Raw genomic sequence first — 288,358 nt, 5'->3', positions numbered from 1 at the left:
CAACAGGAATGCCATACAGAAAGAGCCACCATCACTGTCGCTGCCACATCTGCTGCCAGCACAGTCATACCACAGTGAGTGAGAGGCTCTCCGTAACGAAAGGGCTGGTGCCACTGCCGCCGCCGCTGCTGGTGCAGCCACAGTCGAGTCACACTGAGCAAGAAGCTCGCCATACAGAAAGAACAGCCACTGCTGTTGCCGTTGCAGCAGCCGCCGCCGCCGCACAGTCGTGCCACAGTGAGCGAGAGACTTTCCATAAAGAAAGAGCTGCTGCCACAGCCGCCACTGCCATCGCCGCCGCACTCGCACACAGGGAGTGAGAGGCTCCCCATAGATGAAGGGCTGCTGCTGCTGCTCCTGATTCTGTCGCTGCCCCAAAATCATGCCACAGTAATCAAGGGGCTCGCCATACAGAAAGGGCTGCCACCACCACCACAGTCATGCCACTGTGAGCACGAGGCTCGCCATACACAAAGCGCCACTGCCGCTGCCACAGACCCTGCCACCACATCAGTCGTGCCACAGGAAGCGAGATGATCACCAAATGGAAAGGGCTTTCGTGACTGCCACGGCTGCTGCCTCAGTGAGTGAGAGGCTCTCTGTAAAGAAAGGGCCGCCACTGCTGCCGCCACTGCACAGTCACGCCACAGCAAGCGAGAGACTCGCCATGAAGAAAGCCCACTGCCACGGCCGCTGCCACTGTCGTCACCACACTGGTACACAGGGAGCAAGAGCTTTGCCATACAGGAAGGGCCACTGCTGCTGCCGCTTCTGCCACAGCCACCAAGGTCATGCCAGAGTAAGCAAGGGTCTCGCTATACAGAAAGGGCTGCCACCACTGCCACCGCCACCACAGTCACGCCACTGTGAGTAAGAGGCTCACCATAAACAAACGGTCACTGCCACTGACCCCACCACCACCACAGTCATGCCACAGGAAGCGAGAGGCTCACCAAACGGAAAGGGACGCTGCTGCTGCCACAGTCATGTCACAGTGAGCAAGAGGCTCGCTATACCAAAGAGGCTGCGAGCACTGCTGCCGCCGACACAACCGCCGCCGCCGCCAAGCAGGCACCCAGGAGAACATCGCAGCAGCCAGGACGAGGTCAATAGCAATAGAAGGGTGGTGACTATGACTTCAGCCTCTGAGGCAGGGAGTGCACTCCCAGATAGTGGAGGAGGAGGAGGAGATTAGTGTTTAACGTCCCGTCGACAACGAGGTCATTAGAGACGGAGCGCAAGCTCGGGTGAGGGAAGGATGGGGAAGGAAATCGGCCGTGCCCTTTCAAAGGAACCATCCCGGCATTTGCCTGAAGCGATTTAGGGAAATCACGGAAAACCTAAATCAGGATGGCCGGAGACGGGATTGAACCGTCGTCCTCCCGAATGTGAGTCCCAGATAGTGGAGATCAAGAGCTCTTGAACTACAGTGAGGCAACCAGATTAGTGCATAAAAAGTTCTCGGTTTACTTGCCGTGTCAAATTTGGATAACATCCCAAGCTTTCGATGACTACCTCCGTCATCTTCGTCAGGGGTAAAACTGACTGTCGTGGACCGGTAAGGCTTCCGCTTTTATAAGCAGTAGTCGGCTTCTCATTGGCTGGATGGCGTCATGGTGAAAACCGCGCGTACCGAGGTAGCGGCCTCTATGTCCATAGATTTTCTTGGCGCGCTTTATCCAGCGTTGCTTGCAGCGCCATCCATCGCAACAGGCGGAGAACTGCGAGGAATGTAAGAAGTCTCCCTCCGCGCTCTTTTTTTATCAATTGCGCGCTTCCATGCATTGCTGAGTGCATAACCGGAGTCTCTGTTGAAATTATTTTCACAGAGTCTAATTTCAACTGCTTCCCTGATGACAGAGTCCCAATAGTTTGAAGCGTGAGCAAGTAGTCTTGTTTCATCAAATAAAATCTTATGTTTTTTTAACGAACTGTGCTCAGCCACCGCTGATTTTTCTAGATATCTGTTTTTCAGGTGACACTGATGTTCCACACAGTGATCGGCAACAGTTCTTAGAGACTGGCCCACATAATTTTTGCCACATTCGCAAGGAATGCTGTAAATTCCCGGCACTCTCAGGCCAAGATTATCTTTCACGGGTCGCAACATCTCCTTAATCTTCCTGGGTGGCCGGAATACTGGTCTGATTCCCTGTCGGCTCAGGACTCTGCCGATTTTGCTGGTCGTTGCACCGCAGAATGGTAGCCGCGCGATGTGCTGGTCCTCTTCATCTGTTCGAACATCGTCCTTCCTAGGTTTCTTCGCCAGAGTAGATCTGATATCACGATCGGAATATCCATTTTTTATGAATACCGTCGTCATATGGCTTATCTCGGAGCCGAGATGATCCTTGTCCGAAATAGTCCTTGCTCTGTGTACCAAGGTATTCAGCACAGCTCTCTTCTGAGCTGTGTGGTGAAAACTACGCGCGTTTAGATATAAATCTGTATGCGTCGGTTTTCTGTACACAGAATGTCCGAGACGTCCATCTGATTTTCGCTCCGCCAGCACATCTAAAAGGGTAACTTCCCATCCTTCTTCACCTCCACTGTAAATCGTATGTTCTGATGTATACCACTCAAATGATCAACAAACTGCTGCAGTGCCTCATTGCCATGTGGCCAGATTAAAAATGTATGGACGTAAGGGAGCACTGTTCAACACTCACTCTTCGAAATCCTCCATGAAGAAGTTAGCTATGGCTAGTGACAGTGGCGAACCCATGGCTGTTCCGTCAGCCATTTCGTAATATTTTCCACCATACAAAAAATAGGTGGTTGTCAAAGTGTGTCGAAATAACTTCAGTATTTCAGGAGAGAAATGAGCAGCCAACTGTTTTAGCGTATCTTCCACTGGTACCTTTGTAAACAAAGAGACCACATCTAGGCTGATCATGATGTCATCCGGACCTATCCTCATCTGCTTTATGATGTCAACAAACATTTTTGAAATGCACTTGCCCGCGAAAGGCAAAGGTCCCGAGTTCGAGTCTCGGTCGGGCACACAGTTTTAATCTGCCAGGAAGTTTCATATCAGCGCACACTCCGCTGCAGAGTGAAAATCTCATTCTGGAAACATTTTTGAGTTATTAATACGATGGCTACAGTGGCCGACTACAGGCGCTAATAATTTGGTTAAGTATTTTGCCAACCGATATGTAAGAGACCCAATTGCACTAACAATAGGTCTCAACGGGACCCCATCCTTATGGACTTTGGGTAGACCATATAACCTGGGTGGCCTTGGTGCTCTTGGTTGTAGATTCTTGACTAGTTCTTCTGGGAGGCCAGAGTTCTTCAATAGCTCCCCTGTCCTCCTGCTAAGTGCTGCTGTGGGATCCCGTTTAAGAATCCGGTACGTGGCATCTTCCAATAATAGGGCCACTTTCTTATGATAATCAGCAGCATTGAGGATAACTGTGGCATTCCCTTTGTCGGCTGGTAGTACAAATTATTAGCACCTGTAGTCGGCCACTGTAGCCATCGTATTAATACCACCAGAGGTACACAAACAGGGAAGCGATAGCGCAGTATCTGGCAGCTGCCCATTCAAGAATTAGAAGTTTACCCAGGTACATATTTTTTAATACAAGTGGGACTAGAGATAAGAGACCCAGACAGAGGCAGCCTAACAGGGCCTTAGCACAAGCTGCACTCGACCAACCTAAGGCTGTCAGCGTCACAGAAAAAGAAGAGTTGTGGGAGATAATTTTGCCAGAACGACGAGTCGACAGGCCTCACAGTATAATCAGTAGTCAATCGGCACGAAGCCAGCAGCAACAGCAACCAGTAGTTAAAACAAAAACGCAGATAGTACCTCAGGAAGAGCAAGTAAGACCAACACGAGTTAAAGGGACTGAAACTGTTGTTCCACAACAAGAGGAACGACTGGGTATATTCATCCCAGATGCACTAGTGACCGTAAAAGATGGAACGTGTATTACTAGCGTGATAAAAACTCGCTAGGAAGGCGTGCAAATACCAGAGGTATTTGCAGAGCCTGTGTCTCTACCAAACCACAGCAAACTCAGACAAGTATGAAGAGACTCTCCCGCTATTGTTAAGCCTAGAAAGAGCTTTCTGCTAGAGAACATGAAGAGAAACAATCGATTTCAGAATTGTGCCTCGCCTATAACGACGTGTCTTGCTCATACAAACGATATATTAGACAGCTTAGGAAAATCAAAATACTTTTCAACGTTGGAACTGGCAAAGGGATGCCACCAACTGCTTATAGATGGACGAGATCGCGAGTAAACTGCATTTAGCACGCCCAAAGGTCAGAGCGCTCACCAGGTTGCTAGAACATTCCCCTTGACACATATTGCCAGCAAGGGAGTGTACATTACCATAATCGTGGCAACTCCTGATCTACTTGTGCCACTGTGACTCGATGATGTATGGGACCTGAGTCATGTGCTGAATGACCATAGTCCGTCTCCATGTGTGCATAGCCTATGTACTATCTGTCGCCAGGCTGTCACTGTTTAAATGACCGATTGCGCCAACAATAAAATGGCCATGGGGTTGAATGCAGTGCCACCCACTTTCTGAAGACTGATGAACACAGTATTGACAAGAAATACAGGGTAAACAAGTTTCCATACATCTAGATGATCTAGTCATTATGGGAACTTCGGTCGAGGAGCATAACGCCCGATTAGAAGCAGTGTTTGGACGCTTCAGATAGATAAGTGGGAATTGTTGGGAAAAGAAGTCACTTTTTTGGGTCATGAGTTTGACGGCCAAAGGACTTCAGCTGGATTTGTCCAAAGTGGAAGCCATCAGGAAATATCCACAATTGCAAACAACAACCCAGCTTAAAGCATATTTAGATCTTTATGATACTACAAGTGTTTTTCAGGCAACTTCAGAAAGATAGCAAAACTACTGTATGACTTATTGAAAAGGGGAGTTCTGTATAGTTGGGGGCCTCAATAGGAAGGAGCTTTCCAATAGATAAAAGAGAAATTAATTAGCTCGCCCACATTGTGGTATCCAGACTTCGAACAAGAGTTTATAGTGACGATGGATGCAAGCCAGCATGCCATTGGTTTATCCTGAGTCAAGGACCAGTTGGCAAGGATCTACCAGTAGCCTCTTTCAAGGCTAAGACAGATGTTCTGTAGAAACAAGAAGGAAAATTACTAAGGTTATCCAAGAACCAAGTAGCAATATTAAAGGTCTTTTAGCGAGTTTTAATCAGACGATCAATGTGGTTACAAAGAATGAAAAGATAATCGTTGACAGAATTCGGGAGTTAAGTAGACACATGAAAGATTATGAAAATAGTATAAGTAAGAAGGTACAGCAGACATTAATTCTGATAATGATAACTGAACACTTGGTACAGTTAACAGCAATGTTTAATGCAAAGGCTCACCATTTTACACACTAAAGGAACACCACATAAAAGACAACAAGAACAGCTAAGAAGTGTGCAGAACACACACACACACACACACACACACACATTCACACACACAAAGATAAAATGTAAACATAATTCAAATTTGGCGCCAGGTGAACAAATGAACACTGACTGGGCTGGGACACACAACAACCATGATTACAGTGTTTTTTGGTGACGTGCAAAGTGATTTTACGACTAAATTTCTGAAAATACGTGTGCTTCACAGCACCTCATCATCATGCTGAGAAAAAAGAGCTTGCCACACAAAAATGTAAGAAAAAACGAATCTAGGCGCGAAATATTGCGACAAACTAATTATGTTTAAATCATAGGTTAACTCTCAACAAAATTTCTCATCAACACTGTTTGGTTGAAGATGACAAATAAATAATACACAAGTGATCCTGAAAGACCATCCAAACCGACTGTAAAAGTATTAACTGAAAGGACAAATTGTTGTTTGAAATAAATATTCCCGTAATTTTGTAATCGTTTAGTAAAAACATGTTCACATTACAGATTAAATAAAACAGAAACCCACTGACGATGGCACAGAAGTGCTGAAACATGTTTGGGAACTTGGAAAAAACTGTTTTTTGCGAAACCTGTGGACATTACATCCAACAATTTTGACTGAAAGCCTGAAAAAGACAACGAGTTGAAAATCCAAATGATCAGTGTTTAATGAATTAGAAAGAGAATATAATTGTGACCATAGTGAATGCGTAGAAAGGGTTATTAGAGACTCACTCAGTACAATCGGTACAAGTGTGCAGGATTCAGAGTTAATTAAAGATAATGTGAAAGACGAAAGGTTTCCAATCACACTAACTGAGGACCAGGATTACCAGCTGCTATATGTTATAGATTTAAATATATTTTTAGCTGCCAGTACTTTAAGCTATATTATAAATGTACCACTGGTGGATAGCAGTGAGCATACAATTTATAAGATATGGCCATTACCTCCAGCAGTTGATACAACTAAGAGACTGTTTACCTATTAACACAAGATTATAAATACAACTCACATAGCGGATTCTGCATATCACCAGCTGGAATACTCATTCATCGACCGTCCCTCAAAGATTGTTCATTGTTGATAATCTATTTCATCTTGTAGCTCATCAAACTTATGACCAGTAGCTTCGAAATTGTTCCAGCTCTACGTGTTCTTCGATAATTAAGAATTCAATTGTGTTTGGGTAACCTAGCTAAACAGGAGGAGACGTATGCGAAAGATGGATGGAAATGCAAAACGCTTGTGCACATCAGGGAATGTTGCAATAGTGGAAGAAGCCTTCACCCAACGTCCCAGAAATTCTGCAAGCAAGTGTGTGCTGCAACTTGACATACTGCATCGCAGTATATGGCGAATATTGCAAAAGTAACTTCAATGCCAATCATATAAAATTCAGATAGTGCAAAAGAGATTATACTTTTGCCAAGAACTGTTGGAACTCATGAATGACAACCTGGGCCTGTGCAACAATCTGGTCATGAGCGATGAGGCCAGTTTTTATGTCAGGCTTTGTTAACAAGCAAAACTTTTTATATTTGTCATGTAAAATTCCTGAGAAGCTTTTTGAAACACAATTTCACAGTTATAAAGTGGTAGTATGGTGCATCACATGAACGTTTGGAATGACAGCACCTAACTTTTATTTTAAGATGGCTTTGGCAATTCTATTACTGTGAATACAGAACGTTATGTACACATGTTGAACCATTTCCCAGTGCATCAGCTTGCTGACCTTCAGGTAACTGCAAACACATTTTTCCAATAAGACATGGCCACATGCCACATCTTACAGCATTCCATTAACGTGCCACAGAACATCTTTCCTGGTCTGCTCATCTCTAAGAACAGGGGCATTACCTGGCCTCCAAGATCCCCTGACCTTTCAGCATGTGATTTCTTCGTTTGGGGTAATTCGAAATCTCAGATCTCCCAGTGTGATTTAACACACACCATACATGAACTGAAGGCTCAAATTTGGGAAGAAGTTAATTGAATTCCAGTGCAAGTGATGCAAGATGTGATGTCTCACTTCCATAAAAGACTTAAAATGTGTATGAAGGAAAATGACTGCTGGCTGAGTGATGTCATTTTTAAGTGATGGGTATTTTAAATTACAAGCATTGTAAATTCATGTATTTCTTCTACATCGCTGTGAATAAATTTTTATCTTTGGTAGAGGTATCAAAATCTCTTGTTTAACTGCTGCATTTGTTAGAATGTTGATGTACAGTATATCATTTTAACAAAAAAATAGCCATATCCTTTGGGCATATATAATATTATAGAATTTGTTGTTCACTCTACCACAGGTTTTGTGATGGTGTATCTCTAATGCAATGTATTCTATGCAGAACATCCTAAAAGACACCTACTTATTGAATATGGAACAACAGTATTTATAGGCCCAGCATTTATAGTGTCTGCAGCTATCTTGTATCCCACATTCATATCCAGACTTCGTTTCCATATAGTCTGTTTGAAGTAAGCCTTACTTACACTTCAGCAACAAACTGTTTTTTCGAGTAACGTTCTATAGTTTTCCTCGTGTCAACTGTTATCGCCAAATACAGATTTTTTTTGTTTTTTTTTCTGATCGCAGTCAATTACATTTCCAGCTTGTTTGCACATTAACTGCACTTTAAAAATACACTTCACAGGTTGGCCAGTGATTCCTATGTGGGATCACAATCATCGAAAACAATGCATATAGAATAGTGTTTTGCAGTATATATCATTTTGTGAGGCCATAGATGATGTGGCTGTCTATAAGAAGATAGCGAATTTCTGATGGTGGATGATTGCTAGAGTGACCTGGACTACTGTTCTGTCACACTGTTGGTGATAACTAGCTGGTGGCTGTAAAACACATAGAAGTAACTGTCTAGACTGATCTAGAGTATAATGGCCATATAAGACAAATAGATTAGATTAGAGTAATTATTCATTCCATATACCCATAAAAGAGCGAATCCTCCTGTGTGTGGAACATGTCAGAGAAACACATTACAAAAATGTAATTAGAAAAATTTGAGTTTCATTAATTTCAATGATCCTCAGTCAATAAACAGCAAAATTATGTACATGAATCAAATTTAAACTTCTAATATTTTCAGGTTTAATACTTACATCTGCTTTTGTTAAATCCATCATTCAGACATCTGCTAGTTTCTTGGCTATTACAACCAAGTATTGTCAAAAATTAAAGTAAATTATTCATTTCAGTGATCCTCAGTTAAGAACAGTCAGATTATGTACAAGATTTAAAATTAAACTTCCACTATTTACAAACTTAAGATTTACATCTGCTTTCCATACATCCATCATTCACACAGTAGGTAGTTACTTGTCTATTACAACCAAGTATTGTCAAAAATTAAAGTATAATAAATTTTCATTAAAATGGTCTGCTGCACTTGTTGAGATACTCATGGATGGAATAGAAGGAGTTGGCCACCAAAAATTCTTTTAAATTATGTTTAAATTGTGTCTTGTCTGAAACTAAACTCTTAATGGTTGCTAGTAACTTACTGAAAATATGTGTTGCTGAATACTGGACTCCTTTCTGGGCAAGAGTAAGTGATTTTAAATCTTTATATATATATTGTTCTTATTCCTAGTATTGATACTGTATACAAAGCAGTTAGTTGGAAAAAGATACATATTATTTACAACAAACTTCATTAAGGAATAAATATACTGAGAAGCTGTGGTTAATATGCCTAATTCTTTGAATTAGTTTCGACATGACGTTTTTGGATTTACACTACTCATTACTCTTATTATATGCTTCTGTACTCTAAAGCATTTTTCTCTGTTTGTGGAGTTACCCCAAAATATCATACCATATGACATAATGGAGTGAAAATAAGCAAAATATGCCAGTTTTTTTATATTTATATCTCCTATGTCTGACAGCATTGGCATTGCAAACACAGACTTCTTTAGGCGCTTTAGCAGTTCGTTAGTATGTTGCTCCCAACAAGTTGTAATCCCAAGAATTTCACAATCTTTACTTCTCCTATTTCCATGTCATCATATTTTATACACACACCAGTAGGAAATCTCTTGGAAGTTCTGAACTGCATATAGTAGATCTTTTCAAAGTTTAATGACAGTGAATTGGCTATGAACCGCTTATTAATGTGAGTAAAAATTTGATTAGCTGCCCTTTCTAAATTTATATTTGATTTACTATTTATTGCAATGTTTGTATCATCTGCAAATAAGACAAACATGGCATCTGGTAATGTAACAGATGACAGGTCATTAATATACACAAGAAATAGTAGTGGACCTAGTATGGAACCTTGGGGAACACCACATATAATTTCTTCCCAGACAGATGATGTCTGATTGCCTGCTGCTGAAGTGTTATGTAATGACACCCTTTGTTTTCTATTAGTAAGATATCGCTGAAACCACTTTGCAGCACTACCAGTGACGCCATAATATTTTAATTAACTTAAAAGAATGCTGTGATTCATTCAGTCAAATGCCTTTGACAGGTCACAGAATATGACAGTTGCCTCAAATTGTTGTCCAATGAATTAAGGACATTTTTGCTGTAAGTGTAAATAGCTTTCTCGATATCAGAACCCTTAAGAAACCCAAACTGTGACTTTGACATTGTGTTATTTTCACTAAGGTACTTGAGTAGACGCTTGAACATAACCTTTTCAAAGATTTTTGAAAAAGCTGGCAAAAGTGAGATCGAGCGGTAATTTGATGGCATTCCTTTGTGCCCTTTCTTGTGCAAAGGTATAACTTCAGCATATTTAAGCCAGTCTGGGAATGTTCCTGTGACAAGTGATTGATTACACAGATAACTTAAGATATGACTAAGCTCACGTGAAAACTCTTTTATTAACTTTCTTGATATGTTATCACAACCACTAGAATGCTTTGATTTCACGGACTTTATGTTGGATTCTATTTCTTTGGGTGAAGTAAGTGTCAATTCCATTTTACTGAGATTGCTTGTGTGCCCTGGTCTCAGATATTCCATTGCATTATTTACTGAACCTGACAACCCCATGCTATCAGTAACAGAGACAAAATGCTTGTTTAAGGGTTTGCAACACAACATGTGTTTGTTACCAGGGTTTCATTTACTTTTAGAGCTATTTGTTCCTCCTCATTTCTGGTCCTACCTGTCTCTGACTTAACTATATCCCATATTGTTTTTATTTTATTGGTGGATGTATTTATCTTCTTCTCATAATGCAGGTATTTAGATTTCTGGATAACCTTCTTCAACATTTTGGAGTAATTTTTGTAATGAGCTATAATGCTAGTATCACAGGTGTCCCTACGTATCAGATAGAGTTTCCTTTTTGTCTCACATGATATCTTTATCCCTTGTGTGATCCATGGTTTCTTATTAGACTTCTGTTTGATTTGAGTTACCTTCAGGGGAAAACAATTTTCAAATAAGGTGCTAACTTTATTAATGAATGTTTTGTATTTTCCATTTGTGTCTTGGATGCTGTAAACATCCATCCAATTAATTTCTTTGAGCAATCCCCTAAATTTCTCAGTTTTTGGCTGTTTTATTATCCTTCTGTAGTCAGTTCTGGTAGATGTTTTACTCTGACAATTTTCAAAATTTAATTTTAGGTGTTGCATGTCATAGTCAGATAGCCCATTTACTACTGGTTTTGTAATGTGGCTTAGTTGCCTAGAATTGTCTATAAATATATTATCAATGGCAGTCTTAGAACATTTGTATACCCTGGTTGGGAAATTTAAATTAGAAATTAAATTGAATGACAATGTAACTGATTTCAGTTACTGTTCACTCACAGTGTTTTTCAGGACATCTATATTAAAATCACCAGCAACCACTAGTTCTTTGGTTTTTAATTTTAGATGAGATAATAAATCTTCAAGACCGTGTATAAGCATGTTGAAATTTCTTGAAAGTGCTCTGTATATAGCTAAGGACCTATTATGAAATTCTATCTCTGTTGCACATGCTTCTAAGTGCTGCTCTAAGCAAAATTTATTAATGTCAATATTCTTAAATTTAATACTGTTTTTAACAAATGTGGCAAGATCTCCTTTCTCCATCTTTTGTCTACAGAAGTAGGAGGCTAATTTAAATTCTGTAAGGTTTAACATATTTATACCAGTGGCCACATGATGTTCAGAGAGGCAGATTATATCAACTGGGTTCGATGACTTTAATTCATCAGTGCACATAATTAGTTCATTAATTTTACTTCTAAGCCCTCGAACATTTTGATGCACTAAAGATAGTTGGCATTTCACATTTACCAACATGAAATCGGGTGGAAATAAAATTTCTGCTGATTGCTGTAAATTTTTAATCAACAGCTGATCCGGTGCGCCAGGATTATGCTGTTTGTAGGAAAAGCATTGTATGAAGTACTTATTCGAAAGATTTTTTAAGTGTTGTTCCACTGAGTGGGGTTCTTACCAGGTTCTATTGGTAGGAAACCCAGTAAAGAGCGGTATGTTTCGTTATGCAATCTTTATGAAGTTGCTAAACAGACTCCAGTGGTTATCGCTACAGAAGAGACGCTGAATATCACAGAGGATTTTACTGTTGGAGAATTCTCCAACAACAAGGAATTAGAGCTAATACACAGGTTTACACACACAGATTCCTTCCACATGAATGGAGCATGGACGTGGGTTAAATGTCACACATACTCTTCATCACACAATGTAGCTGGTAAATGGGTGTTACACATCTCGATTCTCGATGTTTTTGTTGTGGTCTTCAGTCTGGAGATTGGTCTGATGCAGCTCTCAATGCTGCTCTACCATGTGTAAGCCAAGTAACTATTGCTATCTACATCCTTCTGACTCTTCTTACTGTATTCATCTCTTTGTCTCTCTCAACGGTTTTTATCCTCCCACACTTCCCTCCAATACTAAATTGGTGATCACTTGATGTTTCAGAATATCTCCTATCAACCAAGCCCTTCTTTCAGTCAAGTTGTGCCATAATTTTTTTGTCTCCCCAGTTCTAATCAGTACCTCTGCATTAGTTACATGATCTACCCACTTAATTTTCAGTATTCTTCTGTAGCAACACATTTCAAAAGCTATTCTCTTCTTGTCTAAACTGTTCTTTGCCCATGTCTCAGTACCATACATGGCTACACTCCAGACAAATACCTTCTGAAAAGATTTCTTAACACTTAAATCTGTATTCGATGTTAATAAATTTCACTTCTTCAGAAATGCTTTCCTTGTCATTTCCAGTCTACGTTTTATGTCCTCTCTACTTTGACCATCATCAGTTACTTTACTACTCAAATAGCAAAATTTATCTATTACGTTCAGAACCTTGTTTCCTAATCTAATTCTCTCAGAATCACCTGATTTAATCCTTATTTTTCTTTTGTTAATGTTTATCTTATGTCCTCCTTTCAAGACACTATCCATTCTCTTCAACTGCTCTTCCAATTCCTCTTCTGTCTCTGACACAATTGCAATGTCATTGTCAAACCCCAGAGTTTTTATTTCTCCTCTCTGAACTTTAATTTGTACTTCGATTTTTTCTTTAGTTTCCTTTACTGCTTGTTCAATGTACAGATTGAATAATGTCGGGGATAGGCTACCATCCTGTCTCACTCCCTTCTCAGACAATGCTTCCCTTTCATGCCCCTTGATTCTTACAACTGGCATCTGATTTCTGTATAAGTTGTAAATAGCCTTTTGCTCCAGTGTTTTAACCCTGCTACTTTCAGCATCTGAAAGAAAATATTCCAGTCACCATTGTCAAAAGCTTCCTCTAAGTCTTCAGATGCTATAAAGGTTTATTCTCCTTAACCATCTTCTATGAAAAGTCATAGGGACAGTATTGCCTTGTGTATTCCTACATTTCTCTGGAATCCAAACTGATCTTCCCCAAGGTCGGCTTCTACCAGTTTTCCCATTCTTCTGTAAAGAATTTATGTTAGTATTTTGCAACCATAACTTGCTAATCTGCTGGTTAGGTAACTTTCACGCCTGTCAGCAACTGTTTTCTTTGGAATTGTAATTATTATATTCTTCATTAAGTCTGAGGGTATTTCACTTGTCTCACATATCTTGTGCATCAGATGGAAGAGTTTTGTCATGGCTGGTTCTCCCAAGGATGTCAGTAGTTCAGATGGTATGTCATCTGCTCCTGGGGCCTTGTTTCAATTTATGTCTTTCAGTGCTCTGTCAAATTCTTCTGCAGTGTCATATCTTAAATCTCATCTTCATCTATGACATCTTGCATTTCTATAATACTGCCTTCAGGTTGACCTCCCTTGTATAGACCCTCTACATACTCCTTCTACCTTTCAACTTTCCCTTCTTTGCTTCAGACTGATTTTCCATCTCAGCTCTTTATATTCATAAGGCCAGTTCTCTTTTCTCCAAACGCCTCTTTACTTTTCTTGTATGTGGTAACTAACTTTCCCTTGTGATATATGCTTCTAAGGCCTTACATTTGTCCTCTTGCCACTGTTGATTAGCAATTTTACCTTTCCTGTCTATTTTATTTTATAGACATTTGTATTCTCTTGTGCCTAAAAAATTTGCTGCATTTTTATATTTTTTCCTTTCATCAGCCAAATTCAATATCTTCTGTGTTATCTGAGGACTTCTACTAAGCTTTGTCTTTTTACCTATTTGCTTCTCTGCTGCCTTCACAGTTTCATCTCTCACAGCTACCCAGTTGTCTTCTACTGCATTGATTTCCCCTGCTCTAGTCAACTGCTGCCTAATGTTCCCTCTGAAACTCTCAACAACATCTGGATCTTTCATCTTCTGTAAGTACCACTTCCTTAATTTCTTACCTTTACGCAATTTCTTCTGTTGTAATCCACAGTTAGAATCACAGTGCACAGTGCACATCTCTCCCTAAAAATGTGTTACAGTTTAAGAACTGGTTCTGAAATCTCTTCTTGCAATTATACAATCAACGTGAAACCTTCAGGTACCACCAGGTCTTTTTCACATATACAGCCTTCTTTCATGATTTTTAAAACAAGTGTTAGTGATGATTAAATTATGATCTGTGCAAAGTTCTACCAGGTGGCTTCCTCTTTCAGTCCTTTCCTCCTGTCCATATTCGCCTACCATTTTCCTTCTCTTCCTTTTTCCGCTGTCGAATTCCAGTCCACCATTTTCATCACCCTTAACTATCTGAATAATTTCTTTTATCTCAGCATACATTTCTTCAATCTCTTCATCATCTGTGGAGCTAGTTGACATATAAACACATACTACTGCGATAGACCTGGGATTTGTGTCTATCCTGACTATGATAATGTGTTCCCTATGCTGTTTGTAGTAGCCTAATCGCATTCCTATTTTCTTATTCATTCTTAAACCCACTCCTGCATTACCCTTTTCAATTTTGTATTTATGACCCTGTATTCGCCAGACCAGAAGTCCTGTTCCTCCTCACATCAAACTTCACTAATTCCCACTATATCTAACTTCAACCTATGCATTTTCCTTTTTAAATTTTCTAATCTGCCTGCCCGGCTAAGGAGTGTAACATTCCATGCTCTGATCTGTAGAATGCCAGATTTGTTTCTCCTGATGATGACGTTCTCCTGAGTAATCCCCATCTGGAGATCCAAATGGAGGACTATTTTACTTCCAGAATATTTTATCCACAAGAACACCATCATCATTACACAATACAGTAGAGCTGCATGCCTTCAGGATAAATTATGGCTGTAATTTCCCCCTTGTTTTCAGATATTTGCAGTACAAGTACAGCAAAGCTGTTTTGGTTTATGTTAGAAGGCCAAATCAGTCAGTCATGCAGACTGCGACTATTGAAAAGGCTGCTATCCATCTGCAGGAACCACACATTTGTCTGACCTCACAGCAGATACTCCTCCATTGTGGTTGCACCTATGGTATGCTTATGAGTATTGCTGATGTTTGCAATGTTCCCCACCGATGGCAAGGACAGTGATTCATGGGGGATTCTCGATATAGGCACTAGAGTCACCATAGAGAAAGACAAGGATGTTTTAAGAACGATCAGGCCAATCCATTTGTAGCAGGCCAATGGCTGCACAGTCCATCCACATGCCATCTGAAGGATCTAAACTAAAAACTGGTTCTGTCTTCAGAAAGATTTGTAAGTAATTGGTTTGTTTCTAAATTAACCATCACTGTGTGTAGGCTCACTGCCTTATGTAGGAGAGCATAATCGCTACAATGGCTGAGGTGTGATATCAAAGTCGTTACACTCTCGAATAGCACATGAGAGAAAATTAACAATTCATGTGTTAGAGTCCACACCGGATACAGCAGTTGGTGAGCAGTACCGAAATTCCGACAAACGTTGCGCGAGTTCATTTGTTTGTTCCAAAGGGGAGGACCCCATTGATTGTCCACTTTTGGGTGGTTGGTGATGCGCTGCACTGATGGAATCATGGCAGACGTCCTGCAACCTCTCTCAAACGATTTTGTAGAAACTTTTCGATAAAAAATTCATTTTTGCTTTACTTATAACTTTATACATTATCTTCACAAGTTGTTTAAATAAGATGCTATGGGAAATTCGGAAAGATTGCAATGAATTATGAGGGTCGCTATGAACTACTGTTTGGCACACTTTACATAACATGTTGCTGCAGATGAAATTTGGCTAACACATTTAATTCTTCATTAGACTCTGGTGGAGGACTCTACTTGTCACCAATCTTGAGGAATTTGATTTTATGTAACATTCTCTTTTATGATTGTGTGCACCAGCTATAAACCCAGAATGAAATATTCTTAACAGTCCTCAAATGTCATACATGGTACGAGATATCAAAACGAGATTTTGGCAAATGACAACCCACAGGGTATTTTGTCACATGGTTAATATGCAAAACTTCAATATCCAATATGTTATGCAACTAACAAAACACTTTTTCAATGAAACAAAGTAATTTTTAAGGACTGTCGACAGCTGGTGAAATGAAGACTGCTGTTGGTTTTGCAACAACGTAAGTGAAGACATTAAACGCTTATTTTTGTACCAAGGATGTACGTTTTCATAAGATATTGACCTTATTTGCCCTCAGTTCCTCGCTTAATAAACTTAATAAGCCACTGTTTCAAAATTCTCTCGCAATTACATTAGTGAGCTGACATTGTGGAAACTCCACTATGTTCTGGCAACAGAATCAATTTTTAAAATGGCAACAAGAGAATTGTAGGTTTTACTCAAATTCTGTCATTGACGACGCTTCTTTGAAAGTTATAAATGTTTAACGACTCTGGTGAAAGTAAATCGCTGCTTTTGTTGCATTTTCAGCAGAATTCTCTCTAGATACAGCCAAAGCAGAGGTGACATTGGATGTGTGATATAGATAGCAACGATGTCACGGCATAGTTTCTCATTTAGCACTATGAGACACCGACGACAGAGCCCTCTAGCAGGCGCTGGTCAGCTCTACAAGCTCCATGACACATTCAGCGATTTGATCAACAGCAGACGGCCGGGACACTTCGCTTCAGCTTTGCTCTACATACAACGGGCCTCAGCATCGCACCTCATTGCAAGTTATGTAACCATGTATTAACTTGTTTTTTGCACCAGTAAACCACTTACTTACGTGCAGTACCCACGTATTTTTCCTGCTCCTGGTCCTACCCATGCGCCACCTTCTAGGCAGGATACAAAAGGATCATTTTGGTTAGTCTCCATGCAAGTGTGGGTATGGAGGGGCTCCACTCACTATTTTCAGTTTAGAATGCCACTTCCCCTCCAGCACTTGGCATTCCTCCTACTGTATGTTGGTTGCCTGCCCACAATGTTCACCACTACCACTCCCCCACCACTTGCCCAGCACATCTACCAGCCACATTGTTCTTCACACAGTCTACCACCTTGTGAGAAGAGACTGTGAAACGTCCCCTTAGAAAAATTAATGAATTGCTGTGCTGATAAATCTCTTACATTATTTGATTTTCAAACAGCTGAGCAGAACTGAACGTACTCAGACATTTCACTCTTTACCTATTCTGATCAACACTAATCTGACACACAATATTTTTAGCGCAACGCAATCTGACTTGCAATAATCCCTACAAAAGAATGGCCCTGACTAACATTAACCTATACCTTTCACAAATCATTTACCTCACAAAAATCTTCGTTTCTCGAACTACTGCAATACAGCGAGCACCACTACTCCAGCTAAATAAAAGATTCAAACTACTGAAGGGACTAACTTCTGATAGGCTAGTTAGCAAATGAAAGATTTTGATAGAGAACAAACAATGTATTTACCTTAATAGTGTTCAAAAGTAATAATATATATAGCAGTTCATGGCATTCAGTCTTACAAATTTACTGTCTCTGATGGACACACGTCCAGATCATCCACTCTCAAAACTGCGCCATTTCGCTTCCCACATCCACCACTGCTGGCGGCTCACCTACAACTGCGCAACGCTACACGCTGTTAACAGCCAACTGCCCAACACTACAATAGCAACTATTTCAACAATGCAAACCAGCCACAGACTGCGCACAGCACAGCCAGCGATTTTCATACAGAGCGCTACGTGGTGTAACCAATATAAAACCTAAACAGACTACTTACATAGCCCCCATGCTCCCCACAAAAAAATTTACAAATTGTTTTGGGCAGTGGCCAATACAGATTTCAAAAAATTTTTATAATTACAATAACAGCACAGCCAGTGATTTTCATACAGAGTGCTTCGTGGCGTTACCAATATAAAACCTAAACAGCCTACTTACAACTGTTCTATGATGTGAAACCAATCTGTGTATGCTATACTAAGCAATGTACTGTATAATTGTTAGAACTGCAGTAGAAATGCCTATTTGATCATTGGTCTGGTGAACTATTCCTCTTTTCCTCTATTCTTGTCATTAACAGATGTTCTATTAAAGCTATAGTCTGTGTGAATTTTGTTGATCACACCAGTTGTTTTAAATAATTGTACTGGTAGGGTTATTACCACCTAATTATGTTGGAGAATATGTGGTCGACAATACATTATGCTATTCCATAGCTATTTACCCTTAGCTTCCCAGGTCATTTTTTTGCCTTTTTTGTCAAAGGTGCTGTTTGACAGACTGCTACATTTAAATAATCATAGAGATTGCATTCATCAGTTTCAATAAAAGAGTTCAGTTTTTTATGTAAAAGGTTACAATAATCAGCACAAAAATATTCAAATAAATTTTAAAATTTATTATTACAAAAACTGCACACAATGAACTAAATCTTACGTGATAATGTTAATGCTATGAAAACTTAAATACCTTGCACTCTAAATTTTAGCTGTTGGTATATTTTTATTGTTTATTATACATGTAATTGTTGGGGTTAAAGCCAAAGTGGTGTAAGTCACGCTTTTAAAATTATTGACTTAAGTGCTGCAATACAATTTTGAAATATGGATCTGTTAAATGGAAGACTGGTGTAACTCACAGTTTTGTTCTTACCCCCATAGACGGTGTTAGCTGTTTCACTTGTGAATGAAATGGCCGCTTTGTTTACAGGCATTGCGGTGCAAGTCTGACTTACAGCATTATTCCTCTAAGTGCTTCTAAGTTGTGCTTTCGTACTGTGTAGTGCACGTGTTTTGGTGAAGACGGATCCTCAATTTGATGAAGACACAAGTAGTGAACCCAGTATATTGCAAAATGCAGGATATAGTGATGATTATGATCCTTCAGAGAATGAAATGTTTGGTTCTTCAGGTAAGTTTAATTCACGTAGTCTATCATTTGGCCAATTACGTTAGTAACACATGATCATTTCTTTGAAGTTTAACAATGCCTGGCCTATAAACGTAATTTCACTAAAAATAATTGCAAACGTGGTGAGCAAGCTAAACGATGTAGCATATTCTGCAAAACAATTCGTAAAAATAATAACAGTCTTGATACACAACCTCAAAACGTCGTAGCATAACATTCGGAAAATAATCATGTGTGTTTGTTTGGCTGCAGTGGAAAAAGTGGAATAACACAACATGAATTACCAAATGGAAGTAGAAAGAGGCAAAAAAGGGGGAGTACAAAGCAGGAAAGAAAGAAAAAAAGAAATTTGGGTATAAATTAGAAGACGAAATTACCAGAAACAAAAACCAGAGAAAATGTACACAGCCACAATAGAGGAAGGAATAGGTGCCTCTATATTCCTTACCACAGATTGTCAAAGTCACTCAACAGCTACGAAATCATGGGGTACAAATTATTTAATAACAATAAATTGTAACTGCAGATTAAAATGTATAGATAAGATATCAGAAGTGGCACACACAAGTTCATTCGAAACATTTTGGAATTTAGGTTATTTTTCCTGTCAGAATGCTTTTCTATGTGGGTTAATTAAGCAAATAAGTCCTCAACACAGGCGTCCTATTGCCAAAGTCAACCAGCAATCAATTTTATATTCAAGTTGATGGAACTAGCGTTAAAGTATGCAAAAAATATTTCCTTCAAACATTCCAAATATCATATGGGCAGATGACCAGAGCTGTACAAAAGTTGAAAATGGGAGAGCAACCACGATCGGACAAATGAGGAAGTGAACAAAATCTCTGATGAAAGAATGGATATTCTCTGAAGCATATTTCATCATTCCCCGCATACCAGTCTCATTATACAAGAACTCAAAATCCAAACAGAAAATATTTATCCCCTGACCTTAATGTACGTCTTATGTATAACTTATACAGAGAATACCGCAACGAGAAAAAAATCTTACCTCTTAAAGAGCTCATTTATCGCAGATGTTTCAGTCATGACTTCAAATTGCCATTTCATGCTCCACATAAAGATACCTGTGTGAAGTGTGACAAGTACAAAATACAGATGTCCACTTTAGAAGATGCAATAGAAAGAAAGAACGTGGAAGTACAACATGAACTTCATCTTCGAAAGGTGGAGACTGCTAGAACATCCATGAAATTAGATAAAGAAAAGTCACAGAAAGATAAATTGTATTATGCCTTCACTTTTGATTTGCAGAAAGCTCTACCATTCCCCAAACTGACCACTTCTGTGGCCTATTATAAAAGAAACTTGTACTTATAGAATCTTGGCTGTCATGAGCTGTCAACTGATATTGGCTTTATGTACACATGGGTCACAAGAAATAGGTTCTTGTATTACAAAACATATTAATACAAGAGCTTCAGCTTCAAAACATGTTATCATGTATAGTGACACTTGTACGGGGCAAAATAGGAATTTGAAATTTGCATTGTGTCTCATGAAATTGCTTCACACCAGTGTTAACATCGACATTATGGACCATAAATTTATGGTTAGTGGCCACTCCTATCCCCCTAATGATTCAGATTTTGGATCTATAGAATCCTACGCAAGAGGTAAAACAGTTTATGTTCCTGTTGATTGGTGCTCCATAATCGCAAAATCAAGAAAAAAGAAAGCTTTTATTGTTACGCAAATGTCACATGAAGACTTCAAGTCTGCAAAGAATCTTGAACAAGCTATTACAAGGAGAAAAAAAATGTCGCTAAAAACCAGTGTCATGGCTTAATATGCAGTGGATTCGTTTACTGAAGAACGAACCTTTTATGCTCTATTACAAGGAGACTCTTAATGAGGATTTTCCATTCTCTGCTCTATGTCATCAGTCCCCTAGAACTTAGAACAACTTAAACCTAACTAACCTAAGGACATCACACACATCCACGCCCGAGGCAGGATTAGAACCAGTGACTGTAGCAGTCGCGTGGTTCCAGACTGTAGCGCCTAGAACCACTTGGCCACTCTGACCAGCTATGCATTAACAATAGAGTAACAATGAACGCTAGTAGTCTATGAGTTCATACCTGGGATGTTAAGGATTAAGAAAAAAGCGTTCTGTACTGTTACTATTCCCATAAATAATGTAATTTCACAGGTCTTAAGAAAAAGAACCAACATATTGACAGATTTAAACCTCACTCTGTTGTAAAAATTACTCCTTGACAGTGTTGAGTGTACAAAGAAAAAAAAGCTGGAAATGGAAGAGAACAAATTAAAAAAAACGAAAACTAGAGTATGTGGTGAAGATAGCTGCCATGACAGAAGAATATAAACTGCTACTGAAAAAGAAGGATGCCATTACAGATGAGCAGACAAGGCTGACATATAGCTTTAAACATAGTGTCTGGAAAAACTTAAATAGAAGTGGAGAAAATAAGATACTGGCATTTAGTCCAAATATCAGTCGTCAGTGACTGTATGTTGGGGCACTGGCCAAAAATGATGGATTCAAACAAATATTATTATGTTACAGGAAATACGAAAAATCCGTTCATAAAGCTCCAATCACATTTGTATCTGCTCAAAAAGAGCATCTAAATGTAGTGGATTGTATGTTGTGCACCTGACAACAGCACAGATTGGATTACATTAGATTAGATTAGATTCAGTTTTTGTTCCATAGACCCAAAAAATGAGATGATTCTCGTGGGTGTGGAACTAATAAATTTATCATATGCAGAATACCTAATCTTGAGTATTGTGACCAAATGTTGTCAAAATTGAAATCCAATAGATATTTTTACTTAAGCTGACATAACAGTCTATGTTAGGATATTCATCGATGGAGTAGAAGGAGTTGCCCATCTAAAAGTCTTTCAAACTCTGTGTAAACCATGCTTTATCTGAAACCAAGTTTTTAATGGTTGCTGGCGATTTATTAAAAATGTGTGTTCCTGAATACTGGACCCCTTGTTGGACCAAGGTAAGTGATTTTAGGTCTTTATGTAGATTCTTCTTATTCCTAGTATTGATACTGTGTACTGAGCTATTGGTTGGCAATAGAGATGTATTACTTGCAACAAATTTCATCAAGGAATAAATATACTCAGAATCAGTGGTTAGAATACAAAGTTCCTTGAACAGGTTTCTACAAGATGTTCTTGAATTTACACTGCAAATGATTCTTATCACACGCTTTTGCACCCTAAAAACTTTTGCTTGGTTTGATCTGTTGCCCCAGAGTATGATCCCATACAGCATAACAGAATGAAAGTAAGCGAAGTATGCAAGTTTTTTTTAATATTTATATCTACATCTGACATCATTCTCACGGCCGATGCAGACTTGTTTAGGCGCTTAAGCAATTCTGTGGTATGCCCTTACCAACTGAATTTATTATCGAATTGTAATCCCAGAAATTTAACACTGTCAACCTCTTCGATCTGCATGTCTTCATACTTTACACTCATGCTGGAAGTAAATCCTTAAAAGGTTCTGAACTGCATACTGTGGGTCTTCTCAAAGTTTAATGACAAAGAATTAGCTTTAAACCAGTTACTAATATCAGTGAAAATTTGATTAGCAGCTATTTCTAAATATAGACCTTTGCAACGTTAAAAACTGATGGAATAATTACATTTAAAGCACATTTGTCTGCACGAATGTGGAACAGAAGTGTTGGCAACATACACTGAGGAAGATGTGGACAGTTTCGACAATAGTGTAATGCAGGAGATAGGTGGCAAACTTAAAATTACCAGTTGCTGTTGGCTAAAAGAGCTACCAGAAGGGGCAGAGCTAATTATTAAAGCCACAGAAGGGAAATTTTACAGGAGAAAAATTAGATATGTATAGTATTTCGAGAATATACTTTGTTTGTGGTGTCAAATTATAAATGGGAGAAAGAATTATATGATTCAGATGTAGATTTAAATTATAATTTAAAATTAATATAGATGGTATTAATGTTACACAGAACAAACATAAAGAAAGAGTTGTTTCTGTGTGTAAATGCATACACAAATGTTAATGAAGGTTTTGTACCAGAATATCTCTTTTCTGATTTAGTACCCTGCCAATAAAATCAAGTTTACGATTATCTACAGGCATCTCTTCTGGATGTTTATGTTGCAAAGTATTTGTGAGTGGATAGTTGGAACGCCAGTTCATAAATTCAAGTGCCATTGTTTGATTTGTACCTACAGAACATGATATAGCAATAAAAAATAACTTTTCTCCTTCATCAATGGAAATTACACAATGTATAATTAAAGTTGCAGCATTGAGGTCTATTTCATCATCACTCTGAGAAACTGTAACAATAATAATAATAATAATAATACTTTATTCAATATCGAATGTTTCACTGCACATGTATAAAAACATGTTACAATTTTGATACATAGCACAATAATACATTCTTTTGAATATGTCATTGATTAACAAAATGATTAAATTACAGATAAAATGGTTTGCTTGACACTATTTACATATTTTTTCGAAGCAATTCTTATTCTGCGTGTAATATGGTTTTCTTCTAATGTGTAAAATGGATTTTGTAACAGAAATTTCTTTAGCTGAATTAAGCTCTATTGTCGATATGGTCATAATTTTACTGGGCAGTCCATTGGCTAACTTGACACCTGTGTATTGCGGACCCTTTTCATAGAGTGCTGTTCTGTGACTGATGATGCATTTTTTTTTATTTCTGTATTTGTACTGATACAAATCAGAACACATGTTTGACTGCAGTCTTTCAACAAGTAATATGGCTTTTAGAATGTACATGTTTACTGCAGTTAGTACAGCAGATTTTGGAAAAAAGCCCTTTTTTTGAAGTAGCAATAGCTTATTTAGATTTCCTTTACTTGTTGCAGCCCAAATTTCTATTCTGTAATTCAAGTGATAGGAAAATAGAGCATGATATGTGGTCTTTAGGACAACAGTATCTTTGTAGAACTCGCTAATCTTATTATTTGGAAATAGATTCTTAGACAACTTACATGCTAGAGTATCTACATAGGGGCCCCCTTTAGATAGCTTTGAATTATTAAACTGAGGAATTTTACACTAAAATTTTTTGTTACTAATTCATTGTCTATGTATAGTTTAATTTCATCATTAAAATAACTGATGCTTAACTCCATGAGACACGTTTTACTACTGCTAATATTGAAGTGGCTTTCATTAAAGTACTGAACAATTTCATTTGTCACATTATTACAGTGCATCTCTAATTTGTTGAATGATTCCTTTCTACATGCAATGGGTGTAACATCCACATACAGGACTGTTTTGGGACTTTGAGTGCAGTATCTTATCTCATTTACATAAATCAAAAACAGAAGAGGATCCATTACTGAACCATGGGGCACTCGATATTTTGTGTTAGTGATTTTATATTTGTGAACACCACTTCCAGTTTTAAGCAGTACAAACTCTTTTCAGATACTCGTGTAAGATTTTATTAGGCCACGAGCAGTGCCTCTGATGCCAATGTTCCATAGCTTTTCTAACACGATTGCAGCGTTCACACAGTAAAAAGCTTTCTCAAGATCAAGGATATTCCTGCAACATGTTGATTACTCTTGATGCCACTTACTATCTCTTCAGTTAACTGAGCAGCGTCTATGCTAGTTGATTTACATTTAAAGGATCCACTTGGATTTTCAAACAATAAGTTACGCATCTAGAGAAAGTTGATAATTCTACGGTATATGACTTTTTAACTATTTTGGAAAACACAAGAAGTATTGAGATTGTTCTATAGTTTTGAATTTTGAGATTATCTCCTTTCTTAAATATTGTTGTTACCTGAGCTATTTCTAGTGTTTCTGGGAAGTTATCTGATTCTATTATACTATTTACAGCTACAGACGGAGCTACAGAAACATTTTGTCGGTACACTTTTAATACAGTAATACTGGGGCCATCATGCTCTGTGGAACTGGAAGATTTTAAAATCCTAATAATTTTAATTATTTCTTTGCAGTTTGTGGGGACTAGAAAGATGCTATACTCAGCTTGATTGCCTTTAAAATTATATTGCAGGCTATTAACAAGTCTTAATATACACCCATATTCGTCAACTTTCTAACAATTAATACAACATTATCTCTTTATTTCAGAAAAGGTGTGTTACCGGTTCATAATATGTTAGTATCGGTTATATCTTTTGTTTCCTATTGTATCATTTAATCTCAGGCCGTGCTTTGTTTTTGCAAGTCATTCTCCGTTGGAACCAGCACTTGTGATATTCATTCCTATTACTTTGCCCATACTACAGCAATAATGACCGACCAATTCCTGTAAATTGCTTCATATTGGTACTTCACATTTTCAATCTTGATTTCAGCGTGTGAAATTTTAGAACACGTTCCTGCAGTTTGAGCCGTCATGCTACCTGCGTTGGCGTCACTCTAGTTGCAAGTGGCAATTGAACGTATCAGAACAGTGCAAGTTTTAACAAATATCTCTTTGACCTCCGACTATTCGTTGTTCAATGCCCAATGGTATATCTTGGTCATCAGAGATCTTAGGACTGGAGGAGTATTGAAATGAGGTGTGTATGAGCAGTTGCCAGCGGACTCGTGCGCATGCGCAGAGCTGAATTCGTGTATGAGCAGCGCTTTCTCCCGCTTTCTGGCTACTCGAAGTAGGGCTGTTTGGTGTACGAGCAGTGGCAGCAAGCTGCCAGACGCTACCCGGAAAAATGTTTCTGGCGCAGCCAAGCTGCCAGAATCGCGCATGCGCAGAGCTGTGAGAGTTGGAGTGGGGGCAGACTCCACGTGCGTGCGTATTCACTGTCCATTCCCTTGCAAGCTATTGTGGCGATAGGTCTTCTCTCTTGCTGTTACGCTTTATCATCGTGAATTGTAAGGTAAGCATTTTATTTATTTATTCTCATATGAAGTCACCTTTACTAGGAGTGTGAAGGACTTGGTTGAAACGTGAAATTTATTGATACTGTTTATTCCAGATGTCCAGCGAATCTGAGACAGATTTTCTGTGGAGCGACGAGGAGCTGGAAATGTTACAACCTCAAAAAAGACATAGGATTGAAAATTATGTGGAGGATGTGGTGCCACAATATAATGAAAGGGAATTTGTAGAGCATTTTCGGGTGCGGCGTCACGTGGCAGATGACCTTTGCGAAAGGTTTAGAAATTCCAGATTCTACAATTATCAAGCAGGGGGAAATGGGAAACTGCTCCCACTGCATCATATATTGATCTTTTTGTGGTTCGCGGGCCACGAAGCTGCAGGTTTCAGGGATGTAGCAGATAGATTCAACATTTGTATTTCTTCTCTGCGATGCGTTATTCAGAGAGTGACAAACTTTATTAGTGATTTGGGAAGAGAGGTTATAAAGTGGCCGTCCGCCGAAGAAAGAGCAGAGATTGAGGCTCATTTCCGGGGAAATGGATTGCCTGGTGCGATTGGGGCAATCGACGGTTCCCACATTAGGATTGATAGACCTCGGAAAGATCCCCAGTCCTATATGAATAGGAAGAACTATTTTTCTATTCAGCTTCAAGTAGTTTGTGATCAAAATCGACGGATTAGGGACTTATTCGTCGGCTATCCGGGCTCTGTACACGACGGGAGGGTTTTCAGGACGTCCACACTCTACCACACACTCGAAGAAAAGTGTGGAGAATTTCATATTCTGGGTGACAGTGCCTATCCCTGCACCAGAAATTTATTGACACCCTTTAGAAATACAGGGAATTTGTCCAGAGTGCAATGTGACTTCAATAGGGCACTCTCAAAAAACAGGTGCGTTGTGGAACATTGCTTTGGCCTGTTGAAGCAGCGTTTCAGACAGTTGTACCATCTGAAATTGAGGAGTGCTAGAGAGATGGCGCACTTCATCCGAGCGTGCTGTGTGCTACACAATCTCGCCGTGGAAGATAACTTGGAGGTAGAAGATAACGAAGGTACATACAGCAATAACTGTATCATTTCATTGTTGTACTACATTTTCAATAATTTTGTAAACGCTACCGACATAAGCTGAATATACAAATAACTTCTAATTCTTTTGTGTGTATTTACGTATATGATCCTCACAGGTGAAGAAGATGATGCACCGGCTGAAGAACGAGTAGTCGGCTTCTACAATAGGGATGACAGAAGTGGCATTGCAAAGAGAAATATGATTGCAGCACAGTTGCAAATGTAAAAGCAGCACCAGATGCCCCATCACCAACATATTACAACAAATGTAAGTGAAACCATATCGGATAAAATTATACCTTCTGATTAACAGCTTTAGTTACTACAAATTTGACGGTTTGATGTTCAGTGTCTAAGAATTTCATTCATTCATTCTTTATTGATCAACAAATTTTGTGTTCAGAGAGTACTACATGATATGGCACAAGTCGTACTTCTGAAGCATTTAAAAAATACACAACACCAAATAAATACACCTACACTTACACAATTGTATGGGAATTATAGATTACAGGATACAGTATTAGTACATTCAAAAGTTGTTTGAAATTAAGGTCAAAAAGGCCTAATTAAAATTTGTGTATAAATTTAAAATCAAATTCAGTACAGATAAGCATTACACAATGTATACAGTAGTTATGATTTGCTGGATAAATATAAGTACATACAAATAGATCAACTTTGACAGTTGTTTAGGCCATATTGAAATTTACATTTTGAAGATAAATTATAGTAGAGAAAGATAAGTGCAAATATATTACATTAAAAAACAGCATTCAAAATAGTCATGTTACAAAAACAGTATTTTAATAATATTGACAAGCCTTATTTTAAAATGTGCTGGGTTTTTATGTTTAGTGGTAGATGATAATAAAGTTTAATCCCCATACATTTTACACTATCAGCTATATGCTGAAAGGAAAGGGTAAACTGTCAGCAAGTATTTCCCTCTAGTGTCTTGCTGGTGGTAGTCCAGATTCTGCTTCAGGCTGCCGATATTTAGCTTGGTAAAGCTTAGTATCTCCAATCTATACTGGCATGGAAGAATATCTAGTTTTTGGAATACTTGTTTACATGAGTCTCCCTGCTTTTTAAATAACACCATCCTGACAGCTTTATTTTGGAGCTTAAATATTTTATTGGATTCAGAACTGTGGCCACAGAATATGAGGCCATATGTTAGGATTTAGTGCAAGAGCATGGTAAACTGATGTTAGGATATTTATACTCATCAGTTCCCTGACTGACAAAAGCATAACACATACTTTACTGAGGTAGCAGTACATTTGATTTTTATTACTTTTCCCCTCCAGATCATACCAGTGATGTGGATGTTAGGATGTATTGTCACGGACTACAAGCAGGAGATCAAGGTGAAGGAAGTCAACTGCAGGCCATGGAGGAAGAATAAAGGGCTGTCCAAGAATAATCAACAGCTGAGGCATATAAAGGGAAGTTTATTTTTAATATAGACCATATTAGTTTTTGAGCTTTAATTGCATTTGTTTCTTGCCAAGTGAGATTGGTCGCTAATTTGACAGCATTTCTGTTTCCTGTGGAGAGGTATAACTTCAGCATACTTAAGCCAGCCCGGGAATGTTCCTGCAATGAGTGATTGATTACACAAATAACTTTAGATATGACTAAGCTCACATGAACACTCGTTTATTAACTTTATTGATGTGTTACTGTAACTACTAGAATGGTTTGATTTCAAGGACGTTGATTCTATTTCTTTGGGTGAAGTGTAAATTTCATTTCACTGAGATTGCTTGTGTACACTGGTCTCAGATATTCCATTGTTTATCAGGGTTTCATTTACTTTTTGAGCTACTTGTTCCTCCTCATTTCTCGTCCTACCTGTCTCTGATTTAACTGTATCCCATATTGTTTTTATTTCATTGCTGGATGTATTTATCTTCTCATAATGCTGGTGTTTAGATTTCTGGATAACCTTCTTCAATGTTTTGCAGTAAATTTTGTAATGAGCTGTAAGGCTAATAACCTATTTACTACTGGTTTTGTAATGTGGCTTACTTGCCTAGAATTCGCTATAAATATATTGTCAGTGGCTGTCTTGGCACATTTGTATACCCTAGTTGGGAAATTTACAGTAGAAATTAAATTGAATGTCAATGTAACTGATTTCAGTGTTTTTCAGGACATGTATATTAAAATCACCAGCAACCACTAGTTCTTTGTGAGTTTTTTTAGATGTGTGATCATTAGCTACAATGTTAGGAAGAGTGCCTGGGACTCACACTAGGACATGTCACCCATAAACTAACTTACATGACTAATTACACAATGTTATGGATTTACATTTACTCACACCAAAATTAGTTGATGCAGTAGTTGTTTGAGTTTATTATAAATGATTTTACGAACCACATATGTCGTATTGTGTTAATCATTTCTTCAAATTGCATGCTTTGTCCTGTTTCCTTACTAAAGTCTTTCTGAGCTCAACATCTTGTCATGCAAATGATAGGGTGTTGGCTCATTGTTTTTACAGGTTGAAGCTGAGGGCATCAGATGTCGCCTCTGTGAAGAGCAACGGAGGAGTAGTGATTATAAACTGTAATTTTGAACTGTGCATTTGGTGATTATAGTTTCAGTGTAATTGTGATTTGTCTTTGTTTGTAGTTAAATTGTAATTGTGAACTGTGCATTTGAGTATATTATAAATTTTAATTGTATATTGTAACATCCCACCCTCCTCTGCCATCCTGATCTGGGTCTTCCATGGTTTCCCCAGATAGTGTCAGGCGAATGCCAGGATGGGTCCCTAAGTCCATGGCAGTTGTTCCAATACCCTTTGTATGCTTATTTATAATATTGGAACAATTAAAGTGTTACAAAAAAATGAAACTCAGCTTTTTTAATTCCTGTCATTTACCGCCACTCAGTGACCTCATGTTATGCTTATAATCAGTATATTTTACAAATCAATGTTAAATGCCTATTTGCATTTGTTTTCCTGGTTTGACAATCAGTTAAACATTTTCTCAAAAGTAGTGTGCAACTTGTTTGGACCATATAAGGAGTGTAACTGATCAGACTGCAACTTGTACCAAACCAAACTCTAGATACCACACCTGCTAAATGACAAACATTCGCACTTGAATGAAAATGAATTAAGGAGTCAAGGTAACTCATAGTATTACACATGCTGAGACATGTAAAGCGTATTAACAAGAGAACTTTTCTGGCTTTTGGACAAATTATTTTTCTGAGCTATAGTGTCTATGTACTCATGTAATGCTGCAAAAACTGACCGAAATAAGTAAAATTAGCTGGTAACAGTATCAAGTCCATGCACGGTTACAGCAGAACTTATTGGACATGTAGTCTTAAAGAGAAACAGGTCAATGCCATTTGTTGAGTCAAAGCATTCCACACAGTAATGTGTGTGGTCTGTATAATGTTAATTTTTCAGGTCTGTCTTTCTTTTGAGGAATGAAATGGATCTCTGCACAGCAGCCATACTCTTGCTTTCATGGGATGAATTATGCTGAGGTCCAGAAGTGTAGGTGACTCGGGCAGTTTGCAAGGGAAAGAGCAAATGGTGTTGCGTTTGGATGTGCAGATTAACTGTCAGTAATAAGAACAATGTCTGTCTCTGCTTCAACTTTACAATAAACTACTATATAGTAGGTCATTCCATTAATTTCAGAACCTTTTCCTGCTTGTCTATCACAGATTTCACTGAAATTTTATTGAACATTCACACGTCTCCCATGAACACTGATAAAGTTTAACATTTGTCGCAGCAATAATGGCAGAGATACAGCTGCTCGCTTTACTCCATGTGCAGAGTGAATGTAAATTTCTGGTGAATTTGAGATGTTACCTTGGGCAAAATTTTCTTGATGAAATGAAATTAGGCCATCTTGTACCACTTTATGCATTCTCATAAGAACAATAATGAAAAGAATTTTACAAATCATATTCAGCCAGAAAATTGTAGGCAAAATTGCCCAGAAAATTTCAGAGTTTGGCTTTATATATATATATATCTCAGGGACTAAAGGTATGATGAACATGAAACTTGGTATATAATCCAATAACACAAGGTTGTCAGGTATAAAGTTGTTTTTGTACCACTTTCCAGTATGGAATAAATTAAATGGAAAGTAGATTTGGTAAGTAGGTGAAAAATGTGGTCTTTTTGACCTAATTTTGAGGTCTATTTCATCATCACTCTGAGAAACTGTAACAATAATAATAATAATAATAATACTTTATTCAATATCGAATGTTTCACTGCACATGTATAAAAACATGTTACAATTTTGATACATAGCACAATAATACATTCTTTTGAATATGTCATTGATTAACAAAATGATTAAATTACAGATAAAATGGTTTGCTTGACACTATTTACATATTTTTTCGAAGCAATTCTTATTCTGCGTGTAATATGGTTTTCTTCTAATGTGTAAAATGGATTTTGTAACAGAAATTTCTTTAGCTGAATTAAGCTCTATTGTCGATATGGTCATAATTTTACTGGGCAGTCCATTGGCTAACTTGACACCTGTGTATTGCGGACCCTTTTCATAGAGTGCTGTTCTGTGACTGATGATGCATTTTTTTTTATTTCTGTATTTGTACTGATACAAATCAGAACACATGTTTGACTGCAGTCTTTCAACAAGTAATATGGCTTTTAGAATGTACATGTTTACTGCAGTTAGTACAGCAGATTTTGGAAAAAAGCCCTTTTTTTGAAGTAGCAATAGCTTATTTAGATTTCCTTTACTTGTTGCAGCCCAAATTTCTATTCTGTAATTCAAGTGATAGGAAAATAGAGCATGATATGTGGTCTTTAGGACAACAGTATCTTTGTAGAACTCGCTAATCTTATTATTTGGAAATAGATTCTTAGACAACTTACATGCTAGAGTATCTACATAGGGGCCCCCTTTAGATAGCTTTGAATTATTAAACTGAGGAATTTTACACTAAAATTTTTTGTTACTAATTCATTGTCTATGTATAGTTTAATTTCATCATTAAAATAACTGATGCTTAACTCCATGAGACACGTTTTACTACTGCTAATATTGAAGTGGCTTTCATTAAAGTACTGAACAATTTCATTTGTCACATTATTACAGTGCATCTCTAATTTGTTGAATGATTCCTTTCTACATGCAATGGGTGTAACATCCACATACAGGACTGTTTTGGGACTTTGAGTGCAGTATCTTATCTCATTTACATAAATCAAAAACAGAAGAGGATCCATTACTGAACCATGGGGCACTCGATATTTTGTGTTAGTGATTTTATATTTGTGAACACCACTTCCAGTTTTAAGCAGTACAAACTCTTTTCAGATACTCGTGTAAGATTTTATTAGGCCACGAGCAGTGCCTCTGATGCCAATGTTCCATAGCTTTTCTAACACGATTGCAGCGTTCACACAGTAAAAAGCTTTCTCAAGATCAAGGATATTCCTGCAACATGTTGATTACTCTTGATGCCACTTACTATCTCTTCAGTTAACTGAGCAGCGTCTATGCTAGTTGATTTACATTTAAAGGATCCACTTGGATTTTCAAACAATAAGTTACGCATCTAGAGAAAGTTGATAATTCTACGGTATATGACTTTTTAACTATTTTGGAAAACACAAGAAGTATTGAGATTGTTCTATAGTTTTGAATTTTGAGATTATCTCCTTTCTTAAATATTGTTGTTACCTGAGCTATTTCTAGTGTTTCTGGGAAGTTATCTGATTCTATTATACTATTTACAGCTACAGACGGAGCTACAGAAACATTTTGTCGGTACACTTTTAATACAGTAATACTGGGGCCATCATGCTCTGTGGAACTGGAAGATTTTAAAATCCTAATAATTTTAATTATTTCTTTGCAGTTTGTGGGGACTAGAAAGATGCTATACTCAGCTTGATTGCCTTTAAAATTATATTGCAGGCTATTAACAAGTCTTAATATACACCCATATTCGTCAACTTTCTAACAATTAATACAACATTATCTCTTTATTTCAGAAAAGGTGTGTTACCGGTTCATAATATGTTAGTATCGGTTATATCTTTTGTTTCCTATTGTATCATTTAATCTCAGGCCGTGCTTTGTTTTTGCAAGTCATTCTCCGTTGGAACCAGCACTTGTGATATTCATTCCTATTACTTTGCCCATACTACAGCAATAATGACCGACCAATTCCTGTAAATTGCTTCATATTGGTACTTCACATTTTCAATCTTGATTTCAGCGTGTGAAATTTTAGAACACGTTCCTGCAGTTTGAGCCGTCATGCTACCTGCGTTGGCGTCACTCTAGTTGCAAGTGGCAATTGAACGTATCAGAACAGTGCAAGTTTTAACAAATATCTCTTTGACCTCCGACTATTCGTTGTTCAATGCCCAATGGTATATCTTGGTCATCAGAGATCTTAGGACTGGAGGAGTATTGAAATGGAGACCTTGCGAGTAACATGTGTTTTGTCAAGAAATTTGCGAAAAAGTATTTTCTGCGAGAGACAGTTGTTGAACCATCGACTATTAACGATAAATGTACAGCCATGAGAAATCCGTTGTAATTAAAACACACCAGTGGCACCGTTACCATTGACACTTCTGACAATAGCTTATTATTTCAGGTTTTTGCTGCAAGGAACCAAAGTACCCAACAAACCGATGTTAAGGTGTATCATGGACCATTGGCGCAGCAGATTCGAGGAGTGAAGTTATTTTCATTGGTTACTAGTGCAGGCGGTCTGGTTGCTCAGCCGTACCTTATTCAACATGCAACAACTTTCGGAAATTTACCGCTGTCCATTGCAATGCTCGGATTTATAGGATGTTTCACATACGTAACGCCGTTCTTATTGCATTGGATAACAAAAAAGTATGTGACGGAGATTAGATACACGCCAGATAGGGAAGTTTATACTGCTGTAGTGTACAACTTTTTTCTGAAGGAGAAAAAGGTAACTTAACTATTCTCCAACGAAACCGTCAATATTTGTGTTGCAAATCACAACCCTTTGCCACATGATTACAAAATATTTGCGTCATTGAATGTTAAACGTTTCTAGGAAGCATTTTACTGAACAGTTTTCTATAACACAATACTATTGTATTCAGTTACGGAGAGAATGTTAGTGCCATACCGATATGAGACCAACACGAAATAATACTGGATGCCCTCTGTAGTATGAAATTGGAACCAAAATTACACAATCCTGTCACCCTCTCATCTCATCTACTGGCTCTCAGATTCCTATAACAGCAGTGTGGAGAAAGCTGTATAACGTCTATTCACTGTATTTTAAGGAGTGTAGTCCATTCCATGTTCTCAAATAGGCGTACTTTTGTTATCCTACTATACCTGAAATAAAATAACTGTGATTGACAGATTGGCTTAGCATGGCAGTGCACAGTGTGCAGTGTTATGTATGAAAATGCTCTGTATATACCTACAGACAACACTGTGAGCACATGGTACTCAAGAATGATGTAAAGTTAGCTGTCGGCTGGCTCCTATCACTCGATTTTCTGAAACATCAGATACAAAGTAATTTTAATACTGCATATCTCCTAAGATAATTCATAGGACCCGTATTACCTTATGTCTTCCTGTGTTTCTCCTGAACACAAATTGATGTTCCCCAAAGTTGGCTTCTAAAAATAGTTTGATTGTTCTGTATATAACTGATGCATGATCCAGACATAACTTACTAAACTGATACTGGTAATACTCGTCAGCCCCTTCCTTCCTTGATACTGGGATCATCATATTCTTCATGAAGTTTGATGGTATTGTGCCTGTCTCATATCTGACATACTATGTGGAACAGTTTTGACATGGTTGCAAAGCCATGTAAATTGGCCCATTGTGCCATCAGCCAACGAAGTTACCTTTCTGTGTAACAAAATTATGGTAATATCTCCAAGGAAGTTGTAGGATTCCTAATGTTTAAATCATAGTCACCAAAATGATATTGGTTTATATGTGCATTATTAACTGAGAACAAAACAGGGAATCTTATAGCTTTTGACACAAGGTAGGAAAAATATTCGATTAAAGGCAAGTATAAACTGTGAGCATGCGCACAGTATTCTTGCAGTATTTGTCTCTGACTTAACCAAAAGAACATTTGTCCTTTGTGTTCCATAATGCATATCAAGTAAGAGAGAGCCTATGGTAAGAGACATGAAGGTGGCGTATTCATTGCCTCTGACAAGACATTTAAGTCCAGAGAGTTGTAAATTGAAGCTGAATGTGAGGGTACTGTAGAATGTTTGGCTGATTTGTGTAAATGCTCCACTAAGTTTACATAAAATTCATAAATTCCTTACAGTGGTTAGGTAACATGTTGTTGTTGTGGTCTTCAGTCCTGAGACTGGTTTGATGCAGCTCTCCATGCTGCTCTATCCTGTGCAAGCTTCTTCATCTCCCAGTACCTACTGCAACCTACATCCTTCTGAATCTGCTTGGTGTATTCATCTCTTGGTCTCCCTCTACGAGTTTTACCCTCCACGCTGCCCCCCAATACTAAATTGGTGATCCCTTGATGGCTCAGAACGTGTCCTACCAATCGATCCCTTCATCTAGTCAAGTTGTGCCACAAACTCCTCTTCTCCCCAACCCTATTCAACACCTCCTCATTAGTTATTTGATTTACCCATCTAATCTTCAGCATTCTTCTGTAGCACCACATTTCAAAAGCTTCTATTCTCTTCTTGTCCAAACTATTTATCGTCCACGTTTCACTTCCATACATGGCTACACTCCATACAAATACTTTCAGAAATGACTTCCTGACACTTAAATCAATACTCGATGTTAACAACTTTCTCTTCTTCAGAAACGCTTTCCTTGCCATTGCCAGTCTACATTTTATATCCTCTCTACTTCGACCATCATCAGTTATTTTGCTCCCCAAATAGCAAAACTCCTTTACTACTTTAAGTGTCTCATTTCCTAATCTAATACCCTCAGCATCACCCGACTTAATTCGACTACATTCCATTATACTCGTTTTGCTATTGTTGATGTTCATCTTATATCTTCCTTTCAAGACACTGTCCATTCCGTTCAACTGCTGTTCCAAGTCCATTGCTGTCTCTGACAGAATTACAATGTCATCAGCGAACCTCAAAGATTTTATTTCTTCTCCATGGATTTTAATACCTACTCCAAATTTTTCTTTTGTTTCCTTCATTGCTTGCTCAATATACAGATTGAATAACATCGGGGAGAGGCTACAACCCTGTCTCACTCCCAACCACTACTTCCCTTTCATGCCCCTCAACTCTTATAACTGCCATTTGGTTTCTATACAAATTGTAAATAGCCTTTCGCTCCCTGTATTTTACCCCTGCCACCTTCAGAATTTGAAAGAGAGTATTCCAGTCAACATTGTCAAAAGCTTTCTCTAAGTCTACAAATGCTAGAAACGTAGATTTGCCTTTCCTTAATGTAGCTTCTAAGATAAGTCGTAGGGTCAGTATTGCCTCGTGTGTTCCAATATTTCTACGGAATCCAAACTGATCTTCCCCGAGGTCGGCTTCTACTAGTTTTTCCATTCGTCTGTAAAGAGTTCGCATTAGTATTTTGCAGCCGTGACTTATCAAACTGATAGTTCGGTAATTTTCACATCTGTCAACACCTACTTTCTTTGGGATTGGAATTATTATATTCTTTTTGAAGTCTGAGGGTATTTCGCCTATCTCATACATCTTGCTCACCAGATGGTAGAGTTTTGTCAGGACTGGCTTCCCCAAGGCTGTCAGTAGTTCTAATGGAATGTTGTCTACTCCCGGAGCTTTGCTTCGACTCAGGTCTTTCAGTGCTCTGCCAAACTCTTCACATAGTATCATATCCCCATTTCATCTTCATCTACATCCTCTTCCATTTCCATAATATTGGTCTCAAGTACATCGCCCTTGTATAGACCCTCTATATACTCCTTCCACCTTTCTGCTTTCCCTTCTTTGCTTAAAACTGGGTTTCCATCTGAGCTCTTGATATTCATACAAGTGGTTCTCTTTTCTCCAAAGGTCTCTTTTAATTTTCATGTAGGCAGTATCAATCTTACCCCTAGTAAGATAAGCCTCTACATCCTTACATTTGTCCTCTAGCCATCCCTGCTTAGCCATTTTGCACTTCCTGTCGATCTCATTTTTGAGACGTTTGTATTCCTTTTTGCCTGCTTCATTTACTGCATTTTTATATTTCCTCCTTTCATCAATTAAATTCAATATTTCTTCTGTTGTCCAAGGATTTCTACTAGCCCTCGTCTTTTTACCTATTTGATCCTCTGCTGCCTTCACTACTCATCTGTCAAAGCTACCCATTCTTCTACTGTATTTCTTTCCCCAATTCCTGTCCATTGTTCCCTTATGATCTCCCTGAAACTTTGTACAACCTCTGGTTCTTTCAGTTTATCCAGGTCCCATCTCCTTAAATTCCCACCTTTTTGCAGTTTCTTCAGTTTTAATCTACAGTTCATAACCAATAGATTGTGGTCAGAGTCCACATCTGCCCCTGGAAATGTCTTACAATTTAAAACCTGGTTCCTAAATCTCTGTCATACCATTATATAATCTATCTGATATCTTTTAGTATCTCCAGGGTTTTTCCATGTATACAACCTTCTTTTATGAATCTTGAACCAAGTGTTAGCTATGATTAAGTTGTGCTCTGTGCAAAATTCTACCAGGCGGCTTCCTCTTTCATTTCTTACCCCCAATCCATATTCGCCTACTACATTTCCTACTCACTCTTTTCCTACTACCAAATTCCAGTCACCCATGACTTAAATTTTCGTCTCCCTTCACTATCTGAATAATTTCTTTTATTTCGTCATACATTTCTTCAATTTCTTCGTCATCTGCAGAGCTAGTTGGCATATAAACTTGTACTACTGTAGTAGGCGTGTTCTTCGTGTCTATCTTGGCCACAATAATGCGTTCACTATGCTGTTTGTAGTAGCGTACCCGCATTCCTATTTTTTTTATTCATTATTAAACCTACTCCTGCATTAGCCCTATTTGACTTTGTATTTATAACCCTGTATTCGCCTGACCAGTCTTGTTCCTCCTTCCAGCGAACTTCACGAATTCCCACTATATCTAACTTTAACCTATCCATTTCCCTTTTTAAATTTTCTAACCTACCTGCCCGATTAAGGGATCTGACATTCCACACTCCGATCCATAGAACGCCAGTTTTCTTTCTCCTGATAACGATCTCCTCCTGAGTAGTCGCCACCCGGAGATCCGAATGGGGGACTATTTTACCTCCGGAATATTTTACCCAAGAGGACACCATCATCATTAACCATACAGTAAAGCTGCATGCCCTCGGGAAAAATTACGGCTGTAGTTTCCCCTTGCTTTCAACCGTTCGCAGTACCAGCACAGCAAGGCCGTTTTGGTAAGTGTTACAAGGCCAGATCAGTCAATCATCCAGACTGTTGCCCCTGCAACTCCTGAAAAGGCTGCTGCCTCTCTTCAGGAACCACATGTTTGTCTGGCTTCTCAACAGATACCCCTCCGTTGTGGTTGCACCTACGGTACGGCTATCTGTATCGCTGAGGCACGCAAGCCTCCCCACCAACGGCAAGGTCCATGGTTCATGGGGGTAACATAGGCAGAAACAAAAGCTGATAACGTAACAGATTGCGTTATTTTTTATGTTTAACATCTGATAAAGCAATAATGAGAACTCATTTATTGTGTCTCCTTGCACAGTGCCAAGAGTGATCCAAGCAGGTTGACGTAACAGCAGTGGAAGAGGAGTTTATTATATATGTGTCATCCTCTGACAGGTGTAAAACACCAAATCTGAGGACCCTTACACAAAATCGTATGCAGAAATATTTTGATAACGGAAAGGAATGAATAGAGATGTTAATTGGTTTATGGTATTTAGTAAGTGTAAAGATTTGCAACATCATTCTAGTTTCCTCTGTCATTTCTCTTATGTAATATGTTCTGTCAGAGCACAGGGACAAGTCTGTTATAAACTGTCACCAAGTCTATGTGGATAAGTTGAAAAAAGTCCAAGCCTAAGTACACAGTTCAAGATTGAAAAAAGTTGCATTCTGTTGTACTAATATGGTATGACAAATATTTCTTGGTAATTCCTCTTTTTGCCAGACATTCTCTTCTAAAGAAATCATCTTAAATGTGACTCCTTTGATAATAGAGAAGATCTTAAGCCTGGAGTGTATGAACGACAAAATGTCACATTGTCACTGCATGTTTTAACTGTGTGTCCAAGTGGTACACTACTCAACTGGTCAAGCCATACTTGCATTATGGTTAGGCTCTTCCTCCTGGCATACACAGTTACAGCAAGACGATCATTCTTTATGCTAGGACATATTCATTCATCCATTATGCTCAATAGGTCCCATCGAGGACAACCTTCAGTGATGTGGAATGAATTGAGGTAAAAATTAACAAAAGACAAGGAAATATTAGAAACTTAATATGTGTTTTGAATTCACAGCAAACAATCCATGCACTGCTTAATGCTGTTCGTGTTTATGACAGCTAAATTTGAGACTGCTACCTTGTGGAAGGGGGCTAAAGCTGCTACTATTGGTAGCTTGGCAAAACAAAAGTTGTAGTCCCACTTGTCTGCTTTGACCAGTGACATCGGTGTGGCAGACATAAGTATTTGAAGTGTGCACAACATGACGACCATGATGTCGCCCATTACACCTATGAACAAACATAAATAGCATGCAAATCATTTAACTCTAGCAATACAATGAAACTAATGGAACGACAGCAGGAAGTAGGGGGACTTTGGGCAGGGACAGGCTAAATGTATGAGAATAAGACTAACACCACCAGTCCAAAACAAATATTAACCCAAAAATCAAGTACACAAAATTCTCAGCATCTGACATAATCAAAAAAAAGAAGAAATGAAAACCATTGTTACCATAAATTTCACATCACATATATATTTCAAATGAATCCCTCGATATCAGGTTTTCCCACACAACTCGAAAACCCAGTATCAAATTTCACTTGACCTATGTAGCTCATCTGAAGTTGTCGATGCCATGAACCCGCAAGCCACTCCAAAATTTCGCTTGACCTATATGGCAGTTAAAACGAAGCTCACTTAACAAAAACCAACACACTAAAATTTTCAAATCTATTATCAAACTTTCACTTTTCCTATGAATCTGAAACTTAAGTCCACAGTACAACAGACTAAAACTCGTGCACATAACCAATATCAAAAATGTAACTTAACCAACAATGGTAAACCAGTATCTACAGTACTACCAATCACAATTCAACACAGTTTGCAAACGCTAACAAGAAAAACCCTGAACTTCACAAAAATGTGCATTGCCACCAATTTCGATGTACGTGAACTACCACTAGTAATTCCAAACATGAATCCATCAGCCACAATATGTAAAATCAAAGTAACTCACTAGCAAATCAGAAAAAACTCCTCCAATAACAACCTGACACACAACTCACTAACATACCTAACAAACAACTTCGAAATATAAACATACAAACAAAAGAGTGTGACCAAATGCTACGTACTGTGATCTACAACCATGACCCAGTTAAAAACGCTGTACCACCACCATGATGAAACATACAATTGTGTCACGGGTCAGAGGCTGGGTGGAATTGCATAAGAATGCTAGTTTTCAAAGAAAATATTCATCTGCACTTGTAAACATTATTTACAGCACATCACGTATTGCCATGTAGCTTTACAATGAAGCACTGCTACTTGCCATATACACTATGTGGTCAAAAGTATCCAGACACCTGGCTGAAAATGACTTACAAGTTCATGGCGCCCTCCATCAGTAATGCAGGAATTCAATATGGTGTTGGCCCACCCTTAGCCTTGATGACAGCTTTCACTCTCGCAAGCATACATTCAATCAGATGCTGGAACATTTCTTGGGAAATGGCTGCCCATTCTTCAAGGAGTGCTGCACTGAGGAGAGGTATTGATGTCGGTCAGTGAGGCCTGGCAAGAAATCGGCATTCAGAAACATCCCAAAGGCATTCTGTAGAATTCAGGTCAGGACTCTGTGCAGGCCAGTCCATTACAGGGACGCTATTGTTGTGTAACCACTCCACCACAGGCCATGAATTATGAACAGGTGCTTGATCATGTTGAAAGATTCAGTCGCCATTCTCGAATTACTCTTCAACATTGGGAAGCAAGAAGGTGCTTAAAACATCAATGTAGGCCTGTGCTGTGATAATGTCATGCAAAACAACAAGGGATGCAAGCCCCCTCCATGAAAAACATGACCACACCATAACACCACCACCCCCGAATTTTACTCTTTGCACTACACACGCTGGCAGATGGTGTTCACCAAGCATTCGCCATACCCACATCCTGCCATTGGATTGCCACATTGTGTATTGTGATTTGTGACTCCATGCAATGTTTTTCCACTGTTCAATCATCCAATGTTTATGCTCCATACACCAAGCGAGGCATCATTTGGCATTTACCGGTGTGATGTGTGACTTATGAGCAGCCGCTCGACCATGAAATTCAAGTTTTCTCACCTCCCCACCTAACTGTCATAGTACTTGCAGTGGATCATGAGGCAGTTTGGAATTCCTGTGTGATGGTCTGGATAGATGTCTGCCTATTACACATTACAACCCTCTTCAACTTTGGCGGTCTCTGTGTCAGTCAACAGACGAGGTCAACCTCTACGATTTTGTGCTGTGTGTCCCTTCACGTTTCCACTTCACTATCACATTGGAAACAGTGGACCTAGGGGTGTTTAGGAGTGTGGAAATCTCACGTACAGACATATGACACAAGTGACACCCAATCACCTGACCACGTTCGAAGTCCTTGAGTTCCGTGGAGTGCCCCATTCTGCTCTCTCACGATGTCTAATGACTACTTAGGTTGCTGGTATGGAGTACCTGGCAGTAGGTGGCAGCAGAATGCTATTAATACGAGAAACATTATGTTTTTGGGGGTGTCCAGATACTTTTGATCGCATAATTTAGCTAACAGAACTTTTCAATCCCTAAATCTAGATATTCAGATGATTTGTAGAGAGGGTGACTAATAAGGTATGTTTTTAATTTTCTTTTGAATTGGTTGAAAGTCCAGACTCCTGACTTTGTGTTAGATGGGACTTCATTAAATATTTTCCTGCCAGGAGATGTAGCTCCACTCTGAAATGTAGACCAGGAAGCAGTTATTTATGTGACCGTGTAAATCACAGTTCAGCTGAAACAGATTTTTGTTATCAGTAATAAAAACTGTTAAGGAGTAAATGAATTAGGAAGTGAATGTAGGAATTACAAGATGAATAATTATCTGTGTCAATGAATAAACGCTTCATTTCCCTCAAGCGTACTGCGACAAGCAACACAACGAGTGTTGCTTTCAAGGTCATAACATACTGATCTGAGCTCTCAGTTAGTTTATCTGCATTTTCATTCAATTTTAACTTATCATCCAACTGCACACCAATGAATTTTACAATGTTTCATGTAGACTGTGAGGATTAATGTCCACTTTTGGTGCTTACAGGTCATTATGACTTGTTGGAAATTGCATAATATTCTTTGAGAGATAAAAGCTTAAACTGTTAACTTTAAACCATTTGTGGGTTTGTTCAGTTATCATTTGAGTTGTGTCTGCTAAAGTTGAATTTGGCCCCTTGATTAGTATGTTTGTTTCATCAGCAAACGTTACAGATACATTAACCACCCTTTAAAGTCACTGCAAGGTCATTCGTGCAGAAAAAGAACAAAGTGGGCCCAGTAGTGATTCTTGTGGCATCTCAGATGTTAAGTTTTGCCATTCTGAGATTAGTTTCATGTCTGTGACACAGTCTGTCGGTAAGACTTGCTGCTTCCTATTATTACAGTGAGACTCCGTCCACACAAGAGGGATACCATTACATAAGTTAAGTGTGTCAAATAGAATTTTGTGATCCTTACAATCAAAAGCTTTGGAAAGGTCACCAAATATGCCAACACAATAATTTTTCTTATTTAGCTCTGCTACCACTTGTGAAGCTTTTATTGCTTTCTTTGTGAAGAACCCTTTATGAAATCCAAACTGAGAATTCTGCTCACTTAAGTGACTATTCTATCATAAACTACTGTCTAAAATACATTTGAAAAGTGTGGAAGAAGTAAAATAGGTCAGTAATTGGAGGTAGCTGCTGTTTATGTTCAGTTTTGTAGATCGTTGTTATTACAGCATATTTAATCTGTCAGGGAGTAAGCCTTGAGTCATGGATTGATCAAAAAGATAGCTTATGGGTAATCATGTCAAGTCTGCAAGAGATTTCAATATTCTGCTAGAAACCAGCCATCAAAATTACTACTGTTTAGTGTCTTTGTGAATTTTGTAATCTCGTTTAAGGTTGTATTTTTCTAAACTAATATCTTTTGTTGGTGCAAGTACCACCATCATTGAGTTTTCCAGCCCAACATTGTTATTGTCATCATAATGTCTGGTAATGTGCTCTGCAGAATTTGAATTCCCGCCAGACGTCATGGACGTCGAAGACCCCTAGAGGTCTCTGCATCATCGCGCCGTAAACTGTGGCGGTGTGCGCGTACTGGCCTGCATGTAGTGTGAGGGCACCACAGTGGGACACGTGTTTCCAGCAGCCAATAGCGGCACCCCCGATAGAGTATTTAAGAGCCGACCTCTCACTCTGCCAGTGAGTCTAATCATTGCGTGAGTCTCGACACATCGCCTCGACAAGGCAGCGTGTTTATTGTACTTTGATCTCGTTAATCGTGGACGTCTTGGATTCATTTGGTTGTTTCTGTCACTCTGTTGCGTGTTGTCGTCATAAGGTCTTTCTCCATAGTCTGTTGTCGTTTCATGTCCGTCCTTTCCATTCTTTTGTTTGTGCACGGGCCGCTCTCTGTTTGGTCCCGCCGCACTTTCTCGGTCACCCCGCAACCATTCCGGTCGCGATCACAACAGGTTACAACATCATTGTCGACGAGGTAAATGGTGGTAGGTACTAGCATGGAGGCAAAGTTAGTCTGTCGTCTGGAGCAACAGCAGCAGCAGTTCCAGTTAGACATCTTACAAAAGTTGCTGCAGTTGCTAACAGACAAAGTCGATGCTCGGGATGCGTTACCACAATCCGAGTCCTTGGGTGTCCGATGCTTTCCCACGTTCCGACATAATTTCCAACCTTTAATGACGCTAAAGAGGACTGTGAAACCTACTTACACTGGCTGAAACAACATTTCATGGCTTTTCAAATCACAGACAACTCCTTGCAGCGGTCGTTGTTTTTGTCTTGGGCCTCCCCTGACACATTCTTTTTTCTCCGCAAGTTGGCACCGTTGTCTGAGCCTGTGGCTCTCTCTTTCCAGGAGATATGCCTTTTGCTGACAAACTATTATTCCCAATGCTACCATGTGGTCACCTCTCTGCTGGAGTTCCACCAGTACCATAAACGGTCTGGTCAATCATATTGTTTCTGGGTCATGGACTTGCAGGGTCTCAGCCGTCGATGCGATTTTACGTGAACCAATCAGTAGTGTAAGGCTTCGTATGCAGGCTCCCTGATCCGGGATGTGGTGGTTCAGCTGGCTCCCGATCCTGAGGTCCGTACTGCGGCGTTGAAACTCGACAACCCCTCCTTGGAAAAGATTCTCCGCATTGCCCACTCCTTTGAAATTGCTCAAGCGGCTAACGAGTGTCTTATGGCGCGACCGCAGGTGGCGGCAATCACAGCATCATGGCGAGTTCCGCCCTCGCGACGTCGACGTGGCCCGGCCGACAGAGGCCAGCACCGTCGGGACTCATCGTTGTCCGATGTCTCTATGGAATCGGCACCTACGGTCGCCCCTTGTTGCCGGTCGCACGGCCCACTTCCATCTTGCCCACAGTGCTTTACTGCGACTTTGCAGACTGATTGTCCCCACCGCTGGAAAACGTGCATGCTGTGTAATAAGGGGGGGGCCACATTCGATCGGTTTGTCCTAGTTGCTTGACTCGGACTCTCTCCAGTCCTGCCCCTCCTGGGCCTCAAGATACAGTCCATGCTCTGCAATCGATCGTCCCACAGGATGACCCATGAGCGCGGCAGCTTTTTCTCATGCTCCGCATTTTCACGGAGAAAGTCAGTTTTCAGGTTGACACTGGGGCCACCGTCTCCCTGATTAATATGGCAACATATACCCAGCTGGGCTCTCCTGAGTTGTCACCTCCCTCTCGCCGTTTGGTCGCCTACAGAGATGGTCCATTCCCCTTCATGGGCAGTTCGTCATCCAGGGAACGTACAAGTGTGTTCCCCAGCTTCTTACCTTCTTTGTCGTCAACCATCCGTCGGCTTCGAATATTTTTGGCCTGGATGCGTTTCAACTGTTTGGCTTTTCTATTTCTGATGATGAAGTTAAGGTCGTTTCCATGGCTGTTCCTATTCAGGACTTGGACGATCTCTGCTCCGCTTTTGCGTCGCTGTTTGCAACGGATCTCGGATGTGCTTCCGGCTTTCAGGCACACATCACCCTATGGCCGGATGCGCAGCCTTGCTTTTTCCGGGCCTGGCCCCTTCCGGTGGCCTGATGGCCGGCTCTCAAGCAGGAACTGGATCGGCTCCAGGCTGCTGGTGTTCTGGAGCCTGTAACATACAGTGCCTGGGCGGTGCCGCTCGTGGTCATATGGAAACCCAGTGGGTCCCTTCGGCTGTGTGGGGACTTCGGCGCTACAGTCAGTGCTCAGTCCCTCATCGACACTTACCCCATTCCCCGACAGGAAGACCTTCTCGCTAAGCTTGCCGGGAGAGAGTATTTTTCAAAGATTGACCTGGTTGAGGCATACCACCAGTTGCCCTTGGATGCCGACTCTCAGAACATCATTGTTATCAACATGCCTTTCAGATTGTGCAAGTACAAGTGCCTTCCCTTTGGTGTCTCTTCAGCGCCAGCCATTTTTCAGCGATTCCTGGAGCAGCTTACACAGCCTATCCCCACCTGTGTGAATTATCTGGATGACATCTGGGTCAGCGGGCGTTCCCACCAGGAACATTTGCAAAACCTCAGTGCCCTATTTCATGCTCTGCAGTCTGCTGGTCTCCGCTGTCGGCTGGACAAGTGTTGTGTTTCTCAACTGGAAGTGGAATACTTAGGCCACTGGCTTAGCAAAGATGGCATTTGCCCTTGGGGTCGTAATGTCGCGGCCAGTGAGGCCCTTCCTTGTCCCAAGAACTTATCTGAACTCCAGGTATTTTTGGGCAAAGTTACTTATTACTTAAAGTTCTTGCCCCAGGCTGCCTCTGTTGCTCAGTCCCTCAATCACTTGCGTTGCAAAGGGGTACCTTTTGATTGGACTCCTGTGTGTGACCAGGCTTTTCTCCGTTTAAAGGCAATGCTGAAGTCTGTCCCTTTCCTTACTCCCTTCTCTCCAGACCGCCCCTTGGTTGTGGTGGCTGCTGCATTGGCATACGGCAATGGGGCCATCCTTGTGCACCGGGATGCCGATGGCTCCGAACAGCCCATCGCTTACGCCTCTAAGACGTTGACCACCCCAGCACAACGGAACTACTCCCAGATTGAAAAGGAGGCCCTGGCGATTGTGTTTGCTGTCCAAAAATTTCACACCTATCTCTTTGGGGCAAAGTTCACCCTCCTGACACACCATAAACCTTTGGTTACACATTTCAGACCCCACTCTCACCTTCCGGAATGGACAGCTCAACGTCTCCAGCACTGGGCATTGTTTTTACGTAATTACACTTACCCCATCCGGTATAAGCCCACCATGCTAACGCGGCTGCTTTGTCACGTCTCCCAGCAGGCCCCAATCCTGCCTTTGACCAGCAGGAGGTTCAATGCTTTCACATTGATTCCGCCTGCCGAGATGTGCTGGACGGTTTGCCTCTTATGGCTGCTCACATTGCTGTGGCTACCCGCCGCGACCATGTTTTGCAACAGATTCTCAACTACATGATTCACGGGTGGCCCTCCTATGCTACTCGTCGGATGCAGTCCAATTTCAGCCCCTGGTGCCACCTGTCCCACAGGCTCTCCGTGGCTGATGATGTCCTTCTACTGGCCACAGAGTTGGATGCCTATTGGGTGGTCATCCCTCCGGAATTGTGGCTTTGGGTGCTCGGTTTGTTACACCGCGGGCACTGGGGTATGTCCCGTATGAGAGTTTTGGCTTGCCGGCACGTGTATTGGCCCGGCATCGATGGCGATATTGAGCCCCTGGTCCATGGGTGCACTGTCTGTGCACGTCACCATGCCAGCCCCCCTCATTCATTTGCACCCAGGCCTGTGCCTCGCCGATCCTGGGATCGCATCCATGTCGATTTTGAGGGCCCGTTTTTGGGGTCCATGTGGTTGCTCATCGTTGGTGCTTACTCCAAATTCCCATATGTTGTCCGCATGGCGTCCACCACCACGGAGGCTAAACTCACAGCCCTGGTGTGGTGGAGTGGCTTGTCCACACTTTTAATCAGCAGTTGACAAAGGCAGTCGACACGTCTCCAACCACATCGGCCCTCACCCAGGTTTTGAACACCTATTGCACTACGCCAATTGGCGGATGCAGTCCGGCAGAGCTCCTTCAAGGGCGCCAGCCGCGGACCCTGCTCCATTTGGTGACACCATCCTCCTCCTGCCCCCGCTCCTGGCCCTCACGGTGGTATGCCCCTGGCACAGCCGTGTGGGCCCGCGAGTACGGGTGCAAGGCGGGTTGGACGCCCGCCACAGTCGTTGCGGCCCATGGGCGGCATGTGACGTCGGTGCAGACCTCGAAAGGGTTGGAGCGCCACCCTCATAATCAGCTCCACCCGCGGGACTCGCGCCGCCGCACCCTCCCCTACCTCCTTCAGGTGCGGACGTGGTCCTCGAGTCTCCATCCCTGCACCCGGTTGCCGTCTCCCCGTGGGCCTGCCGCCGGCCCTCTCTGCCCCCAGGTGAATCGACAGCTCCCTCCACCCCCCCCCCACCCCATGGACTCCGGATTGGCTGCCATGGATACCTCGGACATCCCTTCCTCCCCGCCACTAGCGCTTGATGAGCCCAGCTCATTTCCTCACTGCCGCCCACCTCGGCACCGTCCAAGGTGTTTCCGCCCCTACGCGCAATTTCAGGGGGGAGGGATCTGGTACCGTGCACCCCAGAATTTGAATCCCCGCCAGCCGACATTGCCGCCGAAGACCCCTAGAGGCCTCTGCATCATCGTGCCGTAAGCTGTGGCGGCGCGTGCGCACTGGCCTGCATGTAGTGTGAGGGCGCCACAGTGGAACACGTGGTTCCAGCAGCCAATAGCAGCGCTCCCAGTAGAGTATTTAAGAGCCGGCCTCTCGCTCTGCCAGTGAGTCTCGACGCATCGCCTCGACAAGACAGCGTGTTTATCATACTTTGATCTCGTTAATTGTGGACGTGTTGGATTCGTTTGGTTGTCTCTGTTACTCCATTGTGTCTTGCGTGTTGTCGTCGTAAGGCCTTTCTCCATCGTCCATCGTTGTTTCGTGTCCGTCCTTTCCGTTCATTTGTTTGTGCACAGGCCGCTCTCCGTTTGGTCCTGCCGTGCTTTCTCAGCCACCCGACAACCGTTGCGGTCGCGGTCACAACAGGTTACAACAATAATCATTCATCTTCTGTTGCCATTTCACATGTACAGTTTGAGTAACAAGGATTTCAGTATTTATGTTTGATGGCTAATGAAGTGAGAAATATATACACCAGTGTAGAAATTATGTATCTTGTTAAAGCTTTGAGGCATAAGGTGAAAGTATTCACTGAAGTTCCTCACTACTAAGTAATGAAATTATTTAATTCATGAATTTAAAAAGTTTGGTATGCTATTGTATATACATTATGAATCATCTAAAAAGAAGAAAAAATCAGTGTAACAACTAAAATTTGTATGGGAGAATAGCCAGTCTCGTCATTATTCATGTTGATTATATCATTTATCCTATAGATAAATTCTTCTCATGATGGAATGCTCATAAGAAACTAATTTCTGTCATTATTCCTCAACTGCATAAATGTTATGAAGTACCTCCTACGAATTGCTTGGCAGCTAATGAGTGCTCCAAAAGTGATGTGTGTCTTTTTCAACAGTGTTTTATATGTGACAAAAGTTCATTTCTTTATAGACATGCCATTACTTCCTCTCAGTCAAACAGAAATGACCAGTGGAATGGGGAAACTTTGAGTCTCTTGAATGCTAAGCATACAGTATTATGTACTGGCATGTTACAATGTCCCATCCAAGGGGCTCGCTGCTCTGCATGGCTACCACAGGGCCCCAGCCTTTGCAACATCGTTTCCCTTCCGTGCTGCAAGTCTATCCTCTTGCTATTCTTTTTCCCCTCCCATGGGGAACATGTCAGAGATGTTTTGGAAATGTGTTCTGCATATTCAGTGGCTGATATCAGAACAGTGTCTTCACTGTTTTTCATTCCCCTTTTTTTTTTCTTCATTCCCCTTCTCCTGTCATTGCTCTGCTTTGGTGTTTGAGGTTCCTCTTTTTCTTCTTCCTTCCTGTGCACTCCTGAAGGCCAGCCCATGCATCTAACATGTAACATGTGACTGGGTAATGCGTAATTCCCAGATTCCCGGGTTGGCAGGTAGGGTTCGCATGTACCCCCTGGTATAGGCCAGGCCCAGAGAAAGATGACTGTCTGTGCTGCTACCTTCCCAAATTGCCGAATGGTCCCTCCGTCAGGGGTTTGGGAGGTGTGACCTGAGTGCGAACAATCACCAAAGGAAGGGGCACCGCCTTCTGAGGGGGAGGGGGGGTTGGCAGTTGGAAGCAGCGTGCCATCTGTGACGCTGCAGTCATGGGGGTTTTTCTCCCAATGAGCAATTATTTTCTTCCCGGTCAATGCCTGTCAGATGTAAACGGAATGAAGCTAATGATCAAAGACCCTCCAAGCTGCACCACGACTCCTTATGGTTTCACATACTGAAGACAGTCAGTATTTTGCTACAGCAAATCCATTTACAATTCGGAAGATGTTGATGCAATTGCTGGTCCTGTGAAATCCTGTTCTCATTTATGAAGTGGCACTTTGCTTTTGGAGACTACTTCTGATTCCCAGGCACAAAACTGCTTGCAGCTTCGCTCCTCCATGGCTATCTCATTCATGTTGAGGCCCATCAATTGCTGAATTCTTCCCATGTGCTGCTCGATGGTCTGACCGAGGTAGAAATCCAAATGTACCTCTCTGATCAGAGTGTCATTGCAGTCCATGGGGTAGTGAACAAGGTAGATGCATACTTAGTGCCCACACTCACTCTTTTTATCATTTTTGATAAAGTAGTGCTTCCATCAAAGATCGAAGCAGACTGTGAAGTTATCACAGTGCACTGCTACCAATGTCATCATTACAACTACACTTGAATGTCCTGTAGATACCTAGCCAAATGTATAACCTGTGGTAGGAATACCAATGATGGTGATTGGCCACCTCCTTCTCCCCACTGTATCAACTGCAATGGTGACCATGCCACCTGCCTCTCCCAAGATCATCCTCTGTATCTCAATGCGTTTGCTGTCCAGGAGACCTGGGTGAAGGAAAAAGTGCCTTATCCGAACCCTCACAAGTTGTTGGCTAGTTGCAAACCCTATGTTCTACCGTCTGGCACTTACAGTGCTGTTCTTGCTACATCTCGCTCCATGAAGAACATGGCAACACAGACTTGCAATCTCAAATTCAGCACTGTGGTCGTGAAATTGCCCAGTATCATGGCAGCATACCCATCATCTTCTGCAGCTGTGCAACAAGCCACCAAACCTTCACCTCTCAGGGCAAAGTCACCCGCTACACAACTGGCAGGCCAGAAAGGACAGAAGGAATACTCCCACGAAGACTTCCTACATCCCTCCAACCAATAAACATCGGGGCCCTACTCCGCCAAACAGAAAATCTCCAAGAAGCCTAACAAAGGCAAACGGTCTTGTTTGTCCTTCGCCGACTTGGAGGACCTCTTCAACAGTGTCGCCATGTGATACCCTTGCCTGCCCTTGCTTGGCTGACCACCGTGCCACTGTGCACTGCCAACTGTTTTTCAGCCCTGGACTCCACAGATAAACAGAGGAGAATGCTGATATTCCCTTTGGTGCTTGCCCAGAACCTGTCATGGCTGACCTTCTCAGTCACTTTAACCTCATCTGCCTTAACATGTGAGCACCAATGTTCCTTTCCAGCACCACTTGTACATATTCCCATTTGGGTGTCTCCTTCTGCACTCCTGAGCTTGCCCATCATCTAGAATGGTCCATTCTCTATGACACATACTCAGGCAACCATTTCCCGTGTGCTATCAGTATGCTGACTCCTACCCCACCTAAGTCTACACCCAAATGGCAGCTTTCTAAGGCTGACTGAAGGCTTTACTCCTTCCTGACCACCTTCAGTATACAACATTTCCCAAGTTGCGATGACCAGGAAATATCTTACGAACATTATTCTTACCACGACACAATGTACCATATCTCGCACTTCCTCTCTGCCACACCGTATCCCTGTCCCTTGGTGGACTGAGGCTTGCCGCAATGCAATTCGCATGCAGAGATGTGCTCTCTGCATTTTTAATTGTCATCCTATGATGGCCAACTATATTCGTTACAAACAGTTGCATGCAAAGTGTCATCACATTCTTCAGGATAGCAGAAAATCTATCTGTATTTCCTTTACCGGTTCTTTTAACAGCACCATACCATCTTCGTCACCTGGGCCAACCTCCAACGGCTGTCTGGAACTGAGGTCCATTCCCCAATTACCAGCCTGACAGTAGCAGATGATGACGTAGTAGGACCTACTGCTATCCCCAACACCTTGGGCTGCTGTTTTGTGGAGATTTCGAGCTCCAACCACTACCACCCGGCCTTCCTCCATTGGAAACGAATGGAGGAGGCTCAGGCAATACCGTTATCTTCTCAGAATCGTGAGTGTTACAGCGCCGCATTTACTATGAGGGAGCTAAATCATGCTCTCATTTCATCCCAATCCCCTGCCCCAAGACCAGATGATGTTCACATTCAGATGCTGCAGAACCTTTCTCTTGCAGGTAAGCACTTTCTCCTATGCAATCGCATCTGGGCAGAGGGTACGTTTCTCAGACGCTGGCTTGAAGCCACTGTCATACCCATACCTAAGCCCAGCAAGGACAAAGACCTTCCTTCTAGTTATTGCAACATTTCTCTCACCAGCTGTGTTTGCAAGGTCTTGTAATGTTTGATTCGTGCCCGGCTGGTATGGTGGCTCAAGTCTCGCAATTTACTAACCTCTGCACAGTGTGGGTTTCGAGCAAGCCGTTCTGTGGGTGAACATCTTGTCATCTTGTCAACCCATGCCATGAATTGTTTTCTGTGAAAATACCACACTATGGCCTTGTTTTTCAATTTGGAGAAAGCCTATGACACCTGCTGGAGGACTGGTATCCTCCATACTCTCTACACGTGGGGCTTCCATGGCCGCATGCCCCATTTCCTTCAGGGATTCTTAAAAGACCTAGTTTTAAAGGTAGTGTGATTCTGCCTTGTTGGACATCTTTACACAGGAAAACGGTGTGCCTCAGGGTTCCGTCATGAGCATTGACCTTTTTGGTATTGCTATTAACCCTATAATGGCCTGTCTCCCACCAGGCATCACCAGTTTCCTTTTCGTTGACGATTTTGGAATCTGTTGCAGTTGTCCACAGGCTTGTCTCCTTGAGTCTCGATCATCTTTACTTATGGAACATCGACAATGGTTTTGCTTTTCCTCTGACAAAACTGTTTGTATGAATTTCTGGGGGCTCAATTAGTTTCTTCCACCATCTTTACATGTTGGGCCTGTTGCCCTTCCATTTGTTGAAACTACAAAATTCTTGGGGCTTATCTCAATAGGAAACTGTCTTTGTCCTCCCACATGTCTTACCTAGCTGCCTGCTGTACACAGTCCCTCAGTGTTCTATGTGTCGTTAGTGGTTGTTCCTGGGGAATGGATTGGACCACCCTCCTCCGTTTGTACCAGTCCCTTGTCTGTTTGAAACTAGACTATGGGTGTTTTGTTCGTGCATCTGCACATCTGTCTCTCTTAGGCTGTGTCAACACTACCCACCATTGTGGCATCGATTGGTTGAGAGTCCATGTGCTGAATCAGCTGAACTACCACTGTGACTTTCTCCTTGGCAGATACGAATGCCCTTTGTCTGCCATACCTGGCCACCCATCTTACACCTCCTCCTTTGATGACTCCTTTGATCACCAGTACAGGGTGTGTCTCTCTTCTGTGTTACATCTTGGAATTTGCTTTCGGCTCTTGCTCCGGGAGCTTAACTTCACGCTACCTGCCACCGATGGGTGTGAACCCTTCACCACCTTGTCTTCATGTGGTGGCCTTTGTTGGCCATGGCCTTCATTTGCTTCCTAAAGACACTACTCCAGCTTTGCTCTTATCGCCGTAAGTTTCACAATCTCCACACAGAACTTCACAATTGTACCTTTGTGTACACAGATGGCTCTCGGACTGACCTTCATGTCGAGATCTCCTTTCAATGTTTCTTCGTATCTTCTTCTGCAACACTGCTCAGTATTTACAGCAGAGATCTTCACCCAGTATCAGGCTGCACAGTACATCATGCGACACAGACTTTTCAATTGTGTCATCTGCTCTGACTTTCTCAGTGCCTGCAGAACCGTGGTATACTGTACACTGTCCACCCTTTTGTGCAACAGGTGCGAGAAAGTTATCACTTGCTCACTCTTGATGGAACTACTGTGATGTTTATGTGGGTTCCTGTTCACATTGGTCTGATGGGAAATGAGGCTGCTGCCAGGGCAGCAGTCCTCGTACCTCGGCCCACTAGTTCTTCCACTCCCTCTGATGATCACTGTGTTGCCGTCTGTCAGCAAGTGGCATCACCATTGGTCCTCCCTTTGTGGGAATTAAACCTCTCCCATTGGCTTGGACAACCTCCTGTCAGCCATCTCGCCATGAGATCATTTTAACTAGGTTGCGTTTTGGCACTGTCTTTTTAGCCTTCACCATTTGTTAAGTGGTGCTGCCCCACCACTGTGTGCTCCTTGCCCTCAACCTCTGATGGTTCGCCATTTCCTGACGGAATGCCCTTTTATTAACCACTTATGTTCTCATTTATGTTTGCCATCTGAGTTTCTGTCCATTTTAGCGAACAATGCACAGGCTGTCAACCGCGCTTTAGCAATATGGCAAAGGACATTTAATTGTGGCATAGGGTCTTCATTTCCGTATGGCGTATTTTATGGTCCCTTCTCCAAATTCCTGTTTTTAGCTGTCTTTCTTCCATGAATTGGGCTTAATGTGTAGACATTTTCAACTTTCTTTTCTTTCTTCCCCCCCCCCCCCCCCCCCCCCCCCCCCCCCCCCCCTTAGTGTTCTACAGTTCTGACATGGGCGGGTATGAACCTAGTTGTTTTTGCACCCTAAAACAAAACAAAACACCACAGAGTGCACCATGAAACAAAGGAACATACCAGCTTTTTATATTTGTGTGAACTGAGCTTTAAAAGTGTCTTGAATCAACAAATCTGTGTGAAAAATAAGTCTTGCGGTGGCTGACATGATATCTGTGGCAAGGAATGTTGGAGAGCAGTGTAGAGTCTGCCTGGATGTTGGTTTACTTGGGGTTGTGTGCCAGAATAATAGGTAGAACCTTAGGTACTGCTTCACCAACTTACAGTGAAACTTTCACCTTTTAACCTAACCTAAGTCTTAAGCTACGGTACAGTTCAGTGTACCACTACAACTAAGATTTTGTATTCACAGTCAAAACCTACATTCCAGAAAATATGCTTATAAAAATAAATAAATAAAAATGTCAGCATTATGTTCTTGTTCTGTTTGTGCATGTATTTCGTCACACACTGCATCATGTTACTTCATGAGACAAAGCAGACATCTGGGATCAGTAGGTTAAGTTGACCAGAGAAGTGGTTTGATCACTTCCATGCTTTGATTGTCTTGTATGCTAAGTTAAACTATATTGTTTGTCAGTGGAGTCAGTAATTTGGAGATTGCATAACACATCATAGGAAATGTACTTGTGAACTATACTGGTTGGTTTCAGACAGAACTGAAGGCAGAGAGGTCTGCTTGTGTTGGTGTAACAAATTGGCAATTAAACACAGGATAGAACTTTTTAAGATTTACATTTGTATCTGCCATAAGCAGCTTGATAAATAGATTTATTTTGGTGTGTAAACCTTCTTCTATTTCCAGTTTATACACCGTTACCTTCGTTTTCAGATAATATTTCACCCAGAGGATGTCGAAGTACCAGAAGTTCCTGGCATGTTCTCTTCCTTCCACGTCAGAGGTATTCCTCTATTTGTTGATCCTAGGATGTTTGAAGACAAATCGCATTATGCTCGTATAATGGGATATGACAAACCTCTAGACTTGAAGCTTGGAGACCTGGAAAATGATAAGAAAACGTGATAAGTTCACACCAGTGTGTATTGAGAATAAACTGAAATAAATTGAGTGACTATATTGAAAGTAGTTAATGTGAGTGAAATCTTCAAGTGTTAATGTATAATTTTGGGAAATTTCCCATGTCTACCTGTTTAGTGCCTTCCTCTGCTTAGTGCTGTTTAGCACTAATAAATTATTGAAGGTGAGTACTTACTGGATTTTCCATTTTCTTTATCCTCCACACTCATTCCAGGAGCTCAGCCAGCAATGGCTTGTTGCAGGCACAGTGTAGCTGAACGCCTCGTTGTGGCAGCTAATGGGCATTGCCAACCACCCTAATGTCTTGGACACCACGTGTGCTTAAGCCATCATGTTCAACTGTAGAACATAGTGTATCAGGGAGTGCGCATCTTGGCATAATCACCTATAGCAAAATGAAATATTTCACTTCAATTTATGCAGCTTTGTTAATGGATGGTTTCAGTTTTAAATTTCAGCTTTAAAAATATTTATTAAACATGTAGAAATTTATTCTGAGTTAAAAAATTTGTTTCATGTCGAAGTATGTAACTTGTTTGTCAAGTTAGCTATTCAGTTTTAGGCTATAAGAGACTCCTTTCAAAGCCTTACATATTTATTGTACATTTGATGAGAGTTACGTAGAGGGGGGCGGCACCCTCCCCCCTTTCATTTCTCGTAATTTATGTACATTATATGCATCACAATACTTGTCAGAGACTTGTATATTACCTAATATAAATTTTCTGACTATCTCCAGTTTTGGTTTTTATAACAAGAAGTGTATTACATACAACAAGATGTGTTAAATATGGTATGAATGTAGACACGAGGCTACAGTGTAGGTCAGTCTGTTACCACGATTGTCATTTAATGGTGGGGAGGGGAGGTGGGAGTGGAGTGTCTGCAAACACCCTTTTGACACATATTTCAAATTTTAAGCCAGCTATATGCCAATTAGTCCATGCAGTTGAAATACTATACATTATGGTCAGAAAAGCACGTAAGGGTGTGGCAGATTAGGCTGTGCTGAGAAGTAATTGTTAAGAAAAAAATTCAATATGTTGCGCTATTTCTGAGTTAATTAGCATTGAAGTTAGCCAGTTGAGCTGTAGCGTGCAATTTCATGCTGCCTGCCAGATACACTTAGTGTCAGTTGTTTTGTAGCGTAGCTGATAGTGCACGAGATTATTCAGCCTTTGGCTTGGGTTGAATCTCTTATACCGTCCCAAGTCCAATTTTTGTATTGCTCTCTTGTTTGGAAACCAAAGAAGAACACATTTGGCGGCACCATCTCAGACGAGTCGCTTGAATTTGCTAACGCAACAGCCTGATAGCTAACTTCAATTCTAATGAACTTGGAAACAGAGCAACATACCAAATTTTGTTCTTAAAAATTTTTCTCAACACACTGTACCCTTCATCACCCTTACAAGTTTTTCAGACTGTTCCTGACCACCCTGTATGAAGGTAAGTCAGTTATGTATGTATCAGTAAATACATCAAACTATATATTTTATTCTACACTGAAATACATTAATATATAAAATCAAATCATCAACACCTGCCACTTCTTTCACAGCAATGTCACAATGGGTTCTAACAATTGTGACAGGTGAATCTACACTTGGCGATCCCCCTGCCGTGGCCACTTCCACTGATGATTCCTCTGGGTAAGCATTGTTTGTGCTGTGCTAGCTGAGACCTTTTTTTTTTCTTTCTTTCTCCAAAATCACTGCTGCTAGTGCACAGCAGCAATTTTCTGGATGGTGTCTTGTTTTAACTTGGAATTAATCAAGTTTGTGCTTTACAGATTCCAGAGGACAATTAGATTATTTCCCAGATGACACTTGAAAGCATCACTTGTTGTCCTTCCAGGGAGCAAGTCCAATGATGGGTCTGCTGCCTTATAGCCTTTGGACCAGCTTTGGAGGTTATTTCAGCCATCCTTATATAGGGAACTGACATGGTTTGTAGCTCCCTCTTAATATGAGGAACAGAAAACATATATAAATGTGAACTTAAAGAAGTGTTAAACAAATTCTAAAAAAAAAAAAAAAAATAAAGCCCCAGGAGAAGATTCAGTCAATCTAGAGCTGTTTAAGTATGCAAGAAAGTCATTTATAGACAGATTCTTCTTAAATTTGACCTGGCCAGGGGATGATCACCCTGAAGGCTAGACTAAATCAATTGTTATTCTTATCTGCAAAGAAGGAGACTTGAGAAACTGTGTTAACCAATGAGGAATAAGGTTACTGAATTTGGCATATAAAATTTCTGCCAACATCATCAAAAGTAAATTGTATAGACGTTACGAAAGCACAAAATTTCTGCCAACATCATCAAAAGTAAATTGTATAGACATTACGAACACACATGAAAGAAAGATCATGCTATGGATGGCCATTTTTCAGCGAAACTGCTGCTAGAAAAACACAGAAAATTCATCTTAGAAATTAGAAAATGTCTTTAATTTTATTGGGTTCCTTTTTGTGATGAGTCCAATAAAAAGAATTTTCATACAGCTGAATAGATTTGCTGATTTCCAAGATGCATATTCACAGCTGTGGTTGCTCTGGCTATACAGGGTGAAAAGTATTTAAACTGACAAACTCTGGGAGGTTGTAGGGGACATCAAAACAAGTATTTTTCCCTAATGCCATTTTTTCCTATGAGGAGTATTTAAACTGGTAAAGGAAGATTTCTCTAGCGGCAAATTAATTAAACCAACAAACACTTTTCCATTTTTTTATGACCAAGAGACAACAACTAGGTAGCAGATACGGCCCAATTAAACAGTCTTCAACAACACCGACCCACACATTAACGAAGAACCGCACTTGATGAGCACTAGTAACCGTGGCATGTGGGTTATCCTCACTCCAAACATGCAAATTGTGCATGTTGAAGACTCCATCATGCCCGAACGTTGCTTCATCGGTAAACAACACAGAGGATGGAAATTTAGGATGCATTTCACACTGTTCCAGGTACCACTGCGACAACTGTGCTCTGGGTGGATAATCAACTGGTTCCAGGTTGTGGACACACTGTAAGCGAAATGGATGTAGCAATTGCTCTCGAAGGACTGTTCTTACATTCGTCTGATTCGTCCCCATGTCACGTGCAATTGCACGAGTGCTGATTGAAGGATCCCGCTCCACATGCTGCAAGATAGCTTCCTCAAATTGCAGCGTTCATACCGTGCGACAGCATCCCTGTCCAGCTAATCTGCTAAATGACCTGGTCTCACGCAGACATTGGTACACAGCATCAAAGGTCATATGATGCGGAATAGGGCGATTAGGATATTGTTGTTGATAAACCCGCTGTGAAGCTCGTCCATTGTGGTGCACTATGTAGTACGCACTAACCATATCTCTGTACTCACTCCAGGTGTATCGCTCCATTAGTAAACAGAGACAATGCACTACTAAACTGGTGGATACCAGTTGCCTACAACTGAAGAGTGTAATATGCCCTCTAACTACTGAAGATCGTAATACGGCCTCTATCAACTGAAGAGCGTAATACGGCCTCCAACGTCTTAAAATATTTGTTTTGATCTCCCTTAAAACCTCCCAGAGTTTGTCGGTTTAAATACTTTTCACCCTGTATAGTCTTTTGCGTAGAGAATTCATCTAGAAACACACATTGCCTTCATTGATTTAAAAAAAAAAAGTTTGATAAGGTCAACGGAAATTATTACAAATTCTGGCAGATGATTAAAGTTTCCCAGGAACTTGCCGATAACACACACAAAATTTACAGAACAAATTTAATTTGTGTGAAGAAAGAGGACAAATTATCAGAGTAAAGCAGAATACATGTAGGAGTTAGACAAGGATGTGATCTTTCACCACCACCCACACACACAAATCTAGGTGCTTTACTTTTTGCGAATAGCTGACTTAGCTGAAAAAGCCACAATGCATACAACAACAATGGAAGTAATTAATGGTGTAATATCCCCCGCAAGAACAGAAGCACACCAGTATGTGCTTTTATAAGACCTTAGCAAGACCTGTGCTACTGCAGGAAAGCCTGGACAGTGAGTGTAAAGAAAAGACAAACAGCCTGTGAAATGAAATTCTTGAGACAAATAGTTGGTTATACCAAATGTGATCACAAAACAAATGAAGATGTGTTGAAGGAACTTAAAATGGAAACCTTCATACATTATATTCAAAACTACCAAAACAACTGGAAAAAACATCTACAATGAATGAGCTCAAAAAGGATCCCAAAATTCATCCTACACTATGATCTCAATGGTATAAGATCATGAATGAAAAGATTACAGGAGAACTTCTTGACAAGTCCACAACAGTTGGGTTATCTTTATAAATTTTATTTTTTAGTGTGGAACGTTACCCAACAAGCGAAAGGGGCTGAGCATTGTGAATTTGCTCAGAAAGTGAATGTTAGACAAAAGCTGCACAATACTGTCCTTGTAAATATTTCTATGACACATTGCAAAAACAAGTAATGGGATTTAAATGCTGATGATTGTAATTAAACATACATGGTTAGTTTTCTGCTTAATCATAGATGCAGTTGTATCACAAAATTTTACTCATACCACGTATACCAGCAATATTATTGCATAGAGCAGCATTTCTTAAAGAGGGGTGTGCGATTCCTAGCCAGAGAGTCCGCGACGCCTAAAAATTGAAATGTGGTGTAATAAAACATAACTTAGAGCTGTTATGCAAGACATATTTTTTCAGGTACTTAAAAAAATAGAAATTTAAATCTAAATATTTCCCTACTTTACTAAATTACTGGCCTGAAGCTGGTCATCTGTTATATAGGACTACTTCAAGCAAGAGAAATTCTTTCTTTGTTAGGGTACTTTTACAGGTTGGAAGAGGGTCTAATGACTCGAGTGAAACCTTTAGCATCAGAAGTAGTATACTAATTGCTTCATATACAGATAAACTTTAGCAGCGAGAAAAATGCTTGTGGTTTTGGAGTATGTTCTGGATAAAGTCACAAAATGTGTTAATTTCATTAAATCATGTTCTCTAAATTCCCATCTTTTCACAGTTTTATGTGAAGAAATTGGCAGTGAACACACACAGCTTTTCTTACATACTAAAGTGCGTTGTTCGTCAAGAGGGAAAGTTCTGTGTCATTTCTTTGAGCTGCACAATTAAGTATGTTTGTTTCTTTTAGACAAGCAGCATTGTTTTTCAAGTGAGAAATTGTGCTATTTTGGTTGGTTGTGTGAAGAGTGGCCTGTTTGGTGCATATTTTCTCTTGTCTCATGTGAATTTAACTTAAACCTGCAAGGAAGAAATGTCAATATTGTGCAGGTTGAGTATAAAATTGAAGCTACAATTAACAAACTGCAGCTGTGGGCAGTACCAGTACAGAAAAATAACAATTCATCATTTCCAATACTGAGGGACTTCATTGATTCTTCAGGTGAAAAACCCTCTGCTGAAGTGCAGAAGACACTCAATAGTAGTAGTTGTAAGTTTTTGAGAATATTTCGCTGTCCCACATCCTGGTAATTGTTAAATTGAAGATCCTTTCACTAATGGCGAAATCTCTGACACAGGGCAACAGCAGCTATTTGAACTCTCACACAACACTTTATGGAAAAATGTTTTCAGCGAAAATGAACTACTTTGCTTTTGGTTATGTGTGCGTTGTGAGTATGAAGAGTTGTAAACAACAAAGTTTAGGCATTGCAACATTTGGTGCCTTCCCCTACCACTTAGTTACTTCAGCAGACCTTTCCTGCTCTGTGCAGTACTGAAGCCTTAAAGCAAAATCATCTTAATGTGGAATCAGAACTAATATTGATGGTGACAAAACTTATTCCAGATTTCAGTGGAATTATGGAAAAATGAAGAATTTCATTCCTCACATTAGTGACCTCATATTTCAGAACATGGTTTATCAAGTGGATTTCTTGAGGAAATAAAATACATTGACTTCCAGTTACTGTACTGCATTACTGTATTTTCTGTATTATAAATAAAAAAAGTATAAAATACATTGACTTCCAGTTACTGTACTGCATTACTGTATTTTCTGTATTATTATACTTTTACTGTATTACTGTAAGTTCCTGTATGTTCAATTGAAATTTCATTCACTAGCATTATTTTTCTTGATGTTTTTGTCAGTGGTAGTTCTAATTAGCACATTTTTTAATGCCATGTGAAATTTTAGTTAGCATTGCAAGGGGGTCCGCAGATCACTTTCTGAATAAATTGGGGGTTTACATTATCGGAAATCTTGATAACCACTGGCATAGAGATTCAACAAACAATATTCTATTTTGCTGTGCTTTTGTTGTTGAAATATCAAACCAACAATCCTCATCTGACCATATTTTTCTGTATAGAACAATTTGTTAAAAGTAAACCCACCCAACGAAAAAATAAATAAAATAAAAAAAATCCACACTCACACACACACACACACACACACACACACACACACACACACACACACACACCACCTTAACACTCCTGACCCTTTTTTTTTTTCCAATTTGTAGAAATAATTATTGGTATTTAAATGAAAGTATTTATGTTGTTAAAAATTAAAATATGCTGGGAGATTCTTTACCAGAGAGTTTCATAAGTTGTTACATAGCATTCATTAATATAAGGTCCGGTTCTTAGGTAGTCAAGCTTCTTCTTTTAATATTTTTGTTTTTCTTTCATATTAAACCAGTTTATAGTGAGAAGATTTAATTCTTTAACATTTAATCTAACATAGGCTCATGAGAAAAATGTTGTTTGCTTTTCATTTCAAATCAAACTGTCAGACTGAGCCAAAAGGATAACTACTGGCCTACATTGCTTAAGGAATCAGGAATAAAAATGTTTCTGGTTGCTACCTACTCATTAAAAATTCAGCTTTGTGACTTTAAATAAAAACCTCATTTATTGCTTGTTTAACTTACAGCCGTGGTATAGCACTCTGAGCAATAAAATCATTCTGTTCCCACATGTCTATTGCTTCGCCTACAATTTTAGTCATCCAATTTTGGCATGAACTGCCTACTCTAATCTCATCCCAAAAATACACTACACAAATTAATCAGTTCTTGTGCTACACACTCAAACTTGGGATAGATGAAGTACTAGCCCCGTACAGTGAAATTTATATTATTGCAAAATGCTGCGGATATGCGACTCTTTGCTGACTATGTGTCTTCTATAGATGTCAGAAAATAGGCAATTCTTCCAACTTGTAATGTGGCCAAATTGAAAAGTGCTTTGACCCCCTTGCAACAATATATTTCAATATTACATTGTACAAATAATGTGCCAGTTACAGCCAAGTTAATTTTATGTTTTAATTAATATTTTAGTCAAGCATCACTGCCCTCTGTAATTGCAGCATCTGTTTATTTTACTGCTTTTCCAACCAATACTGCCTCCTCTGTAGATTACCAGATCGTCACTCCCACGTTGCCACGAGATGTTATTCCAGATGTCAATTATAAAGGGTAGGACCACAATACATATATTACACATTCATCATTGTCATAAACAATATTCACTCTTTGTAAACATGCACTTAAGTGTGTACTACTTCTGGCGTGAATTGATTACCATAGACATCTCCCCCACCCCTCCCATTACTAGGAATCCCAGTTGCTATTCTTTGCTACATGCAATATGTCAGAATGTAAACAAACACTAGCCCCATACAGTGCCATTTAGTGGTAGCAGGCCAGAAACAATATTTCCTTTCATTTGTACCAACACAGTGAAGGATAGCAGTTGTTTTTGCAACAAGTCGCAAACATCAATAGTCCAGCTGTAAATGAAAATCATGTTATGAACCCTGTTTGAAAATGTATTCCAAACTCAGTGTGAGTATGGCTTAATACTTCCAGTATGAGTGATAAATTAGATTTATTCCCTTACAGAGACTGGCTTCACCATGCCTGAGGAGCCCTCACAGCCCTGTGTTGTGGGACACAATTTGTCTGGCTCCTCTATCAAAACCATTCCAGCTTGGGTGAACTGGTTGTATCTATACTACCATTGGCACAGCCCTTGACATCATTGGAGCATAAAAACCTTCCCACTTGGCACTGAAGATGCCTTCAATAATGTGGTGTCCCCTGGGAGGGGGTAATCCTGATAAGAATCCTTGTCCTTCAGGTTGGGAGTTGTGCCTGTGGCTAACAGACATGATATTGATGAACAACCAATGCAAGGGAAAGGACAATGTGAATGGAAAAAGATATATGCTTTGCTGCTTGGAATGTGAGAACTTCAAACAAACCGGGACTCTTCATAGCCTCAAAGAAGAGATGGAGAAAGGCAGCAAAGGAGTTTCAGCAGTTCAAGAGATTGTATGGAAACTAGGCATTCTCCTAAGAAGTGACAGCCACACAATTCCGAATGGTGAATGGGACAGTAGATGGCAAGACATAAAGCAGCAGTTCTGAATTTTAACCTTGTAAATGAAAAGATATACACTTTGAGAATGAAGATCTATTTGCTCAACATTGCCATTGTTTGTGTGTATGCACCTACAGAATGTGATGAGGAGAAGGGAATGATGAATTTTATGTCCAACTGGAACAGGAATTAGAAAGTATACCAAGGCAATATGTGAAGATATATTTAGCAGACTTCAGCCCAACAGTGAGAAAAGAAGAAGCCTTTAGAGAGACAGCAGATAAGGAAAGTCTGCATTGTGTGTTGATTAAAAATGGACAAATACTTTGCCATGGGCAGTGTAATGGTAGTGATGAAGAGTACATGGCTCCAGGGAAGGAACATAAGGAAAGCCACATGGTGCACTCCAGTTGGTACCACAGTTAGTCAGACCAGCGTTGTAGTAATTGATACCAGACGTGCATCTGACATCCTTGTGGTTGATAGCTGTCAGGGAGGTGACTGTGACTCAGATCATTGTATGGTTAGAGTGAAACATAGACAATGCATTGTCATCTTTAGATCTGGAGTGGAGAGGAAGGCTCCAAGAAGATACATTTCCATACTAAAAGCAATGGGAATGTCTGAAAAGAATAAAACAGCACTGCAGAAGAAATTAGATGATAAAAAACTGTACATTGCAAAGTGTTGAAGGGAAGTGGTTTATGATGAAAAATGTTATACAACAAACTGCAGGAGTAGTTTTGGCTACAGAAGAAAGGGTGGAAAGGGCAATATGATTTGATGTAGATTGTAAAAGGGCAGTAACAGAAAGAAATGAGGCAAGAAAGAAAATGATAAAACAGGGCAACAAGATCTAATATAGAAGAATTCACAAAGAAAAGGAAAGAGGAAGATAGAATCTATTGAAGAAAGAAATGAGAATTGAAGGCAAAATGGATTATGGAGTTGGAAGAAAAATATAACAATCAAGATGTGAGGAAATTCAACAAGAGAATTCAGGCATTGAAGAAAGGCTTTCAGCCATGTACTTTATTCTGCAGAGGTAAAAAAGGTAATTTTGTAGGAGGAGAACAACAGATTATAGACCAGTGGGCTGAATGTTTCAGTGAACTGCTGAGCATTACTACAGAGATAGCAATATCAGAAGAAAATGAAGCAGTGTGTGCCCAGCCATGACACAGTGTTAGCCACATTGAAATACTTCTACTCACACCAACAATAGAGGAAGTCAGGGCGTCAGTCAAAAACCTGAAGAATAATAAGGGTCCAGGGAATGACAACATTTCAATCGAGATAATCAACATTGGGGGTCGAGGGTGAACAGCTGGCATGTGTTGTCCTTCATCACTTTACTTACCATTTGTGTACAATGTGTTAGCAAAGTCATTGCTATGAGAGGCACTCCATTTCCAGAAGAGGTTCTTGGAGACTGCCAGCGTGGTTTTTGACATGATAGATCAATGACTGACCACATCTTCTCTATAAGGCAAATAATGGAAAAGTGCCGTACATATAAGGTGGATGTACATCAATTCTTTGTAGGTTTCAAACAGCCTTATAAACTAATCAGATTGGTACAAACAACACACACCAGCAGAAAATGTCAAGTGTAAGTAAAAGGAAACTCACTAAAGAATTTAAATTTAACCAAGGGGGTTCGTTATCCACACTGCTTTTCAACTTAGTATTGGAGAGATTGACGAGAAGTTTGGATATCAATAATCGAAGTAGCACTCTGTTTAAATACATGAACCAAAAGCAAGCATGTGCTGATGATGCCTGTATGCTGTGTGGAAGACAGAGAGAGCTGGAAGAAGGATTTGACTGCCTAGAAAAGGAGCCAGAAGAGTTGCAGCTTTGAATAAATGACATCAAACACTATCCCTTTGCTTCCAGAGGAAATATTTCTATCAAAGAATCATATCGAGTTGAGTGGAGATAACTTTAAGAGATGTTAGAAGTTAGATTACTTGGGAGCAGTAACTGATGACCACAGCATAAGTGAAGAAATAAAAACAAGGATTGTCACAAGAAATAGAGCAGTCTTGTAGCCTGAGCAGAAAATCAAAGGTGATGGTCCATCAAACGGGTATAAGTCTGGTGGTAATGAATGGCTCAGAAACATGAACAACGACTGTGGCAGAGGAGGAGTTCCTGAGAATATGGCAAAGGAAAATATTAATTAAACTTTTAGGAACAGTGAGGTGGTCAATTGAGAATTGGTAAAACAATGAATTGGAAGAATTATATGATTATGCTAACCTAGTTTCATAAATCAAGGACAACGGTTGGAGCATATAGAGTGGATGTCAGAGGGTAGATTTTCCAAGACAGTCTACAGAAGAAATCTAGGTGCTAAAAGACGCAAAGAGAGATCATGGAAACAATAGCTGGATGATTTGGAGAAAGACTTAATGAACATGGAGGAAATGAGCGGAAGATTGGGCTGTGATTGCCAGAGAGGCCAAGACACTGTATGGGCTGTAGAACCAAGGAGTAAGTATAACTAAGTATGAGTGACATAAACATCGGAATTAAATGATTAGCTCATCGTAGATACAGGATCATACCTTGGATGTGAATGTATTTTATAAGGCATTGACTTTCAAATTTCTTATTCTTGGGATTTTGCTACTTAAGTATTCTTTGAGTCATTCAGTGGGCCACCAGACGCGTTTTTGGTGGGGGACAATAAATTCATGCAAACCAAAGTTAATAATTGATAAGAAGTAAGTTATTTATACTACATGGTTGGTTTTGTTTGTGATTCTCTACTTTGCAAGCAACTTATTTACACAAAACTTATTGGTATATCATTGTCATCTGCCAGCAAGATCGGTACACTACAGTATCCACTGTCAATGTATCCCCTGGTGGCTGGTAACAGACACTGACAGGTTGTAACATGAACCTGATCACTGAAATCAAGCTGGATGTGAAACCCAGCTACCAATCCACTGCAAGATACTTCTAATTGTGCTATGCTAAAGTCTTTGGTTCATTACTAGAGTTCAGCTGGACTAGTTTTAGACTGCTGTTTGTAGATTATTGATCAATTTACTTGTTCTTGGGGATTCCTGGATTACTCTCTAGGTGTGTTCTACAATTTATGATGACCCAGTGCAGACTGAACTGGTGAAATATCAAATGAGTATAGTGATCTATATTTTCTGTGTAATAAAGTGTTTTTTACAATATAGCAGGAGTAAAATTGGTGATGAGCATTCAGATATTGTGTGTGTGTGACAATGGAATATGTTAAGTGATCATGTATTCAGAATTCTTGAAAGTGTGGTGGCAGCAGCAGCAGCTGCAACTTCAAATGTAACTGCAGGCACAAGAAGAACAACCAAGAAAACAACAGCTGAAACTTCAAATGCAGTACCAGGCACAACAAGAAGAACTACAAACTTAAATTGTGGAACAGCAGCTCAAGCCAGAACAGCATTCACCAACCACCATTCTTGCTATTTCAGTCATAAATCAAAGACAACTCCACTACTAAACCCCAAAATACTGTGTCTTGTACAAAAATTTTGTGTCCTCAATAAATCTGAGTGTTCACATTTGTCTAAAATATGTAATTTTCTCTCTAAGCATCCTGAATAGCAAACAATTTGTAGTAACTAGGCTAACATTTTCCCATTACAAGAAGCCACATCAGACATAAGGTGCTTTGACAGGTGATCGCACAAGACTGACCTGTCAGTGCCAGTTTTTGTATGAAAATCAAAGTTGTAAACAGTCATATGGTGAATTGTTAGTGCACAATGTTATAATTTCATACACACCTGACAAAGAAATTTATGCACAGGCACTAAAATTAACTAATCCTACACTTGAAGAAGTGTTAACAATAGCAAAAATTTTGAAATGCCAGGTGCCACACAGAACTATTTTGAGGAAAGCTGTCTATCTTCTGAAAAATTGATTAAAATATCAACTGCAGGATAGCAAAATCTCTTTATGTTAATCTTCGTCATCCATCCTGGAATTCAAAAATCAATATCCATTTAGGGACAAAACCAAAACAACAAATCAAGCAGTGGCGCGCATTTGTCTCAGAATCTTCAAATAATCCCTCTACTATTCAGTCTCATTATAACAAGGAATCAGTAGCCATGGTGTTAGAATTATTTTGCGAAACACGTGCACATTCAGTGCCTGTGTAGAGAAACAGGCTGCGCACAGTGATGTAAACAAGGACATGTGGCAGAAGTTTGCAAAAGTGTCACCGCATCGCATCAACTACACTGCAGCAGCATAAACACATTACAGCCACAATTGAACCCTTGCATAGAACAACTGTATAATTTTTCTCTCCTGCTAATGATCAACAATTGATTAATAAAATTTCTTGTTGATATGAGTTCACCGGTTTCTGTTATAAATGAGTTCTCTGTCTCTCTTCCACTGACATCACAAAGGTTACAGTCCTACAACAAGAACCACATACTTTTGCACTGTTAATGGTATTGCACAAAAAGTTTGCCATCCAGTTACTTCCTTAGTTGTGCCATCACGTCAGGCACAAAACTTTTTGGGACTTACACTTTTCATCTTTCGTTTCTCAAATAGTAGATATCAACATTGTATCAGCAGTTGTAGTATTCCGTGACCTTCATTCACCACACATTGAATTTTCAGACCTGTTGTCACCAAGCTTAGGATGTTCAAATAATTGTGGAACTCACATTCAGCTAAATGAAGCACTTCAGTACTTTAGAGGTAACCAACACCAGTAGCATTGTGAGACGACCTCAAGTCAAAATTAGATTGTTTGGTGCAACAAACATCTTCACATCCAGTCAGTGGTCAACACCATTGGTAGTGTTATGAAAACCAAGTGACACTCTGTGTTTGTGGTGGCTTTGATTCAACTATAAATGTGCAAAGAGAGATGTCTGTCCCATTCCAATAGCAGAAGAGCTTATGTCTAGACTTCTCTAAAATTGGTTTACCTGTAGCTCATTTATATTTGCCACTAGACAAACGATCCCACCATTCCATGCTCATCAACAATCCATTTGAACTGTACAGATACAATAGGTTCCCTTTCAGAATTTCTAGTGCACCAGCAATTTTCCATGTTTTTTGGAGCACCGATTCAAAAAATTGCAAAGACTGTCATTTAACTGGACGATATATTAGTAAGTGGCATTACAAGAGAACATCATCTTGAGAACTTATGACTGCTGCTCTAGACATTACAACAGAATGATATAACATGCAACCTACAAAACTACAAAATTTTTCGGGGGCAAGTTGTGTACTTAGTCCACATATTGAGTCCTAAAGGACTTCATCTGATGTAGCAACATGTGGAAGCCATTGGAAGAATTCCAAATGCCTACAAACAAAAAAGACCTTCCATTATTTCTTGGCAACATAAATTATTATGCAGAATGTGTACCAAATGCCATACAAATTGCGAGACCTTAATGATATACACAAGAAAGCTGCAAAATATGAATTGGTATCACAGTGTCAGTAGGCTTTTCACAAGTTAAAATACTATCTAGTGCACACGCCTTACCAGGTGATCTATGAACCATCAAAATGCCTTATCCTAGCCAACAATACATCATAACATAGTATTGGGGTCATTTTTTCTCACAAAGTGTGATGATAAGCATGAACAACCCACCACATATGTGTAAAATGGCCACTTCAGCCCAGATTAATTACTTACAAATTAAACAGAATTGCTGGCTAAAACATTTGGCATCCAAAAATTCCACACATTTCATTATGGGGCAAAATTTCAGCCCGTAATGGATCATAAATTTCCTTGTTTGGTCCTAAGAAACCGCTTCCATAAATTGTGATACAACATCTACAACGATACACCGTCTTCCTCAGCTGTTACAGTTATTCAGTTCAGTATCAGCCAACAGCACAAAATGCTAACACCTATGCCCTGCCTTGCTTCCTATGGTGCCAGATCCCATATTTGACTTATGAGAAAACACTGTGCTTCTAAACAGATGACACCTTACAAAACTGCATGCAAGAGTTTCCTGCCACTGTATCCATACTTCTGAAGGATATAGGTGAAGACCCTGTCCTCAACCAAATTATGAAATACATTTCAAGGTTGGTCAGAATGCCTTACACCCCACGTCAACATCACACATATTTTACCCTTAAAAAAAAACACTGTATGAAGATGGCATGGAGTACTGATATTGACTTCAGACAATGATGACTGCTGGACGGTCATCCCTCTGCCACTGGATCAGTGTATTAGAAACCATCTCCACACATAAAGGCACTCAAAAGACAGCATGCCTATTAAGGTTGAAATCTCACAGGACATGGAGAGGACAACTTGCTCCTGCGAGACCTCTGTGTCAACAGTCAGCACCTCCACAACGGAGCGGGTCCATGTGGACTTGGCCTCAGAGGAATGTGGCTCATTGTTGTACACTAATTTTCCAAGTTTCCTTTTGTAATTTGAAAGTCAGATACCACAGCAAGGGAGACAGCTAATCTCTACCTGATATACGCTATACTGTCATGACATGGATGTTTATTCAATTTTGACTGTACTACAGTTAGGGTTGCTGTTCTACTGGTTATGGATAGATTTGCTTGACCCTGGGCTATCTGGATTATTCTCTTGGTGTGTTCTGCTATCTGCATCGACCCAGTGCACCATTGAAGGGACCACAGGAATTATTCATGTCAGACAGTAGATCTCGATATTCGTCCAGTATGTTTCAGGATTTCTGCTCTTGGAATGGCATGACACACCTGATAATGATACTGTTTCACCAAGCCTCCACTGATGATCTACATCTTGCAGATGTGGAAGATGCTGTCAGCCGCACACGAGACCAAGGTAATGACCCAGTTCCTGTCTTACATGCTGATGAAGAGGATCATTCCAGTGGTACTGGTGCTTCATTGCTGACATTGGATCCTCTGGGATTTGCTGAGGCCTACTACATGCTCACACTAACCTAGCAGTCATCTCTGCTGCTCCCTGTGCACAGTTGTTTGGGCTCACACCTTTGGGAAGGTCCCAAAATTGATAGAAGGCGTCATCAGGAAAGATAAATGTTCAAACTGGATGCCAATGCTACCATGCTGGTTCAACATGCCAACTAGCTGCACCTGTCCTTAGTGACTTCCACCTTGAGACAACCATCCTAGAGCCAGCTCAATACAACTTCAGATACCTGGCAGGCCCACATCAGCAGATTCAGTGCTATCAGAATTGGTCCCATATGGAATTGGATGTCCTTCCACCTCCAGCACCACTGACATCCAGCATCGATCTGAAGATTGGGAAACCGACTTCAGCTTCAGCACCATGCCCCAACAGCCAGCAGAGGACATGACAACACCAGAGACTTAGCTGACTTGCCTTCCCATCCCTTCCCCCCCCCCCACCCCCACCCCCACCACCACCACCACCAATACGGTGACCACAGTACTGTCAGGGACACTGCTGGCAAGAGATGCTGATTAAAGGGAGACGGGAGGAATACTATTGGCCTATGACAGTGAAGTTGACACCCTAAGGTGTTTGCTATCAGTGACTCCCCCCAATGGTGGGTAAGAGGTGCCAGTGGGCTGTCACATGGACCAAGCTGTGACACCATGTCAGAGATAAAACATAGCCACCAAGCTACCTCAAGACACTTTGAATCTTGCTGCGCTGAAGTCTCTACCTTGCTTATTCCATACTTTCATAACACGGTTGTTTACTGTATTTAAACTGTACTAAATTTTGGATCTGTTCTACAGATTATGGGTGGATTTTCCTGGCTCTGGACTATCTGGGTAATTGTCTTGGTGTGTTCTATAGTTTACATCAACCTGGTGCAGACGGAAATTGTGAACTGTCAAGTGACTACAGTGTATCCATATTTCCTGTGTAATAAAGTGTATGTTGTATGATTGCAGGTGTAAAACTTAAGAAAATGAAATTTAGAAGCATACTACTCTATACTTGCAGATCAACCTTTTACAGGTTTTAATAATAAGCAGGGTAAGAAGTCTTCCATAGCCTATCAGTGGAAACCGTCTCAGCATTTGTCAATAATGATTGTCTAAATTTTTCAATCCAGGTGGCTACATCAGGTAAACAAGTGTGGTTTTTTGTGTTCCAACTGATTTTGATGGGTTATAATTTTAACGCAGTTAATTGGCCTGAAGTAGTAAAATATTGTCTTGTCCTTCTGCACTTTGTGGTCTAGGCAAAATGCCCATACCGACCTCACATTAAGAGTTGCTCCCATCTTTTCTTAGGTATTCCAGTATCTCTTCTTACTTTCAGCTTGTAAAACCTTATCTGTTTAGGCAATCTATCTTCTTTCTTTCTTTCTGTTAATATGTTCTGTCCATTTTCTTTTGTAATCATTCATACTTTCCCCAGTATTATAAACATTTAAGGTCTTTTCTTATGTCTTTGATCCTTAAAAACCACATTTGAATCTTACTCTCATCCTTCTGTTTAGGCAGCTGTCACAACCTGTTCAAAGCCCAGTTGAGAAAGGAGGAGGAGGAACAGGAACACCTCATGAAAAACATATACAGAGGACATCCACAGTTAGTTGTAAACTTCACATACAGAAGCAAATGAAATCTTGAGAAAAAAGTAAATAGAAATCGGATAAGGACAGTTTACAGATACTGATTGTAGAAAATAATCAAAAGAAAAAATACCCTATGCTAAATACCTACAATTATCTATTAAAAATAAAAGAAGAAAAATGGAAGAGGAAGAGAAGTCAAGCAAAAGTTTTTACTACATACATCAAAAAAGTTTTGCATCGCCTTGGTTCTGAGAGTTTCAGAACCTGTACCGAAAACTGGAGTAGATTTCAACATAAACATCATTTCCGCCCTTTTTATTGCTCTTGAAAACCACACATTGCGTGTTGTACCACCATACAATGACACTTTCAGAGGTGGTGGGCCAGATTGCTGTACACACTGGTACCTCTAATACCCAGTAGCACATCCTCTTGCATTGATGCATGCCTGTATTCGTCATGGAATACTATCCACAAGTTCATCAAGGCATTGTTAGTCCAGATTATCCCACTCCTAAACGGGGATTCGGCGTAGATCCCTCAGAGTAGTTGGTGGGTCACGTCATCCATAAACAGCCCTTTTGAATCTATTCCAGACATGTTCGATTGGGTTCATGTCTGGAGAACATGCTGCCCACTCTAGTTGAGTGATGGCTTTATCCTGAAGGAAGTCATTCACAAGATGTGGTGATGGAGGTGTGAATTGTCGTCCATGAAGACGAATGCCTCGCCAATATGCTGCAATATGGTTGCACTATCGGTCGAAGGACGGATATCATACAGCCATTATGGCGCCTTCCTTGACCACCAGTGGTGTACATTGGCCCCACATAATGCCACCCCAAAACAGCAGGGAACCTCCACCTTGCTTCACCCACTGGACAGTGTGTTTAAGGCGTTCAGCCTGACCGGGTTGCCTCCAAACACGTCTCTGACGATTGTCTGGTTGAAGGCATAAGCAACACTCATCAGCGACGAGAACGTGATGCCCATCCAGAGCAGTCCATTTGGCATGTTTTGGGCCCATTTGTACCGCACTGCATGATGTCGTGTTTGCAAAGATGGACCTCGCTATGGATGTTGGGAGTGAAGTTGTGCATCATGCAGCCTATTGTGCACAGTTTGTGTCATAACAGGATGTCCTGTGGCTGTGTAAAAAGCATTATTCAACATAGTGGCGTTGCTGTCAGGGTCCCTCTGAGCCATAATCCGTAGGTAGCAGTCACCCACTGCAATAGCAACCGTTGGGCGGCCTGAGCGAGGCATGTCATCGACAGTTCCTGTCTCTCTGTGTCTCCTCCCTGTCTGAACAACATTGCTTTGGTTCACTCCGAGATGCCTGGCACTTTCCTTGTTGGGAGCCCTCCCTGGCACAAAGTAACAGTGTGGATGCAATCGAACTGCGGTCTACAGACAACATGAGTCGTGTACCTCCTTCCTGGTGGAATGACTGGAACTGATCGGCTGTTGGACCCCCTCCGTCTAATAGGTGCTGCTCATGTATTGTTGTTTGCAGAACTAGCGCTCCTGAAAGAGGAGTGCTTGTTTTGCAAGGTTCACAGGAGAGCTTCTGTAAAGTTTGGAAGATGGGAGATGAGGTACTGGCAGAAGTGAGGCTGTGAGGACAGAGCGTGAGTCGTGCCAGGTAGCTCAGTTGGTAGAGCACTTGCCCGCAAAAGGCAAAGGTCCAGAGTTCAAGTCTCGGTCTGGCACACAGTTTTAATCTGCCAGGAAGTTTCGTGACTATGGACTTATTTTCCTCCGTTTCAATTGTAGATGCAGGCAGCCGACTCCAGGAAAATCCAGTGCCTTGCAAAATGATATAAAATATGAAGGAATTCTTCTTAACTTTGTTCTATTTCACTTTAATAAACATACTTAATACTATTATGTCTGCTCTTATTCAGAAACACATATGATACAAAAGACTCATAGTCCATCATACTCCGAGCAGTACAGCACAACAAAACTTCTACATACGAGAGAGTGAAACAAAATCATGTACAAAAAAGTGTCATTGGTCTGCACTTTACTGTGCATTCATAGCTAAGGTCTTTGCCAATGCTTATAGTCAGTCTTTGATTATATCGTTATCGCTGTTGCATTTTTTAATAAATTTTAACTTTACCGTATCCGGGGGTCTTTCACCATGTACATGCACAATTGTCCCCACACAGTATGTTGACATGGTATGGAGATGTACAGTGTTTTGGATGTGCATACCTTATATTTACATTTGATGATAGGGGTCGATGCCCTTTATTTGTCGGCTTCTATAGGATATATCAGCTTATCCTATGTATGTTACAGATCTATAAGAAATTAAAACATTATACACATATTTGAATTTAGCGTGCTGAAAATAATGTGCAGTTTGCTTCGGCTTTGTTGCTGGGTTTTGTGCCTGCGCAATAGTATGTTTGGTGGCTAAGCATGAGCTTGTAACGGTCAACATGCTAGTTGCTACCATCATACGTGCACTCATTTCTTAGTGTTTTCACATTGAGTGGCACACTTTCAACTGGGTGTTACATATTAAAGGATTGCCATGGCGTTTGTCTTCCTTCTGGGTGCAGTGTGTGTGTGTGTGTGTGTGTGTGTGTGTGTGTGTGTGTGTGTGCGCGCATGCGTGCTTGCTTGTTGTTCAAAATCTGACTCTATGGCAGAAGATTTCCATTCTTGCTACCTGTGCATCGTTATTACCCGTTGTACTCGCATTTTCAGCAGAGAGAATCCTGGCCAACACCATCTGTCAACAAGATAAGTACTGGCTTGAACAATTACGGTTCACTTATTAATGTATCAGGCATTGTGAGACACAATACTTAGAAATTACATCGTTGCACACATATGTTAATTTCACCACACTTCACCATCCACTTTGTTCAAAGACTCATACTGATGTCCAAAGCAATGCATAAATTACTTGTCTTTAAAGTTCACACCTTTACACAGAGTCTGGTTTTCAATGAAAATTCATTCAAGTATTGAGTTACAACAATATCTAACATGATAGCTCATACCTATGGCTGACATTCCAACCATCGCTTGTACTACGGACATAAATTTCTTAGGTTTTAAAATGTCGTAAATTTTTCATTAACTGGCTTCGGTTACTACAGTTTGTTTGTTAGTTTCAATCTATATTCGTTCACATCACATACATGTGTTAATTACATAACACTTTATTATGGTACAATACATTATACTTCATTGTATAGACATGCTTTTATCACTTTTGGGAGCTCATTACTCCCTTAGGTCGAGGAGGGAGAAAAGCATTCAAAATAGGACTAAAACATTACGAACTGCTGGCTTAACTACGCTTGGCACCGCCTCCTTTTTTTGGGAGTGAAGAAAGGAAATAATCATCTACTAGTTTAAGGATTTATGAGAAAATGTTAATCGTGCAATCATGGACTAGGTGCCAAGGAATTCTTATTTCATGGAAATGTGTACTGACTTATCATTCATCTACTATCATGTTGTCTCCTCATACGCTAGTGCTGTTTACTTCAGTTCACATGTATCTTAATGTTAATTATGAAGGAGTTTTAACAATAATAGACTTATCTTTCACCAGTGCATGGAAATTTCATTATTTAGGCTTTCATGCGACATGATAAAAATTAATGGTTTTCTAAAATCACATGCTTAAATGTTTGTGTGTACTTTAGAGCAAATAGGTGCTGGTAAATGTCACAGAGCTATACTGCAGTGATGCATATTTTAATTTTTCATTTGCTTTATGACCTCTGTATAAATATCCTTATAACTAAATTGTTTTCTAGAGGTAAGGCCGATTTCTTCATTTGATACCTGCCACTCTCGACGTAACTCTCTTCTGTGCTGTGACGGTGCACTGGTCCCTGAAATAAATAAAAATAAAAAAAAACTAAAACTAATTACATTATGTAGTTTGTTGGCCACTGATACATTTGGTCATTATGTCCGTCCACAGAGACTTCCATACTTTGTTTAAATCCATAGATGTTTGTTTATTCTGTTACCCTTTATGATCATTTACACTGCAAAGAGAATTATTTGACATTTCCTATGGTATTTTATTGTTTCTTCTTATCTTACACAGCTCATATATTTCTTTGTAATGCTTCCTTTTGCTTCTAAATATGTTATTTATAGCTTAGTATTTAATTAAATCTCTGCGGATATATATCAATAGGTTCCTCAGTTCTTGGACAGTAGATGTAATTCCTTAGTATTTCCATTTACTTTGTATTTAAGTTAGATACTTGTATATATCACATCCTATTTGGTTGCACCTTTTGCGAGTCTGTCGTGCATGCGCACAGGTCAGTGCCTCCTCTCCTACTACTGACGCCACCACATATTGTTGAGCGCACACAGCTAAGGCATAAGCTAATTCTAGTTATACTTTCGCTTCACATGAAGTGGTGTATTACTTCTCATTCCTGCTGATTTTATGCTCACATGTACAAATCAATTACTTATACCTACACACATTACTTTATCCTAAAATAAACTCCAGAAAAAAATTACACTTACAGTTATGTACATTATGTGCAATTGTCTTGTGACAGAAAGAAAAATGCTATCTCGCGTCATCATTCTATAAAGGCTTTTATATCTTTGCGAGGGTGTAGAACCTTGCCTCACCCTCTTTTCTCATGGACTAATCTGTACATTCCGGGGTAAGGTATTTTAGAAATTATATACGGTCTGGAATACAGTAATTGCCACTTCTTATTCAGTTTGCCAATTTTTGTCGATATAGGGTGCGTCTGTAAGAGAATTGTTGCCCTTCAAAAAACTGTGTAACACGTTTCTTATTATAAATTTTCTTTCTATACTCAGCCCTGTTTTTGAGTGTAATCATAGCTTGTTTGATTTTGTCTCGTAGTGTCATTTCTGTAGTGGGTACTTTTGGTATGGGCAACTCCCACTCATACATTTGTTTTGCCCAGAACGTCAATTCATTAGGTGTGAAACTTGTTGAACGTGGAAGGTTATTGACAACTTGCGTGAAAGGAGTTATGTATTTTACCTATTGAGTGTGTTTGTGAGGGGTGTATGTCCTAATAAATTGGTTAAATTCTTTAAAGATTCATCCTACGGGACTTGCTTCCAAGTGAAAAAAGCTTACTAATACATGTTTTATGCCCCGTGAGGTCATAAATTGTTTCCACTCGTGCCCAATGAAATATGAAGCATTATCAGTTAGTTGTATCTTTGGTTTACCTATTCTTCTCAAATAGTCTTCCTCAATTCTTTTTCTGTTACTTGTGGCTGTTGCATTTTTAATGGCATACATTTTGATATGTTTTGAGAAAATATTGTATAGTGCTACTACGTATCTTACGCCTCCTTTACTTCTTGGATATGGACCAGCTATGTCCAGGGGTACTATATCTAGAGGTTTTTTTTGTGAGTATTGGGTGTAGCTCAGTACATTTTGACACACTGAACTGTTTTGATTTTTGACATGTTGCACATTTTCTTAATACCTGTAGGACTCACCTTCTCAAATTTGGAAAATAACAAAGTTTTCAATTGTTTCAGTACATCTGCCTACTCCATAATGTCCTCATACTTCATGTGTGTGTCTTCTAAATTTGTTGATATAATCTTCAAGAATACAAATACACACCATTGATCAGATTTTTCATGTTTCCTATGAAACAAAATGCCCTTGTGCTCCTGATACCATTTACTTACCTTTCCACCTTCATCTTGCTTAAGGTTTTGCATAACTTTACTCCATCTACTATCTTGCTGTTGTATAATTTTCATTTGCTTACAAAACTTATGGTAATCAGACTGTTGTGATGTATGTTGCATTAATAACGTTTTGGTTTCTGCATCTTGCTCTGTTAATTCACTAAATTCATCTAAACCTTTTCATACCCTGGACAAGGCATCTGCAATAACATTTTTGACTTCCTTTAATATAAATGATCTCAAAATTGAATTCTTTTAAATATAGACACCACCTAGCTAATCTATGGTGCAATAGTTTACATGTTAAAAGAAATGACAGTGACTGATGGTCACAGTAAAATTTGGTACTCTTACCCCACAAAAAAAATATTTGTACTTTTTAAATGCTCATATTACAGCTAAATTTTCCAATTCTGACACAGAGTAAGATATTTCTGCTTCTGATAATGTTCGATTAGCAAAACTAATAACCTTGGATACTTCTTTACCTTCTTCTTCTTCTTCTTCTTCTTCTTAGATCTGGAACAAGCATGCCCCCAGCCCCTGAGATGAGGCATGTGTGCATAGACAAAAATCCTTGGTCATGTCAGGGTGGCTAAGAATGTTTGTATTGGCTAATACCTGCTTAATGTTATTAAAGTCCTCCCGACACTTACCAGCCCATAACCAAGGCCTATTGTTTCATAGCAAGTTGAGTACTGCATCACTGTTCATCAGTTGCTGCGGTACAAATTTATGAAAAAAGGATGCTAGTCCTAAATAAGCTTTAAGTTGTTTTTTTATTCCTTGGAGCTGGACAGTTGTGTATGGCATCAGGTTGTTTTTTTTTTTTTTTTAATCAGGTAATATATCTTGTTCTTATTTATTCTTATTTAGAAATAAATAATTATCCCACACAGTCATGGTTCACAAACATAGCCACTATGGCTGAAAATAATAAATACCTTGTTCTAACATGTCCTAAAAATTTGACTTGCTCCTTACCAAAAAGAGACTTTTTTAAATTGGCTGTTACTCTGTATTCTGCAAATCTTTGAAGTACCTATTCAATCAGCCGGATATGTTATAACCAAGTGGGTATGGCTATACCTTCAGCAAACCTTCGTCTGCAAAAATAGTTGTTAAACACGTGGCATTTTCTGTCATATTTATGTTGTTATTGAAGTTACCTGTAACTCCGGTTGGTAATTGCTCAGGTGTTGGAGTTGTGGGTATGTTTCCATTTTGCAATCTACAACTGTCACTGGTACCTGCTGTAGGACTCGTGACAATTTGTGAAGAAACACCGACAGGTTGTGGTTTGTTCACTGCAGCCTGTGTATTATTTACATGCATATATTTCTTCTAAAAGATCGTGGATCCTACCTTCTGCGGCTTGTAGGTTAAAGTTTATCTTGTTCACTATTTCGTTTTCTTTTTTCTGGATAGCTTTTTGTACTACATTTGTGTATAACTTACAATCAGTTACTAACTTCTCTGCAATTGTATTACTCTTATCTAATGTACCTGCTTCAGCTTGACTAATGGTATCACTTAGATTTTCATTGATCTTCTCTCTCCTTCTTAGCACATGCTGAGTCAACTTCTAATGTTGCTACCCTTAAAGTAAGCTCTTCTACAGCTAGAGGTACACCTTCATAGTCTTTGTTTAGTTTGTCAACGACAGTGGTTACCTTTCCTACTGTCGAACATGACTAGTCCTGTGTGGCTTCAATGTTTGTGTTCGCGTCTGTGACTTTCTTTATCTGTTGCTCTACTAGATCATGATGGTTGTTAAAAGAATCTACCTTCTGTTTTAACTCCATAATGTTACTGTTAACTTCAGAAAGTACTTCGTGCTTTACTTGTTTTTTCATATCATTCAATTTTTCGTCGATTTCAGTGTGAAGTTTTTCAGTGAGACCGTTTCTTGCAGATCCTTGAATACTTGCTTTTTTTCTTGTTTTATTGTATTTAGACCTTGTGGAACAGTGTTTTGTTGCTGTTTTACCGTGTTCATATCTTGTGTGAAATTATCAATTTTGGTATTCATATCTTGTTTCATATCACTGAAACTGAGGTTCGTATTATCTAATTTCATGTTTACGTTAGGTAATTACTGCCATAGCAGTGCGTCAGTTATACTGCTGTTGTTGCTGTCAGCTGTACTTTCCAAGTTAATGTTTGTGTTGTGAACAATTGGTGTTTGTAATGTGTCATCAAGATTCATATTTGTACCGCTCTCAAATGTTTCATTCATGAGCGGTATATTGCTCTGGGAGATGCGTGACATTGTCTCATCAGTTGTAAACATTGTTGTCAAGATTATTCTGCTGTGGAGCATCGCTACCATTAATCACACCTGCAACACTCACCTCTGACCTAAATAAACTTTCTGTGGTAGGCATGCATGGCAACTGAACTACAATTGTTTGATCGCACAATTCTACGCATCTTGGCTGAATGCGTTTTCACTTTGTTATCAATAATTTTCTGTCATGTTGTATGAATATGCAGAAATAAAAATTTCACAAAAAAATGGAAAAAAATCATATGCTAATTAATACACTTGATAATTGTAATTTATGTGACATCAAAGCCTGTTTTACATCTACTATGACATGCAAACTATTGTGTTGCAATTCTTTAAGTTTTAGTGACAATGCGTTATCACACTGAAAAATTCCTGTTAAGTTTCCAAAATAAAATTCAAGGAAGGGAACAATGAGGAAAAGGTTTCTATCTACATCAAAAGAGGCGCTACCAGGTGTAACTGTGCAAGCAACTTGCATAGCCGTCATACCTTTGCTGCACCGAACAAAACAGCTTACTATGGAAAATTTTATGTAACCTGAGACCAACTCTTATTTATTTCCAATATTTCTCCTCAATTTTTGCCTTTCTGCTTTACTTGTTCCCCATTGTGATTCATGCAAACAGAAACTACAGACAATTAGTTTTTATGACTAATAACCATGTCATAGAAATTTCTTACTATAGCAATAGTTAACAAACCCTACTTACAACCAATGTCCTGAAGTCCTGTCAAAGTCACCAGTTGTGTTATAATAAAAATTTAAAAAAAGAATGGAAGAAATTGATTGGTGATTGTCCTTTTACTTGCAATGACAAGAGAATATTAGGACAATTGCATTATTTCTTTTTTGTGTCCATCACTATTATTTATTTATTATTATTATTATTATTATTATTATTATTATTTATTTTATGGCCTTCATTTGACCACTTTAGTCAAAAAGGCAAAGTTGTAAACAAGTTGTTACACAGGGATACGATTTGGCTCAACAATAACTTAATATGATATTTAGGTAATATAATTATTAGAGTCTATTCTTGTATGAAAGGTGTTTTGCTCTTCTGTCTGCCCAATATTTCTTCATTCTTTCAGATATTTTCTTTCTTTCTTCATCTGAGACCACTCTTTCTGTACTCCTTTTATTGATTTTCATTTGTAGTCTGGTTTGTGGGTCTTGCAGTATTCTGGTTTTCTCTGTCTTGTTTTTTAGGTCATCTACTGTAATTTGGAGTTCTTTTATATCTTCCTTAATTTCTGTGATCCATTTAATGTCGCTCTTGCTATTCCACAATTTTTGTATTATTTTTTTACTAATTCTGTTTTCTGGATTTCTCATCAGATGTCCAAAGAATGAGATGCGTTTCTTCCTGATCGTGCTCATGACTGGTTCTATTTTCTTATATACTGTTTCATTTGATGCTATTCTCCAATGTCCATTTGTTTTATACTGTTTATTTATACATGTCATTATTATTCTTTCTATTTTTAGTATTATGTCAATTTCTGCTGTATTACTCGTTTTGAAGATAGTTTCAGCTGCATATGTTATTTCTGGTTATGTAACTGTTTTATAGTGTTTTAATTTTGCATCTATAGATAGGCTTTTTTTTGTTGTATGTAGTTTTCGTAATGTAATTTGCGTAGTTCAGCTTTTTTATTCTGTTCTGCGATGATGGCTTCTCATTTAGATTGTATGTTATTATTTCACCTAAATATTTAAATTTATCAACAATTTTGATTTCCTGTTCTCCTATTGTAATTTTGTTTACAAGTGGTGGATCAGTTAGCATAATCTCTGTTTTTTCAAATGATATTCTAAGGTCTACTTTCTCTGCTATTTCTTGTAGTGATTTCACTTGTTGCCTGGCCTCTTGAACAGTGTTGGCTAGGAGAGCAAGATCATCAGCGAATCCCAAGCAGTTTAAGCTAATATCATCTTTTGCACTTCCAATTCTTATCATCTTTGTATTGTCCTTGTACCATTCTCTCATTATGTATTCCAGTGCACAGTTGAACAGTAATGGTGATAGGCAGTCACCTTGTCTTAAACCTGTTTTTATGAGGCATGGTTCCGAAATTTCTCCTCTAAACTTCACTTTTGATTTGGTGTTGGTTAGAGTGAGTTGGATTATTTTAATTAGTTTTGGATGGAATGCTAGATTTCTTAAAATTTTTAATACTGAAGGTCTGTGGAGACAGTCATATGCCTTCTTAAAATCTACAAATGTTATTGCCAGAGGTTTGTTCTGTTTCTTATAGTATGCCATAATCAGTTTTAAACTGATTATCTGTTCCAAACAGATACTCCATGATCTGAAACCTCCCTGATATTCCCCTAACTCCTGTTCTAATTGCTCCTTGATTCTTTCATATAGGATCTTGGATAGAATTTTGTATGTGCTATCTAGGAGAGAGATTCCTCTGTAGTTGTCTGGGTTGCTCTTATCTCCCTTTTTGTGTAGTGGGTGGATGATAACTGTGGTCCAATGTTTGGGGAATCGTTCTGTTACCCAGATTTTTGTTAGAGCCATGTGTAAGGAGGTCTTGACTGTGTCACTTGCATATTGCCACATTTCAACAAAAACCTGATCTTCTCCACATGCCTTATAATTTTTTTGTTCTTTAAGAATTTTTTCTGCTTCTTGGAAAGTTGGAGGATCTAGTTTGTTAGGTTTGGTTTTTATTGGGGTATTTATGTTGATTTGTAGGCGTACTTTAGGTTCCTCACAATTCAGAAGTTTTTTAAATGCTTTTGCCATGATTTCTGCATTTTCCTTGTTACTGTGTGTCAGTCTTCCATCTTCATCTTTCAGTATTAGTGTAGGGGCCTCATATTGTTGTAATTGTTTCCCAAAGATTTTATAGTAGTTCCTGGAGTTGATTTTATGATAATTACCTTCTATAGAGTTAATAGGTTTGTTTATAAATAAATAAATCTTCTGTTACCAGTCACGATTTTTCTTTAGTTTACTATTCGCATGACGCGTTTCGAGAAATAATCCCCATTTTCAAGTGCGTTTTTTGTGTGTATTAAGCCATTTCTTCTGATGTTGTCAGTGTGTGTGAGTCTGCTTCATTTTGTTGACTTTTACTGTAATATATAATAAACACATGATTTTTTAGTTGGGTATCAATTCTTTTTGTGAGGTTAGTGGCTAAAATTTAGAAGAATTTGTACTTACAGTTTTCTAATGGTCCATTTGTGTAGAGTCTCACACACACTTAACATGACACACAACTTCTTGTACACTTTACACATCGAAAATATCTTATATAAACAAAACTGTTACAAAGGTCTTCTTACAGGTAGTCCACAGAGATAACATTATAGGTCTTCCACAGATTATGATATGCTTTTGAGCAGAGGTTATTTATCTTAACGATTTGGCTCATGAATTACTTATATTGATTTTACAATTGTGCTTATTTCTATGTTTTTATTTCAGTATATTATCGAAACATCTGAAGAAATTCACTGATTCACTTTCAAGTTTTTCATTTAATATTTTATCTTCATATTTTCTGTGATGTGAATATATCTCCAGTTCTTCAAGCAAATCCATTTTATGTCCTTTATTTAGTCAGTGGAATACTTTGACATTTTGCTCTATTTTTCCAAATGGATGTCGTGCATCGTGCGAATAGTAAAATTAAAAAAATCGTGACTGGTAGCAGAGGATTTATTTATTTATAAACAAACCTATTGTTTCTACAGTCGCAGGCTTTCAAATACCATTTATAATGGATCAAATCAGATTCTATAGAGTTTATATTATCTTTATGGAATCCTCTCTTGATTCTTCTAATATTTTGTGTGAATTTTTTTCTTTCATTTTTTAGGTTGATGGCATTTTCTTCAGTTTTATGTGCTTGAAACTTTAACCATGCTTGGTGTCTATCTTCATGGAATTTGTCACATTCTGATGTCCACCATGCATGTTTCCTTCGTGGGTTCAAGGGAGCTACATTCTCTGCTTCTTTTTTAAGATTAGGCACTAGTTGTTCTAGATCATCTGTTAATTTGATGGTTTGTGTTATTTGTTATTTTTAATTAGCTGATGTGGGTCAAACCTCCTTTTTATTTTATTAGTTTTTCTGGTCCTCTTTAACGGAGTGGATTTGATTTTAATTTTAACTATATAATGGTCTGAGCCTGTGTCTACTCCTCTCAGTACTTTAACATTGTGGATCTCCTTATGAAAATTTTTGTCCATACAGACGTGGTCTAGCTGCCACTCCCCCTTCCTCCAGTCTGGATGTTTCCATGTTTTAAGTTTACTTGGCTTTCTTTTAAAGTATGTTGATTTAGATATAAGTTTGTGTTCTCTGCAGAGTTCTACAAGTCTTTGACCGTTTTTGTTCGTAAATTTATGTGGACTCCATTTCCCAATTATATCTTTATATTACCTTTCTTTTCCCAACTGAGCATTGAAATCTTCCAGCAAGATTTTTACATTCTTTTTATTTACTCTGTTCACAGTTTGTTCTTGAAGGACCATCACTATATATATATTTTAATTGTATATCTTGTCTTCTGAAAGCTTCTCCTTCTGTTAATTTTACAAAAACGTGACCATGGACTTCTCTTCCTCCACTTCAGTTGTAGATGCTGGCAGCAGACTCCAGGTAACACCAGTGTGTCTCAAGATTATATAAAATATGAATGAATTATTCTTAACTTGGTTCTATTTCACTTCAATAAAAATACTTAATACTGTTATTAAGTCTTCTCTTATTCAGAAACACACATGATACAAAAGACGAGTGAAACAAAATCATGTACAAAAAAGTGAATGATGTTTTCTGGTCATTTGTCTGCACTTTACTGCGCATTCATAACTGATGTCTTTGCCGATGCTTATAGTCAGTCTTTGATTGTATCGTTACCACTGTTTCATTTTTTAATAAATTTTAACTTTACCATATCTGGGGGTCTTTCACCATGTACCTACACAGCCTCCAGTGCTTCATGTTGGAAGATTACATATTATCCCCCATATAGCAAAGAGTGCTTTTAGGGGGGCTTCTCTTTGTATACTTATCATGTGCAGGTGTTTCATGAAGTTTCCATGGTTAATCATTTGATCTACTACAAGTTTAATTTGTCTCCCGTTTAAGCCTAGGATTACAGAACTTCTCTTAAAACATGGTTTCGACATCATTAGCTTGCCAAATTTTTGTTTCTGGGTTTTAACCCAATATCCCACATGCTGTCTCCTGATCCAGCAATATAGTTTAGATTTTACCATTCTCATATCGATGGTTAAGAGAGTTTGTAGTCAAAAAAACCTGGAGTCATCATTCCTGTCTTGTCCAGTCTATCAGCTTGTTTGTCACCACTAATTCCTTAGTGTTCAGAGACCCACAACGGATTTGCCCTGTTGCTTTCCCCTAGGTTCAAGTGTTTTATGGCATTGTGCAGTGGTCTTTAATGTTGTTGCAGGGGCTGATAAAAATTAGAGCCGCTTGATTTTTTGAGTGAATGCAGGTGCTGCAACCCTTGTAACATCTGTGTAGTCTCCTCTGCCCATACTCCAATACCGAATATCTCTGCCTGGAATACAGTTGGCAGTTTCCTTAGAGTTGAGGCTGCACATTGTAGATCCTGGGCTGAGGACCTTTGTCTGTTTTTTGACCTTCCGGCAAACCAGTCTACACCACCTGAATGGTATCATGGTTCTTTCTTCCACTGCTCCCTGTTCCTGTGGTTATATAGAAAGGTTTGGTGAAGTAGATAGAATTTACTGTATAGTCAGCTGGCATTTTACCACCTTTCCTATGTTTACCATCTTCATCATACTAGGGTGGGATTCTGGAAATCCCGAAGATTTTCGGTTCTTAACCCAGCAGTAGGAATGCTGCTAATTCCAACCATTATGGTTTGGCAGGCCAATCTCTGTATCTTCTCGAGCTCCGAAGCAGCCACTTTCTTTTAACTTTATTCCACCATTCTGCCGCCCCATAAATTATCGTAGGTCTTATTAGAGAGGTGTAAATCCAGTGCGTGGTCTTGGGACTAAGACCCCATTTTTCCACAGGAACTTTTAGTGCACATATGAGCACCTTTTGCCTTGGAATGTATATTCTTTATGTTAGTTTAATATTCAGGTCTGTCCCTTGGTATTACACTAACCCCTCTATTGATAGAATTTTGCTGAAGAACTTCAGTTTCCAGTACATGTCCTGTATATGCCTCCTTGTGAACTGTACAACAAAGTGCATTGCGCCAGGATTTTAACAGAACTTGCAAATGTACCAAGTTTTGGTAGGACTAAATCATCTGCATAATCTATGAATTAAGCTCTTTAATGAGCTCATTTCAACATATACCCTGACTATATCATTAAAGAATGGAAAACAGAAGTAAGCATCAGGATAAAAATAAATCAGTATAAAGCAGTAAATGTTTGCAGACGATCTTACAGTCCTACAAAAAAGATCTATGTAGAGATTTGAAAAAAATTAGAAATTTCAGTACTTAAAAGTAGAGTAATGGCATTTCAGGGAAAATATCCAGTGCATTCAAAGATAATTATCAACAGAAAACCCATAGAATATATAATTTCTGCTTAGGAGCAGATCTTAGTTACAATAAAGATCAAGGTACAGAACTAAGATGTAACATTTTGAAAACACTTGGTACAGTAAACAGAATGTCATGTAATAAGATGAAGAAGGATGCCAGAATCAAAATTTATAATTGTAGACTGTAACAGCCAATACCGTATCATTACTTTCACTGAATATGTTCCTATAATACAATTATGTGGACACTAAGTATTCTCGAAGTTAATAAACACAATTTTGGTACAAGAGAATATGGTGAATGTTGCTAGAATAATGGCAGACACAACCAGGAAGCAGTGTGTTGTCATTGGCATATCACCTCCTTGTACAACAACTAGTTAACTTCGAGTTTTTGCAGTTTGTTTTATGACTCTCACCTTCATGATGTACCCTGCTCTGTGCTACAATTGGCTGCCACAATACACATTTCAACAAATAGGTAAGTACTAAATGAGGATATACTTCTGGGTTACCCAGCTGTGCCTTAATATGAACAGCCACTTATGAGAACTATAATGCTAGAAGTAGATATCTTGAATTACTTAACCAGCATACAGTATTGAGATGTTTATGTAGCATGTGCTCAGTAATAGTGTCTACATTGTCAACAATGTTTGGTGAGCATTGCTTTCCTCCCATTCCTTAGCTTTTGTCCAATGTATGCTGTAAAGAGTGAAGGAATCACATGTACGATTTCCAGAGGAAAAAAGTGGTAGAAGCTGTCGCACAGAAGTTAGTGTTATGACAGTATGTTTTACAATGTTCTTCTGAAGTGCACTAGTTTTGAGATCATATTGTGACACTTTATTTTCCATAGACACTAAGTGGAAACATTAAAAATTATATTTTTAATTTCTTGTAATGTTTGCTAAGCTGTATAGTACAGAATGTTTTACATGTAAAAAGAGACAATATACTAAAAAATCATGTTACTATTCTTTGCACATTCTGAGAGAACCCCAAATCAGCTACTTTTCCTTCTACTTTGCTTACCAGTGATGACAACCTTTATTCAGATTCACCATCCAATCTCTCTCCTGTTTCACAATACCAACCATCATGAGAGGATGAATCACATAGTGTCAGAAAGAAGAGGAAGTGGTAATAATTCTTGCACATGCATAGCAACTGAAGACACCATTACTGATGTGAAACTGTTTAAAAAACTGAATTTAGGAGGCATGGAAGGTACACATGCAAGAACAAGCAACCCCAGAAAAAAATTAAAACATCCAGAACAATGGGTTATATATGTTTCCGAAATCAGATGGCAGTCTGAAGAATCCTGCATTTCATCCTGGAAAGTCTGTGTTTCAGGAATATGCATGGAAGATCCATGTTGGAACAACTGCAAAAAGAAGTGTTATAAAAAGTTTACACATGCAGAAAGAATGAACATTTTTGAAAGATATTATAAAATTAGAGACATATGAGAGAAAAAGAGGCTTTATTCACAATAATACAGACAAGATGTTTAAACAGATTAGCACATAAACAAATTCATAAAAAAACTTCACTGTTATCTTCTGCTTGCCATGAAGAGCAGAACAAATCTAGGTCTGTAAGACAAAAGTTTTAGAACACACTTTGAATCTGTAAAGGTGTTATGGATACAACGATGAAGGAAAGAACATCCAGAAACACAAGTGCAATAGATAAGAGGTGCTACATGTAAAGAAAGTCACTTTGTCAGAACTTTTACGAAAATGTACCACATCAAGGTGATCCAGAAGGATCTGAATTATTTGATGTTGCAGTGAATGACTTCTGACAGCGAGATTTGTTTTTGAAATCTTGTGGTTTGTTTTAAAATGAAAAAGTGAATAAATAACAGTGTATTTCAGAAGGTTTGACTCTGTGGTTCATTATTAAAACAGTTCTTGCATATACTAACATTATTATGTATTTTTTTTATAAATTTTGGAGATCACAAGTAGATAACTTGTCACCTGGACCAGGGTGACAAGTAGATATCTCGTTTTTAAGTAAAAAACGGTAAGTTTTGAAAGGAAAATGAGAACAAACCAAAAAATACTGGCCTTTTCAAAATAAATAAGCATATGAGATCAGAATTATTTCAAATACTTTATGTACAGTGAAGCTTTAAAATTCTGAGAAATTTTCAAATGTATTTATTTCAATAGTAGCTATTTTAAGTTATCTAGATGTACTAAGGTGATGACATTATATATGAAGAAGAGCAAAACCGTAGCCAAATACTGAATCCTTCTCTGTGTGTGAGAAGGCATCTATGGTGAACGACGACACCATATTGTTACTCCAGCAAGTCTAGTGCTGTTCCTTATGAGCCTTTTCATTGTATTTTGTCTACCCACAGTAATTCATATGTTTTATGCCATTTGATGAGTCTAGGTTTTGAGGTTCTTTAAGATCTCCTAACCAGGTACTTTTGGTAGCTATTCTCTCTCTCTCTCTCTCTCTCTCTCTCTCTCTCTCTCTCTCTCTCACACACACACACACACACACACACACACACACACACACACACTTTTTTAAAGCTGTCTGTATTTTTCCTGTGTCAACTGTTGACACAAAGTACTTATTTCATGTATTTCACATTTCTGCTGCATCACTAACAGTTTTATCCTCCCAGAATAAACTGTTGTATGTTGAGCACATACTTTCTGCCTGAGGGTTTTTTTTTTTTCTACAATATCCCATGTAATTTTTATTTTGTTCTGGAAGCTTCCTATTCTCTTGTAATACATGGCTTTACCCTGTCTAATGACATTAAGTTCTTTGCGATATTATTATATCATACTGTAAGACACAGACAACAGCACAATTGCAATGAATCAAAGTTTATTCTTCTTCCAAATACAAGCAAACGACAGTTGAGAACATAGGAACAATGATACAGGCAGTTGCTGGCAGGAAGTATGAATACAATATGGCAGCAGGTGCTGACTGCACTGCACTTATGAAGAAGAGGGCTCCAGTAGATGACAAGACAGATGCTGTGCTGTGTGCACAAGACGTGGCCCACCACAGGCAGCCTCTGGTGGCCGGCCCATGCAGATGCCATTAGTGGCACATTTGAAGTGTTGTGTGCTGGTGGCCTGATGATGTGGTACGTATTCGAGTATTACATACAGGGTTATGGCACCCCACTCCTTGGGGAAAGGGCAATTCATCGATGTGGGTATCGGGGTGACTGTCAAAATGCCATGGCCTCTGCACAGCAGCAGAAGGAGCGACCTTGTACCTACTTTCCTGCAAAATATAATAAGAGAGGATCAGTGACAACGGCACTGGTAGCATTTCAGTGTCCTGTCTCGTCGTAGAACAGATGTGAAGTGGGTGGCCGCTTTGTTGCATATGACAGTATTGAAGGACCCAACATCTCCAGTGGCAGCGAAGCATCTTGAGAAAGTGCGGCAATGAGCATCAGGGTGTTGGACCCCCGAGGAGAGGCAGGGGGCAGCAACATCTACAAGAAGGGTGAGTCCCCTGCAGCAGGGACACTCCGTGAAGCTGGGAGAGATACTTAAGGGAGGAGGCAGAGGCTACAGATCCATGGCCCTCGCCTTGGTGTGACTATGCAGCTGGTCGTGGTGAAGCACCATCAGCCCATCACTGGAGCACACCATACTGAGATGGCAGCCTCAGAAGCAGTGGTGGGCCATGATCAGAATCCACTTTGGTTCATGGCTGAACTCCTGACCCCAGACAGTGGAGTCAGCAATGAACCACATCAATAGGCATTGGTGGGATGGCATGAGCAGATGCAAGAGGGTGCATGGCAGGTGATCATGGAGCATTTCAGCAAGACTCCAACCATGCACCAGCGTAAACCTGTAGGAAGTGAAGAAGCTTGTCAAGGCATCAACTGTGGAGGAATCCACAATGAACTTCCCCATTTGGATCTTGAACATGCAGATGAGACGTTCTGTCTCAGCACTAGATTGGGAATGAATAGAAGGAACAGACGTGGCAAGTGCCTTGATGTGTGTAAAAATTGTAGAAGGCCTGAGACACAAATTGTGGACCATTATCCATCTCAAGCATGTAAAAAAATCCTTCAATAGAAAAAATTTGGAAAAGGGCCTGAATAATAACTGCTGCTGACATCAAAGTACAGTGGATAACATATGAAAACTTTGAGAAATCATTAACAACCAACAAACAGTAAAAATTTAGGAAGTGTCCCATGAAATCAACATGGACACATTCCCACAGATGCTATGGTGTTGGCTATGGAGAGATTGCAGCCCACCTGTAGCTAAAAGGACAACACCATCAAATACCAAGAGGCAGTGATTGAGGGTAAAATAGTTACACAAAGGATCAGAAGCCTTGTCCAGCCAACCAAGCTGAACAATGTAACAACTTGATGCAAAACTGGATGGCAGCAACAGCTGCTGCGATCAGGGAGCTCAGAATAACGAAACCCTTCCATTGTAAGTTATGCCCCAACATCTAAGTGAAAACAGAGGAGGTTGTCCTGAGAAAAAGTGGGATATGGCCCCACTGGAAGCCAGGACACCACATTGGCATTGGCATGCTGCACAGTAGGCTGAAAATGTATTTCAGAGTTGTAGTGAAATAGAAACAAGGCCCATTGCTGGAGGTGATGTGCTGCTTTGTCAGGCAACAAATCAGAAGGGCTAAACAATGAAGTGGACATTTGAGCTATACAAGAACACATGAACTTTTAGAGGGTATAGATAATAGTGAGTGCTTCCTTTTCAACTTCGGAGTAGTGCTGCTGAGTGGAGTTGAGTATTTTTGATACGAAAGATACTGGATGTTTGTAACCATCCTCATATTGATGTGTGAGAATGGTTCAGGTCCATACTGAGAGACATCCATAGCCAAACCAGGTGGCAGCCCGGATAGAAGGTAGCCAAACAAGGAGCAGAATGTAATTTTGATTTCAAAAGTGTGAATGTGCACTCGCAGACCAGTGACCACCAGAAAGGAATGTTCTTGTGGGGCAACCCCTTGATGGGATGGGCCAATGTGGCTGCACCAGGTGTAAATATATGATGGAAAGCAATTTTTACTCAAAAATGTTTGAAATCCTTTGACATTTGTAGGGTGAGGCAGAGCTATGACCATGGTGATGTGATGACGTAAAGGCTCACCATCCCAAGAAACCTCGGACACCAAATACACAATGGATGACTGAAAAAAAGTGTCACTAGGTCAAGTTGCATTTCACCCTGCAGTAAAAGTGGCACTGCCTAATCCATCCAAGAAAAGAAACGGGAACTCTGAACAAAGAGAATCTAACTGCTGGTAAGAGACCTGATCAGAAACGTGGTGCACCATACCCGAAATGGAAAAACCAAAAGTATTGAAAGAATTCAAACCAAATAAATCCACAATGCCAGAATCATTCATTACAAAACAAGTCAAAGAACAAACCACAGGTGTATACAGAGTGGCAACTGTAAATTAACCCCAAACTTGGAGTACACGTCTTGTTGTAACTCACCAAATGTTGAGTAACCAGAAGCAATGCCTGCCAGAGATCCCAAATCCACCTAAGTTTGGGAGATCAGTAAAGACATGGCTGTACCTGTGTCCACTTGTAGTCTGAGAACTTTGTCAATCACTCACACTTCAATAAACAGTTTGTTATGGTTCCTAATCACTGGAGAAAATTAATATCCATGTCAGTGTCTGCAGAAGGGGGCTGGGAACAACACACAGATAATATACACCCATTTTTCATATAGTTGTTGAATTCATCCATTGCTTAGGGCACACAGCCCTGTCACGTTATATGATTTGGAGGTGGTTGTTTGGCATGTTGCTGTCATATGCGGTGCAGGGACCACATATGTATGGCTGCAATGTCATATGTCATCCCCCCCCCCCCCCACGACGAAAACGAAAACTGACTGATATCCAATGACCAGGAACAGGAACCACCATGGCGATGTCACACCGAGCCTCATTCTCATTCTGATCACCAGCAGCTCGAAAGATTGAGCAGTATTTAACACTTCAGCCAAAGATGAATTATCACACTGTAGTGATCCTTATCAGGAGACAAACAAATGATGCATTATGGACCATAGAATCAGCACAGGAATTATGATGAACATTTGTAACAAACTGACATTTGCAGCTGTGGCCATGGAGTTTGGCCACCCAAGCCCAGTAGGACCAGTGGGGCTGTTTACGATAAGGATAGAAGTCTAACACATACTGCTATGACATACATGCATTTACGGTGATAATTTGACAACTTACACATTTTGTTGAACAAAAGTGACATAGGTTCCTGGAGTGGGGCTAACTAGCAGAACAACTGGTAGATACGAGGAGAAATCCAAGCAAGGAACAAAGTGACACCAAAAGTGAGGACGTGTTACCAAAGGCACTTCTTGTAAGCCTCCCTGTCTTTGGCTGAGTCATCATAAGGAGAAAAGGGTAGAAACTATGCTGACAATCTGGAAGCCTGCATATTCAATGTAGCTGACAAGTTCATGATACCAACTGCAATAGCCTGCTGGTGTTCAAGGAAAGATTGGAGCCCTGCCTCCATGGACAGAAGAACCAAAGGAACAACCAAATAGACTGACCCCGCAGAAGTGAACACCACACTCATCACCAGTTGTAACATACTGTAAGACACAAACGACAGTATGTCCACAACGAAGCAAATTTTAACCTTCTTCCACATACAAGCAAACAACATTTAAGAACATAAACAGAAGAAGTCCAGATACTGATACAAGGAGATGCTGACAATAAGTGTGAACACCGTATGAAAGCGAGTGCCAGCTGCACTGTGTTTATAAAGAGGAGGGCTCCAGTAGGTAGTGCAGTGGATGCTACACCGTGTGCACAAGTCATATGGCCAACCACAGGCGTCCGACCCGTGCAGATTGGCAGAATATTCAAAGTGCAGCACACTGGCAGCCTGGTACTGTAGTGCTTATTGAGGTATTATGTGCAGGGTTTTAGCAATTGTATGTAATGAAGTTCTGCAAATCTGTCGTGGCTCTATATTATGAAAGAGCTCCCATTTCCTTCTATGTGGTATTACAATGGTATTAGCTACAAATCTCATCGTTTATTAATATGGGACACACACACACACACACAACACACACACACACACACACACACACACACACACACACACACACAGAGAGAGAGAGAGAGAGAGAGAGAGAGAGAGAGAGAGAGAGAGAGAGTGTTACCGACAACTGTGGTGCTAATAGCAGCTTTCATATGCTGTAGTGTCAGTCTGAACCCCCCCCCTCCCTCTCCTAGCAGAAAGTCTGTATTACATTTGTTATCTTTGTCATAATTTGTATCATCTGTTCTACGAACAGTTCGTCTATCTCTTCTGCAAGCACTCACCCCTGCCCCCTCCCCCGCTCTTTTCACTGTGGAGTTCTTCCCTTCTGGGTTTACCAGTTTGGTCTATATCACAAATTTGTTTAAGCACTTAGCATAATTGTATGCATTTTGCCTATCACCATCATTAGAATCTTTGTTAAAGGTTCCTCACTGGAATTGTTTCATGAAATTGTATAGGACGCTTGAAGAAATTTGTGACCAAGACTGAACATTGATTATAAGTGCTTATATGATTGAGTTGGACGTGGAATTTATTCAGCTTCCCCCCAGTGAAGCAAAATTTGCCAGTGGAACACCAGTACTTGAAGGATTATGCTCACTATACTGATAAATAATTTGCAGTCAGTTGTAATCAGATATCATCTGACAAAGACGAGATTCTTATTGCATTGCTTATTGGGTTCAGATTTTAACCCTCTTATCTATTGAAATCTTTGAAAACACTACACTTCTGTTATTCTGCTGTGGCTTCATTCAGTTGTTCTGCAGATGTAACAGTTGGAAAATATTAATTATGTTCAAGAAACTCTTGTATGTGTCACTATGTTGAGAAAATCCATCTCCATGAAATGATGGAGGTTTAGCAACATTGCTGTCTGGTCATGAATGAAAGCAGAGGATTATGTGATATTAGTTATTACTTGCACTTCATTATTGAGAACTCTATTAGCAATTGTTGGAAGTGGCTCCTTGTTATTTCCATAATTTAGAGTGAACTAACAGAGCAGACTGACTGTTCCCTCTCAGAGTCTCCCAGCCTCTATGTGGCCTTTTCATCACAGAGACTAATTATCAGAACAAGTGACTTCTGAGAAGGTGACAGTAAATGAAGGTGAATAGAGAGACAGACATGGTGTAGGCAGAGAGGAATATACCTACATACTAACCCTACATTTCAAGATCACTCTCATCATGGTGATCACAGGCATCACATCTCCCTTTTGCACCAATATATTTTTCAAGAGAAAATTTTGAGATTGTTCTGTAACATTCTTGAGTTCTTATGATTATTTTCAAATGTTTTAGAAATTTCTACAGCACAACTTGGACACAAGCACGTATCACACTGACCTGAACTCTGGCAAAATCATCATAACCCATGAATTGTAAACATAAAGGAACAACTCATTTAAAAGAGACAGAGGTAAATTACATGAACAAAGAATGGTTATGAGTGTGAACAGTATAAGCAAAAAAACTTGGTTCAATAAAAAATCAACACGAGGAAGGAAATAATACTTCAATCCACTGATACAATGATTAATAAAGACAAAAGCATAAACTCCCCCAGCACATTTCCTACATTCACTCAGTGTCCTTGCAAAATATGTTCTAAACATTATAAAAGCAGAAATACAAATACTGACTAGAAAAGAAAAAGGCAAGTCAGTATTCATACCACAGACTCCACATATTTGAAATAACTTAGATTCAACTTTAAAAGGCTCGTTTCCAGTAATGTTAGAGTACAGTATGACCATCAATGAAGCAAAAGGGCAAACATTCCATTGTTGTTGAGTTAATTTAAATCTTGTTTTTCAGGCAAACAATTATACATTGCATGTTGGACCAACATAAAACTTACTCATTTTTGCATCCAAAAGCACAACACCAAATGTAGTTTGTAGCAATATACTTTTGAATAAATTAGATGCAATACAGGTGAGATGATTAGTTGCACATTTTCTTCAAATTCAGAAAGCCAATACCAAAAATGACCAAGTGAAGTGGATCTTTATAGCTAGTTTACACTTTTTTATAAGTCCACTATAATTTGATTAAAATTACTTGATGGTTGATATCTGTCCCTTGCTACTACATTGCTGCCACATCGGCTGCCTGCTACTGCTGGGTTACAGATGACATATAAATATGCTGGGTCAATTCACAAGTGCTGTTGTGTAATGTGGAGCAATGTTAGAAGTGGCCGCTGAAAGGTATGACAGAAAAGGCAGACGCTCTGTCAACAGCTGATTTTAGGTGACCAATGATTAACTGTGGCTGATGATGCATTTCATACCCCTTAATTTAAATTTGTGTCTTGTCTTAACCACAACCTCGTGATGTGCAATGTATCTGAGAAATCATCAGTCAACAATCTGTGTCAGAACAAAAATTGCAGCGATTAAAGAGAACCTCTACAAGCTAACTCAAGACAAAAAAACATTCAGTTTCAGTGCTAAAAGGAAAGTAATTTCTTGCTGTCATTGCTTACCTGAAACTATACTCACACTGACTACACAAGCTGCCACTTACCAACCAATGTACTAGTCCTTGATGTCAGTTGGGTGCAGATTATGTGCAACAAAAGGAGATTCCAGATGAAAAAAGAATGATAGGAAGAAAAATAAGATCAATTAAAAAATAAATACAATGGTGAAAATGGTGCAGCAAAGTACCGTATTTAATCGAATCTAAGCCGCACCAATGAGACTCGAAATCGAGGAAAAAAATTTTCCCGAATCTAAGCCGCACCTGAAATTTGAGACTCGAAATTAAAGGGGAGAGAAAAGGTTTAGGCACCACCTCCAAATCGAAACAAAGTTGGTCCATTGTAATATGAGACACAATTTAGGTCGAATGTATGAGGGTACAGCTACAGTAGTTTGGTTCGAGTCTTTAAGCTTAGCAGTTAAGCATTGCCAGGTAGCCATTGCTATGCGTCAGGCGCTCTGTCCGTATTTATATGGGTACCCTTCCTTTTTCACGTGCTTCATCTAGTTTGAATTCATTGCTTATTTTTCTTTGATCTGACAAGTGCCGTTCTCTTTGTTATAGGTGTTCACGTCACTCCAAGCTGAAAATGCATTACTATACTGTGTTATGCATTGTTTGTCGCATTCTGATAATGAGTGTTTACGGCCTGTCGCCGCTCACGGAATGGCTTGCTTCTGTGCACGCTACCGCCGCTTACAATTTAAGAAAGAAAAAAAGGAGAGGAATCGCCTCATTAGCGAGACACTGGCAAGAGACTGCTATTTGTTGTTACTTACACTGCTGCTTTCTTTGATATTGGTCAACAAGAACCAAACAGTAGACTGCGTATGATAGAAGATGTTCTGAACAAGAGTTTAAAGAAAATTTTTCTCCATTTGAAAACCTTTGCAGATGCCTCTTTAGTACATTACATTCTGCACAGAAATTAGTCATCTTAAATTTAAAAATCTAGTCAATTGCCGTGCTTCATTTCTCACTGTATCACTATTAGGCATAAGAATAATATGAATATAAACATGACACAATACGCATATTCTTCCGCATTTGCTGTTGTCTCACTCTAGTTTCGTAGTTTATTAGGCAGACAGGATTTAAATGATATAGCAGCAAACACGAAAGAATACATGACAAAATGTTTATATTCATAATTTTCTTATCATGAAGAGAATACTGCATGTGATTCACAATTCATAAAATTTCCTATTAGCAACCATCTCTTCTCACAGGTAGGAAAAAATTAAGAACGTAGAATTGGCCATATTGACAAACATCCCAAACACTCTTGCCAGTCGGACCATTGAAATGCTGCTACATTCGAAGATGAACACTATGGAATTTGTATTTACTTCGTTGGATAATGTATGAAAATGCAGTGGTCGAAACTCGGGGCGGAGAAAAAAGCTCGTCTTCCACCTTTTTTTTAAATTTATTTACTGACGCAGAGGTTTTGGCGCCAGTATTTTTCTTTGTGCCTGCAAAGCATGCCTGTGTAGTGCTACATATATTAGGCAGCAGAAGCTAGTTGTGACGGCACCTACTAACAGTTTTCAGAACTTCTGCTTACTTTGCACTCTATTCTAAGCCGCAGGCGGTTTTTTGGATTACAAAAACCGGAAAAAAAGTGCGGTTTAGATTCAAGTAAATACGATATTAGAAATAAAGAAATACATTCAAACCAATTAACTGAATAAAAATAATAATCTTTTGATTAGATTTAGAAATAAAAAAAAATTCCTGATGTTTGACAAGATTTGAGCTTACGCTGAATTGTGCCTTGTGTGGAATTATCCAGTAGTGTTTGGTTAGTGCTGAGTAGGAAATGTGTGTGTGTGTGTGTGTGTGTGTGTGTGTGTGTGTGTGAGAGAGGGAGAGAGAGAGAGAGAGAGAGAGAGAGAGAGAGAGAGAAAATTGTTTGGGTGCAGCTATTGTGCATGATTATATACGAAATAAAAGTTCCAGACACATGATTTGGAAACCAAAGACATCAATAAAGAAAGCCGGACATGGACTTGAAGTGAACTGATCAATTGTTGTGGAAGTCTGGCCACGGCAAATGGTTTGGGCTTGATACTGAGTGCTCAGGTGGAGGAAACCAGCTCCAACACCTTAAGTGTCAACTATCAAAAAATTGTAATCTGATGCTTTAAATGCATGGTATTTCCCTACATTTTGGAAATAAAGTATTTGCAGTTTTCTTGTGCTACATCTTTCAGTACATTAATTTGTTATGCTGATCTTTCAAACATTCTATCATGGCTATATTACCTGCAAAAATAAAAATCTTTTTCCAAACAATTCCTCTTAGTCTCTATTCTTAAATGTTTCCAGGGCTTCCGGAGTTTAATTTCTTGTAATGTGCATTTGAAAGAGAGTTGAGAGAGACCATCTCCCAGTCAAACTCCTGTTACGATTTCAAAGGGTGTAGAGAAATTCTGGATTTGGTGCTATTTAACAAGCTGACTGCCGTATGGCCGCCAGTGACCAAATCAGCACCACACACCTGATGCTGTGTGGCCAGTGGCAGCCACAGCAGGGCCTCGTACCATGTGCCAGGCCTGGCTTTGTGGTGAAAGCACTCATCACTGAGCAAGTGGCAGTGGACATGTCGAGATTACTCTCATCTAGAATTTTTTTCATCAACTGTCATTTCTGTAGGTATGTTAAATAGCACTCACAGTTGATGGCATTATAGACCTTTTTAATATCTATCATTATTATCTTTCTCTCGGCATCTAATTAGGTTTATACTGTTGCAATTGTTATTTACAAACAACAGATGACACATGGCATGTTCTTGATGTCAGGTAACAAGGTGCATCCTTGCTGCCTTAACAGGTTACACTGACACCACCACAATAATTTGACATATCAACTGATTGACCTAATATAGTGAGATGACAAAAGATGTGGGGTAGCAATATGCCCATTTACATATGGCGGTAGTGTCGGGTACACAAGATATAAAAGGGCAGTGCATTGGTGGAGCTGTTATTTGTACCCAGACAGTCGTGAAAAGATTTCTGGTGTGATTTGGCCACACAACAGTAACTAACCGCTCAACGGTAATTAACAGACTTTGAATGCAGAATAGTAGTTGGAGCTAGACACATCAGATGCCAGGCGAAAGGAGGTCTGACAATATTAGGAGGTATCCCATGACTTTTGTTATTTTAGTGTACTGTCATAGTGGGAGTTATGGTCTGATAAATATTTTAATACTTTTACTGTAGATTTTAATGTTTATTTTTTTCCCCAAACCAATTACTGGGAAAGTTACTTATAAATTTTTACATAAAATGTACATGTCTAACAAAATAATTTACAAAATTGGAGTGTGTCATTAGAATGCTATTTATTAACAGACATTTTAAAAATAGTATCTTTATTTTACATTTCTCATATGTACAAATACAAAGATGCACAGAAAAATTAATTTTGCACCAACAAACAGCATTCCCAAGTACACTCGCTAAGAGAACAGCAACTACCAATGAAAAGAAGTAATGAAGTGTCACACTGATAGTATGTAGCTTACATGTGATGCTGGGAGATCTTTCACAGTTTTGTTGCCACATCTTCCTTTTTACATTTCTTAATATAGCCTATTTGAGATGCTAGCTTGCAACTTAAATGGCATACGTACTCAGGCTGGCAAAAGGTCAAAATCATCATTAACCAACACCATTGGCACATGGCTTTCATCAATACTGGGCCGGGCCTTATATTCACACAAACTCAGCTCTTTCATTTTCCATTCCCAGTCCATACACTGAACTGCATGTAGTGCTCCTGCCTCAATTCGGTGCCGCTGTAACATTGCCTCCTGTGAACAACAGAAAAATGTTTCTCTCTTCACTGTAATAGGTGTAGCATGAAGTTCAGCACCCATTCTGAAAAAACACACACACACACACACACACACACACACACACACACACACACACACACACACACACACACACACACCTGCTTAGGCAAATCAATTCTTTCTTTATGGAAAGGACAGATTGCTGCTCACTACATAGATGAAACATTGAGATGCACACAGACACAATGAAGAAAAAGGAAAAGAATGCTAGAAATGTTCAGCTTTCCAACTACCTCCTCCACCACATCAGAACTAGAATGAACACAAACACTATCCTGCCTGCACTCTAAAGCCTAACTGCAATTGCACTTGAGGTGAGCAGCAGTCTAGCTGGGATAGATAGTGGGGATATTGAAGAGGTTTGGGGTAGGGAGAGGGATGGGGAGCGATAGGAAGATAGGGTGAGAAGAATTGTGAATTGTGGTTTATTAGTCTCATAACTTACATAATCTAAATCATTTGATTTAGGTACAGGAGACACATCAAAATTTTGGTAAAGTTTTACCATATACATACACCACCTGATTTTAACAAATTGTACCATAACAATAATACAATATAAAAATACACATACAATAAAAAACTAACAATTAATTAGAACAACTGATTTTAACGAATGGTATCATAATAATAATACAATTTTGTTATACATACAATAAAAGGCCAACAATTAATTACCCCTTGCTCAAATTATCATGTCATACTTTATGAATTCTTCTACTGAATAGTAGCATTTATCCCACAGAATCTGCTGTAGCTTTATTTTTAGACTCTCTGGCTTCATATTAAATATATGTTTGCCCATTACCTTGTTATATATTGTCATCCCCATATACAGTGGAGTTCGTGCATATAATTTCAAATGGTGTGTGGGTAACATAAAATTATTTTTATTTCTTGTGTTGTACGTGTGGTTAAAATGATTCTCCTCAAATAATTTTTGTCTGCTGTGTACAAAGATTATAATTTCATAAAGGTATATGGAGGGAACTGTTAGGATTTGCAGGTTCCGAAATAATGGGCGACAAGATTCTTTTTGTTGTGCACTACACATGTATCTTATAATTTTCTTTTGCAATTTCAGTATTCGAGATACACTATTTGAATTTCCCCAAAAAAATTATACCATACCTTATGACAGATTCAAAATAACTACGATATGCTATTTTTCGTGTACTCATGTCAGTAGAGTTTGATAGTATTTGCATTGCAAATGCAAAGCTGCTTAGTTTATTTGATAAGAATTCAATATGCGTACTCCAGTTTAAGTCGTTGTCCACATTTAGTCCTAGGAATTTGACTGTGTTAACTTCTTCCATAGGACGATTGTGATGATGTATTTTAAGATCCACACATTTCAAATGTTTGGTTTTGAAATGTACCATGTTGGTTTTTGCAATGTTCAGTTTCAAGCCATTTAACTGGAACCAGTTTTCTAGAGTACCCATTGTGCTCACAATGGAGCTCTGAATTTTTTCTGCATCATCTTCAATTAAAACAGAAGTGTCATCCTTAAACAGAGCTGACGGGGAATTTATATTTATGGGGAAGTCATTTACATAGAATAGGAACAGGATTGGTCCTTGAGGCACACCTTGTGATACTGTACTCCATTTAGAATAATAATTCACTGCATTTGATGTGACATCTACCCTTTGCTTTCTGTTGTGCAAGTATGATGTGAGCCATTTCAGAGCTTTGTCCTTAATGCCATATTTGTTTAATTTGTAGATAAGCAAGTCATGGTTCACCGAGTCAAATGCTTTTGAAAGTTCGCAGAAGATACCTGCGACTTTACTCCTCTGATCTAATGATTTGCATATCTTCTCAATAAAGTTATTTACTGCATCCAATGTGTTTTTTCCTTGTTGGAATCCAAATTCGTTACTTACAGTAATATCATTTTTTACGATAAAATTTTTGATCTGATTTGCAGCTACTTTCTCTAAAACTTGTGACAGGATTGGGAGAATAGAAATAGGGCGATAGTTTCCCATATCTTCCCTCGACCCTTTCTTGAACAGAGGTCTCACTTCGGCATATTTTAACACATCAGGAAAGCACCCCTGTTCCAAAGATTGATTGATTATTTTAGCTAGCGGGGGTGCTATTATGGCAGATACTGCTTTAATCACTTTACTTGGTGCCCCATCCCACCCAGTAGAATTTTTATTTTTTAATGATAATATAACATTTTCCACATCCTTTATTGTGACTTTTTTTAAATCTGTGAGATACTCAGCTTCTTGGTCGAGTCCAAAGAGATTTACTTTATGCTGATATCCTGCTACATCAACTTCTGACTTTGCTACATTTATGAAGAATTCATTTAAACACTCTGATATTTGAGCTGGGTTTACAACAACATTATCATCTACTTTAATCTTAGTTATTTCATTACTACTGACTTTAACACCTAACTCTGACTTGACAACAGACCACACTGCCTTTGTCTCACTATTATGTTGTAAAATACACTTATTGTTTGCCATTTGTTTTGCTGCCTTTACAACTTTTTTGAATATTGCTTTATAATGTTTCACATACACAGCAAAATGTCTTTTTGTTATGTTTCAGTTCATTATGTAGTTGCCTCTTTCTGGCACTAGAAATTTTTATACCCTGAGTTATCCATTTAATCTTCCTAGTCGTTTTGTTACATTTGGCTTTAAGTGGAAAAGTTTCATTAAATATTTCAAGAAAGCTACCAAGAAATTTGTTAAAGTTAGTACTACTTGAGATACAGCTGTCATAAGACCATTCAACCTCTCTTAACTTATTGCTAAATATAGTTAGGTTTTTTTCATTGAAGTTCCTTTTCATGTAGCTTTTGTTACATGAAATTTCTTTCTAGAGTTTTGGTAGTTCAATGAATAATGTGGAGTGGTCAGAGATTCCTAAATCTAAGCAAAATTTATTAACATCTTCAAACACATAATTTGTTAAAATATTATCAATACAGGTCGCTGACTGTGCATTTATTCTAGTGGGTTGCATGAAGTTTGCTTTGAAGCCAAAGCTTTTTATTAAGTCACTGAATTTGGACACATCATTGCCGTCAGCTATGATATTAATATTGAAATCAGCAGCTATTATAATATTTTTCCTTTTTTCTTTATTAAGATTTTCAAGAAGGCACTTAAATTTGAGCAGGAAAGCTTCAATTGTAGTTTTGTCTGGTACTCTGTAAATAGAAACTACTAGGACATTTAGGTCCCTTAACTCGATGCAACAGCTTTCAAATATACATTCTATATTCAAATGATTAAAATCGTTCCTTACTTCATATTTCATGTCAGAATGAGTATGTATGCAATAACCTCCATGTGATTTCTCTCATCTACAAAAACTGTTAGCTAATTCGAAATTTTCGATTTTATTAAGAATTTTAATATTACCACATGTAAGCCAATGTTCATTGAGGCAGATAACTTTAATATTTTAAATTCTGAAAGAATAATTTGCAAATTGTCAAGTTTATGATTTTTGTTTGAAAAGTCGGCACTGAGACCGTTTATATTCAAGTGCATTATACATGGACACTCTGTTTTATGGGTTTTTTATGGGTTCAGGCATAGGCCTACTCTTCCTTGGGTACTGTTTCGGTCTCGCCATTTTTGTTAGCAATGCTAGTGCTGCCTGTGGAAGTGAGCAGGGACATGTTGGGGACAGGATAGGGCAGCTAGATGCAGCATCAAAAGTTTGTGATTTATTTGCTTCAGTCCTGTGTGTTACTGAGTCACAAGAGAAGTGCTCCTTTGTGCAACAGTGGCTATGTTGGGGAGGGGAGGTAACTGGATAGACAAGGCCTGGGAGATCAATTTCTGGACAAGATTGTGAGGGCAATTTTAGTCTGTGAATGCCTCAGTGAGGCCACTGGCATATTTGTAGAAGAACTGCTCATCACAACAGATGTGACAGCCACAGGTGGCTAGGCTGTATGGAAGGGACTTCTTGGGGTGAAATGGGTGGCAGCTGTCAAAGTGGAAGTATCGATGGTGGTTGGTATGTTTGATTTGAATGAAGGTACCAATGCAGCCATCCTTGAGGTGGAAATCAAATCAACATTGAGGAAGGTGGCTTGTTGAAATGAGGAGGACAATGTGTAATGAGTGTGGGAGGTGCTGAGGTTCCAGAGGAATGTGGAAAGGGTGTCCTCGCCCTCAGACCAGATCATGAAGATTATGAAGTATTCCTCTTAGTAGCCCATGAATATCTCAGCATAAGCCAATACCATGCACGTGTCTTTTGCTGTACCACAGATTTGATTTAAGCAGTATTGTAAAAGGAGAAGTAATTGTGGGTGAGGATTTAGTCAATCATGGTGACCAGGAAGGAGTTTGTAGGTATAAAGTCAGTCAGGTGTTGGGAAAGATAGTGTTTGGCCACAGACCTTGGGGATGCTAGTGTACAAGGATGTGATATTAACAGTGATTATCAGGGTACTGGGTGGTAAAGGAACACGAACTGCGGAGAGTCATCGAAGAAGTGGTTGGTGTATTTTATACAGGAGTGTAGGTTACAGGTAACAGCCTGAAGGTGTTGGTCCACAAGATCAGAGTGTCTCTTTGTGCTTTGTGGGGGCACAGTAACCATAACAAGATGTCCCAGAGAGAGAGAGAGAGAGAGAGAGAGAGAGAGAGAGAGAGAGAGAGACTCAGTGGAAAATCTCTGGGATGTACCTAAGGATCTGAGGAAAGTCTGAAAATTCTGCTGGATTTCTGGAATGGTGTCACTGTGGCAGGACTTATATGTAGATGTATTTGACAGTTGGCAGAGATTCTCTGCCAGATAATCTCCATAGTTCATAAACACAGTGGTGGAGTGTTTATCAGCAGACAGGGTTATAAAAAGGTCTGGATCAGTTTCCAAGTGGGGGATTGCTGCTCTTTCTGTGGTTGTGAGGTTGATTTCCATGTCAAATCTAAAAATTAACAATGAAGGTATAGAACCAGTTGAAAAATATTTCTATTTAGAACAAGAGGAGATAAAGAGTAAACAATGGAAATCCGTCACATGTGTGAGTTGCATTTGCGAGAGTGTGTGTGTGTGTGTGTGTGTGTGTGTGTGTGTGTGTGTGTAAGCGCGTGCGCGCCATACAGGCTGAAAGCTAATTTATGACAGTCTTTTTGTTGTGGCTGTCTGTGACTCCGCACCTCTGCTATATGGTAACAACTTTCCTTTTCATAATATTGTTGGAGATAAGGAGTGAATGATTTAGAAAAGAAACAACAGTAAAAATGGCCTGATGTGCTTTTGGTACACTATGTACATTTTTCAAATTAAAGATTGTGGCATGTCTCAGAATGAGAGTTTAGTATCAGTGTGTTGCTAGTTTTGACTTAAGTCAGTGGAGCACGGACTTTTAATACTATAGGCAATCAAAAATTGAAGTATGGAAAATCCAGGATGGAATAATGACAGTATTATGAAAGATTTCCACTCACCAAATAGTGGAGATGTTGAGTTGCAGACAGGCACAACAATAAGACTGGTTGTACACTTCAGAAGAAGGCAAAAGCTTTTGTTTAGCAATCTTTTTGTTGCAACTGTCTGTGACTCAAGATCTCCGTTATATAGTAAGTAGCAAGCAATCTTTTCTATCATAATTCTGTCAATCAAAAACTGAGGATAACTCAGTGAGCCACGGAGAGGTGCAGGTTAATAATTACTAGGAGAGACAGTACAGCAAGCAAATGAATCTGGTAGCAGTTAAGAATGGAAGACATAGGTACAACTGTAATGAAAATGAAATGGAGATGAGCGGAAGATGTAGCAACATGAATGGATGGTAGGTGAACCGAGGAAATATTTTACTGTTTTCCACGTGATATGGTAAGACTGAGGATATTACCTAATGGGAGGTAGATAAATGAAATAAGAAAGTGTGAGAGATAAACAAGGATTCTTTAGCTGAAGATTTTAAAGTGTGGAAAACTCTAGAGCATACCTTTACCCAGAAGTGGCTGATGGTGATTATTAAATAAAATCTAGAAGTTTTTAACTGTGAAAAGTGTTCAAGATTCACAAGAAAAATAAAGCTACTAAGAGACAGAACTTTGGTCAGAGCTTATTCAGGAGGCAAAAATTTTAGTACTGCTGATGTACTTTTAAATATGAATAAATTATTCTTAACTTATGGAACAATGAGTTTCTAGGTTGGGAAAGGTTAGAGAAAGAGGGCCAAAATGATGGGATAAGAGGGAACCACCTGTCCCCCCCCCCCCCCCCCCAACAAAAACACACACACAACCAAAAAAAAATGTGTGGATGAGTATTAGCCAGTCATTATGTGTCTGTAAAATTACAGTGTGGGAGGTGAAAGTTTATTATTCACACATGGACAATATATTCTCGAGTGATAGTCATTTTTAGTTTTGTAGGACTGTTCATTGAAAAAAATGATGGGTTGACAATGTGTGATGAATTTGTTCAGTGAACAATACAATGTTATCCCGTGTTTCCACATGCAACAAAAGTGAAGCCACTCAAATGGCAACCACTTCAGCGACACCTCTTTCAGCCATGCCACAAAAGTTTAAGTTGCTTTAACACCACTTTCTTCCCCCACCACTGATTAGCATCATTTGACTGCCAGCTTGTCGCTCAATGCACCTTTGCAAAATTTTGGGTTTTGTGTTAGTAATTTTGCCATGTGAGAGTTTCACAGTACCAAAATATGGCTGACAGATGGTTGTTAGCAAACCATTTGTACAATTTATTGAACGGTATGAAGAGTGCACAGTGCTGCAGAGACAGATGATTAAGATATCAAGCATTGCTTGAATTTGTGAATGGTGTGTGGGAAAACATCCCTGGTTGTGACTTATGAATTGCACATGCTAAAACAAGAAGCATTTGCAATACCTACAACAACCAACTCAACTAATCTTATCTGAGTGTGCCATCTGGCTCCCAAAAATGTTGATTTCTGAACCTTACGTAAAAACTGTATAGTTGTAAATAAAATGGAGCATAAAAACTTGTTACTTTCTTTTATGCAAATTTAGAAAAAAAAAATTTTGCATTTTCTGTAAATTAAAAGTGAAATAGTAGGATTAAAAATAATGCTATTACTGTTCTTAAGCCAACACAAAAAACTGCTAATTTAAACTTGAACGATAAATGCACAGCTATCGTGATAACGAAATGGTGTGGAGTATGATTTCATTATGTATGGTGAGTACCAAGCAACTCTGACAACATAATACTTGTATGCTTTTAGTTTAAATGGTATGTGCCCTGAACCATGACAAGATGATTATTTTTAACAGGAACATAATATCAACTTTCAATATTCAAGGTTGACAGTAGTTAAAGGCTTTGCCACTGCAGCTACGAGCTGATGTTTCTAACATATGATGCATGGATAAGATTCATTTGTGAGAAAGCAAGTATTATTGAGTAATTAGTAAAAGTTATTTGGAGTTTCAAACAGCTCACTTAATGCTAAATATTGTGAAAATTAATGCAATACTGGTAGTATAGTCAGATTCTAGTACTAGCTATTTCAGTGCTATTAAACACTTGCCCTGTGGATTTGAGAAAGGAAGTAACACAGTTCCATGTGGCCATACAATTTCAGCTAGAATACAGCTTTTAATAAAGGAATTCACCAACTATATTAGAGCCTTTTAGTACACTTCCATGAAGCATAATTCCAAAATTCCATCTAGAATAACTGTAATATTTCATCTTATTTACCCGATGTGGGGTACAAGAGTGGAAACACCAGCATTTAAAAGTCTTTGGGGCATTGTAAACAGCTTCTTACACTTCACACAAAAGCTCTAAAATTTTACTTCTGTGAATGTAATATGAAAACTGGAAAAATGACAGGTAATCACCAGAAAAATATTGGAGTGTTACTTCTGGCTTCACATGAGGCAGGACTGCACCTCTAATGCCAGTATCAATTTTTTTTAATAGAGCTCAAATCACTGCTCTACAAGTACCCTAATTGGTTTCTTTTATTTAAAAAGTGGGTCATGGATGGATCTTTGTTTTTGAGTGCTACTTTGGTTGTAAGTTCTTTTGAAGCCACCATGTTATTTCTGTGTAAAATCCACTTCCAGATCCAACATTTGTACTATCTCTTCTTCTTAGTGGATCTTTGGCTCAGTTCTAATGCCATAACCTGGATGACAACATGAATGTCCATACGAGTAATTCCAGCTGGTGCCATATTGGAAACACTGCCGCTGGATTCTGACTGGAGCAAGTGGAAAGGGCAGCATATGGCAGCACTTCCATATAATCCATCATGCCACTTGCTGTGAAGTCACTTTTGTTTTAGAGTGTGCCCTAATAAACTGCAGTTTGGAAGAAAAAAAAGGCATCATCCTTCAAATGAAAAACTACCATGAAATTGATATAAACTAGTAACATTATGTGATCAAAAGTATCCGGACACCTGGCTGAAAATGACATACAAGTTCGTGGCATCCTCCATCGGTAATGCTGGAATTCAGTATGGTGTTGGCCCACCCTTAGGCTTCATAACAGCTTCCACTCTCGCAGGCATACGTTCATTCCAGAGCTGAAAGGTTTCTTGGGGAATGGCAATCCATTCTTCATGGAGTGCTGCACTGAGGAGAGGTATCAATGTCGGTCAGTGAGGCCTGGCATGAAGACAGGTTCCAAAACATCCCAAAGGTGTTATATAGGATTCAGGTCAGGACTCTGTGCAGGCCAGTCCATTACAGGGATGTTACTGCTATGTAACCATTCTGCCACAGGCCGTGCATTATGAACATGTGCTCGATCATGTTGAAAGATGCAATTGCCATCCCCAAATTGCTCTTCAACAGTGGGAAGCAAGAAGGTGCTTAAAACATCAGTGTAGGCCTGTGCTGTGATAGTTCCATGCAAAACAAGGGTTGCAAGCCCTGGCCATGAAAACCACGACCACACCACAACACCACTGCCTCCGAATTTTCCTGTTGGCAGATGACATTCATCGGGCATTCGCCATACCCACACCCTGCCATCAGATCACCAGATTGAGTACTGCAATTCGTCACGCCACACAATGTTTTTCCACTGATCAATCGTTGAATATTTACGCTTCTTACACCAAGTGAGGCATCGTTTGGCATTTACCAGCGTGATGTGTGGCTTATGAGCAGTCACTCAACCATGAAATCAAAGTTTTCTCACCTCCCGCCTAACTGTCATAATACTTGCAGTGGATCCTGATGCAGTTTGGAATTCCTAAGTGATGGTCTGGATAGATGTCTGTCTATTACACATGAAGACCCTCTTCATCTGTTGGCAGTCTCTGTCAGTCAACAGACGAGGTCGGCCTATACGCTTTTGTGCTGTATGTGTCCCTTCACGTTTCCACTTCACTATCACACCAGAAACAGTGGACCTAGGGATGTTTAGGAGAGTGGAAATGTCGCATACAGACATCTGACAAGTGACACCCAATCACCTGACCACGTTCGAAGTCCGTGAGTTCCATGGAGTGCCCCTTCTGCTCTCTCACGATGTCTAATGACTACTGAGGTTGCTGATATGGAGTACCTGGCAGTAAGTGGCAGCACAATGCACCTAATATGAAAAACTTATGTTTTTGGGGGTGTCCGGATAATTTTTATCACACAGTGAACATGATTTTAAAAACTTGCTTCTGGCATACATATTTACACACAAGGATCATGAGATTCGAGCAGTCAGGATACATGGATGTTTTTTATTTTCACATGCTGCATTTGTTATGAAACTCAGAAAAGAAAGTCTCTTACTTTCTCAGGCATTACCAGGTAATGAATCAGAAAAACAAGTGAACACAGGTCAAAATAATATTTTGGTCATTCTGCTTAGTACTGACTAGTTTAATTTGCTCTAACAAGAAAGAAGACAATTTGGTACAACAGTCTCTAGTGTGCTCAGGTGACTGACTTTTTAGCACTTGTTTCCCAATTTTTAATTCAAAATTTGATTTGGGCAAACAGTAAAATGTTTCTTCGTCATCTGTGACCTGATGGGAGCCTCCCGTACCACAGAAGGAATATTAGAAACCACCTTAAAGTGAAAAGAAATTACTACAAGCTAATTTTTGTAAACAAAAGCACATTTGAAAACAATCTGTTCTGTATTTTTTTCTGGGAACAAAGTCTTACTGATGTGAGGTACAAGAGTGAAAATACCAGCATTTAGACGAGTCATTTGGGCATTGTAAACAGCTTCCAACACTTCACACAAGAGCTTTAAAATGTTACTTTTGTGAATGTGATACGAAAACTGAAAAAATGACAGGTAATCACCAGAAAAATATTGGAGTGTCATTTCTGGCTTTCTTAAAAAAGTTAATGTTGTTGTAACTGACAAGCAGTATACTCCATTTAAAAAACTGATAACTGTACTTTACAAAATATGTGAATAGCTTATAACTAAGAACTTGAGTCACAACACCTTGATGTCTTGTAAATGTGGGCTTTGTTTCTTCAGGTACAGTGGGAGCACTGCGCGGATCATGTGCACAATCACTGAACCTATACAAATCGCTTTACTTGTGAAGCTTTTTTTTCCCCAATTGTACTTTACTTGTAAGTATGTGCATATATTTTAAATGCTTAAATGCTGAATTTTACTAAAAGATGTCATTATTACACAGATATGAAATAGAATGATTTCAATTTGTCACCCAGAAAGCCCCCAGTATGCCACTTATGACAGACAGGATCTCTGTCCAGGCCCAATGGATATTACATATCTAAGAAGGTGCCATAAACTGACAGAATTCTATCAATACATTGTGTGAATTAATCAATGTAAGTTGGGGTGCAGCCAGGGCCATATCAAGAGGGTGGCAAGGTACATTCCGCCAAGGGCACAGGAACAGAGTGGGGCCCAAAAAGTGATCGGAAAACAAGAAAAAGGCAGTTGAAGAATTAACCAGAAGAGTTACACTAGTTCTCTCGAGGTCTCCCACAACTCACTATCCAATCTTCTGCCTACAAGAAGCAGATTCTCTCTCTGCTCACAGCCATAAACACACACTGCTGTCACAGTCTCATATTTGCAGTGTCATTTCATCCACATTGCATCATACAGAAACAACTAAGACTGAACATGGTTTCTGCAGCAACAAAGTGCTTGGTTAATTGAGCTGTTGCCTACAGAGCTCACACATCTGACAACGGAGTTCTAGTTACTAAATTTCTTGCTGTTTCAGGATCTCAAAGATCGGTGAGCAGGTCATGAAGCAAGTATGCTATACAACTGGAAGCTTCTGTCAAAAATGGTGTGAGACTGAGCCAGAGTGCTTCAAAGTACGAGAAATGTGCAGCTGAATTAAATGTGATTAAAAAAACTACTTAAGACTGAGTAGGGGTGAAAGCAGATTGTCAAATTTAGTAATTTCATTGATAGAACACGACACAGCAGTTTGACTTGATGCCTATGACATAATTAATGACTTTGCCTCAAGGCAAGGAAATGCACAGTAAAATTCTACCAAAACCCATGCCTGGAAACTGGTGTATACTTCGAGAAAACATCACCCTGAAACCAATGTGCATAAGTGTCATCAACAGTAAGATAAGGACTTTTTTATTTATTCACTACAATGATAAGAGTTGTGTGTAATATTTTTCATCAAAAAAGTTCATTTAAATATTAGTTTTCATGCCTGCCTCAATTTTATTAAACCTACTTAACCCCCATGAACCATGGAGGGGAGGCGTGTGTGCCTCAGCGATACAGATAGCCGTACCGTAGGTGCAACCACAACTGAAGAATATCTGTTGAGGGGACAGACAAATGTGTGGTTCCTGAGGAGGGGCAGCAGCCTTTTCAGTAGTTGCAGGGGCAACAGTCTGGATGATTGACTGATCTGGCCTTGTAACACTAACCAAAACGGCCTTGCTGTGCTGGTACTGCGAACGGTTGAAAGCAAGGGGAAACTACAGCCATAATTTTTCCTGAGGGCATGCAACTTTACTGTATGGTTAAATGATGATGGCTTCCTCTTGGGTAAAATATTCCAGAGGTAAAATAGTCCCCCATTTGGATCTACAGGTGGAGACTACTCAGGCGGACGTCGTTATCAGGAGAAAGAAAACTGCCGTTCTATGGATCGGAGCCTGGAATGTCAGATCCCTTAATCGGGCAGGTAGGTTAGAAAATTTTAAAAGGGAAATGGATAGGTTAAAGTTAGGTATATTGGGAATTAGTGAAGTTCGGTGGCAGGAGGAACAAGATTTCTGGTCAAGTGAATACAGGGTTATCAATACAAAATCAAATAGGGGTAATTCAGGAGTAAGTTTAATAATGAATAAAAAATAGGAGTGCGGGTAAGCTACTATAAACAGCATAGTGAACGCATTATTCTGGCCAAGATACACAAAGCCCACACCTACCACAGTATTACAAGTTTATATGCCAACTGGATCCGCAGATGAAGAAATTGATGAACTGTATGATGAGATAAAAGAAATTATTCAGATAGTGAAGGGAGACAAAAATTTAATAGTCATAGGTGACTGGAATTTGATAGTAGGAAAAGGAAGAGAAGGAAATGTAGTAGGTGAATATGGAATGGGGGTAAGAAATGAAAGAGGAAGCCACCTGATAGAATTTTGGACAGAGCATAACTTAATCATCTTGGTTCAAGAATCATGAAAGAAGGTTGTATAGATGGAAGAGGCCTAGAGATACTGGAAGGTTTCAGATAGATTATATAATGGTAAGGCAGAGATTTAGGAACCAGGTTTTAAATTGTAAGACATTTCCAGGGGCAGTTGTGGACTCTGACCACATTCTATTGGTTATGAACTGTAGATTAAAACTAAAGAAACTGCAAAAAGGTGGGAATTTAAGGAGATGGGGCCTGGATAAATTGACAGAACCAGAGGTTGTAGAGTGTTTCAGGGAGAGCATTAGGGAACAATTGACAGGAATGGGGGAAAGAAATACAGCAGAAGAAGAATGGGTAGCTGTGAGAGATAAAATAGTGAAGGCAGCAGAGGATCAAATAGGTAAAAAGACGAGGGCTAGTAGAAATCCTTGGGTAACAGAAGATATATTGAATTTATTTGATGAGATGAGAAAATATAAAAGTGCAGTAATTGAAACAGGGAAAAAGGAATACAAACGTCTCAAAAATGAAATCGACAGGAAGTGCAAAATGGCTAAGCAGGGGTGGCTAGAAGACAAATGTAAGGATGTAGAGGCTTATCTCACTAGGGGGTAAGATAGATACTGCCTACAGGAAAATTTAGAAGACCTTTGGAGAAAAGAGAACCACTTGTATGAATATCAAGAGCTCAGATGAAAATCCAGTTCTAAGCAAAGAAGGAAAAGCAGAAAGGTGGAAGGAGTATATAGAGGGTCTATACAAGGGCGATGTACTTGAGGACAATATTATGTAAATGAAAGAGGATGCAGATGAAGATGGAATGGGAGATATGATACTGTGTGAAGAGTTTGACAGAGCATTGAAAGATCTAAGTCAAAACAAGGCCCCGGGAGTAGACAACATTCCGTCAGAATTACTAACAGCCTTGGGAGAGCCAGCCCTGACAAAACTCTACCATCTGGTGAGCAAGCTGTATGAGACAGGCGAGATACCTCAGGCTTCAAGAAGAATATAATAATGCAAATCCCAAAGAATTCAGGTGTTGACAGATGTGAAAATTACCTAACTATCAGTTTAATAAGTCACAGCTGCAAAACACTAACGCGAATTCTTTACAGATGAATGGAAAAACTGGTAGAAGCCGACCTCGAGGACGATCAGTTTGGATTCCGTAGAAATGTTTGAACACCTGAGGCAATACTGACCCTAAAATTTATCTTGGAAGATAGATTAAGGAAAGGCGAACCTACATTTTTAGCATTTATAGAGAAAGCTTTTGACAATGTTGACTGGAATACTCTCTCTCAAATTCTGAAGGTGTCAGGGGTAAAATACAGGGAGTGAAAGTCTATTTACAATTTGTACAGAAACCAGATGGCAATTATAAGAGTCAAGGGACAGGAAAGGGAAGCAATGGTTGGGAAGGGAGTGAGGCAGGATTATAGCCTATCCCCAATATTGTTCAATCTGTATATTGAGCAAGCAGTAAAGGAAACAAAAGAAAAATTTGGAGAAGAATTGAAATCCATGGAGAAGAAATAAAAACTTTGAGGTTCGCCGACGACATTGTAATTCTGTCAGAGACAGCAAAGGACCTGGAAGAGCAGCTGAACGGAATGGACTGTGTCTTGAAAGGACAATATACGATGAACATAAACAAAAGCAAAATGAGGATAATGGAATGTAGTCAAATTAAAGCAAGAGATGCTGAGGGAATAAGATTAGTAAATGAGACACTTGAAGAAGTAAATGAGTTTTGCTATTTGGGAAGCAAAATGACTGATGATGGTCGACGTAGAGAGGATGTAAAATGTAGAATGGCAATAGCAAGGAAAGCATTTATGAAGAAGAGAAATTTGTTAACATCGAGTATTGATTTAAGTGTGAGGAAGTCATTTCTGAAAGTATTTGTATGGAGTGTAGCCATGAATGGAAGTGAAACGTGGACAATAAATAGTTTAGACAAGAAGAGAATAGAAGCTTTCGAAATGTGGTGCTACAGAAGAATGCTGAATATCAGAGGGGTAGATCACATAACTAATGAGGAGGTATTGAATAGAATTGGGGAAAAGAGAAATTTGTGGTACAACTTGACTAGAAGAAGGGACCAGTTGGTAGGACATGTTCTAAGGCATCAAGGGATCACCAATTTAGCATTGGAGGGCAGAGTGGAGGGTAAAATCGTAGAGGGAGACCAAGAGATGAATACGCTAAGCAGACTCAGAAGGATGTAGGTTGCAATAGGTACTTAGAGGTGAAGAAGCTTGGACAGGATAGAGTAGCATGGAGAGATGCATCAAACCAGTCTCTGGACTGAAGACCATTACAGCTACAACTGCTACTACTAAACGTATGGAAAGGAGTGGGAGGGGAGGGATCTTTAGCAGTTCTGTGCCAGAGGCACAGTTTCAGCTCAGAATGGCTCTTGAAGGAGCTGCAGACATTGGAGTATGAGCATACCATGCACTAATAAGGCCGTTTTCAGATTATGTATATCTTTGTTTTGAATCAGCTCGAGACACAGGTCTGTGGCAACTGGATAAAATTTAGTACAAGTACTTGGTGTGTGCCAGGGAGGGAAGTGGGACAGGGAATGAGATCTATTATGACTTATACTGTCTTTTCTGAGCAAACAAACAATCCAACCTTACACATACAATGTGAATTTTTACTAAAACAACTGCAGTTTTAACTAGATCAGATACTGCAAGACAGTCATTCCTTAACAGGATTGTGCAATACGTCTGCAGACTTGTTCAACAAAAACTACCTCCTCTTATGAAATGCAAAGAAATTAAATAATTCAGCAAAAGAAGTGTATCCTTACCAGAACTCTTCTACCTGATTCAGGTTACTAGATAAGTATATTAGAACCATAAGAAATCAATCTCCTAGTCACAAAAGCAAATCAGGACAATTACGTTATATTACCAGTTGCCTTAAAACTTATGCTACACATTCGTCTGCATAGTTGAAGAACATGTGTAGTTGATATTTTTTTAAACAGTCAAAAACTGATTTATCAAGCAACTGACCTTTATTTTCTCCCATTTATCATCAACATCTTGCAACCAACTGAGGAAAAGACGTCCATTGTAGCGTGAGCGTGCATTGCGATCCTTCTCCTCCTGTTCAGGTGTGATGACATTGTAGACTTCTTCATCCTTGAGAATAGTGCAGACAGAGAATGGCAAGGATTGATTTGCTAAGGCACGTGCAGCCCGTCCATGTACACGTAGAATTTCTTGTTCAACTGAAAGTACTAGCTTCTCCTTTTCTATAACATGCTGCAACAGAAAATCAGATAAGTTGGGAAATCTGATGATGGCTGAAAAAAAAACAGTTAAATACAAGAAAGGTGCCATAAATTGATGTTTATTCCACATATGTAGTCATGTAAAAACAAATATTAAGTTCAGCTAGTATATAAACTATTTACAGACTGGAAATGCAAAAGAGGAGAAATGTGAATCAAAAATGTATTGTATGTCTTTAGTGCTTGAATAGAAAGACAGGTGGACTCTCTCTCTCTCTCTCTCTCTCTCTCTCTCTCTCTCTCTCTCTCTCTCTCTCTGTGCTTTTAACAATATTACTACACCTACTTTTCTTGACTGTTCCGCAGCAACATCAGTGGAAATTGGGGCAATAGCAGCCTACTACCAAATAACAGAACTTAACCCTACAGTAGAAAGCCGGGGCACAGTTGACCTCACCGGCCATACCTTCATGTATAACATCGAGGTGGAGGCATGGGCACTGCTGAGGTTCTGAATAGCTGTCAATGGCATTTACCCAAGTGCGCTCAATGCATTTTCCTCATTCGTGTGCTATAACTTGACAGTAAACATCTTTGTTCTCTCTGTTTGGGTTTACTGCACCCCAGCTTTCCATACTTGTTGCCTGGATTTTCAGTACTGCTACACCCTAGGTAGTGACAGATGCTTTGTAGGCCCTTAATACTATATCACAATACATAATTACGACAGTCTTGTACTTTTCAATGTAAATAACAATTGTTCTATAACTGGGCAACTCTTGCATTATAATTATTTGATTATAATATATTACAATGCATATTACATTATATTTTACATGTCATTGTATGGTTGGGAAAGCACTAGACTGTAGAAGCTACTGCAAAACGTGAAGGAGAGGAGGAGGAGGAGGAGGAAGCCAAGAATCTAGAGGATCATATCAAATGGGACAACTTCTACCTCGAAAAGGATGGTGTCACCAGGTGGATGAAGAATCCTCCAAGCATGTGGAAGGTTACAACCTCAGAATATCATCCAAGAAGTTCCTGGACTAATGAGAAATGGAAGGAATGCAAAGGCTTCTGAGGAAGCCCTTGGTCTTTTCATTACACTAGAGATTGTCCATATCATCATTAACTACATCAACAAGAAGATATGTTCCAAAAACTACAAAACCATGACAGATAGCCTGTACAGGAAGATGGACAAACCTGAGGTCATGGCTCTCCTCAGGCTTCTCTATCTAATGGGGGAACTCAGAGCTGGATGAATGAACCTGGAAAGCTTCTGGGCCACCGATGGAACTGGTGCTGAGGTCTTCCCCTTGACAATACCATGACTCGAGTCAGATTCCTCATGCGCTGTCTCAGGTTTGATGATCTCAGGCAGTATAAACTCTGTGAAGTCTTCAAACAGTTCAACAAGAACTGCCAAAACAGTTACATCCTCAGTAGCAACATTATGATCAACAAGAAAATGGTGAGTTTCCATGGCCTATGCTCTTTCATTCAATACATCCTGACAAAGCCAGCCAAATAAGTCATCAAGATCTTTGCCATGTGCACCTCTTGCACGCAGGTGTATGTCAGAAAGCAACCTGATTCAGCTCTCCACAAGACGAAGTCCCCATCTGATGTGATTGAATGCCTCATAACCAACATATCTGGATTGAGTCGAGACCTAACAATGGACAACTGGTAAACCAGCATTCCAATGCCCATTACACTCCTATGCAAGCACAAGATGACCCTAGCTGGAATGGTTAGGAAAACAAAACAAGAAATGCCTAAGGCATTCACTCAGACACTGGCTGCCCAGTCTGCAGCAGCATGTTCAGTTTCAGTAACCAGATCACCTCGTTACTGAAAAACGAAAAAAAGAAAAGTTTGTGATTCTTCTCTTCCCCTTTCACCATGATCACAATATAGATGAATTGATTGGGGACAAGAAGCAACCTGAGGTGATTACCTACTGCAATAATACCAAAGATGGTATCAACACCATTGATCAGTTGTGTGGAACTTTCGACATGAGATGATTGTGCAGAAGATTGCCACCCAGGATCTTCTTCTCGCTACTCAACATCGCTGGAATCAATGCGCAAGTGATCCAAACTGCAGCTTGCCTTGGTCAACCCTTATATGTCCACAGTTCCTCAAAACCCTCACCCTTGCCCTTCTTCAAGGTCATATTTACAAGCATCAGGAGGAATTCGAGGTGCCTTCCCAAACTGCTGGAGTAGCACCTCGAAGAATTCGTTCCTAGTTCCAGCAGCCAAGCCGTGACACCTCCTTGCCAAAAAAGATGAAGAAGAATTCCAGGTGTGGGCTATGCGGCCGCAAGAAGGACAGAAAGATGAACTACATATGCAAAGCCTGTGGTCAAGTACATTTATCTCACCGAACATGCGACTTTCATGTGTCCCGACTGTGTCCCTGTACCTGATGCACCTGCCAAATGACTCCAAGACCATTGTGAAGATGAAAACAGGCACAAATATAGAAGTTGGACATTAATTGTATGTTGAATTTATTATGCAAATGCTAATTTGTTCATTTTAAAATGTTCTGAAGCTATAATAAAGTGTGAAAAAGAAACAAACATAAAACAACAAAGTGGTAGAGATCTTACATGGAAAATTAGAGAGACAGCGTCATTGTAGGCATTGGGGTGTACTGCACCCCACCTTTGTGTTGATGGTGTAGGGTCCATCTTTCTAATGGAGGGTTAAATGAATGTAATGTGTGTTTTAATAATTCTCCCTTTTCACTACACCAATGCTAAATGTAGCACATGGCAAAACTAAAACAACAGAAAGAGTAATGACAATCAATTGCCGTATACCGCACAGAGGAGAGACTGAGTAATAAATAGGCACATAAACAAGGATTGTAACAATGTATGTCAATACTTGCTTCAACATAAGGGCTGTTCAGATGAAATGTGTGAGCAAAGAAACAGTGTTATTGTAAAATCTGTAATGTACTTTGTGTTTGCTGTCTTTCTTCAAGAAATCCTACAAAGAATGACGTTGTGCATAAGAGAAATATACGAACTGTACAGGTACAAGTATTATGGTTTATCCCAAAGCTCAAGAAATCACTGAATACTACTATACAGACATTTATTTGTTAAGTATTTTTAAAAATTTTAGAAAGTAAACAAACACTCTATTCAATAGGTATAACTTCCTGAAATAAATACGTTTCAGGAAAAAGAGAGTAAATTTTTTTAGAATTTCCCCTCTTTAAAGCAGTTGGTTAGAGTGTCGAGGGACAAGATCACTAAGCTTGTGTATCTTATATGGAAAAACTGTAAACATGCAATACTGCTATTGTTAATGTGATCATTCTTCCAGTAACAGTCACACAATGTATGTAAATTCATAATGAAAGACCCACTTGATCACACTATTTAATTGACACCAAGTAATATGGATGACTCGCAGTACTAGTGACTGTTGGCAGCTGACTAATGTAACCTTACTCTTCAGTTATTCTTGGTTCGAATTTGCATGCCTTGTATACGTGAGAGCATGGAAAGCATTCTGGATGGTGCAGAAGCACACAGGCTGCAAAGGGAATGAAAGTAGGCCACCGCACACACAGCCATTTCATTGAAGGTTACCTGAGGAAGGTGCAGGTCAATAGCCCTCAGGTAACAGCTCTTTGTATTGCTGCATTGGGGCATCCAAAGCATCATGAATGAACACAGATAGGATCTCCTGTGATGCAAGCCCCTGCTGAAAAATGTTTTACAACCCAGGACAGTGAAAAGAAAAGGAACATTTTTAGCAGAAGGCACTTTTGTGCACAAAAGTAGGAAGCTGAGTTTTTCTCCGTAAAGCACTGGATGCCACAGATAAACATCTTGAAAATGGAAAGGAGACACAGTTTATGGGCCTGTGAAGGAATGAGAAACTGCTAGCCTTGTTTGATTCCACAAAAACCAAATGTTTATGTGATATAAAAATAACATGGGTTAACTAAAGTAAATAAATAAGAGGTTATACAGATAAGTTCAGCTGTGCCAATGAGGATTGCCACACTGATCACAAAGAGAGAGAGAGAGAGAGAGAGAGAGAGAGAGAGAGAGAGAGAGAGAGAGATGACTTATCTGTGTAAAATGGTAAAATGCGTATTACTAGTTAACCGAATAGTGTATAGCCCATGGAAGGGGACCAGTGTGTTCTAAGGAGCAATTTTACCAGTTGACACTTGGAAGATCCAAAGCCCAGCCAGTCTGAACACAGTAAGAAATGCAGCAATGCAAGTTTTCCTTTTAGAAAACATTCAATCAGGAATCACTTTATTTTAGATTTCATCTTGAGCTTCATCCTGGACTTCATTTCAGACTTGTCCACTGATGGACTGCTGCCATCAGAGCTCATGTATCGAGAGATTTAGAGAAATTTTGGGTTGATTTGACATTGTTATTGGACAAGGTTGTTGGTGCCACTGATGACTGATACTGGAGCAGTATCCACCTGCAATACTATGGTAAAATGAGCTGCAACCGTGAGATGATACACAGAGAAATTAAAGCCATTTCATAAAACCTGAATCCCTTCAAGCTCACTTTAAAGACTTGCATTTTTAATTCAATGAACAGCCTGCTTTGAACTCTGACCACAGATGCAATGTATTTATTCCCTCCTGGAGTACTATCTGCTTTTTAGTTAACATCCCAATAATCACCGTGCACTTCACAATTAGAATTAATTCACTTGTGTGGTTATTAGAATCTTTCCACCTGACCTATTTGTCATATATGCCAAGGTCTTATTATACAAATATTGTGATTATTTGTCAACTTTTTTTTATAACTTTATCAGAATAAGCCAAAGGATTTCTCTTATTTTGCTATGATGATCATTTCTCCCTAAGCAGTTGGGTGCCAACAAAATATTTTCACATACTGAGGTCAAAGTTGGTGATGTATGTTGTCTGTCTATGGAGACGGGGCTTCTGGCTGAAAGCTTACATGTTTGATACCCTTTTTGTTTCACCTATTTGCAACTCAGCATCACCACTATATGAAAAGGATGGATTGCTGATCACTATATAGTGGAGGTGATGATTTGCAGATAAACACAATGGGGGACTGTCAAACAATTAAGCTTTTGGCTAAAAGGACCTTGTTCAAGATTAGACAGCATACACAAGCACACTTTTGATTGTCCTGGTTTATTGGAGCATGTACTATCTTGTCATATGTCTTCCCTTTTCTTCAGGATGTGGCACGGGTTGTGTGTCCTTAAGTCAGCACTTGGATTATCTACTTCAAGTGTTTCCATCCCCATTGTTTCTTGACTAATTTTTTCAGGCAGCTCATTACCTGTAAAGCTGATATGACTCAGCATCCAGAGACCAATGGATGTTTTGGAAAGCTCTCATTTATGGTTTTCAATGCGCTGATGTAGTTATATTTTTTTGTAGTGCTCTATGTATTGCTATTAACTCTGTGGTATGAATACCACATTCTTTTTGTAGAGGACATGTTTGATTACAATTTTGTATGTATGCATAGCCGGCTAGTTCATTATTTTTGGATCTGTCAGTGAAAGGAGATTAAAATATGGATACCCTTGAATGGCTGAATAAAAGGCACAGCAATACAGCATTAGAGTTATAATGTCTTTGGTATCCCATGGTAGGTTCTTCCTTACTACAGATAGTGGAAAATACCATGGAGCAATTTGCGATTTGAGTATTGCACACAGGTAATCAGAGGAAGTTGAAGTTCTCAGGGGATTCTCAGCAGAGGTCTTCCAGGTGCACTGGTGTTGGTTGCCTTGTTCTAAGGCACTTCATGAGTAATTGGAATGTGAAACAAAATGGGATGACACAGGTGGTTTGGCATATGATTAATTGTGAGTGCAAATTAAATAAAGTTTCCAGGGGTGGTATTCCAACTCCTACAAGAAGGCTATCAACTGGATTAATTTTGAAAGCTCCATTTATGAAATGATTCCAGTGTGGTGGGCAGGGTCTAATATATCTAGGATGGATGGTGCTACTGACCCATGAACAATACTTCCATAATCCTAAATGCGATAAAATAAGCCCTTTATAAAACACTAATAAAACTTCAATTTGTCTCCCCAGGAACTGTTGCTGAGGAAACAGGGAGTATTTAATTTCTTCATGCAGGAAATCTTTATGTGTTGTATGTGCAGTGACCATGTAAATTTATTCGGAAAAAAGAAAGTAGGAGTCCTAGAAAATGGCACTGTCCACTACTTCCAGAAGTTGGATTTCACGGTATAGTTCTGGATGAGGATGTGTAGTCCGTATTGCACAAAAATGCATGATGCATGATTTAGCTAGCAAGAAATGGTATCAATGGTTTTGCATTAATTTTTGTGTCTTCTCTATAGCTGTCTGTGGTTCGCATTCTGCTGTTCTTAAAAATACAGAGCTATAATATAAACAAAGATCATCAACATATAATGCTGGTGTGACTATGTCCAACTACATCATTCATTGCAATTGCAAAACTGTGACATTTAAAACAGATCTCTGTGGATCTCCATTTTCCTGCACATAGCGGTTACTGAGGATCATGTCCACACTGACTATATACAGGCTAAATGATAAAAAGTTTTGTATGAAGGCAGGCAAATATTAATGAAAACTTCACTTGTGCAGATTGATAAAATGATGATGCCGCCACCATGTGTAAATCAAAAAATACTGCAATCAAATGTCAATACTGCACAAAGGCCTCTCTAAATGCAAACTCCAGCATGATATGATTGCTGGTAGTTCAAAATATTTAGAATTCACACTGGAATGAGGAAAGAAGATTTCTAGATTCCAAACACCAACAAATATTCACATTAACCATCTTTTCTTACAGTTTATCCAAGTGTTATGTTAAGTTGATCGACCTATGACTTTTTCTTTTTATCTTTCCCTGGTTTTGCTACAGGTATTGTGATACTCTCTCTGTTGCAAGGGATTCCATGTCTTGCCGTATCACGTTAAAAAATTTTAGACTAAACTTTTTACTATTTTTACTAAGATGATGTAGCATTTGATTACCGATGTTATCTGGTACTGCAGACATATCTCTATATTGTTTTAAAGCTTGCTTTATTTCCCAGGCTGTAAAGAAGGCATTGTAGGACACCAGGTTTGTTAAGTTAAAGAAATATTACTATGTTCTGTTAAAAGGTGATGTTGAGTGAAACTAGAATGGTAATTTGTGGAGGCCAACATTTCTGCATAATATATTGCTAGAAGTTCAGTACTGTCAGAGGAACTGATGTTAATTTCCCCCTGTCAAGGATTCGCTGAGGTCTTATTACTGTATTGAAGTTCACTAATCTGCTGTAATTTGGACCACACTGTGAAGTCAGGACACGTGTTGTTATAGAAGAAACATCATTCCCAACATTCTTTCGTCCTTTGTTTCACTAAGTAATGTGTTTTTACCTTTGATCTCTTGAATAAAATTAAATTTTCAGTAGAGGGGTGGGGCCTATGTTGTAATAAGAGCCCTCCACTGTTCTCTGAAGGCAGAGGTCCTGAAGAAAATGGTATGATAGTGTTTACAGCTTGGATGATAGTTTCTGTTGCATCTTCCACTACTTGATTGATCTTCTCTGTATTACTGTGACAGGTGACTTTAGCAGTATTAAAATTCCTATTGGCTCTTTGCACTGACCAAAATGGTACACAATCAGCGTCACAAAGGCAGTCATGAACATTCCACTGGATTGTAGGTGTAAGGTTAGGACTGCAGACTGTCAAATCTATTGCAGAGCAGGAACCACACTTGGTGCTGAAACGTGTTGGGGCTCTCGAATTTATTAGGCAGATATTAAAAACTGAGAATAATCTCTTTAGTAGTTATGTAATAAAATGGAACACCTACTGCTGTTCTTACAATATTATTTATTACATGGCTACCACGTTCAGCACTTCAGTACACCATCTTCAGGCCTTAACTAATGCTGAGGGGGTTAACTCTAATCACATCTATGAACTGGTTTTCACAGACTACCTGTAACAACAATGTTGTGTTGCCAATCATCATGTTCACAGATGTTGGCCACTGATGAATCCTGCATACGATTCGAGTTAACCCCCTCAGCATCAGTTAAAGCCTGAAGATGGTGCACTGAAGCACAGAAATTGTCAACCATATAATAAATAACATTGTAAGGATGGCTGTAGTGTTCTATTTTATTACATTAGTGAATGGCTGAAGTCCCTGAAACCTCAATCAGAAGGGTGGACTTTAAAAAATCTTTAGTAGTTGTCCTCTACTAGTTATCATCTTATTCTTATTATGTGACTAAGAGCACTGAAATCTGCTAGTAAAATGAAAGACAAGGACAACTGTTTAATTATATCTTCCATCTCTCTGTACGCAATATCTCAGTCCGGAGGAATATAGTTGTTACAGATTTTCATCACTATGCTCAATTGTATTCTAATGGCTATTGCTTTAAATATAGGGTTTATACATATTAGTCCAGTGAAAGTGTTTAGTTTACTAGTGTTCATACACCTCCATATGCTCATTCCAGGTTTTTTTCTATTTTGCCATATTTGTTATTTCCTCTATTATTAGGAAGATAGTCTTCTATAAGTTTCAATTCTTGTATTGCTATTACATACTGTGGGAAAGTCTGTGACTAAGTGTTGGATTTATTTCAGCTAGTGAGAGTAACCATGGCAATTCCACTACAAAATGATTGAAAAGTTGTCAGTGTGATCACCAAAGATGTTTATCAGCAAGAGTTTTCCAGTGTCTCCTGTGTGGTTGGCATAGTGTCCATAGATTCTTCTGCTGTCAAGGAGAGTTCCGATTCCACCAGAACTGATAAACTGGTTCTTTACTCCCTTCTTTTCCTGTCCTTTTCCTCCAGTTTCTTTTTTTGCTGTTTCTTCTGCATTTTTTCACGGTTTGGTACCTCTTAACCACTGACTAGTATTTGGCTGTACAGTCTTTTTAAACCAGTGACTAGTATTGGATTTTACATCAGTTATATCTTGGGAGGAAGTAGTTGTAGAGTGGGTCTTCCTCTCCCGTACTGTCAGAGGGATATCAGATGCCTTCTGCTATGAGGCTTCTGCTGGCTCTTTAAGAGTGGAAGCCAAGTTTTTTATTTTGGTTGCACATTCTCAGTCTATAGCAGTTTTGTTAAAGTTGAGGTAGGTGGGGTGACAACTGTGACCCGTGGATAATTTGTTATAATGTCAACACAATGCAGGTGTTCATATTTTTCCCTTGACTCAGTATATGACAGATGGTCCACCTCTTCATTTTTGAATTACTGGGCAAACATGAATTGCGGGGATGGTTTTCTATACAAATCACATGCAAATGCTGTTGAACCACAAGGATGACCTTTGTGAAGTAATCTTCCAGAGTTTCCACATTTTGGGTCTGTCATGGTGTGGGGTGGCAATGTATCAAAAACATAAGCATCAAAAACATCTCATGAGCAGTGGGATGTAACGTTCCATGTCACCCTATTCATCACAACTTTAATTTTTCCTTGGCAGACATTTCCTTCACAAGTACACACCAGCTACTGGATAAATTGGTTTTATTTATTTTTTACCAGTCTTCTGGCTTGTCCCTCTTTCCATAGAGTAGCCAGGGTAGGCAAAGCAATTGGATTGCAGCTGTCCACACTGTAACATCTATACCTGTTGAGACAGCCAGGTCAATATCGCCATTACATTGTTTTAGTCTGATGCATTTCATGTGCAAAACACCCGCCCTGAGGCCACCTACTCCTATCAAGGGTTCTGCCCAAAGGTGCTATCCAGCTGCAGTGAAGAACATCTGTCACAATGGCTGTTGCTAGGAGTGTTGGTACCCCAAGATGAAGGGCAACTACTCTTTGGGATGCATGAGGAGCTAGCAGCTCTGGCATTCGAAGTGTGATTCCTGTGTTTTCAGGGGGCTTTACTGAAAGGGTACGTAACAACTACACCACATGGGGCTAGCTCCAGGGTTGGTTGGTAAGCACATATGTAAGTATGTAGTTATTTTGTGTAGAGGGACTGACATTGGTTGATGCTATTTTAAGGTGCCCTTCTCCATTTGATCCACATGATAGGAAAAAAGAAAAAAGTTAGGTTAAACCGAAAAGGGGACAAAAAATTACTTCAGCTGAAAAATTTGACAATGTAAATGGATAAAGATGTAAATGAAAGAAAGGAGAACCTAAAGAAATAGCTGGTTTAACATCAAAGTCTGCTACCATGAGTTACAGAGTAAAAGTAGTTGAACAGTCAGAGATGATAGATTGCAGCACAAAAAAGGAAGTAAATGCTATAGTAGCTTGAGGCTCCACACCCACCACATGTGTACTCATGAAAGAGTTGTGAGCCCTCTGCGAGGTGAAGGGGAGGATCGAGATAGAACCAGTTTTAAAGTAGCCAATGAAATCAAGCGTGTTGCACTCAGCAGTATGAGGTACCACTGGTTGATCCAGCCTGCTTTTGGCAACAGTTTAGCAGTGGCCATTCATTCATGTGGACAGTTTGTTCAAGGTCATTCTCACATAAAATGCTGTGCAGAAACTACAGCACAGCTGCTGTATGACATAGCTGCTTTCACACGTGGCCGAGCCTCTGATGGAATAGGATCAGCCTGTGATGAGACAAGAGTAGGATGTGCTGGATGGTGAATCTGACATGTCTTGCACACATGGGCCTTCCACATGGGTGTGACCATGTGGCAAGGGGGTGGGAGCAGGTGTAGCACAGGTACAGACTACGATATTGTGTAGGCCGAGTACGTAGTAGAATACCATTTTAGGATGAGTGCTAAGGACTTCCAAGCATGATGACAGACACCTGAAGCCCTGGTTCAGTTGCTCTAGTCTGGGGTGACATTATGTGATGAGTAAGAAGTGCTTTTCAGCTGGTTATTGGTGGTGGTGGGAGGATTACAGGTATCTGAGGCTGCTGTCTGCTTGTGGACTAGGTTAGGGGGATACTGCCTGTCTAAAAATCTTAACAAGACCTTCAGCACACTGGGCGAGGGCATTCTCATCACTGCATATGTGCCACCCCTGGGCAGGTACTGTTGATGGTTAGTGGTCTTGATATGAACAAAATTATGGGTAGAATCATCAGAGAGGTGGAGGTCAATGTCCAGGCATGCTGAGCAGTGAAGACCAAGTGAGAGAGAAAGTGCTGAGGCTGTGGAGAATTGAGGATTGGGTGTCTTGGCCCTGGGTCCAGATCATGAAGATATTGTCAATGAACCAGAAAGAGACAAAGGGTTTGGGGTTTTGGGAGGCAAGGAATGTTTCCTCTAGATGGCTTGTAAACAGATTGGCATAAGAGGGCACCATGTGGGTGCTCATGGCCATGCCATGGGTTTGTTTATATATCTTCACCTCAAAAGATAAGTACATTCTGCCAGAAGCTTCCATGCCATATGGACATCATAATGGGACATGTAGTTACATCTAGTCTCTCACTTCCTGCCTGCCATGTAAATGTGCTTAAGAATACTATGCTTCTTTTTAAGGTACATATAAGTATTCAGTTCTTGATGCAGGGTACAAGCACAATGTTTATACATATGTTTCTGAAATAGTTGCAAAGGCATTTTTAAGAAAGCAAAATAATCTTTTAACATTTTAAGACATACAACTGCCTATCTCCCTCAAGTAATATTCTCACCAATTGTTAAGACTTCAACCTGTTTGTTGCCGCCTTTCACTTTATAAGGTTGTTTCCCTCCACATTCAAGATTACTGTAGTTCACTATATGTATTCCTTATCTGATTAATGTATTTGGTTGGAGAGGCTCAAACAGAGAATTTCTTAACAATTCAACACACCTACACCAAACATGCATCAGTTTTGTTGGAAAACATGAACAGGCAAAGAAATTCTTTAACAGAATCATCCTGCGCCAACCTGTAATTATTGAACTTTTGTGATCTTCTCAAAGATAGACTGTAATTTCCACATATATTAACCATTTGTCACTGTCCTCCATTCACAATGATTAAAACAAAATTTTCAGCTTGTAAAAAATGATAGAATCTTTTGTGCTCTGCAGAACTGTATCATATCACCGCTGTCTCCATCTTATTTATCCATAATCTGATGCTAGCGCAGTGATTTCTTATCACACGAAAACGCTTAAAACGCACTTTAGCTCTATATAGAACAAATTTTTCCAAATGAGAAGACAAATGCAATGTATTACAGTCTATTTGTTGGGGTTCTGTCACCTAATGTCGATAACCAACTTGGTAACACATGATTGGGCAATAGCACTCAACATGTAGATAATCAGTTTGAAAACCGGTGATGCAAACATTTTCATCACCAATATTCAATCAACAAGAGGATGAGAGGTGGGGGTATAAAATTCCTGACATTATTTGCACTGATCAACTGAGGTAAATTCAAAACCTCTCTGCAGGGTCTCATGGCACAAGGTCATACAACACTGTTGAAGATGATCCATTCTTCAGATGAGAACATTTAGCACAGTGGTCTCCTTGATGGTATTCAAGAGAAGTGGACTATGGGCTAGCACTTTGTTTCCCTCTCCATTCTCTGATCAACAACACACACATGCATAGTACCCTCCCCCTCCCCCACTATACACACACAGTTACAATATGCTCATCACAGTAAGCTACGCAAGTTAGTTATACTTAAGACATACAATACACAAGCAATTTACATGATTTCAACTAGAAAGAGCCCCAAGAGTAAAAAAATAAAATTCCTGAATGGCATTATATGTGAAATCAGGGAAAGGCAATCACTCACGTACAGTGGACTGATGTGGGGAACTTATAAACATATAACAGGAAACACTACACACTAGCTTTTGAGCTCTTGCTGCTTTTCTAGTAAAAGTACACTCATTTGCACACACAGACACCCAATCGCACACTCCCGTAGCTAAGGGTAGTGGAAAAATTATTCAAAAGGATTAAACACAAGCATACCTGCATACGCAAGCGGTGCCTTTCCTTTTCTTGTTCAACAAAAAGATCCTTCATCGCAGGGTTGAGACTCTGGGGTGGATTTGCCATTGGAACTGACATTCGAGATGATGCATTACCAGCCAATAGATAAGTACAACGATTCATAAGATAGTCCTTGAAACCCTGAGGTGGTTTTGGCTGCACCGGAAAGAGACCTTTTCTTCTCCTCTCAATCTACATTTGACGAAATGTAATTAAAAATATCTCAGATGCAATGCAAATAAACAAATTTAATCATTTTTCACACTTAAGAAGTAAACACAAGATTTTCGTATAAATTTGTGACTACACATAAAAACTCTTAACACATTTAACAAGATTTTCACCAAAATGAAAAGGATACTGGTCACCCTTAAACTTTAGCTTTTAATAAGGTTCAATGACAATATCATGAAAATGAAGGATTGCTACTCACCATATAGAGGAGATGTTGAATTGCAGACAGACACAACAAAAAGACTGTCATACATATTGAGTTCTCAGCCAAAAGGCCTTTTTGAAAAATAGACAACATACACACATTCATGCACACAAAACTTACATATACATGACCATAGTCTCTGACGACATAGGCCAGCATCAGTGGCCAGAGAGCTTGTGTGGATGAACGTGTGTTCTCCTACTTATGAAGAAGGCCCTTTGGCCGAAAGCTCTACATTTATGGCAGTCTTTTTGTTGTGTCTGTCTGTGACCCAGTATCTCCTCCACATGGTGAGTAGCAACCTTTCCTTTTCATAATACTGTTGTTATTATATCATGGATTTTCATTGATTTGTGCAAGTGCTCATGGTATGTAGTCATGATTGTTTAAATAAATGATTCAGAACAACACACAAAAGAATAGTTACTAGTTCAAAAAACAGATAGATACATCAGTCAACTAATTTTTTTTACCTGGTTGACCCTATACAAGATGATTCCACAAAGACATTAAAGACTTTCAGGAATAATGGACATGGGTAAATGTATCACTTTGAGGCAAGAGACCTTGCTCCGGAACAACCAAATTGAAACTGGTCTAATACTTCTTACAGTGGATCTCTTCTACCGCAAACTCTTTGCTTTCCTTATTTTGGGAGGAGGTAGTATGGAGCAAAACAAGAAAAATTGTGCAATGAATATGGGGTCTAAAATTCATATGTTAAGAGCTATAAGTACTTGTTCAGTAGAGCAGACATATTTTACTATAGCAAAAGATGAACAACTACTCATAGCTCTTAAGGTAAGCACTCTAATCATGTTGGCCAAGTGAAATGTAAAATTAAATAAAAAGTTACATGCAACTTGTGGCTGTTCTAAAATTTTAATTACTAGCAGTTGCTGTTCCCCTGCAGGCAAATGATTGTGTTCGCCGATACATTTATCCTTCTCCATCATACCTGAAAGTATCTGTCATTTTCATTTTCATGGAATCACATTGTATATTATCGGTCCCTTTTGTCCTACACTGAAGTAAGATTTAAGGAATATGGTCTGGATTTGCGTTTGCATTCAAAGCACAACTGGCAAAACCACTAACACATAGCAACATTTTATATCTTAAAATTTTCTTGTTTTGTTTAACTTATAACATTGTCTAATTTTTATGTAGAAAGAGCATAAATGTCGTATTTCCTTAAACTCTACCAAATGTATTGCTGTAGACACTTGTGGGATATATTTATAAAAACACCTGTGTGTGTACTGTTCATGTCAACTTGGTGCGTTAAAGCAGAACTCCTAATATCCCCCAGACAAAATAAAATGGATACCAACTGTCAAAGTATATGATACACAATCATTTGCATTTTAAGGTGGTACAATCAGCTATGTTTTATGAAAAAATTTAAAACATACAAAAAACCAGCAGTTTGTTTTCTAAATATTAGGTCTTTTGAATTTCTTTTTCACTCTGTGATGTTTCTATCTTCTAACTGCTGGTGAAGAATTACTCCATTGATGATATTAAGACAGGCACTGAAGTGCAAACTTTTAACGTAAAGTAGAAAAAATAAGCAACCTTAAGAAATTTATGCCCTGCCTGTAACAGTAAACTAATACCATTATGTCATCTGCTTTTCCTTCTTTACAGAGTGAAAGGACCAATCACACATACAGAGAACATGCTCACAAAAATTAAAAACTTGTTGTTGCCCATTGTTACAGAATGCTAATATATGTGTATTATTCTGCAGAGTAAATACTTAACCAACAATAGGACAAACCTGTTTTCGGATATTGAGGAATAACTGGTAACAGTTGGTGATAGGTTGGTCATGTGGATGAACGTCAGGAGCAGTACCACCAGAGTCCGAAGCATCTGAACCGGCAGAGGACGCCTGTGCGGCAATTGTCACCTGCACGTTGGAGCCCTGTCCTACTGTCACCCCACTGGAGCTGCTCACTGCTACTGGTGTAACACCAGCTCCAGAACTGCTGCTAGCCATGGAAGCATCACGATTCTGCTTCATCTTGCGTTTTCGTGGATGCAGTTCTACTGAACTGGAAGATGGTGCTGACTGTGTCACTGAAGATGGCATATTTGAGCCAGCTTCCTGGTGAGTTGTTGTCTGTTGTGTATGAATTTGTTGTTGCTGTTGTTGTGGTTGCTGCTGTGTTGTTGATGGCTGTGCCTGTTGCTGCTGTTGCTGTTGTTGTTGTTGCTGCTGTTGCTGTGGTGTCAATGATTGTTGCTGTGCCTGTGGCTGTGGCTGTGACTGTGACTGTGGCTGTGGCTGCTGTTGTTGTTGTTGTTGTTGTTGCTGCTGCTGTGGCTGTTGTTGCTGCTGCTGTGGCTGTAATTGTTGTTGTGGCTGCTGCTGTTGCTGCTGCTGCTGCTGCTGCGGCTGCGGTTGTTGCTGTTGTTGCTGCTGCTGTTGCTGAGATTGCTGTATGTGTTGCAGCTGGGGTGGCTGCTGCTGTTGCTGCTGCTGCTGCTGCTGTGACTGTTGCAGCTGTTCTGGAGATGTCTGCTGCTGCTGGGACGGCAGCTGTTGAGGTGACTGTAATGATGGCTGTTGCTGTGCCTCCTTCTGTGACTGCTCTTGTTGCTGTGGCTGTTGTTGTTGCTGTTGTGAATTTAACAGTGGACTACTGCCACGATCTGTCTGCTCTGACACTGCCCCACCAGATGTCAGAATGGAACTTGAAATGGGAGCACCACTGCTTTCTGGTGGTGACACAGTAGTTGATGTTGAAGTCAGTGTCATTCCTGCAGACACAGATCCAGATGAAGATTCGAGTGTGTCTGAAGTAGTTATTGGAGGAGGGGACTGACGTTGCGGCTGGTGCGGCGAGGATCCACTAGGAGCAGGCGACGATGCATTTGAGGTAGAACGATTGGAAGAACGCAACACACGCTGTGGTCGTGCTCCTTCCTCAGAGGTGCCAGTCGATGTACAGGCCTGCTCACCAGAGGACGGCACCTGTGACTGCTCTGAACTGATAGCATCCTCAGCATTAGCACTGCTGCCACTACTGCCAGCACCATCTTGTGATGCCACAACATATGGTAGTGCCTGCCGTGGCACACCCACTTTACCACGCGCACCCCCTGGGTCCTGGTCTGCAGTGCTGGCTGCAGGAATTACAATCTTCAGTGGTGGTACCTTGGGAGAGCGTTCAGATTCTTCCTCTGGAGTTATCGATGCCCCGGTTCCTGCCATTGGTGTGCAGCCCATTTGGCTAGTACCACCCACTGTGGTAGTTCCTGCCTTAATACCTTTGCTTGCCAAAGTAGCACTTGTTGTGCGCACTTTGCCATCACCATCTTTCCTCTTCTTTCTTCGATTGTCTTCCTCTTCAATATCGCCTATAAAAGGAAAAGAAAAAGTGTAATAGTACCAACATTACATATGACTGATACATTTGATCATTAGAGAAACTTAAAAGACTCAGTTGGTTATTATATTTGATGTGCCTGATGCCCCCTCCATTCAGTGAGTGGTAGCCTATTCTTATAAAAATATTTACAGTGTAAAATGCAGACAAGAGTGGGAGGTAAAAGAGCAGTGACTTATGAAACATAAAAATTGCAAAAGAGACAGTGGATTAAATGAGATTTCTGAAGCAAGACAAACATCAAAAGTATACTAGCATATGTTAAGAAAATGTTCTACAATAAAAGAGCTTTCCAATACCAAATATGGACACCAAATTCAGAAAAGCGCCTGAAACAAAAATATCTACAATATGGCACTGTATGTATGTAGTGTGAATGGTGGGAAATCAGAACTATTTTTAATATTGCAATAAGTGTTGCAGCTGGCTGATAATGCATTCATCATTACTTCAAGATACTGTGTATCCCCTACCAGAAAAGTATATGCAATGTTTCCAGAATGAAATTTTCACTCAGCAGCGGAGTGTGAGCTGAGATGAAACTTCCTGGCAGATTAAAACTGTGTGCCGGACCGAGAATCGAACTTGGGATCTTTGCCTTTTGCGGGCAAGTGCTTTACCAACTGAGCTACCCAAGCACGACTCACGTGCCATCCTCACAGCTTCAATTCTGCCAGTACCTCGTCTCCTACCTTCCAAATTTCACAGGAGCCCTTCTGCAAACGTTGCAGAACTAGCACTCCTGGAAGAAAGGATATTGCGGAGGCATGGCTTAGCCACAGCCTGGGGAATGTTTCCAGAATGAAATTTTCACTGTGCAACAGAGTGTGCTCAGTTGGTAGTTGCCTGTGAAAGGCAAAAGCCCAGAGTTTGAGTCTCGGGCCGGCACACAGTTTTTATCTGCCAGGAAGTTTCATATGCATACTTTTCTTGGTCGATTGATGACTCCATGGAGTGCTGTGTCACAACGACCATATACACTGACCTTTCTTCTAATTTTCTTGGTCAGTAACTAAAGTGGCTCCCTTCTCTTACTGTATGGTTGGGATATTTTACTGCTATCAAATTCAGGTTTCTTTGGATGATTCTACAACCATTGTGTCTGAATCTAGTGGCTGTAGAAACATATGATTATTAATCAGAGTCCATGGCCACTGATTATTATTGTCTCTGTAAGTTCACATTCAGATTTGTTTTGGACTTTGCTAGATTTAGTATTCCTAAGTTTTGCTACAAATAGTCTACCACCTAGGCAGTCTAATCTATTTTACAATATTACTTCCTTTTGTTGTTGAAAATTTCCCTACTCCCTGCTTTGTGTTTTAACTAGGTTCCTAGTATTATTTGAGAATTACTGGAAAGAAGTTAGTTTTGGAATTTTTCAGTGGTCTTATGAATTTCATCCAACATTTAAAAAATGCATTTCACATACATTCTGTCACTCAAGTGCCATTTTTAGTGCATAGCACATACTTGATCCATACAGGGTCATTACATAAGTCTTCAGTCTGTTGTGCACACTGAGGCACCTGCAGCCAAAATCAACACAGTACCGACAAGCTTCTGGTTTACTTGGCTCCAGAACAGAGAAATACAATCAGTCCTTGGAACAATGCCATTGCCAACTTCAGGACCATATGCAGCTGATTCCAAGCCTAAGGTTCGAGTTGCTTTCAACCATCAGTCCCTTCTTTTTCCTCTGGGGGTGTGAGATGGGGATTGGGCTGCTGCTCAAGCAGAAGAGGCAAGGACCTTCAGCTCTAACTCACTATCAGCAGGAGAAAATATGTCTAACAACCTGTCACTCACTTCCACAGAAACATGCTACTGAAGTGGTGCTAATGCAGGGAACTGAGCCCTTCAACTGCTTCCTGTCCATGGACAAGCTACTGTTAGACTGTTCATATTTGTCAACTGGAAGAATGAACGGCTGAAATAACAAATCTGTTCATGTAAAATAATTAACTAAAAATTTATTATCCTTGGGGTACCAAGTTTTAATCATCTATTAAATGTAATAATTGTAAACTCTCAGAACATTTAGTCACTTCATAGAAGTGTACTTTGATCTCATTAATCACAATGTTGATCACACATTTATTTAACTAAATTTAAGTAAGTATGCTGCTGTGTGCAATACAGCTGCTTAAATATCTTGGTGAGAGCAAAAGGGTACCAGCTGTGGTCATTAAGCACAGGAATACCAGGTTTTCCCAACAGCCCAGCACAAAGCGTACATTGCACAAGGCACATCTGCTGCTTTCAGCACATGTGGCAATGTCTTGCCAGCTGCAGGAGATGCTTGCCTTTAGCTTGTCCAAGGCAAAAGTCAGTAGTAGTTCCTTCATGTAACCCTCACTTGAGTTGGTATCCTGACCCAGATGGTGAGAGAGCTGTTTGAAGAACACATTTGAACTGCAAAGCTGTAACTCCCCCCGTGCCTTGTTGTTAACCTTCTATTGGGCACTGTTGCTCTGAAAGCAATGGCAAAATTGCACATTGTCTTTGGTGACATTTTTCAAGTTTCATCCTTGGATGGGCAATGATGCTTACAGAATCGTTGAAATTCTCTGATCGAGCGATATTCTGTTCTTCCTGGAGAAAAGTTTATGAATAGTGTACACTTTTGGCAGATGGTGTGCTAGGTTAGGTGAAAATTGTTTACTGGAGTAGCAGGAGTTTGTTTTTATTTTGCAGTGCTGTTTTATCTTGTACAGTAAAACCTAGAAGTAAATAGAAAGAGAAAGCCTTGAAAGTGTGTTATAATGCAAATGTCTTAATGGATTCTTACCTGATGTTTATAAATATGAAGTGTGAAAAAAGTGTTGTCTGTAGGCAACATTGCCCCTACAAAGAACTTTGTAAGCACATGTGTAATGTTTCTAGTACTATTATGTTTACTCATTTACAGGATATTTGAGATGGAAGCAAACACATTTTATGGAAGGAATAAAAGATCAAGCATTACTTGACTGTCTGAAGATCCTCATCTCTCTGGTTGTGGTGGTGGCAGCGATCCGGAGGACAATATTTTTGTCTACAGCAGAGACGAATATCCGTAATATCAGCCAGAGACTGTTCACAATAGTGGATTACAGCCGATTATTTTGTGCTTATGTGCTACAGCATACTGGAAATATCGCACCAGAATTATCCCATTTCTCATGAAATGTGTACTGGCATGCAAATAAAATAGACGAAAACATGTTTTGTAGCATTGTCTTCGCGATAACTACAGACCAGTGTCGAGTGCTCTAATAATGGCCAGCTACACTATGATCTATACAAAGAAGGGATGCAGCTGTTTGTTTTTGACAATGCATGCTCTGTTGTGACATCATCCCTTCCAGAAATATGAGTGCTCACTGCATCAAGTTAGTAGTCTTTTTCAAAACTGTGTGCTTGATATAGTGCAATTGCAGACGTCAGCAGTTTTCTTCAAACTCATGTGTAAGATATTGTGCAATTGTAGAGTGTGAGGGATTTTTGAGGAGCAGTTAATGTAATAGTGCTGTGGCAGAATGGTCATGTACACTGACTGGCAATTCATTGGCTCAGGTGTGATTGGTGCTGCTACCATCATTTAAATTCCTCACAATATTAAGCTATTAATTACAAAATTTAAATATATTTAAATAGTTCAATCTAGTTACAGTTACTAACCTTATACGTCATAAGTCTATAGACGGTGGTAAAAACAGTGGGTATATGAGGAAATTTAGTATGAAAGTGTTTTCTGTAGATGATCTGGTAAAGAGGTCCTTTTCCAGTAGATCTTTGGAGGAGAATACAATATTTAAAGAGTAAGGTAGATCCACTCCAAATGTAAATCTAACAACACGAGAGTATGGCATAAGGCTTACTGATTTGGCTCAAACCATGTGAGTAGAAGTAGGTAGATGCCCCTTGAAATTCCTAACCTATTTCACCTTAGTGGGCCGTAGGAAAAGGTAAAATGCTCTCTAAAGATATGCACATGAAGTAGAGGGATTTTGAGTAGCATTTCATGTATCAGTTTGGTAGCCCAGTGGTTAGGTGCACCGACTGGCAATACTTTGACTCGGGTTCAATTCACTCTGCTACCATCATTCTTTTTTTCCCATTTTCTTTAACTCTTGACAATGTTAAAAGATTAATTATAAAACTTACATATTTTTAAACAGTTCAATTTATATACGTAAAATTGAGCCACCACTGGAAAGACAGGCAAGGCATTCAGGTGGATAAACTAAGTCAGTACAGTGTTATAGTTATGTTCCTTGTGTATGGGACAGTTCTTTTGCACATACCCTACTCCAGTGTTTCAGAAAATTCCTTAGCAATGATCTTGTGGTGAAGATGGCGAATGTATCTGTCAACAAAAGTGTGAGGTGGAGTAGTTCATTGGTATACTCATTTATATGAATATTGTAAGTATGCCTTCTTACACAGATTACTGGGCAGAGTCAACCAATCTCGACAAAATTTCAAGCATTTATGAGCTTAAAAGATTTCAAGAAACTTCATGGGCATATACATTTTGGAAACAATGAGCCACCAACAAACAGTAAAGACAGACCATTCAAGATCATACCAGTTCCAGGTTCTGTCGTACAAATATGCCATCAACAACAAGAAACTGAACAATCTATTGGTGAGGTGATGGTTTCTTATAATGGTGCAAGGCCTGGTAACCTGTGTGTCAATATACTCAATATACTCAAAGTAAGCCCTATAAATGGGGTTTCAAAATGTTTGTACATACTAGTGTGTCAGGCATTGTCTGTGATTTTATGCCTTATACAGGCAAAGGAATTCTGCCAGAGGTTACACAAAATAGGAAGTTATTTGGAATTGGTGGTCAGGCTCTAATATCTTTGTGTAGAAATACACTTAATGATTTGAAGTGTAGAGTATATTTTGATAATTTTTTCTGTACTCTGGACCTAATCGTTGATTTGAAACAGTTTAATATGGACTCAGCTGGCATACTTAGAAAAAAAAGTTGAAAAGTTGCACTTAAGAAGACGAGAAAACAATCCACAAGTGCGGTCATGGCTCTTTTGAGTACCAAAAGCACTGTGATTCTGGATACTTTAAAGAAATGGAATTTGAATGAGAAGAAAGACAGATGTGGTTTGCCCCACCACTGTGCAGCAGTACAACAAGCACATGGGGGGAATGGACATTGCAGGAGTACTAACTGAACTGTACAGGGTACCACTGAAGTGAAATGATGGTATCTTCTTCTATTTGGACTCTCTTTAAATCTGTGTGTTGTGAATTCATGTCTTCTATATTGCCAAGAAACAAAAGAGAGCAAATGTTGTTGAAGCAGATCCGAGGGGACATTGCAAATGAAATAATGTTTTCTGGGTACAGAAACCCTCACAAGCCTTCATTAGAGGCACAACCAGTTGACAAGAAGAAGAAAACAGCAGCTCCTTTACCAGTAAATGATGTATGATGTGACAGTCTTAGTCACTGGCCGAGCTATTGGCTAAAGGGGAGATGTCGGCTTTCCGTTCAGGAATTTTCAACTGCGAAATGTGGAACTGTTCTATACTTTGTTCCAAAGAGGAATCGATTTCAGACATTTCACATGATGTAGAGCAAATGCAACTCCTTTTCCAGCCACAGGAACAACATTGTGGTGTTTGATATTGTAGCACCCATTTACCTTCTACAGGTAATGTTGCTTACATTTGAAAAAATAAATTTTATAAAACCCCAAATGCAAGTAAAATTGTTCATAAAACAATATACATCTAATTTAAGAATTCTAATGTTTTTTTTTCTCCATAACATTTTTGTGTGTACCAAATAAAGATTTAAAATATCAGTAGGCAGTTGCTCTCGGTCTATCTCAATCAATGCTGCCACTCCTCCATGAAATGGGCCCATCTCATCATTGCTTTCCTTGCAGCATACTACACCCTCTCAATTGTGGTTTGCCCCTCGTAGAATTAGTCATTGGTGTGACAAACTGTATAAGAGCAATATGGTCTTTCTACATTGTCTGTAGATGTGTGTATGGTTCAATTTAGTATTATTCCATTTAATTTTAAGACAGCTCTTGCCCCTAGATATGTGCCAATGTTGGAGAAATGAAAGTGCTCTGAAAAATATTTATAGTACTGACATGTAATTGACCCTTGTTAACAAACAGGAGAAGTGCCCATTGTAGAAAACGCCAAATACAGTGATTTTGATTCACTGTGTCATTACGTTTGAGTAAGTGAGAGGAGCAAACATATTTAGTGACCAGTTGAATGCAACATAAAATACACTCATGATGAAAACACAATGTATTCATTGTTGAGTGTTATGCACAGCACAGTTCATGGCAAATAGGTGCAGAATTGTTTCCACAAGAGTTGAAGCCAGGAAGTGTTTTGGCAAAAACTCCAGCAAAGTCTCCATTATGAAACTTAGTAGCAAAATGATGTGAGTAGCAAAATGATGTGAAACAGGCTCTGTAATGAATAAAAACTGTAACTGTCTGAAAGAGTCCTATGACCAGAAAACATTGCTCGAGTCAACAAAAGCCTAGAAAAATGTCCCACGAAATCTCAGTGCCATTTATCTGAGCAAGTGAGAATCAATAGATCATCGTGCTGAGACATTATCAGAAAGAACCTGAATCTGTAGTCTTCCAAAACTCACTGTTGTGCACGAGTTAAAATATCCAAAAGAACTTTCACATGTTGAGTTCAGCCCATGGTTTCTGAATGAAATGAAATGAAATGAATTGTGATTTTGCCATTATTGACTAGGAGACCTGATCTGAGATGTTTGACTGCCTAGTGCAAGTCTCCTTATTTAGCACCTCCTCAGTGAGTTGTGGGTAAATGATAATGAAAGATGACGAGGACTAAACACACACACACACACACACACACACACACACACACACACACACCATTGTGGCCCAGCTGGTAACTGACTCCAGGCCTCATGATCAAGTCAGCACTACTAACCATGAGACTGTCAGCTGAATGAATGAAGTGGAATAAGGGGTTTTGGATAATCAGTTTCCATTTCTTCAGATGAGGCCTTGCTTAGTCTGTCATGATATGTGCACTCACAGAACATGTATCACTGAGCATCAGGAAATCCCCTCGAATGCTGAAGAGCCATTGTATAATCTCAAGATAGTGTCTGATGCACAGCATCTCGTGTCAACGTCACAACATGATTCTTTCATCAAACTGTTAATGCTATCTACTATGTCCAGAAACAATATAATCCATATGTGGATCAACTCACAAATAATGAATGGAAATTTTCAGCAAGTTGGAGTAACAGAAAACAGCATCTTGACGATGTTGTCACGAGTGCATGTGGTGTTCAGGGAGGTAATAACAATCAGCAGAGGCACTGTAACCTCCTGGTCAACTCGATTACCTGATCTCTCTCCATGTGACTTTTACCTGTGGGGCAAATTGAAGGCCAGGTGTACTCAGACAATCCTCACACCCTGGAAGAGCTACAGTGGAACACTGAAAACACTGTTGCTTTTATCCCCCAGGCAGAGCTGCTGTGCTTGTCTCTGAGCCTGATACATCGAGCACAGTGCTGCATCGACATCAATGGGGGCCTGTTTCAGCATCCTTTTTGAAGTTCATCAACAAGGGACACTCCTCCACCAATCTTATTGTAAATATTTTCTGGGCCAGTTTTATTTTGCCCACCTTGTATAAGGAACACTGTTCTGGTAGACCAATTTCAAGTATTTTCCCGTTGCTAATGGCATCAATAAACACTTTTGTTATGCTCTTACGAATATGACCTTCTTGTGTTGAGTAACTGCAGAAGGTAGGAGATAATGATAGATAGTAAATCCACTATTTTCAAAATACAGGAATCGAACCCCTCCTGCAAATAGGAAGATGAGTATGAATTGCTTCTGCAAGGGACAAACGATATTTATTGCTGTTGCATGTTGAATAACTTCACAGCACAACAACATCTCCCAGAAGACTATTCCTCCACCACCTTCCATCATCTCTTCTCACCCCCTCCCCACCCTATGCTCAAGTATGATAATAAATGTAGTGATGTCATAATAGTTATGTTGTACTCAATGCATTGAATTCCAGCTAGCCGATCTCAGCTACAGACACCCTTGCTGAAAGAACTACCACATGCTTGTGTGTTACTACATCTCTTGAGAAAGAAAATCTCCTCTATAAATATCAACATAGATCCTGCAAATCGAGATCCTGTAAAACGTAGCTCACTCTGTTCCTCCATGAGAACCACAGTGCTGCAGACTTCGGCACTCAGGTTGATGCCGTGTTCCTCAACTTCATGACAGCATTTGACACTGTCCCCCAAGGACATGTGATAGGACTGTTACTACTTACAATGTGTATGAATGACCTAGTAGAATGTGTCAGAAGCTCTTTAAGCCTGTTTGCAGGTAATGCAGCTGTCTTTAAGAAGTTAACAATATCAGAAGACAGTAATGATTTGCAGAAGGACCAACAAAGGATTAGTGCATGTACTGGCAGTTGACACTGAGCATAAAAAAATGTAACACATGTGCACAAACAGGAAAAGAAATCCACTACTGTGCAACTATACTGTTGATGACAAATTGCTGGAAACAGTAATTACCATAAAATACTACGAGTATCTATCTGAAATGAACTTAAGAGGAAAGACCACATAAAGCAAATAGTGGGAAGATCAGATGACAGACAGAGATTCCTACAAAGAATCTGAAGGAAATGTAATTCATGCACAAAAGAAGTAGCTTACAAGGCACTTGTTCAACTAGTTCTTCAGTAGTGTTCATCAATTTGGGACTCTTACCAGGTAAGACTGAGAAAAGAGAGAGAGAATTCAATGAAAATTGGCATGTTTTGTCATACAGTTGTTTAATCTGCATGAGAGCCATACAGAAATGCTCAACAAACTCCAGTGGCAGATGCTACAAGAGAGGTGTTGTGTGTCACAAAGAGCTTTACTATTGAAATTTCAGGAGAGTACTTTCCAGGCAGAGTCGGACAATATATTATTTCCTTCCACTATATTTCACAATATTACCACAACAAGAAAATTTGAGAAATTATTGTAGTAGCTCATACAGAAGTACTGACAATCATTATTCCCAACACAATTTGCAAATGAAACAGGGGAAAGTGGACCAGTTCGCGATACAAGAAGTACCCTTCACCACACACTATCAGTGGCTTGCAGAGTATTGATGTAGATGATATAACTCTCATAGATGCAACCTAGTGAATAATGAAAAAATGTCAAGGCCCAACAGGATACCTGAGTCCTTCAGCCTGAAGACTTTATGAACTCTCTAACCTCCACAATGATGGGGTGACATTACACCCCACTGTTAGCAACTGGGCTCCAAAATATTTGCTGGCAAAATACCTGATAGAAATACTAAACCCATATGCAAGTAAAATGCCTGCATCACACCTCCAATTTTGTGGATTTTGTGAAATGCCTCAACAACTTTGGGCTGAAGGACTCATTTCCTGTTGAGGGTTGTTGATGTTTTTGCTATTCATCTGTGTAACAGCGTGCTTCTATGGGAGTAACTAGAACTGACAGGTCAGAAATTTTATGCAAAGACCGTGGGCATTTCCATAACCTAAACTCCATGTATTTCCTATTTTATGTAGAATACTATGAACAATTGGAGGGAGTCACAATGGGCAGCCCATTCCTGTCTGTGGCTGTGAATTTATGTATGGAGCATTTCCAAGGAAGAAGCCCTGACTTCATCCACATGGATGACACATTCATCATATAGCCCCATAGAAGGAACTTCTTTGCACATCTAAACTCCATCCATTCCAACATCTAATTTACAGTGGAGACTGAAGCAGAAGGAATACCACCATTTCTAAACATCATGGTCAAGAGAAGAGCTGATGGCACCCTTGGCCATGGTGTGTATCAGAAGAAAATACACAGTGAGCTCTATTGCATGCTGACAGCTGCCACCACCCTGTGCAGAGGAATGGGGTACTAAAAACACTAGTACATAGGGCACACACCATCTCAGATGCAGTATGTCTGCTCCAGGAACTGGAACACATAAGAACTGTATACCGAAAAAGCAGTTACTCAAAATGGCAAATTAGGAGCACACTCTGCTCCACCACAGCAGTACAAACTGTGGAGATGGAAAAAGTCATGGAGGAAGAGGCAACCATTGCCTTCATACCATACACCAATGCAATTTTGGAAAAAACCAGCTGCGGACTGAATAAGTACTGAGCAAAAACTGTCTTTTGCCCACCCAATAAAATATGGGCATTACCGGGGAGTTTGAAAGATGACCTCAGTTTGTGGAAGGTCGTGAAATATCCTATTTCATGCCAATGTGGCAAGACATACATTGGAAAAATAGTGCACACCACTGATGATCAATGCCAGCAGCACATTCATCTAATATATCCCAGGTCATCAGTCCCAGAGCATTGTTTGTCCGAGAATCATGTAATGGAATACAAACATACCAGGAGTTTAGCACATACTTTGAAATACTGGAGCAGTGCTGTTAGAGAGACCATCAAGTTTCATACTAGGGACAATCTCATCAACCAGAACTGCAGCTATAATCTCAGCAAGTCTAAGAAGACACTCAGGGAATCAATCTGGCAAGCAGGGTGGATTGAGTATTTACACCTACACTACCACAGACACCCATGCCATCACCTCTGGGCCGCTGATGTCATAGGAAGAGCTCAAGGAAAGAGGGGGAGGGGGATGTAAGTCGGCCATGTGCCACCAGCAGCTCTTTCTATCAACCTGTCAGCACAGCTGATGATGGCAACATGTCTGGTCACCAAAATATTGTGAACATTATAAGCCAACAGTAAAAGCAAGGACTGTTCGACCAACAAAATATGCCAAGAGAAACTGAAGAATTGATTCTCTGATATTGTTAATAGTTTGTAGTTAAATTTTGACAAAGTTCATTGCACAATATCTGTTCAATGACCAGGATAAATAGTCATCTCATTTCTACAAAAGAGCTGCTAACACTTACAATAATGGAAGCAGACATTACATGGACACTGACAATGACTAATATTGTAAATTTACTCCGTTTTTCCCACAAATGGCCCTGAAGTGTGTGAATGCCAAAAGTGTTTTACTATTTTGACTGTATACAAATTAACCTAATGTACTTTCTCAAAACTTCATTATACACTCAAGTTTTTATTTAAAGCTCATATGTAATATTCCTGTATTTCAGCTCTGATCACAAAATTTCTCAGTATCAACACAACAGAGTACTAAAACATTTCATGTTTTCTGTTAGGTGTTTCTGCCACTGTTGCCTCAGAAATCACTTTCACCAAGACCTTACTGTGTACGGCATTACATATTCCAGCAATTTCAGGTCCAAAGCTGCCTCAATAGGTAATTTACCAATATCTGTTACATTCCCAAGTGATATTTCCAATATGTATGCTATTGGTTATAACAGTTAATTATTTGTAACAAATTCCACATTTTCTAGATATCCCCAGGGTCTATGAGGCTCCACTCTGAACTTCATACAGAGCAATTTTCATACCATAGTGAGTTACACATGTTGGTACCAGAGCAGTAGGATGGTAAAAGAAACCCTTGCTAGCACTCTCAGAAAATGTGGAAAATCCACTTCAAAACCCATTTTAAAATGTGATGCAGTTAAATTACAGCTACTCAGTGACTATAAACATGGCATCAGGGCATCTAATGTTCCATCTGTGATAGGCAATTAGTGTACCACATGTAACAAGTAAACAGATTTGTATCTACTGCCACCTTCCGAGCTTGACACATGTACAACAGAAACAGGAAAAAAGCACCCGCAACATGAAGAACTTACCAGGGGCTGTGTCAGGGTCATGAGTTCTCTTGAGTGCAACAGAAGAAGAGACAGCATCATCCAGAGTGGCACTGCCCGTCTCTCCTGCGACACTGACATTGCCGGCACCTGTAACACCTTCCTCCCGACTGCCACCCTCAACATCTGCAGAGCTTGGACACGAGCTGCCACTCTCCGGCTCTGCCGCTTCTTCTGTTGCACCTGGCCTGCAACAAGGGTGGAGCAAATAGTGTACATCGTCACAGCTGAAAGATGGAACATATACCAGCAAAATACCAAGATCAAAGAACTCTATAATGCCAGACACATGTATCTTTGGGAAAAGTAACAAAGAGAGGATCCAACACGAACATAAACTATCCATTTATAGTAGGTGCAAACTCACTCAGTATTTGGATAAGAAAATCAAGCCTTTCAGAAGGGAGAGAAAATCGGCATTTTTATCTTGAAATGAAACTTACTGTTTAGATTATTACATCAGTATATCAACAACTCCACAGTGGGGTCCCTTACATACAATACCAGACAGACAATGCTTGACGAGATCTGTTATTTAAGAATCAATAACTTCAGTTGAACCAATGCTGACTTATGGATTGTCTGCTGCCAGTGTCTAGTACAGTATGCAGAACCACAACCAAGTTGTAATCAAACAGTTTGTAATGTCCAAATAGTAGATCTATTAAATGTGACGTAATAAGATAAATTTTTTGACTGTTTTCCATTTCATGGTTGTTATCTGGCAGGCACTGACAGTTTGTGAGCTCACACTGAACCTGACAGATGTAAATTGGTATGATATAATGATATTAGCAGCTTGCAAAGACTTTGGTGTGAGGCAGTATGCAACTCACAGTACGTAAATACATTACACACATCCTGTCTAAATAGCGGACTTTTGCAAATCTTTCTCACTTTTGCATACAGAAATGGTATTTGCTACATTTGTCCATCCATTAAAGAGTGACTGCTGTTGCACACAACAGAGGAATTAAAAGCTCACACCACTCACAGTGCTCCTCACTACATGGGTGCAGAAACACACCATTTGAGCAGTGCACAAATCCCAATTTGTTTTGAGCAATGTATGTGCATTACAACACGTCTGCAAACTACCATGGACTAGCAGGGAGTCTGTTCTTGAACAAACTCGCACAGTGATCTTTTCTAACCTCGAACTGTCTCATTTCTTCCTCTCTCGATTCTAAATGCATTTCTCACCACCCATGCCATTTGAGATCACTGCTGACATCCCAACTGGCAGAAATGGGCAGCCCTGGCTTAAGGGCCAAGCTACACATGCCATCACTTGGTGCACTGAGCTGAGAGGGGGCCTAGAGGTGCCATAACTGTATGGTTACTATACAGCAGGGCTTCACAACATACGTGCTCGCGGAGCAAGCTGTGAGCAGCCAGGCGCGAGTACAGAGCAGCGCGAGCATGCTACCCCCACTACCGGACCAGAGCGGACAGTGGGGAGAGTCATGTGGAGCACACAACAGCTGCCGCCAGTCAATGTAAATCCGCGGCCACCTGCAGGGATATCACTCATGAATTATTACTGCGACAAATGAAACAAATGAAGGGGAATGTACACGTGCCACATAATTTTATTAGCTTAGTGTTGTATGCCTCTACATTCGCATTAATTTGTGAACTGTTACACAATAAAAGGTGTCACTGAAGTGTGGGATTCCGGTTATCTTGTACTTTTTGCCCTTTACAATTGTGCTTATGTTCGGAGTAATTGTTCTTGTGCATTGTAGGTGCAGTGTGCAGATTAAATTTCGATCAGACAATGTGTTTCTCAGGCGCGTCTTGTTGCATTTCATTGCAGAGAACAGTTGTTCACAAAATGTTTTTCTTCTTCTGAAATTTGTCTCTGTATTCACCTAAGTGCAAGATCAGTATATACTGAGTTCCAGAATAAGAAACGAAAACTGACACAGGTGAAAGCCTAACAGGGAAATGGGGTGAAGGGATGGGTGCCAAATGTACATCGCTTGTATGAAAAAATGTTCTTGAACCAGCCCTGGAACTGGGACGACAGTCACTCAGTGTTGGGAGGGGTTGGGAGGGGTTACACTACCTATTCCATGTGCCTGCCAACCGTTCAGTGCTCTCTTTTTTAATGAAAAACAATCTTTCCGCCTTTACATATTATAATACAGCTTGTATTATGCATTATTAATCAAAGCATACCATACTGGAATCTAAAAATGCAAATAGATGCGCAAAACTGAATTCAAATACTTTTGTGAAACTGAACGAACTTCATTCAAATGAAAATAAAACTGGGACTCGTCAACAGTGTCCAAGTGCTGTTGAGACTGTGCAACAACATCCAAGGGCTGGCTAGCTAAATAGAGTTCTGGATGATGACGAACTGCGGTAAAATGACAAAAATGCATGACCTGCATTTTTGCAGGAGAGAACTGGAAACCATGAGCTCCAATCAGAAGCTTGTCTGATGGTGCCTTGGAGCTGATGTTCAGCCGAGGATACAGATTGGGAGCTGCACCAAATGCAAAGGTCATTGACATGCAACGCAGTGTGACAGGTGGCCAGAAAGAGGTCATCAATCCATGGCTGGTGATGACAAAGAGTTTGATACTAAGCACAAAACCCTGCAGGACATTGTTCTCATGGTCCTGATGACAGTTGAATGAAGTACAAATTCCAACTCAGAACAACTGGTGGGATTAACACTGATGAATAAAAATTGGTATTAAGTAAAATGTAATGGTGCCAGGCAGTATTGTATAGCCTGTTGCAGATGAAAAAAATACTGCACTGAAGTTTATGTTTAAAAAAAGCCTATCAGAGTGCCATTTTCATACTAACCAGATGGCCGGTTGTGGATTGTCTTTCCAGAAAACCACACTGATGGAAGACAAAAGGCCCTGAGATTCAAGTACCCAGTGTAAACGGCGAGCAACCATTCCTTCAAGCAATTTGCAGAGCACATTGGTGAGGCTATTCTGCTGGTAACTGTCATTGGATGTTGGGTTTTGCCTGGCTTAAGGATTGGAACAATAACACTATCTCATCACTACAAAAGAAAGACAACATCAAGCAAAATATGGTTGATGACCCTGAGGAGATGGAGCCAATGAGTAACAGTTGGATGTTGTTTTTGTCTGACTGTGAATGGAATCAGGGCCAGAGCCATATTGTGAGACAAGGCAAGAGCCTCAAGAAATTCCCAGTCACACTGCATTATATGATTTCACATTCCAAGGGGTGGAGGAGAGGGGATGTCTAAAATTCATCCCCTACGCATCCAGAAGGTTGTGTAATAAGAAGATGCTGATGCTGTCACAAAGAACGTTGCAACGTGTTCAGCAAGAAATACGTATCAGTAAGTATCAGTACACAAAACCATCCCAAAGGAAGAGACCTGGCATGGTTGTGGATCTTTGGCAGTCCTGAAGACTACGGAGCACAGCCCACATTTGGGATGAAGAGAGATGCATTCTCAGGGAGGAGATATGCCACTCCCAGCATTCCTTCTTTACTGCATTTGATTCCATAGCAGGCCTTAGCATGAACTCATTTAAAAGTAATGAGGTTGGTCTGTGAAGGACGTCATTTGAAATGTTGCAGGGCTCTATGATTATCTTAAACAGATGTTGCAATGTTTTTGGATCAGCATGGCACTGGCCAACAATGGAGGAAACCTCCAGAAAGGGGAATAGCAGTTCCAGAACCACGGGTAATCATGTTGGAGACGTCTTGCACAACCTCTTCGATGCAATCAGACGGGGCGGTGAAGGTAACAGCAGAGGTATACAACTGCCACCTGGCTCTTTGAAGCACCCAGTGTAGTAGTCTGTCCATGTGGTTGTGGCAAGGAAGTGTCAGAATCACCAGAAAGCAGTCACTGTCACCAAGACTGCCATGTAGTGACCAATGTAGCAAAGCCACGAGACTAGGGGAAAAGGTCACTAGGTCGGTAGCAGAAAGGGTCCCATGGGTGGCACTGAAGTGGATGGAAGTACCATTACTGAGCAGACACAGATCGTGGTTGGTAGGAATCTGGTAAATTAGAGGGCCCCAGTCAGATGAAGTGGTACTTATCCACAGGGCATGGTGGGCACTGAAGTCCCAAAGTACGAGGAAAGGGGAGGGTTGTTGGAATACGGTGGTCAACTCAATCTAAGTGGCCTGCACAGAGATAAACATTGCAAATGATGACTGCTGAGGTCGTTTGTATCCGAATTGCTGTTGCTTCCAATATGGTACAAATGGGAATCCACATTAACAACATCTGTGTGAACCAATGTATGGCCTCCCAGGGCCAGCACAGTTCCGACAGAATGCACGATAACCACGGGGTGTTTGGGGAATAGTCATCAGTGAAATGTGTTTCTTTAGGGCAACTCTAATTGCAGAAGATGAGGAAACAATGTGAAGTTCTTGCAGGTGACAGTAATATCCATACTGATAATGTTGATAACATTATGGGTCTCAATGTTAGGTTTGAAGGATACAGGAGGACCAGTCACACCTGAGGTTGGCTGCTTGTCACATCAATGAGCATTTGTTCAGAATCAGACTGTGTAGAGCGATCTGGTGTCTCCAGGGTCACCAGAGTAACCTTCTCCCAGTTCCTCCTCCTCCTCCTCCTCCTCCTCCTCCTCCTTCACAGCCTTTGCTGACCAAGTCTTTCAAGGGCTTATCCACGATGAGCATGGCAATGGATGAAGTATGAGCAGCCCTGGGACACACACCCATTCAAGCTACTCACTGCCATCAGGCCTCTGATCTGTGAGTTTCTGAGGAGAACGTTCCTGGTTGGGAACACTCGCACTAGTAGATGCCTGAGGAGGAAGCTGCATCTCTAATCAGGTGCGGGAAATGGTTCCCAAAGATAGTGTCATGGTAACCACAGTAGAGGAGAGTGGTGAGAGAATTTGTTTGGAAAAAATTTAGCTAGTAGGGGGGATGGTTGTAACTTTCACATAATTGATCATATAACAGGCTGTGAGTGTTCATATTTTTTGTGCCCTAGTATATGGCAGGCAGCAGTAAATAAGTTTATGTTCATCTACTTTTCTTTTCAGCACTGAATGTCTAGAACTGTTTATAGGACTGACAGATCAGAACAGCCATTGTTTTTGTGTAATGTGATATGTACAATGTACGAAACTTCTGCCCAGATGCCACCTACTCCTATCAAGGGTTATCCTCACCGACACTGTCCAGCCACAGCAGCAAAGGCCTTCTGACATGGTGGCCACTGCTGGTAATCCTAGTCCCCCAGGAAAACTGACATCTAGTCCTCAACAAGTGGGGAGTTAACATTATCAGCAGTGTGACCCTTGCATTGTTAAGAGGCATAAACGAAAGAGTATGTAACAGCTCAACTGAATCAGATTGGCTGCTGCATTTGCTTTGAAATGCATATAAGGGCCTATGCAGATATTGGGCACAGATGATTTATGTAGTACACTATATTTAAGATGTTCTTCCCCAATCAGTTGACACTAGTGAAGAAATTCAGAAGAAAAGACCCACAGGGGAATGAAAAATTACCTCAGCTGGAAGGTGATGTAAACTAAATAAATGGTTACTCCAAGAAAGGAAAGCAGAACCTATGGAATTGCAGGGTCAACATCAAATGCTGTGACAATGGGAAAGGCAGTGAGAGTAAGAAGAGTAATCTGAGGTGAAAGGAAGTAGGTGCTGCAATAGCTTGGGGCCCCATGCTCGCCACACACACACAGACACACACACACACACACACACACACACACACACACACACGAAAGAATGGTCTCAGAGGCGCCAAAAGAAGTAGGCGAGTTCTTCTACATTGACTATGACAAGAAGCCTTTTTCCTTGCCCTGCAATTGTCATTTTGTCCAAGTGTGAAAATAAAGAAACTGTTACTGCGAAGATGACATCTATAAATAACACTATTTATGTGTGAGTTAAGTTCACACAGCTGCCACGTACATAGCTCATTTATGTTCAACAACAGAGTTATTGCTGCTATTTGACAATGGTTTGTAGGATCTTAAAGGTAGTCAAGTTCACACTGAAGCAAATATACTATTTAACCAAAACCTTCTGATTTTTGCTGAGTGAGAACTGGGGTGAGGTGTGACCATGGAGAAATCACACTTGAAAAGTGGAGGGGTTATGGAATTCACTTGCCCCTCCAGCCAGTATTTTGCTGCTCCCAAGTTCTCATTGGTACAGTTTGCTGTGTAAATAAGAAGAGATTTCACGTATAAACCCTCTGTGACTGATTAATAATATTACGGGAGTTGTTAGTAATTTTGCCTACTCTCTTCTTACAAGTTGAATCCCTATCCAAACAAACATATGCTTTGTTGTCATAGACTTTCATTGCTCAAGCATCCGGTGCCTTATGACTGCTGGAATAATGCCGTATTTTGTTATTATTCTTATTCTAGTGTAAATGAAACACTGACATGTGCTAAGGCATCACAAACCTTAAAGTTTCTTTGTTAATCACTATGCTGAATGTTTAACCCAGCTCTTGCACCAAATCTCAGTGGACTGTGAATTTCACTGTGCCTGTCTATCATGCCATATGGACATGTCCGAATGCACGTATCCAACCAAATCACAGTGAGAGGGCAGGTTTGTTGCAGGTTAAATGTGCCAGTAATTAGTAAGTTTGTTTCATCACTGCCAGACTGCACCGGTGCTGTGCCAGCAGTGAGACTGCAGCATAATCATACTGACTGTGCACAAAGAGGAGAATCCAACAATGTAATAACACACATGGAGGATTAACAGAGTAAAGTTAAGTGCAGTTTGCACTGCTGGCAGGTGCTGGGCCTGCAATAGTGTTAAGAAGTGTGCCTCCTCTCCACCACCTTTACTTTATTGTCGTCATTTGTATCCTTTGTTTATTAGAGATCAGGCGTGACTAGTGACCAAAAGTCTCTCTCTCTCTTTCTCTCTGTCTGTGTGTGTGTGTGTGTGTGTGTGTGTGTGTGTGTGTGTGTGTGTGTTCCAATGAAAAGCCAGATGTTAACTGTTTACAGTTTTGCTAATATTTTTATTTCTGAAGTGAACTGGAGTCATTGTTGCATCTTTTTAATTTAAAGTTTTCAGGAATGTAATCAAAACAACTAATGCACTACTACCTTCTCAATCCTTGAACTATAGAAACTGAAGGCACATTTTGCAGTAAGCAAATTAATAATAACTGAGACATTTTGCGAAAGATTTAATGGGAAGATCCATGATCAAAAATTAAAGCAAATGATTTGTTCTGCACTAAAACATATCAGTCTAGCCATCTCTTCTTTGTTCCTTCATAGTTGCTTCTTACATGTTTCAGCTTCTAGTTGAGCAACGTCTTTGGAAGTCCAGCCCCATCCATTCTTTCCACATGTTCCTTCCAATTCATTCTGTACTTAATTACATTGAGGTTTCAGTTCTCATCTAATGTCTTCACTTCTCTTCCTATCCAGTAAGGTAGAGCCCACCACACTTTTAAGGTGTCTCATTTCTGCAGATTCTACTCTGTTCTCTTATTGAATTGGTGTTTGGTATTCATTTCCATAATGGCACTGCAATTACTCCCATCTGCTGTTCAGAAAGTTCCACTTGATTGCTCCACACAAAATACGAAACATTCATAGCTTTGAAATGATGTCACGATGTTATGTATATGTAATACCGCATCTCAGATCTAAGAACTTATTGGAATCAACTCTATGGTACTTCCATTGGTTTCTGATTCAAAATCTAAAGAATCCATGCTGAATTGATGAAAAAGAAGTAAGTTATTGATTTGATATGATCACTTTGATCCAAGTTTGTCTTGTAATCTTCAAGAAATGGTCAGAGGGATTCTGGGCATACCAGTACAGCAGTGACTGTCAATCCAAAGGAACACTATTTCAGGGAGATTAGCCTTCTGTACCCAAAGCAAGGACTGTGACAGTAAAACTTGCTGTAATATGTACCAAAAAATTTGTATGCACAATAAGTCAGGACAAAACATGTCCAAAATGCACAAATGAAGGACAATAAACAAAGCAAAGGATTCTTTGATATACAAAACAATTAGTACTGGTACTGTAAAAATTAGTACAGTACAATTAGTACTGTAAAAAATAACATGCTTTAATTTTGAATCCTTATTTATTAAGTTTTTAATAAGGGGTTCTACAGTACCACAGGTAGGGCTAAAGTAATATCTGGATGGGTAGTATTTGATGGTTAATGGGTGTCATTCATCAGTGGCCAATGCGCAGATTGTGCAACATCTGCACCGAACAAAACTGACTGACTGACTGACTGACTGACCACCTCATTTGACCACACAGTGTGTTCATCCTCAAAGCAGTGTTTATTCAGCACAAGCTTCCTGCTAAGAGTCCTCTGCCACAGGGTCCGTATCTACTTGTATGAATATTGGGCTATCTGTTGTTACTACCTCATTTTGTCTCTTTCTCAGACATAAAGATGATATTTCTGCCAATCTGGTCAATTCTAAAGTTTTCTTTCTACATAACATTAATTACTATGCATGTTATTATTAACCAAACATAATAAGTCTGTGTACTAGTACTCTGTTCACATCCTGACTTGCACACCCACCTGTCACACTTACGTGCATCCAACCAGGAAAACAATTTACTTACGAGACATGAATTTTTAGTATTCCTATTGTACCCTATGTTGTCATTTAAACTGGGCAAACAGCTTTTGTCATCAAATAAACACAGTTCTTTGCCTGCTACTGATAATGCTGAAGTGTTGCTATCTGCATTTACAATAATCTTGACTGAACATTTCTTAAGAATGTCAGCTGAAACGAAATAGTGGAAGAAACATGTTAAGCTCCCTTCTTAGCCCCCATCCCTTTCTGATGTACTGCCAAGTAGTGTGCTATTTTACACCAGGAAGTTGCAAACAAAAGAAAAATTTTGTAGAATTATATAGGTAGTGTTGGATGAAAGAATGGTTATTTCCTGATTTCTTTACAAATTGGTTAATAAAAACTCAGTTCTGGCAACGAATATTTTCTCATCTCTTAATTATAGCCACTATTTTTTATTTATAATTAGTAAGTTATGAATTATCAATAATTTGTGAGGAGCAAATAAAATTTATTTTTTATTATACATCATAATAAAACCCATATATATTAGTAGCCAATAACAATAAGATATAGATTTTGTTTTGTTTCCAATTTTTTTGGGAATGTTTATGCTGCTGGTTATTTACTTAGTCCAATGACGCACTTAATTTGATGCATGCAATACTTTTCAATAATATAGTTAATTTAAGCAACATTTTCAATATCTGTGTAGCAAAAACTGGAAAAGAAACAATTTTGTGTGTGTGTGTGTGTGTGTGTGTGTGTGTGTGTGTGTGTGTGTGTTGCAGTGGTGTGGAAGGGGGGGGGGGGGGGGTCAGAATCATCTGGATGGGGCTGTGGAAAGGACAAGTAGTTTACTTAATGGAAGATGGGTTTGTGACAGAAAACATGAAGGGCTGAAAGGTGCATATGGGTAAGGACTTTGACACATTAAAAAATTAGGGCATACTTTATCCAGCAGTGCATGTTTTGTGTGTGTGTGAATGAGTGGGAGAGAGAGACAGAGAGAGAGAGAGAGAGAGAGAGAGAGAGAGAGAGCACGTGTGCACATGTGCATAGCTATCATCCCACACATCAGCAGCATATCACAAAACATTGTAAAATTCTACATAATACGCAAGGTAACAGAATTTATACATCCAAGCAACTGCATCAGAAGATAATACTGAATGTAAATTAAATCATGACCTATTTGGATACGTGCAAACCTGTAAAATGTTTTATGTCTCACCGAGAACATAAAGATGAGGAATCCTGTGCCCATATTCTAAACAAATGAGTGCTTACACACATACACAATACACGACTTCATTTGGAAACGTACGATAAAATTCAAAAGCACTCCAAGAATCAAATATAGGTCATAAAATGAGTTTGCTGGAAGAACTGAGATGTTCTTTAATACAGAAGCTAATACAGAATATGTCAACTATCCTATATAAGATGTAATTGAGCAGTAACTTGACAATGGCAGTTATTTCCAGCAACAGATATTGTGTAAGATACATTAAGATAAATTGTCATCAATGCAAAGATCGGTTTGACATGATAGTGCTTTACTAGGCATGGCCCTATAGGACATGGTATGCCTTGAAACCATGGTGCAACTTTGAATTTTTCACTTTAATAGTGTATTGCCAGAGTTGAGAGACGGTATAAGCTTTGCATAGTGCTCTCAGTGCTAACAGACAAGCAACACTGTGTGAAATAATCACAAAAGTCTGTGTGGGACGTACAATGAATGTACCCGTTAGGACAATGCGGTGAAATTTGATGTCAATGGGCTATGACAGCAGACGAAGGATGCGAGTACCTTTGCTAAAAAACACAGCACCACCTGCAGTGCCTCTCTTGGGCTTGTGACCGTATCAGTTGGCCCCTACATGACTGTGGCCTAATCAGATGACTCCCGATTTCAGTTGTTAAGAGCTAATGACGGAGTTTGAGAGTGGTGCAGACACCACGAAGCCACGGAATCAAGTCGTCAACAAGGCACTGTGCACACTGCCGGTTGCTCGATAATGGTGTGGGCTGTGTTTACAAGAGAACCAATCGTAGATTGCAAATCGTGATGTTCGGTTGCTTGGAGACCATTTGCAGCCATTCATGGATGCCACGTTTCTAAACAACAATAGAGTTTTTACGGAAGAGAATGTGCCATGTCACTAGGCCACAACTATCTGTGATTGGTTTGAGGGCTTTGGAGACCATTCTGGACAATTCGAGTAAATTATTTGGTCGCCCATCAAATATTTATGATAGATAATCGAGAGGTCAGTTCGTGTACAAAATTCTGCTACAGAGGCAGCACGGCTCAGTATTCCTACAGGGTACTTCCGACGACTTGTCGAGTCCGTGCCACGTGAAGTTACTACACTACACCGGGCAAAAGGAGGTCCTATGTGATACAAGGAGGTATCCCACGACACCTCAGTGTATACTGTATTGTCAGTCCACAAGCCTGCCCAAGAATGCCACCCTGTTATATATGAAAAGTAAATAACACACAGTGATGTAGTTACTGTAAGACGTTGTTACTCGGTTGATTAACCAAACAGTTTTTGGTGGCAAAGTGGCCAACCTACTGTACAGCAGAAAATGAAGAGCAGTTCCACCTGTTTGCTCCGGACGACTGGGCGGCGGCCTCTGACGCCTCCTGAGATGCTGCGGCGCCGCCCCCGCGGCGCTTGTCGTCGCCGCGCGCCTTCACCGGGTGCAGGCGCAGCGTCACCCTGGTGCCGCCTCCGCTGGCAGCGCCGGTCGCCCCTCCCGCCGCCTTGCCACCCTCGGCGGGCGCCCTGCCGCTTCCTCCTCCTCCTCCTGCCGCTGCCCCACCCCCGCCGCCCCCGGCCGCCGCCGCCACCTGCGCCGAGCCGCCGCCCTGTCCGGTGGCGCCGCCCGCCGGCTGCTGCGGCGGTGTCCTGCGCATCTCACAGGGGGCACTGGTGTCGCCCTGGCCCGCGCCCGCCTGTTCGCCTGCCACGGCAGCCTCGCCGCCTCCTGAGGACAGGACAGGACCGGACCAGTCCGGGCTGCCGCTCTGGTCTCCCGCCACATCGCAGTCGCAGCCGCTCCTCCGCCCCGCCCCGCCCTACCACAGCTCGCCACTGCGCTGCCGCACTGCGTCCGCTGCCGTCCCTGATTGGTCCTCTCCGACCAGTAGCAGCGCGTCCTGCTCCCTTCTACCCAACAGGACGCTCGTAGGCGCCGGTCGATGCTACCCTTCTCAGTCGTGGATGTGCGTTTAATCAGTACGACGTGATCAACAATGCTGTCGAATATCTTCGTAGATTGAAATTGTATCCACCCGCAAACGTTTTTAAAACTCTTATTCTACTGCTTAATCTAATCGAATAGATACGCCCACCTTCAGACGGCTATATACACATTTCTTATAGACATCGTCATTTTATTAGTTTTCTGCCGTTCCTAAGTTGCTTCAAAACCTCCACGAATTTCTTACAGCGTCTATGTCTAGCGAATTTCCTATCGCAGTGTAGCTTAGAAATGTTTGTGCTTTTAGGGGTACTTTCTTATACGAAATGGCTAAAGTCAGTTAAAAAATGTAATATATATGCTACACATATGATGTCAAAAAGTGAATGAGATACAGCTCATACTTGATCCACAGACAGACTGGTGTATCAATTTTTATGGAAACATTTAAAGCCTGAAAGCAAATGGTAACAGTTAACAGCCCTTGCATACCACACAAATTATTTTGTAACAGTATACACAGTGTCGTGCGTTTGCTTCACGATAAGTAATTACCACAATCGTTTTTTTCTCGTTTAAAAACCTGCTGCCGCAGTATCCATAGTTTTGATTAAAATATTCTAAAGACAAATGTGTTTGACTTACACCAGAACATTACTTATTAGCCCCGAGTGACAGCGTGTGTTTAGTATGGTGGAAAAAATGCCAAGTTTCCATTCATGATAAAAAAAAGTGTGTGTTATTCCCTACTTCAGGCTAAGCATGTTTTCACTGAGATCGGACAATCAAAGAATGGCGCAGGCGTTAAGTTAGTATATGTGATTTATTTCCTGTATATTCCGGTAATTAACATAAGAATATATACACATTTGCTTTTTAATCATTTGGAGGGCTTTCCAAAAGCATTTGTGGATGATTGCGGCGTCTTTCAATATTTAATTGAATAACAGCTGGTGAATTATCTTCCAATGAAAAATTGACGTAGTATGTGATCTCTTTAGTTTAGTTGACCTAAGCGGTCGTCCATCTACGCAGACGCAGATTACTTTCCAGGATCACTGAAGCCCCGGAAATCCCAGAAACAACCACGTTTTCAGTAGAGCACGTAACTGCATCCACTATTAGGTACCGAAAGGCTATGATGACTAGTACCTCTTTGTACAGGTAACTGGGACGCAAAATATTTTAATAATTGTGTACCGTCTTAAGTTAGCATTTTTTTCTCCACTCTCTATGTCCATCGCTTGCGGAAGCTGAAAGTCCGTTTTTCAAAGACTACGTTAAACTTTCGAGAGCTACATTTGCTTTAGTTTTTCCGTTTCATAAAACTTCAGAATATTTGTCTTCTGAACCGGTGAAAAATATTTTGTGGCTCAACGGAGGTAAACAACTGAAAGAGGTTTAAATCCTAATAAAACGTTACACTATTCTTGAAAAGTAGTGGTGGCTAGAAAAGGAACTATATCTGAATTACCGAAGTACTTTTATTCTGACAAATATCTGCTACAGACTGGTTAGGATGACGAAATGTCTTTTAGTGATGCAGGTATTAACGACGCATCAGCCAGTTCATACTCAAGTAACATTTATAGGCATTAAAACACGTAGAGGATTGAAAAAGTGCAGTTGTCATATTAAATTAGCCGCCATCTGCGGCTGGAAAACTATTTAATGGCTAAATAAACGACAACTCGAGCAAAAAGGTGACTGCTTGCTGTCTCCTCAAGAATTATGGTTAAATAGGGTGATGCGATACATTTGCTGTGGCAACTGTTGACATACAGATAAAAGTATTCAAAAAAAGATTGGCAGCTCGCCCGTTTCAAGTCGACTGTCACTGCATCTGAATACCATTCGTTATTTCATTTACAAATAGCTGGTAACATTCCACTGGTCTTTTACTCATTTACTCTATTTTATCGGACATGAATACCAGCGGAAAAATGTTACTATCGGAGCATAGAAAAGGCGAATATGCTCCCGTTTAAAACACTGACTGAAAAGTGGGGTACCAGCTAACTCATTCTACCTGCCTCAGCACCTTTAAAAAGATCCCCAAAAATCTGGACATGTGGACTTATTCGCGCTCAGTTCCACAAGTTCCCGTAACTGTAACTCGATCACACGCACAAGTCACTCACACCCACCCACTCCCACTTGCCCATTCCCACTCACTCATTCAGTCCAACTCATCGCTTTGTGTCCCTGTGTCACAGCCAAGTCCCCTTCGTTCTGTCCTACTACTACTGTGCCCTCTCACTGTCACTTGCTCCCTCTTACTGCTAATATCTCACTCTTTCCTTCCTATTGCCGCTGTCTCTTCTCACTATCTCTCTTCTTCCTCATTGTCATTCACTCTGTCTCTCATCATCACTGGCTCTCACCCACTTCCACTTCTCTTTATTCCTCTCCCACTAGCATCACCTCATTCACTCTTTTCCTAGCATTGTTCTGTCACTGTCAACTATTTTCCAGTGCCACTGTATTCCTCTTTTTCTCTCTTACTGCCATAGTTTCCTTCGTTCTTTCTATACCACAACTAGTGCGTCTCCTCCTGTCCAGCATAAAAAAAGGGGAAAATTTTTAAAGGTGCTGAGGAATTTAGTATGATGCAACTGGTCTGTTTTAAAAATTAGCGTATTCGCCTTTTTTGTGCTTGTAGAAGATTTTTCTGCTGATTCCCTTCTTTTTCCTGCCACGGCAGGGAATGTCACTAATAGAAAAAGAACTTCACAGGTTGGTAAAATTTTGATAGTTTACTTAGGTGAAACTGAAATAACGCAAAACTTTACACGTCGGGCCGGATTTTACGTACACAGAACTTCTGCATGTGCTTCAGTACTACAAGGGTTCCCAGAATCCTCCTGACGGTCACGGAGACACTTTGCTGCATATTTCTCTGTGCTACGTCGCTTTTGTTAACCACGCTTTCGCCTCACACCGAATATTACGTACGTATTTTATGTAAATCAGTAGGGTAAATTTGAACATCTGAATTGCGGAAACGGCTAAAGCATCAAGAAAATTTTCAACGTTGTTCGAAATCAGGATATTAGTAACATACCGCATAAATTACAACCATTTGCTATGCGTAGCTGTCTTGGAATCTGCGGCTCGATTTTGGTACAACAAAACCAAGTTTTGGTGGTGTTTCTCGATAACGGATAAACGTTGAAAACTGGAAGGTTGCACTTCTACATAAACACTTAGAGATCGACAATATAAAGTCAAAAGTTGAGCAATTTGCTGCAGTTATTTATCATTTAGATTTCGTCTCGCCGGAATTTACGCTGCGCATTTTTTCTTTTTTTTTTCTTTTTACATGTAGGGTCGGAAACGGACAAAAAGATCACTAAAACTGTCAGGGTTGTTCGAGATCGGCATCTTAGGAAGAAATCGTAAAACCTTCAGCCATCTGCTGTGCATAGCAATCTTGGAATACGCGGCTCGATTTTGGTACGAAAAAAACTGCAAACGAAACTTTGTTGGGGGTTTCCACGGAACCGCCAATGAACAAACGAAGCCACCATAAGCGTCTGGGAAGGCCCACTGTAGATCATATCTAATGCAAAAGGAACCAAACGATTTGCTGCATTTGCGTAAGCAGGAGGTGGAGTGTAATATTCATACTTTGGTCATATACTGTAGGATAGTGATACTAGGACGACCCTTCCGTTGGGTATAGAAATGGTCCTTAGCCTAAGGGCTATCCAAAACACCTTTCCATCACCAAGGGAGCCTGAGGTATAAGCCATGGAAGAATTCCATTTTTATGCGCGGTGTTTTGGAACATATGATGAGGTAACGCATGCTGCCTTATAAGGTTCTGCAGAGGTCTTTTCGTTCCATTCGAAACGTTATTGTTAGTGTTGAACATTAACCCTTTAAGTGACAAAATGTCTTATCCACCATTACAGTGAAATACATGTCAATACGTACTCTTTGGGAACTGTAGCCAATAAAACTGCTCAAATTGTCATGTACTAGCTGAGAAACCCGGTACTGCTTGAGCATTTATTTATTCCAGTCTTGTATAAGTCCATCTCTTCCTCCATCCTCTCTCTGTTCATCCCTCCTCCCTCTCCTTTGTCATCGCATCCTCCCTCCCCCCCCCCCTCTCTCTCTCAGCCTTCGCCCTCTCACTACTCATCTCTTCCTCCCCATCTTTCTGATAATGTCCCATCGCACGTATTCCTGTACATCTACATCGTACTCAGCCACTTAATAATGGTGTGTGGCGGAGGGTACTTTCGGTACCACTATCTGTTCCCTCCAACCCTGTTCCACCCGCGAATAGTGCGTGGGAAGAATGATTAATCGGTAAGCCTCTGTATTGGCTCTAATTTCTCGAATTTTCTCCTCGTCGTCATTACCGAGATGTATGTGGGGGGAAGTAACGTATTGTCTGATTCCTCCTGAAAAGTACTGTCCCGAAATTTCAATAGTAAATCTCTCATTGCCGAATATTTGATGCTAACTGCTGAGATATTCTGAAATTTGTATTCTGTCACCCTTGCTGAGAGAATATACCTGCAAAACACGTCGGACGTGCAAGGCAGGTCAGATATCAGGCGTTATCAACCCTTCCCCCCCCCCCCCCACATATATGGGAGCCAGGTCGTCTTTACCTCCTCCTCTCCCCCCCCCCCTCCAGAGTGCTTCCTTCCAGATCAGAAGTGATATGGTTACGAAGTTTTATTATACATTTTCTGTCGTCTTGTTGACACTGTAGACTTATACCATCAGAAGCAAGGAGAGGATGTGGTTTTGTGGCCGGTGTCCTCTTTCTATGACACAACTGCACGCATGTATTAACAGAGGTTTTTATTAACATAAACAGGATGCTCCGTAACTCCATGTGTTGCGGTACAAGCTCTCTGTAATTGTCCACGTTAACTTCACTGCTGGTGAATTACATGTCCGCTATGTATACTACTATGATGGCTATGTGCTGCCCTAGAGTGAGACTCTGATTGCTACTGCGACTGATGACTCGACTCTCTCTGCAACTGGGCTGTTACTGATGACTCGACTCTGTGACTCACTGGGTGACTGACAGGGCCCTCCGGTCTGCGGCAGCGATCTAAATACTGGTAGTCGAGAGGGCGTTGGTGGCATGTTGCTTGCACGGTTCTTTTCTGATAGGCTATCTTCCTCCGATGCCTACTATCGATCTTCTCGCAGCCTCTTTGTCGATCGGAGTGCTGGCGACAGCTCACACCAACACAATATGAAAGTCCGGCATGAGTTATCAGGTCATAAATATCAGGAGCGCAAAATCCGTGCTGATGAAGATTGAAAAATCTGCAGGAAATTAGCAATGTCAATTTCTGTTAGTATACATATATCCTTGGGAGGAATATATTTCGCAAAGGGCTTGGGTTCACAACCAGTCTTAGACTATGCATATAAATCCACAATTGCAGCCACTTCAGTGCCAGAGAAACGCTTTTTCAAACACAGGCAAACAGTCTACCCCGCCTGCTACATCTATACTAGATGTGTGTACGAGACATATTCACCCACTGGTCCACTCGACGCTGTGTTACCCAGACTGCCAGTAGTATTGGAAACTGTAGAAATAGTAGCTACACTATCTGCATCACAGTCTTTTCCAAATTCTGAATGTTCTACGTGCTCTTCTGCAACCTTTTCCCACCAGTTCATTACACGATAAGTCAGAATTTCATCTGTCATGAAACTATGTCACTTCCATGAAATCATTTTTATAGATCTAAAGGAAATATCACGAATGTCAGTATGATGCCTTTAACTATAAAAACCAACCAAAAACGAGTAAATAATATGCCTATTAAATTCAAGTGTGTGCATAAACTGTTTTCATCATGTTGCAGTTTGTCAGTAATCATCCTTCAAGGGCACTGTCAGCGAAACTCCATAGACGATATAAAAATGGATATATGTACATACGTATGTTTGTTCCACATCTCCTAAACCACTGGACCGATTTCAAACAAACTTGGTACACATATCACTTACTGACTGGAAAGAACTGCTGTAGAGTTAAAAACCACCTACCTAACAAATTGGTGTTGTGGGGGTGTAAAAGCGAATACCCATACTGTAAGTCATCCGGTATTTAAGAAGGAAAGCACTTGGAGACTTGCAATCAACATCACACACAATCCCAAACTTTTACGAAACTTTTTCTCACTGACGACCCTCATAAAATGATGAAAGCAAAAAAGTTTTTCACTTGCATTTTCGATGTTTCTGCAGTAAAACTGCCGCACGAAGAATGACGTTTTGTATATGTGGTGTCTGTTCTTTTGGATATAAGCAACATTGAGGGCAACCCCAACGGCTAAATCTTCCACCACCAAAGAACTTACAATAGTGCAGTTAAAGCGGCATTTGTCAATGCTACCACTAGCAACATTCTCCATTAATAATGGATGTATTTTAGGAAAGAAGGAAGCATTACTATCTGACATTTGCAAGAAGCATAACTCTGATACATTACTAGTCCAAGAAACGCACAAAGCACAAAACGACCATCGTCCGCGGGTGACTGGAAGGAAGCTTATCTTAGAGAGACCGAATGAAGAATATGGGAGTGCAATTTTCACAAAATAGGACAGTGATATAGTGTCTGCAAATATGAATTGAGTACGCGACATATCCTAAAAGTAGAAATTCAATCTTGCACTATTACATATGTCTACAAGCCACCAAATAAGCTACACATATTTACAGAAACTTGCAATTTTGAATCTCGGCTAACAAAGCTGGTCGTGGGTGACTTTAATTGTCATGGTATTTCTTTGGGATATAGGGAGACACACAAACGGCAAACACCTAGTAGACTGAGCTGAATGCATTTGTTTAAAATTAATACATGGTCCAAAATTGTCCTAGTTGTTTAAAAGCAGACGATGGAGGAGTGGTTTCAACACGGATAACATTTTTCCATCTGAACATACTGCTCACTAAATCAAAAATCACATGGCAGAACCATTTCCAAGAACACGACACTGACCTCTTATGTGTACTGTAGAAGAAGTTAAACCAGAAAAAGTTTTATCCAGAAGACGTTTCAGCTTCGAAAAAGCTCGGTTGGCTCAATTTTCTCAAAACTTGAATGATGTAGTCATAAAAATCAGTCCTGGTCCATAAAATTATGGAGATTTTGAGGAGCTAGTAAAGAGTATCTCCCGTAAACACATTTCAAGAGAATGTAGAACTGTGTACTTACCTGGACTTTATAAAGACTCAAAATTACTCCATAAGAGGTACGAACCGTTTTCTAAAGCGATCGATTCTCAGAAGAGACAATACAAACAGTAGAACAACTTATACCAGGCATATCAACATCACGAATAGAAAAGTGGCGTAACATCCTCGAAAGTTTTGATACGAAACATAGAAGTCAACAAAATTATTGAGAAACCTAAACGGTAATCCTTGTCAGCAGTGTGACCCTTGAACAAATAGCACACCAACTGATGTTCAATGGCAAAACCACAAAAAGAAAAAAAATTAACAAAATTCGAACGATGTGAAGATGAGAATGACCATCTTGGCACTCCACTCACATATGAAAAACTGAGGACTGCTATTCATCAGATGAAAAGTAATAACAGAGTATTAGGTTTGGATAACATGAGATCAGAGCAGCCCTATACCTATCAACAGGATTCTGCAAATGCTGAACACTTGTGTTGCTAGAATAATAATCCCGAAGATCTGGCGCAAGGCAGAAGTGACGGCGTTGCTTAAACCAGGCAAAGAACAGAATTCAATATAATTATGGTCGTATAAGTATCAACCTTGTCACGGACACTCCTAAGCTGCTCTAGTTCATAAAAAAAGTCTCTGTTTACGATCCCCATGATTTTAAATGGACAAGTGACGTTCGTTAAACGTATCTATCTGGAGTACTTTCCGTGACACTTAAGCTCCTTCCTGCCTCTCAACCATATGTAGCCACTGATTAGTTAATCATGTGATCGTACTAAAATTAAAATGCCAATGTAACAATTTCAGAGTACGCATTTAACACAAAACAATAAACATTCGTGATTTAACATTCGGTGTACACTAATACATAACTTAAAAGACACTTGAACCTCAACTATAAAGTCTTCATCTGCAACTTTTCGAACGACAAGTTTGGGGAAAAGCCTCACTGTATCGTCGGGTTAATGCGGTACTTATACCCTTCCCGTTCTATTCATAGTAGCTTCACAAACCCTTTCTCTACGCCTTATTTTATCACTCAGGGGATCACAAAGACCCACCGCTAGGACCTGTGATCTTTTTAAGTAACAGTACGTTGTCCTCGAGACGGCGGGAGTTCATCAGAGATATGAAGGCAGCTTTGCCTGCGGTTATCGAGCGTGCAGGGTGCAGTCAACCGCTAGCAGTGGCTCAGGCTACTGGCCTCACGTGTAGGGTGCAAGCAGAGCTCGCAATTTGCAGCATTGTTCCCAAAGTTGATCGGGGTCCTTTGGTGTGGAGGGTCCGAACCAAAGGATTCGTTCAGTCTTGACTGCAAATTTCTAGACCTGCGTCGTCAGTTGGGCATTTGTAGGATTCTCCTTGATAGGTCAGGGGAGTACTGTGCAGAGGAAGCAACAACTCGGGTAGCACAGTACATGTGGAGCGTACATGAGGTTTTTTTTGGGATAGGCGGTAGTTTCAGGTACTCTGATGAACACCCACCAGTCGACACGCAGTAAGGGAAGTCAGACCGCGTACAGAGCAAAATTCTTAACAAAGATCCTCAATTTACTGCCCTCGAGGAAAGATCTCGCGCTTAAATTATTCTTGGGATCGAGAGCTGGCTGAAACACTATGTGGAAAGCTCTGAGAAATTTAGCGATTCATGGAAAGTATATGAGAAGACAGATTAGAGATTATACGAAAGGGAGTGTTCATTGCAGTTGACAAAAATATTGTGTCTATTGAGACCGAAGTTGAGTGTAACAGTGAAGTTATCTGGTCGCGTATAACAAGACTACGTGGAGCCAAGCTAATTGTTGGATGTTCTTACCGGCCACCCGATTCTGCTGTGACAGTTCTAGAGTCATTCAAAGAAAGTCTATGGTGTTGAGTGTAAATACCCAGATCATGCAATAGTAGTTAGACGCGACTTTAACCTACCGAATATTGACTAGGATCTACATACATACTCCGCAATCCACCATACGGTGCGTGGCGGAGGGTACCTCGTACCACAACTAGCATCTTCCCTCCCTGTTCCACTCCAAAACAGAACTAGGGAAAAATGACTGCCTATATGCCTCTGCACGAGCCCTAATCTCTCTTATCTTTGTGGTCTTTCCGCGAAATGTAAGTTGGCGGCAGTAAAATTGTACTGCACCCAGCCTCAAATACTGGTTTTCTAAATTTCCTCAGTAGCGATTCACGAAAAGAACGCCTCCTTTCCTCTAGAGACTACCACCCGAGTTCCTGTAGCATTTCCGTAACATTCGCGTGATGATCAAACCTACCAGTAACAAATCTAGCAGCCCGCCTCTGAATTGCTTCTATGTCCTCCCTCAATCCTACCTGACAGGGATCCCAAACGCTCGAGCTGTTCTCAAGAATAGGTCATATTAGTGTTTTATAAGCGGTCTCCTTTACCCCATCTTCACAAAATTCTACCAATGAACCGAAGACGACTATCCGCCTTCGCCACAACTGCCATTACATGCTTGTCCCACTTCATATCGCTCTGCAATGTTACGCCCAAATATTTAATCGACGTGACTGTGTCAAGCGCTACACTACTAATGGAGTATTCAAACATTACGGGATTCTTTTTCCTATTTATCTGCATTAATTTACAGATATCTATATTTAGAGTTAGCTGCCATTCTTTACACCAATCACAAAAGAATGATTCAAATGGCTCTGAGCACTATGGGACTCAACATCTGAGATCATCAGTCCCCTATAACTTAGAACTACTCAAACCTAACTAACCTAAGGACATCACACACATCCATGCCCGAGACAGGATTCGAACCTGCGACCGTAGCAGTCGCGCGGTTCCGGACTGAAGCGCCTAGAACCGCTCGGCCACGGCAGCCGGCTACACCAATTACAAATCCTGTCCAAGTCATCTTGTAGCCTCCTACAGTCACTCAACGACGACACCTTCCCGTACACCACAGCATCATCAGCAAAGAGCCGCACATTGCTATCCACTCCATCCAAAAGATCATTTATGTAGATAGAAAACAACAGCGGACCTACCACACTTCCCTGGGTCACTCCAGATGATACCCTCACCTCCGACGAACACTCACCATCGAGGACAACGCACTGGGTTCCATTACATAAGAAGTCTTCGAGCCACTCACGTACTTGGGAAATAATCCCATATGCTTTTACCAACTAGGAGTCTGGAAATCAAGGAATATGGCATCCGTCTGATACCCTTCATCCATGGTGCGCAAGATATCATGTGAAAAAAGGGCGACTTGCGTTTCGCAAGAGCGATGCTTTTTAAAGTCGTGCTGATGCATGGACAGCAACTTCTCTGTCTCAAGGAAATTCATTATATTCGAAGTGAGAATATATTCGGGAATCCTGTAACAAACCGATGTTAAGAATATTGGTCTGTAATTTTGTGGATACGTCCTTCTACCCTTCTTATATACAGGCTTCACCAGGGACTCACTGCAGGAGGTACCAACAGACAGTCGTGCGAAGTACTTTTGAACACGTTTACTGAAAATTGTCTTGAGCAGCTAGTTCCGAAGCCCATAGGCAAGGGAAATGTCTTAGACCCTGTACCTGCAAAAAAGCCGGACCTTATCGGCAGCGTCAATATAAAAACGGCGAATGGCGATCTTGATGTCATTATAGCAACTATGGTTACGAAAAATAATAATACAGTTAAGAAGGCTAGGAGAGTGTTTCTGCCAGAAAAAGCAGATAAACCGTTGTTAGCATCTCAGACAGTGAATTGACATGACTTAGTTCCAGTAAGATGGACGTAGAGGAACTATGGACGAAGTTTAAGCAGACTGTAAATCGTGGTCTGGAAAATTATGTGCCTGGTAAGTGGATTAAGGGGGGAAAAGACCCACCATGCTTTAACAACGAGATTCGGAAAATGCTGACGAAGCAGACGTTGTTGCACTCTCAGTTCAAAGAAGATCGCGCAAATGACGACAAGCAAAGGTTAGTAGAGATTCGTGCGTCTGAGAAAAGATTTTTGTGCGAAGCATACAACTAATACGACCGTCAAACTTTAGGTAAAGATCTGGCACAGAACCCGAGAAAATTTTGGCCCTATGTAAAATCGCTAAGTGGGTCAAAGGCTTCCATCCAGTCCCTTGGGCGACCTATTCTTGAGTTCTGCTCGAGTGTTTGGGATCAGTACCACGTCGGATTGAAGGAAAACACCGATGCAATTCAGAGGTGTGCTGCTAGATTTGTTACTGGTAAGTTCGAACGGAGATGCTTTGGGAACTCAAATGGGAATTCCTGCAGGGACGGCGACATTCTTTTCGAGAACACTAATGAGATAATTTAGAGAACCCGCATTTGAAACTGACTGCTTCCAACATACATAGCGCATAAGGACCACGAAGACAAGGCACGAGAAATTAGGGCTCATACAGAGACGTACAGGCAGTCGATTTTCCATTGCTCTATTTGCTAGTGTAACAAGAAAGGAAGTGTCTGGCTATGGTACAGGGTACCCTCTGCCACGTGCCGTACGGTGGATTTCGAAGAATGTCGATGTAGACTGATCTGACCGATAGGGTCAGCAGCATCTGTTTGCTGATGGCGTTGTAGTATACGGGAAAGTATAGTCATTGAGTGACCGTGGAAGGATAAAGGATGGCAGACAGGATTTCTACTTGGTGTGATGAATGGCAGCTAGCTCCAAATGTAGAAAAATGCACGTCAATGCAGATGAGAAGAAAAAACAATCCAGTAACGTTCGAACACAGTGTTAGGGTGTGCAGCTTGACACGGTTAAGTTCATTAAATACCTATGCGTAACGTTGCAAAGTGATATGAAATGGAACAAACGATGGAGCTGATCCTCCTTGGTACACAAAGCGGGTCAGAACAATGTGACAGAAACAACGAAAAGATATACCAATCTTAAACATGCACAAAATCCCCAAGGCTGACGATCTCTCACAGAAGTTCGAAATTTAGCGCGGACTTCAATGCGAGATGCTTATAATAGTTTTCGCAGCTAAACTTTGTTTCGAAACCTCGCAGAAAATTCAAAGACATTCTGGTCATATGTAAAGTATGCTAGCGGCAAGACACAATCAATGCCTTCCCTGCGTGATAGCAATGGAGATACTATCGAAGACAGTGCTGCCGAAGCGGAATTACTAACCATAGCCTTCTGAAATGCATTCACAAAAGAAGGCGAAGTAAATATTCCAGAATTCGAATCAAGGACAGCTGCCAACATGAGTAACGTAGACGTAGATACCCTCTGGGTAGTGAAGCAACGTAAATCATTCAATGAAAGCTGGTCCAGACTGTATACCGATTACGTTCTCTTCAGAGTATGCTGATTCAATAGCTCCATACCCAACAATCATATACAACCGTTTGCTCGACGAAACATTCGTGCCGAAAGACTGGAAAGACACACCAATGTTCAAGGAAGGTAGTAGGAGTAATCCACTAAATTACAGGCTCATATCATTAATGTCTATAAGCAGCAGGATTTTGGAACATATGTTGTGTTCGAACATTAGGAATTACCTCGAAGAAAACGGTCTATTGACACACAGTCAACACGGATTCAGAAAATGTCGTTCTTGTGAAACAAAACTAGCTCTTTACTCACACAAAGTGTTGGGTACTATTGACAAGGAATTTCAAATTGATTCCGTAGTTCTGGCTTTTGACACTCTACCACACAAGCGGCTTGTTGTGAAATTGCATGCTTATGGAATATCGTCTCAGCTATGTGACTGGATTGGTGGCTCTGAGCACTATGGGACTTAACATCTATGGTCATCAGTCCCCTAGAACTTAGAACTACTTAAACCTAACTAACCTAAGGACAGCACACAACACCCAGCCATCAGGAGGCAGAGAAAATCCCTGACCCCGCCGGGAATCGAACCCGGGAACCCGTGCGTGGGAAGCGAGAACGCTACCGCACGACCACGAGATGCGGGCTCTGGATTGGTGATTTCCTGTCAGAGGGGTCACAGTTCGTAGTAACTAACGGAAAGTCATCGAATACAACAGAAGTGATTTCTGGCGTTCCCCAAGATAGTGTTATAGGCCCTTTGCTGTTCCTTATCTATATAAACGACTTGGGAGACAATCTGAGCAGCCGTCTTAGGTTGTTTGCAGATGACGCTGCCGTTTATCGACTAGTAAAGTCGTCAGAAGATCAAAACAAATTCCAAAATGATTCAGAAAAGATATCTCTATGGTGTCAAAATTGGCAATTAATCCTAAATAACGAAAAGTGCGAGGTCATCCACATGAGTGCTAAAATGAATCCGTTAAACTTCGGTTACGCGACAAATCAGTCAAATGTAAAGGCCGTACATTCAACTAAATACCTACAATTACGAACAATCTGATTTGATCCATTATAAATGATTCTGAAAGCCTGTGACAGCAAAAACAGCAGATTTGTTTATTTATAAACAGGCAGCATACAGGTCAATGCTACACAGGCAACTAACACACCACTGAACCAAGAAAACATGCAACAAGAAATAAACACAGTGAAAAAGATTTCACTTGCCAATGGTTACAATGCTTCCATGGTTGACACAATCCTAGACAAAATTAAGAAAGACCCAGGTGCACCACAGAATAAAAAGAGAAAAACAAATGTGTATCTAGTATCTCATACACTAGCCATGTATCACAGAAGATTGCAAATATTTTCAAAAATCACAAAGTAAAAATTAGTTTTCTACTCTAATAAACTACAACAAAAGCTAATACATAATATAAAGTGTAATCACGTCCATATTCAGACTCTGGAATATGCAAGGTAACATGCCAGGAATGCTCCATGATCTACCTACAACAAACAGGCCGAAATTTCAACAGCAGGTAGACAGAGCACATTAAAGCCTACACACAAAAAACAGACACACTACATCAGCCATAGTAACACACATACATAATACAGGGCACCCATTTGGAAAAATAGAGCAAAATTTCTGAGTACTCTGACTAAATAAAGGACATAAAATGGATTTGTTAGAATAACTGGAAATATATTCACATTACAGAAGATACGAAGATAAAATATTAAACGAAAATCTTTAAAGTGAATCAGTGAAATACTTCAGCTGTTTCGATGGTATAATTAAATAAAAATAGTAACATATAGAAATAAGCACAATTATAAAATCAATATAAGTAAATTATGATCCAAATTGTTAAAATAAATAACCTCTGTACAAAAGCATATCATACTCTGTGGAGGACCTATGATGTTATCCATGTTGACTACTTGAAGGAACATCTTTGTAACTGTTTTGTTTATGTAAGATATTTTCTATATTTAAAGTGTACAGCAAGTTGTGTATGATGTTTGGTGTGTGTGAGACTCTGCAAAAATCGACCATAAGAAAACTGTAAGGGCAAATTATTCTAAATTTAGCCACTACTTCACAAAAAGATCGACAACCAACTAAAAAATCGCATATTTCTTATATATTGCAGTAAAGTCAACGAAATGCAGCAGACACACACATCGACAACGTCACACAGAAATAGCATACCAAACAAAAAAGGCACTCGAAAATGGGAATCATTTCCCGAAACGCGTCGTGTGAAAAGTAAAATAAGTAAAATCGTGACTGGTAGCCGATGAATTATTATAATTACGAACGACTTAAATTGGAAGGAACACACAGAAAATGTTGTGGGGAAGGCTAAGCAAAGACTGCGTTTTATTGGCAGGACACAGAGAAAATGTAACATATTTGCTAAAGAGACCGCCTACACTACACTTGTCCGTCCTCTTTTAGAATACTGCTGCGCGCTGTGAGATCTTTACCAGATAGGATTGACGGAGTATATCAAAGTTCAAAGAAGGGCAGCACGTTTTGTATTACCGCGAAATAGAGGAGAGAGTGTAACTGAAATTATACAGGATATGGGACGGGCATCATTAAAACAAAGGCGTTTTTCTTTGCGGAGGAATCTTCTCACGAAATTCCAATCACCAACTTTCTCCTCCGAATGAAAATATTTTGTTGACGCCGATCTACATAGGGAGAAACGATCACCATGATAAACTAAGGAAATCAGAGCTATAGGTGTTCGTTCTTTCCGCGCGATATACGAGATTGGAATAATAGATAATTGTGAAGGTGGTTCCATGAACCGTCTTCCAGGCACTTAAATGTGATTTGCAGAGTACCCATGTAGATGGCAGGGAAGGAAAATGGTCGGCTTAGGTTTAGTGGGAGAATTTTAGGAAAGGTTTACCTGTAAATGAGACCGCATATAGGACGCTGATGCAACCTATTCTTGAGTGTTTGGAATCCGCACCGGGTCTGATTAAAGAAAGAGACTGAAGCTATTCAGATGCTTGCTGCTATATTTGTTACCTGTAGGTTCGATCAACACGCGACTGTTACGGAGATGCTTCGTAAACCCAAATAGGAATAACTGGAGGAAAGGCGACGTTGTGTGTACAAATAGCAGATCGCCGCAATCGATCGCTTATCGCTTGGAATCCCCATTGCAATCAGATGAATCGCCTGCGATGTGTGAAAATATGGCTGCAGGGCTGTGACCCGTTTTTGTAGTTTTGTTTCGTTTCGCTTTGCACACTTTACGTTAGAAGTGTAGCTATTCAGCGAACACTAACTACTCTGAGAAGTAAATCTGAAGCTAAAGTTGCCATTTATATTACGAACGAATACAAATATAAACACATTGACGTCCTCAGATGATTAGTGTTTTTATACTCGTGCTGAAGATATAGAAATTTATGGGGAGGTAACAGTAATAGTCGAGACGTACTGGGCTCCGTACCGTGATTTTGAGTTATTTATGAACCAACTATAGACATTATAGTTGTCTTCTAAATAGAGTTGCGTATTGTGGTGTTGAGTGAATATTTTAATATAAATATTCATGGCAAACCTACTCTCGACAGCTATACTCCAGTACCTTGTCATTTCACACAGATTACCTCACCTTCACAGGACTCAACAAGAGTTATGGAAATCAGCAGAGCTGCTGCTGACAACATTTGTATAAACAAATTGAGATTGCAAACCCATTGTGTAAATATTTGCATTTAAATTACAAGACTACTGTATGAAACAGCAATTAAGTACTAATAAATGAAAAAGGAATTGCATTAATACACTGAAAAGATGCACGTATCACACTTGACGTCATTATGAGCTATAATGTTTTCTGTAGAGTTCCCAAAAGAAGCTTTAAAACACGTGATTTATGAAACAATTCCCGTTGTTTAAATTCATTTTTTGCCAGTATTCGTGGGGATACAGAGATCAACTGCCACTGTTGCTAAACTTAGGAGTTCATTTTCCATAGCAGAACCTCTCGGTGTAGCGGCGTTCATAACACTGGTTGAAATTGCTTGATAAAACTGCTCATGTGTGTGTGCGCGCGTCGAAGCTAGGGACCGACTGCTGGCGATATCGCCAGTGATCCCTCACTCGTGCGTGGGGGCCCTACGATCTTGTAAGTGGTTGTGATAAGGAGGACGGGGAACTGCGAGAGCAGTAGCCATACAGTATAAACTGTGTGTGTGTTTTGAGGCAGAGTCACTGACGGCGCGCAAATATCCGGGCTTCATCAACCATTATCTGAGAATGAGAGCACTCAGCTACTTCCAACAAAATTTACATATAATTTCAAGCCGTTATAAAAACACTTTCTCTCGCTGCCCCCCCCCCCCCCTCGCCCACAATGATTGATGAATGGAAATAAGTTTATCGCTTACTATATTTCGCTGTTCATGCGGTCAAACTTCAGCATGACGCATGACGTTTTAATTTACTACGTCTTTACTTCTAACTCTGTTCGCAACATAGTTTCCAACAGTGTCTACATATATCACTGAATGGGCCTGCAAAATTATGTTACTGTACGACACATATTCAGGAGATATTGACTACATAAACATTTCTCTGTGACAGAGAAAGACACTAAAACACTAAACGCCGTTTTCCAAAACTGTTTCACTGAGGAAGATCACACTGTAGTTTCTCCTTCAAATCGCCGCAAGCACGACAAAATGACAAACATCGAAATAAGTCACCAATGGCTACAAAAGCAACGAAAAAGTTCAACAAACGAAAGGGTACTGGACCTGACGGGATACCAGTCACAGACTATGCGAAAGAACTTGCCCCTCTTCAAGCAGCAGTATACCGTAGGTCTTTTGGGAGTGATGTGTTACTGATGATTGGAAAAAAGCATAGGTCATTCCCGTTTTCAATAAGGGTCGCCGAACAGACGCACAAAACTATAGGCATATATATCTCGGATTTCTGTCTGTTGTAGAATTTTGGAACATTTTTTATGTCAGGTATTATAACATTTCTTCAGATCGAAAATCTCCTCTGTAGGAACCAACATGAGCTTCGAAAACAACGATCGCGTGAAAGCCAGCTCGCTCTGTTCGTCCACGAGACACACAAAGCAGTAGATACAGGCGCCCAGATAAGATACCGTTTTCCTTAACTCCCGAAAGGCATTCGATATGATTTCGCACGGCCGTCTAATGAGTAAATTACGACAGCACGGAATATCAGACCAGCTGTGTGACTGGACTGAAGAGTTTCTAGCAAACATAGCACAGCATGTCATTCCGGACGGAGAGAAGTATATAGAATATGATCTATTAGATAATATAGGAAGACCTGCAGACGAGTGACGCTTGGTACAAGGACTAGCTACAGACCTTCAACATAAACAAATGTAACGTATTGCGAATACGTAGAGAAACCCTTTGCTGTGAGATTACAAAAAATTAGAATGATCACTGTAAGTAGGTACATCCATAAAACACCTAGGCGTAAAGACGGTTCTGAAATGGAACGGCCACATAAAATTAATGGCGAATAAGGCCGATGCCAGCATGAAATTCAGTAGAAGAAATGTAGTCCATCAACAAAGGAAGTATGTTACAAAACACTCGTTCGACCTATACCTGAATACTCCTCATCAGTACGGGATCTATGCCAGGTAGGATTGATAGAGGAAACAGAAGATCCAAAGAGCAGCACGTTTCGTTAGAGGTTCATTTAGTAAGCGCGACAGCACTACGAAGATGCTCAGTGAACTCCAGTGGTAGACCCTGCAAGAAGGCGTTCTGCATCACTGTACATTCCTAGAAGAGTCAACCAATATATTGCTTCCTCCTCCGTATATCTCGCGGAAAGACAGTGAAGATAAAAGTACCTCCCGCCGCAAACAGTAAGGTGGCTTGCGGAGTATAAGTGTAGACTTTCATGCGCGAAACACTAGCTTCTGCTTAAAAAGGCGCGCAATAAGACTTTATTAGGCATGACGTCTTAATTTATTACTTCTTTACTACTAAATATTTCCAACGCACTTTGCCTACATACATAGTGGGTATCTACTATCTAAATACACTCATGTTCATAAATTAAGGATAATGCTGATACATGGTGAAACAACGCTCTGGTGGGCGGTTTGCGAGTTTAAACCACCTCGGGGTATGACCATGCAGTGCATGGTCGCACCGTGGCGCTGGCAGCAGTCCACATACGCAGAGGTGTGTAGGTGCACGTGAGAGTACGGTATAGCGAGTGAGTGTGCAGACGTGCTAATGGTGACTGTGTTTTGAAAATGGCCCAAAGAACAAATATTGATGGCGTTCTGAAGGGTAGAATACTAGGGCGACTGGTGGCTGGACAAACACAGTAGGTCGTAGTACAAGCCCTCCTTGTGCCACAAAGTGTGATCTCAAGATTATGACAACGATTCCAGCAGACAGGAAACGTGTCTAGGCGCTACAGTAAGGGACTTCCACAGTGTACAACACCCCAAGAAGACCGATATCTCACCATCAGTGCCCGCAGACGGCCACGGAGTACTGCAGGTAGCCTTGCTCGGGACCTTAGCGCAGCCACTGGAACAGCTGTCTCCAGACACACAGTCTACAGACGACTGAACAAACATGGTTTATTAGCCTGGAGACCTGCAAGGTGCATTCCACTGACCTCTGATCACAGGAGAGCCCATAAAGCCTGGTGTCAAGAACACAGTACATGGTCATTGGAACAGTGGTCCCAGGTTATGTTCACAGACGAGTCCAGGTATAGTCTGAACAGTGATTCTCGCCGGGTTTTCATCTGGCGTGAACCAGGAACCAGATACCAACTCCTTAATTTCCTTGAAAGGGACCTGTATGGAGGTCGTGGATTGATGGTGTGGGGTGCAATTATGATTGGTGCACGTACATCCATGAATGTCTTTGACAGAGGAACTGTAACAGGTCAGGTGTATCGGGACGTCATTTTACACCAGTATGTCCCCCTTTTCAGGGGTGCAGTGGGTCCCACCTTCCTTCTGATGGATGATAACGCACGGCCCCACCGAGCTGCCATGGTGGAGGAGTACCTTGAAACAGAATATACCAGGCGAATAGAGTGGCCTGCCTGTTCTCCAGACCTAAACCCCTTTCGAGCACGTCTGGGATGCTCTCGGTCGACGTATCGCTGCACGTCTTCAAACCCCTACTACACTTCACTTCAGGAGCTCCGACAGGCACTGGTGCAAGAATGGGAGGCTATTCCCCAGCAGCTGCTCGACCACGTGATACAGAGTATGCTAACTCGTTGTGCGGCCTGTGTACGTGTGCATGGTGATCATATCCCATAGTGATGTCGGGGTACATGCGCAGGAAACAGCGGCGTTTTGTAGCACATGTGTTTCGGGACGGTTTTCTGAACTTATCACCAATACCGTGGACTTACAGATCTGTGTCGCGTGTGTTCCCTATGTGCCTATGCTATTAGCGCCAGTTTTGTGTAGTGCCACGTTGTGTGGCACCACATTCTGCAATTATCTTTAATTTATGAGCATGAGTGTATATCGCTGAATATATCGGCAAAACTGTATCATTGTGAGAGACGTAGTTCAGGAGATACGTCACAAACACTGAGATGCACGAAAAACTCGCTTTTGCTTAAAATGGAGCGCAAGTTGCCCAGTTTATATTCATACAGTGTTTGATAATGAGGACACTTAGCGACTTCTAACAAACTTGAAGCTTAATGTCGAAACTTTCTCTAGCGTGCATGTTTAAAGGCATAACGGATTAACTCACTTGTGAAGTAATCAGAAGTTTGTAGCTGTTTTACACATGGAAGTTCGATTATTTAAGAACTCAGAGGTTTACTGGTTCTAGTTGCCTGGCACCTTACTCATAAGACATCGCATTAGAACACCACAACTTGTGTGTGTGTGTGTGTGTGTGTGTGTGTGTGTGTGTGTGTGTGTGACTATTACGTCCGTAACCTTGTGACTGGATGGCACACAATATTGATGAAATACGCAACACGAATAACAAACATTCAGCCTAAATGCGGGGCAAACTGCGCACGAGACAGCATCCATCTCAAGCAGTTACCCTCTGTGGCTACTAAACATTTTTTTCATTACGATCGAGTTGATTCACTCTTTTATTTAGTGTCTGTTTAACTTCATCAATGTGTCAACGAAACAATGTTATAGAACACGTTGTAACAAATTCGAAACATACTTTTAGAAAGTCAGGAAAACAAAGAAAGAACTATGCAATGAAAATAATAACAAACACACACCAAAATAATTTACTACATTTTACAAATAGCAGCAATATGCAAAGCCAGTAATCAGCCATGGCCCGACACGAGAAATTAGCCTAGCATTTACTGGGAATGATTTGTGGAAACCCAAATTAGAAGGTTAACACTTTGCATTTACAGCATTTCGCAGTTTTTACTTTATTTTAGTGACTTTGTAATTACTAAACAGACATAAGCGAACCTAAAAAATTATAAATCAATAGTATCGTCTACTGGTCAGTTCATTTCCGTAAATTATATTCTCATAATATAATACGAATATAAAGTATTCCTGCGGAAACAGAAGTTTATCAGAAGAACACACTTCGACGTGAATTCGAACGACTCGCCACTTCTGTGGAATTTTACGAAACCTTCTTTTATAACAAGCTGCAAACTTTTCACGACAGTAACATTTGCTCGCAATATACAGACAACTCCTCTGTCCTGCGTCCAGTGTACAATAGGTGATGTTCCTTTTGAAGTGTATGCTGTCAGGCGGAAATCATTTGAATAAATTCACTTGTAAGCCAGTACGAGAATCGCCGGCTCTTCAAATAATGGCTTAAAAGACGTCCGCCCTCGTATCCGCCAGATGACTCATTTTTCGGTTAAGAACATTATTTGTGCCGAGCTAAATTGCCCTAAAACTTTATCCCATGCGAGATCGAGCAATGAAAGCAGGTTTCAGCCGTCGCTGGTACAGTTTTTTGATAACCCTCTAAAGGTAGCTGGATACAGCAGGAGCTTGTGTCTAAGAGCCTTCCGTGCGAGCTAGTCATTGATCCATCGAACCTAATCCGCACAGCTATAACACTGTCCGAGAGCTGTATAATTGTGTGCAACTCACTTTGGAATCTACCTCCTCTAAGAGAAGACACAGGACAAACCCTTTAACTTACCGTGTCAAGGGGGGAAGAGCGTTGTGAACGAATCTGCTTAAGAGGAAGAAACTTCTGTGATTCCGCAGAGAAGCGAATGTAAAGTTGCTGACATATCAGTCGTTTATCGTTTAAGAAACTCGTAAGAACGATTAAGATCACAAGTAAATGTTGGCACACACCAAGTTAAGCGAGGAACGATTATCGCCATAAATATGTTACGGACCTTTCCCCCTCCACCTTGATGCACACAGAACAGAGCATCACGCAGAGGTGTGTTGGCTGGAAATTTAAATGGCAGCGTAATCGCCAGCAGAAGGGAACGTCTTTCCTTGTCGACTTCCGTTTCAAACATTACGTGGACAGCCACGTGACCACTGCAGCTTGTGTCGTCGCCATGACGTGATTAATGTTCGCTCGTTCTCGCCGAGATTACTTTAACACTTGCTTTGTTGGCATTGTCTCACTTACTGTTATCTTGTCAGTTACGTGACGGTGTCAGGAAGTAATATCTTTCACAGGTACATCTTTACGCGAAAGAGGCATATAACCAGGAGGAGAAAAAAAATGGCAGAGACAAAATATTAATATCGTTGTGTCTACCAGCTATACTGTTCAACTGTTCCTGACATAAAACGTCAGTACCACGAACGGGAGGAGGTAACGAAATGAAACTTCACGGGTTGAGAAGCTATATTATGTTATTTTAGTGATTGCAATATGGAGTCAAATTTGTAAAGAAATCGGCTGTGTGAACACATCCGTGAGACGTTGCACTCCTTTTGGCGTGCACTGACTCGGTTGGGAAGGAAGTCACAGAGCTGTTGTATTCTTTTCTGAGCCCAAGTTGTCTCACAACTAGTGTAACTGGTCCTTGATATACTGGATACTGGCATTGGGACTGAGATACTGTCGCGTGAGAGGAAACACATGCGGACGCAGGATGTCTACGGCGTACCGTTGCGCCATCTGAGTTCCCTCACTCACTACCAGCCACAACTTGAAGTCATACTCGATGGTTCCCCATAGTATGACGCCAGGAGTAAAACGCTGTGTCCCTCGAAAATCTCGGAAGAACGGCACGACTCCTCAGATCGCTGCCATACTCGTTGCGATGGTCCACGGTGGTGAAGAACCATGATCCACTGTTAAAAACAAGCTAACGCCATTCATCAGCAGATCGTGCTTCCCAATCACGGCAGCACTCCAAACACAGCCGTTTGTGTTTTGCTACCGGCAGCTTACGCATAGGATAGTAGTCCCCTAATTCGGCTGCCGCTTGTGTACAACCAATGCGGCAATATGACACAGAATGGAGGTCGTTACTTGTTCTTGGATGGCAAGCGTATAAGTGAATGGGTTATCATGTGTTTGCTGCGCAATACGGCTATCCACCCTCGTAGCGGTCGGACAAAGGCAACCGGATCCTTGACGAAGAGTATGCCTGCCGTCTCGTTCCCCTGCATTCCAATATCATGGCACTGTCACATCCATCCGAATGCCCCACAAATCTTGATATTGCACGATTCGAGCAGCCGAACTCATGGAGACCAACAATGAGGCTGTTTTCAAACTCTGTCAAGTGCTGTTAACACAGTTCACGCCCCCTTACGTACCCTACCAGACCTGGGAACAATACTAAATACGAACAACACTAATGCTCTCTTGTCGTTTAACTTGTCACACAGAATTACAGCTCTAATCACTTACCCGCCCGATTATGTGTGCGTGTTCGAAGTTGTAATCCGACCATCTCTTCCGGAGCTTCACTGTTTTTGTCAGGCAATATGCACGGAATTTAGGCGAATAGAAAGTTCTACTTATTATACCAATATTCTGAGGCCATCTCCGACAGTTCCTGGGAAATATTACTGAAATTTTACAACATTATGAGAATGAACTAGGAAAGATGATAAATTTCATAGCCACATTATCGTAATGAAACAATTCTAGTCTGGCCACAAGAGTTCTCAATGTTCCTTGCCGAGAAATGTTACAAATAACTGCCTATTTGAAGCTGAATGGGAACTTCCGGCAATTGATCCAACGGATGACATTACAACTGACTTATGAGTTTACGAAAGAACCATGCTGAAGATCTAGTAAAACAACGGCAGAATAAAACTTGGAAGGAGAAGATATTTTGGAACCATGGCAGGGTGGGTATTTGAATGCCGCTCCTTTTCAACGCGAGACGGGGGAATAAGCGAACCCAGCAATCAATTAGTCCTCGACTAGGCATAACAGTTAAAAAAATCGCATTTCTTCATAAATTCTGTCCGCTGCTATTCAAGCTAACCTTTGCCCATTGCTCCCCTATCAGCTTGCGGACTCCCGTTATACACCGGTGCATGCGCATTGTCCTGTGGAATGTCCGCTACCCCTCCCCCCGCGTCTTCAAAGGTAGAAGTCTAGCCACTGTTGCTAATTGCTGTCCACTTCGAGAAAATATTACCACTCTTGAAAAATACTGTTTTCCCTATTATACTTGTCTGAAACATGGGTCCAACTCTCCATCCTTGTATAATACCAGTCAACAGTGAAAAAATTATACAAGTTATCTGTTAATCGACTACACTGATAATTCTAATATCAATTAAAGTTTGATCTACTTCTCACAAAATAAAGGTAGTGATCCCCAAGTAATATTATGAAACAGTGCTGTCCGAGTTAAACTGTCTGTCACATCTGAAGTCGCCTACGGTCAAGCACATTAATTTACTTCAGTGGAATTGTCTTTACCAGACGGTAAATGTAAGTACATTCCAGTACTGCTCCTTTTCACAACTTAATGTGATATATTGTAGTAATATAGGCTACACTGAATTACGTCTCAAGTGTTAACATGTTTGAAGTTAAGATTTCACTTATACGCATCCCATAATTCGACAAGTACCCAAAGATGAGATATTAAAACTGGAAACGCGCCGTACAGCAGTTATAATCAGCTATGATTCGTTTACAGTTTTCATAGATCACATATAAGTGCTGGAGCAGAATAGCTTTCTCCACCGCTCAGAAGAAAATGCAATATACAGTATCACCTACCTTCGACTTCCATAACAACAAGGCGTGCCGTGAAGTAGCTCCTGCCTCCGTGACCTGCCCAGACCTCCAATGGACGAAGATGAGCTTTCACGGCTGACTGCCTTTACACGCCAACCTCTGAGCACAGCAGAAACGTCGAGATACTGTCTTCCCCACTGCGCACAGTATACCGAAAACTTCCCGCTTCTCTCTGCGGAAAACAGGCCACTTCCCGCATTCACGAGAGTTTTTCAACACTTAGCGTCTTGGCCAATCAGCCCCGCGTTTACAAGACGACCGACTTTAGCTTCGGATTCGTACATTCTTATTGGCACTACCCCCTCTTACGCAGTTATGCATCTGTGCTTTGTGCTGCCTCCTGGCTGAACTTCGTGATACCATCATTTGCACAATGACGTCCACTGACACCATTAAGTTAAGCCTCTGACAACAAAGGCTAGTTCGGACCTTTTCGCAAAGGAGTGTCATCATCCTGACGGGAGACCCAAGCCTGGGAAAACCACACTGTCCACTAATGCTTGTATCCCATTGTCGGAAATGCGTGAACGCATTCTTCCCGACCACGGTCATTTGACAACATAGCAAGCAATCACGGCAATGCTGCGGTTCCCTCACGTGACGCAGAAATGAAGAAGGAATGTTAGGGTTTAACGTCCCGTCGACAAGGTCATTAGAGACGGAGCACAAGTTCGGCCTGGGAAAAGCAATTCGGCCGCGTCCTGTTCAAACGAAACATCCCGGCATTTGTCTCAACTGATTTAGGGAAACCACGAAAATCCTAAATCTGAATGGCCAGACTGGGATCTGAACATTGGTCCTCCCGAATGCGAGCTTACCACCCCGACATGTCGCTTGGTGATGTGCGTAAAATCAGTATACAGATCAAATAGTACATTTCTGCGAGAGCTCGAACCCGGAAATTATAATCGCAACACATCTCTGTACGATCACGTTGCAATGCCCTTCATTGAATGATGTATGTTCACCTCACAGTGAATTATTGAGGTTTTATGTACACGCCGAGGGTGGGTTTGGTTGTTGGGAGTTCAAAGTCTAAACAGGGAGGTCATCAGTCCCTCGGTCACGAGATAAACTATCTCGAGTTATTGAAGTCAAGTCAGAAATTTTATCTAATTGTGAAAATACGTAGAAGAGGTAAAATCGAGGTACTGAAAGCGTTATCGATCCCAGAGTTGAGAAATAATTTAAGGAGAAATAAAATTGTATAGGTTGGACCGCTACGTAGGTCAGAGCAGACGAGACATCTCCCACGGCGAGATAATCTCCCGCAGCCAGACCGATTAACGGCGAAGACAGCAGTTATAGAGTATAGAATGCTTTCCAGTGGGGAGATTCGTGACAGCAGAAGTGAGAACACTAAAAACACAATAATACAACAAGGCGAGAGAAATAATTAGCTCAGTTGGTGCGCGTGTGGGGAGGGGGGGGGGGGGGGGCGCCCCCAGGAGTTCTGCGGGTTATGGGCGCCGTCCATCCAACAACAGCAGTCCCACACGAACATCACACACTATTCATTGGAGTGCTATAGCTAAAACGGAAAATAGCGTGCGGTAAAAAGAGGGGTAAACACCACATCTAGAAGCAGTTAAAACAGACTAAAAGAGGTGTGACTAAGGCAGCTGGAAATGGAGATAGGGTCGATGGTCCACCAGACGCGACGGGAGGCGCGATGGCGGGTTTGTTGCAAATTTTGTCAGTTCCATAATTTCTTCAATCTTTACACAATCCATATCTTTTCTCAGACATAGCACGACGCACTCGAACCAATTACAGGTCGGCAAGGCAAACTGTAATACCGTTTACAGCAGCAGCTGCATCACGTAGAATGAGACATGAAGGCACAAGCCCGCTACACTCTGATATTATTATTTTATGCGGCACAAGTGACTGATCACTGTACAGGAAACAACCGCACTCGTTTCTTCGCAGCTCAGGACAATTCGCTGGTTGCATTCTTGCAGTTAATTTCTTTGGTGATATGTCTATGTTCCGATCGCGCAACCCTCGGACAAACGGTGCAATTTTAAACAAACTTCGTACGCATTTGAGTTACTGTCTGAGGCCATGGGGTTAAGAAACCGATAGAATTCCAAGGAGCGCAGTAATGATGTGAATAGGAACTCTGAAAACTTTGTGCAATTTCAACCAAACGCGAAACTTACTGCCGGCTATTACACACTCTTAGTAACCCTTTGACGGTGGTGCAAAAGGGGCGACACGCAAAAATAATCGCAAAAGACGGATACTAGTGTCGAACTGAAAGTTTCTTGGGTCGCTGGAATGATTGGCTACAGCCTCGTTGGCATTTGAGTCGAAGGCAGATCGAAAAATACTGTGCAGAAACTTCTCAAAAGTTTTACAAGTATTTCATTTTGTATTTATGGACTGAGAAATATTAATCGTCCTTTAGAGACACGTAGAGTTATATTTATATGTAGAGACTGAGGTGACAGGTTAAGGAAATGGGAGTTACAATCAGGTGGTGACTGAGGCGACATCCACCGTACGGTCTACTAATTCTGTAGAGTAAACGAAAATCTGATCTATGATAATAACAACGACAATAGCGAGAACATTTTCGAGACTTAAGTCTGAAAGCTATGTTGCAAAGGGGAGGATTAAGAACAAGCAGGCGTAGCAAAGGCCTCTGGCGTGGCGCACAATTCGTTGCTCCAGGGCATCCTAAGTTATGCTGAAACACGAAAACGACTGCGCGCGCACACACACCTAAACATTGACTCTTGTACTTGGATGGGAAACAAAAGGTGTTTACAACTAAGTCGTACTATTACAAACAAGCAAATAAAATTACCCGGACTTCAGAGCACCGATACTTTTGATTCCCCTTCCTGACCAATAGAAGCCTGACGAGAAGTAAGTAACCGCAAAGCGTCCGATAATCAGCTGATGGCAAAAATGCCCGGCCAATACCAAGCAGCATACAGCCATAATATTACCCGAGCACGATATTACTGCACTTGCCCTCCCACGGTCGTTACTGAAATGAAACGGTGACATAAACACGTACGGTGGAGACTACGGAAAACGCATCGCATTATCTATTATTTCAAGGCAGTTGTGCATATAATATCAAGCGGTTTAGCGTGTCCTCGTGAAATATCGCTATAAAACGTGAAGATAAGGCGACCGAGGGACCCTGACTCCCGCGTATAATACTGTTGTGGTCGACTAATAACTGCATTGCAGCTTTTACAGATAACTATATCGCTTCTGTCTTACGTCCCCTGAGGTACAGCGATAATTTCTCCAAGAAAACCGACAAGTATTCCCAAAATATCGCGAAACGCAATTCGTTCTCTTCACACATGCTATTCTAAGCGGCGTGCACAGAGATAACCAAGTCTACTCGTATTCTGTGTTTCTATACTTTCTAAAAAGTTTGACTCAGTTTCACAGTTTTTTCCACCAAATAAATGCGTTCATACGGGGCCAGCAGTTGGATTAAAAGTTTATTGATAGGCAACATGTTATCCTGGTTGGGGAGTCATCTACAAGTACAAAAGTAAATCTTTTTTGACATACGGACGTGTAGCAGACTACTGCCGTTCGTGTTATATTACTAATAACTGAGCTGGTACCATCGCCTGCGATCTTTTTTCGCGTGTGAGGTGTTTATTTATGAGGATGAGTTATCTTACACAATTTGAGATATCCATTTAAATTCCGACACAGTGTCCGTCAGTCGCAAAAGTAGAAAAATGTGTAGCTTGTGTACCTCTTAAAATGCACGAGCTAGGAGTCACAGCTAGAGACAGTCACGTCGTAAGAATTGCAGATAGTAGAAATACTTGGGGAAACAAAGCGGAATGATCACATAAATTCTATTGTAGGCAATGCAAATGGTACGCCTTGACTTATTGTATGCTACTCGGAAACAGCGCTCTTTTTGCGAAAGAGAATGCCAGCAAAATATCTGTAAATTACGTCAGACTCTCAGAGTACAGCCCAAGTATACAAATAAGAGTGAGGTAAATGGTCGGCTGGCAGTTACTTGAAGAAAGGCGCAGAAAACTAAGAGCACTCAGTTTAGGTGGCCTATAGGAGCATTCTTCAGTGCCCTAGACGTCGCTCACTCCAGCCCTCAATTACATCTACATACAGAAAACAGACAAGTCCAATCCCAGTCTCGAGCTCAGATATTGACGTTGTATAGCTGTTGGCAAACACCATGGTAGCAATCTTCGTAGACAACTTTACGGACAAGAAATGTGGAAGGACTGCTCACCTAACCACACTACTGACAGCATGGCGTGTGGAGCAAATGTCTACTACCCTCTGGCCGACATGTATAACGGATGTCACAAAGACTGATTTACTACCAAATGTTGACAACATTTTGAGGGCTCTGTTGGTACATCATCAGCACACGAACTGCTCGTGTTGACGACAGGCTCTGAGATTCAGAAGTACCGTACTGTCGCCTGAAACTGCTGTGGTCTTAGCTCTCCTGTGGTTTAGCACTATTCACGACTCTCGCGAAAGTCTTCTGTCCCTGGCGGGCCATTGGTGCTGGGACGTTGGTATTCCAGTCTGGGAAAAGGAACATCGGGCGTAGTGGACTCTGAGGAAATTCAGATAATGGCTGCAGGCCGTGGGCTATTCTCGCTGCATCTGCACTCGCGCCAAGCTTCACGAGTTTTAGCTAAATACGTAAAAACACTGATCTCAGAGTCCCAGCTGCTCCTGTTATCTTTTAATAACTGATATCAGGCGGAACTATAGAATTTGCGTTTAGGTTAGTAGATTTGGAAAAGCAATATTATGAGGAATAAATGTGATACAGCAGGGTTCGAAAAAATGAAGTCAAATTTAATTAACATCAAGGCATAGATTTTACAACAAATGAGCATGGCTGAAAAGTAATTCAAGTGTGTGCTTTACTGTTAACAAGAAAATAAAAACTAACAATATTACAGATATTAAATAAGCCGAGATAGAATAGCAAGATGTATCTTAAAAATAAACAAAGGATATTACATGGAAATCATTAAAGTCCATTCACCAACGTGATCATAGTCTGATGAAGTACAGGCCTTCTGCGGACTGTTACAGAAGCTGATAATCGGTAGTAAATTCCACCACAAAAGATAGCGGTGAATTTCACGACAAACTTAGGTTATTATACCAGAAATGACAGACGTCATGCGTTAATATAATTTGCCTAGAATAACATACACTCTCCGAACAAAAGTATCCGGTCACCTATTAGTGGACATTAATGTATGGCGTACCTACCCTCCGCCTTTACGACAGCTTGAACTCTGCTGGGGACACTCTCAGTGAGGTGTCAGAATGCTTGTGGTGGAACAGCGTCCCATTCTTCCTCCAGAGCCGAAACCACATATGGTAGTGATGTTGGACACCTGGGTCTGGAGCGAAATCGATGATCTAACTCATCCCAAAGGTGTTCTGTTGTGGCCAGTTGGGGATCCTGGGCAGGTCAGCCCATTGCAGGAACGTTATTACCCACAAACTACAAAAAGCTGCTTTATAACAGTGTGCATTGTCACGCTGATACAAAGAACTGTCGTCTCCAAGCTTTTCCTCTACTATAAACATTATATAATTCTGTAAATTGTGTTATCATACCGCATTTAGCGTTTTCTTAGGCGTAATAAGAAAACTACTCCGTAACCACGAAAAAAACAATCATACTGTAACACAACCTCCTCCGTACTTAACTGTTGGCACTACACATGATGGCATTTGCCAAACTCAAACCCTTCCACTGAATTGCCACTAGGTATAGCGTGATTCATCACTTCAAATTACTCGTTTCCAGCCATCTACCGTCCCGCTGGCGTCACTTTTTACAGCGTCGCGCAGCACTAAGTATGGAATATTTTTGCGTATTGCCCACTTAGCTTTACATTTGTTTACGTCGAGGTTGGGTAATAGTCGGTTCTCTTAGGCGCTGCTGATCGCTTACAAGTATTTTTTTTTTCATTTCGCGACCATTTTGTATCGCTTTGTCCTTGCTCTATCGTTCTACCTATCTGCGAACTAAGTTACAAAGTTTGTCTTCCATGCTACTTACATTTAGTATGAACATCTACTGTTCTGTAATACTTCTTGAGGTAAGTCGAGCGTTACTTTCTCTTCTGACTGCATCCCTAGATCGACAATGACGCACCGAGTCCTGTTCATCTAACCACCTACCTGGTATGACATCCCACAGCATGTATTTTCTTCACTGGATGGCAGTTTGAAACTGTACGGAAAGCCTTACAGATGTCAAGATACGTAGCTGCAAATTGGACCTCGCTAACTACAGCTCTCTGTATCTCTTTAATGAAACGAATGAACTACTCTTCTGATAGTATGAAATTAGATTCCGATAACATCGCTTGCTTGAAACATAATTCGCTCTTTGTGTTCACAGTATGTAGAGGGCAGTAGATAGTGAGGCTGGTGCTGTGTTTCAAGATGTCTTGAAAGACTCGACACTATCTTCGGATAGTATAAATATTACGTGCGTGTACGGAACAGGGTACTAAGTGAGTGACTGGGCGGAAAACCTCTTGGCGCGTTCTCGTTGCGGAGATATTGCCAGAGGCGAAAATAAAGAAGAAATGTTAGGGTTCTATGTAAAGTTGGCGACGAGATCATTGGAGACGGTGTATAAGGTCGGAGTGTGGAAGGAAATTGGTCGTGTCCTTTCCAAAGGAAATTGTCCTTGCGTTATATTGAGAGTAAACTGAAGAAAGACAAATGTAATGAGGAATAGCAGAAATGATTATTAGTGATGAACTTATCAAAATCGGAGACAACGGAGCAGACGAAGTTAATGAATTCTGCTACTTTGCAAACAAAGTAATACATTACAGGTATATTTTACAGTGCACGTCAGAAGGAATAGACACAGCTGTCGATCCTCAGACATACTAAATATTACGAAATTTATTCGCTGACTGAGCCAAACCGCCACATGCCACAATGCTCGCAACATTACTTAAATCCCCGCAATAGGGAGAATGAGACTACGACGAGTCGAGATCAACATTGTTGCCTGTCTAGGCAAGCATTAAAAGCTTATTTTACAATGTCTGTTCCTTCACATACACATGAATGTCTGCATAATATAGTTGACATCAAAGAATTCGCAATCAGCGAATACGTTGCGCAAAATAACATACGATGAACAAAGCAAGGGCGATATAAAAAGCAGAGAAGTACAGACAAGAGGACTTTCGTGGCCTCTGTTGGTGTCAAAAAACAGTCAATTTGAGGAAGGAATTTCTGAGAATGAACGCATTATAATGATCTTAATCACGGACTGTGCGAGAAATGAAAAGAAGAGAACCAATGCGTTTGAAGTATGGTGGTATAGAAAGATGTTGAAAATTAGGAGGACCGATAAGAGAAGGAATGAGGAGGTTCTCCGCAGAATCGGCGAAAAAACATTCGGAAACACAGGCAAGAAAGAAGGGACAGGGTGATAGGACATCTTAAGACATCGGGGAATAAGCTCCATGATACTAGAGAAGTTGCACAATGTAAACAGCGTAGGGAAAGACAGGGGTTGGATTACACCCAACAGACAATTGAGGGTGTAGGGGGCAAATGTCCACAGCTCGTGGTCTTGCGGTAGCGTTCTCGCTTCCCGCGCACGGGGTCCCGGGTTCGATACCCGGCGGGGTCAGGGATTTTCCCTGCCTCGAGATGACTGGATGGTGTTGTGTCGTTATCATCATCATCAGGGTGCAAGCGCTGCTCAGAGACGTGGTTGGCACAGGAGACACACTCGTTTCAGGTAACAGCAAACAGAGAAGAGAGATGGAAAAAAAAAAAAAAAACGATCCTGCATTTTCTCGGTCGCTAGTCACGAGGTACGGCAAGCCGCCGGCCTACAGAATGCGAGTCCAATGTGCCGCGCCATCTCGCCTAGTATTATGATATGAGCCGCTGAAAACTAATTGAATGGCGGAAGGGAAAGATGCTGGGGGACACCTATATACGAGTATATAAGGCAGATTGTTGACGGTGTGTAATCTAGCACTTACGATGAAATGAAGAGGATAGCTTGCGGACGACAGGAATGAATCAAACCAATCTTACTGCTGTGAACTGCATAAAATCAACATGAGGGTTGGTTGATTACACAGTATCTCGCGCAATGATCACGATTGCACAGAAACAGAAATTTTAGCTGGACGGAGCTATAGTGACACTGACTAGGTTGGAAAATGAAACCTGATGAATTGTGTGTCGGAGCTCTGAGCACGGTAATTGTCGCTTATTGCACACCAAAGGTAGTGCCGGATCGGCGGCACACAGCTTTAATTACAAGAAAGCTTGGCACTTTCCTGCACACGGCTGCATAATCTGGGCAAAATAATATTGTTACACTACGTATATCTCTATTTTCTTCTTGACTGATAGCTCATCCCAAAGCAACAAACTAGGAAGGGAGCCGCAATTGCTTCACTTACATCATTTAATCAGTCAATGTACTTACACTTATAATACTAATTTTCCTATATTATATGGTGTTACAGTGAATGCAGTTTGAGGAGTTGAATACACAAGTTTTGTTCTGTATTTTAAAATGCAACAGCACTTTTTTATGAATTGCTGCAGAAACTGTTAATTAGCAAAAATTCCTCGATCGCCAGCGAGACGGCGGTAGGTCCGTTTTATGAGGTTTTTATGCGGAAAAGGATGGAAGAGGTGTGCTCTGGTAGATTTTGAGGAGGATTCGAGTTGAAAGTTAAGCGAGTTGTATTGTATTGACGTGAAGAGGAAAATGGTTCATATGTCTGATAGAAAATTTTCGAAGTATCGATTTTAGATAAATCCCCAGAGTGGTATCAAGACTGACAAAGTATCAGATATAAAATATCGATACTTGATATATACTGGATTTTTCATAAATTAAAAAAGAGTTTGTCTCAATTGAAAAAAAATGAGATTTGAAACTCTAAGCCACTCCACTACACAAATTTTGTAACTTAAATCACTCTCGCTTGTCAATAAAGAATCAAATGCAAGCCAATAATTAACACACATTACACGGTCTTGACTCAATTGGCGAGCTTAACGGATGGAGGACAGTTTAGGTGCGAATTATCGACTCAGTATGTTCACATAGTCAGGAGCCGACTGAATTTTCAGATACACTGACGGACGAAAAAAATCGCAACACCACGAAGGAGTCGTGCAACATGAACGAAAGTTGGTAGGCGTGTTTCTACATCTGAAAGGTTATGTCTATTCAGATTTCGTGCCAGTCACATAAGAGTGTCGTTAGTAACGTCACTTTGAGGATGCAAATCAGGTGTGCTTTAAATAAATTCTGTAACGGTCGTAAGCGTTAAGTTTGGGCGTGGTGAGTTAATATTAGTCAAGAATGCTTTTAAGGCAACAAATATGACATTATCAACATACCACCAAGTTTGATCGAGGTCGTGTAATAGGCAGAAGTGTAGCCACTGTATATTGCTGCTGGCAGCGGTGGACACGGGAAGGTACAGTTGCAAGACGACCAGCCTTCGGACTGCTATTTGGCGCTACCGAGAGGGAAGACCAACGCGTTCGACGTTGACTCTGGCGCATCGTGCTGCATCTGCAGCAGCAATTTGAGCAGCAGCTGGCACCACAGTGACACAACGACCTGTTACAAATCGGTTACTTCTAGGACAGCACCGAGCCAGATGCCCTGTATGTGCACTGCACCGACCACAAACGACCGCCACTTGGAACTTCAATGGTGTCAAGCGAGAGCTCATTGGACGGCAGGATGGAGATCTGTTGTGCTTACTGATGAAAGCTGGTTCTGTCTCGGTGCTAGTGATGGCTTTTTTTTTTTTTTTTTGTGGTTTTAGGGCGCACAACTTCAATGGTCATTAGCGCCCTGACTACTCTAAGAATGCACCGCGAGGCACAAGTTGACAACAACAACTAAAAGGGAAAACACGATAAAAGACAGACTGACATGCATAGGATTAAAACACAACATCATCAAATGTCCTTAGCGAGGTTCGTCAAACTGATAAAACAAAGAACACGAGCAGCTGCTCGTGGGTCATCCGCTAAAATTGCATCGAAAGTATTAGGCAGTTTAAGATCGAGGCGCAGTTGGTTAAGATCTGGACAGGACATTAAAATGTGTCTAACCGTCAGCAAGTGCCCACATGGGCAGAATGGCGCAGGCGCAGCCGTCAGCAGATGGCGATGGCTGAACCGGCAGTGTCCAATTCGTAACCTTGCTAAAACGACCTCCTCCCGCCGAGAAGGGCGTGAGGAGGACGTCCAAGCCACGGGAAGAGGTTTTAAGGCCCGAAGCTTGTTGTCGGTAAGTGCAGCCCAATCGGCATGCCACAACGACACAACGCGCCGACAAATGACCCTGCTAAAATCGGACGAAGGGACACAACAAGAAGCTGTCCGAGGCTGGAGGACCACAGCCTTGGCCGCGGCATCTGCAGCTTCGTTCCCAGGGATACCGACATGGCCAGGAACCCACATAAAGCTAACCGGAGAACCGACGTCCACCAGCTGCTGAAGAGAGCGTTGGATCCGGTGTACGAAAGGGTGAACCGGGTACGGATCACTGAGGCTCTGGATGGCGCTCAGGGAGTCGGAGCAGATGACATAAGCAGAATGTCGGTGGCGGCAGATGTAAAGAACAGCCTGGTAGAGGGCAAAGAGCTCAGCTGTGAAGACCGAACAATGGCCATGGAGCCGGTATTTGAAACTTTGTGCCCCGACAATAAGGAACACCCGACCCCGTCATTGGTCTTAGAGCCATCTGTATAAATGAAAGTCATGTTGATGAACTTCGAACGAAGTTCCAAAAAACGGGAGTGGTAGACCGAACCGGGGGTGACCTCTTTTGGGAGCGAGCTGAGGTCAAGGTGAACGCGGACCTGAGCCTGGAGCCAAGGTGGCGTGCGGCTCTCGCCCACTCGAAAGGTTGCAGGGAGTGAAAAATTGAGGTGTTGAAGGAGGCGACGAAAGCGAACTCCAGGGGGTAGCAGGGCAGAGACATACAACCCGTATTGAAGGTCAAGAGAGTCGTCAAAAAAGGAACGATAAGACGGATGGTCGGGCATTGACAGTAGCCGACAGGCATACCGACAAAGCAGTATATCGCGCCGGTAAGTGAGTGGCAATTCGCCAGCGTCAGCATGAAGACTCTCTACGGGACTGGTATAAAATGCTCCGATCGCAAGTCGTAAACCCCGATGTTGTATGGAGTTGAGGCGGCGTAAGATGGATGGCCGTGCAGAGGAGTATACGAAGCTCCCATAATCCAGCTTGGAGCGGACGATCGACCGATATAGACGAAGTAGGACGGTTCGATCCGCTCCCCACGACATACCACTGAGAACACGGAGGACATTTAAAGAACGGGTACAACGGGCGGCCAAATATGACACATGTGGAGACCAGCTAAGTTTCCTGTCAAAGGTAAGGCCTAAAAATTTGGTGGTCTCCACGATTGGGAGAGCAACGGGACCAAGTCGTAAGGACGGTGGGAGAAACTCTTTGTAGCGCCAGAAGTTAATACAGACCGTCTTCTCGGCAGAAAAACGGAAGCCATTGGCGACACTCCAGGAGTAAAGACGGTCAAGAGAACGCTGAAGACAGCGCTCCAGGACACGTGTACACTGCGCGCTGCAATAGATGGTAAAATCGTCCACAAAAAGGGAGCCTGATACATCAGCTGGGAGGCAATCCATTATTGGATTAATCGCGATGGCGAACAGAGCGACGCTCAAAACTGAGCCCTGTGGCACCCCATTCTCCTGGCGAAAGGTGTCGGACAGGACAGAACCCACACGTACCCTGAACTGTCGATCCATTAAAAAGGAACGAATAAAAAGAGGGAGGCGACCGCGAAGGCCCCATGTATGCATGGTGCGGAGAATGCCCGCCCTCCAACAGGTGTCGTAAGCCTTCTCCAAATCAAAGAACACAGCCGCGGTCGGGCGCTTCCGCAAGAAGTTATTCATAATGAAGGTCGACAAGGTAACCAGATGGTCAAGAGCAGAGCGGCGCCTACGAAATCCACATTGTACATTGGTAAGTAGGCGTCGAGACTCGAGCAGCCAAACCAATCGAGAGTTAACCATTCGCTCCATCACTTTACAGACACAGCTGGTAAGTGAGATAGGTCGATAACTGGAAGGCAAGTGCTTGTCCTTCCCTGGCTTAGGAATCGGGACAACAATAGACTCGCGCCAGCATGCGGGAACATGTCCCTCAATCCAGATGCGATTGTATGTACGAAGAAGAAAACCTTTACCCGCAGGAGAAAGGTTCTTCAGCATCTGAATATGAATAGAATCAGGCCCTGGAGCGGAGGACCGTGATCGGCCAAGTGCGGTTTCGAGTTCCCGCATGGTGAATGGGGCATTATAACTTTCACAATTCGAGGAGCAAAAGTCAGGTGGCCTAGCCTCCTCTGCCTGTTTGCGGGGGAGGAAGGCAGGGTGGTAATGAGCGGAGCTCGAAACCTCGGCGAAAAAGCGGCCGAAGGCATTGGAGACAGCCTCAGGGGCCACAAGGACTTCATTCGCGACCTTCAAGCCAGAAACTGGGGAGTGGACCTTACTTAGTGCCAGATAGCCGGTGCAGGCTACCCCAAACAACAGAAGAAGGAGTAAAACTGTTGAAGGTGCTTGTGAAAGCAACCCAGCTGGCTTTCTTGCTTTCTTTAATAATACGACGACACTGAGCACGTAAACGTTTATAATTAATACAATTCGCCACTGTAGGGTGGCGTTTAAAGGTGCGTAAAGCACGTCGACGAGCACGTAAAGCGTCTCTACATGCTGCGGTCCACCAGGGGACCGGTACGCGACGTGGAGAAGAAGTAGGGTGAGGGATGGAATATTCAGCAGCAGCGAGAATGACTTCCGTGAGGTGTGCGACCTGACGATCGCAGCTTGTGAAGGTTTGATCCTGAAAGGTCGCCCTGGAAGAAAAGAGCCCCCAGTCTGCCTTGGAGATGGTCCAACTAGAGGAGCACGGAGAGGGAGTATGCTGCAGGAGATGGATAACACACGGGAAGTGGTCGCTCGAATATGTATCAGCAAGTGCATACCACTCAAACCGGCGTGCAAGTTGGGGAGTACATATAGAGAGGTCTAAATGGGAATAGGTATGAGATGTGTCCGAAAGAAAAGTAGGGGCGCCAGTATTGAGGCAGACAAGATTGAGCTGGTTGAAAAGGTCCGCGAACAAGGAGCCCCTCGGGCAGGAGGCTGGAGAACCCCAAAGGGGATGGTGGGCATTGAAGTCTCCAGTTAACAAAAACGGTGCAGGTAGCTGAGCAATAAGTTGCATCATGTCTGCCCTGGTAACGGCAGAGGACGATGGAGTGTAAACGGTACAAAAGGAAAACGTAAAAGTGGGGAGAGTAATGCGGATGGCAACTGCCTGCAGGCCGGTGTGCAACGTGATGGGATCGTAGTAAATATCATCCCGGACCAGCAACATAACCCCTCCATGAGCTGGGATACCTACCACAGGGGGTAGGTCAAAACGCACAGAAGTGTAGTGTGCCAAGGCAATGTGATCGCATGGGCGTAGCTTCGTTTCCTGGAGGGCTACGACGAGCGGACGATGCAAGCGGAGCAGCAACTTCAAGTCCTCTCGGTTGGAGCGAATGCTGCGAATATTCCAGTGAATAAGTGCCATCGTAAGAAAAGGAAGAGGAGAGAAGGGGTCACCTCGAAGGCCGCTTAGGGCCTGGCTTCGAGCGAGCACTGCCGCCGCTATCAGTAGGCGGACAGTCATCGTCCATGGGGTCTATAGGGTCATCGGCCATCTCGGGAGGATGGCCGGGAGGGGGAGCTTCCTCCGCCGGTGAACGGCCAGATATACGGCTACCGGCGGTGCGGCCAGGCGAAACGGATGACGGCCTGGGGCGGCAACCGCTGGGTGGCGCAGGAGAAGAAATGCGCCGAGGCGGAGAAGGAGAACTGTGCTTCCTATGCGCCTTTTTGGAAGGACGTTTGGTGGAAGTACCGGTCGAAGGCTGGGAGGTCGAGGGACGGAGGAAGTCTGCACGGGATGGTTCCTTCTTGAAGGACCGTGCATCAGACTTCGGGGTCTTCGACTTAGCAGAAGCTGAGGAAGTGGCTGGTGTCTGTGGTGTGATGGGAGGAAGAGGAGACGTCGACCGCGCGATCTTAGCACTGGCCGAACGGACGACCGTGGTGCTGAAGGTCAGATCGCATGTCTGGGTTGCTACCTCCCGGGTAGTCCGAGGAGAGGCGAGGACAGTACTATATTTCCCCGCTGGGAGCAGCGTGGGCTTCCTACTAGCCAATAGCTTGCGAGCAGCCGAGGTGGACACTTTCTCTTTGACCCGAATTTCTTGGATGCAACGTTCGTCCTTATAGACAGGACAGTCGCGGGAGGATGCGGCATTGTCACCCTGACAGTTCACACAACGAGGAGACGGAGGTGGACAGTCACCCTCATGGGCATCCCTGCCACAAGTGACACATTTAGCCGCATTGGAACAAGACTGTCGAGTGTGATTGAAACGCTGACACTGGTAGCAGCGCGTAGGTGTCGGGACATAGGGGCGAACAGAAATAACCTCGTAGCCTGCCTTGATGCGCGATGGCAGCTTAACACTATCGAAGGTCAAGAAAAGTGTCCGGGTCGGTACAAGGTCGTTGTTGACCTTTTTCATGACCCGATGGACAGCCGTCACGCCCTGCTCAGCGAGGAAAGATTGAAGCTCCTCGTCAGTCAATCCGTCGAGGGAGCTAGTATAGACTACACCACGAGACGAATTCAAAGTTCGGTGGGCCTCCACCCGGACAGGGAACGTGTACAGGAGGGTGGCCCGAAGCAGTTTTTGTGCCTGAAAGGCACTCTCAGTTTCTAGTAATAAGGTGCCGTTACGCAACCTGGTACAAGATTTGACAGATCCGGCTATGGCATCAACGCCCTTCTGAATAGCAAAAGGGTTGACAGAGGAAAAATCCTTTCCGTCCTCAGTGCGAGAAACTACGAGGAACTGTGGGGCAGGCGGTAGTACTTTTGTCACTGTTGGCTGGTCACGTTTCCGTTTTTGGGTCGAAGTCGAGACAGATGGAGTAGAATCCATTGCGGAGGAATCCCCCATGATTGCCAGCGTCTCCGATGGCGCGCTCCTTCCTTGTGGGGACCCTCTCAGAGGGCACTCCCGCCTTAGGTGAATGTTTACACCTCAGGTCACACCTCCCGAGAAACAGACGGAGGGACCAATCGGCATGGTCAGAAGGTATCAGCTCAGGCAATCACCCCTCCCCGGGCCTGGCCTTTACCAGGGGGTACGCGCGTGCCTTACATGTCTACCCAGGGCAGGGACTTACGCGTTACCCCGTCACCGGCTACGCGTGCGAACGCGTGGGTCGGCCTTCAGACACGCACAGGGAGGAAGGAAGAGGAGGAAAAAGAAGAGAGAGAGGGAGAAAGAGGACAGACTGTCTCAAACGCCAAGGCGGAGACCAGAGAAGGCAAGGAGAAGAAGGCAATGAGAAGGCAAGGAGAAGAAGGCAATGAGAAGGCAAGGAGAAGAAGGCAATGAGAAGGCAAGGAGAAGAAGGCAATGAGAAGGCAAGGAGAAGAAGGCAAGGAGAAGAAGGCAATGAGAAGGCAAGGAGAAGAAGGCAATGAGAAGGCAAGGAGAAGTCAAGGGGAAGAGTAAGGAAGACAGTGAGGTGGAGAAGAGCAAAGAAAGGAACCAACAAAAGGAAGGAAGAAACGAGAAGTGAAAAACCAAAAAGACCACAGTAATAGGTCGAGGAACCGTCCGTCTCCGGACGCAGGCGCTAACTACCCCCGTGAGGGGGATCTTTTAGTCGCCTCTTACGACAGGCAGGAATACCTCGGGCCTATTCTAATCCCCGGACCCGCAGGGGGGTAGTGATGGCTGTGTGTTCGTCTGAACGGTACCCGAAAGCAGGGTCTACAAACGACCTGTCTGCTTCCTAGTCACGCTGGAACCACATCTGGAGCTATGGTATGTGGTGAGATTTCGTATGAAAGCAGGAGCACTCTGCAAATTTGCACTACAACCTGATTCGACCTGTTCAGCTGCCATTCACGAACGGCACTCCAGGGGGGGCATTTTACAACAGGACAACGTTAGCCCACATACCGCTGTTGTAACCAAACATGCTCTACAGAGTGTCGACATGTTGCCTTAGCCCACTCGATCATCAGATCCGTCTCCAATTGAGCACATATCGGACATCATAGAGCGACAGCTCCAGGGTCATCCACAAAGAGCATTAACCGTCCCTTTACTGAGGTCATCCACAAAGAGCATTAACCGTCCCTTTACTGACTGATCAAGTGCAACAGGCCACGAACTCCAGCCCACGAACTGACGTGCGGTACCTCTACAGCATAATGCATGCATGTTTGCACGCTTGCATTCAGCATTCTGGCTCTTACACCAGTTGTTACTGTACCAGCAATGCACATTTGCAATGGATTTCCTCGCGCTTACATTAGTCTGTAATCTTGCAATGTTAATCACTTAAATATATTACCTAGATAAATGTATTCCCGAAAATTCACTACTCTACATTAATAATTTTTTAGGTGTTGTTATTTTTATTTCCATCAGTGTGGCTCAAAAATCAGTACAAATGTTCAACTTTTATCTAGAGGAAGCAACATTAATAAGCGCCATATATGTGACGCACCGCTGTCGGCGCAGACGTTTTTGTTGTGGCAACGAGGTAAGCCGCAACAATGGTGGCTGTGCTGTCTTGCAGCAAACTAGCTCATTCCCGAACTCAGGCTACGTGACTTGACTGTACAATGTTGCACAAGCGAACGAGCAACACGCGTGTCATTCCGGGCCCTATTGGTGGTGGGGTTGTTGAAATCTTGCATGGCGTTCACTCCTGACACTATCGATTTCGGATGAACATGTCAGCCGTAGGATACGCATCAACGTGAGGAGCAATATCGCGGAACTATAAACTGCAGTCCCGATAGCGCATGATCCTGCTGTTGTCGAAGTCGGTCACTGTGCTGGTAAACGTTTGTCATTTTTACACGAGGCACTGTACGATCTTCTCACTAACAAACAACACCCTAACGAGATTTCTGAATCAGAAACCCACTGCGAAATCCCGCTTCAGCCCCTACAGTTTTAAGAAGTTACATTAGGCGGTGGCGCTACACGAAGCCTTCAAGATGGCATCTGTAACGGAGGCGCGTTCCAACCAGAGAGCTGTCACTGAGTTTCTTTTGACGCAAAACCAGAGCGTCGCAGATATTCACAGGCATTTGCAGAGTGTCTACGGAGACCTGACCGTGAACAAAAGGACTGCGACTCGTTGGGCGAGGCGTCTGTCACCATGGAAACAGGGTCGCACAAACCCATCCTATCTAACGCGTGCTTCCGATTCGTGATGATCGACGGTTCACAATCAAACACTTCGCTGCTCAGCTGGACGTCTCTGTTGGTAGGTCTCACATACTCGTCCACCAGTTGTACTCAAACACGTGTGCCCACATGGGTTCCCCGTTCCCTAAAGGAAGACCATAAAGAGCAACAGAACACCATCAAGGTGGAACTGCTTACGCGTTACAAGACTAATCGTGACAATTCTTTGTCGCAGATCGTTCACAACCGATGAAGCATGGGTCCATTACTTCGAACGTGAAACAAAATGGAAATCCTTAGAGTGGCGCCATAGCACTTCTCCTCTGAAGTAGTAGTTCAAAACCGCACTCTCAGGCGGTAGAATCGGGGCGACAGGCTTCTGATGATGATGATGATGATGATGTTTGGTTTGTGGGGCGCTCAACTGCGTGGTTATCAGCGCCCATACAATTACCCAATCTTTGCTCAGTCCAATTTCGCCACTTTCCTGGATGATGATGAAATGATGAGGACAACACAAACACCCAGTCATCTCGAGGCGACAGGCTTCTGAGTCTGAAGTGGTTGTTCTGCTTAATGTCCTTCCTCGCGGTGCAACGATCATCTCTGATGTGTACTGTGCTACCCTGAGAAAATAGGAGAGACGATTTCAGCATGTTCGCCGCCAAAAAAAATGCAAAGGAACTTCTCCTTCAAACGCAAGTCATCACAAAAGCCCGGCATCCTGTAGATGTATTGGAATCCTGAATAAAACCAAACTCCCCTCAGAAAGAAAGGTGTTGCGAGGGGCGTTCAACAGATTTTTTTAAAATTATTATTAAAATAATAATAATAATAATAATAATAAATCTGTTGAACGCCCCTCGCAGTTTGAGCAGTTACGATGAATTACCAGTCATTTGTGTACCCAAGCTTGTAGCACATTCCATGTTAATTTGACGTTTGTTGCGTGTCGCCTTCATCATGTTGCAATTTTAATGGCTAGCAGTATACTTGATGAATGTGCGTATTGTCATGTTCGTTTTAGCGTCACAACAAGCCGATAAAACATCCGTCGGGAATGCGGGCTCTTATCAGGACATCGCTCTCTTAAAATTCATCTAATTCAGTAGCCTTACGCCTACCGTCAACCGCAATACAAGAAAAATGGTGATGAAGTTTTTAACGCTAGAACACTAAAGCGGGGAGGGAATGTTCATTGTTACCAAATCATCGTAAATTTTGCTACTCTATATTTTATTCAAAATAGTTTACGCACTAGTTAGTTACCGTTTAATTTCTCTTTTTCCATCCCATACAGACAGTACTAGACTGGTAGGAACCGCGAATTTGTACCATCTGCAATCGCAAATTTTAAGAGGGTTTAGTAATCTAGGGTTAATCAAGGACTGCTTTCACTGTGCGCGACATATCATTTAAAAGTACTACAGTACTGTACTACATATATCCGTATTGCAAATAAGGTAAATGACACGTTATGCAAAGATGAGTACCATTTCCACTTCCTCTTCGTTGCATCATTGTATTCACGCAAACCTTCAAGTGAAGACGTTTGACTGAAAGACCGATGTGTCGTTTCTGTGTGTTGGTTTACTGCCATCTCCAGCAAATGGAAGATTTACGTCGCCCCGAGTACCAGAACTGTGTGCTACTGCACGAGAGTCAAAGTCAATGTCGTGTTACGTTTTTAACAATGTTATGTTTACATTAATTGTACACTAGGGCACGTGTTTGAACAGGTCTTGAGGAGAGGAAGCGTATTATCGCGTCAAACTTTGTACAAATTGTATATAATATTTAAGTAGTAACCCGTATTGCTTAACCTATTTCGAGAAAATCACAAGAAAAGTTTCACGCGTACAGGTGCGTTGCGTCCCTGAGCACGAGATGGCGGCGGTCATGTGGTTAGCGTTCATACTCCGTAATCGGTGGATCGCTGCATCTAATCCAGCAATGTTTTTTTAGTTCATATTTTTTTCAATACTGTTATTTCAGACATATTACCTTTAAACGGTAACACAATGAAAAGACACGTGTATTTGCATGAACTGCTACTGAATTTCCAATGTTATTTGATTGATTGCTACTTTTTACTTTCACAACAAATACTGTATAACTATCGACAGGGAAAAGACCAAAAGAATAAAGTTTTACTGAAACGAAACGGTATATCTATCCAGATTTCCGAAAGCCCATATGTTATACCCGGAATGCTTTGCACCTGCACGCTTCGCTCCGGAGACACAGGTTTCAAGGACGAGGAACAGGTCTCGAAACCATAGCTAAACATCGATAAATGAAGGTGTAGGCAACTGTACTCAATAACACAATAAGTTACTATATGCCAGAACATGAGGGTAGTGTACAATTAATCGTCGGATGTGCTTTCGACACAACAAGTTGCTGGATCATATTTTTCATGAAGACACGGAAAACGTAACTTAAAACGGCTTCTAATACGTCGAATGTGCAGAGTTTCGATGGAAAAACAAAGCTCATTGAAATTTTGAAAAATTTCTCTTTCTTTCGACAATTTTGATGCATACCATGCGAACGCAACATTTTCGAAAATATCGCTGCCGAAAACTGGCGATTTACGAGTTTGAATTTATTTTAACAGCATCTTCACGAGAAGTAATTTCTCTTTCGTTTTCAACCACATATGAACAAGTTTGAAGGCGCTTGTTGAAGATTTCAACTGCGGTATAGAAATAAAAGCTGGATAATGTCTGTTGTAACACTAGTAATTAGTAAACAGCCATTGACATTGGAAATTCAATAAAAGTTCATGCAAGTACACGTGTCTTTTCATCATATTACCTTACAAATGTAGTCTGTACGAGATGATCAACATCTACGTGATTACTCTGCTAATCAGAATAAAGTGGCTGGCAGAGGGTTCAATGAACCACCTTCATGCTGTCTCTCTACCGTTCCACTCTCGAAAGGCACGCGGGAAAAAGAGCACTTAAATTTTTCTGTGCGAGCCCTGATTTCGCGTGATGATCATTTCTCCCTATGTAGGTGGGTGCCAACAGAATGTTTTCGCAATCGGAGGAGAAAACTGGTGATTGAAATTTCATGAGAAGATCCCGTCGCAACGAAAAACGCCTTTGTTTTAATGAATGCCACTCCAATTCATGTATCATGTCTGTGACACTATCTACCCTATTTCGCGATAATACAAAACGAGCTGCCTTTCTCTGTACTTTTTCGATGTCATCCGTCTGTCCCACCTGATGCGGATCCCACACTGCACAGCAATACTCCAGAATAGGGCGGAAGAGCGTAGTGTAAGCAGTCTCTTTGGTAGACCTGTTGCACCTTCTAAGTGTTCTCCCAATGAATCGCAATCTTTGATTTGCTCTGCCCACAACATTATCTATGTGATCCTTCCAATTTAGATTATTTGTAATTGTATTCCGTAAGTATTTAGATGAATTTACAGCTCTCAGATTTGTGTGACTTATCGCGTAATCGAAATTTAGCGGATTTCTTTTAGTACTCATGTGAATAACTTCGCACTTTTCTTTATTCTGGGTCAACTGCCACTTTTCGCATCATACAGATATCTAAATCATTTTGCAAGTCGATTTGTTCCTCTAATGACTTTACAAGACGGTAAATGACAGCATCATCTGCTAACACTCTAAGACTGCTACTCACATTGTCTCCTATGTCGTTAATATATATCAGGAACAATAGAGGGCCTATAACACTTCCTTGGGGAACGCCGGATATTACTTCTGTTTTCTTGGATGACTTTCCGTCTATTACTACGAACTATGACCTTTCTCACAGGAAATCACGAATCCAGTCGCACAACTGAGGCGATACTCCGTTAAGCACGCAGTTTGGTTAGAAGACGCTTGTGAGGAACGGTGTGCAAAGCCTTCTGGAAATCTAAAAATATGGAATCAATTTGACATGCCGAGTCGATAGATTAGTGCCCTAGTCGATAACACTAGTGTTGAAAATAAATATAAATTAAAAGATGAGCGGGAGTCGATCCAGCGATCCACCGATTACGCGGCTTGAACGCTAACCACATGACCGCCGTCTGCTCGTGTTCAGAGTCGCAACGCACCAGTGGTTCGCCGTACTACGTGCACATTATGTTGTCCTAACTGAAAAATTAAAGTGTACAATGTTATTAGGACAATTGAAAGTGTACAATGTTTGAAGTATATCAGTGATCCCAATGACGTGGCCTGCTCTTGTTAAGTTCCCCAAAAGGTAACCTGGGTGAGCAATGTCCTCTGATAGCTCGACATTTGCTTGATACATTCTTTTTAATTTTGTTTCTGAACGAAACGTTTTTTGGGGGCTCAAAATAAATGGGACACTCAGTGTGTTGTTGCCACCTCTGCTGAAGCTTGATTTCGTGGCCGGACAGAGCGCGCAGCTGAAGGGGGGCAGAGAGGATGGTTAGTACCACGCCTGTGGGACATCCGTGGAGTTGTGTAAGCAGCAGGTGCGGCCTACCTGCGGCCGGGCCGGCCTGCAGCAGCAGCGCGCGCACGTGCGGCTGGGCCACGTCCATGGCGGCCTTGCCGCGCCGGTTGCGCAGCGACGGGTCAGCGCCGCGCTGTAGCAGCAGCCGCACCACCTGCCGACAGAACACACGCGTCACACTAAGCAGCCTCGCTCGCGTCCAGCAACCTGCCAACACGCCCACACCACGCTATGCACCAGAGTTAAGCGATCGCGTCTACCACGTTGAGTACACGTACCGTACGCACAGTTGCATCGCTTCTAAGCGTTCAGCAGCAAGTTGAACTCGGTCCTTACGCCGACGGCTGTACCCCATCCTCTATTCTGTCCTACCGCCCATAATCAGGCAACCATCACACGAAACACTAATGGTCATCTCCTCTCTTAGCCATCTGGTATACTTCCGCCAATAGAAAATTTCCCGAAAGCCCCTTGCAAATGCTCGACGATTCCACTCTCTTTTATTTTCAGAAGTCAAGTAATTTAGCTTCGCCCATTCAGTCCCAAAACTTTTACAACAATACTTGTTATATTGTTTTATCCCTCTGTGTTTCATTGGATTGTGGGGCTAGATTTTGACAGGATTAGGAGATCGCCAAATGCAACCAATAATATAAAAGAAATAAACGATGATACAACTAGCGGAGGCTGGATATGATGCGCTAATGTGCTGCAGCACACTGCACTAAAATTATGCTTTTCCTCTTAGAAATAAACTGCAGTTTATGGCGGGTCATGGCCCATCGAACATAGGCCGGTGTGAGGTGGAGCGTACACCATTAAGTAGTGGTTTTGACCTCGTACGTATGTACTGTTTGTGTTTTCCTCTTCTTTTTCGTTTGTAAATTCATAGCTATGGTGTTCTTTTAATCATTGACGAAGGTCTCTTAGGCACTTGTGGGTTTTATTGTTGTTCTGAAGAAGGTGTAGTTATCTACGCCGAAACCTGGGTTAACACTTAACACAAGTTGTTTTTTTTGCAATCGAGGCGGCTTTTTAGTTAAAGAGCCACACCTGAGTTGCAGATTGCGAAGACACCAGTGCACCGCGTCCTACATAAACAACTTCTTTCTTATGACTCTGCTGTTGCAATGATGGCTGAGACTGAGGAATAAGACTATTTGAAACGTGTCCCTTTCTCAAAGGAGGCCACATTTCATTTGAACAGTGTTATCAACTGACACGATGCTAAGATCTGAGAGTACAAGAACCTCCACGCTGTGTTTGACACCGTCAGAGATTCAGGATACTCCGGACTATATTCCAACAAGAATGAGATTTTCACTCTGCAGCGGAGTGTGCGCTGATATGAAACTTTCTGGCAGATTATAACTGTGTGCCGGACCGAGACTCGAACTCGGGACCTTTGCCTTTCGCGGGCAGAGTGGTTGAGCACTTGCCCGCGAAAGGCAAAGGTCCCGAGTTCGAGTCTCGGTCCGGCACACAGTTTTAATCTGCCAGGAAGTTTTATATTCCAACAAGATGGTACACCATCTAACTGAGGATTAGAAGTTCGTGTCTGTCTGGATACAACATTTCCGGGAAGATGGATCGGGCCTGGTGGTCCAATCAACTGGCCTCCGCGATCACCACACAACACAGCTGGATTTCTTTTTTTAGTGTTATGTCAAGGACCAGGTTCACCAAAAACCAGTGAAAAACATCGCAGCATTACAGCGCAGAATTATGACGTCACAACATCTATCCCTCAAGAAATGTTGACCACCACATGGGTGGAACTGGAATGTCGCCTGGATATCCTTTGGGCAACGACAGGAGCACACGTCGAAATTTGATAAGTGCGCGCGCACACACACACACACACACACACACACACACACACACACACACACACACACCACTTAAATATGTTAGATGTACTTCACGATAAAAGATGTGTGTATGTGTCATTTTTCTTCCTTATGCACTTTGTAATCGGGACTTCTGGGACACTGTATTTTATCAAGAGAGAAGATGACAGTCTATGAACCAGTTAAAAAACAACATGAGCACAATGTGCAAATATAAAATATATTGCATATTTTGAAGTAGAAAAATTTATAAATTTCCTACATGTTACGATTTCGAGAACCGAAGAACACATTTTTCAGTTTATACAAGAAGCCGATGTCTGACTACAATAATTAGTGCCACATCGAATCATCCCGAATGCTATAAACACACGTATATCTTTGTCTATGCAACATAAACTTCTGTGGTTGCGGCTGTTCAACAAGGAATTTGAGAATACGAACAGTAAAACAAATTTCCATCAGATTATAATGATTTTCATATGCACAAGTAAACGTAACTAATACACTAAAACTACAACACACAAAAGTACTAATAACAAGATAAAACGAGCTACTGTACTATGAAATATAATAGAACCACACGAAATAAAATTGAAAGGTTACTCCGAAAAAAACGTTCCGTTTAAAATAAAATTTCAAATTTCGTCATTGATACGGCATAAAAATTATGAACAGATTTATAAGCTCCGTTGTGTACAATATTACATGTGATAACTACGAAAAGTATTATGTACGGCAAACGATAAGAAAAACTCTGAGGATTACAAAGTGTACAGATATGCTACTAACGAGATGTTGGGTTTTGACTTGCAAACTGAAAAACATAACGTTACAAACATCGACAACAATTTAAAAGTTTTGCACGCAATCAACATGGGACATTATCTAGACAAAGCTGAGGCGTTGCAAATTTACACAGTAAACATAACGGAACCGGATAAATTACACAACGGACGGAATGAATTCACCGTGGACGTGTATTTCAGTTTATACGGGCACCTCCTACTATGTAAAGTTACCCGGTAGGCAAAACATGCCTGTTGCTCCGGTGTACCTGTCCTGCTGCTGACGCCTGCGAGGATCGACTGACTACGATGTAAACAGACCAACAGTTGGAAGGAAGCGTCCTCTATTCTAAATTACCCAACTCTGCGTCAGTATTTTATGATTTCGAATACTATTTTAACTGTACAAGAAATAACTATGATATGTCTATTAACGAAGTAATGGAATTTTGGATAGCACGTTAAAGTTCCTCATTTTAACGAAATATTGTAACACATGCAAAGTATTTTATCGCTTTTGTAACCACCACAAGATATCGGTAGTGGATGGATTTTTATTTTATTTTTTGATTCCACTAAATAAAACGTTTCAAAATACTTTTATATCAGTTTTCTTCACCACCGCCCTACATGTGTTACAACCATCAATCTCATCTGCTCCTGCATATTTCACATCGCTCCAGGGTGTCCCAAAGCTCTTTGACCCTGTACGCTGCAGACGTTCCCAACCGCCTCCCCCCCCCCCCCAACTCCCTCCTGCAACATGCTGACGACATCACCCACCTAGTCGCTCACCACACACTCCAACTCCCCCATGCCTCCCACCAACGCCACCTGAATCTCCTTTACGAGTGGCGTAGTACATGGAAAAATCCATAGAAAAGTCATCATGTTTGGTCGCACCGCTCGGCGTATACATCGTCCACATTTCCAGCTCTCTGTCTACAGCCATCCTATCACTCTGACTAACACCGTAAAGTATTTAGGACTAATCTTCGACAGAAAACTAACATGGGATGCTCACCATCTTATCGTCAAACAAGAAAGCCTGAAACCGACAAAAACTACTGAAAGGACGCAAATGGGATATACGTCCTTCCACTATTAGCTCCACCCATAAATCGCTTATCTGCCCCATCCTCACCTACACCAACGTTGCCTTGATCTCCGCTTCCCCTAAACTCTAGAAGTTCCTTGCAGTCCCGGAAAGACACGTAGTCCGTCTCGTCTTCTGCATCTGCCTACCTTCACCAGCTCAATTCTATACCGATTCATCCACTTCCCACACCTTCTTCTCTTCCTAGAGTACCTCCAGGTCCAGTTTACTAGTCACAAAACCCAGCCCAGGCACCCAATATCCCACTCACTAATCACCCATACAGTTACACTGCTGCTCCAGTTTAAAACATATACCACCTACCCTGCACCTTCAACTCACTATCCACCCTCTTCCGATGGAATTTCAACCAACTCTCAATCCCCAATGATGAAATCAATCCCGAGATATACATTGCTTTCCCCCACCTTTTATCTTTCTCCCTCCTCCTTGCTGACTTTTAATCGCTAGCTTCACTTTCACAGAGTCCTATAATCATATCTATGATCCCACTTATGTCACGTCCATGATCATTTTCATGCATCACCAGCATCACAATTACACCATAGCATCATTCACAGTAAGTGAGTACAGTTTAACTGTGACATAAAAATCATTGATATTGTCCACCAATGTAGTTTTTTTGACAAACTCGTCATCAATTTTTATGTAAAAATTGTAAATATTGTCCACGGCCGTGTATTTTAAAAAAAATCATCATTTATTGTTTTTATGTATTTTAAAACATCTGTCCAATTTGTATAGCCTGTGGCTGAAGAGCGTATTTATCCACTGCCTGCCCACCCCTTGGAGGAGAACTCAAATAACAATAACGAAAGAAAAGCTATTTTACGTCAGTTTCCTTCATCAACGTCCTATACGCCGTTACAATAACCACCTCTGTTCCTGCCTATTTCACCACACTGCAAGTGTATTTACGCCATGTACAGTGCAGGCATTCGCAAACCACCGCCTACCCCTGCAGTATGGTGAGAACACTGTCTACCTATTCACAGACCATAACCTCCAACTCACCCAAGCCACCCTCCAGCACCATTTCAATCTCCTAGTCGAGTTGTACAATACGTGGAAAATTCAAGTAAGTCCACAGAAAAGGTAAGCCACCATCTTTGATCTCACCACTCAGTGTTTCTGTGGTCCAGATTTCCACCTCTCCATCTACAACGAACCCATCCCTCTGACTAACACAGCAAAGGACTGGTGGTGCTGTAGTTTAGCTAGATATGCTTAACAGATTTTTGCAATTGATGTTACTGTTGAATAGCACGAAACGAAACAAAAATAAGTTCCTAAGATGAGAAAAGGCAGCACGCAAGGATCTATGGGGGGACCTCAAACGGTTCAAATGGCTCTGAGCACTATGGGACTCAACTGCTGTGGTCATCAGTCCTCTAGAACTTAGAACTACTTAAACCTAACTAACCTAAGGACATCACACACACCCATGCCCGAGGCAGGATTCGAACCTGCGACCGTAGCAGTCGCGCGGTTCCGGACTGCGCGCCTAGAACCACGAGACCACCGCGGCCGGCATGGGGGGACCTATCTTCTGGGACCTAATTATGAACGCCTTCTGTTTCTCTTTCACGGGGAGAACACTGTCTATGGGGTAGTGAGGTATGAAAACGAAGTCCTGGTCGTGGAATCTGCAAACTCTTGGACAAAACTGGAGAAAGGGCTGTTGGTGCACTCTAACAGATACGGCGGTGGTGTTCAAATAATAAACCAGCAGTTGTTGTTGTTGGGGTCTTCAGTCCTGAGACTGGTTTGTTGCAGCTCTCCAAGCTACTCTATGCTGTGCAAGCTTCTTCATCTCCCAGTACTTATTGCAACCTACATCCTTCTGAATCTGCTTAGTGTATTCATCTCTTGGTCTCCCTCTACGATTTTTGCCCTCCACGCTGCCCTCCAATGCTAAATTTGTGATCCCTTGATGCCTCAGAACATGCCCTGCCAACCGGTCCCTTCTTCTTGTCAAGTTGTGCCACAAACGCCTCTTCTCCCCTATTCTATTCAAAACCTCCTCATTAGCTACATGATCTACCCATCCAATCTTCAGCATAAGCACCACATAAAACTAGTTATATACTACTCAAAAACCAACTATCTCAGACAAGAAACGCCACAGTTAAAATCAATAACACAGCCATATCACACAGCAAGGTCAGCAGATATTTCTTTCTTCCTTGGGCTTGTCCCGCTCCAACGCGGGGTCAGCTTTGTTATAATTGATTTGGCAGTGTTAATTGCGGAGGGGGGCCGGATGCCTTTCCTGCCGCCACCTGGAACCCCCCAGGACAGAAGTAGTGTACCCCAGCTGTCCGCGTCTAGTATAAGGCATGAAATAGTGCGAACGTTTTCAAATGTCTGCGAGTCGTGTAACTGAAGCAGAACCTGGGGATCAGCCCGGTATTCACCTAGCGGGATGTGGAAAACCGCCTAAAAACCACATCCAGGCTGGCCGGCATACCTGCCCTCGTCGTTAATCTGCCGGGCGGATTCGTCCCGGTGCCAGCGCGTCTACCCGAGTCCAAGAAGCAGCGCATTAGCGCTCTCGGCTACCCTGGCGGGTCAAGATCAGCAGATATATGAGTGTCCAATTGAATGAGAGGAGGAAATTTATGACACACACATTAAGCTATCCACAGAATTAGCAGTTAAAATTAAGCACAAGTTTGAGTGTACCGTTGTCTGGGCGTATCGGTTACGATTCGAGACCTGTGGATCCATTCTTAGACAAGTGCAGAGGAGTGTACACCACACGCTCACTGAGGCCTTCGGTGCAGCACTCAAGTCTACACTGGTATTACTGGGTACCTGTCCCATCGATGTTCAAGTACGATACGGAAACGCATGCCACTGGTTAAATCGAGGCAGACTTGACAGGGCGCAATCGATTACAGAGGTAAATATCAATAATAAAATTAATAAAATCCAACTCTGGGCCTGGTGTACAGATAGACAGCAGCATGAATGGGACGATAGGATCGACCGTAGACGTGTCCCATGAGTCAAATAGAACTACGGTCGCTCCTTGTTGACCCGACTACGAGAATGGAGCACTTCACTACTAGAGATGCGCCTTCTCTGTCCATGTATACAGTAAACAGACGGCAACAACACTGCGACTGAGGAGAAACAGGTAGCCTGAATACGTAGTGTTTAACTTAATTTACACCAAACAGAATGAGGGAACTGACTGAATAACTTGAACTTAGACAGGATTGGTCAAGATAGTGAAGGAAGAACGTTACTTAACTCTGCTGCCAATTAAGTGTGAGGAGCGCTGCAGCATCATTTCCACAATAGAGAACTGAGTGGTACTGATGCCGAAGTATGGGGTCAAGTCTCGGTCGGGCACACAGTTTTAATCTGCCAGGAAGTTTCATATCAGCGCACACTCCGCTGGAGAGTGAAAATCTCATTTTGGAAACATCCTTCAGGCTGTGGCTAAGCCATGTCTCCGCAATATCCTTTCTTTCACGAGTGCTAGTTCTGCAAGGTTCGCAGGAGAGCTTCTGTAAAGTTTGGAAGGTAGGAGACGAGGTACTGGCAGAAGTAAAGCTGTGAGTACCGGGCGTGAGTCGTGCTTCGGTAGCTCAGTTGGTAGAGCACTTGCCCGCGAAAGGCAAAGGTCCCGAGTTCGAGTCTCGGTCGGGCACACAGTTTTAATCTGCCAGGAAGTTTCATATCAGCGCACACTCCGCTGGAGAGTGAAAATCTCATTCTGAATGCTGATCTTGTTTTGGAGTAAGCGTTCATCAAACAATGGGATGGATAGCAGTTTGCTTTCAGCTTTGTATGCTTTTTTTTTGCATTCTCATTCACTTGCTTCATTCTGACTATTTCTCTCTCACACTGTATATTCTAAGCACCTCTCTCGACCTACAAGCAGGGCTCTTTTGTTTGAACTACCTACCATCCGCTCCCTTCCCGCCACTGCCATCCCGTATCGCCATACATCGTTTTCTCTAAGTCGCATTACTTATACTCGTACTTGCTCTTTCGTCCACTGCATTACGTACACTGGTTGGTATGAAAGACCTTTCGAATAAAGTGATGAGTTTGAAATGTCTTACTTTTTGTAGTGCATTTGGAGGGAATGCTTACCACCATATATTATTCCTACTCTTTGGATGTGCAAACAATCCACAGAGACGACCGCGCCACGTCAAAATTTTCTCATGCCTGCCCTTGTGACCTTCTCAGATTTCAGCCAGATATTTCTCTACAGTATATCTACATGACACACTGGATTTACTTGTGAATATAAACGCTCCGATCGGAAGAACGAATCGAAAGAGGTGGCGTTGTGGTAAAACGTTGGATTACAGATGGTCTATGACAACAGCAGTCATCCTTTAAGGGACCAATCGCTTCGTAGATTGCACGTGTGTGGGTAAATCGCAGCGATCGGTCGTTGATCGCTGGTCGCATGGAAATCCCAGGTAATCTGGTGGATCGCATGCGATTTATGCTGCCTGGCTGGTTAGCAGCTGTGTGTGGCAGTGTGGCAGCGAATCGTTTATTTATCAAACGTGGTTGTGCGGTTTTGTTTCGTAGTTGGGTAAGAAATTTACGTTAGAATGTATACTTGTCCAGTGACCACGAACTACTGTGAGAACTGAAGTGGAAAGCGTAGTTGCGATTTGTGTTAAGAAGTAATACAAAGTGCACCATACGGTTTTGTAATGATTAGCATTTTGAAGTTTGTAACATAGAAGTAGAATTGATACGAAGTTAACAGTAATAGTAGCGATACAATTACCTATCTAATTATTTTGAGCTATTTATAAAATAATTTTATTCATTATTGTGGTTTTTAACTTTTAAATGGAATGACACACGTACCTATTGTAACGTTAAAAGAACATCGTAATTTAAATGTTAAGAGCAAATCTATTATACAGTTATACTTAGCCCGCATCTCGTGGTCGTGCGGTAGCGTTCTCGCTTCCCACGCCCGGGTTCCCGGGTTCGATTCCCGGCGGGGTTAGGGATTTTCTCTGCCTCGTGATGGCTGGGTGTTGTGTGCTGTCCTTAGGTTAGTTAGGTTTAAGTAGTTCTAAGTTCTAGGGGACTGATGACCATAGATGTTAAGTCCCATAGTGCTCAGAGCCATTTGAACCATTTGAACAGTTATACTTAAGCTCCTTGTCATTTCATATAATCCAGTTACCCTTCATATAATTTATACACTACTGGCCATTAAAACTGCTACACCAAGAAGAAATGCAGATGATAAACGGGTATTCATTGGACAAATACATTATACTAGAATTGACATGTGATTAAATTTTCACGCAATTTGGTGCTTAGATCCTGAAAAATCAGTACCCAGAACAACCACCTCTGGCCACAATAACGGCCTTGATACGCCTGGGCACTGAGTCAAACAGAGCTTGGATGGCGTGTACAGGTACAGCTGCCCATGCAGCTTCAACACGATACCGCAGTTCATCAAGAGTAATGACTGGCGTATTCTGACGAGCCAGTTGCTCGGCCACCATTGCCAGACGTTTTCAATCGGTGAGAGATCTGGAGAGTGTGCTGGCCAGGGCAGCAGTCGAACATTTTCTGTATCCAGTAAGGCCCGTACAGGACCTGCAACATGCGGTCGTGCATTATCCTGCTGAAATGTAGGATTTCGCAGGGATCGAATGAAGGGTAGAGCCACGGGACGTAACACATCTGAAATGTAACGTCCACTGTTGAAAGTTCCGTCAATTCGAACAAGAGGTGACCGAGACGTGCAACCAATGGCACCCCATACCATCACGCCAGATGATACGCCAATATGGCGATGACGAATACACGCTTCAAATGTGCGTTCACCGCGATGTCGACAAACACGGATGCGACCATCATGATGCTGTAAACAGAACCTGTATTCAACTGAAAAAAATGACGTTCTGCCATTCGTGCACCCAGGTCCGTCGTTGAGTACACCATCGCAGGCGTTCCTGTCTGTGATGCAGCGTCAAGGGTAACCGCAGCCACTGTCTCCGAGCTCATAGTCCATGCTGCTGCAAATGTCGTCGAACTGTTCGTGCAGATGGTTGTTGTCTTGCAAACGTCCCCATCTGTTGACTCAGGGATCGAGACGTAGCTGCACGATCCGTTGCAGCCATGCGGATAAGATGCCTGTCATCTCGACATATAAGGCTGAAAGGAGAGAAGCTGAAAGAAATACAAGACTTTGTCTACTTGGGAAGCAGAATAACATCAGATGGTCGTAGTAGGAAAGATGTAATAAGTAGAATAAATCAGGCAAAGATTGCATTCTATAAAAGGAAAGGACTCCTCACATCAAATATGATAAGTCTGTCGTTAAGGAAGCGGTTAATAAAGACCTTTGTTGAGAGTGTGCTTCTCTACGGCAGCGAAACCTGGACACTTGGAGAGGACGAAAGAAGAAGGATTGAAGGATTCGAAATGTCTGCGAAGGATGTTAAAAATTCCATGGACGGCCAGGATGACAAATGAAGAAGCCCTGCAGAGAGCGGAGGAAGTTCCAGTTCTTTGGAAGACGATCAAGAAGAGGAGAGATATATGGATGGGACACATTCTGAGACATGAAAGTCTTCTCCACACTCTAACGGAAGGCCTTGTGGAGGACAAAAGGGCAAGAGGCAGACCTAGAAGAAAGTACATAAGCCAGATAATGCAGGACCTAGGATGCGGAAGTTTCACGGAATTGAAGAGGCTGGCCGACAATCGCACTGAATGGAGAGCTGCTACAAATCAATCTTAGGATTGGCAACTTAAGAAGAAGATCTCGACTGCTAGTGATCCGAGGGCGTTGGGATCCAGCACGGCGTTCCGTATTACCTCCTGAACCCACCGATTCCATATTCTGCTAACAGTCATTGGATCTCGACCAAAGCGAACAGCAATGTAGCGATAGATCGCAATCGCGATAAGCTACAATCCGACCTATATCAAAGTCGAAAACGTGATGGTACGCATTTCTCCTCCTTACACGAGGCATCACAACAACTTTTCACCAGGCAACGCCGGCCAACTGCTGTTTGTGTATGAGAAATCGTTTGGAAACTTTCCTCGTGTCAGCACGTTGTAGGTGTCACCACCGGCGCCAACCTTGTGTGAATGCTCTGAAAAGCTAATCGTTTGCGTATCACAGCATCTTCTTCCTGTCGATTAAATTTCGCGTCTGTAGCACGTCATCTTCGTGGTGTAGCAATTTTAATGGTCAGTAGTGTAATAAGAGTTAGTGGTAATCAGTAGTGCAGCTACTGACAACATCTCTACGGACACATCGAGTAAATTGTGTCTTCTTCTTCTCACGGTATTACAACCCTGTGTGGGTTTTAGCCTCATCAACACGTTTCTTCCATTCTGCCCTCTCCAGCGCCGTTCTCCGCCATCCTCGGAAACTGAGAGATTTTTCTTCCACATCATCTATCCACCGTTTTCGTGGCCTTCCTCTCTTCTTCCGGTTGGCCTCCATTCAAAAATCTTTTTAGTTGTTCCAGTATCGATCCTGAGAACATGCTCAAGCCAGGCTAGTCTACTACTTTTTATAATTCTTACGATGTCAGCTCCTTGTATGAGGCGGTCCAGCTCAGTATTCGTTATGGATGTCCAGAAACCACTGTTATCCTGAACTGCTCCATAGATCTTACGCAGCACTCTACGTTCAAATATCCTGAGCTGTTGCTCATCAACGCTCGTTAGCCTCCATGTTTCGCATCCGTAGGTTACAACTGGCCCGATCATGACCTTATATAGATGCAGCTTCACCTGCCTATTTAATAACCTAGGGGCCAACAATGTATCAAACGTGTGGATGCATCTATTACCACTTAGGATGCGTAGTTTTATTTCAGTTCATACGAAATTTGTGCTGTTAATATTAGAACCCAAATAGTCAAAGTTCTGCACATGTTCAAAACTGATACCGTTTGCTGATAATCTATCCAAGTTGTTTCATTTATCGAAAGGCCTCTAGGTCCTGTGGCTTCTTTCAGCTCACATATTGTCCTCTCTAGTGATACCCTTCTGCTACTAATAATTGCTACATCATCGGCATATGCGTATATCCGAGTCGACTTTGTGCCTATGTAACCAGATATCGGAAGCTTCCGCATGGCTGCTTCGAGAGTCAAATTGAAAAGCATTGTAGAGAGTGCGTCGCCTTGTCTGTCTTCTTTACTAATGCTAAACCAGTTGCCCAGTTCTCCATCCACTCGCACTGCAGCCTTGGAACCAGCCAATGTTGCTTGAATAAGTGAGACATACTTCGATGGTATACCAAGCGGCACCAAATCATTTACCATTTGTGTTCTATCTAGACTATCAAAGGCCTGCTTGACGTCTACGTAGAGGTTATGATGTTCGATGTTATACTCATATGCCTTTTCATGTACCTCCACACAAATATCTGGTCTGTTGTTGATCTATTAGGCCGTATACACACTGATGCTTACCCAGAATCTCTTCTGCATATGGTGCTAACCTGTTGTAGATAACACTAGAGAAGATCTTATAGCCGGCCGGGGTGGCCGAGCTGTTCTAGGCGCTACAGTCTGGAACCGCGCGACCGCTACGGTCGCAGGTTCGAATCCTGCCTCGGGCATGGATGTGTGTGATGTCCTTAGGTTAATTAGGTTTAAGTAGTTCTAACAAGTAAGTTCTAGGGGACTGATGACCTTAGAAGTTAAGTCCCTTAGTGCTCAGAGCCATTTGAACCATTTGAAGGTCTTATAGGTTACATTCAGCAGGGTAATTCCTAGGTAATTTGAATAGCATGTCTTGTCTCCTTTCTCGTATATTGGTTGAATTACACCTAATGTCCATTCTTCTGGGATTCTTTCCTGATTCCATATCAACTTAATAAGTTTGTTGATCCGCTTATGAAGAAGCGTTCCCCCTTTTTTTAGCAGTTCTGCAGTTATTTCATCAGATCCTGGTGCTTTGTAAGTTTTTAAACAATGCACTACCTTCCGTACTTCCTCTAATGTTGGTTCCTCTATTTCTCCATCTACGGTATAATAGAGTGGCTGCTCATTTCTGGTAGGTTTGCCCTCCAAAATTCCCTTGAAATATTCGCTCCATCTATCCAGAACATCTTGTTTACCTGTCAGTAAATTTCCCTCTTTGTCCTTACAAACTGTTATTTTTGGTCTATGTCCCCGATTTCCTTCTTTAATTTTCTTGTAGAATTTTCTGCTTTCATTCCTTTGGTAGTGCTCTTCCATCTCCTCTCTCTTTCTCTTCGTGACTTCCCTTTTTTTTCCTCCTGCATACCCTATTCTCTTTTCATTACATAATGCCTGGTTTGATCTAATATTTCGCTGCAAGCATTTCAGCCTTGCTTCCTTTTTCTATTCCACTGTCTGTCTACACTCATCATCCTACCAGTCTTCATTCCTAAGTCTCCTTGCTTCCCCCAGTATTTCATGTGTTGTTGTCCTAATGGCATCTTTAATAAAGTTCCATTCTTTGTCTATACCATCTCCACCATATTTTGTTTGTAGGTCCTGTCTCAATTCGTTCTGGTACTCCTGAGCAGTAGACCTATCTTTCAGCTGTTCTATATTCCATTTGTTTACTCTGATACTACTTCCTCTGGCAGCCATGGTAAGTTTGTCTCATTTTGGCTCCAACTACGTAATGGTCAGAATCAGAATTATCTCCTCAGAAAGTGCGCACATTTTCCGTATAGGATGCCCACCTCTTTGATATCAATACATGGTCTTTTGGTTTGTTTCATTTGTTCCTGATATTTTCCATGCCCCTTTGTAGGTATTTTTCCTTGGCGACTTCCTGCATTCGACTTGTTTGCAGAAGCAAACTAGGCAACCCTCTTACCATTATTATTAGTTTCATCATGCAGACTTGCCTCACCAAACACACTTCTGAATGCCTCTTACTTTCCCAGTTTTGCATTATAGTCGCCAAGAACTATTTTGGAATCATATCTGGGTATTCTGTCACACACCTCCTGTAGTGGATCATAAATGTCCACAGTATCTTCATCTGATTCTTCCGTTGGTGCATATACGTTCACAAAGGTCACATTGTGAAATTTGCCTTTATACGCAGAGTACATATTCTTTCATTATATGGGGTGAAAGCAATAACTGATCGACACATATCCTTGGAGACTATAAACCCAACTCCATACTCCCCTTGTTTTTCGTCTTTTCCTGAATAGTAAAAGGTACATGGAGAATTTCTTCTTATAAATCTCTTCCCTTCCACATGATTTCCTGCAACTTTATGAGAGTGGCCTATGTTTTTGTCTGGATAGCTCAAATAATCGCCGCAGTTCTCAAAGCTAATGCAACATACGGGAGCCTCACGTCACAAAGGTCCATCGTATTGTTATTGTGCTACTGAAAAACCTAGAAAGGCCACTGGAAAAATGCAGAATGATTGTTGGCTAGGAGAGCCCGCATGTTACTAAGGTTCCTTTGACTAAGATGCAGAAGTTTCCTGGCAAGTTCTTACACATCCTCCATACAGTCCCGCTCTTTCCCCACGCGATTTCCATATCTTTTGGAGGACTGAATAAAGACATTCGGACAAAGAGGCGCATGCCTGCGTACAATCATGGTTACGCAAGTAACCGCAAACATCTGTCCATGAAGATCCTGACCGTTTTGTCTCACAGTGGGATAAATGTATTAAGAGTTATGGCGAAAACTTTTGAAATAATAAACAGTTTACTTACTTCTTACCATCTGTTTTGACTGACCTTTACATTATGTCCACCCGTAGATGACAGTCGGCTGTTCTCTACACATGGTGATCTTGAATCTATTTTCATGATTGGTGACAGCCATTTGCAGGCTAACGTGCTGGTTATAATGGGAACGGGGTAACAATTTCCACTGAGAAATCTCTGATACTTCATTTCAGCCGCAGAAAGATACGATGGATCACTTAACGCATTTTATTTCAATTCCTCTTTCCCGCTGGTGCCCAGAGAGAAAATTTTAGGGGCGATATCTGACAAGCGTTTAGCTTGGTCTGATCACATTTATCACACTACAAGAAAATCAAGAACTGCATTCCAGAATGAGATTTTCTCTCTGCAGCGGAGTGTGCGCTGATATGAAACTTCCTGGCAGATTAAAACTGTGTGCCCGACCGAGACTCGAACTCGGGACCTTTGCCTTTCGCGGGCAAGTGCTTTGCCATCTGAGCTACCGAAGCACGACTCACGCCCGGTACTCACAGTTTTACTTCTGCCAATATCTCGTCTCCTACCTTCCAAACTTTACAGAAGCTCTCCTGCGAAACTTGCAGAACTAGCACTCCTGAAAGAAATGATATTGCGGAGACATGGCTTAGCCAATCTGCCAGGAAGTTTCATATCAGCGCACACTCCGCTGCAGAGTGAAAATCTCATTCTGGAAACATCGCCCAGGCTGTGGCTAAGCCATGTCTCCGCAATATCCTTTCTTTCAGGAGTGCTAGTTCTGCAAGTTTCGCAGGAGAGCTTCTGTAAAGTTTGGAAGGTAGGAGACGAGATACTGGCAAAAGTAAAGCTGTGAGTACCGGGCGTGAGTCGTGCTTCGGTAGCTCATATGGTAGAGCACTTGCCCGCGAAAGGCAAAGATCCCGAGTTCGAGTCTCGGTCGGGCACACATTTTTAATCTGCCAGGAAGTTTCAAGAACTGCTTTAATGAAATGGTATCCGTAGGTGGAACTTGGTGGGATGCGGACGTTCACATTTTGATAATGTGCACTGACCATATGCGGGCACTGGCACGTTATACGTAGACGTTTCATACATCCCAATACTTCCCAACGTGTATTACAGAAACTAGACTCTGCACAATTTCGATATCTGCGGGTATGTCACGGGGCAATGCAGTTGTCTCCGGCTATCGCATTAGTTGTTACATTCTCACTGTGGAAGTGATAGCGATACCGGAGGCTTTCAAATTTTCCCACCATTTGTGCTTCCAGAACCTACATACAGTATCGCACACGAAGACTGTATTGCAATAAATTCAAAACCAGAAGCGGGACAGCAAATCATCCTACATTTTATGGAAACCATACGAGAATCACTACACAACAAAAGAAGCGGTATAGGAGTCTGTTTTCTGAGAGCTCCAACTCATTTAGATCTGGTTTACAATTACAAGGAGGACCAGACAGAGTAGGAGACCAATGTCTTTTGGCCTGTAATGAACATCCCGCTAATATCAATGTGTGGTGTCCGTTATTTTGGACATATTCGAAAGAACAGACACCACGCAGAATCCGCAGCTGATATATGTCATAAGCAAATTGAAGGTGGAGAGGGGAAGAAACGAAAGGAAAGGGGAGGGATCACTGCTGTCACTGCATAGGGACATCACACTGTATCGGCAGAGAAGAGTCCAAATGTGCACCGAACTGGGATTCGAACCTGGGATCTTCTGCTTACTAGGAGGCCTATCGAGTTATATGAATGTGCGGTGTCTGCTCTTTCTGAAAGACGAGAAACAAAGCCACAGACAGGCACTGTCATTGTCGCTGCAGAAATCCACACTGCATATGTAGGTAAGCTCCACGCACGTAGCAAAACCCTGGTTAAATAGTTCATATGGTTTATCAAAAGCTTAACGGAATTTCGTACGTTTTTCTGACCACAACTCGTGCTTCGAAAGTTATTAAGGATATATGCAGCTTTTACAAAGATTCTTGTATTCATAAATTCTTCCGCATGTGCGGCCCAAATAATAGATGGTGTTTTCATATCTTGACCCATCTTGTAGCTCTAGAATCGATGCACAGTCATAATATTGTTGTTAAAGACTGTGAGTAGGATCGAACTGATGCCCTTTGCAGGAAATGTATTCGCAATTGGGAATATGAACCATCATCGGCTGTATATTGGAATGACGACAATGAAAGTGTGTGCCGCACCGGGCTACACTGCATTATACCTCTTAATAACATAAGCACTGCTATTTCGCACGACGCCCTTTGATCCAGAACATTTCTGTGAACATTATTCCGGGATTAATTTCCTGTTTAATAGGATACACTGAGTAAGATTAACCTGGAGTTCGTATATTACTGAATTATTTCAACGAACCATGCACCTACGCCTTTATTTATACTGCGCAAGTCATCTTACGGCGTGTGACGAAGGGTGTTACTGCTTTCACTAAATATATCCCCTTCCCCAGCAGCTTCTCTATTCTACTCGCGAGAGGAAGTAATAGGTTGCGCGACTCTTCCCGGAATACATCTTCTCGGAATTTCAATACTGTAGTAAACCTTTCCGCGATGCACAGCGCATCTTTGTAGCGTGCCTGTGGACTTGGCCGATCATGCCTGTAATGCTTACGAGCCAGCTAAATGATCGTGTGATGAAACGCACAGCTTTTCGCTGGATCTTGACCATCTTTAAAAAAAAATTTAAAAAAGACTTTGGTAAGGACCCAGAAAGATGAGAATTGCTCGAGAATCGGCTGAACAAGTGTTTGGTAAGCCACTTATTTTGCGGATGAATTACATTTCCATAAAATTCTCATAGTGGGATTTGCTTTTCTTACAATTAGTTATATGTTTTCATTAGAATCTACGTCGCTCCGGACAGTCATTCATAGGTATTTCACGGGTTTTACTGTTTCCAATGATCCGTCACCCAGAGAGTAATAGTAGAGCAGTAGATTTCTTCGTCTGTTAATGCGCAGTACGATGCATTTAATTATATTCAGTGTAATCTGGCGGTACCTACACCAATCAACGACCCTCTGCAGGTCTCGCTACAGTCTGCAAAAGCCTTCTGGTGTTGCTACCTTCTTTCAGCAAGCTGCGCAATTTGCGAACAGGCTCGTGGAGCTTCCGACGTCGTCCACTAGATAATTTAAACAGGGTGGTCAACATAAAATGGGCCCGGAAAATATCCACTTCAAGACAGGCAAACCAATTTACATGATCCATAGCGGAGGGTAGAATTCGGATTGCCTAGCTTAAGGGGCATGAAATACGCGCTGAGAAACGACGCACCACGAAGGTGTTATGCAAATTTGTTACAGACATATTCATACAGACATCAGTGGAGAATGCAAACCTGTAAAGTTTGTCGGCCGACGGACGAATGTTCTACAGCGCAGTTACACCGTGCAGGTGGCAAGGATAGTAAACAGGGAACATGTCGCTACCAGGGCAGAAGGTCTTTGCAAATTTCATTCCGTGTTGGGCAGTAACTATGCCTCGCAGACAGACGCGGTAACAATACACGCAGATGTCAGCATTTGAGAGAGAACGTGTAGTTGGAGTAATCGGCGAATCGTTCGACATTTGAATAGGAGCGATGCCACTATTGGACCATGTTGACGGACTGAGTGAACCATGGTCTAACACAAGATCAATAAGGAAATGGTCGATCTAGAGAGACGACAGAACTAGAAGGCCGGATAATCGTCAGAGAGGCCCTCAGAGCACCAGAGTCATCATTATCAGCAATCCAACGCGCAACTGGTGCTTCAGTAACCACAAGGACCATTAATAGGTGCTTCACAAAAATGAGGCTGGGCTGACGGCGCCCCCTGCACCGACTACCACTGATCTCTGTGCACAAACAGAACGGAAAGTGAGAAAACTTGGATTTCATGTTCGAGCGGCTGCTTAGAAGCCACACATCACGCCGGTAAATGCAAAACGACGCCTCGCCTGGTGTAAGGAGCGTAAACATTGGACGATTGAACACTGGAAAATCGTTGTGTGTCGTGACGAATCACGGTACACAGTATGACGATCCGATGGCAGGGTATGGGTATGGCGAATGCCCGGTGAACGACATCTGCTAGCGTGTGTAGTGCCAACAGTAAAATTCGGAGGCGGTGGAGTTATGGTGTGGTCGTGTTTTTCATGAAGGAAGCTTGCCCCCTTTGTTGTTTTGCATGGCACTATCACAGCACTGGCCTACGTTGATGTTTTAAGGATTTTCTTGCTTCCCACTGTTGAAGAGCAATTCGGGGATGGCGATTGCATCTTTCAACACGATCGAGCACCTGCTCATAATGCACGGCCTGTGGCGGAGAGATTACACGACAATAACATCCCTGTAATGGACTGGCTACCACAAAGTCCTAACCTGACTCCTATAGGACACCTTTGGGATGTTTTGTAACGCTGACTTCGTGCCAGGCCTCACCGACCGACATCGATACCTCTCCTCAGTGCAGCACTCTGTGAAGAATGGGCCGCCATTCCCCAAGAAACCTTCCAGCACCTGATTGAACGTATGCCTGCTTGAGTGGAAGCTGTCACCAAGGCAAAGGGTGGGCCAACACCATATTGAATTCCAGCATTATCAATGGAGGGCGCCACGAACTTGTAAGTCATTTTCAGCCAGGTGTCCGGATACTTTTGATCACATAGTGCATGAACTACTAAAGCACTGTAATCGATAATGGCGTGAAAGCCGAACTCTAGATTGTACACAGGAAACATACAGAAATATATAGTCAAATGGAGGTGTAATACTCCAAAAAATGTATCAAGTGTGTTCGTGAAGTGAAGGAACGTGGTATTTACCTGGGCGTCGATGTCTACAGTTCTCTAGATCTCGTAGACCAGTGATTCCCAACCTCTCGTAGTCCATTACCCCTGAATTCCCCCCCTGCCGCCTGTTGCCCCCCCCCCCCCCCCTCCCGCACATTATCACCAACCGTGGCATCTAGTTAAACTGGAAAATGGAAGACTTTTCTTGGTACACTTCTATTTTTAAAATGATGAAAGATGAATGATATTTACAGAATGAAATTTCCATTCTGCAGCATAGTGTGCGCTGATGTGAAACTTCGTGGGAAATTAAAATTGTGTGTCGGACCGAGACTCGAACTCGGGGCCTTTGCCGTTGGCGAGCAAGTACTCTACCATCTGAGCTACCCAAGTACGACTTACGACCCGCCCTGTCCTAATTACGCCTGTACCTCGTCTCCTACAACTTCACAGAAGCTCTCCTGCAGACCTTGCGGAACTAGCACTCTTTTCTTCCAGGAGTGTTAGTTCTGAAACGTCTGCAGGAGAGCTTCTATGAAGTTTGGAAGGTAGGAGCCGATGTACTGGCGGAATTAGGACTGTGAGTGCGGGTCGTGAGTCGTGCTTGGGTAGCTCAGATGGTAGAGCACTTGCTCGCCAAAGGCAAAGGCCCCGAGCTCAAATCTCGGTACGACAAACAGTTGTAATCTGCCAGGAAGTTTCATGAATGATATTTAGTTTGTGTGTGTGAGAGGGGGGCGTGAGTGGGTGTTTGAATGAATGAGGAAGGAATTCGTGATGCATCGCACGTGCTACCCACAACTCCTTCTCTGATAAGAAAACTAACTACCACGTTTCATGAAGACACTTGTTACAGAACACACTTCCCCTGCATTGCACCTCTCCACTGCGGCACTTGCTTGATCTGCAAACTGCAATCCCGTTTAAAATCAAACAAGTTCTGTTGTGTGCACTATACTTACTGTTCGTAGACCACTTGATTGCTGCAGTTCTTACTTCTGAAGTGGTAGAAATTGGAAGATTTAGGCTGTTAATGCTTCGTGGCTGATCACACTAATAATAATAATTACAATGATAAATTCAGACTGTTGAAGCTTTCTATCTAACCGCTCTAATAATAACAAAAATAATAACACTATGTTCAGCACTGTAGTAGCCATTATGTATTTACTGCTGTGTCATTGTGTCAATTAATTCATTTATCTGTTTCGAAGCGAGTAATGAAGTAACTTCTGTACTGCTGCTGTTACTGTCTACAACTCGGAGAAGCCACTTTCTTAAGATATTCAGCATTTATTACGTATATGTCTTACATTTATCGTCAGCGATGTACGGGACAAAGCACAACGTATGTCTGTAATGGGTGGACTATGTAAGGAACCTGAAACCTCACCGCATTAATGCTGCTAACTGAGAAAAAGTAATTATTGCTAAGTTACATAATCAGTATCAGAGTCTTACAAAATCGTGATAATATAAGGTGTGCAACTTTGTTTCCGCAGTTAGCCGATAGGTGGAAAGTAGCGGTCGAAAGAAACAGATCGCAGATTTCAGGTAGTTAGCTTGGACCTCGATCAGCATAACCTCATTCAAACATTAGTATATTTGTGTCTGCATCATAAAGTTGTTCTTGATTGAAAATGTCAAAAAAAAAAAAAATGGCTCTGGGCACTATGCGACTTAACTACTGAGGTCGTCAGTCCCCTAGAACTTAGAGCTACTTAAACCTAACTAACCTAAGGACATCACGCACATCCATACCCGAGGCAGGATTCGAACCTGCGACCGTTGCGGTCTCGCGGTTCCAGACTGTAGCGCCTAGAACCGCACGGCCACTCCGGCCGGCTGAAAATGTCAGTTTACGAGCCTAATTCTCGTCATTTGCGGGAGGTGTTACTGTTTTGTTGCAATACGAACAAAGCAGGAGCTGAGTCTCATCGAATGCTCTCAAGTGCGTATGGTAAAGACGCTATTAGTGAAAGAACGTGTCGTGAGTGATTTCACGTTTCAAGAACGGTGATTTTAACGTCGTAGACCGGCATAGTGGTGGAAGAGAGAATGTTTTCGAAGATGCAGAATTGGAGACACTGCTGAGTGCAGACTCGCGTCAAACTCAAGAAGAATTGGCACGATTAGTGGGAGTGACGCAGCAAGCCCCCCACGTTGCAAAAGAGGTCAAAACGTACTTGGAAACGTTAAAATGGGACATTGCTCCCTGTGACTATCACCTGTTTAGACCTGATTAGACCTTCTGGTGACAAACCGACCCGAACTATTTGAAACAGTTAACGCAGAACAGGGAATCAGCGATCATAAAGCGGTTCAAATGGCTCTCAGCACTATGGGACTTAACATCTATGGTCATCAGTCCCCTAGAACTTAGAACTACTTAAACCTAACTAACCTAAGGACAGCACACAACATCCAGTCATCACGAGGCAGAGAAAATCCCTGACCCCGCTACCGCACGACCACGAGCTGCGGACAATAAAGCGGTTACTGCATCGATGATTTCAGCCGTAAATAGAAATATTAAAAAGGTAGGAAGATTTTTCTGTTCAGCAAAAGTGACAAAAAGCAGATTTCAGAGTACCTGACGACTCAACACACAAATTATGTCTCAAGTACAGATAGTGTTGAGGATCAGTGGAAAAAGTTCAAAGCCATCGTACAATATGCTTTAGATGAGTATGTGGCAAGCAAGATCATTAGGGAAGGAAAAGAGCCACCGTGGTACAACAACCGAGTTAGAAAACTGCTGCGGAAGCAAAGGGAACTTCACAGCAAACATAAACATAGCCAAAACCTTGCAGACAACCAAAAATTACGCGAAGCGAAATGTAGTGTGAGGAGGGCTATGCGAGAGGCGTTCAATGAATTCGAAAGTAAAGTTCTATGTACTGACTTGGCAGAAAATCCTAAGAAATTTTGGTCTTACATCAAAGCGGTAGGTGGATCAAAACAAAATGTCCAGACACTCTGTGACCAAAATGGTACTGAAACAGTGGATGACAGACTAAAGGCCGAAATACGAAATGTCTTTTTCCAAAGCTGTTTCACAGAGGAAGACTGCACTGTAGTTCCTTCTCTAGGTTGTCGCACAGATGACAAAATGATAGATGTCGAAATAGATGACAGAGGGATAGAAAAACAATTGAAATCGGTCAAAAGAGGAAAGGCCGCTGGACCTGATGGGATACCAGCTCGATTTTACACAGAGTACGCGGAGGAACTGCCCCCCCCCCCCCCCCTTCTTGCAGCGGTGTACCGTAGGTCTCTAGAAGAGCGTAGCGTTCCAAAAGATTGGAAAAGGGCATAGGTCATCCCTGTTTTCAAGAAGGGACGTCCAACAGATGTACAGAACTATAGACGTATATCTCTAACGTCGATCAGTTGTAGAATTTTGGAACACGTATTACGTTCGAGTATAATGACTTTTCTGGAGACTAGAAATCTACTCTGTAGGAATTAGCATGGGTTTCGAAAAAGACGATCGTGTGAAACCCAACTCGCGCTATTCGTCCACGAGACTCAGAGGGCCATAGACACGGGTTCACAGGTAGATGCCGTGTTTCTTGACATCCGCAAGGCGTTCGATACAGTTCCACACAGTCGTTTAAAGAACAAACTAAGAGCATGTGGATTATCAGACCAATTGTGTGATTGGATTGAAGAGTTCCTAGATAACAGAACGCAGCATGTCATTCTGAATGGAGAGAAGTCTTCCGAAGTAAGAGTGATTTCAGGTGTGCCGCAGGGGAGTGTCATAGGACCGTTGCTATTCACAATATACATAAATGACCTGGTGGATGACATCGGAAGTTCACTGAGGCTTTTTGCAGATGATACTGTGGTGTATCAAGAGGTTGTAACAATGGAAAATTGTACTGAAATGCAGGAGGATCTGCAGCGAATTGACGCATGGTGCAGGGAATGGCAATTGAATCTCAATATAGACTACTGTAATGTGCTGTGAATACATAGAATGAAAGATCCAATATCATTTAGCTACAATATAGTAGGTCAGCAACTGGAAGCAGTTAATTCCATAAATTATGTGGGAGTACGCATTAGGAGCGATTTAAAAAGGAATGATCATATAAAGTTGATCGTCGGTAAAGCAGCTGCCAGACAGATTCATTGGAAGAATCCTAAGGAAATGCAGTCCGAAAACAAAGGAAGTAGGTTACAGTACGCTTGTTCGCCCACTGCTTGAATACTGCTGAGCAGTGTGGCATACGTACCAGATAGGGTTGATAGACGAGATAGAGAAGATCCAACAGAGAACAGCGCGCTTATTTACAGGATCATTTAGTGACCGCGAAAGCATTACGGAGATGATAGATAAACTCCAGTGGAAGACTCTGCAGGAGAGACGCTCAGTAGCTCGGTACGGGCTTTTGTTGAAGTTTCGAGAAGATACCTTCACCGAGGAGTCAAGCAGTATATTGCTCCCTCCTAAGTATGTCTCGCGAAGAGACCATGACGATAAAATCAGAGAGATTAGAGCCCACACAGAGGCATACCGACAATCCTTCTTTCCACGAACAATACGAGACTGGAATAGAAGGGAGAACCGATAGCGGTACTCAAGGTACCCTCCGCCACACACCGTCAGGTGGTTTGCCGAGTATGGATGTAGATGTAGATGGCGCATGGCCTGTCTGACCAACATATCCGATCTCATGAAGAAGTCACAAATTGGATCGATTCGTGAATCGCTTCAGAAGATGAAAAATTTTTTGGACGCGGGATTCGCACACTGCCCGAAACATGTGAGGAAGTAGTGGCCAGCGATGGGAAATACTTTGATACATGTATAACCAGTTTGTTTCATTATAGCCTCAAATGTTGGGGAGAAAACGGCGGAAGCAAAGTTGTACACTTTGTAGTAATGGTCTTTTAAAGATAATTTAATTTCGTGACTGAAACAGAATCGAATCGTTTAGTTTTTACCCCTCAGAAAATTTAATTTCAGCCCTCAGGGGGTAATTAACCCCAGGTTGGGAACCAGTTTCGTAGACGAACACAGCGAGCTCAGGTTCGCTATACCTTTGTTTGCGAAACTTGGGCGGGGGAGAATGGTGGGGAGGGGGTTCTATCACAGGCTGCACACCCTACACACGCCAATGGATCCAGCTACGGCACGTTACTTGGTGTTTGAGAGGAGGGGCGATGGGAGGGGTGGCGGCAGAGACGCACCTCGTGGTGGCCGTTGAGAGCGGCGTCGTGCAGCGGCGTGTCCTCGTGCAGGCCGCGCGCGTTGACGCAGGCGCCCGCCGCCAGCAGCGCCGCCGCCACGTCGCGGTGCCCGTGGTTGGCCGCCTCGTGCAGCGGCGTCCACCCTGCGCACACCACCACACCACACCTCAGCCTCACCCTGCACCGGTCTCTCTCACCAGGGCAGCCAACAGAAAAACAACACGCTATCCACTTAGTACTCGATTAAATGAACACCAGCCATTGCATAAATTAAACTGGTCACGCGACATAAAAACACTGTCGTCCGATTAAAGTTACTCGCTAGTTGGCGTCTGTCACTTGCAGCTACAGTTTCTCCACATCGGCTGCCCGCTACCACTCAGTTACAGGTGACATCCAGACACGGCGGGTCACTTTACAGATGCTGTTAATGTACCGGGTGATCAAAAAGTCAGTATAAATCCTGAAATTTAATAAACCACGGAATAATGTAGATAGAGAGGTACAAACTGACACACATGCTTGGAATGACATGAGGTTTTAATAGAACAAAAAAAAAACACCCCATATTGCTAGACGCGTGAAAGATCTCTAGCGCGCGTCGTTTGGTGATGATCGTGTGCTCAGCCGCCACTTTCGTCATGCTTGACCTCCCAGGTCCCCAGACCTCAGTCCGTGCGATTATTGGCTTACCTGAAGTCGCAAGTGTATCGTGATCGACCGACATCTCTTGGGATGCTAAAAGACAACATCCGACGCCAATGCCTCACCATAACTCCGGACATGCTTTACAGTGCTGTTCACAACATTATTCCTCGACTACAGCTATTGTTGAGGAATGATGGTGGACATATTGAGCATTTCCTGTAAAGAACATCATATTTGCTTTGTCTTACTTTGTTATGCTAATTATTCCTATTCTGATCAGATGAAGCGCCATCTGTCGGACATTTTTTGAACGTTTGTATTTTTTCGGTTCTAATAAAACCCCATGTCATTCCAACCATGTGTGTCAATTTTTACCTCTCTATCTACATTATTCCGTGATTTATTCAGTTTTCAAATTTATACTGACTTTTTGATCACCCGGTATAACGCGGACCAACGTTGAAAGTGGCCGCCGCGAGGTATGTTTGAAATGCGAGATGCTCTTTCGACAGCTGATGTTAAGTGACCAATAACTGAACCACGTCAGACGACGCGTTTTGTACCCCTGAATTTAAACTCATATCCTAAGCTAAACACAACCTTGAGATGTAGAATTTATCTGAGAATACGGCGGTCAACTATCTGCTAAAATTTACTAAAATCACGATCGCTTTATTCACGGCGATTAAGGCTAACCTTTACGAGCAAACTCAAGACAGAAAAAATTCAGTTTCCGCGGGTAAAAGCAAACTGTAATTTCTCACTATCATTGGTTACCTGAAACGATCCTCCCACTGGCTACACGAGCTGCCTCGTTACCAACCGATGAGAATTACTCATTGGCACTTGGCTGCATGTTATAGGCGACACAGGCCGATATCAAACGCAAAAAGAATATAGGAAGAAAAATAAGAGCAAATAAAAGTCAGTACGATGATGAAAAGGATATTGCGAAGTATTAGAAATAAAATATTATATTTAAATCTATTAACTGAGTAAACGTAACAGTCAAACTATTTTGATTACATTTAGAAATGAAAAAAATATCGCTACATGTGACGAGGTTCGATCGTGCTACCTTCTAAAAGGTTTATACGCCAACAGTTGCGCTACGCCAAAACACGGGGGTTTGTAATTATAACTGTGATGATCCAGTGGCAACGATAAATTGCAGCCTACAAAAACTCGGCTTCACACAATGTGTATTTCATCAGCATCACTGAGAGAGAGAGAGAGAGAGAGAGAGAGAGAGAGAGAGAGAGAGAGAAAGAGAGAGAGAATGTGTGTGTGTGTGTCTGTGTGTGTGTGTGTGTGTGTGTCTGTGTGTGTATGTGTCTTTGCTGTATTTGGCGTAGTTGTCATGAAATACTTTCCTGTTCCATGATTGGGTATCCCTAACATTGACGAAGAAAGCCGGAGAAGAAACTGGAAGTGAATTGCAATTTTGTCATATGATGACATGTTGGAGACCGTGGCTGTTTTTGAAGACAAATGTTGATGGTGTTAGGACAGCAACCAGCCACAAAATTTACTTTGAGTTCCTTTATTCAAAGGAAACCGTTACCGGTTTCGAATCGTTGCGATTCATCATCAGACGGTTTTACACGCTTTCTTTCTGACATTTGGTGTATTTTTTTATAGATTAATTGTCCTAAAATATCAATAAAACATAATTACAAACACGCCACACACAGATGGTTGCGTTGCAGATTTTCGTTGCATGTGACTTACGTGAAACGTCGGTTTCGAGTGATTATTTCCATAACGTTCATCCAATCGATGTAAATGCATTTCCACTGCATCCTCGTTGTTGCACACGTAATAGTTCTCACTGTACACTTTAGATTTGTCGCTGATCTGTAATTATGTTTTATTGATATTTTAGGACAATTAATCTATAAAAAAATACACCAAATGTCAGAAAGAAAGCGTGTAAAACCGTCTGATGATGAATCGCAACGATTCGAAACCGGTAACGGTTTCCTTTGAATAAAGGAACTCAAAGTAAATTTTGTGGCTGGTTGCTGTCCTAACACCATCAACATGTGGAAGTGAATTGACCAATTGTTGTGGCAGTTTGGCAACGGCGAACGATTCGGGCGTGACGTTGAGCGCTCTGATTAGAGGCAACAAGTTACAGGGCGTGAAGTGTCAACTATCAAGTAATTTTAACCAGACTACAGATTTTTCTATTTATTAGCCTATGTTGCACAGTGCGGTGTCATTACCGGTTTCCGCTTATTATTTGAATATGTTACGCACGTACCACTCTTCAGTTGACGAGAAATATATACTGCATGTCAAAAAGCGAAGCACCCAAAATGCGAGGAGAAACGAAATAAAGCGTCTAAGAGGGTGGTGATGTTGTTTCAGTGATTACAATAGCGAGTCAAAGTTACCAATAACTTGGCAGTATGACATGTCATCGGTATGAAGCTGCACCCAATCTGATATTGATGTATGTACTGATCTGGGTGGGAAGGGTCTCATAAAGCCGTTGTATCCTCTCTCGAGGCAAGCTGGTACGTAACTGTTCTAAATGGTCTTTGATATGCTAGATACTGGCACTGGGACTTGGCCGATGCCTCAGCTGGTCCTGTACACTCTGTATCGGGAACAGTACTGACAAGGGAACCTCCCCATCGAACCCCCCTCAGATTTAATTCTAAGTTGGCACAGTGGATAGACCTTGAGAAACTGAACACAGATGAATCGAGAAAACAGGAAGAAGTTGTGTGGAACTATGAAAAAATAAGCAAAATATACAAACTGAGTAGTCCATGCCCAATATAAGCAACATCTAGTAGAAGGTGACCTCAGGAGCGCCGTGGTCGTGTGGTTAGCGTGAGCAGATGCGGAACGAGATGTACTTGGTTCAAGTCTTCCCTCGAGTGGAAATTTTAATTTTTTGTTTCCAGTTTATGTCACAAGCTCTTATGGTTTCATCACTTTTTTGGGAGTGATTATCACATCCACAAGAAAACCTAAATCGGGAAATGTAGAAGAATCTTTTTACCCATTCGCAAAGTGTACAAGTTAGGTGGGTCGACAACATATTCCTGTCATATGACGCACATGCCGTCACCAGTGTCGTATGGAATATATCAGACGTGTTTTCCTGTGGAGGAAGCAGTTGACCTGTGACCTTACGATTAAATGTTTCCGGTTCCCATTGAAAAGGCACGTCCTTTCGTCGACTAATCGCACGGTTTTGCGGTGGGGTCGCAAAACACAGACACTAAACTTATTACAGTGAACAGAGACGTCAATGAACGAACGGACAGATCAAAACTTTACGAAAATAAACTTATCACTCGAGGGAAGACTTGAACCAAAGACCTCTCGTTCTGCAGCCGCTCACGCTAGCCACGAGACCACGACGCACCTATGCTTACATTGTCCTTGATGTTGCCTATCTTGCGCATGGACTACTCAGTTTGTATATTTTGCTTATTTTTTCATACTTCCACACAACTTCTTCCTGTTTTCTCGATTGATCTGTGTTCAGTTTTTCAAGGCCTATCCACTGTGCCAACTTATAACTAAATCTGAGGGGGGTGCGATGGGGAGGTTCCCTTGTGAGGAACTTGCTCGCCACAGAAGTACCATGCAGAAACTTCATGGATACACATGTTATGCGAGGAGCGGCATTGTATTGTTGAAGAATGGCACCACGACATTGTCGCATGGCAGCTAACACACGAGAAGGCGGGAAGTCCGTGTCATGACGTTCTGTTTTGCCGTCACTGTTCCCTCAATCACTACCAGCCGCGATTTGAAGTCACACCCCACGGTTCCCCGTTGCATGACGCCAGGTATAACACTAACGTGGCTCTCCAAAACAATGGAAGAATGGAACATTTCCCCCGTGATTCATCACTGAACACCTCGTCTCGCCATTCACCAGCATTACATGCCTCACGGTCGTGGCGCTACTCCAAACGCAGCCGTTCGGGTTGCTGTGTTAACCGCAGCTATTCATCTGGCGGTAATTCCCTAGCCCGTCTGCTGCTAGTCTCTGACGAATGATGTCAGATGACACAAAATGTTACTTGTTCCCTTCAACCTCTGTCGATGTGCACAGCACCTACACCGCATATGCATAGTGCAATCTCTACTTAACTAGTGAATTTGAACATACAAATTACATATTTTTGGTTGAATCAACAAAATCGAACAAGAAATATCAGTTACCAATATCTGTGCCAATCTTAAAATGTTATTTCAAGTTGCTTTTGCCTTTGTGTTATGTCATCTATCGACTTGCTTTTGTATCTATACCAGTTGTATGTCACTGTGATTTACACGATGACAGTTATCGAAATATATGGAAAAACCGTAAATTAGTGACAAACTAAGGCGTGCACACACTTTATCCAACATGTAAACTCAGTCCACATATTCGGATTTAGGTTATGAAATGTTCGATATGCCTGCCACCATTGGCGATGGTATGGTGGAGACAAATAGCGAAATTCTGCATGACCCGCTGGACTGTCGGAACACCGATGCTGTCGATGACCTCCTGAATGGCTGTTTTCAGCTCAGCAACGGTTTTGAGGCTAGTGCTGTACACCTTGTCTTTCATATAGCCTCACAAAAAGGAGTCGCATGTGTTCAGATCCGGAGAAAATGGCGGCCAATCGAGCCTCACGCCACTGATCGCTGGGTACCCCCAGAGCCAGAATGCGGTCCCCAAAGCGCTCCTCCCGCTTCGATGGGGTCGAGCACCGTCTTGCATGAGCCACATCCTGTCGAAATCAGGGTCACTTTGGATAATGGGGATGAAATCTTCCAAAAGCTTCACGTACCGTTCGGTAATCAGCGTTCCATCAAGGAATATCGCACCCCATTATTCCGTGACTGGACATTGCATACCACGCAGCCACCCGTTGAGGGTGAGAGACGTCTCGATCGCGAAATGCGGATTCTCAGGCCCCCAAATGAACTAATTTTGCTTGTTCCAACCATCCAAATGAAAGTGGATTTCGTCGCTAAACAGAACCATACATGTGCATACTAATTCCCACCATGCCCCGCGGCTAAACGTGCTGTTTGAACGTCCTACCGCAAATCGTTCAGAAGTTGAGAAGATTTTATTTCACACAGTTCAATAATTATCACCCTGTACTTACGTAGATGGCGATATGGCGAATTCTCAAATGCCCAAAAAATTAATAAATACAAAAATTTATTTGATTCCAGATGGCAGGCCATGTAATTCAACATCAGGCCACTGTCACATCAGAATGCCTCGCAATTCTGGATGTTCGACGGTTCGACCAGCCGGTCAAATGGAGACCCACAAGGAAGCCAACTCTGTCATGTGCTGATAAGGCTGCCTCACACGAGTATGCAGCATCTGTGTGTTCTTGACAATGATCAATCATCATCTGACGCTGTTCATGCCTCTTATGTACCCTACCACGCAAACGTGGCCACGCCACTACACACAAACACTAATAAAGCATTCTCGTAACCGTTCTACCTCTCACAGAGAATTGATACTAAGCTTTTACATACCTGACAATGGTGTGTACGTGCAAGAAGTTACATTGGCATCCAACCACGTCTTCTGGGTGATTCACTTTTTTTGTCAGCCAATTTACAACGTTTTCAGATCGTCTGATATTGACTTGGAATAAGTTGAACCGGTAATGTCACTCTTCAGCTGGCGAGTTACTACTTATCATATTTAAATGTCTGACGATGACGTGGTAATTGACGATGACGTGGTAATAAGCCGAAACTGGTAATGACATCACTTGTATGTTCCGAGAGTGAAACATATAACAACAATAACAATAATAATAAAGAAATTGGCCGCGTAACTTGTTACTGCCACATTCCAGTTAACAGTAGTGAGCCTTGTTACCCAGCAGTGCAAGCAAGAAAACTGATAGTGAGAAATGCCTCGGCCAGCAGCTGCAACGTCTTCCTGTAAACGTCATTACATTTATTGGGAATGAGAAGGAAAAAGGCGTGATAGCGCTGACGCACAACGTGAAGCAACGTGCAAGCAAAATGTTAAAGTTGAATAAGTCGATGTAGTGTAAATTAAAGCAGGAAGGACGCTATGTAGAGCGAAACAGGATTCAAGTGTCTGACCGGAGCGAGAGAAAGAGCGAAGTGCACTCAGGTAAGTACAGTTGACGATACAAGTGGATACGATATCAAGCTTTTATTTGGCGATATTATGAACAATACAGTAAAATACCAAATTTGCAAAAAATTCACAGTTTTTACCTGGAACTGAACGTTAGAAACAAAAAATGTTGCGAAAAATTATACTGTACATGAGATCCAGCTTAAAAAGGCAGCAGAATAAGCCATTCGTAAACACGACGGGGCTGCAATCCTGGACGGACCCAAAAAGGCTATTATATTAATTCCTTACTATTACCTTTATCTAACCTCAGTGTATCGCATTGAACGGATGGGAAACCCAAGAATTGCGCACAGCGTTCACTTTACAGTGAGGCAGTACTGGTGACATTCCAATACGACGGTTGTGGCGACACAAACGCGCAGCACTACTGTGTAGCATTTCCCGTGAGACTCCTTTAAGGGGGGAAACCACAAGAGGAGGTTGCACAAATCGTTACCTTAACTAGCCAAGAATACGCTGTCAAAATTTCAAAGCGAAATTCGCATTCGTTTGGATTTTATGAGCATAGAACAGAAGGAAATTCTTCCAAAATATAAAGATTTATCAAGGGATGAATTACTGGAAAAATGTTTAGATGGCCACACACAAAATGCGAATCAAAGTTTTAATTTCACCATGGTCGCAGGTTCGAATCCTGCCTCGGGCATGGATGTGTGTGATGTCCTTAGGTTAGTTAGGTTTAAGTAGTTCTAAGTTCTAGGGGACTGATGACCACAGATGTTAAGTCCCATAGTGCTCAGAGCCATTTGAACCATTTTTTTTTAATTTCACTATTTGGCGATTAGCTCCTAAACACTTGCACTCCAGACTAAAAGTCGCTGGAAATGACATCGTATTTACCAGCGGGCTTATTTAATGAAGGAAATTCATCCTTCTGATGGTCATGAACGAGGCAGGAAGTGTAGTAGGCACGCAAAGCTTCAAATGGATAATCAGCGCGTGAGCCGGAAGAATTGACGTAGTTCATTGGATTCGAAGGAAGGTCGGAAAGCTCCGAAAGCACTGCTGCAACCGCAAACGGAGCCTATGCGGAAAGGAGGAGGATTACTATATGGTACTAGAATCGCAGATTAATCGGTAAGCATTTTACCTTATTGTTAACTTACTTGAATTTCAAGATTCCGAGAATTTATTTTCAAACGCGTTTACCTCGAAATAACTTTTTTAACATTTGCTTGCAGTCTAACTCAAAAAGTATTGAACCGATTATTATGAAAATTGAAATTATGATTCGTTATAAAATTACGAATTATATGAGCAAGATGTATGAGACAGGCGAAATACCATCAGACTTTAAGAAGAATATAATAATTCCAATCCCAAAGAAAGCAGGTGTTGACAGATGTGAAAATTATTGAACTATCAGTTTAATAACCCATGGCTGCAAAGTACTAACTCGAATTCTTAACAGACGAATGGAAAAACTGGTAGAAGCCGACCTCGGGGAAGGTCAGTTTGGATTCCGTAGAAATGTTGGAACACGTGAGGCAATACTGACCCTACGACATATCTTAGAAAATAGATTAAGGAAAGGCAAACCTACGTTTCTAGCATTTGTAGACTTAGACGAAGCCTTTGACAATGTTCTGGAATATCCTCTTTCAAATTCTGAAGGTGGCAGAGGTAAAATACAGGGAGCGAAAGGCTATTTACAATTTGTACAGAAACCAGATGGTAGTTATAAGAGTCGAGGGACATGAAAGGGAAGCAGTGGCTGGGAAGGGAGTGAGACAGGATTGTAGCTTATCCCCGATGTTATTCAATCTGTATACTGAGCAAGCAATAAAGGAAAGAAAAGAAAAATTCGGAGTAGGAATTAAAATCCATGGAGAAGAAATAAAAACTTTGAGGTTCGCCGATGACATTGTAATTCTGTCAGAGACAGCAAAGGACCTGGAAGAGCAGTTGAACGGAATGGACAGTGTCTTGAGAGGAGGATATAAGATGAACATCAAGAAAAGCAAAACGAGGATAATGGCAAGTAGTCGAATTAAATCGGGCGATGCTGAGGGAATTAGATTAGGAAATGAGGAGCTTAAAGTAGTAAATGACTTTTGCTATTTGGGAAGCATAATAACTGATGATGGTCGAAGTAGAGAGGATATAAAATGTAGACTGGCAGTCGCGAGGAAAGCGTTTCTGAAGAAGAGAAATTTGTTAACATCTAGTATAGATTTAAGCGTCAGGAAGTCGTTTCTGAAAGTATTTGTATGGAGTGTAGTCATGTATGGAAGTGAAACATAGACGATAAATAGAAGATTGCTGATGATTACATGGGTAGATCACATAACTAATGAGGAGGTACTGAATAGAATTGGGGAAAAGAGACATTTGTGGCACCACTTGACTAGAAGAAGGGATCGGTTGGTAGGACATGTTTTGAGGCATCAAGGGATCGCCAATTTGGTACTGGAGGGCAGCGTGGAGGGTAAAAATCGTAGAGGGAGACCAGGAGATGCATACACTAAACAGATTCAGAAGGATGTAGGTTGCAGTAGGTACTGGGAGATGAAGAAGCTAGCACAGGATAGAGTAGCATGGAGAGCTGCATCAAACCAGTCTCTGGACTGAAGACCACAACAACAACAATGTAAAATCAAACTTCAGACGGTAATTGGAATGGCTACACTGCACGCAATTGGAGAACTAGACTCACAACCTTCAGCGGACATCACAGCGTAACTTTATTTTTGGCTGAAATTATAGACAAAAATTCAGAAAAACTGTTCGAAATATGAATGTAATGATGTCAAAATTTGATTAAATTCTAATTAATTCTTCCCAACCAAAACAAATCCTAAAAGTCTGTGTCAAACAGCCTCCTAATGTGTTTCCCCCTTTCAATGTAACGGAATGCAACCCTTCCTCGTGGCGCGTATGTAGTCGTGTCCTGTGCCGAGCAGTCAAGTTGCCCGCCGCTTGTGGTGTGTCTGCTGTCGCGCTGTCACAGATTGGTCGTTAGAGGAAAGGGCAGCAATCTGTTACATTAAGGCCGCGTCCTACGTGAGCGTCAGCAGCGACCGACAGCGCGCGACTTTCCTGCAACAAGCGTCGTGCTTCATCTTCGGATGTACCGCGTGCGAGCGACAGACTCGCGCTACAAGATGGCCACAAATGCCGACCAGATCTTTCTTAATAAAATGGCGCCAAAAATCGTAGAATGTTGTAGTTAGACAGTAACGCAACAAAATTAGCTTTTCTTAGGAAGACAAGGTGGAAAAAAGGCACTCTGCATGAAATTTACATAAAGGGGGGGGGGGGATTTTCATGGAGAATTTCATCATTTATATCATAACTGCGAAGATCACCAGCCAAATTATCCGAATATACGAGGATGAGCACAGAAACGTTTGACTACCTCGTCAATGAATTAAAGGCGAGTGTTTCTTGTGTGACCATGAACTTTCAGCAGCTGGTAAGTACGAGAGAATGACTGATTATTCCGCTACGGAAGAATGACTGCCACTTTATTGATGTGCTTCTGGTTTTGGGGGTAGAGTCTTACACTAGTAATCTACTTCTCTATGATCCTGCATTCAAATACAGCTACTGCTTACCTTTAAACTGACTCAGCTACAATCCTACAACCTGTTATGAATACTAAGTTTTATCTATACTCTTTACACAGTGTTTTACAGAACATTTTTAAGGTCTTGCCAAAGTAGTTTATATTTAAGTGTATAGACACCTATACCAATATATCACACACATTAAATTCCTAAGAAAGCATTGAACACCAAAAAATTTTACTGATACTTAACTGTTGGGAACACAGTTCATTAGCAATCAACGTTAATGCCAAGTGTTTCAATTAACCTAAATAGTCTGCATAAATAAAGCATAATATTTTTTTTGAAAAAGAAAACATCAAATGTTTTGTAAAATGATTTGTCTAAAAGTAAGAAAAAACATTTGCTGCACCCCATTTCCTGTACATGATTTCGAGACAAATCATTTCGCAAAACACTTGAGCTATTTTTGCGATTTTTTTTTTATTTTCATGGTTTACTTAGAAAGCATGATCTTATTGACACACCATTTGCCTTACCAGCGTTTTCTGTTCTTGAAAGGTCCTAAATTTATGACCTATTCGTAGGAACCCTTTTTCACAGTTAAATTTCACACCACTGTATTTTAAGCGCAAAATAAATCGCCCTTGAAGACAATGTTGACACTCATTTTACGTAGCTAGCAGAATAATATTTCAATTTCTCCTCAAATCACTAGAATTATATTTTTCTTGGTTACTTTTTTCAAGCAATTAAATCTTTTTTTGCAACACGAGACCTCACGCTCGTCGATTTGATACCACATGTGTCATTTCCTCATCTTCGTTTGATTATGCAAATTCGGACAAAAACCCATTGCGTAATTCATATGGAGTCCTATTTCCACTCCGCTAAGGCATTTGAGCAAAATGTTTCGAGTTTTAATCGTAAGATAAAAACGGGACACTTTGCGTGCTATATTTTATAAAAAAACCTTCGTTCGATGTCTTGAAACGTGTATGAAATACGCAGATTTTTATGACTACATAATTCACGATGCGCAGAGAGAGAATTGGGTGCGTTGTGAACGACCCGTCCACCACATATACTCGTAACATCCAAAATCTCGGGGACTGACAGAGATATCTTTCTGCTCTCAGCTTTAAATAGAATTTCGATGTGTTCAAATGGCTCTAAGCACTATGGGACTTAACATCTGTGGTCATCAATCCCCCAGACTTAGAACTACTTAAACCTAACTAACCTAAGGACATTACACACATCCATGCCCGAGGCAGGATTCGAACCTGCGACCGTAGCAGCAGCGCGGTTCCGGACTGAAGTGCCTAGAACCGCTCGGCCACTCCGGCTGGCTGTTTTCAATCAATTGGCGTATTTTTTCTGTCCTAAAAGTTCCTTCGTAGTTACATTCCCAGTACCTATGCTTGTCTGTCCAACATCTGTGATGGCCCTTTTTAGAGATGTTCACTTTTCTGCAACTAGACTGCCTACAATCGTTTTCCTTATTGCCGTATCCACATCCTTAGAGACTTTCAAACGTGTGTTCTTCTTCCTCAGTATTTCAGTATTCCAGTTTCTTCCACATTGATTGTTCCAGGTGATTCTCTTAAACTTCAGTCTACTCTTCATCATTCCCAAATTGTGATCTGAGTCTATGTCTACTCCTCGGTACGTCTTGCAAACCAATGTCTGGTTTCGGAATCTCTGTCTGAACACGACATAATACTGCTGGAATCTTCCATCTACAGGTAATTTCCAAGTATGTCTCCCCCCCTACTCCTCCACTGATTCTTAAACAAAGTATTCGGTACTGGCATCTGAAATTTATTGCAGAATTCAGTCTGTCTTCCTCCTCTCTCATTCCTGCCGCCTAGACCACATTCCCCCGTAACCCTTCCTTCTATTCCTTACTCTTGAACTGCTTTCCAATCTCCCACTATTATCAGATTTTCATCTCCCTTTACATACTTTGGGCGGTGCACACTGACATTCCGCTGTGGCAGCGGAATGTCAACCGTCGTCTTGCGGAGCTGGAAAACAGCTTGTTGCACGGCGACGCACAGGCGTAGTTACCCGTTCAGCATCTTCATACACTTTCTCTCTGTCTTCATCTTCTGCTTGCAATGTCAGTACGTATATCTGAACTATTGTTGTTGAAGTTCGTTTGGAGTCGAAACGGATGAGGACAATCCTATTACTAAACTGTTCACAGTAACTCACTTTCTGCCTCAGCTTTCCATTTATAAGGAATCCTACTCTCATTATACGATTATCTGCTTCTGTTGATATTAATCTATATTCATCTGACCAGAAATCCTTATCTTCTTTCTATTATTTCACTAACCACCAATACATCCAGATTGAGCCTTTGCATTCGCTTTTCAGGTTGTTGCAGCTTCACTATCAAATTCAAACTTCTTCTGTGACTCGAATAGCGTTATCTTTTAGTTGGTTATTCTTTTTCTCATTGTGACCTCCCCCTTGGCAATCCCCTCCAAGAGATCCAAATGGGGGAATAATCCAGAATCTTTTACCAACGGAGAGATCATCATGACACTTCCTTAATTACATGCCACATGTCCCATGGATCCACCACATTGTGTGTTTTTAATGCAGTGGTTTCAATTGCCTTCTGCATCCTCAAGTCGCTGATCATTGCTGATTCTTCCACCTTTTAGGGCAGGAGAAAGCGCTGACCCTATTCTGCTTCTCTGCCCTCTTTGACAAGCCGGTGGCAAATCTAAGGTGACTGCTTACGGCAGAAGTCTTCAGCCGCTACTGCTGATGATTTTTATTCAGAACTGAAGTAGTGGTTTTGTTCGAGCCAGGGACCCAGGATGTTACCCCAAGTACACGAGCCTACAACTAGGAATGATTATCAGGTTCAAAGCAAGCTAAAAGCTACCTATGAACATAAAGGCCACATCAAAGGAAATACTCAAAGTGTCCACCATGAGCAGCAGTGCATGGCTTCTGACGTGACAGTATGTCAATGTGGACAGAAGCAGTCGCTCCGTAATAGCTGGCTTGGGTCCTCCCGAACAGTAGCTAAGCCGCCGGGCACACATCGATTCGTTAACAGGATTAATACAGGCCACACTTTTTGTTCCACAACCGAAAGTCGGGCGCTGCAGAGATCGGGAGATTAATGCGCTGTACCTCTAGGATCGATACACCGTCTCAAAAGCATCAAACAGGGATTACACCTATTTTCTAGTTTCTAGGGGTACATTTACAAGCAGCGTACGCTGGTGTGTTCCTCAAACAGATGGTGTATGTTGGCCCATTTAGCTGACGAAAGGACATGCAAGAGCCGAACAGGAGAATACCATGACGCCTCATAATAAGTCCAAAGTAGTGGTGGTGATTTTCTGCAAACGTTCCATGAGGTTCGCAGCTTCCCCACATATGAGTCTTGTGTTCGTCTACGAAGATAAGTCATCCACATTTGGCCTTATCGGGAAACACAGGAAAATTAACGCTACTGGGCTAGGTGTTTAAAATTGGATATAGTCAGTCCAAAAAAAAAATCGCTCTGAGCACACATCCATGCCCGAAGCAGGATTCGAACCTGCGACCGTAGCGGTCGCGCGGTTCCAGACTGTAGCGCCTAGAACCGCTCGGCCACTCCGGCCGGCTATAGTCAATTCCTCGAGCATTATTTCCAACCTGGATCTTTAACGTATATATATAATGAGTGTCACAGCAGTTACTTGGACATGGATCTATATTTTGTAGGAATAACCAAGCGTAAAGCTGTGTTTATGATAGCTCAAGTCAACAAACCTGACTATGGCGTGTTTACTAACATTGGAATATACCCTACACCAACCACAGTCCATGTGTTTTAGTGAATGTAAGTATTGGGTTTCACAGCCAGCACTGTGTGATTACGGGAATTTTTCAGGGTAGACTTTTGGAAGAAGAAGAAGAAGAATTACGCCTTGTAGATACTCTGGCTGGATGGTGAATCTGTATCACAGCTGGGTGTTACAGAAAGCAACCCATACCTGATAAGGTATCCAATGAGAACACAAATATTCTTGTAAGATATTTATTAAATTGCATATACATTTACACATTGAATACGGAAAAAATCTGGATACGAAAGAGGAATACAAGATATCTACATCTACATGACCACTCTGCAATGCACACTTAAGTATTTGGCAGAGGGTTCTTCCAACCACTTTCAGACTATTTCTCTACCGTTCAACTTTCTAATAGTGCGTAGGAAAAATAACCACCTAAATCTTTCTGTACGAGCTCTGATTTCTCTAATTTTATTATGATCACAATTCCTGCCTATGCAAGCTGGCGAAAATAAAATATTTTCCCATTCAGAGGAGGAAGGTGTTGATTGAAATTTCGTGAAAAGATCTCGTCATAACGAAAAATGTCTTTGTTTTAATGACTGTCATCTGAACTCGCTTACTGTATCCGTGACACTCCCTCCCCTATTTCGCGAGAATGCAAAACGAGTTGCCTCTCTGTGAACTTTTTAGATGTCCTCCGTCAATCCTATTTTGTAAGGATCTCATACAGCATAGCAATACTCTAGCAGAAGACGACCAAGCATAGTGGATGCAGTCTCCTTAGTGGATCTGTTGCATATTCTAAGTGTTCCGGCAAAAGAAAAAAAAAAGCAGTCTTTCGTTTGTCTTCCCCACAACATTGTTTACGTGATCGTTCCAACTTAAGTTATTCCTAATTGTAACTCCTAGATATTTAGTCGAACTGACAGCCTTTAGTTTTGTGGATTTACGTGTAATTGAAACTTAACAGATTTCTTTTTGTATTCATATGGATAACCTCACATGTTTCCTTATTGAGAGACAATTGCCACTTTCTGCACCATTTAAATATCGTTTCTAAGTCATTTTGCAGTTGTTTTGATCTTCTGATGACTGCCTAGACGGTACATGACAGCATCATCTACAAGCATTCTAAGAGGGCTGCTCAGATCATCTCCTAAATCACTTATGTAGATTAGGAACGGCAGAGGATCCATAACATTTCCTTGGCGTACGCCGGATATCACTTCTGTTTTACTCGATGATTTTCCGTTGATAACTATGTACTGCTACCTTTCTGAGGGAAAATCAAGCACCCAATTACACAACTGAAGACTACTCCGTACACACGCAATTTGATTAGCGGTCTCTCGTGAGGAACGATGTCAAAAGCCTTCTTGAAACGTATAAATATGGTATCAATTTGAGATCCCCTGTCGATAGCTAGTTGTGTTTCACAAGAACGGTATTTTCTGAAACCGTGCTGACTGTGTGTCAATAGACGTTACCTTCGAGATAATTCATAATGTTCGAACACAGCACTCTTTCCAAAATCCTACTGCATTTACTACACACGTTGGCGTGCTTGCAGAAAACAATGATGTATCTGAGGGTATTTACTATATTAGGTAAAAAATGAAGAAAATCTGTTTATGAATCCCTACTCCTATCTGGATATGCTTAAAAAAGCGTGGTAATATTGTGCACCATGTGGTGGACTGGACGTTGTACACATTGTTTTTCCGCAGATCTTACAAAGAAAAAGGAGTGTATCTAACTGACTAAGGCCGATTCCTAGTAAAGAAGTTATGCTTACATATTATTTTCACATTGGTGTACTTGTCGAAAATTACGGGTTAGTTGACTTTTCCTACTAAATTAGGGGGTATACAAAAGACCTGTTTATAAGTCACCATTCTTATTTGGATCTGCACCAGCATTTGGCGAGCAGTACAGCCACGTCAAAAGCAGCTTTGGCACGGAATGCAAATACCTAATCTGTAGCAGCGAAAGCAGTTGACGAATTTTTCCTTGAATTTTCACATCCAATTTCTTCATAATATTTCACAGGTGATAGCAGTTTGGCGTGTTCATCATTCGAGACTAGTTTGAGATTTTTCTTGAAATATTGTATCAGAATGTGGTGGAGTGGATGACGTACATCTTGTTATTATTGTTGTCAAGGGGAAAATCACCATAAATGCTAACAAATACTGCTATTCTCTACGTGATCTATGTAGTCCTTCTTTTCTAATATTCTGAATATTTTCAATAAGAGATACACGGTCACAAATTCTATGGCATAGTTCGCTAGAAATGCTGAATAATTACACAAGCCCGAAGGATACAGTTGTCTTTTGTTAAAGTGATATGCTGCATATCAACATTCAATGTCCAGACTTGCCCGCAAAGGCAAAGGTCCCGAGTTCGAGCCTCGGTCCGGCAGATCTGCCAGGACGTTTCAAATCAGCGCACACTCTCTCTGCTGCAGAGTGAAAATCTCATTTTGTAGCAAGAGTGTATTTCTTCAAATAACGCACTATGGAAATTATTAAACAATTAGAGTGCCATAATTATGTGTCTTCGGATGATGACCTTGAAAGGTGGATTTTTGCAACAAATAACCCTAAAATTGTAACAAATTGCTCCGAAACTATAAACAGAAATAGATGGTAGTCTAGTATTAGAATGCTTGCAGAAAATGCCTTAAAGGCGAATACGACGTCAAGAAGGCCTGACATCCAGCACTTAAAAAAAAAAAAAAAAAAAATACGATAAGGGCATTGGCGCACAGTTTGTCTACATTAGGGTCATCAGTTACATTCGCATAAACATAACTTAAGAGCACCAGGTGACGTCATTGTTTAAATAAGGAGGACAATGACCTTTATACTGGTTCTCTCCCAGTTCCATTCCTGATAATTCGTTTCTGATGGAAACAGCTTTTTTAATAAAGTGACAATCTATCTGTGTGCAAACCACGATTCTCCAACAATTTCTAGAAGCTGTATGTCATTGCCTCCTGAAAAGAATATGGATTGTTTTAAGAGCTTTTGTTTTAATCTCGAAATTACTTTTTGAAGCAAATAATATTCTTTGAAACAAAATTACTCTCCGAAATAACTGTCATTTTGCTGCAAATAATCCATTTAGAGACTGTTGCATTGCAGACGTACTACAGAAACAAACCGCGTATTTTTCGATAAAAGACCACACTGAAAAGGTTCAGACTCATCGAAGAGATTAAGAAACACAGCGCTAAAGGAACTAATAAACAAGATGTTACTATCGTATGCTCGTGAAACGAAAGCAGCAAAAGTGATCACAAGAACACGCAAAACTTTGTCACACTGAATAGAGCGCGAAGACCTTATATACTTCCTATATTACCTCTACTTGTGCCTCATCTGAGCACTGAGTTAGCAAAAACTATAGTTTTAACTATTACATTGTAAAAATTTCTTTCAGTTAAACAATTTTTCAAAATGTCCGAAAGAAATGAAATAGAGCTCTTGTTTGACCAGTATAAAATACAAAATATTTCCGTAAGAAGAGGTGATTATTTCTCAAAGATGACAAATATTTTACGATAAAAGCATCAGACAGTTTTTTTGTAACAAATAAGATGTATTATTGCACGGAGAAATAGTTTACAGTGTAAATGCATAATAAAAGCAGTTGGTCAAATAAGCAGCTGACAACCAAGCGGCGCTTAACTTTCTCTTCTAGTTCTGATGATGGCTGGTATGGACTGAAATGTGAAATGCTTTGTGACTTAGCCGAATGAAAATAAAGGTTTGTCGAAGTGTACAGTCATAACTAAAATTTACTGTACTTGACATGTGGTCAAAAATTGTGTCAACAAAAGCTACAATAGTGTGAGAGAACTTTTGAACCGGAGGAGAACAGGAATGAAGTCGGTCACGTGAGACAGCAGTGTGTCTGGTCTTGTTGTAGACTGGGAAGGAGCGTGGAGCAAAGCTAGTCTGGCGGGAGTACTGGCCTTCTTTTCTTGTCACGCTCACTGCTGACTGGAACGGCAGTTTCTGTTCCCTTTTGAAATATATGCTGCGCGGACAGAAAACAAAGAGAGGTGGGCACTCAGATTGTGTCCCGTCGCTCCCGATCACCACGGTTACAAACGGCGGTAGGCGGCGGCGCGGTCCTCTTTAAAGCCGTCAGTTATTGACTGGGACCGACGCACGCGCCGAACCGCCCACTCTGTGTTCTGCTCTCCCCTTTGTTTATCGTAAACATCGGCGTTCAAATTCCTGCGTATCTAATGTGCTACAACATGTGCCTCAGTGGCCAAAGTGGAACTAGGGACCACCTATTACTGATATCGCTGTTGGCGGCAAGAGTTTTTTTCTCGTAGCCGACGCCTCCGGAAAAACTTCTACCTGTAAAATACATGTAAAGGCTGGCGCTAATTGGGCGGTACGTTTCACAGTGCGTTGTGCTGTAACCAGCTAGGTTAACTGAGGACTAAGTTGATAACGTCTTGAAAAACAATAATTAAACGATGATGAGGTTCAAATGGCTCTGAGCACTATGAGACTTAACTTCTGAGGTCATCAATCCCCTAGAACTTAGAACTACTTAAACCTAACTAACCTAAGGACATCACACACATCCATGCCCGAGGCAGGATTCGAACCTGCGACCGTAGCGGTCGCGCCGTTCCAGACTGTAGCGCCTAGAACCGCTCGGCCACTCCGGCCGGCAAACGATGATGAGGCACAAGATTCGTCAGTCAGTGGCATTTTTGTCTGCCACCACTAAGGCGCCGTAATGTCATCCGTACCTGCATTTTCCTACGCGTGGCACTACATACCATGTGCATTGCTCCCGTATTTTTAAAAGCCAAGAGACTCCTGCAGAGGACAAATGTAATTAGGTTGGTGCACAAGTTCCCAGCGTTGTTATTGTGCGGGTTCGCATTCCGGTAGCTATGAGTTTATTCATCGATTGTAATTTTTTATCTATAGTTCACTGTTACTATTTGAGTTTACTTTTTGTCTTTTTGCCATTTGGAGATTCTGAGTGGAGCTGTGGACGCTAGAAAATGGGGTGCCAAATGGAGAAATCGGAACGTTCCCGACGTATTCTTCTGTTAGAGTTCAGTAGACTGGTGACAGCAGCGGTGGCAGCCAGAAACTTTTGCGCCGTGCACAGAGATAACGCCATTGGTAGAGAACGACGAGAAAATGGTTTTCTCTTTTTAAGGAGGGTCATTTTAACATTAGAGACTCTCCAAATTCAGGAAGGCCTTCGGATTTGATTGAGATCGTTTAAACGTATTAATCCACAATGATCCACATGAGTGTACTCGAGATCTGGCAAATCTGATGAAGTGTAACCTTTCCACCATGGTGCGAGATTTGGATACAATGGGGAAGGTTCAAAAATAGGGTGTATGGGTACCTCATGCTTTAAGCCAAAATCCCGAAAGTCAGCGGGTGGCCATATGTGCATCTCTTCTTGCTTGTCATCAATTGGATCGTAAAAGCACTGACCATTCCTATCGTGTATTGTTAATGGTGACGAGAAATGGTGTCTTTATGCTATCATAATGAAGGGAAAGGAATGTTTGAGCCTAAACAAAGCAATAAATCCCCGTACAGAGACCTGTGGGCATCCATAAAAGCTAGTGTCATGTATCTCATGGAACAGCAACGTTGTGGTGTACCGGTACTACGAATTGCCTCCCCGAGGTGTAACCATCACTGCTGACATTTTTGGTGAACAACTGAGACTTCTTGCAGACGCAATCGAAGAACAACGACCAGGGCGACAGCGTGAAGTGATGCCACTCCGCGATAACGTCTGCCCGCATTCTGCTGAACTGCAAAATTTAAAAAAAAAATTAAAAAAGTACGTTTGTTGGATTGGGAAGTCATTCCGCACCCACCTTATTCACCTGATCTTGTGCCCTCAGATTTCCATCTTTTCCGCTCTCTATCGAGCAACCTTCAAGGAACTTAATTTCATGATTAAAATGCTCTCGGAACATGGCTCGACGACTTCATCGCCTCAAAACCACGTGATTTGTACTCGCAGGTTTGATGGAGATCGTATAAACGTTACCCCAGCGTTGGTAGACTGCCGTAAATAGTGAATGAGAATACATTACTTATGATTAAAGTCTCTGTTATGTTTATTAAACTTATCGAAAAACGCTACGAACTTAGACTTAACAGCAAACAAAGATTTAATTGACAGGTAGCTCAACTGTAGTAAGGTGCTAACATGTGTCTTCTAATGCTTCATGTCGAAAAATGCGACTAGGAGACTCGGTACAAAAACCAGCTAACAGCTTCAGGGCCTCTGTGGGAGCGTTCGTCCTTTCCTTGAAGCACTGCTAATTTTGTCTACCAGTATGCGTTATCGCGGCAAAAGGAGCATGCACTGATGCACTGCTCTGCTCGAAGCTATCAGCGGCAACTTCAAACGGATTGCATTAATCCGGAAGGAAAAAAAAAACAAAAATATTACTCTTGCATGGGACTGTAAGAAGCAGCTTTAAGTGCTTACACAAGGTTGCACAAAGATCAGACACATGTACAGCAGAGTCATTTGGAGGGATACGCTATGACAGTTTCTTCATGTTTACACAGTTCAGCTTATCGCAAGACCCTCCTTTTCCCGCAGCCGTTGCTTCTTTCCCACACGTATTATGTTTCCTTCACAAGTAATTGTCCCCTTATGTCTTAAAAACGACATTGCCTGCTGCTGAAAGTATGTCTGAATCGGTACGGGACGCCTTGCATGTTGGGACTGTGTCCGATTTCCTGAGATGTCCGGACAAGCGCACAAATTGGAACTGCTTGTCACTGGGATCTCCAATGTTACGTGGGTGATGCTGTGGGCACGTCAGGGAAGAACGCCAGTGTCTTCTTCTCTGTTTGCCTGCAGGGAGGAGGGAAGGGAGGGGCGATCGCCCGGTACAGCGTCGCACGCGGGGTGGAAAGAGAGCTATCGCTTTGCAGCATCGCTCCGAGAACCGATCGTGTTCCTCTGGTCTGGAGCAGAGAGGAACCTCTAACCCGGGGATGAGGAGATTCTGCGACGGTATCGGATGCAAATTTCTCGTTCTCCACCACGTGGAGGACAATTGTTAAGGTTCCTCTTTATAGGTGTGGCGTCCACTACACGCAGGAAGCGGTTACATTCGAGACGACGCCCGCGTCTCACTCGTGTATAGTCAGTGCGCGACTGGGACTCCAGAGCCGCCTCGAAACTGTTAACATTACGACAAAACGTATCAGTCACAAGAACAGAATCACCTTTATCATAACTGCTGGAACCGCTTGAAGAGACTGCCACCTTACGCTTCTTTCCAGGTCTAATGATGTCACTGCCATTGGAATCGCCCTCAGAACCATAAAAACATTCATTTACACAGTCATCCGAATCTTCATTGTCACAAGGAACACCACCGTCAAAAACCTCTGAAAGTATTTCAGATTCGTTCATTTCCATCTATTTCCTTAACAGGGCAATCCGTAAACCAGGCACCCTGGTCTCGTATTCGTGAGGACGTCGGTTCAAACCCACGTCCGACCATCCTGATTTAGGATTTCCGTGATTTTCCTAAATCGCTCCAGGCAAATGCCACGATGGTTCCTTTGAAAGAGCACGGCCTACTTTCTTCACCGCCATTCTTTAATCCGATGGGGCCGATGACCTCGCTGTTGGTCCCCTCCCCCATAACAACCAACCAACCAAACTAAAGCAGGAGGAACTTCAAGACGTAACTAGTAACTATATGAAATATCAACACGCAATCAGAAAGCTAAATAAGCAAAAATTACATGAAAATGGTTCAAATGGCTCTGAGCACTATGGGACTCAACTGCTGAGGTCATTAGTCCCCTAGAACTTAGAACTAGTTAAACCTAACTAACCTAAGGACATCACACACATCCATGCCCGAGGCAGGATTCGAACCTGCGACCGTAGCGGTCTCGCGGTTCCAGACTGCAGCGCCAGAACCAAAAATTACATGAATTCTAAATTTCAATTGGAATATATACTACAAAGATAGACGTGTTTTAGCCATAAAAAATACGATAACATCTAGTGAGATTAATACACATTCCGAATGTGAATTAATCTGGGTGAAGACCAGAATTAATGGTGGATCAAAGATGGTCATCGGATGGTTTCGAAGACCTCCCTGACTCAACAGCAGTGGCGGAAGAGCGCTTGAATGGAAACTTGGAAAATATTTCGCGTATATTTCCTCGTCATGTTATAGCTTTACGTGGAGATTTTAACTTACCAGCTATAGACGGGGACTCAAGTGATTAGGACGGGTAGTAGGGACAGGGAATCACGTGAAATTCTTCTAAGTGCTTTATCCGAAAATTATCTTCAGCAGTTAATCAGAGAACCCACTCGTGAAGATAACATCTTAGACTTGAAACTTCCTGGCAGATTAAAACTGTGTGCCCGACCGAGACTCGAACTCGGGACCTTTGCCTTTCGCGGGCAAGTGCTCTACCATCTGAGCTACCGAAGCACGACTCACGCCCGGCACTCACAGCTTTACTTCTACCAGTACCTCGTCTCCTACCTTCCAAACTTTACAGGAGCTCTCCTGTGAACCATGCAGAACTAACTTTCTGGTGATAAACAAACACGAACTTTTCGACTCAGTTGTCACAGAACAGGGGCTCAGTGATCACAAATCCGTTATAGCATCACTTTATACGACTGTAAAGGAATACAAAGAAAGATATGAAGATCTTTCTGCTTAGCACGAGCGATATGAAACATACCGTATATTACCTGAGCGGCCAGCAAGAAAATTTCACCTCCGGCACTAACAATGGACAAAGTTCAAGAGCATTGTACAATACGCTTTGGACAGGTAAATGCCGAACAAAATTGTGACGCATGGAAAAGATTAGCCATGTCAGAAAACTGCTACCAAAGCAAAGAGACCTTCACTGCAAATTTTAATTTATCGAAAGCCTCACAGACCAACCAAAATTAAATGAAGCCAAAATTAGCGCAAACAGGGCTTTGCACGAAGCGTTCAACGAATTCGAAAGTAAAATTCTGTTTACCAACTTCAGAGAATGTTGTTGTTGTTGTCTTCAATCCAAAGACTGGTTTGATACCGCTCTCCATGCTACTCTATCCTGTGCAAGCCTCTTCATCTCCAAGTAACTACTGCAACCTACAATCCTTCTGAATCTACTTGCTGTATTCATCTCTTCCGCTCCCTCTACGATTTTTACCCTCCACGCTGCCCTCCAGTACTTAATTGGTGATCCCTCGATGCCTCAGAATGTCTCTTACCAACTGACCCTTTCTTCTAGTCAGGTTTTACCACAAATTTCTCTTCTCCCCAATTCTATTCAGTACCTCCTCATTAGTTACGTGACCTACCCATCTAATCTTCACCATTCTTCACCATATCTGAAAGGCTCTATTCTCTTCTTGTCTAAACTGTTTATCGTCCATGTTTCACTTCCATACATGGTTACACTCCATATAAATACCTTCAGAAAGGACTTCCTGTCACTTAAATCTAGATGTCAACAAATTTCTCTTCTTCAGAAACGCTTTTCTTGCCACTGCTAGTCTTCATCCTATGTCCTCCCAGCTTCGACTATCATCAGTTATTTAGCTTCCAAATAGCAAAAATCAATTACTACTATAACTGTCTGATTTCCTAATATAATTCCCCCAACATCGCCTGATTTAATTCGACTACATTCCGTTATCCATATTTTGCTTTTATTGATGTTCATCTTACATCCTCTTTTCAAGACACACTCCATTCCATTCAGCTGCCCTTGAAAGTCTTTGCTGTCTCTGACAGAATTACAATGTCGTCGGCAAACCTCAAAGTTTTTACTTTTCTCCCTGCACTTTAATTCCTACTCCAACTTTTTCTTTTTTCTTTCGTTTACTGCTTTTCAAATATGCAGATTGAATAACATCGGATAGGCTACCATTCTGTCTCACTCGCTTCTCAAACATTGCTTCCCTTTCGTGCCCCTCGACTCTTATAACTGTCATCTGGATTCTGTACAAATTGTAAATAGCCTTTCGCTCCCTGTATTTTACCCTGCCACCTTCAGAATTTGAAAGAGAGTATTCCAGTCAACATTGTCAAAAGCTTTCACTAAGTCTACAAATGCACAAATGCTAGAAACGATTTACCTTTTCTTAACCTATCTTCTAAGCTAAGCCGAGGGGGCAGTATTGCCTCGCGTGTTCCTACATGTCTCCGGAATCCCAACTGATCTTCCCCGAGGTCGGCTTCTACCAGCTTTTCCATTATTCTGTAAAGGTTCGTGTTAGCTTTTTGCAACCGTGACTTATTAAACTGATAGTTCGGTAATTTTCACACCTCTCAGCACCTGCTGTCTTTGGAATTGGAATTACTATAGTCTTCTTGGAGTCTGCGGCTATTTCACCTGTCTCATATATCTTGCTCACCAGGTGGAAGATGGCTGACTGGCTGGCCCTCCCAAGGCTATCAGTAGTTCTAACGGAACGTTGTCTACTCCGGGGGCCTTGTTTCGATTTAGGTCTTTCAGTGGTTTGTTGAATTCTTCACGCAGTTATCATATCTCCCATCTCATCTTCATCTACGTTCTCTTCCATTTCCATAATATTGCCCTCAAGTACGTCGCCCTTGTATAGACCCTCTATATACTCCTTCCACCTTTTTGCTTTCCGTTTTATCTTAGGACTGGTTTTCCATCTGAGCTCGTGATATTAATACAGGTGGTTCTGTTTTCTCCAAACATCTCTTAAATTTTCCTGTAGGGAGCCTCTATCTTACCCCGAGTGATATATGCTTCTACATCCTTATACTTGTCCTCTCGCCATTCCTGCTTAGCCATTTTGCACTTCCTGTCGATCTCATTTTTGAGACGTTTGTATTCCTGCCGGCCGGGCTGGCCGAGCGGGTCTAGGTGCTTCAGTCTGGAACCGCGACACCGCTACGATCACAGGTTCGAATCCTGCCTCGGGCATGGATGTGTGTGATGTCCTAAGGTTAGTTAGGTTTAAGTAGTTTTAAGTTCTAGGGGATTGATGACCTCAGATGTTATGTCCCATAGTGAGAGCCATTTGAGCCATTTTTTTTTTTTTGTATTCCTTTTCGCCTGCTTCATTTACAGAATTTTTATATTAGCTCCTTTCGTCAATTAAATTTAATATCTCTTGTGTTACCCAAGGATGTTCACGTGCAAGCAGAAAATGGAATTTCTTTGCTGTAATTAAACCTTGCCAATTCCGTTCTCGTCAGTGAAACGCCACCGTCCAGCTAGCTACTGGCTTCGCGATCAGATGTAAGTCGGGCCCGGAGTTTAATGACTTAAAAAACAGGGAAATATGCAAGCATTTATGACCTTAAAAAATAAAATATGACTTTAAAAACTTTGTAAAGATATTTTGATTTTTTTCTATACCATGTACACGGTCCAGTCATGCTAATGTCTTCACCGCCAAAGTTCGAAGTCAACGTGCAATTGCCACTCGCTGACAGCAGTTGACAACACTAGCCGTGAAAGGTATATAAAGCGTGTCGAGGAGACGCGAAAAACAGTGCGGAAATAGACCGATTTATCTTATATCCAAAAGGGCATGATCATTGGCTTTCGAGCCAAGGTTGGAAGCATTCTCGAAATGGCTAAGTCTATAAACTGTTCGCGTGTCGCCGTGGTATAAGTATACCATGCATGGCAAAATGGCGCTATCCAAAAACGGCGCCGAGGCAACTGTCATGCACCACGAGTCATAGATGACAGGGCTGAACGACGGCTTCGGAGATGTGCACTGGAGAATAGACGTGCAACTGCTGAGCAACTGACCGAGAAATGAACCAAGGGTCTAGCAACAGTGTCTCGTCAACGACTTCAGCGAACGTTGCTGCGTACGGACCTCTGCAACAGGGCCCACCTGGTTCATGTACCCATGCTGACTGATGTTCATCGCCTAATAAGGCTGGAATTTGCACGCCATTACGGCAGTCGGACGTCCACTGAGTGGCCACAGATGGCCTTTTCAGATTAATCACGTTTAATGCTACATCGAACAGATACCGTTGGCGTGTACGACGTGAAAACATCTGAAAGCCAACACCCTTCAACAATAGTCAGAAGGGTCCCGGCCGGAGTTGGTCTGGGGAATGTTTTCGCGCCATTCCTTGGTTGATGTCATCATTCTGGAAGGCACAATGGATTAACAAAAGTATGTATCTACCTTTGAGGACAATGTCCATTCGTATGAGCAGTTTCTTTTTTATCTAGCCACGACGGCATCTAGCAGCAGGCCAACGGAACGTGTACGTGTGTTGTTCGAAGAGCACCAGGATGAGTTTTCACTACTGCCCTGCCCACCAAATTCTCTGGATTTAAATTCAGTCGAGAATCTGTGGAACCACCTTGATCGGACCACGGATCCTGAATCGATGAACCTAGGGCAGATGGCATGGCAATGGAGTCTGCATGGCTCCACATCACTGTCAGTACCTTCCAGAAACTCACCGACTCTCTTCCTGCACGGAACATCTTGTTGTGGTCGATGGACGCAATACAACATGTCTGCCGAGACATACTGATTCTTCTCCGGGAAATATGTTTGTCATATCGAAACATCCTCTCTATGGCATTACTGTGTACGTGGAAAACCTGTGGATAGCACACAATAGTGAGCAGCGACTAGCGGACACTGAATCTCGCAATCTGAATGACGGTCGTCTTGTTCGAACTGCGATTCCGGACGAAAGCTGCGAAATGAATGTTGATTAGACAACGCAGACTACATCGGTTGTGGACCTGTCTCCGTCAAATTCTATCACATAACTCACACAGGTAAATATCGTGCACAGTTCTGATCTCCTAATCATTTCTATATTGTCGTGTACCAAATTTGTAAAAACATAACTAATTTCAGTCATATGAGGTGTGATTGTAAAGTTTTAGGAATGGGCTTGTAATTGTACATTAGTGGTACTTACGTGCTACTGTGATGCATCTCCTTCAAAATAGTCATCTTCTGACTGAACACACCGACTCCAACTGTGTTTCCACTTTTGGAAACATTCCTGGAAATTTTTTTCCTGATGTGTGTTAAGGACGGTCTCCTTATTTGCCTGGATGTCTTCAGTCGACTCAAATCGCTTACCTTTCGGTGAAAATTTCAGTTTAGGAAACAGGTAGAAGTCCGCAGGGGACAAATCAGGAGAATATGGTGGTTGTGGAAGCACAGGAATTATGAATTTGGTCAAAAATTCAACGATGGAGAAGGCACGATAAGCCGGAGCATTGACTTGGTGTAGCACCCAACTCCTGTCTTTCCACAATACAGGTCTTTTCTTCCACACCGTTTCGAGCAAATGCTCAAGGACACTTTTGTAGTATTCTTGGTTAATTTTCTCTTCTCCAGGGGTAAATTCATGATGCACAATACCGGTAGAATCGAAAAAAATTACCAACAGTGTCTTAGTCTACGACCGACTTTGCCGTGCTGTTTTCGGTCCTGATGAATTTGGAGTCTTCCACTGTGAAGACTGCACTTTGGTTTCACGATCATATCCATATACCGACGATTCGTCACCTGTAATTACCCTATTTAACAAATCTGGGTCATTTTTAGTCCGATTAATCAGTTCTTTGCACACTTCAAGTCGGTATTGTCTCTGGTTACTTGACAACACTTTTGGAATGAATTTTGCGGACATTCGACGCATGTTCAGATCTTCAGTTAAAATTGACTGAACTGCATAGAAACTTACATTAACTTCGTCAGCAATCTCCCTAATTGTAAGTCTACGATCAGAGCGCACTAAGTCGCAAACTTTCACAACATTTTCATTTGTTTTTGACGTGGAAGGACGGCCGGACCGTGGTTCATCTTCAAATGATTCGCGGCCATTTTTAAATCTGTTGAACCAGACAAAAACATTTGACTGGCTCATACAATTATCTCCAAAAATTGTTTTAATAGTTCGTAAGTCTCAAAAGCTGATTTCCCAGTTCTAAAACAAAATTTCAAAAACGTCGCTCCGTTTTTACGTGCATTTTACGCAGACAGAATCCGGCAACAAGCCCTATCAGACCCGCACTCAACTAGCTGCCACAACGAAGTGAATAAAGGAGACACAGTTTCCTGTCAGAGGGCGTTCAAGGACAAGGCAATGACTCACTCCCCATCCTCCATGTATCTGCCCGCGAAACTAGTGAACAATAGCGGATCCATTCTTAAAACTTTCCAATCACACCTCGTATCGTACGGCGCACCCTGTGAATCAGGCAATGAAGTCACTGCTGTGCACCTTCACAAAGCCTTTCATTATTGGTCCTCATTTCGCTGAAAATATTTTGTGACTTGAATATATTTCCTCTCCTTATCTTTCATTTAAGCTATGAGTTGAAAATCGCAATGATAGCAGCTGGCAGATGATGTCATGCGTGTGTGTGGTTAACAACTGCAATTGATGTCACTATAAATGTGTGTGGAGAAATTTTTCAGTGAAAATATACAGTGACTGGACGAAAAATCGAAATACAAAATACATACACATTAGTAAGCCTAGTACAGCGCAGGAAACCTGTTACCATGCGAAAGAGCTTCGAGTCGTCTCGGAACGGATAAATACAGGTCCTGTTTGGTTTAAAAGGAAACGTTATGCTATTCTTCCTGCAAAGTAGCGGCCAGTTCAGGTACGGATGATGGAGACAGATGGAGATCACGTACCATTCTCTCCAACTTGGACCAGAAACGCTCAGTAATATTGAGGTATGGCGATTTTCGTGGCCTGGGATGATGCGGCAATTCATAGTCGTGCTCACAAAACCATTCCTGGGCGATGCGAGCTGTATGAACAGGGTCGCCGTGGCCTTATAACACGACATCCCCATCGGGAACAAACATTGTATCATGGAATGGACCTGACAGCCAAAACGATCACATAATTTTTGGCAGTAATGCGACCTTGCAGAGTAATCATGGGGCCCATGGAATATCACGATATGGCTGCCAAAATCATCACCGAACCCCCGCCATGTTTCACACTTGGGACGTACGGTCGGCCAGAAGTTGGAATCAGTGTAAAACGAGACCCATAGGTACAAATGAGTCCTTCTTCTTGCATATCATTGGTGAATAGTTTTGAAATTCCAGCTCGCCCTGTAATTTCCTGCTTGCGATGCTCTTTCCGTGTTGTTCTGGTGCTGACGGGGTTCGAGAGTGGACATTCAGTTCTGCAGAGACTTTTGCAACTGTCGTCCTCTTCTTTTTCGTCTCAGTCCTGTCCAATGACCATTTGTCACGGTCAGCCAACACATATTTCCATCCGCGTTGTGACTTAACGGATGTTGCTTTTCCGCTTTCCTTGTATGCGATATAAATCTTGGATACGGTGGCTCTTGAAGCACTAAACACTCCAGCTGCCTTGGTTACGGAAGAACACACCATACGCGCGCCAACAATTTGCCTGCGTTCGAATTCACTTACAAAGGAAACTCCCCATGGCACCCATCTCAGATTTAGTGTTATGTTGGCCCATTGGATAGCATGTCAAAAATTGAACGCATATCAGACGTGAAAACAGGAAGGAAGTGTACTGAATTATGGAAAAAAAGAGGCAAAATAGAATCAGTGAACAGTACAAATTTAATATGTGCTACATCGAGTGAAATTCAAGACAGTCGTGTCGGGGTTACGCGGTTACACTGTTAGACAGTGAAGGGGAAGTTCTGGGTTCAAATCTCCCTCGTGCTCCACATTTTTTTTTTTTTGTTCACAAAATTAGGAAGTGTCCGTCCAGTCGGTCACTGACGTGTTGCTCGCGGTATTCAGACCTGCATATGTGTCGTGAAGTAATGTCCGCTTGCAACAGCGATATGTAACGAACCTCCAGACGTACGTATCCCTTATTTGTTCTACACAGGTACCATATGTTATGCATCTTGCGTTCATTTTCGGCAGTTTTGACTCTTGGATTCCTTCGTTGTCACATCGTTCACACCCGTTTATTTGTTGTTTTTATTTCTGTGAGACGTCTATGCGGCATCTCGCCTGCTCTCACTGCTCATCACATAATATGAGTTATGTGGTAAGAATATATTGCCGTCGCAAGTAAATGTGATGAGTAACGAGAGCAGGCGAGACGTTGCACAGACATTTCACAGAAATGAAAACAACAAATAAACGGATGTGAACTATGTTGCAACGAAGGAATTCAAAGAGGTACGTCTGGAGGCCCCTTTGTTACACGTCGCTATTGCACACGGACATTACGCCACATACACAAATTTGAATACAGGGTACAGACACGTCAAAGACCGGACGGTCAGTTCGTAATCTTGTGAGGAAAAAAAAAAAGTCGGGCACGAAGGAGATTTAAACCCGGATCTCCCCCTTCACAGTCTAGCACCGTGACTACACAACCACAACACGAGTGTCGTTAACATCCCTCTATATTGAACATACTAAATTTGTGCCGTTCACTGTTTCTATTTCGCTTCTTGTTTCCACAGTTCGGTACACCTTCTTTCTATTTTCATGTCTGATCTGTGTTCAGTTTTTGACGGGCTATCCAATGGGCCAGCTTACCAATAAATGGGGAGTTTCCCTTGTTAGCTCCCAAACAATGCACGCACAACACTAACAGTGTTCCGGCCACGACTGGCACTTGCAACGTATCGAAGACACTCCACAGGAGTCGTTAGTGGTCAGACACGACAGCTCAACCTGCGTGATTGGCTAGCATCTGCGTTTATTTTCAAGCTCGCATTTCTCACGGTGTTTCATAGTTTGTCCAAAGCTGGATCTGTCTTACACTAAATGACATCTGCAGTGACTACAATGCTTATCTCTATGGCAAGCGAACAATACAGTTGATTTGAAACAACACTTCTTTACTGTATTTTTAGTCACGGACCAGTTTCTTAATGTTTTCTTAGTACTATTTCTTTTCTTTGAAACAGTTCATCTGATGATGACAAGAAATCGAAGACTGTAACAATTTCTGTGACCCGAAGATGGAAAAATATAACAAAAGAATATCTATCAACCTAGGAAATAAAACACATTCAGGAAAAGTAAATAAGTCAAGAGAGGTAGTAGAAAATACAAAATCCCAAAACTCCACAAAAAATACGTGAAAACTCTAATGGGTGATTTTTAATGTAGTTGTGGAAAGAGAGAAAATTCAGGTCGAAATTATACTGAAGAAGAAATGTACAGACTAAGAGCATACAAAGAAATTGAAAGTATACTAACTTTGCTGTGTATTGCACGAAACTTCCTTTTTATTGCTTCCATTTTAGTTTGATGCATGAATGTAGTAAAAGAAAACTTGACGGAACCAAGACTCTGACAATGCGTTTTGTTGTATTTCATGTAGCCCAGTTGGAACAAAAGATGAATAATAGTGTTCAGTTGGAAAACGAGGGAAATAGCTAAACAAACTCTTACAAACACAGCAACTAAAGTCAGTTTTCTTCAGACAACTATTAATCCCCTCTAACCAATATCAGGAATCAGACAACGAGACAGTTTGTCCTCACAATCATTCAATGAAGGAAAAGTTATCTTGACGTGGTTATTAGTTCGCCTGAAACGAAATAACAAAAAAAACTGTTTACAACAGGGCCACTGTGTCCTTAGACAGTACGGCTAGTCCAAGTATCGTTGATTTTGTGCTGGGAAAAGCTATAACAGACTGTAAAAAAGAGGAAGAAAAGCAAAATATTTAACAACTATGTAAAGCTGTGTAGATCGAAAGATGCAAGAAACTGTTTGGCCTTTGCATCTGATTCCGCAATAACAGATGGAAACTTAGAGAACGCAAAGAAAATTGTAAAACTTCCGAAGGAAAAAGCCTTAATGGCAGGTCTACAAACATCGTTTGTATACATGACCAGTGAAAATAATTCACCGAGAATTTTAACAACCATAGCACTGCAACATCAAGAAAACAGACAACTGTAAATATCTGAGCGAGTATTGAAACACAAAAATCTAAAAAGAAGCAGTTAAACAGAGAGCTGAAAAACATGAAAAGAACATACATGAAAGTAAGAAATCTGTACAATAAAAAGGGTTTTTCTTAAGATGTTTAATTAAGGCATTATAATACACTTGTAAAACCAGAAATACTACTTTTATCTAGACGCAAATTGGCATTATAACATTTGGAAAAGATAGAAAGAAGAACCTTTCGAAAAATATTATATACTATTAAGAATAACGATGGTTACTGGGGTTTGAGGCCAAAATAAGGTAATTTACTCATTCTGCCCTAAAATAAGAGATGAAATCAGGACGACACGTGTTACACTCTATGCACATCTAGTGAATATGAAGGAAACAGATTAAAAGAGAAGATCCACACATTCTTCCAAAACAGAAAAACAAAGAAGATGAATGGGGAAGAAAGATAAAAATGGAATTACAAGAAATGCAGACTGAATAGGAGATCTCACTCAACAGAGACAAATTCAGTCAACAATCCAAGAAAGTCAGAGGTTTGCAGATAAAACGAACAGAAAACTACTGGAGTCCAACGGTCAGGTGAACGGAAAAGGGCTCATTCTGAGAAAATGAAAGAATTCTGGAGACGGATGAAGGAAAAGTTATCTTGACGTGGTTATTAGTTCGCATGAAACGAAATAACAAAAAAAAAAGTTTACAACAGGACCACTGTGTCCTTAGACAGTACGCCTAGTCCAAGTATCGTTGCTTTTGTTTCCTCGACATCTGTCTCATAAATCATGTCTTACGAGACTCGAGACAAGATAAACACGCTTCTTACTTCAAGGCTGAGCAAGCTAAGAACAACATGAGGCTTTGCTCGAGGAGGAAATAGCGCAGAGTTACGAGCCCAGGTTTGGCTTTCAACTCACAATGTACAGTATACGCTGATAAGACAAAACATTATGACCACTGTCACCGCGACATTGGATGCCGCCTGGTGGCTTTGCGGCCACGTGACGCAGTAACAAAAGTATGTACGCAGAGAAGTCACGGACGGGGTATCACCCTATCAAAGATATGGGCTGCAGATGGGGAAATCCACTCAGATAAGCGACTCTGACAAAGGGCAGGTTATTATTATGCAAAGCCTGTGAACAGATATTTCGAAAACGGCAAAGCTGGTCGAATGTTCACGTGCTACTTGTCGTGAGCATCTGCGGAAAGAAGTAGAAGGGTAGTGGAACTACCACTGGGCGCTAAATGGTTGGACGTCCACGACTCTTCACAGAACGTGGGTTTCGGAGACTTGTCTGCGCTGTAAAGTAGGATAGATAGTGATCTGTGACATCTCTGCCAAAAGAGCACGTTGCTGGTGCACGCACAAGTGTTTCGGAGGACATCGATCATCGTACGTTGTTGAACATGGAGCTCCGCAGCAGACCATCCCAACGTGTTAACATGTTGGCCCAACGACATCGTCAATTACGACTGCAGCGGGCATGGGACCATCGGGATTCTACCGTCTATCAGTGGAAGTGTGGCTCTTCGGGTGAATCACACTTTCCTGCACTTGGTCAATTGTCGTCTCCACGAACGCCGTCATCGAAGTGAACGGTGGCTCGAAGCGTGCAGCGCGCCACAGACGGAGGCTGGTGGAAGCAGTATTATGCTATGGGAGACATTCTCCTGTGCTTGCATGGGACCTGTGGTGGTAATCGAAGAGACGCTGACAGCTGCGAACAGCCTGCATCCCTTCCTGCTTGATGTCGTTTCCGACGGCGATGTCATCTTTCAGTAGTATAACTGTCGGTGTATCGGAGCACGAACCGTGCTATAGTAATTTGAAGAACATTATAGCGAACTCATCTTGATGTCCCCGCGACCAAATTCGCTTGATGTAAATCCTTTGGATGATGTAAATCCTTTGGAACTCATCTGGATCACTATCGAACGCCATACCGCGTCCGCAAATCAGCGGCCCCTTAATTGCGCGAATTACGTGACCTGTGCGAAGACATTTAATGCCACATATCTGCACAAACCTACCAACAAACTGTCGAGCCCCTGATACGCAACGCAGAATCAGTGACGTATTTCGTTCCAAATGCGGACGGGTAAGCTATTACGCAGGTGGACATAACGTTTTGGCTCACCAGTGAATGTGAAAGCTGTTGAGTCTGTAAGACCACTCCAAAACGCGTTACTTCGTGTGAGACCGATCACCCGACTGATTCGATTAGGAGTTGTATTGGGAAGCATGTCGCGGCGTTCATAGCGCCACTTCAATCTGTCCTTTCTAGAACTTACGGTGTAGCTTGATTTAAAAAGACTTGTAACTGAGTGCACAGTCTGAAGGTTTCCTGCGGCGTTTATAGAACTGACTAGTGTCATCTTCCACTGCGAAACGCCGGGTTCCATATTTCTTTAGACTTTAGACAAGATTTCGTTCTGTTAGTACCGTCCACCTGCTTTATTTTGTATATAATATGGCGCATGGTCTGATTAGCGTGCTTCGGCAGCTACTCCCCAGAGTGTGGAAGATAGAAACAAAACGTTCAAAGACGTTACGTGTCGCTACGAGCATTCTTCGTAAAAACCCAAGACCCTTCAGTCCAGATACCAGAATGAACTTGGTGGATTGCGTTTATTGGGTTCACAACCCCAGCCAGTTGACAAGTGGAGCGACCGGAGCAGGGATTCCTCGTTGAACAAAACTAAGTTCACACCTGCGAATGAATATTAAAGAGGGGGGAAGTGGGAGGAGAATTATGACACTGGTGCACTGTGTATTCTCAGCCACACATCGTACGGTGGTTTGTGGATTATGTTTTTCTAGATCCACAACGGTAGCTCGCCGATAGGTGCAGCGACCGGAGCAAGTGATTCATCGTTGAACAAAGCTAGGTTCTCTTCGGCTACAACATCGGCTTGAACAAGTATTCTGCGTAACGACAACAATGCTGAATTAAGAGAAATTCGGGTTCAAACAGGTGGTCTTACGGTGTACCACATCTGCGAATGAATAGTAAAGGGAGAGGAGAGGGGAGGGAGGGAGGGAATGATTAATGGTGCACTGTGCATCCTCCACCACACATCGCACGGTGGCCTGGGGAGTATGTTTGGTTCTGCGACCGGAACATGTGGTTCATAGTTGAACAAAACTAGGTTCTCTTCAGCTACGATATCAGCTAATACGATGGGCGTTCAATAAGTAATGCAACACATTTTTTCGGCCAATTTCGGTTGAAAAAATGGGGTATTTTCTGAGGGACGTAGTGGAATATTCCTGCTTCAGCCCCTATAGTTTCACGAAGTTCCGACTGGTGGTGGCGCTATATGTAGCCTTCAAAATGCCGCCTGTTAGGAGGGCCTCTCCAAGCAGACAGTTGCCATTTAGTTTCTTTTGGCGAAAATCCAGAGCATCAGAGATATTCATAGGCATGTTCTGTGTTGCATTAACAATGTTCTCCCTCCATAAGCATTCTCTTCGTCAGCACAAATAATTATATGTCGCAGAGCGGCCACGTCACCTGCCGCCTGCGGACGAACTGTAAGCTATTACTTCTGATGGATCACGCATTCCGTTGCATAACTGTGTTAGTAGCTGACGCCCTTCTTGGAAGCAAGCGTATACCAACGATTTTGACAGGTACTAATACAAGTTGATTATATCCAGAGTTGATTCCAACAGCAAGTCCATCAATACACTTGTCAGCGTCCTTATGACTACCGCCAATATTTGATTCAAGAGGCCTTCGCTGATGGTCCGTCAGACCGCTGCTCGACGCCTGAGTATAAGATCTGTTTCGCATTGGTGAGATACGTCTTCTGAGATGCAAACTTTTCTGCAATTTTGTCAGCAAGTTTCGTCGAAAAGCTGACATCTTGCTCTTCATTTAATTATGTGCTGGTCCCCGTACTTACAGTTCTTATCTTATGAACGCTAATGGTTAAAATGGCTCTAAACACTATGGGACTTAACAGCTGAGGTCATCAGTCCCCTAGACTTAGTACTACTTAAACCCAAGTAATCTAAGGACATCACACACATCCATGCCCGAGGCAGGATTCGAACCTGCGACCGTAGCAGCCGCGTGGTTCCGGACTGAAGCGCCTAGAACCGCTCGACCACAGAGGCCGGCGAATGCTAATACCATGACATTTGTTTGCTGTATGCGCGCTGAGGGGCAAAATGTTGTATCCTTAATACTCGCCAATTACGGGGCTCCTAGGAAACCTGCTTTCTCGGATGGCTGGACAACAATTCAAGCAAATTGTATTAATGAATTTTGTTACAAAAGGAAATGATTACAATACTAAACTTTGTGGTAAACAGATGTGTCGCATGCAAAGGACGACAGACAACATAAGAAATCTCTTCAGTATATACAAAGCTACATAGTAGAAGCGAAATGATTAGTCTTGGTGCTATTCTTGAACTCGCTGCTGTAGTACTCGCTGAACTGGCAGAACTCGTAGAACTGGCCGCGGCCAGGCGGTGCGGTGCTTATGTCTTCCTGTAGAGGGCGCTGCCGTCGCGTTGTCGGATGCCGGACATTTGCCACCCCGGACATTTGGCAGGTAGCGATCCCTCAGGTAAGGGACGCCCTTCCTCGTACTACTTCTGTCCGCTTTCAAAATGCCGTCTACACATCTTACTCGATACAACCAGTACGTAAGAGACCTTCTTCTTCGACATCTTCGCCAAATACATTCTTTTCCGAAATCGAAATATTTATAACTTTTTGGAAGCGAAAGCAATACCGACGATTATGTCAGTATGTAATTAGTTCTGCCAAGTATAAATATAGAACCCTCTGTCTTTACGGTACCTTCCTCTCACGTCTACTGATTGCGATAGAAAGAGTCCACCGCCATGAGAGCAACAAGAAAGGAACGATATAAAGAGAATGCGAATGTACACTAATAATTTTTTTCTGATCACTGCATTTGTCCCTACTTTAATTACTACAACTGCATGCCCAAAAGACAATAAGGAAAGAAGAAATGGGTGTGTGAATGTTTGAAAAGAAGAACGACATACTCCATATTAATTTACTCTCTAAAATGCGATATCCCTTGCGGCGAAACATTAGTTAATAAAGTGTAGTGGGACAATGTTCAAAACATTACTGAAAATACGTTCACTAAATAGAGATAAGAACATCTATGACTGACACAGTCGTAGCGAGGCTCAATTCCGTAACAAAGAAATTCACCAAACCTAAACGCGAAATATATCTATTTATTAAAGCAACCAAAAATTCGGTTGACCTCTTTCTAAGCGACAGTCTCCAATCCTTCCAAACTATGTAAGTGAAGACCATATCTGGCTTAAGTTCAAAGAAATAATATCAACAGCACTCGAGAGATTCATACGAAATAAATTAATAAGAGACGGAACTGATCCCCCATGGTACACAAAACACGACAGAAAGCTGCTGCAGGAGCACCGAAAAAGGCAAGTATAATTTAGGCGAACGCAAAATCTCCAACATTGGCGAAGTTTACTGAGGCTCGAAATTTGGTGCGGATTTCAATGCGAGATTAATTTAACAGTTTCCACAACGAAACTCTCTCTAGAAATGTGGCGGAAAATCCAAAGAGATTCTGGTTCTATGTCAAGTAAACCAGCGGAAGGGCTCAGTAAGCGATGAGGAGGAGGAGGAGGGGGGGGGGGGGGGGGAGACAAGGGACCCAAACCTACGGAGCAGGTAAAATCGTGGCAAATGTCCGCACACCGCGTTGTTGTCCTTGAGAGGGATCGTTCAGCGTGCAATTGGCTGAGGTCCCCTCACAGCCCTCTCTGCTCCACCGTGACCGTTCCCGCCTGGCGTGCCGGCGCTTGACTTAACGCCGGAACACAAAAGGACAACCTGCAGACGGTTGCTGCATACGTCTTAAGTCCCGGCACATACCGTAGATTGATATAACTCCTTTAGGAGATCTGGGTGATCCGAGTTCAGCACTAGCAATGTCCATAACATTGTGCCTCCATGAATAGGCAATAGTACTCTTGACTATTTCTGGTGGTTCAGGCACTTTCTGCCACTGGACGAACCAAAACAGTAACACTACCTCCTTAATAGCGTGTTTGTTCACTTCTGGAACGCAAACCAGCAGCGACTTTGCGTAGCATGGATTTGACAACTCCTTGGTAGGTTTCCGGAGGTATGTGGCAGCAGACATCTACGCACCGATCACCAAATTCTTGTAAATTACGGCTCGGTGGTCTGTAGGCGAGGAACTGGCTCCAGATAGCGCCCAAGATATGTTCCGTCCCGTCCAGATCAGACGAATCTGGTGACAAAGACGTCAACATGATTTTAATTATCATGCTCCTAACACTATAGCACGATTCTGGCCTTGAACACAGACATTTTTATCTTGCTGGAAGAGGCCATCGCTGTCGGTTAAGGCATGGAGCATGACTGGATGCAGATGGTTCGCAGTTACAGATCCCGTAGAAGCCAGGCTGGATGTTCCCCGTAGCCTGTATCCGTGGCGCGGCGCAAGTTTCGAGGAGCCGTCCGCTTGGACGACGGTATATCCGCACACGACCATCGACCTTGTGTAACTAGGCACGTGACTCATCTGACAAGGTGACACGTTTCACCTGATCCACGATACAATATCGATGATACCGTGTCCACTGAAATCATAACTACATCGTTAGTCCAACACTGGAAAACGCAGAGGTACGTCTGCTGCGAGGCCCCACGCTCAACAATGTTTGCTCCGGAACACTTGTGCTTGCCGCCTGGATCAGCTCATACGGAGACTTGCCGGCAGTCGTTATCCCCATTTATTATCCGCAAATAAGGCAATATTTAGCGTTGAGGAATGAAATCAAGAGTCAAGAAAGCCTACACAATTTTTGGGCGGCTAATGCAAGGAGTTGAATGAAATGATCATGGTAGGGACACTTGAATGTGCCTATAAATAAATTAAACAGTTCTTTGGAAATAAACTAATATAATGCACTGGAGTCCAAAATGACGATGGAATGGTATTATATGAGCAGAAAGACAGGGCAGAAAAAAATACGTTGAAAAGCTGCATGCAGGAGATAATAATGTTCGGAAGCTGGAGAACACTGCGGAAGTCGAATCGGAAGACGAGGGAGACTGCATCTTGCGCGACGAGTTCGACATTGCAGTTAGGCAGCTAAAACCCGGGAAAGTCACTGGAGTTTTTGATATACCCGCAGAACTCGTCAAGTGTCGAACTTTCCCATGCAAGTTAGAGACGAAACCGGCGAGCTCCCAACAGATTTTAAAAATGTTTAACAGTGCTAATAACACAGAACGCTTCTGAAAACAGATATGAACACTATAGGACCCTCAGTTCAGATCTTGACCTCTATCAATCTACGGAGGACCAAAGACAAGATTGATGCAATGATCAGGAACGACCAGTTTGGCTTTAAAAGAGGTGCGGGTACACGAGTAGCAATACTCGACTTATGATTACTTCCCGAGAAAAGACTAAAGAATGCTCAGGATACATATTGCCTTCACCGACGTAGAAAAAGTATTTAGCAATGTAGACTGGCGACAGCTTCTGAGATGCTGAGAGAGAGAGAGAGAGAGTTGCGTTAAGTATAAAGACAGAAAAGTTTTGCAGAAACTGTACAGAGAAGAGGTGGCTGTGGTAAGATGTGGAGAACATCAAGAGGAATCTGGTACTAAGCAGGTTGTACGACAGGATCGTTCACTCTCTCCTGTCTTTTTCAGTGGATACATTCATAGGGCACTAGCTGATGTCAGAGAGAAGCTAGAAGCTACAGGCGGAATTAAAGTCAATGGTAAGAAAACAGACATGTTGAGATTTGTTGATAATATCACAGCATTAAGTCAAGATTCTACATCTAAATCAACATGGTTATTCTGCAATTCACACGTAAGTGCCAGGCAGAGGGTTCACCGAACCATTTTCATACTACTTCTCTACCATTCCACTCTCGAATGGCGCGTGGGAAAAAGGAACACCCAAATCTTTCCGTTCGAGCTCTGATTTCTCTTATTTTATTATGATGATCATTTCTCCCTACGTAGGTGGGTGTCAACAAAATATTTTCGCATTCAGAAGAGAAAGTTGGTGATTGAAATTTCTTAGATATATCTCGTCGCAAAGAAAACCGCTTTTGCTTCAGTGACTGCCACCCCAACTCGCGTATCATATCAGTGACACTCTCACCCCTATTGCGCGATAACACGAAACGAGCTGCCCTTCTTTGCGCTTTTTCGATGTCCTCCGTCAATCCTACCTGGTAAGGATCCCATACCGCGCAGCAATATTCCAGCAGAGGACGGACAAACGTAATGTAGGCTGTCTCTTTAATGGGTTTGTCGCATCTTCTAAATGTTCTGCCAACAAAGCGCAGTCTTTGTTTCGCCTTCCCCACAACATTATCTATGTAGTCTTTCCTTAAGTTGCTTGTAATTATAATTCCTAGGTATTTAGTCGAATTGACAGCCCTTAGACTCGTGCGATTCATAGTATACCCAAAATTTATCGGATTTTTGTAGTACCCATGTGGATGGCCTCGCACTTTTCTTTGTTTAGTGCTAATTGCCACTTTTCGCACCATACAGAAATTCTCTCTAGATCATTTTGTAATTGGAATTGATCGACTGATGATTGTACTAGACGGTAAATTACAGCGTCATCTGCAAACAAGGGGGCTGCTCAGATTATCACCTAGGTCATTTATATAAATCAGGAACAGCAGAGGGCCTATGACACTACCTTACGGAACGCCAGATATCACTTCTGTTCTACTCGATGATTCGGAACAATTAATAGAGATGCCGGTCCAATTGGAAACCATCCTCAGTTCTACCTATAACATGAAAATTAATAAAACTAAAACAAAAATTTTAGTAATGAGTCGACAAAACACAGTTGCTCAAAGCTCACTTAACAATGAGAGACTGGAATCTTTCCCCTACCTGGGGAGTAAAACTATCTAGACAGTAAAATTACATCAGATGGAAGCTCAAACAAGGATACTGCAAGCCGAACATATGTGGCAAAGGCCGCTTATAACAAGGGAAGAAACCTTTTCACATTCAGCTGTGCAGACACACATCTCAAGAAACACTTCATCAGTATGTTCGTTTGGAGTGTGCTGCTGCACAAAAATGAAACATGGATTCTCGAAGAAACATAAATGTTCGTAGAGGGGTGGTCCTACCGCACAATGATAAAGATTGCCGGCTTAGACAAGAATCAAAGAAGAGGTGCACCACAGCGTGGAGAAGGAAAGCTGTGTCTTTGGAAGCTTACCCAACACGGCAGACACACGTATGTCGGCCATCTGCTGAGACATGAGGGAACCATTAAAATATATTATTGAAGGGACAGTAGCGGGAAAGAACTCACGAAGCATATGGAAACTGGAATACACCAACCAGATCATGGAGGATACCATTTGCACCACTGATTCACATTTCACTTACATATACTTTAACAATTTCAGAGTTATACTGCCAATGTGCATTTTGTACCCTCTCTACTTTCGCCAAAGACCTTGTAAAAAATAACTAGACTCACTGATGGCGCTGCAGTCGCGGGATAATTTGAACCTTCGGCTGGACGCCTTTATAGTGGTTGTAGTCTGATGTGTAGTGTAGTATTGTTGTCTATGAAGACCCTGATTCAACGTTGTATATTTGTTACTCGTAATTCTACTGTCTGTACGTTCCAATCAAAAGAAGTACAATGGTGAAGAGTTGTGCAGCGATTAATTGTACAAATAAATTCGAGAAAGGAACGAATATTACATTTCACAGGTATGTGGATATCTTAAATTGTTTTGTATGTCAGTGCACTTGCTTAATAAATGTCTTTGTAACACGGTATTATCATAATGTCTGTGCATCTATTTGCAGGTTTCCTTTCTCAAAACCACAGCTGTTACAAAAATGGTTAGACGCTGTCAGGAGGCAAGATTTCCGACCGACAGAATACTATTTTATATGTTCTGATCATTTTGAAGAAAGTTGGCTGATCGGTTGTGTTTTCATGGTCTAGGTTGGGTTGAAACTTGATAATTTGGTCGTGAGTTGCCAAAGCACTATGCCATATATAACGCACTTCTCGTCGTAAAGTCTAAAGCAAAGTAGAGTCAGAAAATATCTATTAATATAGTGGGCAAATCTTCGAGTATTTTGATGCATTTTGCGTACATCTATCGTAAATGAACTACGAAAAATGCTAGGGGTCCAGTACATAACTTTTAGCTACGGCAGATTCCATGTAGTACGTAAGATAAATTCATAAACAGTGACTAGTTGCTGTTTGTTCATAAATTAAAAAGTATATTGTAGTAACGTATTTAAATGAGGCATTATGTTTGTGACCTAAGTCAAGGGCAGGCATTTTATAACCAAAAGCGATGTATAAACATTCGAACTCCGCGCGTCAGTTTACCACTCTAATGGCCGCCGCCCAGCTATTCAATTTGTCCGCTCTTCACAGTCGACCACTCGTGCGGTTGTTGGGGGCCTGACTTTCGCCAACATGAGTTATTTTGATTCAAATAGCGGAACTTATCTACTACTTTCTGTGGATTTCCTAATTCAATTATTTCAGCATCGTATGATTTATGTCGAACACATTCCATTACCTTTGTGTTCTTCTTGCTTTTCTCGTTTGGGTCATCTAAAGACCACGCACCAATTTCAATGCTTCCTTCTTTGTTGTTCTTTCCCTCCAGTATTCTTTCATCTTTTCACTATGTATCCTTTCTCTCTCCTCAGAGCATTTTGACCCTGTCTTCTTCTCCCTCTTGCCTTAGAATCCTTCCATTTTTAACACTTTCCTCTTGAAAATCTCTCTTTCTATTGCATCTTTTTCACTTAAGTTGATTCGTTCCAAATCTTTCCTAACTTCTTGAATCCAGCCTATTGTTGACTTCTTGTCTCAAAGATATTTAAAAATCAGTTTCTGTTCACCTTTCTTGTGCAAGGGATGGATGAGAGCCACTTTTCAGTCTTCTGGTATCTTTTAAATTTCCCATATTTCTTCAAACGTGAGCTGAAGGTTAGTTATAATTTTTGGCTGAGACCATTTAATAAGTTCAGCTGTAATAGTGTTTGTGTTACTGATATTCATTTTATAGCCTCTTTTTACGGCACTATCCATCCCATTCAACAGCTCTTTGAAGTCCTTTGCTGTCTCTGGCAGAATTACATTGTCATCGGGAAATATCGTAAAGTTTTAAATTATTTTCTCTGATCTTTAATTCTCTTTCAGAATTCCTCATTTGTTTCCCGCGCAGCTCGCTCAGTGTACAGATTCACAATATCGGCAACAGGCTACAACCCTGTATCCTATTCTCAACTACTGTTTCCCCTCCATTTCATTGACTGGAAAGAAGCCCTAATAAGTTGTACAATTTGAAGTACTCTCTGTCATACACTTCACAATGGTTTTCAAAGTATACACAGTTTTGTTTGCAAAGATGTTAGCAGTCATATGGTACTGCATATTTTTGTTTTTCTTTTACTGCAGGCTAAAGATGGCCACTCGCCTTACTTTCGAAATGAGAAGGCTTGAATGGAAGTGTTTGAGTTACCCTCAACAGTATGAAACGAATTTTGGCAATGGTTTCATAAGGATCCTCCAAGCCGTTTAACTATGAGTTACTGTATGAGAAATTTGTGCTCAAGAAGTATTCGAACGGAAGGCAAAATCATAGCTGGTCAAGGCACAGTGATTAGGAGCCCAGGAAAGTCAAGTGCGAGATTGACACACACACACACACACACACACACTGTCCGAAAACAGTATCGACCGACCGTGTGTCATCCTCAGCCAACAGGCGTCGCTGGATGCGGGTACAGAGCGGCACGTGGTCAGCACACAGCTGTCAGCTTTCGCGGCCGGAGCCGCTAGTTCACAATCAAGTGGCTCCTCAATTGGCCTCACAAGGGCTGAGTGCAGCCCGCTCGTCAACTGCGCTCGGCAGACCCGGCCGGTCATCCGTCCAGGTGGTAGCGGAGCCCGACTTCGCTGATCCGACGGGAACCGGTGTTACCACTGCGGCAAGGCCGTTGGCTGTCCGAGATTAGCATTGGAAACCGGAATCGCGCGGTCGAGTCTCTTAAGAATTCTCCACTTGATTTCGGAATGAAGCCGTACCACATTCAAATGATACAGGCCTTACCTGAAGCTAATAAAATTGCTCCTGTATGTTCTGAAGAAGTGTTATTAGAGATGGCGCACACAGACCCTAAGATTGTGTTCTTTATGTCGGATGAAATCACATTTCATGTAAGTCGCAACATGAACAAGCACAACTGCGTCATTTACAGTACAGTTAGCCCCCGTTAACTAAGAGATACAAATATTTACTATCAAAAACAGTCTTGATCACAAATTATTTATTCCGCTGATCGGTTTCGACCACAACTGTGGTCATCTTCAGACCAATGAGTAAGAACCTCCTTTTGGTAGTGATTTATCACCAGAAGGAGGTTCTTACTCATTGGTTTGAAGAGGCCACAGTTGTGGTCGAAACCGGACACCGGAATAAATATTTTGTGATCAAGACTGTTTTTGATAGTAAATATTTGAAACAATATTGATCACGGTTCACTCCCACAACGTATTCAAAAGTAAATAAGAGAATACACTCTCACCAGAAGGAGGTTCTTACTCATTGGTTTGTAGAGGCCACAGTTGTGGTCGAAACCGGACACCGGAATAAATATTTTGTGATCAAGACTGTTTTTGATAGTAAATATTTGAAACAATATTGATCACGGTTCACTCCCACAATGTATTCAAAAGTAAATAAGAGAATACACTCCATCCTCTCCGAAAGTTTGTGTGTGATGCGGTATTTAGAAGTTTTGAGAACTTGGTCCATTTTTTTATGATCAGACTGTAATGAGATATTCTTACCCAGATATGTTGCATAATTTTGCTTCTTATAATCTTCCCCTCCGCATCGTAACATCAGGTTACTTCCAGCAAGATGGTGCACCACCAAATTATTAATTGAAGGTACGATATTACTTGGATTAAACACTTAGTAGACACTGGATAAAAAGACGTGGAACTTTGGCGTGGCCACCACGGTCACCCGATTTGACTCCATGTGATTTATGGATATGAGGAAAGGGTGAAAGAACGCGTATATGCTACAAGACTTACTGACATTAATGACCTTAAAGAATGCGTTACACAAATATTTCTGTTTGCTGATGACACTAGCTTGGTACTAAAGGATGTTGTGTGCAGCACTGGCTCGGTTTCAAATAGCGCAGTACATGACCTCAGTTCATGGCTTGTAGAAAATAAACTAACGCTAAATTACAGTAAGACTCAGTTTTTATAGTTTCTAACACACAATTCAACAAAATCTGACGTTTTAATTTCACAGAACGGGCATATGATAAGTGAAACTGAACAGTTCAAATTTCTAGGTGTTCAGATAGTAACCTGTCGTGGAAAGCCCACTTTCAGGATCTTGTTCAAAGAGTAATACTGCAATTTTTACTATTCGAACGGTATCAGTAGTGAGTGATCGTTCGACACAAAAATTAGTCTACTTTGCTTATTTTAATTCGCTATTGTCGTATGGTATAATATTTTGGTGTAACTCTTCCCATTCTAAGAGGCCATTTTTGGCTCACAAACGGGCGGTTCGGGCAATAAGTGGTGTGAGTTCACGAACCGCTTTTCGACCTCTGTTCACGAGACTGGGTATTTGGACACTGGACTCTCAATATATACATTCCTTACTGTCATTTCTTGTTAACAACATTAGCTTAATCCCAAGAATAAGCAGCTTTCACTCGATTAATACTCGGTAGAAATGAAACCTGCATTTGGATCGGACTTCCGTAACTCTTGTGCAAAAAGGTGTGCAGTATACTGCTGCATCCATTTTCAATAAGCTCCCACTCGAATTCAAAAATCTTAGCACTAATCCACGCGCTTTGAAATCGAAAACGAAGAGTTTCCTCATGGGTCACTCCTATTCTGTCGAGGAGTTCCTTGAAACAGTAAGCTGATTCTTATTGTATTGCTGAAACCGTTTACTTAAACTTATGGACTGACTTTTTAAGGTTCATGAACATTTACTTTTATCTGTTATTACGTTTAGGTTGTAATTTCATGTACTGACACGTTCCACGACCTTGGAGATTTGCTCCTCAATTTGGTCCTACGGAACTTGACGAGTAAACATAAAATAAATTGTCCGCTCAATACCTCCCCAAACGTGTGAGCGACTTATGACGTGTATGGTGAAGAGTTTTCACATGCATTGAGGGCCAGGTCGAACAACTGCACTAGCTTCAATTGAAATTGTGTACATAGTGCGTATTTTTACATTAAAATAAATAAAATAAGATTAAAAATATAAATATAAAATAATGTTGTTGTTGTTGTTGTTGTGGTCTTCAGTCCTGAGACTGGTTTGATGCAGCTCTCCATGCTACTCTATCCTGTGCATGCTTCTTCATCTCCCAGTACCTACTGCACCCTACATCCTTCTGAATCTGCTTCGTGTATTACCTCTTGGTCTCCCTCTACGATTTTTACCCTCCACGCTGCCCTCCAGTACTAAATTGGTGATCCCTTGATGCCTCAGAACATGTCCTACCAACCAATCCCTTCTTCTAGTCAAGTTGTACCACAAACTCCTTTTCTCCCCAATTCTATTCTATATCTACCCATCTAATCTTCAGCATTCTTCTGTAGCACCACATTTCGAAAGCTTCTATTCTCTTCTTGTCTAAACAATTTATCGTCCACGTTTCACTTCCATACATGGCTACACTCCATACAAATACTTTCAGAAACCTTCGACCATCATCAGTTATTTTGCTCCCCAAATAGCAAAACTCTTTTACTACTTTAAGTGTTTCATTTCCTAATATAATTCCCTCAACATCACCCGACTTAATTCGACTACATTCCATTATCCTTGTTTTGCTTTTGTTGATGTTCATCTTATACCCTCCTTTCAAGACACTGTCCATTCCGTTCAACTGCTCTTCCACGTCCTTTGCTGTCTCTGACAGAATTACAATGTCATCGGCGAACCTCAAAGTTTTTATTTCTTCTCCATGGAATATAATACCTACTCCGAACTTTTCTTTTGTTTCCTTTACTGCTTGCTCAATATAGAGATTGAATAACATCGGGTAGAGGCTACAACCCCGTCTCACTCCCTTCCCAACCACTGCTTCCCTTTCACTTTTTATTTTATTTATTTATTTATTGTTCCGTGGGACCAAATTAAGGCGAAGTCTCCATGGTCATGGAACGAGTCAATACATGAAATTATAACACGATATTAGAGACAGATAAAATGAAATATAAAAAAACATACTCAGGTGACAAATCGTAAGTTTAAATAAAGAAAATCAACAATGTAACGCTGGAATTTGCTTAATTTTTTAGCTCTTCCAGGAGCTCTTCGACAGAATAGAAGGAGTGAGCCATGAGGAAACTCTTCAGTTTAGACTTAAAAGACTTTGGGCTACTGGTAAGATTTTTGAGTTCTTGTGGTAGCTTATTGAAAATGGATGCAGCAGAATACTGCACTCCTTTCTGCACAAGAGTCAAGGAAGTGCATTCCACCTGCAGATTGGATTTCTGCCTAGTATTAACTGGGTGAAAGCTGCTAACTCTTGGGAATAGGCTAATATTGCTAACAACAAACGACATTAAAGGTTGGTTTGGTTCTTTGGGGAAGGAGACCAGACAGCGTGGTCATCGGTCTCATCAGATGAGGGAAGGATGGGGAAGGAAGTCGGCCGTGCCCTTTCAGAGGAACCATCCCGGCATTTGCCTGGAGTGATTTAGGAAAATCACGGAAAACCTAAATCAGGATGGCCGGGCGCGGGATTGAACCGTCGTCCTCCCGAATGCGAGTCCAGTGTCTAACCACTGCGCCACCTCGCTCGGTAAACGACATTAAAGAAAATATATACTGTGAGGGCAATGTCAGAATTCCCAGACTATTGAATAGGGATCGACAAGAGGTTCTTGAACTTACACCACATATAGCTCAAACAGCCCGTTTTTGAGCCAAAAATACCCTTTTTGAATCAGGAGAATTACCCCAAAAAATAATACCATACGACATAAGCGTATGAAAATATGCGAAGTAGACTACTTTTCGTGTTGAAGTGTCACTTATTTCAGATACTGTTGTAATGGTAAATAAAGCAGCATTTAGTTTCTGAACAAGATCCTGGACATGGGCTCGACTCTTTACAACTGCCATCTGGTTTCTGTACAAATTGTAAATAGCCTTTCGCTCCCTGTATTTTATCCCTGCCTCCTTCAGAATTTGAAAGAGAGTATTCCAGTCAACATTGTCAAAAGCTTTCTCTAAGTCTACAAATGCTAGAAACGTACGTTTGAATAAATACTAAAATAAAAGTAAATTCTACATAAATGGTAACATATTTTTGGACAACCCTGTTGATGTAGAAGCAGATGTTACGGAAACCACTAGAATTGGAATCGATGAAAACTGTGGTTGCCCGCACAGAGACGTGAATGGCCAGTATAGACACGGCAGAGTGTAGTGTTGTGGAAACTCGTGTGATAGGGCGGAGCGCTGCTCAGACAGACAGACAGATAGGCAGCCAGGCCTCGATCCGATAGCGGCGGCTCGGACAAAGCAGCTGCTCAGCGGGCCTGCTTCGCCACCGCGCGGCGTTGCCAGCTCGTGCGCCGGACGCCTGGCTGCGCTGCTGAGTCCCCAGCCGTGATAACTCAGTTGCACATAGACATCTACGGGGTGTCCAAAAAGTGTCTCCGCAGGGCCGTATGATTGTTAGCCGCGCGTGCCGTATGATTGTTCGCCTGCCTGGGTGTTTCAACGAAACAATAAACGCACAACGATACTGCAGTGATATTCTGTACCCATTCATAGGAGAACTCGTGTAAGTGAAATACTGAACGGTTATTTTCAACAAGCATACAGCTCACGTTTCAATGTCACTTCTTGCTGAAGTTTTTGGTGATCGCCTGACCTAACACCACCTGACTTTTTCTTCTGGCGTGCAGCGAAAGCAACTGTCTATGAAAACCGTCCGGGGGGGGGGGGGGGGGGGGGGGGGGGGGACGACCACTTTCAACATTTAATGTGAAAATTTGTAAGTAAAAATGAATATTCAATAAATTAATAACTTGTATTTCACTGAGTTTCATTTCGGTATATTCACTGCGGCATACGACACGCACGGCTAACAATCATACGGCACTGCGGAGACACTTTTTGAACACCCCGTACATCCACAGAGGCACCACACAGTACTGGCACACCTACCACTATGTATACATTAATAAAGGTGATGCCAAGACATTGTTATATTTATTTAAATGTACAGTGTGCACAGTTCTAGTAGCCAACGTGCATTCCGCTAGCACTCATGAAAACTTGCAGACGCCTTGGTGTGGAGGAACCAAGTTGCAAATTCTATATTACGGTGACATCTTCGACCATTCCTCAGACAACACCGTCTGAAACGCCAGCTTCCCTGTAAAAAGACGTCTCCGAAATGTTGTATCCAAAGATGCTCTATCGGATTAAGATCGGGGCTCTGTGTTGGAGTGTAAACCCTTATCGGGGCATTATACGGTATAATAACTACTTCCGAGTTCTCAGAGGTCCTTGTCTTGTCGAAAGTAAAAGACGCCATCAAGACTCAGTTTCTGTGTACTGCTATGTCAATGGGCTCGCAACACTTCGATACATTTACGACGATCCATGACACCTTCAATAATAGCCACGTCAACAAACCTCAGATGCTACCATGCATCCTCAAACCATTATTCTTCTTCCCCCATGTATTACTGTTGGAAGGACACGTGACTGGAGGTCTGTATTTCGTTTGCGCCACACCTTTTCATTTCGTTATATCCAAACAAGTTACATTTGGATTCGCCAGAAAACAGCGCAGTATTCCAAAATTATCTAATTTATTGGCACAATGTTTGACGAACTGCAAGCGTTTTCATCGATTAGCTTCCGGAATAAAGGGCTTCTTCCTGGGAGATCTGCCATGGATATCAACTGTGTTCAAACATTTCTAATAGTTTGAGCACTGACCTGTTTGTTGGATGTTGACTGGGCGACTGATACAAACGACCCTGCACTTTTAACTTTTAAAGGGCTCTAGCTCTATCTGTGCAAGACCAACTAGCCTTCGACGTTCCCTACATATACAAACTCTGGGATGTTCGGACCTGCGTTTATTGCCTGTTGTACTAGTCTCTTGAAATTTCTTGAATATTGCTTCCACAGAAGGATAATTAACAGAAAGTTATTTACCAATCTCACGTAAAGTTTTACTCTGCGAATGCAATAAAATCAAAACGACACAGAATGCGCCCACTTCGGACTCATCGTGACACGTGAATGCCCCTTACTCTGGTCGTCAGGCAAGCGACTAAACTGTTTGTCAACTCCGATTGCACAAATCTGGTGGGCGCCAAGCCGTTCAGTCAAGCCGAACAACAAACGTCGTACAGTGTACCAATACAGTTCTGAGCAGAGGAAAAGCCTCATATAATTGATTACATGTGTTCTTGTTGTGTTGGGAAATATTGTCAGTTACAAATTATTTCCTTTATTGAGTGAGAATTAATGGTGTACATGTAATGCTCCTAGTATTTATACAGGGTGTTACAAAAAGGTACGGCCAAACTTTCAGGAAACATTCCTCACACACAAATAAAGAAAAGATGTTATGTGGACATGTGTCCGGAAACGCTTAATTTCCATGTTAGAGCTCATTTTAGTTTCGTCAGTTGGCCCAATTAAAGGAAGGTAATGTTGACTTCGGTGCTTGTGTTGACATGCGACTCATTGTTCTACAGTACTAGCATCAAGCTCCTGCACATTTCAGTCGAAGTGTTCGTACGCTTCTCAACAACAACAGATTCGGTGACCGATGGATTGGTAGAGGCGGACCAATTCCATGACCTCCACGCTCTCTTGACCTCAACCCTCTTGACTTTCATTTATGGGGGCATTTGAAAGCTCTTGTCTACGCAACCCCAGTACCAAATGTAGAGACTCTTCGTGCTCGTATTGTGGACGGCTGTGATACAATACGCCATTCTCCAGGGCTGCATCAGTGCGACGGAGGGTGGATGCGTGTAACCTCGCTAACGGAGGACATTTTGAACACTTCCTGTAACAAAGTGTTTGAAGTCACGCTGATACGTCCTGTTGCTGTGTGTTTCCATTCCATGATTAATGTGATTAGAAGAGAAGTAATAAAATGAGGTCTAACATGGAAAGTAAGCGTTTCCGGACACATGTCCACATAACATATTTTCTTTCTTTGTGTGTGAGGAATGTTTCCTGAAAGTTTGGCCGTACCTTTTTGGAACACCCTGTACAATTTGTATTAGATGCAAAAAGGTGTGTGTGATAATACTTTTTGGTGCCACTGTAATTCTTGCTACCCTACAACAATAGTTTCGTTTACATTTACATATATACTACATTGGCCACTGTACAGTTCATGACGGAGGGATTTGGCGCCAACATTGGCCTCTCAATCTCCTATTGCCCTTGCGTATAGAGGAAACGAAAAAAGCACTATCTATATGCCTCGAGAACCGCCCGATATAGCTATGCAAAATGTACCAGGAAGGCAGCAGAATTGTTGCACAGCCAAAAAGAACACTGGTTCTTTAAAGAATTATCTACAACAGAACGGAACGAGGTGTACAAGATCAATTAGGGTTCTGGAGAAACGTTGCAACACGCTGTGCAGAACGTACGTATACGTACCCTATGACACATCTTACATGACCGTCTGCTGAACAACGAATTCCATTTATAGCATTTGCAGATCTAGGGAAGCTTCTGGCAATGATGACAGGAGTACACTCTTAATTTTGCAGGTACGAGAGATGGTTCAGGGGGCGAAAGATTATCGATAACTTGCATAGAAACCTAACTGCAGCTGTGACAATCGGAAGACATGAACAGGAGACAGTAGTTGAGAAAGGAGTCAGGCAGTATTGAGGCATATCCTCCGTGTTACTCAATTTGTTCAAAGAACAAACAATAAAGAAAACCGATGAGAAATTTGGAACAGGAATTGGAGCTAAAGGAAAAGAAACAAAAGCTTCGAGGTTTGCCGATGAAATTGTCACTCTGTTTGAGACGGTAAAAGGACTTGCAAGATGAGTAAAAGGGATGGAGAGTGTATTGTGGAATGGAGTGTAGTCAAATTAAATCACGCTATGTTGAAAACACTGGATTATTTATGAGACACTGAAAGTAGTACATGAGCTTCGCTATTTGGACAACAAAGTTACTGACTATCGGAGAAGTATTATCCGCTCAAAATCATGTTGACACGGCGCAGTGGCCGAAGGGACCGACCGTAAATGTAAAATGCTTTTACAATAGCTTCCATAAGCCACCGCGCCGAGTGTCAACTTGGTTTGAACGGGTAATAAAAGGAACATAAAATGCAGGATTGTAAGTAATAAGACTAATAGTTTTCCCGAGAAAAATATTTTAACATCGAATATAAATTTAAGTGAAAGGGGGTAATTACTGAGTGTAGTCTCGTATGTATTTGAAACGTGGACAATAAAGAGTTAAGACAAGAAGAGAATAAAAGCTTGAAATGTGGTGCTACAAAAGAGTGCCGAAGATTCGATGAATCGAGTAACTAATGAAGTGGTACTGAACAGAACTAGGGAGAAAAGAAATTTGTGGTTTAACTTGACGAAAAGAAGACATAGAATCAGGGGCCACCAAGGATTTCGTAAAGGACGTAAGTGTGTGTGGTTGGGAGGGGGGCGGGGGATAAAAATTGTGGAAGAAGACCTAAATTTGACGAACGGAAGCAGATTCAAGTGGGTTGTAGTGATTACGCAGAGATGAAGAGACCTCCAAAGAATAAATTCGCGGAGAGTCTCTGTAAGTTCACCCATCTAAATTTCACAGGAAATTTATTGCCTTCCTTCAATGATTCCATTTTTGTTACGATCCCAGCAATGCATCTCTGAAACTGTTACGCGTAGTCATAAGACTATCTTCTGCTAAAGCGATGCCATTTTCCCTCATGAAACGTCATAATCCTCGAATGTACAATATTCTACGAGCCTGCACAGACTGACGTGAAGGATACTGTCTGTAATTCGGAACATCCATTCTTTTCATTTTTCTTTAAAATGTGTGAATGACTTTGAGCCACTAAGGATCATTCGTCGCATTAGAGATTCTCGATAAAGTTGAGCTAGGAAAGGGACTATTTTCGCTGCACATTCATTATGAAATTAATTAGTATTTTATAGGGCCTTATGTCTTATTCAGTTCGAGAGCGTCTGCAAAAAATAAAAATATCTGCATTGCATTACAGACAGAAACTGCTGGCGCTGCCAATAATGTGGTCTGTTTGGACGGCAGCAACGAGTGTCATTCCTCAAGACGGAAGGCGATGCGCACGTTTTAACATCAGGGATACTGAAGCGAACAAAGCCATAATTATGGGGACCTGTTTTTGTTTTCCTGCTGCGTATGATAATATGGGAAATGGAAGGGGATCAGTGGCCTAGTGGGAGAGCTGAAGGACGCGTCAGATAAACTATATCTCTGAGACGGGTTAGCATCAAAAGTGTCTGCCAGCATATGTCGGAATTCGACGGCGGCAGAACCGTAGCTTATCAAGAGTGTGATTAATCGTATCGCGATACTGCTTATCTCGATGGTCGGGATCTCTCGACTGTCATGCGAATTTGGAATCGATAGGCTGAAGTGGGCCATACTCAACGCCATGCGCAATCATAGCGGTGCCACGTGGCTAGCGCCCGAGAGGACGGACGTACTGTTCGCTTAGCTGTGCTGGGTGGTACCGTCAAACCACGTATCCTATGCTGCTATTTGTGGCTGTACTTCGATTTATATTTATGCAGCAATTTTCGTGACAACGAAGTCTCCATTACGAAGTTAAATATATACTGATATATCTGATATACACTGATATATCAACTAGCAGTAGCATACAAAACTTGGGGTTTGAAGATTAATTACCAAAAAACAGAATACTTGACCAATGATTCAGATGAGCTATACATTGAAGGAAAGAAAATCAAAAAGATAAACACTTTCTGTTATTTGGGATCCATTTTAGAAATCGAGGGAAAATCAGAGTTAGAAATCAATAAAAGAATTAGTAGCGGACGGAGGGTCATTCGGATGCTTAACTCAGTCTTATGGAGCAGGAATGTAATGAGCAGAACTAAAAAATTAATATACAAATCCATATTAGGGAGTGTGGTTCTGTATGGAACGGAGACCTGGACAATTAACATGAAGCACATTAAAAAACCACAAGCTCTAGAGATGGACTTCTGGAGAAGATCGGCAAGAATCTCCAGGAAAGAAAAGATAAGGAACACCGAAATAATAAGGAGAATGGAAATAAAAGAAAGAATAAATGACGTAATGGATAGGAAGAAATTACAGTAGTACGGGCATGTACGACGAATGGAGAAAACCAGAATTGATACAGGAGTGGGAACTGGAGGGGAAGAGAAGAAGAGGACGACCTATGACCAAAATGTACAGCACACAATGAGGAGAATGGGCGCAGAGGAAGAGGACACACAAGATCGAAACACCTGGAGGAATATTTTGAAAATATACTTTAAGAACCCCCCCCCCCCCATGAACCATGGACCTTGCCGTTGGTGGGGAGGCTTGCGTGCCTCAGCGACACAGATAGCCGTACCGTAGGTGCAACCATAACGGAGGGGTATCTGTTGAGAGGCCAGACAAACGTGTGGTTCCTGAAGAGGGGCAGCAGCCTTTTCAGTAGTTGCAGGGGCAACAGTCTGGATGATTGACTGATCTGGCCTTGTAACACTAACCAAAACGGCCTTGCTGTGCTGGTACTGCGAACGGCTGAAAGCAAGGGGAAACTACGGCCGTAATTTTTCCCGAGGGCATGCAGCTTTACTGTATGGTTAAATGATGATGGCGTCCTCTTGGGTAAAATATTCCAGAGGTAAAATAGTCCCCCATTCAGATCTCCGGGTGGGGAATACTCAATTTAAAAAGGGAAATGGATAGGTTAACGTTAGATATAGTGGGAATTAGTGAAGTTTGGTGGCAGGAGGAACAAGACTTCTGGTCAGGTGACTACAGGGTTATAAACACAAAATCAAATAGGGGTTATGCAGGAGTAGGTTTAATAATGAATAGGAAAATAGGAATGCGGGTAAGCTACTACAAACAGCATAGTGAACGCATTATTGTGACCAAGAGAGATACGAAGCCCACGCCTACTACAGTAGTACAAGTTTATATGCCAACTAGCTCGGCAGATGAAGAAATTGATATATGATGAAATAAAACAAATTATTCAGATAGAGAAAGGGAGACGAAAATTTAATAGTCATGGGTGACTGGAATTCGTCAGTAGGAAAAGGGAGAGAAGGAAACGTAGTAGGTGAATATGGATTGGGGGTAAGAAACGAAAGAGGAAGCCGCCTGGTAGAATTTTGCACAGAGCACAACTTAATAATAGCTAACACTTGGTTCAAGCATTATTAAAGAAGACTGTATACATGGAAGAAGCCTGGAGATACTGACAGGTTTCAGATAGATTATATAATGGTAAGACAGAGATTTAGGAACCAGGTTTTAAATTGTAAGACATTTCCAGGGGCAGATGTGGACTCTGATCACAATCTATTGGTTATGAACTGTAGATGAAAACTGAAGAAACTGCAAAAAGGTGGGAATTTAAGAAGATGGGACTTGGATAAACTGACTAAACCAGAGGTTGTACAGAGTTTCAGGGAGAGCGTAAGGGAACAAATGGCAGGAATGGGGGAAAGAAATACAGTAGAAGAAGAATGGGTAGCTTTGAGGGATGAAGTAGTGAAGGCAGCAGAGGATCACGTAGGTAAAAAGACGAGGGCTAGTAGAAATCCTTGGGTAACAGAAGAAATATTGAGTTTGGCTCAAATGGTTCAAATGGCTCTGAGCGCTATGGGACTTAACATCTATGGTCATCAGTCCCCTAGAACTTAGAACTACTTAAACCTAACTAACCCAAGGACATGACACAACACAACACAACAGTCATCACGAGGCACAGAAAACCCCTGACCCCGCCGGGAATCGAACCCGGGAACCCGGGCAATATTGAGTTTAATTGATGAAAGGAGAAAATATAAAAATGCAGTAAATGAAGCAGGCAAAAAGGAATACAAACGTCTCAAAAATGAGATCGACAGGAAGTGCAAAATGGCTAAGCAGGAATGGCTAGAGGACAAATGTAAGGATGTAGAGGCTTATCTCACTAGGGGTAAAATAGATACTGCCTACATGAAAATTAAAGAGACCTTTGAAGGAAAGAGAACCACTTGTATGAATATCAAGAGCTCAGATGGAAACCTAGTTCTAAGCAAAGAAGGGAAAACAGAAAGGTGGAAGGAGTATATAGAGGGTCTATACAAGAGCGATGTACTTGAGGACAATATTATGGAAATGGAAGAGGATGTAGATGAAGATGAAATGGGGATATGATACTTCGTGAAGAGTTTGACAGAGCACTGAAAGACCTGAGTCGAAGCAAAGCTCCGGGAGTAGACACCATTCCATTAAAACTACTGACAGCCTTGGGGGAGCCAGTCCTGACAAAACTCTACCATCTGGTGAGCAAGATGTATGAGATAGGCGAAATACCCTCAGACTTCAAGAAGAATATAATAATTCCAATCCCAAAGAAAGCAGGTGTGGACAGATGTGAAAATTACCGAACTATCAGTTTAATAAGTCACGGCTGCAAAATACTAACACGAATTCTTTACAGACGAGTGGAAAAACTAGTAGAAGTCGACCTTGAGGAAGATCAGTTTGGATTCCGTAGAAATATCGGAACACGTGAGGCAATACTGACCCTAAAATTTATCTTAGAAGCTAGATTAAGGAAAGGCAAACCTACATTTCTAGCATTTGTAGACTTAGAGAAAGCTTTTGCCAATGTTGACTGGAATACTCTCTTTCAAATTCTGAAGGTGGCAGGGGTAAAATACAGGGAGCGAAAAGCTATTTACAATTTGTACAGAAACCAGATGGCAGTTATAAGAGTCGAGGGACATCAAAGGGAAGCAGTGGTTGGGAAGAGCGTGAGACAGGGTTGTAGCCTCTCCCCGATGTTATTCAATCTCTATATTGAGCAAGCAGTGAACGAAACAAAATAAAAATTCGGAATAGGTATTAAAATCCATGGAGAAGAAATAAAAACTTTGAGGTTCGCCGATGACATTGTATTTCTGTCAGAGACAGTAAAGGACTTGGAAGAGCAGTTGTTAACGGAATGGATTGGGTCTTGAAAGGAGTATATAAGATGAACATCAACAAAATCAAAACGGGGATAATGGAATGTAGTCGAATTAAGTCGGGTGATGCTGAGGGAATTAGATTAGGAAATAAGACACTTAAAGTAGTAAAGGAGTTTTGCTATTTGGGGAGCAAAATAACTGATGATGGTCGAAGTAGAGGATATAAAATGTAGACTGGCAATGGCAAGGAAAGCATTTCTGAAGAAGAGAAATTTGTTAACATCGAGTATAGGTTTAAGTGTCAGAAAGTCGTTTCTGAAAGTATTTGTATGGAGTGTAGCCATGTATGGAAGTGAAACGTGGACGAGAAATAGTTTGGACAAGAAGAGAATAGAAGCTTTCGAAATGTGGTGCTACAGAACAATGCTGAAGATTAGATGGGTAGATCACATAACTAATGAGGAAGTATTGAATAGGATTGGGGAGAAGAGAAGTTTGTGGCACAACTTGACTAGAAGAAGGGATCGATTTGTAGGGCATGTTCTGAGACATCGAGGGATCACCAGTGTAGTACTGGAGGGCAGCGTGGAGGGTAAAAATCGTAGAGGGAGACCAAGAGATGAATACACAAAGCAGATTCAGAAGGACGTGGGTTGCATTAGGTACTGGGAGATGAAGAAGCTTGCACAGGATAGAGTAGCGTGGAGAGTTGCATCAAACCAGTCTCAGGACTGAAGACCACAACAACAGTTTAAGAACGTTTATTGTTTGTATTGTAATTTCCACGTAAATTATTATGTTGGAGATAAGCCTCAGTAATGAGGAAAAGCTCAAAATAATAATAATAAAATATATCTTTCCCTTTTTTATATATTAGTAGCACAGTTTGTCATAGTCATTACATGAAAAATTTTCATAAGATGACAAATAAATTAAACAACGATCAGGAAGTAGGCTTGTTTGCACCAACAGTGGTATCTACAAGGAAAGCGACATCTGCAGAACCATGGGCTGCCAGCAAGGGGATCAATGTTGCGGCTTACCGCGCCGACATTGTTGGATCCAACGACAACAATGGACAAAAGGAGGCACCGTGTCTTTGTTTCAGAAGAGTCCCGGTTTGTGTACAGCAGCACGGTCGACCCACGGAGGCTCCGAAGAGAATGAACATCGCCAGATTGCATTTAACATCACAGCATGCCCGCACCTGGCGTGGTAGAACAGGGTGCCACTTGGCACAATCACGGTCACATCTGGTTTGTAGCCGTTATTTTTCTGACGTGTCGAGGCCGGCGATTATGGCCTAGATTCGAAGTGTCTGTGATGTTACCTTTCAATAAGGTATCTCAAGACAGTATGCTGATCGTGCTGTTCCGATCTAGCCCGATACATAGGGTATTTGAATGTTGGCCCGGCAAGCACTTTCTACAGATCGTTCGTTGATCCACTGAAACATACGGCCATGGGCTGCGGTGAGACTAACCCCCACTCGCCAGGCACTGTGATCAATGGTGTCTGGCATAGAGATGAAACAGTACCCGTATGTGTCATCCAACGTCAGCTCGACTCAGAGCCGTGCCGGGTTAGAACCGTTATTGTTCAAAGGTAACGGTTCTGTTCATTAAATTTCGCACCCCCACATCACCTACGAACTTAAATCATGTATCCTCCTATTGAACTGTTCACCGAAGATAACCAAACTTTTTTGTCTTGTAAACTACGTGACAATTTTTTCTGTTTTGGGTAGATCCCCTGCCTTTAATATATAGTGAACTTTCACAAATTCATCGACTCCTAATATGCTTTTGACACCTGATACAGTGCTACACTCTTTGATACGAATACCTGTAGAAGCGTAGACTGAAAATCTTACAAAACGTCAAGTTTTATACATTTATTAATTTAAACGACACACAATGAAAATCTAGTAAAATTAATACACATATGCTTTAGAAAAGGGTGTTGGGAGTCTGGTACTTTGTTAGCAAATTTTCAATATTTGGATTTAATTCAGTTGGGTTTAACCTTAAATCTCCTCAGTCAGTTATGGCCAACCTGTTTTCTTTTCTTTTTTTTCTTTTTATACGAAAACTGACAACCGTATTGACACCCACGCGGTATGGAGATGGAAAAGCAACCAAAAATTTTCACGCGATAGTCCACAATACGGGATAAGTAACAGGTAAAGGTCACGATTGCTAATATCCCTCTCTAGACTGTGCTTCTTCCGATTATTTCTTGTAATATGACATCCTTTCTTCAATGTTAGTGTGTAGAGTGGTAATCCACTATCGTATTTCCATAGCCATAACACCGTTAAACCTAGTTTCAGAGTCTGTGCAAAGGATAATTATATGTTAAACTTAGGTTGAAACGTCTTCATCCTCGCAGATTCTCAGTAACAAACTGGGAATATTTGCGCTGTCCAATGCTTTGCTTCATTAGTTTAATTCTTGCAAGAAAAGTTGAAATGATGAACTTACTTTGTTTTTATCAAATATCAGACTCTCGCCTTGAAACTGCTAGTCTACTTCAACTTTAGTACACAAATTTATTAAATAAACAGTATCTGGTCTCCATTTGATTAAATTTTCTTTTACAATTGGATCCTTAACAATCCAAAATCTCTTTAAATACTCTCAAAAAGTGAGAAAAATCTTGTTAACTATAAGCCTTTTGACAGCCAGCGACCACGGGTAAACTTTAATTTAAATGGCTAACAAATCCACGATAGCGCCAAACATAGCTAGTACTCCATCTGCTACTGATGATATTATATTTGATAATGAGATCGCTTTGTCCATGAAGTAGTCTTTTAAAACAACAAATATTCATTAATCTTTAATGTCTATTGTCACAGTTCTCCCTCAGAGGAGTTCTTCACGTATTTCATGGCTCGTAATAAAACTAACTAATGCCAATAATAGTAATAATAATACTTAATTACTAGGTAATGTTGACTTGTCTGGTTGTAAGGAAAAATGGGTTGTTTGTAGATAATTACGCAATATGCTTTCAATATTGCAATTTATTTCATCAGTACTTCTTTGAACTATGTTGCTCAAAGAAATTATTTTGAGTGTATCATAGCAGAATTGTGTAGAAAAGTTTTTGAAACCTCTTCAACGGATGGAAAAATTAACTGTTTCCCGATAGTATGCGGTTTTGCAGATTTTGCTGTAAGTAAAGAGATATTGTAAGA

The 288,358-nt window shown here is 41.3% G+C and overlaps 2 protein-coding genes and 1 non-coding gene across 4 annotated transcripts; 2 read left to right on the top strand and 1 right to left on the bottom strand.

Annotated features, from left to right (window-relative positions):
- The first annotated feature begins 33,525 nt into the window (after positions 1-33,525).
- On the top strand, positions 33,526-56,306 carry LOC126187580 (transmembrane protein 70 homolog, mitochondrial). Of its 2 annotated transcripts, XR_007537764.1 has the most exons (4): positions 33,526-33,673; positions 33,760-34,089; positions 55,366-55,735; positions 55,815-56,306. XR_007537764.1 is itself a non-coding variant. In XM_049928749.1 (3 exons), the coding sequence occupies exons 1-3, from the start codon at positions 33,575-33,577 to the stop codon at positions 55,555-55,557; spliced, it is 621 nt and encodes a 206-aa protein (XP_049784706.1). In that variant the 5' UTR covers positions 33,526-33,574; the 3' UTR covers positions 55,558-56,306. The 2 variants fall into 2 exon arrangements, 1 of the variants encoding a protein (XP_049784706.1); XM_049928749.1 differs by having other exon boundaries at positions 55,366-56,306.
- A 17,817-nt stretch (positions 56,307-74,123) lies between these two features.
- Trnal-caa (transfer RNA leucine (anticodon CAA)) lies at positions 74,124-74,197 on the top strand. The gene has a single exon. It is a non-coding gene; the product is annotated as a tRNA-Leu (tRNA).
- Positions 74,198-99,945: 25,748 nt separating this feature from the next.
- Positions 99,946-227,836, bottom strand: LOC126188785 (ankyrin repeat domain-containing protein 12-like). Its single transcript, XM_049930398.1, has 9 exons — positions 227,777-227,836; positions 203,367-203,490; positions 156,177-156,561; positions 144,966-145,171; positions 132,130-133,100; positions 131,515-132,015; positions 129,272-129,484; positions 116,098-116,349; positions 99,946-100,431 (listed from the first exon to the last, which is right to left on the bottom strand). Exons 2-9 carry the CDS (start codon positions 203,422-203,424, stop codon positions 100,252-100,254), a joined length of 2,766 nt encoding a protein of 921 aa, XP_049786355.1. The 5' UTR covers positions 203,425-203,490; positions 227,777-227,836; the 3' UTR covers positions 99,946-100,251.
- Between the last annotated feature and the right edge of the window lie 60,522 nt (positions 227,837-288,358).

Source organism: Schistocerca cancellata, chromosome 5 (assembly GCF_023864275.1).
Source record: "Schistocerca cancellata isolate TAMUIC-IGC-003103 chromosome 5, iqSchCanc2.1, whole genome shotgun sequence".
NCBI classification, from domain to species: Eukaryota; Metazoa; Arthropoda; class Insecta; order Orthoptera; family Acrididae; genus Schistocerca; species Schistocerca cancellata.
This window is presented reverse-complemented; position numbering and strand designations above follow the sequence as displayed.

Coding starts and splice junctions, on each gene's coding strand:
- LOC126188785 (XM_049930398.1), bottom strand. CDS start 203,424: ATGGACGTGGCCCAGCCGCACGTGCGCGCGCTGCTGCTGCAGGCCGGC. Junction 132,016..132,129: donor AGCAACAACCGCAGCCGCAG/CAGCAGCAGCAG, acceptor CAGCCACAGCCA/CAGTCACAGTCACAGCCACA. Junction 116,350..129,271: donor GGCACCGCTTGCGTATGCAG/GTATGCTTGTGT, acceptor TTTCTGTTGCAG/CATGTTATAGAAAAGGAGAA.
- LOC126187580 (XM_049928749.1), top strand. CDS start 33,575: ATGGAGACCTTGCGAGTAACATGTGTTTTGTCAAGAAATTTGCGAAAA. Junction 33,674..33,759: donor ATCGACTATTAACGATAAAT/GTACAGCCATGA, acceptor TTATTATTTCAG/GTTTTTGCTGCAAGGAACCA. Junction 34,090..55,365: donor TTTTTCTGAAGGAGAAAAAG/GTAACTTAACTA, acceptor CTTCGTTTTCAG/ATAATATTTCACCCAGAGGA.